The sequence below is a fragment of the Argiope bruennichi genome, chromosome 8, assembly GCF_947563725.1.
Source record: "Argiope bruennichi chromosome 8, qqArgBrue1.1, whole genome shotgun sequence".
NCBI classification, from domain to species: domain Eukaryota; kingdom Metazoa; phylum Arthropoda; class Arachnida; order Araneae; family Araneidae; genus Argiope; species Argiope bruennichi.
The window spans coordinates 61,963,435-62,251,792 of record NC_079158.1 but is presented as its reverse complement, the minus strand read 5'-3'; the positions used below and the strand labels follow the sequence as shown (position 1 = coordinate 62,251,792).

The window sequence follows — 288,358 nt, the reverse complement described above, 5'->3', positions numbered from 1 at the left end:
TCTTTAGATAAATTTCGAAACAGAGATAGTTTTGCTTTCTTTTATCCGAAGTACACAAATATAATGTATTGTAAGCTTCAAAAAAAATTTAACATCGATGTTTCGGCGAATTTCTATGTTTTGAACCTTCCTGATTTTTTTTTTTTTTTGGGGGGGGGGGGGTGGAGAATCAGGTCCACGAGATTCGGAAATATTTAAAAGATGGAATCTGATAAATGGGCATTTTAAAAATTTGAAGTCTGCTATTAAAATTTCATTGAAGTCTATTTACAGGAAACTTGTTTGTCCTTTGGAATACAAATAAACACGGCAACTGCAAAACATAAAAACTTATATTAAATAGTACACAGTTTCAGCATTCACAACATTTTGGCGGATGAAAAAAGATGATTTATTCCAGAAGAAAACATAATATACAGGTTTGAGTTAAAGCCTACATAATTGTGTTAAAAGAACTCGAAATCATTTTTTACTCAATCCCATAGTTAATAATTAATAATTCATTCATTCATTCATAATCTTATTTTAAAGATCAAACTTATCGCAAAATTATAAACAAAAAAATTATTATTATAACTTTTTTGTTCATTTGTATTTGATAGAAGTGAGTATTTCAGATATTGTTTCGTCACTAAAAATAAACCGATAACAAAAAAATGATGACTGAAAAAAATGATTTATCACTGGCAATTTAAAAATATTTTCCATTGCTCAATTCTTATAAAGTCGTAATTCTAAATTCTTCAAAATTTCCAAAATTTTATTAAATGCATACTTTAAACAGAATTTAATTAACACGAAAGAACAAACTAAATTATCATATCTTTATCATCAATAATAGAGTAAATATCAAGGATGAAATATTAATAATAATACTGAAAACGATTTGAGCTACAGTTTAGCGATTAAATATAATAATAATAAAAAAGATTAAAAAAGAAAAAAAGTAACAAAAAAGTAATAAAAAATAGAGAAAACATTACACGGCAAAAATTGGTATATCTGAATTTTTTTTTAGCTTTAAGATAATGTAAAAATCATTTTTGTATTGCATTGTTTTCAGGAGGTATGTTGAATATTAAAATAATAATTATCATTTATAAATAAAATATTATTAATAAATAGCATTGCATATTCAAGAGGGATGATTCATAGTGTAAAATAGTAATCAAAAATAAAGAAAACAGGATGCGACAAAAAATTAGCATAAGTGATTTTTTTAAATTTTGAGGTGATATGAAAATCAATTTTGTGCTGTAATATTTTAGGGAAGTTATGTTGAATATTAGATTTATTTTTTAATTAATTAAAATTTCGGTTAAATTTTTATTATCTCACTCCGAAGTACATATTACGAACTACAAAATATATATGTAGCAAGTTTGGTAACTCTAAACCAAACGGTGACTACACACACAATCGTCTTTATTATTAGTAGAGATTCTTAATAATAAGAATTTTATTACTGATTTCATTTCTTAATATTTTCCTGCGCTGAATACCATGGGAAGATATCACATCTTCAAAATGCAAGCTACTATCGGTTAACTACTATTTTAAGACCACCTTGAGACATTGTAATCAATAAGATATTAAGTTTTTCTTATTTTATCTTCTATTCTGTCATATATTTTAGGATAATTAAATTTTTATCCCCGCCGAAAAGGAATATAAAATCATAAAATTCCTATTAAATCTTAACATAAAGTTCGCTATAATTAATATTTATTTTTCAGTCTATTTTGAAAAGGTATTTTATCTTATTTCATTAAAAAAAATCGTTTTTTCTGAGAATCGTGCTAATAATAAAACTGGCCAAATATATATCATACATATTTGATAACTGATTTTCATCTTTTCAAGTATAATAACAAATATGTTAGGAAATGGATTCATTTAACTTTGAAAAAAAACAATAAATATTTCAATATTTGAATTTCCATTTAAAGCGAAAAAAGTACTGAAATCAATGATCTGATTCTGATCCAGTAAATATTTTACTTATAATTTCAAAGAGTAGTTTTATGAGCTAAAATACATGTTATAAGAAAAAGAAGAATGCAAAAGAGTTCAATTCCCAGAATTTTTAAATTGACTTAAATGAATTTGAATTTAAGAAATATTCTGCTTCAAAGATTTAATTTATTTCCTTTGAAATGACTTCATGAAATTCAAAGCAAATAATGAAACTAAAACTCTGCAATTCAGCATTTAATGAATACTTCAATAAAATTAAGATTCAAGGAAGCGGGCCTTAGTTTCTTATTCTTAAAAGAAAATAGCCGTTAATTACCTTGTATTAAATGTCGTGAAATGAAAAACACTTTCAAATATTTTCTATGATTTTTTGTATATTTTTTTATTGTTTGATTAATATTTGTTGTTTGTTAGTTTCTTATGCCACTTGCCACTGACAAGCCCGCTGTTACGAAGACAGCTATGAGGGGGAAGCCTGAGGGGGAACGTCTCTTATTTTTTATAGCAGCGCCAACTAGGGCCAAGAGTACGACTTTGCCACTCACGCATCATTCATTCGCTTGCACAACCCCTTTTTACAGGAGGGCACATTCACACATCTCACAGATAGAACAACAGAAGAACAACCATGCCCAAACCGGGACTCGAACCCGGGACGCCCAGATCACGGGGAAGACGCGCTACCCCTATGCCAGGACGCCGGCGTTGTGTTATTTAAATCATATAAATGAAAACTTTTTTCAAAAGAAATTTTATACAATATTAGTGTTTAAATAAAAATAAACGAATTCCAATTTCCCTTAAACATTTTTATGAATAAATTTTTTTTTAATTCAAATATGAATGCGAAAAATGAATAAATATTTAAAATAAAGAAACTTGATACATTCATGGGAAAATAAGTATTTTAAAAGTTTATAAATGATCCTGACTGTGATTTCATATTTGGCTGTAGCTTTTTTAGCAAGTTATGATATATAGTTCAATTATTTTTTTTAATTAATAATTATTATACCGTGTTTTTAAAATGAACTGAAAAAATAAAATAATTTTTAAAAGTGAGAATTTTTAAAATTCAGAATCACAAATTTTCAGGGCAACTTGCATAAAGTAGGAAAAATATTTTATGCCTTTTGATTCATTTTAATATTATTGTACATTACAAAAAAAAAACTTTTATTTAATTAGTGTATTAAATTTTTATTAATTATTTGTGTATTAATTTTTCATTAATTCAGTCAAATGCGTAAATTTTTACAATCGATTTTAAACCAACTTTACAATGATCTAAACGGCATATCATGGCGTCATCTGTCAGTAATGAAAAATTTTAATCAATTGCAATAGTTAAACTGAATAATCAAATAAACAGAAGGCAAGAAGGCGCCTTAATATTGTATTGATATCCAGTTCTGAGCTATGTTTAAAGTTTCAAATATTTAACTCACCAGGAAGTTTGTTTAAAATTGATGAGAGAAAAACGTTTTTAAAAGTATTTTTCTTTGAATAATTTTCTTTAATTCAAAATTTATGCTTGATTTGGTTTCTAATAAAAATAAATATTCATAAATATACAATATTCCACTTTTAAACCAATCACAATAATCGCTTTATAACCTTGAATAAACTCTCTTATTTATTGTTCACACTTTAGATAATTAATATTCGGAAAAGAAGAACGGCAGCTATAAAAGGTTCATATCGAATTTTATTAGTTCTTCAAGCGTCTAGACAGGTAGCTAAAAATTGTATAACTCAGATAAGACGGAGGCTTAATTTTTAGTTACGTAATAGTTATTTTTATCAAGCTGTTAAGCGTAATTAAAAGTTACAGTCTTTCAGATAATTAGAGTAATTAAAACTAATAATTGGTGTCGTAAGAAACTTCACATATTAACTTTTCTATTACGAAATTTTAATTTGAAATATGGTTTTGATTATCATTGTGATTATTCATACCATCGTTTTAATTACATATTAGTGAATAATAATTTTTATCATTACTATTTATTTTTTGTAAACTTTATTTTTTTTCACATTATTTGTAAACAATTTTTCCTTTTCAAATTATTTGTTATAAATTTGGATAAATGTGTTCTTAATATTCTCTGAATCTTTAGGGCACATTTAATCAAAGCAAATACTAAGAAATCAGTACTTTTTATTATACTATGGCATGAAGTACTACACAGATTTGTAAATCAGAACATTCACTTAATCAGGAACATTCACTTAAAATCATACTCAGACCATTCAATCAGCAGCATTCACTTAAAATAATTGTCATGGTTTAATGTAATGTCATTAAACATTCCCTCCCGTTTGCTTAATATATAACAAAGAAAAATATTATTTACGGGAAAAAATGTACTATTTCATTCAGAAAAAACCGATATATAAAAACCGTTTAATGATATAATAATTAAAGTTAAGAAAATATGAAATAGAACCGAAATTAACAGAGAACTGGGCCCGTCATACGTGTAGAAGGTAAACATAATAAAAAAAAGTGTCAATCATTTCGACATATAAAATCTAACTTTCCATATCCGTATTCACCATAACCTCTTTCAAATAGGTGTCAATGAATTTATCCCCTCAACTGTTTAACAAGCAGATAACACTTTTTATATATGTATTTGATAAATCCTTACATAGTGCGACAGTATTGAATTCATTTTAAGTGAATGGTAAATCACTCATTAACTTGCTGAAAAAAGAGTATCAAATAAAAAATTTAATTCGGATATATATATGTATTAGGCTGTGTTTGAGAATTATTTGAATCAATTATGTATCATGATTAAAATGAATGAGAAAGAATTTCCTGTAGTTATGTTTATTTCAGAAAAAACAAATGGCTAAGAAAACAAAGCTTAGCTTAATAAATATCATGGTGAATGTATAGCTTCGATTAGGGCAATTTACGTGCTTTGGTAATTTTCAAAATAACCGTATGAGAAGATGAACCACTGTACGCCAAGAACTCATGAGTGAAATTATTATTCAAAAAATTATTGAAAAATTCCATGCTGTGGCGATTAATGGTAATGGATAAAGTTGCATGAAACTGTTAAGCAACGGGCACCTCAAATGATTATTGGATCAAATACAAATTTACTACTTTAAATAAAATATTTTATTTTACAAATAAAGAACTGAAGAAATTCTCTCAAAGATTGATTCAGTGATTTCTCTCTATAAATCAAAAGGATACATTTACAAAGATAACCCCACTCTGCCAGAAAATTCTGGATTCCTGAATGATAAATTTGGGTTCCAAGACGCATAAGACTGTTGTGGAACCACTTTCACAGATCAAAACCGATTCTCGTAATACCAACCATTTCTAGCTAGTGAGTGAACAAATTCTGAACCGTATACATGGACTGAAAATATAAAGTGTACAAAGAATTAAGTTTAATAGAAGTAGAATTTCATGAAATGAGAACTACCACCACAGCAAAAATCCAAATCCTTCAATCTCACATCTGGTATTTCTCTTTTTCCTCTAATAATATATGTAAGATAAAATCCTGGCTTTTAGTATAGCATTAATAGCTGCCATTTAAAAAAAAACATGAAACAATGGTTCATCAAAAATGTTAGGTTCATGGTTCGAAAAGATATAGCCATGATCGTTTGAAGCTGTTTGAACAGAATCCAGAATAATTCTTTTTACATTATGCAGCATCCGATGAAAATTGGAATAATCGCTATTAGCAAGAGAAAAAACCATAATGAAGCCTTCATCTGAAAAAGTTATAACAATAAATTCCAAAGATTGTTCTAGCATAACCTTTTCAGATTTCTTGGAAAAGAATAAAATATTTACAAAATTATTCCGTGATCTTTTGCTTTAGTAAAACATCAGGTATAACTACTTCATTTAACTATCATATATTGAAGACAATATAATATATAGACACATCATGATTTTGCAAAAATACATGATATAGTGACTGATGACAAATGACTGAGGTGATGAAATGGTTGATTAACTGGCGTTTCAAATGACTTTATAAGATATTTTTCTTAATCAGAAAATTTTCTATAAAATTTATATCTTCACTGCTCTCTCTGAACCAAAGAGGTAATTAAAAGTGGTTACTTCGAATCATCCAAAGACTTACGGAAAACTTTGACTGATCGGAACGCAATGACAGCGTTAACGTAAATAATGGTTGAGTCCAAAGATCAATCACCGGCAACGGTACAATCCCTCCAGTAGTGGGTAGCCAACCCCATACATTTTCTATACCCAATAAGGTAGCGAGGACCAGCCACCACATCAGAGACTTTTCGTCCCCATATCTGAGTAGCTCCCTTTCGTAGAACAAAAAAGAGGTATAGCCAGGACAATTTAATCGATTTGCACATTATTCAGATAATTTTTGTTTCATTTTGTAACAATCAATGGAATGTGAATTTATCGCAATAAGCATGAGGCAAATGAAAAATCAGAATAATGATCTTCAAAAAAGGATTCTATCTCTAAAAAATGAAATTACTCTTTCAGTTGAAAAAATTATAGTCACTGTTTTCAAAGATGGTGATGGTATAATCTTTAGATTTATTTGAAAAGTACAAATCCATTACAAGATAGTAATTACAATACACAATTTTAATATCTTAAAAATTGCCTTTATAAAGATACCACTTTAATTGTTATGTAAATGTTTTTAAGAAATTTGATAATTTTTTAAAAAGTACTTTTCACATAATTTTTACCAATACATTTTATTTTTGCAATGAAATTAAAATCCTTTCATTGTTTGATCAAATATTTTGGCATAGTTTTCATTCATAGCTGAAAAAAGGAAGAAAGATTCTGTTAATATTCTGAGAAATTTATACGAGGAATCCGAAAATAAAATAATTTAAGAGGGTATGCATTTTGAAAGGGATTACATGGACACTTCAGTTTTTAATGGTACTATGATATCATAAGATTTGATTTCAAAAATAAAAATGATTCACACAATAAACAAATCAGATGCCAAATTAATAAAATAACAGGACTCCCCTTAATATTTAAACCTATTTTGCTGACGGAACCATCAAAATCAAAGTATTCATAAGAGATTTTTAATTGAAGTTAAACACAATCAGTATTCCCTGCAAAACAGACGGTCGCCAAAGGCGATCAGTTTACAATGAAAGGAATGGCACTATTACAATGAAACAGCACACAATACAATGAAACGAAGCTATTAAAGAGTAATCAATATAACTTCACAACGAAGTATCTATTTTCGGACGAAAAGTGATATTAGATTTGAAAGAATATCCTTAAAAGTAAACCCACTAATAAGGTGTGAAAAATACAATTAGTGAATATATATCGCAACATCAAAACACAAAAGGGAATTACAGGGTATCAAAGCCTGAGGCTTCATCTAGTTCTCCATTTCAAAAGCATTTTAAGATATTCTTTTTCGAACATCCTCTTTCTTCGGGAAAAGAAATGTTCTTTGAAGGAAGATCAAAGGATCCTTCTACATATTCTAAAATAAAGATGACTGCTATGAAAGGACAAAACCCTGCCCTTTGTGCGGTTTTGAAGAGCTGCCTCTCCCTGTTTATCTTCATATTGTGAGAGAAAACTAAGCTAAAAAGAAGCGAAAAGAGAGACCTTTCTTTATTAAAAGGATACATATTAATTAATTATCAGTTTGTCTTTCTATATTAAAGAATAATTATTTTTATAAACAAAGGTTTTCCTTAATATTTTTTTTTACTCCTTAAATGATGAATTAGCTTTGTCTTTAGTTTTTTGGATAATTTCAATGCAAATCCTCACTGCTCGAAATATATTAAGTAATTAGAGTGAAATATAGAATTTTTAAATATGAACATTTTGAAACTGAAAATATTATTAAAATCTAGAGTACAAATTCACAATATTTTATATATCCTCCCCAAAGTCACTATGCAAAACTTTTATTTTAACGTCTTAATTTTGAATTCTTTCGTACGTTTTCTGTATTCAATCACAATGTGTGTATATATATATATATTAATTTTTACTTACTACTTATTTATAATTTCTTGGTATAAGTCCAAATGCATTTATAACAAACGAACTGATATTAGAATCACCACTATCATAACATAGCCCTCAAGTTATATGGCTGTAACAGGATTTTGTCGCAGAATTTAATAATGTAACATTCTTTAATGCATATATTTTTATTGGCCTAACCTTTCATTTAACTGCAGTGTGCATACAAACTCGGCATCGGAATGGTTCCCTGTCAATGAAATGGGTATATACACCTGACCTCCGACCCGCCACGAAGGCACACGGAAAAAAATCTAGCTAAATTATGTTTAAGTTTTAATACCTCATGGGCAAGGTTTTTGTGAAAATAAAGTAAATGAAAGCCAATTTTTGCTGATATTTAAACACATCTCCCCGCCCCCTTCGAAAGAAGAGAGGAATACATCATATTATGATAATCCAATAGGATATGGTTCATCAAATTGATAAGAAATAAAGAATTTGGTTAAATACATTATGTTTTGTAGAAAAAAATCTAATTAAAAGTTTAAACACAAAAATCGATAAATAATTACAACCATATAATGATGAGGTACAAAAGAAGTATATCACAAATTGGCTACTCAGACTCGCCGGAAGGCACACGGAAAAACTCGAATGACCGGACCGCCGCAACTGCAACACTGGCGGGAGCTATGGTTGAGTCCTAAGGACCATCACCGGCCACGGTACAACCTTCTCCGAAGGAAGTCATCGATGGGAGGAGCCAGATCCCCCACTTATTTGTGTACCTTCCACCCTGGAAGGTACATGAGATGCCTCCAGCCACCATGCCGGAAGCATCTCATCCTCATTTCGAGGTGCCCCCTTGGGAGTTATAAAATAGGTATATATGAAATGACTTATTTTTTAAAAATGCTGCATGGAAAAGACTATATTCTAATACAAACAATAGAAAACGTAAGTTTAAATAAAGCGCAAATGATTGGTTGCGAATAAATTAAAGAATACACAGAATATTATCTTCAGATCTAATTGGAAAATGAGGCATTATTTCTTTATATAAAATTTCACAATGAGTTTAAAATTTTATTATTATGCTTTTTAGAAAAAATTTGTTTATCTATAAAGAAAAAACATAATTTTATCCATTTGGTTTATATTTCCGGATCTTTTAATGATGTGCAAAAATGGTGTATAATTTTAATAAATATATAAAGGAACAAAATATATTATTGGAAAATTATATTTATCACACAAAAATTACAATATATGGCATCGATACTAAAGAAAAATGTAAATTTTAAATTATATAAAATTAGTTAAATTAACATAAATTCTAATCTATAAGACAAAACCTATCACATAATAGTTCAATACTTGAATAATTTGTGACGCAGTTAGTCAATACAATGTGACACAGCATATTAATGCCAAAAAAGAATTCCTTTAAAGTTCAAAATTTTAAAAATGGCTTCAAAATTATGTTATCGATCATCATCGTTCTCTCTAAAAGCCTTTGTGTTTACAAGAATATTTTATTAATAAATGATTTTTCCACCTCACTGCAATGAATCAAGTATGAGGGAACTAGTATTCCGGTTATTAAAAATCATACAAGACGCGATATTATTGAAAAATGGAAAAAAATTAATAATAAATGATAATAGCTTCATAAGTGTATTTGAAAATTTTTCTTCTTCTTAGAAATTTACTTCAGTAAAAAACAAAAATGTTCGTGTTAATTTTAATATTTGCAATACTTTTAGTAACATTCCCTCAAAAGAAATAGTGAAAAACAAATACATTTTAAAAATTTACGCATTTAATTATTATAGTTCTTTAAAAAAAACGAATGACTGAGAACCAAATACTAAGTCCCTCTGATAAAACGTTTTTTTAAGTCTATTTTTATAGTGTAAATTATGATTTTACTAAATATTTTATATATTTATTTGCCATAAATTTTACTTGATTTATTTTGGCAATTATTTAATAGAATAGCAAATTCTGAATTTTAATTATAGATTTCTATTCTACAGAATTTGATATTATACGTTAATTTAATAAGTAAAAAATTAAACGCAAATGAAATTTGTGGTCTTGAGAAGTATTTAAATAAATAAAATAATATATTATATTTTGAGCACAAAAAAAATGTTTATCAATTTTTTTTTATTTGAAATTGTTTATATATATATTTTTAAAAATTTAATGTAGATGTGACTTGAAGATTGTTGTTATAATTATATACTAATTCTTTCATTTTTGAATGCGTAAATTTAGTATATTTCCAACATTATTTTCAGACCATATTAGCGCATTTTATAATTCAAGAGTTATTTTTATAATTTAGAATATTCATGTTCGTTACAGAATATTTTTAAAAATGATTGCAAGCAAAATATTAAAACTATTCCCTAGCGGAATACTTTAATTTCTAACAAACTAAACTTGAGTTAGAGAATTGTTTAATAAATTTCATGACTGGGAGCATTTTAATTTTAAATGGCTTTTAATTAAGCTGTACACTTTCTTGAATGAAGTAATTAGTATAATTTGCAAGGAAATTAAAGAATTTAAACTATAAGAATGAATGCTTTGAAAATTTTCTTTAAAAGAATTTTAAGAGAAAATGAAAATTAGAACTTCAGAAAGAGCAGCATGCTTCTTTGAAACCGAAAGAAAGAAGGTAAATATGCCCATATATGTTGTTATAAATCTTTAGTATTGTTTCCTTGCACAGTCATTTTAATGATGAAGCAGATATTTTTACAAATATTTTAATGGATGCTTATTTTGTTCACAAGATAACATAGGCGAAGCGTTTTGGGTTCCAAGTTTGGTTGGTTGATTGGTGTTTTTTTTTTTTTTTTTTTTTTTTTTGGTGCAAGAGCCATATTTGGTTATGCTGCGCCAAGCAAATGGTGGATCTCCAAAGCAAACTATAAAAACACAATGCTTAAATGCAAAAGAAGGTATTAACATTAATAATAAATGGGAAATATGTACAATGTTAAATATATTTAAATGAAATACTGATGCGAGAAAAATGAAACAATGAATCCAAGTAAAAGGTCAAAACATGAAGTTCAAAAGTGCTATATATAAGAATAAAAGCCAATGGTTTTTAAAAATTTATATATATATATATATATATATATATATATATATATATATATATATATATATATATATATATATATATTTGAGTATTTCTCACTCAAGAAGTCTTTCAAAGTTAATGGCAATGACTTAAAAAATTGTGAACGAGAGGAATTAAAGGATGGACATTCGATTAAAATGAGATTTATGGATTTAGGAGCCATATTCGGTGAAAAACTGCAAAAATTTTATCGAAGTCTTCTCATGAAAACCATTGCAATTAGGAAGATTCCTATAAGAATTTCCCTAATAGAACGTAGGCTACTGTGGCCTGATGGTAAAGTCTCGGCTTCGGAACCTCAGGGGTTTGGGCTTGAGGCCCGATTCGAACAAAGAACTGTTGTGTAAGCGGGTCTGGTGCATATTAAATACGTTGGATCTAAACGCACTCTCGCTGGTGTGGAAGCTTAGAGAGGTGAGTTCTAGCTCAGGTGGCCTCCTCGTTATCACAACAAGGTTCAAAATTACCAGGTACGTCGCCAAATATCCCTATTGTTACTTTAAAATGGGATGTTAATATAACTAAACCTAATAAAGTGCCAGCAAAACTAACATTTTAAAGTTTCTTTATCTAATTTATACTGTTAAATTTAATTCGAGAGTTTTCGGATAGTTAATGAATATACATTTTAAACAGAGTATGGTGAAATTTCATAATATTAAATTAGCAATTCCTTCTAGAACATATCCAAAATTAATATATATTGTGTGTTAAAAGAACCTTTCTTAAAAAAATGGAGCGAGAAGTGTATAAAATTTCATTTGCTTCGGACATTTAAAAAATAAACAATATATTCTTCATCAATATCTATTAAGATAAGCTAAATTCCAGTTTATTTCTGTCTTCAGACAGATAAAACCTCTTGGAAATTTATTTGGTTACTGTAACTTTCAGAAATAATTCATTTCCCTCAAAACGCATCAACCGCTCGAAGAAATTCTATTTAAGTGACAGTATTTCCAGCTAACACTTTCAGGCCTCTCATTTCCAAAAATCGAAACAGCCCTTCTAATGCTTTCCAGATTTTGCATTTCAATTATCTTCCAAAGTATTCATTCTGAGTTTTAACAAATGTCGCTTCTAACCCATTTTGTAGTTTAACGGTAACTTTGGGAAACTATAATTTACTTCACAATTAGTTATCCAACAGCAACATCGAATTCGTTAAATGGATGTTGAAATATATGGTTGGTACTTTTTCAGGAAAAATGAAACTAGTCAAACTTTTTTAAATAGTATATATGGTCTTGAATTTTTTATTCTAATGGCGGGTATTTTGTTTATTTTGAAAGAGAATGGAACCATTTGTGGGTTGTTAATAAAGGTAATTCTTAGGCTTCTACAATTCTAAGAGAAATCAGTTTCTTCTGGTCTTTATTATTTTTTACAAACGATTACTATTTGTTGATATTAAATAGCTTTTTTGTCCATTAATATTGCATTAATAAAATACCGGATCGAAAAGAAATAATAATAAAAAAATCAAACCTCTATTTTAACAATCAGTTTTCAAAAGTAATCGCAATTTAACTGCTTTTCATGACGATGCTTTTTATTCATTATGGTTTACTTTAATAATTGATAAACTTACTTCATTTTTCCTTTATTTTTCAAATACAGATCTCATGGATGTAAAAACAGTTTGACTATTAATAAAAATAATTTACAAATAGCATATATTGTCAAAATCGTTCTCCCTATGGTAAAAAAAATCGTATAGATTGCTGGAGTCTTATTTTGATGAAGGATCGAACCTTTCTTTATTAACAACTTATGTAAATATTGTAGTTCATTGTAATAATGGAGCTCAAATTATGTACTCTGTAGAAAGATGTAAATGCATCTAAAATAATAAATAGTGATATGTTTAAGAAAATTGGTGTCTTAAATCCTATTACCTTCACAATATATCATACTAATGGAGCAAAAAAAGATCTTAAATTACTATTTTTCCAATAATTTCCTAGCTCTCAGTGAACAAAATTAACAATTCTCTTAAATAGGATATATTTAACACACAAAAAAAAATGATGTCCGGGTATTTCTAGATATTTCTGCATTTCTATAGTTATATCTTTCAGTCTTCCAAATTTATAGTACTTATTTAGTTCTAATGGTTATATTTGGTTTTGATATATAAATATTATGTTTTTATAGCACTTCGTTAAAGCCATATTATGATTGTGTAATTTTCGTAACACTTTGTCTGCATCATCTTGCTTCCAGTTGTCGTAGGAATGGCATGTCCTTTCATACGACTTAAGCTTAGTTTATTGTATTACCTGAGAATCATGAAATATCTAATCAACTACGGTGTCACCATTACATAAAAGAAACTTTCTGAATAGTATAGAATATGACTATTTAATTTCTCCTATTAATAAAGAATTATGTGTGTGTGTGAGTGTTTGAGTATGTGTGTGTGTGTGTGTGTGTGTGTGTGTGTGTGTGTGTGTGTGTGTGTGTGTGTGTGTGTGTGTGTGTGTGAGTGAGTGAATGTGTGTGTGTTCGTGTGTGCGTGCGTGCGTGCGTGCGTGCGTGCTTGAGTGTTAATGAGAATGGAGGTGGATGCGTGAGCATGCGCTGGAACGTTACAGATCAGACCATTTGACCCATAAATATAAAATTTAACACTTGGAAATTTGCATTCTGGAGCTATTTCTTTGAAATTTCAGTTAGAATTTTTTTAAATTAACATTTTAGAAATTTTGATTTTTAATGATACTAATATTTTTGGCTATATAATTTTTACTCAACTTTAAAAAAAATACATTTTAATCGTATTTTACGGCAATATATTTATTTCACTCTTAAAATGAAACTAAAATTATTTTCATTATTACAACTAATACATCATCTAGATTTTTTTTCTATTATTGATCATCAAAATATGAAGATTCGGCACATTTTTTTATATTAAGTAAATTCAAGTAAAAGATATGAGTGTAAAAGTTTTGAAATGCTGCTTTTATACTTAGAATTAAAGCTTAACATCAAAATCAAAAAATGGCAGAACATTTTATATATGTGTCCATTTTTTTTAACACTGTTGCTCCTTCCTTTCTTATAATTGGACTTATGCATATATATAGACACAAGAGGCATTTTTATAATAATCATAATTTAATTATAATTAATCACCTAATAAAATAATTAAAACTAATATAAATAAAATTTAAAGTAGTTGCATGATATAAATGTAATAATTGTTTCAACAGTTCAGCTTTTAGCTTAGTTCACTTTTTAAACAGCTTAACACTGTATTAAAAAACATAAAATATTTTGTACTGATTGCAAAATTAAAGAAGTGGTGACGGCTCTGTGCTCATTTTCAAAACTCCCTAGAAAATTGTAAGTATTTTTAAACTTTTCCAACTGGTTTTAAAATTGGAACGTTTAAAACAAATATCAGAATGAAGTAAATATTTGCGGATAGAGTATTAAATGTAATTAGAATCTTGAAGAACGGTAAAAAACTTCAAGGGCAGTGAACTAGACACTTGAAATTTTATCTAATACTAGTGGCAATATCAAATTGTTTGCTTTTGTGATGTGAAAGTATTTAATCTACCAATAAACTGTTCTCTGGACTTGGCATAATTTGATTTTTTTTTTTTTTTTACTTTTCCTTACTTTATGTGAATGAAACTTTTATTAAAAGCTTGTAAGGGATTACCTAATTACAATTTCTTGAAATTTAAGCTAATAAATCTGTAGAAAAAAAACGCATGTAATTCACAACATTTAATACATTGCGTTTAAATTTTAAAAAAAAGGCGGGAAAGCAAGGACGAACCACTATACCAGAAAGTTCTCATAGAAACGTCTCAGGTTCAAGGTGGTAAAAACGTGATTAATAAACAAATAATTAATTACAAGTAACCTAAGTAATAAAAGGATTAATTAATAAGTATATAAAAATAGTAAATATTAACTTAAATTGATAATAAATAATAATTTTTTTTAAATATCAATTTTATTGTAAAGTTAAAAAGTAAATATCATTAAAAATGATAATATATTAATTATTTTTATTATAATAATTAACAATTTGTAATGAACGTGGGAACAGCTAAAATTCAAATTCTAGAAAAATAAGGGTTAAAATACCAAGTCATGACAAACAATATTTATTGCATAATCTATTATTGCAAGTGTATTTCTAGTACAATAATCATAACATGTAAAGTCTGTCAGTCAGTTTTGAATAGGTGCCAAAAATAATTATTATTATCAAAATAGCTAAGCCAAAATTTTTAACATTAATTTTTGAATATGTCTTTTCAGAGACGAATGAAGCCTTCTAGATGTTCTTCTTCCAAACTTTGAAAACTAAAGTTTTTAGGTGATAAAGAAATCCTTTATCGATTTTGATTTGATCTTTATATATGCAGTTTTAAGCAATAAATTTTGACAAATTGAAATAGCAAAACGCTTAATTGCACTTTTAAGCAGATCTCTTTTTAAATCTTCATTTTCTTGGTAACAATTCGCAATGGAAATTTAAAATCAATTTTCATGAAAATAGTACAAAACCATACAAAATCTTTCTTAATACAATTAGAATAATATGTAATAATAAGATCAGATATTTTTAATTGCAATGCACCACATTTTCTAAGCATTATAAAATAACATGGCATACGATTTGCCAATGATAATTAATTGAAAATATTATTAAAATAATATTCCAAAGTTCATTTAAACAATACTTGATTTTACTTTGAACAAATTCGAATGCACGGCCGTTATAATTAAATAAAACCATAAAACTAAATAACTTTCAAAATACCACAAAAAATTAATGAGTGCTCGAAGTCCTTTAGGCAATTAACTACTTTTCCTTTTTAATAATCCGACCTTGCCTCTTCCCAATCACAACTATAACTAAAAATATTGTCAGAAATAAATGCCAAACAGAATCGTTTACCTTTATTGAAGTATTTATTCGTATCATTCTCAAGTGATCTACTCACAATGCAATTAATTAATCTATGATTATCGTAAGAAATTTTTTCTATTTTCCTTTGACATTTCTGTACACAATGCATACCTACTGAGGCATGAAATGTTGTAGATATGAAACTCAATCTCGGAGCTATACAATCTCTAACATGTTCTTCTCTTTGTGGAGAATATGGTAGATTATATTCACGAATTAAATTAAAATTTAATTCCTTACTAAATATTCTCTTGTTTATGCAGCTGAAATCCACTGAAGATGTATACACAGAAATTATTTTTTCTATACTTATTATTATCCAGACAACAACATAGTAAAAAAAAACAAAAACATGTAAATTGCGATACTCATTTAATTAGTTAGTTCGTTTTAATTAGTTTTTTTCTAATAATATCAGTTACAACAATTGCTTTGATTCATCCATCCATCATTAAAGAAAATATTTTCATTCAAATATTAATCCACTTGACTGTTTAGCCACCTTTCCCCCACTAATAATAAAGATGAATGTGCGTGTGCATATATTGATACTCTACGAGACAGGTTGTTTAATCTACGACTACCAAATATAGCATGAATATACTTTGAAAAGTAGAAATATGCACCTCGGTGTATTTTTTTTTTCCTTTTCAATTAATTGGAAATAATTTAGATTGTTTCGCTTTTCCGTAATATTTCCCAAAGATAATATTACACGACAGTCATTTTTACAGTATTGTGAAATTTAAGTTATATCAATAATTAATTATATCAATTTTTAATATATATAAATATATCAATTATATCAATAATTAATTATATCAATACTCTAATTATATCAATTTTTTTTGTCATCCATATCTTAGTTGAATCTTGGCAATTACTTTCAAAATATTTTTTCAATAAAATTTTTCTTGCTGCATTAAAATTCAAAGTGCACTTCTTCCATGTTTCATCATATATTTAATCTCAACATTTTCTTCCATTGTTGAAAACTAAAGCTGATTAAAGTTTTTTTTAAAGTTTAAAGCTGCACAGTTTACATGAAGAATGAAATTACATTATTTTAAAGGACAATTCCAATTTGAAAATATAATACTTTGCTAATAACATTTTTGAATTCATTGTCATATCACAGGATTCGATTTCCTTAAAACGGTTCCTGTAAGCAATAAACAGTACAGGTGATAAGTATTAATGTTTATCACAATTTGATGCCTAAAAATACTTTGTTAAATGAATCATGAACATCATAAATATGTAATTAAAAATGCATACAACCAATATTATCGGTGAACCAACTAGTCTCTGAAGACAGCTAGTTAATTAATATGTTGCAATATTTTAAAAATAATTCCACCTCCCCCTATTCTCTCTTTATATATATATATATATATATATATATATATATATATATATATATATATATGTGTGTGTGTGTGTGTGTGTGTGTGTGTGTGTGTGTGTGTGTGTGTGTGTGTGTGTGTGTGTGTGTGTGTGTGTGTGTGAAGTTAATTTCCTCCATGATTTGAAAAACACACAATTTAAATTAGTATAATTCAGAAGTTGTATTTTGTTATTATATCTGAATTTGTATATTTGATTATTTTATTTTGTATTACATTTGAAGTTTGTTCGTTACATTTGAAGTTGTAAAAAGTTGTATTTTGTTAAAATCCACATTCACTACGTCACTTTCTGATTTTAATCATTTTTCCTACTAGTAAAATTTAAGTTCATCTTCAAGAAAGATTAAGTTCTACAATTTAAAATTCAGATACGTTCTCATAGCATTAAATATAAATTGTATCTTTCATCATTTTAATATTACGTAACATTCCTCGAAATCTCGGTTATTCTGAAGGAAATTGCTAGAAATTCGTTGCACAGACGAATAATAAGACACACTGTAACAAACACAAAAGATTTTATACAAACCTTTGCACTGCAGTATCTGAAACTCAAATCAACATTTCCTCGATTTTTAAAAGCTTAAATACTTCTAAAGTATCCAAATGTAATGATACTAAATAGAATTTCTCTAATAAGGATTCTAGATCTTAAAATATGCTAAGATTCCAACACCATGGGTATTTAATACACTATTTCTGTCATAACTAAAAGACATTAAAGTAATGAGCGAAGGAAACTATCCACACCGAAACGGAATCATATTATTCAAGCGAAAACCATCTCTGTAATCCCTAGAAGTACATACCGCTTCGCCTAGCATTTATTTCCCAACTCAAAGGACCAGATATTAGTGGAAAGGACGGAAATATGGGAAGAGATTGCACAGAGTGACTTGCACCGTTTGACTCCACCATCGTGTGGTAATCTGGGCCGTTTCAGGAAAACAGCTGGACTGCGAATTCCTTTATGATCCCATCATCACTGCTAAAGAGGTAATTTATGCCTGTGGAAATGGGGCGTAGAAATTTCTCGACAAATCTGTCGATAGGTATTAACAAAAGTTTGTTTGAGATGTATTGTAAAGTGGATGTAAATTACCAGGTATTTGCCACTTGGCTGGCTGATATGTTTGGGTTTTGCTTTTAAAGATAGTTTATTTCAGTTTCAGGAAGTAATTTATTGGTGAATGTTCGAAGTTTAATTGTATGAATTCTTGCTATTACTTTTTATTCCATTTTTACTTTCTAGTATACGAAGTATAGAGAAACTATAGTAATCGCCTAAACATTCGAACTCGAGATTTTTTTACTAATCTCCACGTTTTAGACATCCCTGAGTTTGAAAAATGCATATTATTCTATCACATTAATCAAAATAGCACCTTAAAATAAATTAATAAAAAATTTCTTTTTAAAATAATAAAAGAAACTTTTAAATATTTTTCAGTTATTTATAAATATTTTTATAAAATTTAAAAGTGTCTCAAAATCTTAAAAACTATGAAAATTTAATGACTGAAAATGATCAGACGTTTATTATTTCAAGAAGGGTGTTTAAATGTAAAGGCATTTTTTTCCTTGATTTCAGTTATAAAAATACAATCATAGAAACCTACAAGAAAAGAAAAGAATTTTGTTTTATATATACTTATGATTTTAGACCTGATATTAGCAATATTTGAGACACTCAAGCTAAAAATGAAATCAATTCTTCTCTATTTGTTCCACCTTCTGTTTATAATAGCATATTCTACACGAAATGTGTAGTTCTAATTCATGTATACAGAGATTGGCTCCTTTAAATGTGCCCTATTTTAATGTCTGCTGCTCAGTTAGTTATCGGTAACTCTGCTTAATGGAGTAAGAAGCATTGTCTGTCCGGACACTGAAGTGACCATCGCCATTTCAATTAGATTTGAAAATCATTCGTGGGTTCTCACCGTGCAGGATAGATTGAAGATGGTCACTCATATATTTTTATTTAGGTCAAAGTTGTTGAAGAATAAAGTAAGCATAAAATGTATTTTGATATAGATTGTTAAATTTCTGTGGTTGAATAGAAATAAAATAAGTTCAAGTAGAGGAAGTTTTGGTATTTATGCAAAGATTACACTTTAAAGGAAAAAAAATGTTAATATCTTCACAAAGATAGCTTATTTTGATAACTTTCATATTTGACTTGGTAATCAGGATAAAACCAGATATGTAAAACGTGTACGGAACATTTCCAAAGATGGACAACCGGTAAAAGAAAAGACCAGGAATTTGGCATATCAATGGTTTGGCGAAAAATTAAAAACCCATTTCGGTGCCTAATATTTCTGACTAATAAATATTAAAAATAATCGTAATTAAATCGGAATAGCCATAGCAAGTGGACTTATCCTGATTTAGTTTCTGTAAAAAGCTTGATCCCTCAAGAGGAAGTGCCGATGTCAACATTTTACCAATTATTAGAGTTCTGTTAGGACAAATATTATCCTTCTGGTCATCTTTCTGATGCCAATGAAGGTGACATTAATTATGAAGGCATGTCATCAATTCATCAACATTTCAATCAGAGAGACTTAAATGACGTCACCAGAGACCGTAATCTATAAAAAGTGGCTTCCGAATCATTGGATTTCAGATTAAAAGGCAAACATTTGCTGGATCAAAAAAAAAATGAATAACATTTTTAAAGGAAAAGGTTTGCTAAAGTGCTTTTCTCAAAAAGCTAATCTTGTCCAGAAATTAAGTCCTAAAAACAGGGTCCTAATGAGTATTTTTCAGATAATTACTGCCTATTCAATGACAGCTCAAAGAGAAGTTTGAAATGTGCCCATGTAATCAATGGAAACATGATTTCGTACTCTGTATATTGTGTTTTTCAAGTTTCTGAACGGCAATCATACTTTAATTTATTCTTCATTGACAAGATAATATGAGCATCTTTTTGTAACATTTTATCTAACTGCAATTTTTTATATCATGTTTCTACATAATTTCTTCGTAATTTCACAATTTTTCACAATGTCACGTCTATTGTACACTTCATTAACTGCAATTCATATAATATTTATATTTTACAATTATTAATCTTAAAATACGACTCTTGTCCTAATATGACCAAAAGTGGCGCTTCCAATATAAAACACAAAAAGTAACAAATTTAAATTAACGATTCATAGTGAAATTACATCAAAACATCTATGGATAAAATGTAGCTAATATATTCACTTTTAGCATATATTTTGCAAAACATACAAATTTAAACCAGTGACAAAAAATCTAAAAAATAAGAGAGTTGCCAAAAATACTTTGAAAGATAAAAAAATACGACTTTAAAACTTCTACGAAGTAATTAGAACTTCAAACCACGAAACAAAACTCATTATATTCTCATTAAGATGTTTTCATTCCCTTAAACTTGTCGACTTCCATTTATTTATTTTTTTCTTATTGTTAACACAGACTAAAGTTAAAAGTTAGTCGCAATATCGATCAAAGCTCCAATTTAAAAAGAAACACTGAGAAATTAAGTCTGTGGTTCCTTAACAATGGAATATAAAACTGTGTATCACGCTTTCCATTATTCTACCAAGGACAAATGAAGAAAAAATATCATTCGTTGACAAGAATGGAAATCTTTTCTAAACGAGTTTTAAATTAAGGAAGTTGGAAATATACTCTTGAGATGTTTGATTGGGTAAATGAAATTGGAATAGCTGTTTGATAAATACTGATGTTTGAATAAAGATTCAGCCGGAAGTAAAATCTTTGCTCAAACATTAAGTGCATTTTAAAAGACTTTAAAGATATATTGAGTGTTCTAAATTCAAGAAAAAGATCTTTATTAGCTTTAAATCGACTTCAATAAGTTAAATTACTGCCTTCAGTGGTCTGAATAAATGGAAGGTCTAATGTCAAATATATTTAAATTAAAGTATTCAAATTAAAATATATTTCAGTAATTCCTATATTTGAAATATACTGTTTGATAAAACAAAAATTTATAAAGAGAAAAACTAAGCAGGCAAGAGTAGAAAGTTTAGTCACAATTCAAAATATGTAATTCAAATCATAATTCAAAAATGTGGAATTCATATTTAAAGAACTGTAGACATATCTTACATATTACTACTATTAATATGTATGTACTAAATTTTATTTCAATATTCAAGATTATTTGTTAGCGCTGCGAGAAATTCAGTGGTTAATTGTAAATCAATTTTATTCAGGTCGTTCAAATTAAACCAATTAAGTTAACATATATTTCAGTAATTCGTATGTGTTAAAATATACTGATGCTGAAATAATTTTATTTCAGTTTTAAAGATTATTTGTTAGTGTTGCGTAAAATTCAATCAATGGTCAGTTATAAATAAATTTTATTCTGATATTTTAAATGAAACCAATTAAATTAAAATATATTTCAGTAATTCGTATATTTGAAATATATTGATTGATGAAACAAAAATTTATTAAGAAAAAAAAGCAGGAAAATGTAGGAAACTTAGTCCCAAACTTATTAATACAATATTTTGGAATTAATATTGTAAAGAACTCCACATATGTTTTACATATTAACACTATTAATATGTTTGTACTAAATTTTATTTTATTTCAATTTTAAAAATTTAATTTGTTAGTTTTGAAGGAAGTTTAATGGCTAATTGTAAATTAATTTTACATTGATGTTTTGTGGCAAACTGAATGATATATTTTGAAGCTAACAATAAAAATTATAATGCAAAAAATGAATATAGAAAAGTTTAATTTAATTAGGACTGACCTAAACTTTTTCGAACGGATATCTGACGATAGGAATGGCAATTGAACCAGGAACTTAAAATTATTCCAGTGATAATTTTTGATGTAAAATTTAGTATTATCTTCCACGTAAACTGTTTGGTTTCGAACTTATAAATCTTCTGCGTTAAGCCTAATCCTTACTATCGGACGAACGCCGAGGCTGAGAAATAGTGACTATGTGGAAACAATATTTTGAATATTTTGTTCTTGGGGGAAAAAAGCCATCGAAATGTTACTATTGTAATATTATTTGGAATTGATATGTAGATCTCTTGAAGTACAAGATTGATATTTAGTTCTCTATAAATACGATAAAGGTTTTATGAAAATTAGCAGAAATCTTTAGCTGGATATTTGTTGTTATTTATAGCATTTGTCATAGACAAGCTCGCTGATGAAGTTAGCGATTTTAGCCGAATTTGTGCAGTAATTTCTAAAGGTAAATGCTTTAGAGAACCCGAGGGAAGAAGTCTGACTTCTAGCTCATATGAAGATGACATTCACACAATCGCTTTCACAACCCCATTTTACAGGAGGACTCTTTCACACACTTCACAGATAGAACACAAAGGGAAGAAAAAACATGCCCTAGCCGAGGTTCGAACCCCGGGCGCCCAGACCACGTGGAAGACACGCTACCCCTATACCAGGACGGCCGGATACGTTTAAAAAGTAGTGGAAAACTGAGAATTGTCCGTAATTTCAAGTTTCTTATAAAAACGGTGAATGTCAGTTTCTCTTGTTTTCAATTATTACTTTAATCTTATAAAGTTCATATATTTATTTCCTCTTACTTTCCAAATATATTTCTCTTAATTCGTTCATTTATATAACAACTAAATTTAATATATAAATACTTTTTTCTGAAGAGGATTCTGAAAACAGGATTGGAAAATTCGACTGACAAATGCAGAGAGGTGATAGAAGGCATCAAGAGGATAAAGAATCACCATACAACATAGAGTCCCAAACGAAGTTTAGTAAGTGAAAATCACAAAATTATAGGGAGTCTGAGAATTGTTGGAAAATGTAAAAAGTTAATAAAAAGATAACAAATGATGTTTTTTAAGTGAAAGCACATTCTTAAAAGTTTTTTTTCCTGTAGGTAACATGCCGATTTAAGGATCCTGGGGTCATAAATTACTGAAAACGAGAAAGTAGTTTAAAATCCTTATTTGCAAAAATATTAAAACTTAAAAGAAAAATAAAAGCATGAAAATGTAAAGAATTTTGAATTCATTAATTTGATATAAGCGTAAAGTGTAAAAATTGAGGAGATTTTAAATGTCCAATAATTCTCAGACTCCCTATATTTTTGCGATTTTCCTCCTACAAATCGTCGTTTAGGACCTTATGTCGTATACAGATTTTTTTTATCTTCTTGATGTCTACTATCACCTCTTTGAATACATTTACATGTTAATTAAAGTTTGGACTTCCGTTTTTTTATTTTTATTATTATTAATTCAAATAAATCATTTGAATCAATTCAGGAATTTATATACAATAATTAGGACTGAAAATATTCTCATATTTCTTATGAATATCATATTTTAAATGGAATATTGCAGAGTAATCGATTTTTGGAATTAAATTCTTTTTTGTAATTTGCTTGGTGTAATATATTACTGTAAATATTACTGTTAATGTGGTTTGACTATACTTGTAATTATTTTATAATAAAGACAAGACCTCAATAATATAAAAAAAATGTTTCATTATATAATTTTAAGCATTTAATTAGCAATTTTTGTCTATCATAAATTATCATAAACTATTTAAATTAGAATTGAAATTAGAATATAAAGTAAAACATAATTATTTACAATGAAACGTAACATTTATTCAAAAGATATCAATATGCAAATGAATTGAATCAGAAGAATAGTTGCTATTTGTCTGAAAGATTTGGAATTCTGAAAGCAATTGAAGAAAACTTTTGGGTAGTCGTTGGGCCGTGGCGGCCTGGTGGTAAGGTCTCGGCTTCCGAACCGGAGTGTTTGAGTTCCACCGAAGAACTGTCGTGAAAGCTGGTTCAGTGCACGTTTAATCCGTTGGGACCAAACATCCTTCCGCTGGTATGGTGTGGAAGTTTGAAGAAGGTGTGTTAGCTCAGGTATCGTTCTCGTCATCTGACCGCGGTTCAAAATTCCGAGATCCGTCCCAAAATAGACCTAGTGTTGCTTTTAATAAGTAAGCTTAAGTTAAATAACTAAACTAAACTTTGGGTTAGTCGTTACTTAAACTTAGAATTAGGAAGAAAAAAAAAGATCGTAAAATTCTTATTCCAAGAAAAAATAAGAATACTGCCCAAATATGAAATTTTCTGGATATTTCTTTTCTCTAAATCTTTGAGGGAAATCGATATTTTTTTTCTAGCCACTCCCCAAATATGAATAAAAGTCCACTCCTCATTGTATATCTAAGGTTATATATATTGTCTCGTTGATGAAGTCCGCTTAGATAAACTGAGTGTTAATTAGAGTCAAAGATAACACTCGCTAATCTCAAATCGAGACATTGTTCAAGGAACTAAACCTTAAATATGTTTTTATCCACAAGACGAAATGACTCGAATTTTCCAAATTTAGAAAGATACATAAATTATAAGAGCATTCTAGAACAAATGAGAAATATCAGAAAGTAAATCTATGGCATAACATATTTTTAGGTAAATTCCCGGCTGTCAGATATGAATTTGCGAATTGTCGTTTTCAGTTCGTGGATTTCTACCACTACGCCTTTCAGTCCGCGCCAAGTTAGAACAAGTTTTGTTAAAATATTTTTCAGAAATCTGCCCCCGTTGAAGTAATAAAGATTTTATTAATGTCTTTATAAATAAAATAATATCTAAAATACAGATGAAAAACTTTTAAGTATATTAAGTAAAAGCAGTGAATTACAGAATAATTCACTAAATAAATAATAATAAATTATATCAAGTAGGTTCGATTCATATTACACAATGGTCATAAGAGCGGATATCATAATTTCATGCAACATAAAACTGACAACTAACTTAGGCTTATTTGACATTACGATCTTTTCCTCCTGCGAAATACGTAATTCATTTCAAAAATTAAATTGCTGCGGTCATTGCCAAGCGAAACATTGGAGCCAGTTTTTGCCATGAATTGTATTTCATGCACTATTGGCGATGTAGGATTAATAGTAATCAAGTATATTAATCAAATATTGGCGCCCACCTTGATGCATAAATATTCCAGTCAACGAAAAAATACCGAGATGACAGAGGTATTACCATGTTAAAATATGGCCACTTGCTGTTGCCAAATACAGGCTATACTTTGCCAAATATTGGCATAATTGGCGATTAATGATCACCAAAATTTTTGCCAAATATTGGACTGCTAGCAAATATTGCCGTAAAAATAGCTGGTGTCACCTATTGGTATCATATCTTGGTACCTCGCTAATGGAATACAGCCCCTTTGGCATTTATCACGGGAGCATAACAGCAATTCAGAACAAAGAAATTCAGATATAAACAACTTTTAATGTTTTGGTGAAAACTGAGTATTTTTCAAAGGAATGAGAAAAGTGCACATTATGGAAGAGTTTATCTTCTGTTTTCAGGAATATTACATTTTTAAAGTTAGTGAAGCATTAATCTGTCACGAAAACCATTTTAATACTCGAAAAGTTTCTCAAAAAGAATTCTTATTCCTCTCTGTCACTGCAGCAAACCAGAAAAGAGAATTGTTTTGCGTGAGTAGGTAACATAAAATTTTTTAAAGTATTACAAATGCTTGCCAAAGGAAACAAAATATGGTACAGCTATTACTTCAGTTTCTTTTACACGCAACTGTGTTTTATGTTCAAATATTTGCGAAAAATAATTTAAGTGGTTGTCGTTATAGTATAATACAGTATAAAGTTATAACAAAATCATAACATATTAAATTTCGTCTTTTCATATAGATAATATGGATCATATTACTAAGCAACAGAAAATTAGAGCATCTATATTTATTTAAAAACAGAGTTCGCGTGTGTATTTGTGCATCTATGCTCTCTCCAAATAAGTTCATAATATCTAAAATCATGAACCTTTGCACACAAAAACTAATCATAATGAAAAACCAATACATTTCAAAGTAAATTTTAAAATTCAATTAAAAAAATTTTTCTTGTCATGTTTTGTGTGGTTCTGAAGGACTTTTGCTTATATGCCTGCTTAACGTTGTTTCAAATGAATACAGGATTAAAACTCAGAACTATAACTGAAAAAATGAAAAGTTTTATGTTATACTTCTAACTTAATTTACTGAATTCTAAATTTTTTTAAATAAACTTTTTTTTTAAAAAAATATTAAGAATTAGGTTTTAAATTTCTGCATCTAACCTTCTGAATCTTTAGATTTTCTAAAATTTGAGAAATAGTAATTCGAACATGTCTTTTATTTAAAAGAAATACGTTCAAAATACCTTTATTATTGATTTTTATTTAATTATTCCTCAGATTAGCTGAATCATTTTCTTATTTAATGATCCGCAGGAAGAAATTTTACTTTTTCACTAATTTGGCAAAGAGCCAAATTTTGAAATCAAATATTATGAATATTATTTTTATATAATTTAAATTCTAATAACATCGTTTGCAGCAAACTATTTCATTTCATTACAAAGCTTCTGCATTTTCAGTCATTTGTTCAATTTTTATCGTCTGTACTTTACTAAGTGATATCATTATTTCGAAAAAAAAATAAGGAAAAACAGTTATTATTTTTTTTTTACTTTTTTTCATAGCTTTATTTTGTAATACAGGATTTTGATTTCGCTAGGGGAGTGCTGAGCGGGCTAAGCTTGTAATCCACATAATCATCATGAAACTTCCACTTTTTAGTTTCGCGTACAATTTTGATATTTTTACTCCAATAATATTTTTAAAAAAATATTTATGAAACTAAACTAACTAAGAAAAAAAACTTTTAAAAACTAAGAAAAATAATAATTTTTAATTTAAAATGAGATTTTAATTAATATAAATCTTGATTTATTGTATACTAGCCGCCTTTGGCGACCAGCCGGTTCGCCAATCTTAATGTTCGTTTAAATTTTAATAATTAAATAGGTTGAACCGGAGTTTAACCCCCTTCTTCGCCAAGTTGCGATAACGACCCAAAGCTGGCAATCTTTATTATGCACTATAATTGAACATCTGCTTCTTTGCTTTTGAACATTTCGCAAGGCCGTTGTTTGCGATTTTTAAAAATTTCGCCAAGCAGAGGATAAAACTCCGGTCGTACCATTAAATATTTTACGCAATTCCAACTTTAATAGATTCTTCAGCAAAATATTTTAAAACTTCAAATTTTGATAGTCATATAATTCACTCATAATAAAGGCCTTCAGTTATAGCGTGATATGTATCTCTCTGATTTTCTGTTACCCCTCGTAGAAATTATGCTTTAAATTAAAGTGTAAATGATTAATCTACAATTAATATAATAATATTTTTTACTGAAACAAAGCATTTTTTTTAATAATATGATTACTGATAATAGAGTCACTGAGCGTTTAAACTTTATGGTCACTAAAGAATATCTTTCTTAATTTATGTAATATCTCAAGAATTTGTCAACAAAAATTTCTCAGATTCATCATGAACAGATCGATTCATTAACAATGTTTCATTTTAAATGCATCAAACACTAAGAAAATAAAATGAATCGTTTAAAATAATCGGTCGAAAACAGGTTTAAAAAAAAAAAACTACTTAAAAAACGATGTACTTAAAACTATAAGCATATACAAAAAATATATAACCAACATAAATACATTTTACTTACAAAAGCATGCAACTAACCTAAAAATAATTTAAATCGTCCGTTGGCTGTCAGAACAATGCGCATGCGTGGATTTTCTTCGCCAGTTACGTTAACGCAAATGCGTAAATTTTTCTACGCCAGTTGGGGTAACGCTATGCAGATTATACATTTTTAATTTCCTTTATTCTGTGTTATTTTAATTCAAAAGTACTTCAGAATGAATCTGAAACATGGATTAATTAACAATGTTTAATTTTAAATGCGTCAAACATTAAGAAAATAAACAGAATCGTTTGAAATAATCGGCCGAAAAATTTTAACCCTAGCCTCATTACTGTTGGGAGAAAAAAAAACTGAAGCCTTTCTCGTTTGGCGCTGGGGATAATGGAAGATTTTTTTGGCGGAAAAGTTGGCGGTGGGGAAAATGGAAGATTTTTTTGACGGGAAAGTTATTTTTTAATTAATAATTAAAATTCTAATTAAAAATTCGAAAAAAGAAGCCCCAGGTGCACATTCCCAACCTCCAAGGTATACATGTACGAAATTTGGTAGCTGTATGTCAAACGGTCTGGCCTGTAGAGCGCCAACACACACACACACACACATTGAGCTTTATTATAAGTATAGATTACCAAGAAGCAAATCTTAAATTATATATTGTATGTTTTGCTATCTGTGATGAATCACATCAGTCTTAATTGTCCTTCTAATGTTGTGAAATATGATAATATTCCTTGATGCATCTTCAAAAGCATGTAAGCAAAGAATTATAGAAAATTTGATAACCGATATTTGAGGGGAAAAGTGACCCACAAATGGTTTTAACTAATTTAATTAGTTATCCTTTTGTTATATTATATTTTTAGATAAGCAGTAAAATTAGTAGAAAATAATATTTAGTAAAAAAAATTGAAAAGAGTTAGAATCATCATAGTATAATAATGTGTTAGGCTTGGAACATGCATTTTTATTTTATTTTTAAAATGTGCTCATACATTAGAAACCAGAAGTGACGCGGACACAAAACAATCGATTTATTATCATAGAAATACAGTAGTAAATCTAGTAACTAAATTAATAATAATTATTGTTAAATGAAATTTATCTAAAAATTTTTAAAAATTTAATTTACCTCGTCTCCCTTAATGTTAAACAACTACAAAAATTAATCAGATGCAAAATTTGGTAGTTTTATATCTAATGGCTGCATTAAACATTTTGCATAACACAATTTACATATATTGTGCCAACCTATAAAATTGATCATATTAAGAAACGCAATATAAAATTCATTATTTTTGAAATTTTTTAACAATTTTTATTCGGATTTATTTTTGTAATTGTAAATATAAAATAGGAGAAAATATTTTTTTCTTGTAAATATTTTATATTTATTACATACAATTATTCAATAAGGTTCCAACTATCTATTGTGAATTTTTATTTATGAAATTCATATTTAATATTTTAAATTTCATTCACCATCAAGAATTTTTACGCGAAATTTATATAATTTAAATTGAAAATAGGATATTCATAATGTAATCTTTCATTTTTTAACAATGAAGCATTTTAACTTTTCTTTAATACTTTGTATATTATCTGATACAATTCAAAAACTCTAATGCTTGGAGTTCATTTCAAATTGCATTATTATTTTCAATTTATAAAAATAAATTTGTTTCGTATTTACCGCTCATTGCTTTCGAATTATGGTTCTTGCTTTAATATGCAAATCAAATTAGTTCTATATTTAAATACCAAAATTGATAATACCACATGATAAGTCGAACTTAGCTTCACAATTTTCAGTTTTATCTTCTTTTTCTTTCTTATATACAAAGAGAAAATATTGCAATCGTCGTAAAATACGATTTCGAGGTTTTACGAATCTTCGTTTCAGACCTGCGAAAAACACATTTTTGTAATTAAGTCCATCTGTCTATGAATATGATAATTCAAAATCGCTTTAAGCTATAAGGCTGAAATTTGATTTATGATCTTTAATCAAATTTTGAAATAAATACATTCAGAAAAAGCCTATCTGTTCGACTGTTGTCCAATAGCTATGTTGTGACTTATGGCTCTTTACAAGCCCGCTGACAGTTATCTGTTAGCGATTTAAGCCGAATGAACGTCTCTTGTTTTTTTCAGTAGCGCCAACTAGGGCCAAGAGTACGACTAAATCAGAGAACGATCACCTCCGAACCAGTACACCCAGTAGTATTACTCTCGACATGGAGGATTTCGCGGCCACAACAGATTTATACGTGCACCAGCCGCCACACACACGGAGAGTCTTCGGCAGGCGGGGTTCAAACTCGCAACCCAAGGGATGCGAATACAGAGTCCTATCAACCAGGTTATCCCATATAAATATAAATCTGTTGTCCGAATATAATTTAACAAGATAATACAAAACGAAGAGAGCTAAATGGATAAAATATGGTATTCACATTTAACACTTAAAATATAGATCGATATCAAATTTGAAATGAAATTTACCGAGGGATTGACCATCTGTAAGTTTGTTCTTTTATATAAATATACACATAATAATTCAAATGTCATAATATAATAATATCTTAGGTAAATGAAATTTGGTATACAATTTCAGCATCTAAAGTGCATATTTAAAACTACATTTCTCAAAAGGTAAGCCGTTCACAAGCATGTAAATGTATTTACTCGAAAACGTCACGACATAAATGTATAAAATTTGGTATGTGATTACATGACTACCATTGAAGATCTGTGTCAAATTTTGCTTCCAATCCTACCATTATAGGTTTGGTCAAATTTTGGTTGCAAAATTCCACTTTTCTGATACGTTTGTATTAACAACATTCCAACGATTAATTCTCAATGATTGCAAGCTGTTTAGTTCTTTCGAAACAATTTTTCCAATATTATGCTGTAAATAATATAGAAGTACGTTTATTACACAGTATGCTGGAAAGTTCAGAGAAGACCATTCCTACAAATTTGTGTGAGTTAATATGCGTTAATATTAATAGCAATAAGAATAATAAAAGCAAAAGAATTAATTTGGTATTTACATATTTTATTCATTTTTATTTCCCATTCAACAGCATATTATACATATATAATTTTGAAAAGGCAATGAAAAAATATGTTTTGTAAATGCTATATAAAACTTGTACTTCAAACTTATGCAAAATTATTAACACAGCATATAGTTTCATGAATTCAGTTGTACATTTCTTCAATTTTTCTTTTTATCACAGACTGAAAAACTTAAATAGATAATTTCTTTCATTACATAAATAATGAAAAAAAAATTATTTATCATGTAAATAAGAAATTATTTCAATATGTGGATAATGAAAGGAGTTATTTATTACGTAAATAAGAAATTATTTTAATATTTGTATAATGAAAGGAATTATTTATTACGTCAACAAGAAATTATTTCAATATGTAGATAATGAAAGGAGTTATTTATTACTTAAATAAGAAATTATTTCAATATGTGACAAATGAAAGGAGTTATTTATTACGTCAATAAGAAATTATTTCAATATGTAGATTATGAAAGAAATTATTTATTGCGTAAATAAGAAATTATTTCAATATGTGGATAATGAAAGGAATTATTTATTGCATAAATAAGAAATTATTTCAATATGTATATAATGAAAGGAGTTATATATTACGTCAATAAGAAACTATTTCAATATGTAGATAATGGAAGAAATTATTTATTACGTAAATAAGAAATTATTTCAATATGTGGATAATGAAAGAAATTATTTATTACTTAAATAAGAAATTATTTTAATATGTGAATAATGAAAGGAGATATTTATTATGTAAATAAGAAAATATTCATTATGAAAATAATGAATTAATTTAATTTTGTATCATTCCATGAATCAGAATAGATTATATAGCTTCTCAAATATCTTCAGACTTACGTTTTAACTGATATCAGATTATCTTTTATTCCTTGAATTATTAAAAAAAAATATCAACTAATTGCTTCCAACTCAAACAATATATTTACATGATACTGTAAAATATATGTCCTTCTTACAATTTTTTAAATATTAGTTTCAACTTTATTCAACTATATCAAAAAATGAACTGTTTTATACAATATTTCCTTTTCAATTTTAAACAATCTTAAAGGAAGACAAAAAATGCAAATATCAGACTTAATAAACCCAAAGAAATTTCCGCTATACAAGATTTGCTGGCTAGCTGCAGATCTTTGCCATCACTGAGTTTGAAATCATGAATAACCACATGATCCTCTCCAGTTGACACGAAACCTATCATGAAAGGCGCGGCAGGTAGCACCAATCGTTTTCTGTAAGGCACTACTTGGACACCACTTTTTACGATTTCATCAAAAGGTTTATCTGTGTTCATCTCGTGGCAAGATATATTCCAGGCTTGGAAGGCTCTAGAATGATCGGTGTCCAGCTGAAACATATGACAGTTATTATTAAAAGTCTGTCGGAAGGAATATAATTCCGAGGCATTAACTGCTGACCACAGTACGTCAGCATCGCTTTCTGTTAAATCGAGAGATTCTGCAGTGGAATTTTTAGAAAGTAAACTAACATCAATGACAACGATCTTGAGTTCGTGGTTGCCAGGGTAAGAACTCGTTCTTCGTTCATAATCTTTGAAAAACTTAATTCTTCCCTCCACTTTTAATCTATTGTCATCGTCCACATGCAACATCTTCTTCAAAAGCACAGCTGTAGATAACGACTTGCCGAAGACAATGGTGTTATTACTGATGTAAGAGTAGGAAGTGCACTGAGGACCTTGGCCGTGTGTAAAAGTCATCCACTGATCGGCACTGATATCAAAAGCACTGCTTGGAACATAAGAAACAGTATTTCGAACATCAGAAAGAATGTTTTGGAGTCTTTGTGGTATATCGTAAAACACCTTATCAGGAGGAAAGAACTTTCGAATTATGGTTAAATCACTGACTTCCAATGGATCATTTTCTGCACTCCAAACAGTTAGAAAACTATCAGGAATAACTCCTAGGAGCCATTGAAGTTGTCTTATGGATCTTGACGCAAATATTCCTCGGACAGGGAAGGTGAAAGGCGGATAGTTTTTTTCGTAACTAAAGCATCGAATAACATCTGCCATTTTTCGAACATGCATCCATTCATAGTGCCATTCATCTAGTGGTAATGTTGGATACCAATTCGTTGTCCATCCTACTGAATGAACAGCTTTCGGGAAGTATTGACGGCAGAGTAACAAGAACAAGTCATCTTTGACTGGAGTGATAGATGCATGGATAGGACCGTATAATATGTCAGCATTCAACCACAGGCTGAAGTTCAACTAAAAGAATATAATGTTCGATTATTTTTCAAAAATAATTGCATCATCACATATTTTAAAGTTTAAGGGTAATTGAAAGTTTTAAAAAGCTGAATGTATTCATTCACATCTTTTTTAAATCATATAATACACATATTTAATAAAATATTAAATAAATAAAATAAATATACAGTATAAAATACTATACATATGTCATTTGTGTTATATTCTGTATAGACTATTCTCGGGAGAATGGTCCTAAATACCTTATAGTCCAACATGCAAGTTATTAAATAATACACAAAAGTGTATAAAAACTTTCTAATTCAATTTATTGTTTAAATAAGCAATGTCTTACTTTTCCAATAACAATCATTTATACGATAATTTAAGCAAATGATTTACATTTTGTGCAATGAAAATTTTTAAGTAATTAGCTAATTTCTGAGGAGTTAAAAAACAATATAAAGCATAATTTTTCTCAATAGCATAACAAGGTGAATTGCATACTCAAAACAGTCTTCTAATCTTCGAGCATTACTTAGTCCCATGCGATATTTCAGTAAAATAAAGCTTACATTCTAGAGCATTTCTATAGCAAATAATCTGTTAAAATGAATGCATAAAAATAGCAAGGAAGATGAACAAATAAAAAAATAAAAGAATAGAAAAAATGATGAACACCAAAGAAATTGGCTTTAAAAATGATACTTAAAGATGAACAAACATTTTTAATAAAGTATGAGTGAATATATAATTGCTGAGGATTTTACAAAACATTCAAAAGAAATTCGAAACCTGTTTGAAGAGAATTTCAGATACTTATTTTTCGGTTCTAGTATTCAAAGGTAATAAAAATATTGATAGAAATGCCATTTATGCTTCAGAACTATACCACTCCATTCTATATTTAAAAATTGGTTAATTATGTGCACAAGAATTCTTAGGAAATTCTCATAATTGTGATTGAAGATGCACATAAGAAATAAAAATACATTTTTAACCTCAAATATGCAAACTCTAACATAAATTAGTTGAGAGTTAACATTTGAAAATGTCGTTTCACGTGAGTTGACAGTCACATAACAAAATTAAAACCACATATTTTATAACAATTAACACAAAGTTGTCATACAGTTTCCTTTTGAAAAATAATGCAATCGATTGCGCAAAAAACACTATCACAATCCATTAGACGTTCAATCCAATTCAAAAGCAGAATTCATTCCATTATTTTATAGGGAAAAGATTATTTACTCTTTTTTGAGAAAATTAGGACAATCCAAATAAAAAAAAATAGCTAGACTTCTCCCTAAACTTTTCTTCACAGTTTTCTGCTTGTATATTTCATAAAATTATTTTTTTGTCACACTAATTGGCAAATATTAATTTCGAAATGAATATTTAGTAATTTAAGCATGAAAATAAACATTTATGAAAACCGTACAAAGGATTTCATTTCGTGAATCTGAATTTTTATATAAACATTTACAAATTTACAATGCAGGATTTAAAAATTGATTAATTCCTTTAACAAAGAAAATTACATTAGTTCAATATTTGAGAAAACACCATATAATAGTTAAATAAAACAAATTCATTTTTTAATTTTCTAGGAATGAAGTGTAAATTCAGAAGAAAAAATTTAACACATGATAGTTTCTTAAAAAGCAAAATATGGAAGTGGGACAGTTTCTAAAGATAGAATGGCTTTTATGTGAAATCTAGTGAATTTATTTAATATTATTTAGAAAATAAAATTATTTAAACATTATGATTATATTAATGTAATATTTCACTTTTAGTATAAGAGTTGATAAATATATTTTATTATATCAAGCCATTAAGAATATATTCTTTAGATATAAAAAATCTTTCCAAAAGCTTCTAAGAGAAAAAAAAATCGTTTTCTAATTTTTAATATTGCGCTTCATTTTCTCCTTCTTCATAAAAGTTTTGGATTTTTTTAAATAATAAATGCTTTGATTTTTGTATTTTACATAAAGTTTTGCAACAATTTAAAAATTAATATATATTATATTAGTTGTCATAAAAAGAATACTTAAGCATTAATTTTGTCATTTATCAAGTAAAAAGAAAAATTAAATAAAATTCAAAATGGATAAAAAATATATGTGAAAGATATAGTTGACATTTTTTCTAACGATAAATAAAACAACTTAACATAGTTTTATTCATGTATATTATTAAAATGACAGTACACTACCGAGTATCCGGGTCACGACTATCCGGCTCAGTTGACTTTTATCGTAATTAAATGAGGAAGGTAGTACAGAAGCAGTCATCTACTAAGGACTTTTACAAAAACTAAAAGCAGTAATTTTTGACTCTTATCTTAGTGTTACCTTTTCATATCTGTGTAATGATTTATCAGTGAAAAAAAATATACCATTTTGAGTCAGAATGAGACTCAAGGTTCACTTTAACGTTTTGTTGATTTTTCCTGCATTTAAGTTGGGCATTATGTCAAAAGGTGAACAGTTTATATCCTTTAACTTACTTTTTCTCTAATAAATTATTGGAACGAGCTGTGCCGTATATAAACATATATAAATTATCATCACGGAGCCTTGCCTCGACACATTACCGGCAATTGCTTCTATGATCCTCCGGGCCATGTACACATTTTACGTGGCGTGAGATGAATGGAGGGCTCAGTACTCAATAAGAAGTGAGAAAATATGTATTACGTAATACGTTTGGTATAAAACTTTGTCTTCTGGTATTGATGGGCAAAGAAATGAGTTCACAGAACTCCGACCTATCTGGCTTTTTTGGTATCCGATCTGCCCTTTCACCACATCAGGTTGGATACTTAGGAGTGTACTGTACTATGAATTAGACTGATATCTCACTTTGAAGCTTTTTAGAGCTATTTCGGAACTTTGGTATTGTAAGTCATGATAAAATAATCAAAGCCCAAGCCTGGAATGTTATACGTTCCCCAAACTTTCGCACAACCTTAGATAACATGTGAGTCATGAAAACTTTAACATCCTCAAACATAATAAGCATGACAGTTCTTTAAGGGAAAGGGTCTTGAAATTAGATCTTTTGACCCCGAAACCAAAAATCTGTTATGAAGTAAGGAGAGATAACAATTTTATCCACGTAAATTATTAAAATTACTATGAATTAAGCATAGTTTAGTTAGACTGTTATCTCACTTTGAAGCTTTTTAGAGCTATTTCGAACTTTGGTATTGCAAGTCATGATAAAATAACCAAAGCCCAAGCCTGGAATGTTATACGTTCCACGAACTTAGCACAACCTTAGATAACATGAGAGTTATGACAACTTTAACATCCTCAAACATAATAAGCATGACAGTCCTTTAAGGGAAAGGGTCTTGAAATGAGATCTTTTAAACGAAACCAAAATCTTGTTATAGGTAACAACAGATACATTATGAAGCTGAAAAATATGCATATTAAGAGCTGTCCATATATTTATAGTTGAAAAAAATTAATATTTTTTTATTATTATTAATATAAATTTTGTCTTAAAAATAAGTTTTTTTAGGAATTTTCATAACAAGAAGAGCTTAAATCCATGCTAAATAAATTTTATTAAAAAACACTTTTATAAAAACACACTTTGAACCAATCTTCTAAATATTTTTATTTCTGAAATCAATTTTTTTCTGAATCCATCCAAAGTAGCACAGATATTTAGTTTAACTAACTGGTTCAACTAATAAATAAGTGTTGAAAATATTAAAATATATATATTTTTTACTGTAAATATGTAAACCTTGAAAATTTCAAATCCGTAGCACATTGAAAAATGAGGGGAGAATTCGAATACATAATTAAATCCTTAAAAATATGAAACAAGACATGTTACATAAAAATGTTTAAAAGAACTTTGAATAAGAAATAAAGTGAATGAAAATAATTCATTTACATTACTTCATATTACAAAGTTTTTTGCATTAGATATAACTGCATATCTGAATACGCATTTTCTTAACAAATTTAAAATATGTAAGATAAATATAATTTTTCTTTTATTTATTTGCCAAAAAGCAAACACAAAGTTTTGCCCTTCATTTACCGACGGTACTTGTTGTTTCTAATGGCACTTGTCATTGACAAACAACCCGCTAACAAAGTCAGCGATTTTAAGCCGAGAGAGCGTCTCTTGTTTTTCAGTAGTGCCATCTAGGGCCAAGAATATGTGTTAACTACTCACGCTTCACAACCCATTTTACTGGGCGGACTTCATTCATGCATTTCATTCACTCATCCACTGATCGTAATTTAGACCTTAATCAGAGAATGATCACCTCTGAACCAGTACCTCTAGTCGTATTACTCTCGACATGGAGAACCTTGTGACCATGACAGATTTATACGTGCGTCAGCCACCACACACACGGAGAGTTTTCTACCTGTGTAGTTCGAACTCGCAACCCAAGCGATGGGAATACAACGCCCTACCAACCAGGTTATTCCAGCCATCGACGGTACTTTAAAGTACCGTTTAAATCCTGCTTATATCTTCACAATATGACCACTTTTTCTAACAGTATTTGGAATAACACAAAAAACGTTTTCTCAATAGAAAGTAGTAGATATCTAATAAATAAAATTAAAAATCTCGTATTAATAATTTAATTAATTAAACTATTTTAATTGATTAAAAAAGTTTTCTCTCCTTCCTGGGCTTATTTTGTACCAAAACTTAACTAATGGTCCAAAAATAAATTTTAAAAATGAATGGTAAAATAATTCGGCAAGTAAAAGGTTAAACTAGATGTAAGCAGGCATTCAATGTAGGAAGATAACAAAATATATAGCACAACATTTTGAAATACTTTTAACAATGGTATTTTTAACATTTTACTTAAAAAAATGACATTACATAATATATTTCCACCCATTTTTCTGGAGAAAATGCATTTTCCAAAACGACTCGTTGAAAAAAGCGATTGCGCTGTTATCCTAATATATATAATTTAGTGTGGATAGTCTTGAAGTACAAGAAAGATTCGAACATCTACGGCAGTTCAAACTATAAAATTATATAGAAGTAAATTCGTTTCAGAAACAGAAGAAACGTGGAGAAAATGAAAATTTTAAAGAGAGCCTAGAGAAAATACGAATAAAAATGCTGCGTAAATGTATACCTTCGTCGTTCTGATGAGTAATGATGTATAGTAAATATTAGACGTGATACAGTTATAGGGATCAAAACCATATCTTGATATGCGATTAAGTCTTTTATCCATTTATGTTCGTTATTATTGCATTATATTCCCCAAGCAAATCACGTTTGCTTTAAGACGCTTGGATCTATTTGCTTATGATATGATATTTTGCCTATTCTTCTTTTAATTCTGTTATATTAAACCATTTCTTCTAACTCTGTTGTGAATTTTAATAAAAACCCCTTATAGCTGCCTCCTCAAATCATTCTTTTGAAAGCAAAATAATTGTTTGAATAATAATTTCCGATTTCTAATACCAAAAATTCTTTTTTTTTTTTATCTGCTTTCCTTTCACATTACTTTAAAATAACTTTTTGATAAATATATTTTTTTAACAAAAAAAAATCATAAATTTTATTTAATAATGACACAAAACTCCTCATGATATCGAAAATCGTTAACTGGTAAACTGCATTACAAACATTATTTGGCAACAAGATTTCTCTACAAAGCGTATAATATAAAGTAAACTTTACTAACAGCGCATAATATAAACATACTTTACTTATATGCATAGCATATTAGTAAAGTATTTCTTTACTAATATGCTATGTATAAAATATTTTATATGCATAGCATATTAGTAAAGAAATAATTGCTTTAAAATGTTTTTAACAAAAATTTCATAATGGTATACGGAAATTTCTCTTTGAACTATTTTATTTCTTCAACATAAGTTTTGGATATATTTTTAATGAAGCTGTATTTCATAGCACAATCAATTCCTAGATTTCATGGAATATAATATAAGGTTTTAATAAAATTAGATTAATAAAATCGATTTCATTTAATAAAATCGGAAATTCATTTAATCCTGAACTGCAATATGTATAATACTTAGATAAAATGTTACTCTCTTGACAATGTACTCAAGAATTTAAATACAAGCAATAAAATATTCATAACATATTAATAATTAAATATTTCATTCAAACCATATATAAAATGTATGTCCATACATTCCAAATATATAAATTTCAAAATATATTAAATTTATTTATTCAAAAGAATAAATAAACTAGAAAACTGATTGACGAATTCTGTACAGTAAGTCCAATTCTATTAAATTCGGATATATTATTGTAGTTTCAGGAAAATATTTTGAAAAATATGCAAATAAAGCACAAAAACACAAAATATAGGAAATATTTATTTATTGGTAACAATTGATTATCATTTTATAAATATTTGTTCCAGTGGGAATGGTCTCTCAGAAACTTTCTTGCATACTCTCTAAAAATGGACTTGTGTATTATTGACAAAATACCATTTGCGAATAATAATTATAAGAGTCTAATAGTTTGCGGTCTTCCGCGATTTCTTTGGGCGATAATACACAAACATCAGAAATTCAAAAGCATATTTTTGTCAAATTCTTTTTCAATAAATTGAAACCAACATTTGATATATAACTGCAATTTTAGTTATACAATCAAAACCAAGCTTTATAAATTTAGGTCATTAAGTTTTTAAACTAACGCGTTTAAAGGCTTTTGAAATAACAGACCGACAGACGGTCTAGCCGTTGATATATATGATACCAAATGTGCTATGATTCTATAATTTAGATATAAAATATTACCAAATTAAATTTCATGCAACTAGCTCTCCTGGTTTTGTAGTTATAGTGTTAACTCATATTCGAACAACCAGGAAAGCGAAATTCATCAGATTTTTGGATTTCGTCAAAAATTTAATATAAGTCCACAAATTTTGGTGTAAAAAAACCTATACCAGATTTCATCCATCAAGTTTAAATTATTTTTGAGTCATATTATTCACAAATTTATAGAAAAACACAATGCCAAAAATAAGTTTTTCGAACTTAAGTAGGTCTTAACTTCAAGCTTTGCCATTATCTCGAATCTTTTGAAGATTACAATAATTGCTCTTAGCACTCTTCCGATAAGAGGAAGTAAAAATGACCTACATAGAAATCTTGAATTATTCTAAGTTATATATTTTAAATTAGTAGTTGATTTTATGAAACATCTCAAACATTAATTATAAAAAACTTAAATTTCTGTCGGAATAATTCATAATTTCATGCAAGTTAATTTACAAATGTAATAGACCTAATTACCCATTATTCCTTTATTTGGTGTTAACCTACCTAAACCAAAAGAGAAAACAAAACCTTAAAGAAAATCTTCTTAATCATAGAAACATTGATATTGTTGAATATGTGTGATTTTATTCCATCGTCATGTAAAGATTTCTAAATGGCTTTGTTGTTAAGGATGATATTTGAGATATTTCAAGGCATCATTCATAATTTGATAATTAGGCGTGATTTCGAATTTTTTTTATAAAATTAATTGAATATTTTACTTGCCGTATTAGAAATAAGAAACCGCACACACACACAACACAGAAAAAAAATAAAATTTCAATTTTTCTGCTGCAGTTATATTTACCTAATAAATTTGTCTCACAGGGAGGGGTACACATCAGATATGAAAATGACAAACTTCCAGTGTGACGGTTGAATCCCGCCAACCTTGTGGGTACAGAAATGAGGGAGTCGGCTACCTCCTGTCTATTATGGGACGTACTTCCCACGGGAAGGGTTGTACCATGGCTTCTTAAGACTCAACTGATTAGGTTGCGGAAACTTAGGATTCAACCATAGTTCCCGTCAGTGTTGTTGTCCCGATGGTCTGGTCATTCCGATTTTTTCATGTGCCTTCGGGGGAGTCGAAAAAATTGCGATTATGGTTACCTAGTAAATATGTCACACATGGGGGGAGGGGGGGGGCATATCAGATAGAGAAATGTCGTGCTTGAATGAATAAGGATGGGATGGAATGATCATTTCTGGTTCTCTAATAAATATCTTTTCACCGGGAAGATCTTCTCAAAAATGGGGACGAGAAACTGCCGGTATGGTTGTTGGAACCCTCATCTAGATGTGCATAATAATGGTGTGGGATTGAATCACATCGCACCAATAACGAAGCATGCCTCCCATGGGAAGGGAATGTACCATGGCGTTGATGGCCATTAGGAATCATAGTTTGCACCTAGTAGTATCATGACGCTCTGATTATTTAAACCTTATCTTTTCGGAATGGTTTGGATGTTTCAAATGCGGTCTCTAATTACGTCTTTGAGATGAAATATTAAGTTACATAATTTTCGTTTAATGTAACGAACATTATACAAATGATTTGAAAACATCGCCCGTCAGCAAACCATTTACTATCACAAGACAAATGTTTCATTAGTTTAGACATATTTAAGAGTATATTCCAGAATGTTTCAGTTTAAAAATTTATTTAATCGATTGAATTCATTTTGTAAATTCAAGATCTTATTCTTGGATTAAACATCAAATACAAATTTTACCAAACATGTATTTACGAATATGTGCATATTACAAAGAAAAGAATACGTTTTTCCTTACAAGTTTTACAAAGTTATTATTTATTTAAATCTAATAACCTCTAAAGATAAGAAAGATATTTAGATACTAAAACATATTAAATCCTTTATTTTGTAATTGATCCCTGAACTATAGAAAATCGAGCTTCGTGTCCATTCACCTCTCCCTATATCCCAAGTTTCATTTTTCGATCAGGATGAACTTCAACCAACTTCCTGTTCGCAATCTCAGGGGAACCTTTTGTTTCAAGTAGAAATATCTCATGGGGAGAGAAACGTAGGCCACAGCCGTTTCGTTTCAGAATTTATTTTTTTTATTCGTCAGAAGGAGAAGAGCAACTAAACACGACTGGTTTCAAGGTGAAAAATATAGAAGTGGAAGGAGGCATCTTCACTCCTTTTCCAATATTTTATTGGCGAAAATTTCAAACACAACGAAGTTTTAGCCACCAGGTGCCACAACTGGAAAATTGTAGAAAATTGAATACAGATTTGTTGTTAAAGAAAGGACCGGATTCTTTAGTTTGAAATGAAATTTTCTGTTTGTATACGTATATAAATGCATAAAAAAAATACAATCATTTCATTTTAGTTTAAATCAATTCGTAAAAAAGAAGAATGTAAATGAATCACAATGTCTTTAGTGTTATTAAGAGCGACTTTTTATTTCTAAAGAAGAGAATAAATGTGTGTTTGAATAAGCAAAACATCGCATGTTTACCTTTAAAATGTTTGGAATAATATTGAAAATTAATTCATTTACCAAAAACATAGAGTTAATACACAAAAATTAAAATTCAAACAGATCATTTTTATTAAACATAAGTCAAAAGCATTCTAATCAAATTCCTTTTGAAATATGTTTTATTTATTTATCATAAAAATTTAGAAATATTCAAAATAATAAAACAATTTCTAATAAAAATTTGAAATATGAAACACAAATATTGATTTTTAATTCTATTTTATGAATAGCATTTATATTTCTTTAAAAAAATATAGATTTCAAAACAGAATACCGACATTTTTTATTTTATTTAAATTCTATAAACAAATGACAGTTATTAATTTTTCATCGATTGTTGCAGTATGTATAATTCTGATTTTTGCGGTTTTAGTTTTTTATTGCAATTTTGCAATTTTTTTGTGATATATTTTGATACAATTTCTTTAGCGCTATACAGGGCCAGAATTGTTTTATTAACTTTATGCATCTATTTTTCTTTTTCCATTCAAACTGGAAATGAACTATAAATTCAAACAAAATCATTTAGGTTATATTATACCGTAAAAAGTGTTCAGAACTTTTTTTCTATATAAAATTAGTGACTAGTTTTTGTCACTATTTATTTGCAATAATTGCAAAAAAATTTTAAAAAATATAACAAGGAAGCAAAGTACTATTCAGATATTTATATTGCATTTTATGAATTCCACAATGCAAGTTTCATAAGTTCAATTTTTAAAACACATAAGTGTACTTGTTCATGCTAAATTGAATATATTATACATCTTCGTGATTTATATTGTTTCTGATTCCTTGATAAGAAAGCTACAATGAATAATCCAGTTAACTAGCCATGTTAGCTTCATCGAAAACACATGACTGTAAGATCATTTTCTTATAGCTTGACACCATTTCTGTGACTATAGCTGTCGCCTTTCTGGTGAGATGCAGAATTTCAATCTGTACCCATTATAAAGTTATTATATAATTCCAAAACTGGTATGTAATAATTGAAGCGCGTTTTAAAGACATTTAAATTATTTTCTAATATTTTTAAATTGAAACAGCAGGCATAAGTATAATTTTAAAATCAGACAATAAAAGCAAAATTTTAATATCAAATATACCCTTTTTTTATTTAAAATTGTGAAGGAGTTATAAAAACAGCATATAACTTAACATAATCTGTAATCCAATAAATTTGCATGCATGTAGCCTGTGTTAGAAAAATCAAATATATATATATATATATATATATATATATATATATATATACATTGTATATTTACATTGAAACCGTACGCATAAATATAATTCTAAAATCAGGTAAAAGTGCATATTTTTAATATCAAATATACCATGCTTTTTTATTTTAAAATTGGTAAGTAGTTATACAGATAACTAAACACAATCTATAATCTAATAAATTTGCATGCATGTGGGCTGTATTCGGGAAATCAAATATATTTTCCTCAGTTCCAGTAAAAATAACCTTCATTTAATGCTTAAGAAATCGTTCATTAATTTAATATAAAAACATTATTTTTAAAAAAATTTCGAAACAAAGAAAAAATGAAATAAGAAAAGAAATGATGAAAATAATAATAAAAAGAAAATAAATTTAATATCCCAAAAATGTGTCTCTTTTATCAATTTTTAAATAATGAACATATTTCAAACCCTTATACTAAAAAGTAATGAAAGCACATATATTTCAAAATAAATCTTAAATAAAAACTTTAAAAAACAAAAACAGAATTGAAATAACTAAATCTTGAAAATAACCATTTCCAAAATGTTGCATCGAAATATCTGACTCACAATAATTAAGAAAATACTTTTATGGTATTTGCAAACACATTATTAAAACATCACTCACAACTGTTTTCCATGAACTGTAAAACAGCAATTTCATTTCTTTTAATATTATTATGAGAAGAATTCTTTTCTCGTTTTTCAAAACATAATTAAAATGCAAACGAACACTGTGATTTTAATGAAAAATTTCATTCTCACGGAAATGAAATTAATCCAGTTTTTCTAGTGTTTTTGAAAATATTTTTATTCTCGCATTTCTCATGCAATAATTCATTCTTTATGGGAGGTCTTTCTTTTTCTCGTTAGCACTTGAAAAGATGCATTCAAAAAAAATTAAATAAACATTTTTTATATGAATGAGGGAGAAAAATATATAGGATTTAAAATTAGAATTATAATTAAATTTCATAAGTTTTTCCGGGAGCAAATAGGGAAAAAAATATTAAAACATTATTTTGCAGAAAACGTCTCGGTTTAATTTAGAGCCCATTCCAGAAAATTATATTCCAAGGCATTTTCAGAAGACTGACTTCAAATTTCGTGTCAGTCCACTCATCTCTATGTTTTTGAAAATAAAAAAATACACAGAATTTATAATACTTGGGAAAAAATATTCTACTTCGTTAGAAGCATCAAAAGAGTTCAAAGCCACATTAAAAACTGCTTGCTTTTTATATTAACATGAAAACAAACAAATTCTAACTTTTAAATTAACAAGCATATAAAACCCTAATACTTCTATTCTACCCTAATAATTACACATATAAATAACAGCAGGTATTAAAAAAAATCTAAGATTTGAAATTAGATTTAAAATTAAATCTTTGAAGCGTTTTAGAAAAAAAAATTTAATATTAAACATTTTTCTTTTACTGAAAATTCCTCATTTAATTCTGTGCCCATTCCCGGAAATGAGATTTAATAATATTTCCAAAAGACCGATTTCATTTTTTTTCAATCTTCTCTTCTCAACGTTTTAGAAAATAAAAATTATACAAGAATTTAAGAGTATTTAGGCATTTTGCATCGTTAGAATCATAAAATAAATTTAAATGCGCATGTGCTCGTTAAAAAGTTTAGATCTTTTTATTGACATAAAAGAGAAAAAAAATATTCATCTTTTATTAATAAGTGTACATAACCTTTATATTTTGATGTAAGTACACACACACGCGCATTTACATACATATGCACATACACATACATAGGTACATGCACACACACACACATATATATATATATATATATATATGTATATACACACATATACACAGAAATACATACATATGCACACATACATACACACGCGCGTGCGCGTATATACATACATATACACACACACGTACATACAAATATACATACTTACAAACACAGATACATACACACACACGTACATACATACACATATACATACTTATAAACACACATACACACACACACATATACATACTTATAAACACACATACACACACATATACATACTTATAAACACACATACATACTTATAAACACACATACATACACACACACGTACATACATACACACACGTACACACACACAACACACACACAACACACACACGTATATACACACACACACACGTAAATACACACACAAACATGCATACACACACACGTAAATACACACACAAACACACACGTACATACACACACAAACACACACGTACATACACACAGAAATACACGTACATAGACACACAAACACACACGTACATACATACACACACAAACACACATGTACATACATACACACACAAATGTACATACATACAAACACACATATAACAGCACGTATTCTTATTCTAAGGGTGTGTTTTTTCGAAGGGGCATCTTTTTTTTCTGAGACGTATGTGGATTGAGTCTCTCACTGACATTCGTTTGCTTGAGAATGTATGTGAATTTAGAATTCAGAATAAAATTTAATTTTTTTTTCCAGAAATAAATTTTTTTTACCATCGCAAAATCCCGACAAGATTCCTACGATATCTTCACCACGTTGTCAGGCATTCAGAATATTGAACAAGAAGATATCGTACAATAACCTCTGATAATAAGGCATAATAAAGTATTCTGATAATAAATACAAAAAAAATGGTAAAATATAAAATATCATGAATCAGATAAAGAGAATAAGAGTAAGGCGTCTGATAGTCGATGTTGTTACTTTTCGTATTATTACATATTCTGTATGAACTATATTTCACCTAAAGTAACATAAAATTGAAAAAGACTTATTTTAAGGCATAACTTTATAAGACACTCGCTATATATGTCCAATCCCCAATATGACTCCAAAAACTATCAGCAGAATATATTGTACCTTATTAGCAGAAAATATTGTACAATATCTCGAAGATTTCGTTCGATATTCTGAACACCGAACAACAATATACAAATCCCATAGCACTATTGTGAAGTATTCTGTGTTAATACAGGCAAAATATTAACAGCTAAAAGAAAAGTCGAAGCCGAAGGTAATGGAATGCGGCTACAATTAATAAGAATCCTCAGTATTTATGACATCTCTATCAAAAGTTTCCTTGTGATATCATCTCTAGGGGGCACTCGTAATTTGTTTACAGATTTTTACTTTTAAATAAATACTCTCGAACCATCATCAGCCCAGAAAGTGTAGCAAATGACGTTCATGATCTTGCATTCCATTGGTTCAAAAACGGGGGTTTTTTTAGTATCCAGCCTCCGATTGGTCCTTTTCATCCCCTTGATTTTCTGCAGCTTCAAAAATTTATGTAATTTTCAATAATCTTTCAGTTCAGCATAACAACCTTTCATCTTGATTAAAATCCCAGTCAATCGCATAGTGGTATTTTATAAAACAGGGATCAAATTTCCTTTCGTAATTTGAACACGGTGAATGATTAAACATCGTTCAAATTAGAAGATAATTGTAAGCGATCCTCCCCACACACACACCGCTTTCATTTATCGTCGTAATTCTGCAACATGAAGGCTGTGTTCTGCTCATTAATAGTTATTTTCAACCGCACTTTTACTAATAGCACATGATCTCAAAAAATCGTTTGCATAGTTTGTGTAAATATTACAAAATAATTTCTGAAACAAGCATCATTTTAATTATAGGATTTTCAAACACAGAATGGCTTCTAGAAATTCCCAATAATAATGAACCTCTCTAGTAACAGACATATACAGTCCAATAGTGTATAATATTATTTATTATGGCATAATATTATACAATGTTGTTCTATATAATAGACTGTGCTAAGTTGTGAGCAGTTTCGTTACATACTTCCAATTACCAGAATATTCAATGTGTATCAATGACCGTTTTCTAGTAACAGACATATACAGTCCAATAGTGTATAATATTATTTATTATGACATAATATTATACAATGTTGTTCTATATAATAGACTGTGCTAAGTTGTGAGCAGTTTCGTTACATACTTCCAATTTGTAGCAATGCGCGTTTAGTTTTTTACTGAATGGTATATTTAAAAGGAATAACTCTCGGATAAGATTAATGTTGAAACAAATAGCCACTCCCTTGGAATTCAAAAAAAATTAATAGCGCAATACTCTCGAGGTAAGAAATGCAAAGAAAAAAAGGTTGACTGGATCTACGAATGACCTAAAAATGCCGATTAGAAACAAATCATCTCAACCAAAATATACACACGGAAAAATGAAAGTGAATATTGTAGGTTCGGCAACAATTATTTTTTGAATTGGGAAACATTATCTTGATATAGAAGGTTAAAGAACAAAATGATTAACTGTTCAGAGGTATAATTCAGGCATATGCTCTTCGAATGGGTTATGATCATAAGCAAGGAAAAAACGGCACAGATTCATATGAATAAATGGAAATTCTTGCATAAAATTAAAGAAAATAAATATGTTCCTTTTACGTGAAAAAATTTTGATTGGACATAAAAAATAAACATTTGCTGAAAACATGACTTAATTTAGAGATAAAAAAATTAGCACAAAACTGAACTTTATTTTCATAAAGGCCTAGTATATACTGAATTTTCTTGAATTGAAATATATATAAATTGCTGTTATGTTTGTACGAACCTTATTAGCACAATATGCTGCACAGTATCACCACGATACTTCCGGTATTCTGAATGCAGAATAATATCGTATAAGTACAGTAATAATATTTTGGGGCATTTTGTACTAAGAAAAACTTTCGCAATGTTAACGTGTGATAAACGGTCACAATTAAAATTAAATTCTCAGAAATTGACAAAATATGAAAGCAAAATCAAAAGTTCGCAATTTGCGATGTAATTTGTTGTGAATGTTCTTTATATGTTACCAGTAAACAGTTAAAACCAGGATTTAATTTGCAGATGAAAAAGGTAATGTGAATTAAGCCAATGAATAAATATAGAGATACAGGATCATTTAATGGCAGATAATGATCTGAAAGTGAAGAACCGTAATTCGCAAGCTAACGAACTGAATTAAGATTTAATAAGTTTTATTACCAATAATGTATAGATATAAAACGTATAAAACGTGAACGTACCTGGTACAGAAATCGATCTTCGAATAGTATTGTAGAATAACAACAACAAAATGTAAGTAAATCACTACGCGAATATTCATACGGCTTCAATCAAGATTTTTGAGGTTTAATTCAAAGCATTACTAATTGCGCTTTACTAATTAATGATATTTCTAATAATACTATTAGAAATATCTTGAAAGCCACATATTTTATTTGCAAAAACAAAAGAAGATTGTAAAAGAAATCAAGATACAGTGTCAAACGAACTTTAACACAGCGCAAAAATAGGCTTAATCATTCCCAGATAGAAAATGATCCTGTCTTACATACGGATATTGATGAAAAAGTTTTCAAAATCTGTTTTTCCACAAAAAATGGTTTTTGCACTATCTCAAAAACTTAAAAAACTATCTTTTTTTTCAGTAATACCAATTTCATTTCTATACAATGTTTTTTTAGTAAATTTTTAATGTAATACACAATTTGTAAAAATTACTTTTTAATGTTATAAAATTCAAATTCATCTATCAAAATATTCCAGCGTGTACTTTTATTAATGTTAATTTTAAAAAATGCATTAATTGGGCATTAAGATATCCAAGATAATTGGCATCCAAAATATTCATTTCCGCTTTTATTTCTTAGTATCTACATTTTTTAATTTGCCTGTATTATAATATATTTGAATTTATTCAATTAAATTTACTTTTTTTGGTCTTATTAAACAACAAAGTGAACATATTTTTAAAAAATATGCATTCCACATAAATACTTAACATCTTAAAATGTCAATAATCTGGATGCGAACAGGCTGGTTGCCAAAGATGGCTGTTTTAATATAAAAGTTGATGTTTGGTTAAAAGAGAATTTTTAATTAACAAGAAAACATATTATTTAAGTTCAGATTCGTTAAAAATAGAACATTTTTTGTTGAGATAAATAAAGTTTTCTTTTAACAATATCTTATAGTGCATATAAAAAAATTGGAAAATTTCAAATTAAAAAAAAAATTATAAATTCGGCATTCGAAAATTTATATTAAACCCCAATAAGATGCTTTTGACAAATTCATAGAATAATGGCCATAGAATCAAGCCATTTACTCTGTTCAAGAAATGATATAAATAGCAAGAAAAACTAACAGATGAAATTTCATCCAAGATAAAACCTTTTTTTGATATTTATTGACTATGGTAGATAAATCATCCAATAACCAGCAACCTATGCAATTAAATACAATTACATAGCTCGTTCTTTAAGAATAAGAGATATTTTTGCAATAATCAGAATCAGAATATTTTGTTTATTTCCTCCATACCATTTTAGCACAATATCAAACTCGCTTATCTTTTCTTCCATACGAAAGACAACAATGATTAAATGTTAAGGATTTCAGGAACGATTAAAGAAGAAAAATAAATTAATCTTCATTAATTACCGTTTCCTGGGTTCCCCCGATAAGCAGTGAGTTATTTATTTTGAAATAAAAGAAGAATACCCGAAAAACCTTTTCTCTCACGGAAATTCTCCAGTTTTAATTAATTAGGTGAATCACTAAAGAAAACAAAAATGTTTCAAGTCATTTATATTTAATACGGTGGTATTAGATAAGCAGTATAAATTAAGATCTGATACAGAGTTAATGAAAATCAAATTAACATTATCAAGCAAAATAAAAGCAAACATCTGGAAACTTGATTACCTCTAATAAAGATATCATAAGCACATAGTACGAAAAGATAAAACTTCCGAATTATAAATAAAGTTGCCCAATCTGGATCACTTCAAAATTTTTATTTAATGATACAGATATAATATTTATAAACTAATTATTAAGTAATAATCATAATAATCAATTAATAAAAAATTATTAAAAATTTATTTTTAAAAAATGCAATTATTTTTTAAGAAATGCTTTTAAAATAAAAAAAATAATAATATAAAAAAATTGTCATCGTTCCAATTAAAAATAATTTCCTAAATTAGATAACCACTTTAAAATAAAAGTATTATTACATACCAGGAATTCATTTGTTTTTTCGCATATGGCATAAAACTATGTGATATAAATTTTCGTTCTCATTGAATCAATTTTTGATTTCTTTATATGTATTATCAGTTCCTTCCATAACTTTGTTTTATTTTTGAAAGGATAATTCCAATTTAGGATATTAATATCAGTGATTATAAGAAAATTTTGTGACATTTATTTTACTGCTAAATAATAAGCCCATTGATTTTAGCAGTCCACTTTTGGCAATTGTTTGTGACCCAATTTCAATAGCTGTTAAAAAAGAACAAATTAATTGATCTAACGTTATCTTTCATTTTATTCTAATAAGTAAGTTTTCTCTCAGTGGATAAAATAACGTATTTTTCTATGTCCTCTTAAACAGCTTCATGGCAATCTTCCTTTTGTTAAAGTATTTAATTGATATTTAAATGTAAACATAAGTACTCTATCAGAAATCACGTAATACTTTCTCTTAAAAAATACTCCATAAACCGCATTTATATTATTTGAACATAAACTGTCTATTTTATGGCGCAAATGTTTAATAGAATCGAAATTGCGACACCAGTCAACGACACCATTTATCAGAACTCAGAAGTCTATTCCATGGCATTCTCCATGTCCATTCCCCATTAAGATAAATATTTGTTCCCTACCAACACCTAAATAGTGCTTTCGCTAACCAGTCGGAATGGTTTCCACAAAACTGTCTCGCATACTCTCCAATAACCTCCCTCCCTGCATAAAAATGTGAATCTTGGGTAAACCACAAATGCCTTGAATGGTATTGCCTATTAGTTATATATATAGCTATAAATATAGATTTTTGGCTTCAATCAAATATTTCTACAGAATGAATCTTTCGAATATGTATTTAGGACTAATTTTTTTCCAAACGACTGTAATCAAAATTAAATGCGGAACTACAGTTGCAGTTATGTAAGTCATAAATCTGACCTCCGACCCGCCACGAAGGCATACGTAAAAATTACTGAGTGACCGGACCGCCGCAACAGCAACACTGGCGGGAACTCTGGTTGAGTCCTAAGGGCCATCACCGACCACGGTACAACCCTCCCCGAAGGAAGTACATCCGGTCATCGATGGGAGGAGCCATAACCCCCATCTATTTGTGTACCCTCTTGGGTGGCGAGATCCAACCACCATGCTGGAAGCATCTCATCCTCATTTCGATTTACCCCACCGGGAGGTTGTTGCAGTTATATGTCATATAATTTATGACTTATCGCGTTCATATACATGCGGAAATTCAGACAGACAAAGGTTCAACCCTCTGACAGATTTGGTTCACAATTTGATTAGATTTATTTTTGGTGCGAAAATTCTAATTTTATAAACAATTCAATTACTGGTACCTTTATTAAACAAATAAATGAGTCACTGATTGTAATTACAATAAAGAAGAAATGAAAGCTCCGTTTCGCTTATTGGGCGCAATTTTTAATATTAATTGTATATAACTGATTAATTGTTTTGAGCACTAATTCATAAAAATAATGTATTTATCTTTTAACCGATTAAAATAATAGTCAATGATTAAAATGAAGATTTAGGAAATCAGTTACCAAATAAGAAATAAAAATATTTACACATTTTGAATACATTCAAATGACATATTTAATGAAATACAATTCTACGATGTCAAAAAGTTACTTTTTAAGTCAATGTTAAAATTATGTCTGAAAATAAATCAATGTAATGAGATAAATTTTTGATTAAATTAAAATAAACAATACTAATTAATAATCCCATTAAAAACAAAGTAATTTGCAATTTTTTAAAACTATTAATTGGCAGAATGTGCAATTTACTTCCAGTAAGTTATTAAGTCAATAACTTGTCAAATAAACGGATACAGATATTCTGTATAGATTGCGTTTAGTTTAATTAATATTAATACAACATTAATGTTTACAAATAATAAACATTATAGTTTGATAACTTGCAGTTTACGATTTAAGATACCTGATAGTTTACGATATTAATGTTAGCCAATAAATACAATTGCATTTTAGATAATAAAAATTGATATTTTAAGTAATAAAATTCTATGTTTAGATAGAAAATTGTGTAATTTCAAAGAATTATTTTTATAGTCCAAAGATGAATCGGAACGTGTATTTTGCCATTCATTGTTGTTGTGACTTATGGCACTTTATAAGCCCGCTGACAGTTATCTGTCAGCGATTTAAGCCGAGGGAGCGTCTCTTGTTTTTTCAGTAGCGCCAACTATGGTTAAGAGTACGACTTAGCTACTTCATGCGTCATATTCGCTTGCACAACTTTTTTTTACAGGGGGGCACATTCGCACACCTCACAGATAGAGCACATAAGAAGAACAACCATGCCCAAACCGGGACGCACAGATCACGGGGAAAACGCGCTATCCCTAGGCCAAGAGGACACAACTTTCTATCGAATTAACATTTTTGATGTAAATATTTTACCCCCCCCCCAAAAAAAAAAACAGCAGAATTTTCTGTATTATTATCTATAAATCATAATATAAATCCTTGAAATTACAATTCTGTAATTTATGGCAAAAGCATATTTTTAATTAAAAGGTTATTACCATTTTCTACATTTACAAATTTACTTCACACAGTCAAATCATATCATGTCAGTCTTGTGTATCAAATCTGGTCTAATAAGTCTAAATTGTCATCTTGAAATAGTTTTTATAAACATTTCATGAAGAATAAACAAAAAAAATCCACAAGAAACGTATATTACGAACATACTTTGTTTAATAACAGTTAATCGTGTATTATATCTTCGGAAAATTTTCTCCTAAATACAAGCATGCTCGAATTAACGCGAAATTCCACATTAAAAAACACAACTAAGAAAAACGATAATACTTTTGAATCATAAAAAAACGACATTAATTTTTTTAATAAAATTATTTTGTTCCATGTTAGAAATTCTAAAGCGATTCTGCCTCTTATGAATCAGAAAGAACATTTTAAATGCAAAAAAATGGGCATATGGGTTGAGATAATGGACTTTTTCATACTGGTTTCAATTCATTGCAATCTATCATTCAGAAAGTAGGTCATTTCTGGGTATCTGGGTATAATTTCCTTTTTTTTTCCACATGTAACATTAAAAAAATATGAGAAAAAAGCATGAATTTTTTTTAATGTAAAAATGACTAGGGCTAAAAATAGACTCAAGGAGACAAGACATTTTAGAAGTTTCTGAAAGAATCGTTATATCCCCCCCTCCCCTTAACTATGCAGAATCATTGAGGTGTAGTTTCTAAGAAGCATTAAGGTAAAATCTTAAAATGAATCGGTAAATTAAAAAAAAAATATGATTGAAAGGTGGAAGTATTGGTGTTTTTCTTTAATAAATTAACAGCTAAATTTTAAATTTATGCTAGAAAAAGCATCAGTTCCGTTCTAATTCTGTGTTTCTACGAGCAAAAAAAAAAAGATGTTAGGAAAATAATAAAAATAAAAAAGTTCTTAAAACATACATTTATTAGTAAGCTAAAATAGAAAAACAAATCTTTATCGAAAATACAAAGGTTAAAACAAAATTGTATAAGCTCCGGTAAGAAAGTTTTATCAAGTATTCTTAGTAATTCTCAAAACTTATCGATTTATTGATATATTTTTAATTTTAATCGGAATTTTCTTTAGTGATATATTCATAATGGAACAAATTCCTTGGTATGCGCCTCAAAATTTTATGTTTTGTTTTTAGCTAATATTTCAAATAACACGTTTTTACTATGCTTAGTGTTCTAACAAATGTGCATCCTTTAAAACTTTGTCTAAACAATTTTCTTATTTTTAATCGTCAGTATATTTTGGAATTCTTTATCAAAAATCATACGGAATCTGGCAATCAATTTTTTCGCAAAATCAGCACTAAATGACGCCTCTGTAGTGGAATAATTAATTGTTTAATTGAAAAAAATATTAAATATTGTATTTTCATCAGTAACACACAAGAGACAAATTTTTAGACTAATATATCAAGAAGTGAAAGAAAACTAAATTCAAAAATTCGATTTTGAAAAAACTCAAGTTTAATAAATGCACGTAAAAGCCTTCAAAAATTCGATTAAATATTAGATAATTCGATTACAAATTAACCAATTATCCAAATTATTCGATTACAAATTAACCACTTATCCAAATTATTCGATTACAAATTAACCAATTATCCAAATTATTCCATTACAGAATAACCAATTATCCAAATATACTCCTATTTCTTCATAAATCATAAAAAAAGAATTTAATCTTACAAGTTTGAAAAATAAATATCATAACAATCTAATTTCAGCCATACTTTCTCGTTGCGGCTCTCCAATATTCCAAGAGAAGGTTCCACGGCGTCCAGGGATTTGAAATCCAATTTGACACCTTTCCCGGTGTTATGATGAATCACTGTATCGATCCACATTTCCAACGAAATATCCGACGAAGTATCAGGAGGATGGGCCATTATAGGCACCAGAGTTCCAAACTCATTTCCTGTTAATAAACCCATTGATACGTCAGCTTCTAAGAAATCCGCTGGTCCTGTAAAAAGTAAAGAAAAATGGAATGATTATATTTGAAGGTTTGTGTCAAAAGTATTAAATCCCAGGTAGCAGTTTTATTAAAGGTTTCAAGGCGTCATTTCCTGTAACTACAATTTTTACTGAAATGACAAGCAAATATTAAATGTTTGTAAAATAAAAGGTATGGAGTGGTTATTGATTAAAATCTACTTATAATAAAGAAAAATGAGTGTATGTGTGTAACTGCATATTTGTACTCTATAGGTCCTAGAGATACCAAAGAGATACCAAATTTGTCATATATATATATAAGAAGAAATGAGCACCTCGGAAAAGCTTTTTGATATTTTAATTAGGATTTTAATTAATTAAAAAGTAATTAATTAATTAAAAGCAGCAATGACATTTAAAATATTTTCATAGTTTCGTCAAATATTTAATCGCGAAATTTTTTACAAAAAATAAAAAAAGACAGTGTTAATGTAAACATGAGGAGGCAGACGGTGAATTTACAGTTCTGCGAAAGTAACACTATGAAATAATATTAATAAATTTATTAAGTAGAGTACTAGAAAAGATTTTCCATAATTTAATAATACTTAAAAATACTTTGTTCAAGGAATCATGAATACAAATATGTATAAGAAATTTAATTGGAATTAAATACAGAAAATAATCCTGCCACCAACTGGTTACCAAAGCAGCTAGGAATAAATAAAACAAATATGTATCACAGATGCTTGGAACTACAATTTTTTTTTTCGAAATACAAAGAGAAAATTGATAAAATAAAGTTGTTAAACAATTTTTATTACTTTCTTCAAATTATATTAGAAATCATATAAATTAGAATATATGCTTCGGTAAACCAAAATTTTGAAAATCAGATAGCAAAAAATGGCAATATTTAGATTTTCTAAAAATCATTTTAGAAATATGATACATGCATCCCCCAAATTAGCATGATGTTTGATTTCAAAATTGAAAAAATAAAGCAAATGAAAAAATAAAGCAAAAACGAAACAATTTAAAGAAATTTCAACTTTTATGTTTTTTTAGATTATTTAAATAATGCAAAATGTTCCAATTGTTAAATTATATACCTGGTATATTTCTTTATGTTAGAGCTTCGCGCGGTTCTATCATTACTATATTTATCAATCATTGTTTTTGTGTATATATATATATATATATATATATATATATATATATATATATCGGAATATTTCCTTTCGAAAAGAAAAAGAGATGCATGTATCATTAGCTCTATTTAAAAATGTATTATATTTAAACAGAAACCACGAGATTGCCTCGTATTATATTTTGTAGAAGTTACAGCACAGGGTGGTTTTAAAAAGATGAATCATTTTTACACTGGAACACGGGTTGGATACTAAAACGCTCTTCTCAAAAAGAAAGCGTTTGAGACGTACATTACCAGCGAATTAAGTAAAAGAAAGTCTCTTATTATAAAGTTTATGATATAGGTTTCTTCACGAGACAAATTATGAGGTGTGGCAAAGCTTGTTATATCGTTTTTGAATAATAAATGTTACGTTAATATATAAATATGGTACATAAATGGATAAAGTTTCTATAAAAAGCATTTTGCAATGATTTCCTATTTAAAAATATTTTTATAACGTCTCAGTGTTTTTATACTGGCTCTCAACGCAACACTTGTGTTCATACATTTATATATAAAACCAGCGAGAGATGGATTATAATAAACGTTTATCCTCATCGCTACACCGTATAAAACTCTGAATCTTTAAAGGGCCGTCAAAACCATAAATGCTCAGATTATAATTTTTCATAGTTCTTCATGCTAAGTGCTTTGTAGTAAATTAAAGAAAATAATATTAAGCATTATTAACCGATTGTCATTTGGAAAATGGTAATTATAAAGGAACCTATTAGTGCAATAATCGACGATTAATTTTCTGAATGCAGTTAATATACAACGATCAGAAAAACGAATATGCATTTTGGACGCCTTTTTTTTCTGCCCAATTTAAACCAAAATTTCACAGCTAATTACAATTATAGTCATATGATAGCATACCAAATTCCCTTTGCTTATATCGTTGCGGTTTTACGTTATCGTGTTTACATGCTTGTAAGTATAAAGACCGACAGACGGTCAATCCTTTGATGGACTTGGCTCAAATTTTACTAAATATTTACATTTCAGATATTGAATCTGCACGCTAAATATTATCTGTCTAGTTTTTTACGTTTTGCAGTTATTGTATTAACTTTTATTATGACGGCAAAACAGACTGACTTTGACAGATACATAAAAAAATTTATGTAAAAGTCCTAATACCGAATTTCGACTGTCTAACTTAAAACGTTTTTTAGTTATCTCTTTTACAGATAGGCAGACAGCAGGCAGCTCCAACAATGGGTTTTACCGTTTCTTACTTTTTATTATTTATTTATTTTTATAATTTATTTATTTATTTTTATTATTTATTTATTTTTAGTTTTTATTTATTTTGCTTTGCTTTTGATGTCATACCTCTAATTGATTCTAAGAGAATCAAAATTGCACTTCTATTTATAAATTTAAAAATAGGCATTTTATTCTGTCTTTAAGCTTCGTTTCTTTCATACATCTAGAAATAGAAAGAAATATAAAATAGAAATGAAATTAAATATTTTTCCAACTATTTTATTTATTTCCAACTATATTTCGTGGCAATCGCCTTCCCCCTCCCTCCTTCAAAGAAAAATCAGAAAAAAGACTTTAAACTCTTTAAGAAGAGTCTTAAAGTCTTAAGAATCTAAAGATTAGGATAAATTAGGACTATTAGGATAAATTTTTGATTTGGAAAATTTCCATATCAATCGAATTTACTAAAAACTAGTTTCATGACTTTCGATAGCTAATTTTACCACTTACATCATTTTATTATTTTTTCAGATATTAAAGATCTTGAATACAATCTCACCAGAAAATTTAATGCTCAATGAAAACATTCCTTACTATTCAAGAACTATAAAAAGTTTTTTTAAGGTTTCATCATATAACAACATTATATTGTATATATCTTGCAGGTGCAAGAAATAATTATTATGCATGGTTTTGATTAATGGTATTTAAGAAGATCTTGAAGATGGTAAGAAGATCTTGAAAAGTTATTACACTTTCTTTATACCATTGGTTGAGAAATGTTCCAAATTTAAGTCTATCCTAAAACTTCTTTAACTTTTTATGACCAAAATATTACAACATTTAAATTTAAATGTCAATCCTGAAAAATCCCGAAAAACATTAGTCAGAATAACGCTTTTTTCACGATAGATGGCAGCACGAACAACAATATCAATTTGTTTTGAAAAATAGTTTTTCAAATAAATATAGATGGCAGCACTAGTAAGAACCATTATTATCGATAAACAATAGCCAGGATATCGTTCTGTCAGTGTGTTTTTCATAATTTTTTTAAATATTCCTTTTGCGTTCCGAATAAATTTTGCAGAAAATTCTGCTCTCCAATTACATCATTATAATTGTGTTTTTATTTCAAACATTAATTGTCAGTAATGAAATACAATTTAAACTTTTTAGTTTTAAATTTAATTATTTTTAATAAATATTGCGTACAAAAATGTTTTGTTTAATCATGTCTTTCACCATTTAAATATTTGTATTTATTATTTTTTTTTAGTAGGTTTAAAAAAAATGAAACATAAATAGCAGTAATATGCATATCATGTCGCAATATCCTAAATACTTGGGAGTGTCTTGTATTTATGTTAAAAACCAATATTATTGTTTTGTTTTGTTGTTCTCTTAAGCAATCTTTTACATTTCATTGTTACTAGTCATATATCAATGCTGACACTGAAGTCAGTGAAACTAAGGAAGAATTTCTAAGAAAGAAAATTTAGTTCATATTGACAAATGCAAAATAGCATTTTAAGGCTTAAATTCATCACATATTTTATATTTAATATTGTCAGAAATTGCAATTTAAGTTAATTGCACATTGAAGAGAAATTTAAATCATAGACTTCAAATATTAAATTTAAAAAATCAAACAAAAGTGCCCAAATTCTCAATACGCCCTTAAAATTTTAGATAAGTTACATATTAATTTACATAAACAAAATATCAACACAAAAGCTATTTCATGTTCTACTTCTGGCATATAATGTTTTAGAGACTGATTATTATGATTAGTTGCCTTTGATGATTAGCATTTTTAATAATATAAATGATTATGATTCACTGTAAAAAAAATATAGATTCTAAAATTAACCTCAGAACTAAAATCAAATACAGCAAATGAAATCTTATTAATTTCAACATTTAGATTAACTTTTTTCTCATTTTTGACGCTTGGCATGACCTTGAACTTGCAATATATTCTTATTATTAATAATAAAAATTTTGATTTCGACACTGATAATAATCAAAACTTGGGCCGTAAACTGCAAAGACAAATATTAATATTTTACACTGAGATTATTAAAAGCTACTGAAACCGTACTATAGGGAAAGTAAATATATAAAATTAAAACAAACGGCTCTGAAATGAATTGATGAGTTAATACCACAGGTTTTTATTGATAAAATTATAAACTAAATATTTATACAAAATACATTAATTAGACAAAATCCGTTTAACCAAACGTAACTACTATAATGAATATTTCTTAAGTTAATGATCAACTGTCAACTAATAGTTAACTTTTGTTTAACCATAATTACTCATTAGTTAAAATAATTCAATATTTTAAAAAGTTGTATATATTCGAATAAGCCTAGATCAGCCGAAATGATCTCATTTATGAAGACTTCCATTGAATTTCGGTAACTACCAAGATAAATTATTTATTTAAAAAACATTTTTTTTTATTCTTAACTTTAAATCTAAAGAATAAATTATTTGACTTATATTACATAAATATATTCTTTTAAATAATGTCTAGATTCATTAAACATAAATCAAAATCCATAATTTTATTTCAAAATCAAAGCCCCCCCCCCAATAAGTAATTTAAAATATTTAAGAAAAAAAATGTTTTTAAATTTCATTATCACAAATTTGAAATTGGTATGATATTTTGGGATAATCAAAAAATAGCACTATGACTATAGCTAAATACAGGATGAAATCGAATTTTATAAGTATATTTGGATAGGGAGATGAATTCTACAAAATAATAATAAAAAAAAAAGAATTGCTGATATAATTTTCATACAAGAAGGTAAAATTATCTCATTGAAAATGCAACTCTAATGATGATTGATTAAAGGATAATTTCGTGAGTTTTAAACTACATATCATTCATTTCTGCATGTGTATTTTTTTCATCAATTAAAATTTTATATGATTCATTTTCTGTACTTAATTGTAATTATGAATTTCAATATCATCGATCTGACAAAATGAAAATCTTTCCTATCACCAAATTTTATTCTAATATGATTAGCAGAACAGAATTTGATCGAATAGGAAGGACAAAACATCACTTGAACGTGAATGAAATGTTACGTAATCCATTTTTCGTATGACTATAGTGATATATATGACTATATGAATATTAATTATCAATATTGATTTCAGTATTTTGGTTCTGATAGGATCGAAATTTCTCTTATCAGCAACATTTGTTCTGGTATGAAAAAAAAAGAACAAAGCTGATCGAACATGATGGACAACGCATCACTTGAACATAAATGAAAGGTTGCATAATACATTTTCTGCATACTAATTGCCAATATTGATTTCAGTATTTTCGTTCTGACAGAACCGAAGTCTTTTCTATTAACCGCTTTTATTCTATTATTTGTTACTTTTTTTCCGGAATTCGTTTCCATATTCATCAGTTGTCTTATGAAATTTTGTTTCATTCCGTACATTAGTTTTAACTTCGAAAACCTTTAAACAAGGAAAGTCGTTTCATGGCCACTTTGTACACACAAATGCAACGAATTCTTTTATAGTTCACGTGGAAAAGAAAATCCTGTAACGACGATTTTGATATCCTGTTTGCAGTGAGACCGGATACAGCAGCAATAACCGTATGATTGTGTAATAAAAACAAATGTTTTGTCATAGTTACACAGCACAACTACACCAAAATAGATAATATCACATTAGTGATGGTTGATTTATTCACTTTTATGAAAATTATATTGTCTTATTCACTCATTCATTATTCCTTTATTAAACACTTCTGTATCCAAGACAATTACACATGATATAATCAGGGGTACAATGAAAATGCACGCAGATTTTTCAATGTTTTAGAGTTATAAATGTTCTTGTGAATTCACCGTAATGCGTCAAAGATCTATCTGCAAATAAGTTTATTCAACATTTTTTCAAGTTTTAAACTGTCAATACTGCTTAATGTAGATTGATGTTTTATTTACATTAATTGATTAAACTGATAATAAATTTAGGGCAAAGAGGTTTTACTAAACAAAGACTTACCTCAAAGTACCCTTACAAAAGAAAAATCCCGTTAGGTAAGATCCCGGGATCTTGGTGGTCATATGATAAAGGATAAATGACTTTTATCTGGACATCCAATCAGGCCATGCGCGAGCTCCTCATTTAAGTAAAGCATGAACATCTAATCCCTAAATGGGAGGAGCCGAATCTTCTTGAAAGATAACATTTGTACCAACCTGACGTATTTCCGGAAATAACTACATTTCTAATACATCCGAATGATTGTCACTTGCCGAGCAATTCTCAAAACATTTTGAGGTGTTTTTCATCATTTTATCATGTATCACTCTTTATATTATCTGTAATAGTTTCGAAATTTATATATTTAAAATTCCGTATGGTATTTATATTACGGTATTTTTCTTCTTATATATAATCTTTCATTTATATTAACACTATATTTAATTGACGTTTTTTATCATTTTCTGGGTTAAAAATAATAGCTTGGTAATATATTTTATCAAATCCTAAGTTTTTCCGGGGTTTTTTTAATAAATTCTTTCACGTACTAAAACCTGATTCCATTTTCATATCCAAAGCAGATAATTTTAATTTATTAATATATTTCGCATCACTTCATATGGAAGAAATTATAGTACTTAAAAAAAATTATAGTTCTTGAAATTACTAGATTTTTAAAAAAAAAGTTATTTAGAATGGAGCACGAAATCTATGCTTTCAAATGGCATATATATATGTGTGTGTGTGTGTGTGTGTGTGTGTGTGTGTGTGTGTGTGTGTGTGTGTGTGTGTGTGTGTGTGTGTGTGTGTGTGTGTGTGTGTGTGTGTGTGTGTGTGTGTGTGTTGTTATTAGTAATTTATGAAACGAAACGCTGTCTATAAAACATCTATATTTATTTTATTTCATACTTTCCCTAGGCATTGTATATAATACCTAAGTATTTTATTGAATGACAAATGTTAGGCAAAGTATGAAAAAAAGGTCATGATAAGATTATTATTTAAATATGTTCATTGCTCAAAAGTACAAATGATATTTTGAAAAAATATTGACAGTGCCATCAAAAAACATTTGTTCAATATACATAAAAAAATTAAAGTTTCATAAAGCAAATTTTATACATTTCTTATTTAAAAAAAATAGAACATGAAACTATTTGTTGCATAAAGAGAGAAAATAATCTCATTTCGATTTGCACAATTTTATTTCTTATAAATAGCAAATGACGATGTGTTTAACCCTTTTCCAGCTTGTTATTTGACATTATGTTGCTGGTTACACACAAAGTGGTTTTTTCGCTGCGGATATTTTACCGTTACCGTTCAAAGAAATCAAACATTTATTTACATACAAGGCGGTAATATTTCCGTCGCAACCGTAAGAGTCGGCATAATTTCCTCCACAAATAAATTAACTTTGACCGTATTATTTAAAATCTTTGCCGCTTAAGCGTAATTTGAAACGAACAGAGAGCAAATCCTAGCTTTATTGTTATTCCGTCATTGAATGAAGAGGAAAATGAAAAATCGATTTATTTGGATTCATCCAATTAATGAAAAAAAAAAGGAGGTTGGAACTTTTCACACGTTACTTGAAGATTTGAAGCAAGATTGCTCGAAATACTTCAGAATGTCGATGGCGCCCATTGATGGATTACATTTGCGTTTAAATGATACCATTCAGCGCAAAAATACCAAAATGAAGAACAGTATTGAGACTGTAGAAATGCTAGCAATAACACAGAGGGAAAAAAAACTTTTGAAATCTTTAAGTTGGAGTAATAAATTGCATTAAATAGAATAAATGTTTTATTAGCAATTATTTTCGTACATTGTTACTATAAAGTTAGATAGTTTTAGATCAAATAGTCGTGGCTTTAGAGCGCCAATATGCACACCTTCATTACTAATCTAATTAGTTATTGCTTAAAGTTTCTGTTTATTTCCCTTTTTTTAGATGGTGATGGAGAAACTGAAGAAAATAAAGATATAAAAAAAGAAATAAAAGAAAGAATACTCCAAAAATCGCAACTACAGATTCCTATCGTATGCCGTTCTGAGGTTCATAAAACTTCAATGCCACTGAGCCAGTCATTAAACTAGAAAAGTAAACTTACGAGAAGCACATGAATGTTGAAACAACAACATGTGACCAAGAGTTGTTTTTTTTTTCACTCAACGAGGGAAACACATCTGTTAAAACAAGCACAGGAAGAGGGGGTATAGCACAAGCGAGGATGTGGTAATGAGAATTCTAAACTTAAAAAGGCTTGTTCCGCTTCGATGCCAGTAGGCCATCTGGTCGAATATGAACAATTTGCACCATCTGGTCAATATATTATATAATATCAGAATAAATATGTTTTATATAATTGCAGCAAAATTTTGTGCTTATTCAATTATTACGAATTACTCAAATGGATTTACATATTTAATAGTTCCCATGATAATACTTGTGTCGACTCCATATCAAATGTCCATATGCATCATCACAGGAAAAATGATACTGATTTAATGCTTATCCCAATTCCATGCTTCATTTTGTTTTGTTCAGGGAATGACGTACATCAAGTTACGCATATGAAATTTAATTGAAATTAAACACAACAATATTTCTGCGCCGCAAGCGGTTAGTTAAAAACAAAAGAAAGCTATCTTTCATGCATATACTTGGAAGATGCGATGGTTACTTGATGCCATATTTATTTATATTGTTCATTTTTGTAGCTTCTACCAAAATCTATCATATTTGCCCTTATCTATTAAACAAGAGAGTTTGCAATGGAAAAAAATGAAATTTTCACAACTTATAAAAGTTATAACAGAATTCCAAATTATTTCAAATATAGTAATTAATTATTACAAATATAGTTAAATACCATTACATAAATTTCTCATATTTTCTTTATGTCTCTTACACTTGTTGCCAGAGTGCTGATTCATTTTCAGTTATTGTAATCATATAATATTTCGTTACATGATTATTTTTGAAATTTATTATATGCGAACTGCGGTTCTAATATTATAACTTCGGCATTTTTCGTGATTGATGTATTACCAGAAAGCAAATTATCTGATGCTACTTCGAGCGGTAATGAAAAAGAATATGAAGAAATTATTTCAAATTTATTTAAAGATACAATGGACTCTTATTTTGTTTGTCAAATTTCCATTGAAATTTACATTAAATAGATTCCATTGAATTTACTTCAATAGTTTTTAACATTCGGAAACAATGAGGAAGTCAATATGTTATAATTAAACAATATGTTAAATTGTTTAAATATATTTTAATTATACAATATGTTAAGTTGTTTAAATGTATTTAAATTAATCAGTTACCGGCATGCAGATAAATTGTATAAAATATGAAATGTTTAATTTCTATTCAAGACATGTTTTAAAAAAATATGGGTTATCTCACTTTTAATATAAATATCTAATTTTAATGCTGTAATGCTTTTACAGTATTATATAGTAATGAAATACCTTAAAAATTTTAAATTATTTTTTAAATGAATTTACATTAGTAGTATTAAATCTGTATTATCAAAGTTGTTTAACAAAATTTTGATTATATGTCTTTAGATATATACGTCGTTTTACGTTAATGATTTGAAAACTATATAAACCAAACTTAACTATATTTTTTTACAGATAGTACGTTCACTTCACATTTTTTCACACTTCACAAAATTTTGATTATATGTCTTTAGACATATACGTCGTTTTACGTTAATGATTTGAAAACTATATAAACCAAACTTAACTATATTTTTTTACAGATAGTACGTTCATTTCACATTTTTTACAGATAGTACGTTTACTTCATGAATTCTGAAAGAAGACAAATGAAAACAAATAATAATCTGTGGGATACACAATAGAAGATTAAATTTTCAATCGAAATAATGAGCAAGTTTTGAAAGTCAAAATCAAATGAACAGAAGCATATCTGTACGCTGAAAATCCAGTGAAAGAGAGTGCAGTACTAAGAATAAAAGTAAACATATTTCTACACATGGAGTGATCGGATCTTTATGGGGTAAATCCAAGTTTTAAGACTTTTGCGCCAAACACCTGGTACTGCGTATAGAATCAATGCGATTCATAAACAATTTGAGCCGATACGAGATCAAAGTCATCACCAATAACATTGCGTATTTAATATTTTTTTCAATATAAACCTTTGCACTATAAAAGTATTATGTAACAGATTTTAAAACACAGGCTTTAAGCAAAAGTAGTTATTAAAATAAATATATGTACACTAAGTTACGGTTAATTTGATTATACAGTAATCGGTTATTTTAATTAATAGCGGGTGATTTCTCACATTGAATGATTATTAATATTAACTGTGTTTATATTAATAATAGGTTATTTATAATAAACCGATTAATCATTGATTGCCACATATATATGATGATGAATGTTTACTTGTATGATTTTTATACCAGTCTATATTTTTTGTCCAATCTTCTTGAAATTTGACATTTTCATATTCCTTTCTCTTAAAGAGCAAAAGGGAAAAAATTACGTATTTCATAGTGATATTGCCCTTTTTTTATAGACAAATTTATTCCTTAGGCTCCCCATGTCAAATCCTAGTGACTTCCCATAATATGCCCATTATTCTATTTTAGGTAAAAACAAACGTCAATAATATATTAAGTCGAGTTATTACTACTTCATGTGTTTCCACTCATTCATTTGGAAATGACAAATCGAAATTGGCATTAATTCTCTTTTACTTGCTTTTTTAATCTGTTCATGACCAATTTAGTTTAAAGCATAGATTTTTATAAAATTCTTTCAAATTGCATTGAAAAAAGCTGAAATTGCGATAATCTGAGGTAAAATTAAATACCAAAAAAAATTGCTTTTATTATTTTTTTGCTATAAAAATTTTTGTAACAGGCAAAATTTCTAAATTCTAAAATAACAGGATAAAGACAGGCTACAGGTAAGACAGGCAAAATGTCAATCAAAAATCCTTTTAGTAAATAAATATTATAATGATTTTTAAAATATAATAAATTATTAAAAAGTAAAGATTACTTGTGAATTTCTTGCACAACTCGAAATACATATAGAAAAAAAGGGGAAAAAAATGGCGATAAGTGGCGTTAACTTCAAAATTTGGCTAATGTTAGAACATACCGTTTGAAAATTGTTTACGAGTTTGAGGAAATTTATAGACTTCTTAAACAAAGCAAAAAAGAAAGAAAGAAAACAGAAAAAAACCAGCAATGGAATGTGTTTTGTTTCAGCAACGCAAATTAAATATAGCTACCATAGACCCTAATAGGCTAAATTTGCCGTTAAATATTTTGGAATGTGATGGGAATTATGAAATCTTTCTGATTCTCATCACATATAGAATTGAATGCATTCTTCGAAATCCAACTTTTTCAGCCCACTTAAACAAATGAATCAAGTTACGCAACTTTTTATTTTTCTAATATTGTACGTTTACGTGTTTTTTTTAGTATAGCAATAGAAGTAATTAAGGTAATAATAGTATAGTGGCTTAATATATGACAATAAATACAGTAATAATAATTTAATTAATAAAAAATATTCTTTTTATTATTGTTCTTTATTTAAATAAAACAAAGATTATCAAAGCAATAAGCATTACAAAGAATAAAATTAAGTTTTTCTTTTAATAATTAAATGTATTCAGCACCATGTTATTAATTGATATGTCAGTTTTAGTAAGTTTCCATATTAATTAATCCTATTGAATTTTGGAATTCTAGACATCGATGTCAAACAATCTATAGGTTTCTACTTACTGATATTTGCCTATATTTTAGGTTAGTTTATTTTTATATTTATAATATGCAAACGAAAGAGGTGGGATTAGAGACACCAAAATGTAATAATGTATTGTAACTATTTTATTATTGCTATATCTTTTTCTTACTCAATATCTCCGCCTTCTCCGTTGTATTTTTTTAAAAAATTTTTTTAAAAAAGATTCATTTAGAGACAGAGAAAACACGTAAACAGACTGTTATAGTTATTAAAATGTGGTAGCCATGTAATAAAAAAGATTAAGAATTTCAGTAGATAATAAAAAATAAGAACGTTGAGAGAAAAAAATATATTTCTACTATAACCAATCCTTGAAGTTCAGACATTGTCAAGTGACAAATTAATAATGCTAAAAAAACATTTATGATACAAATCTAAAAGAATTCACAAATATTCTGGGCATAGAAAATATTTCATAAAATGATAGCTCGAAAATTAAATTTTTAAAGAAAAATTTAGATTATATTTAAACTTTTGTTTATTTAACTATTTATTTACAAGATACATTCCGAATATTTCATTCAAAATCAGATCAAAGGTTTATAATTTTTCGAGCTGAGAGAAATAGTTCAAAGCAGTGATTTTTGACTACTTTACAAATAGTGAACGGTTTATCAATTTAGACTTTTGCATTTGGAATTTTCATCTAAAAATTTATATTGTTTACCCAATGACTAAACATTAGTTTCAGAAGAATTTCAGGAAAGAATTTCACTTTTGAAACGAAAACTTTAAAGATAAGAAATTCATTATAGAATACTGAAAAAAGAGAAAGTATTTAGCAGTTATCTATGTTTTAAATTAATAGAAGCTATTGTATAACAAAATGTACATGGAACTTAAACGATTCTTTACTATCTCGTTTATCTTGAAATGTAGTGTTAATATTTTATCATTCAGATCACACAAGAAAAATATCTCTATCTGGTAATATATATAATAATTTGAAATATTTTAGCTGGTATTTCTCATCATTTATTCTTTCATCTCACAATTCGTTTTTTGCAACTTTATCAATAATATTTTGCCATAAAATAATAAGAAAATTGTAATTAAAATAATGACATTTAAATTTAGTAAAAAAAAGAAATAGAAAAATATAGTAAAAAAAAGAAATTGTAAAAGAAGGAGCTAAATAAAATTTAAAAAATTCTTTTAAAAGAACATTTTGAATTATAACCTTTAATGGTTTAAAATTTTAAGACTTTATTATTTTGAAGAGAAAATGTATGAAAGAAAGAGAGAATTATACAAAAAAAATCCTTAAAACTTGGAAAGATAAAATAACAATCAATAAAAGAAGAAATAATAAAAATGTAATAATAGATATTGTAGAAAAAAAGGAAATCAAAATACAAGCTTTCCCTATCGTTGAAAAAATTGCTATCTTTTAAACAGTTGCAAAATTAGAAAAAATATCTATTGTATTATTCTTTAAAATTTATGACAAAAAGTGATATTTTGAATATTTATTTCCTAATTTTAAGGAATTTAATCCTAATTTTAATCATAACGTTTCAAAAGTATAAAAAATAATAATGTTTATTGGGAATTACCAAATATGAGAAATACAAACTAAAATACAAATTTCTTTTTTCATATGCATAATAAATTTATAATTATCGTATTGCCCAATTTAAAAATTGCTATCTAAATTTTCGATTGAAAAAAATACATACATTTATATAATATCCAGACATTGCTATAATATCCAGAATAAATTGTTGTAATAACTATGGGCTTTTGGAGACAATTGTGATTTGTTCATAATGCAACCAAATATAAAAGATCAAATATATATAACAGACTTTTATTGTCATAAAACAAAAGGTTCTCTTACCGGCAAGCTCTTTTTCGAGCTCTTCCCGACTGTTGACAGCATGAGCCCACGTGACTTCACTCGCATCAGATGGCAACGTGAATTTGGAATTAGCCATCGCTTTCAGAAGAGAAGTGCTGGCGAAAACATTGTAAAGTATGCATCCCCAAAATAAAGAACGGGAAAATACTCGGAATCCCATTGAAATTCTATGCGTGCACAATTAAGCTCCTTGTTCTCCAAATTGCAGTTAGTAAAAATTATTGCATCCATACCGCTCCGCTACGGTGTATAAACACTGGAACGGAAAGCTTAGGGTTACCGGAGAACAATCACGCCAAATTGGACTCCGTTTCTCGCCAACTATTGTTAAGTGCTCAGTTGCTTCAAAATTGTTTGATGGGCGTTTGGCACGAGCCAAGATTGTTTATTCCAGTTGTTTATCAATGGCAATTGCATTTGTTTACCGAAAGTAATCAATCCGAAAACAAACGTATTTCTTTTTCTTTTTTTTTTTTTTTTTTTTTTTTTTTGAGAAAGTAGTTATTAAGTTCATTGTTTTTGAAAATTTGCAGGATTTACGTTTTTGAAATCAGTATATTCATTTTTTTTATTCATCTCAAAACTTTACTGGTTTTTATTGTATGTTTATTTATATTGTATTATACATCAATATTCATTTCCAGCTATGTACATTTTTAAAGAATGTTTTGGTACTTCAAGTTGAATTAATTATCAAGTTATTCGACAAAATTTCGAAGGCAGCTAGATCATATGGGAATGTTATCAAAAATGATAGAACTGTCTGATGGGCTGTGATAAGACTATCTAAATATATCTAAAATGTAGCCAATAGCAGTTAAATAATTTCAGCCCAAAAATATACCACTTAAATTTCATGTAACTACAGCAAAAAACTGAAAAGAACTCAAATGAAATTTATTTCTTTATTCCTGAATAAAGAATTTTGAGAATTTGCTATTAGTGAATAATTGAAAAATCTATATAATGGAAGAGACAAAAAAAATTAATCAATCAATTAGTTATATCGATATCGATTAATTGTTAATTATATAGATTAATTTATTTCAATTTCGAGTTTGTCGTTAGTAAGGGATTATTATTAGCTAATATCATTAAATTATATATATATATATATATATATATATATATATATATATATATATATATATATGCAACTGCCATATAATTCAATAATATATAAAAACTTAAACTGAAATTAAAGTTTGACATCAAAAAAATGTGTCATAAAAATTGAGTTTTCTGAATAAATTCCATGTTTAGCTTGGCGCTCTACAAAAGAGACCGTTTGGTCAAGAGCTAAAAATTAAGCACAAACAAATAGAAATGTGTTCATAGTGTAAAATGGAATATGTGCGCAGGAAATGTGCATTTTTTAGGCTTTAATTAAAATTTGAATTAATTAAATATCGATCAAGAGTTTGGCATTTTTGCATAAACCTGATTTTTACACATCTTAAAATTTAAAAAACTGTTTGATGCTAATGATTTATTTGCAGTACATTTTTTTTTCAGAATAAATTTTACTTCATATTTTAGAAGCAGAATAAAGGAATAAAGGATTAAAATTACTAGAAACTGTCCAAAACGTTTTACGTAAGAGAAAAACTCAACATAACATAAAGCACAAACTTTAAATTTTAGCAAATATTACAAAATTATATGTCACAGTTGTCTAACATTTTATGCAGGTATATTATATGTAGATCTTAGACAAGTTTCAATAAATAGTACTGCTTTCTCAACGTTTTAAGATTCTTTATGTAAAAAAAATCGAAAAAATTTTCAAAAGATTTTCATTTATCTATTACATTAGCAAAAATGTAATATTACTTGAAATTACAGCAATTATGAAAGTATTCAAAACATAATAGAATCATTTTCTATATTTGATTCAAATATTAATTTTTTTTACATTATGCTGTGCTATATCGCCAATCCAACATATTAAAATTAACAATCACATAATATTAAAATATGTGAATTTCTCGAAAAACAAAGCAAGTAAAAATTGCAAAAAGCTTCTGAATGCTTTTTTTAGCTATCATTCAATAAATTTTGGGAGAGTATTTATTAGACAAATATTGGTGGGTAAAAAGTATTGAAAGTTAAATTGAATCTTTTCAATCATAAAATTTTTTGACCTAGAGTTACAAAATTTGCCACATATATACTTTGGAAGGTAAGAATATGCTATTTGGAGCGATTTTTTTAATTAAAATTTTGGTTAAAATTTTTAATTATAATTTTAATTAAAATATTAGTTAAATAAAATGTAAGTGTTTCTTTTGAGATAGTTCCCTAAAATGTTGTAGTAAAAATTTGATTTTTACACTGCTTTAAAATTACAGTGCTTAATTCTAATGATACGACTGGAATGATGTGTAAATGTTTCCTGAATTTTTTTATTTTTTTACAAAATAATACTTTATTGCAAAATTTTAATAGCGAATTTTTTTATTGAACTGAAATTCCAGCTTTGCACATTGAGTTGTCAAATATTTCGTCTCATAGTTTTCTTTCATAGTTGAAAGCCAAGGAAACAGGATTTCGTTCAATAACTATGTAGTTTGTTTGAAAATTTAAAAAATATGGTTACAGTATTGCGTAAATGAATAGATTGATTATCTAGACAGTTATGTTTTCATAGAATTATAATATCATGGGATTTTACTTTATTAGAATAGATGATGCACACATTGAGTGGAACAGGTGTAAGATTATTAAAATAACATTTTTTATGTCTTTTATAGTGAATTTTAAAGTGTTTTAATATGTAGACATATTTTCTAGATAGAATTATGATCATCATATTATGCACAGGAGCTTTAATTGAAAATTCAATTGCACCTTATTCTTAGCAAATCAATAGGTTGAAAAAGACAGCTATTTATTTTTAAAGTGTTTTAAAGAAAACATTTCTGGTAAATAAGCTAAGATAATATTTCAAATAAATATTATCTTAGCTTAAAAAAAGGGTTTTTTAACTCGCTTAAAAATCAAATTTAATAAAAATATCTTAAACGCTTTCATTAGCAATTTTTAAAAAGATTTTGTTTTAATTTTATCTGTTTTTTTTCCTCTTGTTTTGATTTATAATTCATTATGATAAATATTATAAAAGCTAGAATTCGTTTTTTTTCAAATACGCATCCAGCTGGCAGTATTGTATAGAGAATCAAATTTTAATTAAATAAATTCATCATCAGAAATTATTATTTAAAAAATCGATTATTAAAAATTTGGTAGTTACGAAATCAACATTTTATTTAATCAGTCAATTCAAGAATCTGAAAATATTACGAGGGTTTGTTGCTATCGTAAATCAACAAAAGAACAAAATTTTAGATTTTTGCAAATCAGGAGAGGAGTGAAAATTAGGTAACAAAATTCTGTAATTAATCTTTGCAGACTAATGTTAAATAAAAGTGTTTAAACGAAGGAAAATATATCTTAAACTTCATATTTCTTCGTAGACTTAGACAATTATTCTATTTCGTAAAACCCTATTATAGATAAACATTATACACAATTTTAATTTTTAAATTTTATTAATGAAAATATTATGATTCATCATGTACCATGTTTGTAGGATGTTTTTCATCTTAGCAGCAATATTTTAAAAATCTGAATGTGAAAATCATGATTAAAATAATCCATTTTCGAATATTAAAAAAATTATTTGTTAAGTAATTTAGCCATTTATGTGCTGATTTTTTTATCGCACTTCTTGAATTATTATGAAGAAATATTGCAAAATTAGTGATTCTTGAAATATAATGCTTGCATTCAAGTGAAATAAATAAAACAATAACAGTAAATTCTATGCTTTTAAAAAATATTATTTTACAAATTAATTAAGATACTCATTTTTTTCGCTATTATATTTGCATATCTATATAGAGAGAGACGAACAGCTTCCCTTTGACATATCTTGTCCAACATTTGAACAAAATTACAATTTTTCTTACAGAAAACGTACAACCTTTTCATTTTTGAACTGCCATTTGTACAGATAGAAAGACAGAGTTCCAAAATAAATTCGGAATCAGAAGTATAAAACATTAAAAATCATCAAAATCCGGAGGTCGAATTTTAATAATAATTACAATATTTTCCTATACTAGAAAGTAAAATCGTAAATAACAGAAGATAATTGTTAAATCTGAACCATCACATAGTATATCGTAATCTCGATTCTGTTATATATTTTAGCAATTAAATAGGTAAATTATGTTGCGAGATATAATTTTGAATTATGAAATCATTTTTAGAGAAAACTGATCGTTGCAATTATAGAACAAGCGTTTGCATTATTGTATCACCAATTAAATAATTTAGCTGTAATGTAATAGAACTTTCATTATTTTAAAATAAATAGCAAAGTACATTGATGTAACCAAGTTTCATAAAGTGGAAGTCAAACCACCAACGTGAAAAAAATAAACAAACATTTATAAATAAACATTTTGATTAAAAAACATTTTGATTAAAAAAATCTGATTAACAACATTTTGATTAAAAAAATCTGATTAACAACATTTTGATTAAAAAAGAATAAAAATTGTGACTAGAAACTTTAGAATATGAAACAAACGGGGGGGGGGATGATGCAATGCTTAAAATGCCTTGCTTTAATTCATGCATTAAGTCTTGCAGTGAACTTTATAATTAAAAAGAAAACAATTGTGCTATACATACTAGTGCTTAAAGAAAATGGTGATAAAATTTGGAAATCATTTTCTTCAATTGGACCGCTATCAATATCTTTTTTCCTTCAAAATACATATATTTAACATTTCATTTCAATCTTGATAGCAAATAGTTAAAAAATAGTTCAACTATTTTTAGTTATTATATTTATTATATTTAGAAAAGGATTAGCTAGTCAAAAATTCTACGACTTCCCCTTATTTTCATTCATCCAGAATAGCAAGAATCCACTAAAAACTCTTTCGAATGTATAGATCTGAATGTATTAGAAAACATTTTTTTAATGTTTTTTCTCTTTTTGATAGATCTAAAAAATTCTTTTTTTTTTAACTCTTAAAAAATTTATAAAACAGAGCATGTACTTTGAAAAAATTTATCTGTTCGTTAATCGACAGGATCAAGATTTTTTATACAGACTTAACAACTTCAATGCGCAGATATATAATTTTACAGAAATTGTAGAAGAAACCAGTAGTGAAACAGAGTTGTGAATTACAAGAAGTCAGAAGATCCAAAATTTTGATGGTCTATTTGATAATTTTTTGACGATTACAAACGCATGCTTATGTTCATCTACTTCCTATGCAAAGAAAATATTTACATTATTTCCGATGAAACACGCTGTTCAGTCTACGCTGAAACGAAAGGCGAGCGCAGACTCATGTCTGCTTCGATATAAGGAAATTAAAAAAAAAAGAGTGAATTCTCTGCGAGTAATACAGTTTTCTTCTGATTGGTCTTTATCGCTGGAACAAGAGCAGCTGTATAAGCATCATTAGCTTATAAAATGGGCTTCGTAAACATTTCCCAGCTCAGATCGGAACACTAGAAAAGATTAAAGATCACCCGCCTGGCTTTCATTTTTACCGCTGTTTCAGCGATTCGTTAGGTTTCTCGAAAATTGGGAAACCGCAAGAAGTGTCCTCAATAAAAGCTTTATGTATTATAAACGGTGTTTGTATGATAATTGGTACAAAAAATAATTATTCAATTATAAATTATTTTAAAAATGGTGCATGAAATAAACGTTAACATTAACATATACGTTAAACATTAAATTTATTTATATGCATTAAACCAAATAAACAACTAAAAAATATCATTAAATAATCATTTATTTTGAAAATTATATATCTGATAAAAAGTCTCGGTTTATTGGAGTTTGATTTCATTTCATATTACCACATCAAAAATAACTTTCCTTGACTTACCACAAATGTTTTTACCAGGAACATTAACGATAGTAAATCGGTATGTAATTTAAAATCTCATTTATTCACTTTTTTACTTGATGTGTATATTAGCAGATGTGTGACTGAATAGAAGACACTTTTGAATTTTTAACTTCGATTTATTCCATCCCTGGAGGCATAATTTGTACAAGAAACGATCATAGAAAATGCGTCCGTCCACATCGCGACATAAGAACAGAAGAGCACGAAATCTGAACCTTCAGTGATTTTATTTGGAGATTTTGAAAGGGTTTTTTTTAAAAGGGTAAGCATTAGGAATTTTTATCCCTTCACTCGGAGCGTGAGAAAATGCTAAAACAAGCAGTTTTATAGAGCGTGTGTAAAATTGTTGAATCAAAAGTGAGAATTGTTTCAGGAAACAAGAGAATATTTTAGAATGAAATTAATGTGGGCTAAATTAAGAAACAAATTAGAAAATTAATTAAGATTTAAATTAGATTTTAAATTATCATATCATAGATTTCTTTGAAATCATTGGAAATCATTTTAATTATAGCCTTCATCTTGTTAAGAAAACAAACTATTAACAGGCGAGAACTTTTCGTTTCTTTCATTCATATTTTCCATACAGGCGTGTTTCTGCAACAACTTTATGACAATTTAAAATGATTTTTTTAATGATTGTAAATGGTTATAATTTCGTTGTAACCAATAAATGGGATAAAAAATATTGATAGCAACACAGACGGAAGTTAAAAATAATTTATATATGCCGGAACTGTTTTATATCACTAATCTTGAAAAGATTTAGTTGAAATATAATTGGTTCAATGGTTAAGGTTCAACAGCTCAAGATCTTAATTTGGCTAAGCTGCGCCAATCTAATGAAGTGCGCCAAAAATTATGATCTTAAACTGCGCCAAAACAAAGACATGTATGCGAATTTGAAAACATACAATCAATCAATCGTTTGCAATAGTATAAAGTGGACAGTTTGGAAAGTTACATCCAAATTAAATGAGGAAGGAAATGAAGTTACGAAAAAATTGTTTCAGACATTAACATTCAAAATTAAAATAATCTGAATACCTGTATTGGAAAGAAAATTCATTGCAATCTTTTCACGTAATGATTATTAAGTAATTTTCATAGACAGAGATCATTATTAAAAAAAATCAAAAATTCAATTTCTATTTTTTATATCAGTTTCAGGATCGTTTTGTCAAGATAGACAAAGCTAGTAAAAGTTTGTTTTTGTTTCATTTCAATAAAAAAATATTTTTTTTTATTGTTTCATGTGGAATGTAGTCTGTTGCATCTTTGATTTTAGGTGATTCAATTTATTTCGATGCATAGCTTTTAGGGAGATAAATTATTCGCACGACTTCATGATTTTAACCTACAGGTGTTAATATGAAAGAGTTATCAAAAATCATCGTGGCCAATAGATTTTCTCATAGATAACTATCAGTTTACATATTTAACTCTACATTGCATCGTGTAGCCATTTGGCTACAAGTTTTTATTTCCATTTATAAGCCTGTTCCAAAGGGTAGCAGTAGGTGAATGAATAACTTTTTGGAAATTTTTTTGATAAATATTTATAGAAAAGACATCAGTATGGCAATGGTGGTGATAGAATAAGATTTAATATGAAAATTATGAAAAATGCTAAGAAGGCTGTCGTATAATTCTATCATTAAAAATATTATTAAAAGAATTTTTTTCATTGCACTGTAAAACATATATTAGTAAAAAAGGGCTTTTATTTTTATTGCAAAATAGTCCTAATGTGATTTGTTTCATTTGAGATAGTGTGTAATTCATAATATAGCCATTTAGCACATTTTTTTTTTTTTAATTTTACGAAAAAAATAATAAATTTTCTAAAATTATTTTGATAAATTATATGCAGTTATTCAAAACACACACATGTTGTTTGTTAGTTTGTTTATTTTTTGTAAAAAAATAAAAGTTATGAATTCTGGGGTTAAATCTTAATAATGTCTCTAGATTCTGAATATACATTCAATATGCCAAAAACTATAAAAGAATATTTTGAAAGAAAACCAGGAAGATAGTGAACTGGTATCAATGAAGAACATACATCACAATAACTGGTGAGAAATAGATTACATCTGGATTATTTTCTGTAAGGAAAGCTTAAAGAGATAAAATAAATAAACAGATAAAACATTAAACATGCAAACAAAGCTGGGAACTTTTTGTTCTGTGATCAATTTTTGTCCTCCTGTTATGATTTAAAAGGAATTTATAACCATTCATTTCAGGATAACGATTTTCATTTACACTAGGTAGTAAATATTCCGTATGTCGGAAGTAGTAAAGCCAATAGAGTCAGTAAATAAACAAAAAAAATAATTTTTGGAACTTCTCTTATCATTCATGAGAGAAAATTTAACCCTAACAGTTTAACTCATAAAATCCACTTTTTGATTGATAAAATGCATACATATATCTAGTAAATAGAAGTGATTCCTTCAAAAAAATCTCCATGGAGAATCGCTTCTCTTTGCTAGGTATATTTAAACGCTTATCAGTCATACCTATTCTTGTTTAATATATATATCTTGAATCAAAAGATAAGCTGAATTTCAAAACTGATGAATCAATCAAATTGAGCTACTATAAAAACATTCCTCACTATATTCAGACTTTGAAATTTCTCATACATATCAAATATTATATAAAAATAATATATAAATTATAACAAAATTTTAAATTTATATTTATTGTATATCTTAGCAAACAGAACAAATCTGTTTCTTTACATAGTCAGTTTGTTTGGTACAATATGTTTAGTCCAGTACCAATAAACTGCAAATAAATATCTAACAGGTGGTTATCATTTCTGTAAGCGATAGCAATGGAAAAGAAATGTTTGCCCTGAAACATTCTGCAGTGGAAACATTAAAAAATATTCCAATTTGGAATATAAACCTGAAAATATTAAGAGAACTAGATTATGCTGATTCTATAATTTATGGCATGATTTTTGCAACTATTCTCTAGTTAATGTCTAAAATTTTGACTATAACCATAATGAACACTATACAAGTTAATATTAATTTTAATTGAAAAATAAACATTCACATAGGGTAAAGAAAGTGCAAAAGACAAAGGAAATTATTCCTGACAGAAAATTTAACTTGTTATACCCCTTATATAAGTGAATCGCTTAATAAAATCAGAAAGAATTCGAAAGAAAATTCATTTTTGACAGCTATAAAATTTGATTATACAAAAATACATTGTTAAATTTAAACTCGTCAATTGTTACGAGGGAAATGTTATTGTATTTTCCTAATCCATTGCTATCTCTCTTTAACGCTATACAATTTTTGATCCATCCGCTATGTATCACAAGATCGGTAAATATGAATGAAAGGACTCCATTATAGTGCACAATCTGATGTTACTTCGTATCAGATCTTTGATCAGGTTTCTCTGACGATGTGGTAGGTTTGAAGAATTTAGTACTGAACCACTGATTTCAAATGCTAGGGCTTGAGATCTCTGAAGAGCTGATGAGTACTTTTCTCTGGCTCTCTCTTGGAACTCTTCATAATGACTTCTTGTTCACGCTGCTGAACTACAAGGCAAGTTTATATGGCTAATTACTGGGGAATTACTCAAAAATAAACTATTTTCTTCTGAGGAATTCAAAAAACTTCAATTAAGATGTATTGAGATGAAAAAACAAATTTGGAAAGATCTGTTTATATAATAGGATATACAAAATTCATTCAAATCATGGTGGAATGATTGGTTTAAATTTGTTTGTGTAAAAATGACCGTTTTTTTTATATTTATACTCTGTTGTTCTTTATTTACTCTGTTTCTGTTGTTCTATTTATCTTCCCATCTGTAATCCTATTACGTTTTATGAAGGACTAAGTTCAGAAGACTAAGCCTTCGCAGGGCTTCAGTCTTCTGAACTATTTACATCACAGACCACGAGAGGATTTACTTATCGGTATTTCCTAACATTTTTTTTTTATATCAGCATTTTATAATGTTTGCTAACATTTCTTTAGGTGTTTCTTTTCTTTTTTGTAATCAGTTTTTTAAAAAATTGCTGGGATTCCTTAACATCAGCATTTTTAAATCTGTGTGAAGTACACATCTTAGCAAAATAAGAAACAGATAATGTTTGCTTAAAAAATGATGATATAATAATGTTTATACAGATTATGTTTGTTTAGTATTTATTCTAAAAAATACATAACTATGCCATGACGATGCAGAACTATGCCACTACTTGATAATATGAATTAATTTCAGTTATTTTCAAAATATTATAAAAACATATTTTAAGCTTTTAGTCTTTTCTTCATGCGAATGTCATTAAAATGTTAATTAAATTTTCTATTAAAAATCCTCTTATTTAATAAAAAGTTGAAGCAAAGGACATTACATATAATACTCCATTAGAAAATCGTTTTTATTTTGAACTTTGAAAATAAAGAATTGTATTTAATTTGTAAAAAAAAATGAAAGACCAGATTGAAATAAACCTTTTACCAATAACAAAATTTTATATTTGATTGACGCTTAACATAAATTTTTCCAATTTAATAACTTCAATATATTTACTTAAATAATTTGTCAGATATATTCTTATTTAATACAAAGTTTTTATCTACAAATCATGAGTTTTATCTTTTTGCAGATTATAAATGTTTATTATTAGGGATATACAACATGTTGTTCGGGATAAAAATGTTTAGTACATTTCAAGAAATTTAAAACTCTCAGTACAAAAAAATTTAACTAATTAACCAACTGGTATTTAATACCATCTTTAAAAAATTAGAATTAACAGTGACATGGAAAATTTTATGGTTTTTAAAACTTGCCAAAATGATTTTTTACATAAATTATAAATAGATTTTAAAAAATGAGACTAAATTTAACTAATCATTGACAATAGCAATCCGAAAGTTAAAAATTAACAATATCAAATAAAGAACTTCATTTTATAGAAGTGACAACATTAACAGTTTCTTAGAATTCCAATCTTTCTTAAAAAAGAAACGTTTTTATATATAAAGACTGTTTCATATAAATTATTCCTTATAATAACATAGTGATTAATTAATTAAAAATAATTGTATTGAAACTTTATTATACTTTAATAAAACTTTCCTTTGCGTTTTGCAATAAATCTTATTAAGCAAAAAGTGTGGAAGATTAGCTCAGTAATTTAAATATTTATTGTATACAAACTATTTTAGTGCAGTTCGTCAATATTTGCATAGATTTAAACCATCAAAATCATTTTAAGCAGGAGAAATATAAAAACAAAGAAATAAAAGAAAACATAATATGTTCAGAAAGATGTATCAAGTTATAAAATGAATAAGAATCATCAGTTTCCAAGCCATAACATCAAATGATTGTTAAAATATAAATAATATGCCAAATATTCCGAAGTTTCATGAGTTTGCCAAAATAGCAAAATTATTCCCTTTTTTTGCATATTGGCATACTTGATTATGCATAAGCAAACGACAGATGTCTCGATATGCAAACAAAAATGAAATATTCTAATCAATTGAGTCATTTTTTATTCTAATAGTAATGTCATGAATAAACAAACTAGAGCAACATTTTTAATCAAATTCATGCAGATTTCGAAGCTGCATTCGTTTTAGTGCGTTGCTATGTCTAAAATATAAAATGATTTATGTACCTAGCTGTTAAAAAGTGCTTTGATCCCGTTTTCAGAAACCATTTCTTTCTAGAATGAAACGATTTGGAGTTTTTTAATGATTGCAGGAACGTATTAAAATTCATCTGGAAGGAAATGTTTTCAAAATTATTAGAAAACGAAATATCTGAAAGGCAGATGGTCATTTTTTTAACTACTTCATGGTATAGAATTGTTGATTTATATTTTATTCAATTATTAGAAAACGAATTATCTGAAAGGCAAACGGTCAATTTTTTAACTACTTTATACGATAGCATTGTTGATTTATAATTTATTTATTTATTAGAAAACGAAATATCTGAAAGGCAGATGGTCATTTTTATAACAACTTTTTACTATAGAACTATTGATTTATATTTTATTTAATTATTAGAAAACGAAATATTTGAAAAGTAGATGATCATTTTATAACAACTTTATACTATAGCATTGTTGATTTATATTTTATTTAATTATTTAAAAAATTTTGAAAACGAAATATCTGAAAGGCAGATGGTCATTTTTGTCATTTTTATAACAACTTTATGCAATAGCATTGTTGATTTATATTTTATCTGATTGACATATTTCTGCTACTGACACATTTTTCAATAAAAATAACCACAAAATATTATGTTTTGATCAAACGATCACTGGAGGATTTATATATTTTACAGTTCTAGACAGTGCACATTGCTAGGCTCTTCTTTTAAGCGAAAGGTCTAATTAATTTATTTAAAGTTATTATTTTTTTTATTTTATTAACATCGTTAATATGCACTTGTTTTTGTTTATTTATCATAGCACAGACTACCCAATATCTATGTTTGTACACAATATTATTAGAACAGAAGTTAGATTTTATAAATACATCAATAACTAAGTAAACCTGGTGATATATATATATATAGGAACATAATAATTATGATTGATAAAATTTTAATATTATCCTAATATTTTATTATTCTAGAAATTGATATTTTTTTACAAAACTTATTTAGTAGGTAAATAGTAAAATAAAGATTTTTAATTAACCTACATATCGACCAGCTCCATCATAACCTAGCGTTACTAGGCAGTTATCTATCTGCCTAGTCGAGAATCCGCCTCTGCTAATCAAAATTCATGAAATAATTCAATTTAATTATCTGCTAAAACTGGATTTCTTAAATTATGGATCCGACCCATAGTGGAAACTGATTACTTCAAAAATAATGAAAATATAAACGATGCTTTATCATTCTTTTAGTAAGCAATACGTTTTTATTTAAATACTTCATTAAAATTCAAACTATCATATAAATGTAATTTTTTTAATTTTGTAAAAAATTTTTTAAGTACAATTGTTTCAGAAACGAGTTTAAATATAAGTGACACCTCTGTTAAAAACAAGCTTGTAATATATAAAAATATGATCTCATGTTATTCTGTTCTCATTTTAAAGCCATAATAGAAATTATTCAGTGAACGTATATGCTGTAACAACGTGATAGCGTTTGCGTCCTTCAAAATGAACGAATTATAACCTGAGCAAAGGCGTTGCGTATCGTGTATGAATATTAATGCAAATTGAGTATTCAATTTTCAACTACCTTTAAGGGTGATCCTTAGTCTTTTTCTGCTCCATGGACCTAATGGTAAAGATCCCAGATCACATTGTCTCCCGAAATATCGCTTCAAAAAATATGAAATTTTTTGCAAAGGCAAATAGCAAATATAAGGGCTAATAAAAACAAATATGAAGGATAAATAGTTTTGTTGTTATTATCATTTAAAGACATTTCTTTGTTGGTGCGATCTGTGGAATTTCACTTACAACATGTCCTTATTTATATTTTATACATAAATGTCCTTATATTTATTTATCACTAATCGCCTTTGGCGACCAGCCGGTTCGCAGTATTAATGATCGCTAAAATTTTCAGTTAATTAACTTGTTCTTTAAGAAGCTTTTTCTGCAAAAGACTTTTGAGATTCATATTTTGGTAGTTATATGATTCAGTCATACTTTTATGTAGGCCTTAAACAGTTCTGTTCATTGTACTACTTATCACTTTCTCTAATGTTCTGTCAGCATCCATAAAATTTCTTCTTTAAATTAAAGTGGAAATGTTAAATTGCAATCAATATAAAAGCTTTTTATACTGAAGCTAACCATGTCTTTTTTTAAATATGAAAATTGAAATCAGAGTCGTTCGGCTGTGAATTTATATGTTCACTGCAGAATAATTTATATAATATCTTAAAGAATAATTCAGCAAAAATTTCTCTGGTTCATCGTAAAATTAATTTTTTACTTTCAAAAGATTTAAATGATGCAAATAAAAATATTTTATTTTATTTCAGTCAATAATTGAATTTGTGAAAAATTACGAATTTTTAATTTTACACAGTCTTTTGATCCCAAGGAATCCTATTCTGCGAAATACTCTTTACACTTCAACTTTTAAATAGATAAATAAACGTCCCTATCTTCTGCGATAAATCTGACCGCTTTATGAAGTTTTTATATATCAGTTTTAGAGCAATCAACATTTTTATAATCACAGGCCAATCACTGTCGAGATACCCTGGCAGAAAATTAGAGTATCTTCATTGAGACAGTCGGTGAAGTAGTCTAAAATCACCAGTTTTTACAGAAGAGTGATATTGAAATTTCATAAATCAGTCAGTTTTGCAGATTTAGTTGATTGTTCATAATTTTTATTTAAAATATTGGTGTCTCAAGAATATTTTGTTAAATATGGTTCAAACAGCAGACGACCTATGTAAAAATTTAAAATTCCTAATTCATCGGAACATTTATTGACTAAAGTTACATTAAATATAATTATTTAGTTCCTTTAGACCATTTTGTTAGCAAATGTATGCCCCAAATTAGCTGATGGTCGCTGATTAGAATGATAATCCTAAGTATATTAAACCATGTTTGCCTTAAATTAAATTGTTTTATTCAATTAATAATATAGGTATTGTCAAAGCTCATAGAAAACTTTTCCTCCTTTTACTTTTTAGGAAATATCTAATTTCATTTTTTTTTTTAATTTTATAGAGACACCTGCCGAAAATTACAATTTTATTTATTAAATTTGCAATAATATTTGATTTATTTTTTAATTTAAACTTCTATCAATGTAATGGCAACACGTTGATAAAAGCTTTTTTTTTTAATTTGACGTGCTCGTGCAGATTAAATTTTATTTTTATTTTGCGCGAAATATATTATTGAAAAATATGATTAAAATATTTCTTTAAAAATTCATTAAAAATCTAAACATAATTTATAAATTAAAACATTGGTATCATTAAAAAGATAATTTTTTGAGCTTTAATTTGATGCAAAAATCGATTTTGTGCTGTAATATTTTCTGAAGTTATAGCGACAATACGATGTAATTACGCTTAATTTTTAATTAATTAAAATTATAATTAAAATTTTTTTAAAAAATCGCTCCAAATCATTTCCGACATCCAAGGTAAATGTGTTATATTTGCAAACTTGCAAGGTATATTGCAAGGTAGATATACTAAATTTGATAACTGTATATCAAACGATTTGGACTGTAGAGCGCCAACACACACACACACATTTAGCTTTATTTGTAAGTATAGATTATCACTTCGGGCTTTGGCCAAGGATTCTTAGCAACTTCGCGAATTGGTCAGCCAAAGTAGAATATACAATATTAATTACAAGTACTTCGGACTTTGGCCAAACTTCTTGGCCAAAACGCGAATTGGCCAGCCAATTCGCGAACTGGATATTGCTGGAATTCGGGCTTTGGCCGTAACGTATATATAAAATGAAAGTAAACTGTCAAGCTTACAGAATATATTTTTGGCATCGAACGGTATACTTAAAATTATAAAATCCCCAAATGGAGATCGTAGCAGCCAACTGGGATAATTAACGTAATCAAACACTAGTTTCACCTATTAACTCCTAGTACTGAAATGATTTACCAGATTTGTACATCGAATTACAAAATTTTCCATTTTTAACTCCTTATATAAGTCAATGTAGTAATTATTTTTAACAAATGAATTTCATTTGTATGTACTTAAGTTTCCCAACGTATCCTTATACGCACTCTTATGTCAACGGATATCATAATGAATGTACGAAAATAAATGTTGCTTCTTTTTAAGAGATTTAAAAAATTCACAATTCAAGAGCTCAATTGTTCACTGAATCATTTTCTCGAGTGGAAATGAATTCATATAATTTCTTTAGTGCATTTCTGAATACATTTTTACTGTGAGGGGGAAATTCGAACTCAGAGTTTGAAATATTAAATTAATTTTAAAATTTTATGAAGTAATTTTTTTCAGATATATTTACGAGTGATCTGACAACCCATATCAAACTTTCTCAGATTCAATTCCGACTCTAAATCAGTTGTTTCTTGAGATTCCTCTAGTTATGATTTGGGGAACTATCGTAATTTATGCCAAAGATTATATTATAGGGTTTTGAATCGTCAGGTAGAATTAAATTCATAAAGCAATCACGATATAAAGTATGGCTATTAAAGCAGTAATACTCATAAAATGAAGAATTAATTTTAACAATTTGGTAAAACAATATGCCTATGCATGGTTTGCAAATTATTTTAACGCAAATTATTTTTTAATTTGATTCAAATATTAAGAATTATTTTAAAGATGTTAACCAAAAAGATAATGAGTTAAGTAGCTGTTATATTTTCTGGGAGTAAAATCTTTTAAGTATCAAAATGCTTTTGCTTTAATGGAACATTTACTCTTAGAATTAAAAACATTTATGATCATTAATGTAGTTAACTTAACTTAAAAGTTAACTTAAAAAGAATTCATTAAATGAAACGGCACACATTACTAAACTAAGTAAATAAAATTATTTCAGGAGAGAAAGTTAATTACTAAAAAACGCATGCTACTATAAATAAAGAATATATTTTCGGACTTACCGCAAAATATATGTGCAATACATGGATAAAAACACAATAAATAAATAAAAAATACGCACATGCTAGCCATTGGTGGAACTGTACGGTAACAAAAGTGTTGATATTTTCCAAACTTCTGCTCCAGTTACTTTAAAGTGCAACACTTACCTATGATAATGGATTGATGGAATTCTCTAGACATGCTAGATGAAGCAAAATTAATGTAAGCAACAACTCACATATGATGTTTTTCAACAGGACAGGTGATATTATTAATATAAACTGTTATTTCCAGATATTCATTTTTTTATAATATGCCAATATTATTCAGTTGCTACTCTATTCATTTCTATTTATTCTGTTCATTACATTTAATAATACAGTTTGGCATTACTACTAAAACTATTTCTTAAAAAAACTTCTTTACTCTAATAGTTGGGTCTTAAAATGGTGAAAGAAAATAATACAAACTAAAAGAAACTGATCTGTTAAATGTATAATTCAAATATTATTTGAAACAAGTACTTCATTGGTTATAATAAAATAATTATTCAGATTAAAATTATTGGTTTATAAATTTTATTTTTATCTTTGTTTGTATTGTTGTCTTTGTGTTTGTTTCTACACACGCATATGATATGTGTAGAAAAAGAAATAACTTAAGTTACAAAAAGTTGAAGAGAATTATTGATAAAGTAGTAGAAATACCAAACTTTGAACTTGCTTCACAGAAGTTTACAATAAAAAATAACTTGCGTAACAAATATTACTCTTTGTCAACAAACATAAAAGAAAACTATGAAACCTTGAACTTTGGTCCTTATGCTTTGCAAACACAGAGTAATAAAAAAAGGTATTTTTAGTATTAAAAGGCGGTAGACGACTTATAAATGTTTTTGATATTCTATTAAATTCTATTCATGTTTTATATCTATTTTAAATCATATTTTTTATATATTATTAAGAAACTCCATTATTTTTTGAATAAAATATTTGTAACACAATGTTATTTTTCATTTTGTATTATTATTTGTTTGTAATGAATGCAGAATTGGCATACTTTGCACTGTATCTTTCATTTCTAACTGAAAGATGAAATTTTTTGTGATGTTAACTAATATATAGCAAATAGAATTGAAATAGAACTAAAATTGTTATTAATGCTTCACAGTTTTTTAAAAATTTGATATTTAAGAGCTGACTGTATATTATATAAATATATGATATATATGCCTTCGAATACAGGAAAAGGCACTTTAATTTAGCAAGCTAATTTTATTAAATTACGAATTCAATCTAACTTACTTATCCAAACTATTTTTTTAACATTTTGCGATTTATTCCTCCGAACCAGTTGTAATAAGAGATATGTTACGAGTTCGTAAATTAAAAAAAAAAAATTGTTGATTAAATTTTAAATACTTCGTATAAAAAGTATTTTAGATGTTAGTAAATAAATATATTATTGCCTTTCCTAAAACAAAATTAGAAGAAAAAACAGTTGTATCAAAGATATGAGTTGTAACTCAGTTATTCATTATATAATCCTCTGTATTGATTTCTACTATGCTTACTGGATAGAAAATGGGTCAAAGATCTTTGTAAGATTGTCTACTTTTATTTGAAATGGGTTGTCTCAGATATAAAATTTTGGAATTTTGTAAACTAGTTTACACTCTCTTCTTGATGTGACAGGGATGCGTAATTTGTATTTTTATGCATCGTCGATGAGCGTAAAATATTTTAATATTTTCATGGCATAAGAAACCATTTATTGATCAGTTTGATTAAAATTTGGCTCTCAAAAAGTGGCGCCATCTATTAGCACATTTCGGAACATTATGGTTTCAAATTTCGAAATCATTTATGCTAATGAATTATAAATTACAGAATAAAATGATGAGAGTAATAAAAATAAAAACTACTTCTTTCGTCAACTTTCATTAACTTATTAATTTTATTAGATGCATAAAGAAAACATAATATTTTGAATGTGTGGGTGGATTCTTAATTAATTTTTTCTTCTCAAATTTATTTAACTCTTCTTTTAATTTATTTTGCAAACAGAAATAATTTATTCATTAATTGTAAGCAAAACTGAACATAACATAACTATAAACTGAACTGTTTATAATTAATTCGGTCTGCTGCGAAATAAACTGAAAATACAGCTTTAATAATTATGATCTCTTAATAATTACAGTTTTAATTATTAAGAGATTATGTTATATGATTCATGTTAGAGTTATTTGTTCAAAAATTGAGATATATTTCGATATATTTATCGAATAATCCCTGGAATCTATTCTAACAAAAAAATAGGAAATCAGAATAAAAAATCTATTAAAATCAATGACGTGCATAGATTTGTGCTTATATCTTTCATCATATGCTTTAAAGTCAATTGTTTCTTGTTTTTAATACTGATGGGCAAAACACAATATACATTGAATTTTCTATCTCTGGATTTGACATTCTTGAAACCAGTGCGCCCTGAATCAGCTGCATTTTTGCTGGTTTTGCACACTTATTTAATCTGATTAATCAACTTTGGTTCATTATTCTATACTATGGCGCCACCTCTTAGAACTTATAAAAAAGAAAACTGATTTCTTGATGCCATAATATTACAATAATGTAATAATACAATGCATATTATTACAGTAGTGACTTATAAATTAAAGAATAAAGAGTAAAAAAACTATTAAAAACAAATACTTTATCTTAGTATAAAAGTATATCTCTAAAAACTTTCTTTTAAATTTAATATTTTATATTTTTATAAATTTATTTATTTTAATTATTTCATAAATTTATATTTTTAAAATTTTTTTATAAATTTATTATTCATTTTAAAAATTATTATTTGTTTTAAAATAATTATTTGAAATAAATAATAATTTTTAAAAATAAAAGAATTATTATATACCTATTACTTATCATATTTTTTTTATTTAAATTTATTATTTATTTTTTATAAATTTATCATTTATTTTAAATTTATTATTTATTTTAAATTTATGATAAATTTATTATTTATTTCAAATTTATTATTAATTTTAAATTTATTAAATTTATTAATTTTTTTAAAATGTATTATTTTTATCTTTCAATGAAATATAACTATATTTGAAATTTATTATTTTAGCGAAGGAAATTCTTCTATCACTAACTATCAGTTGATTGTACTTGTAAAAATTTCAGGACAATAATGAATAAATGAAAATTAGTTTTGTGCGACAATATTTATGCCGATTAGCATGGAAAAGATCGAAATCTCGCTTAATTATTCATTAAATATAACCTTTAAAAGTCGCTTCGAGACCCACGTTCTTGCCTTCCGAAGTATATGAGTGTTTAATCTGATATCTTATAAATATGACCTGTAGAGTTTTACCTTACGCATAAACAACACACATATACACACATTTTCCTTTAAATTTAACATAGATACAAGCTATCCAAGAAATGTATTGCACATGAGCTGAAAGTTTCGTGCTGCCATCTAGTTCTCCACAAGTGAACAATGTTTACTTATGATATTGGAGGAAGAAGTGACGCAATAACGAAATAATTTTATCCTAGAAATGAAATTTTTCAACCTTTAAGTGCTCATCCGGAGAAATCAATCGTGTGCGTTTAAATATATTTGATTCAATGTTCCTGAAAATAAATAAGCAATTTACGGGGTATTATTTTCCGCCCGTTTTTATAGTAGAATGAAGAATGTCTGAGTGATAGAGCCAATATCGTAAAATTAGAGGAGAAATCAATTTAGGGCATTAATGATCTGCAATGCTTGAATACGAAGCCTGTTTGAAGAACAATTGAAGAGCAATAGAACCTGAAAGAGCATGATAGAACCAGAAAAAAGCTATATAAAAACTCATATTTTATTATTTTTTCAGTATATTTATTAACTAAACTAAAACAAAATATAATTCTTTATGTAATTTTTTTTAAAAAATATATCCAATTGGAATCATATGCTTTTATCTAACGTAATTAGCAATTAGATATCTGATTAAAGTAATTAACATCGTGTATAATCTTTCACATATTATAAATTATTCATAGCTGTAAGTATTGCACTATGTATTAAAAAAATACCATAGATAAAATCTATGCCGTGTGTGTGTGTGTGTGTGTGTGTGTGTGTGTGTGTGTGTGTGTGTGTGTGTGTGTGTGTGTGTGTGTGTGTGTGTGTGTGTGCTAGTTTCAATTTATCCGTAACCTAATAATAATTAGCCTGCTTTCACTTTAACTTCTGAAATGTGCGGGTTTTTATTTCCCTATTATCACTATTAACATATTCAGAACCAAAACACTCTATCAGCAGAATCCTTACTGAAACTATATAAATTCGAAATACCTTCTCATGGCCACTTTTCTCTACTGCGTTTTCGCTGATTATGGTAATTATAATGAAAGATTAACATAGAATAAAACTGAACTATGTTAGTAATATCATGATAAAAAAATTATTGATATAGATTTTTATGCTTGCTTCTCTTTATTTAATAAATATTTCATAAAATGTCTACAGGATATATTGTGTTTGGTAATAAAACCATTCGAAATTTCGTCTTTATCTCCCACGAATGCAAATCTTGATGCAATTAACTACTTTCTTGAACATTTGATCATTCGCCTGTGACATCATAAAGCTTCAATTTGAATATAAGATTTTCTATCACAGATAATTCTTACCTCCATAGTAAAAGCTAATCTGATCACATCTCACCTCACTTTTATTGTCCTCTAGATAAATCATAAAAATGCGCGTGCTACAGTTCCAATAAGAGTATTCAAAATTATTTCTTCTACAAATAAAGGGTTAAAATAATTTTTTTCAGCCTTCTTTAAAATGCGTTGAGCATAACTTAACAATTGACAACAAAAAGAGATTTTAAGTGATCTATTTTTTCAAAAAAAAAAAGGGGTTAAAAATTCTTCAAGCAATTAATTGTACATGCACAAAATAAAATATTGTTGCTAAATGATCAAAAATAAAGTGATAAATAACTAAAAAAAGTTGTTCAAGCATCTTCAAAATTGTTTTGTGCATAACAATAATACTGACAAAATGCAACTGATATCAAAAATAATTTTGTAGTTTTTTTTAAATATTTGAACTTATTTTATTTCATACTTTGAAGTTTATTTTTTATGAAGTATATTAATTTATATATTTTTAGATTTGAGTAATTTAAATAATATTTTATTTTAAAGAAATTTTGCTGATTTCAGTATATTTTTTTGAAATTTTAAGATATTTAATTTTCAAACAGTGTGAATTACTTATATATCAATTATATTTTGAAATGAAATCATAAGACATTTACATTTTATGTTTATAATAAGATATACCGTTATTTTTTTAAAAAAAATACTTTGAACTGTTGATAAATAGAATTCTAATTGATACGCTTCAAAACCTCCTATTTTGGAGAATTTTTCATAAATAATTGGCATTATTATTAATTGTTGCTTGTTTAAAAAATATCTTTAAAATGTTTATAAACTAAAATTACAAAATTTATTCTGGAAAATATTACTCCTATCGAATTTGACCATAAATATTACCAGGTATAAAAATTTAGTTTGATACTAATTGTTAAGTTTGGTAAAAGCAAAAAAAAAAATTTTTTTATTGATTTTTTATTAATTGCAACTTTCGATAACATCTCACTTTACAATTCTTTCTAAAAGGAAAATACTTTTCCTTATGACCAATTTCATCAAATTCACATTTAGTTTCATGTTGCCATGCTGTGACCAGGACATTTTATATTAAAAATTATTTTAAAAGCTTTTTAACCAACTTGGAAAAAAATGACATTTGCAAATAAAAATATTTTCTATATAATTTTGAAAACAAAAATGTTAAATTTTCCTTTTATCAGAATATGAGTGTAAGAATTTAACAGCTCTGATTGTAACCGAGAATAAACAAAGATTCAAGAAATAAGAAAATGAAATTAAATAATATTTGAAGATGATTATGAAAGATTAATAAATTCGTGATAAAACACCGTAATTAAAGAGTGCATATTTCCAAACTATAATTTCTTCCATTCTCCAAAGAATATTAAACTGAGTCATGAATAAAGAATCTATGAAAACAAAAATAATATTTTAAAAAAGAAAATTCGTAAAATATCTTTCCATTCATTTTCTGCTTGTTAAGAATCAAAAAAATTAAAATCATTTCCACTATGGACGTCTGATTCTTACTTGATCATTTCCTTTGGTGATGATGTTCGAAGGGAAGAAATAATGATAATTTTTTAGAAATAACTCAAAAAGGTTACAAATCATAACAATGTTTTGCACTTGTATAGTTCAGTAATGATTTAAAAAAATACAAATAACAATAATGTAATTAATGCATCTGTGTAGTCGAGTAGAAATACAGAGTCGAAATGAAATAAAAATTGTGAAGTCCGGTAGGAAAGAAAAGGTTGCAAAAAGTTGTAAATACAATTGTGGACTGTCCCTGAACGGAGTATACTATTGTGATTAGCACCTCTATTTGGGAGAATGCATAGGACAAACAGCAACGCCCAGACTTTGAGCCGAGCGATTTTCATCTTTTCAGCTAAAAGGTTGCAAAAAGTTTCCTCACTTGTATAGTTCAGTAATGATTTAAAAAATTACAAATAGCAATAATGTAATTAATGCATTTGTGTAGTCGAGTAGAAATACAGAGTCGAAATGAAATAGAAATTGTAAAGTCAAGTAGAAAATAAAAGGTTGCAAAAAGTTGTAAATACAATAGTGTACTGTCCCTGAACGGAGTATACTATTTTGATTAGCATCTTTGTTTGGGAGAATGGATAGGACAAACAGCAAAGCCCATGTCTTTTTGTTCTGACTTGATGACAATTATTGTTCATTGACCAAATATCTTCAAGAATGAATTTTTATGTAATTGGTCATTGACGGTTAACTGTATTAAATAACGATATCGGCAAACCTATTATTTTGCTACCTTTAAATGATTTTACGGAATAATTTTTATGTGATCATATGCAAAACTTGATAAAATAAAAATATATGAATTAGCTTTCAATTTTATGCAACTGTTTCATGTCATTTTATCTATTGCACATGAATTTTTATACATCTGCATAAAAATGTATTTTGTTACATTTTTTTTAAATTAAATAATTGTTTCTGGCCATTTTTTTAAAATTTAACATTTATTAAACTGTTCCATCTTAGTAGAATCTTATGATAGCAAAAGCCTTGCTATCATATGGGGCTTGCGAAGTGGGAAAACTAAACTTCTTTCGTTTATATGTTTTAACAATGTATTTATTTTGTTATCAATGTCTTTGAAAGAGTTTCAATTTTAACCATTATTAAGATTTCGTTTTAAGAACCATGACCAATGGAAAACGCGGTCCGATGAGGAAGGTAGGAAACCGGAAAAAGAGCCAGTGTAAAACTATATTGAACTTTTATAGTTTTAGAATGGAATTTTGCAGAGAAAATACTCATCAAAAGTCATGCTCACATATATGAGGTCAAACAGACTCTGTCCCAGAGTAGGATCATGGCTCCATGTTTTCGGATATGCATGATATTTTGTTGGTCGACAACATGCAACGCGAAACCACCATAAATGCGGAAGCCTACGGTCAAACCCTGCGAAAGCTATGCTGCGCGATTGCCAATAGAGGGAATTTTGCTACTCCATGACAATGCAAGGCCTCACACCGTAGCTCATACCCGAGTTTTACTGAACTCTTTTGGCTGGGAAGTTTTGAATCACCCACCCACTCCTACATCCCAGACCTTGCGCCGAGCGATTTTCATCTTTTCAGCTATCTCAAACTTCATCTCGGCAGCAACCACTGCAACCATGACGAAGACGTGAAAACGGCTGTTACCCCTTCGTATCGGACCAAGCAGCAAATTTTTATGAAGATTGTATTCAAAATCTAGTATTAAACAAATTTGACAACTATGTTGAGAAATAAAGAAACGTATATAAATTCTGAAAATAAATTTGGTTTCTGAAAGGTATTTTGGTTTCGCTTCGTTTTTATTTTCAAACGGTTCTTACCTAAAAAACACCCTCGTATATCCAAAATTATTTCATATTATTCCCTGCACCTGAAATGATGATGATATAAGATGAATGGATTAATATTATTTATTCAATGCAGATAAAAATCATTGTTCTTAAAATTTGTTGTTTCTGATTGCACTTGCCATGGACAAGTCAGCGATTTAAGCCGAAAGGAAGCGTCCCTTGTTTTAGCAGAGTCAACTAGGGCCAAGAGTACGATTTTGCTACACACGCATCACTCATTCGTTTGCACAACCCCTTTTTACAGGGGGGCACATTCACACATAAAACAGATGAAGAAGTGAGACTCGAACCAAGGACGCTGTATTCACAAGGAAGACGCGCTACCCCTGTGCCAGGGAGCCGGCTTCAAAGTTACATCAACACTTAAAACGATTTGAAAAAGGAATATCTGAAATGATACACTGAACTCAAAAATATTCAACTGCATTTACACTGGGAGAAGTAGAATCAAATATCAACATTCACTCATTTCTATAAAATTATCCCACGGTATATTTTTTAAAAGTTTATTATCTGAAAAGGATATTAGATTATATAACCTTATTATATAACCAATTACTTAAAAATTACTATAAATATCTGACTTGAAACACTGAACTCAAATATCTTTCATCCTACTTGTGATGCTCTTGAAAGTGAAATCATATCAAGATTGAGGTTGAAAGAAACTATCAAATGTGATATTATCAAGAAAATAGGTTTGACAACTAGTTATTAACACCAGTCTGGTTATCTTTTCGACAGTATTGGAGGAAATTTTCGTTATACAGAGAGAATTTGAATTCCCCGTATTGTTATTTTATATTCTGCAACAAACACATGTATATATATCTACAAAAGGCATGTATATTTATAAATAAATGCATAAATAAGCATTTGAATCCTAATGTCTAAATGTAACTTTTCCCTTTTGCATGTACAGGATATCTTAAAAAATCATTTACAACTTTAAGAGAAAGTAATGCAACATAGAAAAAAGCCACTTTTAGTATAGGAATATGAGGACGCTAACACGAAAGAACATCACTATTGAATATGCAATTTTGCAGCAGTAGCTGAATATTTTGTGACCTAAGCAGCGCATGGCATGAAGCTTCTTTTCAAATAAACTGTCAATCTTTTTTTCGCATTGCAATACATTTTTAATTTAACAACCATATGAGAATGTTACGTTAAAAATGTGTTAAAGATTTAATTTAGGCCGATTTTTCATTTTAGTAACAATGCTAGTGTTTTTATTTATTTATTTATTTATTATGATTCTTTACAATATAGCATATACATTTCTGCCATTAATTAATCAGGATGTTGGCTTTCATATATATTGCGAAAACTTAGCGAATGTATTGAAACAGATTGGAGCGTGACCAATTATAACTGGTTAATATTATTCTGTTATTTTATAATACGCAATATATATATATATGTTACGGTGAAACACCGAAATCTGGAGAATGTCGACATTCACCGGTGAATGTCGACAAACACATAGTCGCTTGGTGTATGTCCGAAATATTTGCTAAATACCCTTATTTCTGACTTTCACCGGTGAATGTCGACATTCACCATGCACTAATGGTGAATGTTGAACATGTCCGAGATTTATATTTTTTCTCCGTAATTCAGTCGCGATAAATTTTTCGCCTCTCTTTCTGAGAGGAATAACTAAGAACTTAAAACACACAGTACTTTCAAAATGAGAAAGGACAATAATAGAAGTAAAAAACTTACTTAATTATACAGTACGTTCTAAATGAGAAAATAAAATAATAGTAATAGAAAACTTACTGAATTATATGAATCAAATCTTATTTATTGCAACAACTTAAACTATTCGCCAGGATTTGGCGGGAGACTCCACCGGAACAAAGGATTTGGCGAGAAACAGCCAGTCGCCTCTTTGTCGGCTCCTCTCTTTTCGACCTCCACCAGATCATATCTGTGATTGTCGACATACACCGGTGAGGGTCCGAATGTACAAGAATGTAATGAAATATTCGATCTTTCACCGACGTATTTGGTGTTTGTCGACATTCACCGGTGAATGTCGACTTTCTCTGATTTCGGTCTTTCACGGTAACATACATATATATATATATATATATATATATATATATATATATATATTACGCATTTGCATATATATATTAAGCAAACTAGTTGATTAGCAGTTTTTTAATCGATCTGCATCTAGCCGAGCAGCCTGTAGTAGTCGAAAATTCCTCACTCTCTATCAATTAATTATGTAAAATTTAAGTATACACCTTACAAAGTTTTTTACACGTATTTAATGAAATTCAAATTCAGATTTATTGGCAATATCTTACAAGAACATCATTACATAGCATGACAGATGCACTGGTACAATGTTAGCTTCATATGCTTTGAGAGAACTTAAAGTAAGTGATCCTGTTAAGAGTGGTATTTAAATGGTAAAGAAATATTTAAAGGAATTGCCAACTATACCGGCTTCGTAAGTTATTTATTATGAAACTCTGTTTTACTATTGTAAATTTGTATCCAATTAAATCATTTATTTCGCACTTTCTTTTACTAATCTGCGACCTAATATTCTATTGTAAAAATTACTTGCTTCTTTAATCTACGCGTAACTTTTGTAAACGATCGTTTGGATCTCTGTATACAGAACTTTACAGTACAAGTTAAAAATGAGTTTCAAAGAAAAAAGCTTTTGATGACAAATGGAAATCCCACGTTCTAAAGAAAAAAAAATGTAGAGAAAAAATAGAGAAATTGCAATGATTTGTTGTAAACACAGAATGGGTTTGTGAGAAATGAAATATTATATAAGCAATATTGCTTATTGATAATCAGTATGTTGACTATATTACAGTTTTTTAACTTTCCAACTGAATGGAAGAGGTTCAACAGTTTTTTTCCCCTTCCAATTATTTTTTTAAAGGGTTCAGAATGTTTTTTTTTGGGGGGAGGGGGTATGTTGTCGATTCTTAGACCAGAAAACGGTTATTTTTTCTAAGTAGTGTCACATTGGAGGGAAATATATAACTTTAAGAAGTTTCTTTGTGAATTTGTTACCAAAGTTAGAAATACACGAGACTCTCACTGGAAGACATGAGAACTGTTTATTTTTGTAATTCTCCCAACTAATATAAATGGGCAACTGCATAAATAATAATGCAATATTGCGGATTATTTCTTTTTGCATTAATCAAAATGCTATGGTGAGAATAACTCATAGATTAATTTGGTTACATTTCGACTGCACAGATTTTTTACAATTGGATCTCCATATACTTCAAGCTACATTATGATTATTCTATATAATCTAAAATATTGAGAATCCGTTTGATGAACTATTTTGAAGAAACGGGAAACAATGAAATTGTATGTATTAAAGATTAAATATATTTGCACTAATATACTTCAATAAATGGACTATTTTATTTAAAGACATTAATTATAAAGTTAAATGTATTAAAAGTTAGCATTCTTATTCTTTCTTATTTCAAATAATCATATATGAAATGAAACTTTCAGGTACAAATAAATTGAGTTTTTCAAACTTTGTTATAGCTTTTTTGCACTATAAATTAGTCAGCCTATTCGAATAAAACTATGCATATTTAAATAAACATATTAATGGCAATAATTAATGAAATTATTTTATTTTCCTCATTTTTCACGATGTTCTAATATTTAGTTTTTCAGTGATATAAAAATAATAAAACGGAAGAAAAAAATAATAAGCATATTAAAGACAAACATTGTTCGAATAAAATTTGATTTAAAATTAAGGAAATTATTTATTTTTTTATCCGGTTTCCATAATATTCTTTTACTAACATATTATTTAATTTTTTAATAAATTTAAATAGTTAAAAGGAAGAAAAAATAATAAGACATATTTTAGACATTCCTTGTTCGAATAAAATTTAATGCGAAATAAAACTCAGAAAAATTAAAATAATTTTTTTTCATTTTAGAAATGTTATATATGAGTAAATATTAAAAAGATAATGCCACGTAATGGATTCACTTTTGTTTTACCAGAAAATTAAACTTAAAAATTAAATTTCAATTTTTCACTATCAAAATACCATCCATAAACAGATACACAGCAGAATTTTTTTAATAATTTCTTTATCATCAATAAATATCATGTAAAATATTATTTTGAATTGTTTTACAAAGGACGAAAGAATTTTAATATTTAACTCTTGTATATCTATAAATTCAAAAAAAGATACAGATGCAGTGAATGAAAGTTTTCTCGTATGTGATAGGAAAATCATGAAAAAAAATAATAATAAGAGTAGATCAATAAATCACAGCTTTTCTAAAATGAGACTTGCAAGAAGCACAACATACAATTTTATTGTGTCCATATCCGACAAATTCGCTTACATTTCTATCATGATAATGATAAAAAAATTTCTTCACAAGAGAAATTTAAATTTATATCTAATATATTGAAAAATGCATCTTTGACAAAATATATATTTAAATTAATATTTTAGTTACAAGTTAGGATTTTTCTTGTGTACAAAATTTCAATAATGTTGCCATCTATTTAAAATGCCTAAAGAATAATATTAAAAACTTTGCTTGTTCGTTTATAATACAATCTTCAATTTTAACAAGCTAATAATTTTTTAAAAAAAAGAAAAATCTGCATAAATCGAAAATGAATCAAAATAATATTTGAAATCATATTATAATACTTAATATATTTAATATCAATTCCTAATATAATACTATTGTGATCATTTATATCATGCCCAAATTTGGATTATATTTTGACTACATGATTAAATCACTGAATGAATACAAAATTTGATCCTTTTAAATATCATATAATAAAAATATATAAAATGTGAACGCAAGTTTTAAGTTATTTGAACTAAAAATTGTGTAAGTTCTAACAATCAAGTGCAATAAGAAACAATTTTAAGAAATTTAAATTATTAAGATATTTGTTGTAAAACTTTTCATAATGCAGATTCAAACATAGCAACAATTTATTTTTTATAGACTAAAAGATTTACAAACTTATATTGTATTAATTTAAAGTGAAAATACAGGTATACTTCAAGGCATTTATTCTAGTTATAAAGCTCGAATTAATAATTGTTCACCATAAAAACTATTATATTCAACGTGGAAGACAACAATTGATTAATACAAAAGCATCAAAAATTAACACAGTATAATTTTTGACAAAAATATACAGTTCCATTGTTTAAAAAAAATCAGGCATAGAAATGTGCAATCTGTCGAAAAAACGCAGTACCCTACTTGACCAGTAAAAAAATAATAAGAAAAAATGCTTGACTGCGAAAAATTTACAGCACTTTTACATATTTAAAAAAAATTACTCTCGTGCACTATTTTAATATAGTTACACTAGCAAATATTTTTTTCTTTACACTAAATACAAAACATAAAACACACTGCAGTAGGAACAAGCTCCTGACATTATAAAAAGGCACTATTTGTAATTCAAACAATAGTTTAAATCTAGAATGCAAAATACAATACATGGTACATGATTCAGTCTTTTTAGTTGATTGATCATCTGATTGCAACAAATCGGAGATGAAAGTTTTTACATTTGAAAAAAGGAAACTTGTTGATTTATTTGTCCATGTATGCTCCTTCATTTAACTTATAAACATCTGTGAAGGTTGCGTTTATTTTCCATTTCGTGTACTCGTTTAACTTTTCCTCTGCAGTTCTCATAGAAATGAGAGTTGGAAGATCTTCTGATGAAGGACGGAGGCAATTACAAAGCAAGCAATCAACTGAAGCCCATGATGTAGCTGCGAACCTGAAAAACAAATACAAAAATAAATACAAATGTCTATCTTTTATTCCATATTACATTCATATATTTTATATCAACCGTAAAATTTCAAGAGTTTTGCATATTTTTAGAAGAATTCGATAATCCTGGTTCATACTGCCATACTCAACGCTACAAGGTGGCCAAATTCTAAATTTTACTATCCATAAATTTTGTATCTACATCTATAGATTGAGTACTTAGCAAATGGAACGGTATGATAACTGATATCAGGGTGTCTTACCAGCACTATACAGGGTGTTTATAAAGTCCCGGACCCATTTTGATGTTTAATAACTCATAAAATAATAAAGATATAAACAAACTTATGGCATTTATTGATGGAATAACTCATATATTTTCCTTTTCAGGTTTGAATATTTTTACTTTCGTAAATATCGTTTGCGCGTGTGGTTAATTTCAGATAATTTCATTTTCCAGTCTAAATATCTGTACTTTTCTAAATATTGTCTGCTTATTAATTGCATTTTTCTCTCTTTTGTTTTTGGCAACTATTGCAATGTTGTGTTTACTTTTGATGTGTTTGTTCTATGTAGTACTTTTGTATGTGATGTTTTATTCGAGCGGATATTAAGGAGAATGCATACACCACAAGAGAAAGCACAGATTTTATGGTGGTTCATAGAAATGAAATCGATAGTGCAAGCACAGAGAAATTTCAGAAGAATTTACCAAAAAGATCCTCCATCCAAAAACAGCATCTTGCGGTGGAAAAAGAATTTTCTAGAAATTGGAAGTATCGAAGATAAGAAACGTTCCAGACGTCCTTGCACAAGTGATTTTGATGTTGAGCGTGTCAGTGAGACATTTTTACACAATCCTAGAATATCTGTGAGATCAGCGGCAACAGAATTGGATATGCCAATTTCGACGGTGTACAAGGTTATTAAGAAAAAATTAAGACTGCATGCATACAAAGTTCAAATTGTTCAAGTTTTGGAACCAAACGATAGGCCTAGGAGGATGGCGTTTGCAACAGATATGCTAAGAAGGATAGAAGATGCTGCTGATTTTCTGAAGAGCATAATGTTCTCCGATGAAGCATCCTTTCATGTTTCTGGCATTGTTAATCGCCATAATGTGCGCAAATGGCTCTGTGGATGCCGACATGCTTGTCGCTACCTGGCGTGAAATTGACTATCGACTTGATATTCTCCGTGCGACGAAGGGGGCACACGTGGAAGTTCATTGACAAGGGTCATGAAACTTTTTGAGTTTATTTAACCATTTATGTTATTAATTTAAATCTACCTTTATTATTTTATGAGTTATTAAACATCAAAATGGGTCCGGGACTTTATAAACACCCTGTATTATTTACAACTAAAAAAACGTTTTACCAACACTTTTAATATCTACAATAAAAACATAATTTTGCAGATCTTTTGATAATACTCATCATTCTGTCTTAGCCGACATTGCTGACACCAGAAATACTGCCGACAAATTTCAAAAATACAATGATAATTCCACTGTTTTACAGACACAATTTGATAATCCTAGTCTATTCTGTCATACTCATCGTTGCAAGAAGGACAAAATAAAAATTTTACTTCCCACAAATTTTGCATCTATAGCTACAACTTGACTACTTTGAAAATGTTGGAATAATATGATACCTGGATGTCTTGGTCTATGTTATCTATATCTATCTTGGTCTTGCTTATCTATATTATTTTCTATGAAAAACCGTTTTACCTGCAATTCATGCATTTACAGCGAAAATCTAATGTTCTGCAGATGTTAGAGCAGCCTTTGATAAATCTTGCTCTATTTTACCCAATGCTGTAGACACCAAATTTACTAACCTGAAATTTTGCTGCGACAGACAGATAATTTGCAAATATTTTGATAACATTAAATTTACTAATCTGAAATTTTGCTACTACAGGCAGAAGTTGAATGTTTTGCAGATATTTTGATAACATGAAATTTACTAATCTGAAATTTTGCTACTACAGACAGACCTTGAATGTTTTGCAGATATTTTGATAACATGAAAGTTACTTTGAAATTTTGCTACTACAGGCAGAAGTTGAATGTTTTGTAGATATTTTGATAACATGAAATTTACTAATCTGAAATTTTGCTACTACAGACAGACCTTGAATGTTTTGCAGATATTTTGATAACATGAAAGTTACTTTGAAATTTTACTACTACAGACAGACCTTGAATATTTTGCAGATATTTTGATAACATGAAATTTACTAATCTGAAATTTTGCTACTACAGACAGACCTTGAATGTTTTGCAGATATTTTGATAACATGAAAGTTACTTTGAAATTTTACTACTACAGACAGACCTTGAATATTTTGCAGATATTTTGATAACATGAAATTTACTTTGAAATTTTACTACTGTAGACAGACCTTGAATGTTTTGCAGATATTTGATAACACTCACAATCTTACTGTATTACCCGACGTTGCACGCAGCAGAATTACTACCTACAAATTTTCCAATATACAATAATAATTTCATTGTTATGCAGATTTTTTGAATAATTTGATAAATCTTCCTATTCCATCATCCACAACATTCTTGCGTAGTTAAATTTAGGAACTTCAAAATAAGCAATTTCATAAAAAATTTCGTTAGGCAACCAGCCATAATGGAATGAAAGAAAATGAATAAATGTATTCTTCTGCTAAATTTACTATAACAAAATCTGTAACTATAAATTGGTGTGATGTTTATTATCTATGTAACTTAAAATTCAATTTAGACTTTAATACCCAATTTAATTTAGATCACTGATTTCGGAAAATTCCTTTTAATTATCTTAAAAACACCATGAATAAGATAACTGTGAAGTAAAAATAAAACCCTCGATACTTTTTAAAAGCAATTACCAAAAAATTGATAGAAAATAGATAGTAAAATTATTATAAATGCACAATAAAAAGATTTTTTGAAATACAATGTAATATGAAAAAAATTTGATTGCCTTCAAATTCCTTGCATCATCTCGAAAATTAATGAAAAAGAAAAATTTCAAAATGATAATATTTTGATTTCTAAATTTGGTTAATGGGACGCAAATGCTACTTAAAAATTATTTAATAATTTAGTAATATATATTGACTCGTTTAATAGAACAAAAAATAAACAATTGAATAAGAGCGGATTTTTCACAGAAGTAAAAGTAACTGTCAAACAAACAGAAAGTTGGGAATTAAAATATTATACACAAAGTAGTTATTAGATATAAATAATTTACTTTTCAACTATGATAATTCGTGGATAATACGAATGTCATCCACGCTTATCAGTATACAAAAGTAAAGGTGAAATAAATTAACACAATATAAAATTAAAATAAATTAAACATTTACATAGATTCTATGCTGCAATATACCCGAGAAGTCATAACAAGTAATAAAAATTTATGATTAAGTTTTGTCAAGCGCTTAGTTGCTGACGCATAAAAATGTGAGGAGTTGTTTATACAAACGACTGTCTTTGGCTGTCAATGTTTTAAAAACATTTGAGACATTCAAAACAATGTTGTAAAGTACTATGCCACTCATTTTTACAAGCTGAATCATACAATTGTGAACAAGATGCCGACTCAGTAATTTAAATTGACATAAAGCAATCAATTTACACAGTTATTTATATTACAAAAAGTGAATGTAGTCTTTGTTTTCTCATTTCAAAAACAGATTATAAAACGATGTATAGGTCGTTCTTAAAGATGTAAACAGTTTTATATTGGTTTCAAACAGTAACTGCCGAAAAATGTTATATACCTGAATTTTTAAGCATGCTTCAAATTCTAAAAAATAAACTTTCATCTTATAGTAATTACACAATAATGTTAATACATTTGAATTTTTAGATGATAAAATCTTAATTTGACACTGCATCTAAATGAATACTTTGAATTCAACTAATAAATGCATTATGATTTTTTAAAATTTTATATTCGTTATGACAAGCAAGAATCTATATTGAAATATATTTTAATACAGTGAATTGTTTTGCATGGACATACGTAAGATACAAAATATTCATTAAAAGTTTTCATACAAATTAGTTTCATTTTCACTAAAATCTTTATTTTTTTTTAAATGCATTATTATCAGATAAATTTTCAGGCAATTACTATCATATCGGAAATCTAATAAAATATTTAGGTATTAAAATTCAAATAAAATCAATCTACAAAATTAAAATTTTGGGGAAAAAGCTTTCATGTCTATTCAACTAACGTAATCAGATTTTCTGAGTGTTAATTAATTTCGTTATTTTAGAAGAAGTTCAAGAAAGGGACAAAGATTTTAAAAGAATTATTGCCATATGTAATGCAAAGTGTCTTGCAACTTAAAAATTTTTGGGAGACAGCTTTCATGTCCTTTCAAATAATGACCAGATTTTTTGAATATTGATCTAAAATATTACACATTTTTTCTATCCAAATTAATTTGATGTATTCCATTTTTTTTTGGAGGAGGGGCATTGAGAAGTGAATAAAGTAAAAAACAGTGTTGGAATATGTAATTCAAAATGTTTTGAACATTAAAATTTTTAGAAAGTAACTTTCATGCCTTTTCAATTAACATGACTGAATATTAACCTAAACCTCTAACTTAGATTTTCTGAATATTAACCTAAATCATTCCCTTTTTTTTTTCAACGGAAGGAGAAGGAATGACAAGAAAAAGACAGCGAACAAAAACAACAAGTGATTGTCAAATCATATCCAATTATTTAGTAATTAATAATAGAAAATGTTTAAAATTTATAGAAATTAAAATATCTAAACGAACGTCAATATTGAACAGCAATTAAAAAATTAAATTAAACAAATTGGACGGCCAAATTTCATAGCATGGCAAACGTTGTGATGGAACACTCTTCAAAAACTCATTTTTAATAATAAATTTTAAATACTTTTAATTTTTATTTTATACTAGCCGCCTTTGGCGACCAGCCGGTTCGCCAATCTTAATGTTCGTTAAAATTTTAATAATTAAATATTTTATGCAATTCCAACTTTAATAGATTCTTCAGCAAAATATTTTAAAACTTCAAATTTTGATATTCATATAATTCACTCATAATATTATAAAGGCCTTCAGTCATAACGTGATATGTATCTCTCTAATTTTCTGTTACCCCTCGTAGAATTTATGCTTTAAATTAAAGTGTAAAGGATTAATCTGCAATTAATATAATAATATTTTTTACTGAAACAAAGCATTTTTTTTAATAATATGATTACTGATAATAGAGTCACTGAGCGTTTAAACTTTATGGGCACTAAAGAATATCTTTCTTAATTTATATAATATCTCAAGAATTTGTCAACAAAATTTTCTCAGATTCATCATGAACGGATCGATTCAGTTGGGGTAACGCTATGCAGATTATACATGTTTAATTTCCTTTATTCTGTGTTATTTTAATTCAAAAGTACTTCAGAATGAATCTGAAACATGGATTAATTAACAATGTTTAATTTTAAATGCATAAAACATTAAGAAAATAAACAGAATCGTTTGAAATAATCCGCCGAAAAATCTTAACCCTAGCCTCATTACTGTTGGGAGAAAAAAAGAACTAAAGCCTAAATCATTTGGCGTTGGGGAAAATGGAAGATTATTTTGGCGGAAAAGTTGGCGGTGGGGAAAATGGAAGATTTTTTTGGCGGGAAAGTTAGTTTTTAATTAATAATTAAAATTCTAATTAAAATTTCAAAAAAAGGGACCCCAGGTGCACATTCCCGACCTCTAAGGTATACATGTACCAAATTTGGTAGCTGTATGTCAAATGACCTGGCCTGTAGAGCGCCAACACACACACACACACACACACACACACACATTGAGCTTTATTATAAGTATAGATTATATTTATTTATATACTTATTTTGATTTTTTTATACTATAAACGATATATAAGTAATTAATTGGCAATCAGGGAAATTTTATTCAAAAATAGAATACTTTCCCAAGTTAAGATTAAAAAAAACTGTCCAGAACTATTCTGAATTCTTTAGTTACTCAAAATAGGATAAGTTGAATATAAAACCGAATTTTTTCTTGCAGACCACTAAAACCATGTTGTTTATCTTACACGCTATATTAATTGTAGAGAGGTTAAATTTATCGATACCATCGCATCAATCAAAGGTTGTCGACTCTGTTTATCAATTCCATACAAATAGTCGCACTATTGATGTCCAAGGAACCCAAAATAACATCTAATTTGTCAAACACATGAAATTTAGATCTGCTATGCGTCATAGATTTTGAGGTACATGATGTTCGACACAGTTCTGCGTTTTTGAAACATAAAATAAAATTAAAAAATGACAGAAATTTGGCTTACACGTTACATTTTTTTTTTCTTTTTGTAAAAAGTTGTTTACTGCTTTCAACAAATGAAATCCGCCAAAAGTTGCACGCAATATTTCGTTTAAGAGTAATATTTACTGATGAATATTTAACCATTATTATAAAAATAACGGTAAAACTAGTAACAAATAGCTGACAGACAGTTTCGTCCTGACGACTCATTTGAAACATAAAGCAGAACAAAAATAACATTTGCTGAAAAATCAACATCGTTTCTAAACATCTACTGTATTTTTTTAAAGTTGGTATTTGCCAAACATCAGCTTTGTTATGACTATTTTTAGTGCTAAAATTATCTGGAAAAACATCTGCTACATTTCAGTATCGGTAGCGTAGTAAACAGCGTATGTATAATTTAACTACGTTTTTTTTATGAAGAATACGTCCAATATTCACTGGAATGTTTGTGCATTATCATAACATATATATTTACTTAAAATATACAGTGAAGGGTTAACTTTCAAGCAAACAAAGTGGCGTGATATTTAAGTTCAGCCAATCACGAACTTTTTGCATTGGGGACACATTGTTTTCTTCAGTTAAAAAAAATATGTCAAAACGGAATTTGTTTCGCATATTTTTAACACATATATGTATAAACTACTTCACATAAAACGCATAGTGTTCCTTTCAATTTTCTGCTTTAAGTCATTTAATGCACTATTTTTTTATTCTGTTACTAATGCATTACTAAATTTATCAAACATTTACTACAGACAACAATCTGACTCTCAGATACAGATATCAGTTAATTAAGGTTTTAATATAGAATACAGATTTCAATTAATTAAGTTTTCAATATAGAATAAAGATTTCAATTAATTCTTTTGAATATAAATTGATACCCATAGTTTCTTTAGTGAAGTATTTCAAACTTCAAATTCAAATAGAAATTCAAGTAGCATTTCTTAACTGTCTTTATACTATCCTACTTTTTGCAAGCATAATTTTTTACTTTCTCGTATAGACACACAAAGTAAAAATAAAGTAATCATAAAAAAAATCGAACTCTAGATTTTTAACGAATCTTAACGTTTCAGATCTTCCCGACTCCGAAAAACATATTTTTAAAATTGTTTCTATTCGTTTGTTAAAAGAGTAATTCAAAAATGTTTTGTGCTGATGGATGATATTTAAAATGTGGCCTTAATTTGTAAATATATATATAAATTTACAAATCACTATATTTGTAGATTTATTTTTAGATTCATTAAATTTGTAAATTTCTATCAAATTTTGAACGAAATCCATCCAGAAATTTATCTATCCGCCTTTCCGGATATAAATGAGCATGACAACTGCAAAATGTAGAGATCCTGTCTACAAATATAACATGCGAGTATTAAAGTTTAAGTGTAGATAAGTACTAAATTTTGAACCAAACCTGACAACGGGTTAATCATCTGTCGGTCTCTACTTTCACAAGCATTTTAACAGGATAACTCAAAATTCCAATGACTTAAATGTATAATTTAATAAGCGGTTTTGGGTACAGTACTATAATTGTAGTTCTGTTCCATATTTTGATTTTAATCGATCTAACAAAAGGTGTCCAAAATATACATTAAAATTTCTGGAACTTGCTTATTAATAGCTAAAATATTGCCATAGATCATATGCTAATAGCTTATTTCGTAATATTGTTTTCTAATGGCTTGCTTTAATACTAAACAAAAACTTTATTAGAAAGTAAGCGAGGAAGTTTCGGGAAGACAAATCCTGTTGCTTCTAATGGAGAGACAAATGCCAATATCGCATGAAAATCCCAACAGTGAGCACCGTGTAAATTGTACAGCATTGTACGCGATGCTAGATCTTAATTTTATTCCATTTGCTCTGGTGATTTCAAAATTAAATTAATGCAACACAACTGATGATTATAATATGAACAATCCCAGCAAGAAGTTGATATTGAAGCATTAATGGATTAATAAACATCATCATTAATCCACTAAGCGAATAAAGATATTAATTAATCCATTAAGATATTAAATATCTTATTTCATTTCTTCCCTATAGGCGGAATGAAATAATATAAAAAAAACGAATATGCATTACAATTTTGCCAATAAATATCAAGATTTTTCATTCCTGGGCTTTTAAAAATGAAAGAAAAGCACGCAGTTAAATATTTTCTGAAACAATGAAAATGATTTTAATTTCATTACAACAATGAAAAATATTGTGATAAATTCCGCATAAAAATATTTTTAATTTATCGAAATTAGAGGAGCAATGTATAGAAAAATTCATATCATTAAAGATGCAATTCTTTAAATTTTAAAATGGGGTAAAATTTATTGTTATGCAATATTTTCGGATATCAAAATTTTGTTTAATTTATGATTAATTAAAATTGGAATTAAAGTTACAAAAACTCTCTTAAAAATAAGCATTCTCCATCTCCCAAATCTATTTCTATCAAATTTGATAATTCCAAGTAACTGCTCTGTTCTATAGAGCATCAATACACTCATACATTCATTTTTTATTAACAATAGACATCAATTATCGAAAAAATACTATCAATTTTGGTAATTGCAATATAACATTTTCGTTAAGTTCCGTATTTAAAGAATGCCAACAATAAATTTGAGTAGGATATTGGAAAAATAAAAGTATTTTTCAAGTTCACTGTTGCTGAGAATATGTTAAAACAATCCACATAAGTTCACGCTGTATTTTTTTTATCAACAAGTAGTTTACTAAAACACGTATACGAATCATTATTCCTCAAATAGGTATTCTATTTCTAGCATAAAATGCTTTGATATTAAGAACTCCAAAAAATTATTTTTATCACTTTTTCTAAGAATTTATACCAGAATTTTTTTAAAAAAAGAAAGATGGGTACAGTTGTCTATGCATTACTGCTTATATATAAATTAAATAAAATATATAGGCCTAAAGTTAAAATATGTAATACAAAAATTATTTAAATATATAGTTTCACAAGGCATTATATACAGTACCTAAGAATAACATAAAATGAATATAAAAAAGAAGTCACGATAAGACTTTTATTTTAAGACATCCATCCAACAGAAATTAAAATTCTTTTTGGAAAAAATAATAAAATAATACCAATAAAACATTTGCATTCAATAGAAAAAAGTAATTAATAATAAAATAAAAATAATAAAGAAAATTAAATTTGCATAAAACGAAGATGTGAATATGTCATTTGTTTTGTATAGAATTTCTATGATATGTATGAAATTTTCGCAATTTCATATTCTGCTTGATAATGTTTGGGCATTATGTAGAATGTTGGATTTCAAACTCTGTTGAAAATATTTTTAAATAGTTCAAGGCTCGGAAAAAGAATGATTCAGTAAATAGAAATATCAACTTTACTCAACGGCATTATAAATATAATTACAGCTAATGCAATGCTTGATGTCATTACGAGTCAAAAATAGTACAATATCAGTTGCCTTATCTATAATGTAACTGTTGAAGTGGTTAAACTAATGATAAGATAAGAAAAACCGCAAAAACATGACTCTACTAAATCATACATTCTTATGAATAACGAATTTAGAGAGAGAATATAATCGGTTTACATTGAATAAAATTAATTTCTCGTTGCATTTTAGATATTTCTTTTGCATTGAATTAATTGCAGTGAATTAATTTGATTATCAATAATACTGATTTTTTTATTTACGCCATTAGTTTATGTCTAAAAATATTACATAAATACAAAATATTCAAATAAAATAGGAAATATTCAAAAAATAATTTTGAAACGAAGTATGTTTGAAACATACAGATTTATCAAAAATTAAAGATCCAATCTTTTGATGATAGTAATTTTTCTTTGTATACTTAATATATGAGACAGTAGTAATTTTAATAACAAATTAAAAATTGTATATATTTTATAATAACTATAATTCTATATAATAACTTGATTCATGCATGTAAAAATGTTATTATAATTTATTTTTAAATTCATTTCTTGATGTTTTGAAATTTTGTTCAGTTGTGCGTTTCCAATGATAACATAATATTTCAGAATTTCATTTTATATATAAGCTTATTTCTAGCTCCAGTTTACTGTAAATTCTCTCTCTAAAAGAAATTAAATTACTAAAAAAGAAAATAAATAATCAGAAGCATTCAACTCTCATATTTCTCCTTTACCCCGAAAAATAGTTTTGTATTTGGCTTCATTGTATAATAAAGAAAATTGCGTACATGTTTTGAAATCTTTTCCTGTTAGGAGACTGGTTCCGATAATTGAAACAAGTATACAATTTTATATACCATCTAGCTATCGCATTCCCTTTTTACATAAGCTTATTTAGGTTGACTTGGTTCTTGGCTTAAATGTATTATTACAATATTTATAACATAATGTATTATTATAGTATTTATAATGCAATTCCGATGATAATTTAATATTTTGAAGATAAAATTGTGAGTTAATCAGTTGAATTTTTATTCTATATAATAAAATGATATCGAAACTAAAAAATAATTTTTTTGAAAAAAATGAGTGAAAATCATTTCTCTGAATAAACCTCAAAAGGACGGGAAATTAGAGAAAAATATAATTATATATTAGAGGAAAAAAATAAATTGCTGAAAGAAACAAAAAGAAACGAAAGTTTAATTGAAGTACACTCATAAAATTAATTAAGTTGTTAACTGAAATAGGGGGAGTTAAATGAATTTCTAAGAAAAAGTTGCTACACGCTTTTTTAGTCGTTAAATTAGCATTCTTAATTATAGTATTCAAAATTCCTAAGATGCACTCATAAATGTTTTTTCTTTTCTTTTTTTTTTGAGTTTCGTAGATTTTGTTTTGTTTTTCCTCTTTTAAAAACAAAATTATTCGGAGATTATTTTTATGATTTTGCTCCTTATCGATAGTATTAACATAACACAATTATTTAGTGTTTGTATCTCCGTTATAAATCCATAACTACATTCATTTAAAATTAAAAGCAGAATTCAAACTGGCGAACCGCTGGTCGTCAAAGACGGCTAGTTTTTAAATAATTTAGTAAATCAAAATAAACTGTAGAGTAATTATCATTTGAATTTTCAATTATTCACCAAATCCATATCAACTGACATTTTTTCTTAAAAAGCACAGGAAAACATGTTTCTAAGCAACATAAAAGAACGAGGTGTTTCAAATATCGATACCCTGTTAGTTCTCTATAATAGATACGAATGAATGTCGCATAATTCGCATTTACTTGTTCTTTTGAAATTTTCTATAATTTCACACAATTTTCTTATTTTTGAGGAATTTACAAAACATATAATAAATAAAAATGCTGAGTGCAAAATTTTTTTCATTATTTTTTGTAATTAATTTGAACTTAACTAAGAAACTTTTAACTTAGCATTTTTAACTTTTAACTTTTAGCTTTGAGAAAGGAGGCATTATAAAAATGTTATAAAAACGAATGGGCAAATAATCAAAGATATTTTTGTATTTTTAATTATTTTTAACGATAAGATTGAATTATTTGCATTTTTTTCGAAAATATTGGAACAAAATATTGGCCAATGAATTGCTATTTTAACGGTGTCATTTAAAGGAGTATGTATTCAACTAAGTAATTGTTTCTTTTTAAAGAAAGCAATAAAAATATCCATTACTAGCATTTTGTAACATTTTAATGTAGAATTAATTCTTTTTCAGATTTTTATTCGCAAGTTTCAGAAAGCAAAAGATCTATATAAATTAAATATTAAACACATTACTTAGAATTAATGAGCTTTACTTTCAAATACTTTTTAAATTAATTTAAACAAAAAAATTCGGAAAAATTAAATATATATATATATTGATGTCAAGTGAAAGAATTTTAAGGACTTCATTAAATTTTTGCTGTTCTTTTAACATTGAAATATGAATTTATTTTTATAATTTAATTCGATAATACCAAAAGTCCATTATTTTATGCCTTGTTTTGTCCTTCTACGAAACATATTTCGTGCATTAATATTACAAACATCAAAGAAATAGCGGAAATTATCTATTAAAATATCGATCTCCCATTACATAGTACTGCAGCATTCATCTATAAATGAGCGTAAATGAAACAATCAATGTAGTCTGGGCGTAGAACAGTAGACAGATTAATGACCTAAAAACATAATGGGAATGTATGACACCCTTATCAAGTAGTTCATTAAGATAACGATTTATGCTACCAAAATTTGGCTTATTTTTTCCATAGAAGAATATGTGGTGGAAAATTATAAACCTAGTTTCTAAAAGAATATTCAAATATTTGATTTGTTCAAATATTTCTAAAGCACTTAATGAAAATATTTTATATTTTATTTTAAAAAAGTAAAAGTATTTTATAGCATCAATGGCCGACAATTCAATATCAAATTCAAAATTGTAGTCTTGCGTATTGCACAGATGATTAGAAGTAATACATCCCATTACTGGTATTTTGTAAATTTTAATGTAAAATTCATTTTTTTTTTCGGATTTTTATTTGTAAATAAATTAGGGTAAGCAAACTCCTGCAGAATTTAAATATTAAGCATATTATTTAGAATTAATGAGCTTTAAACTGAAATATTTTTAAATTGATTCAAACAAAAAAAGTTAGGAAAATTAGAAAAATTTATTGAAGCGAAATCAGAGAGTTTTAAGTTTTGGATTTTTGTCTTTCTTTTAACACTGAAATATAGACTTATTTTTATAATTTCATAATACCAATAATCCATTATTTTAGATGGATTATTGGTATTACGAAACATATTTGGTGCATTACTATTACACACATTAAAAAAGCAACGGAAATTATCTATTAAAATATCGATCTCCCATTACTTAATATTGCTGCCTTCATTTATAAATGAGAGAAAATGAAACAATCAATGTAGTCTGGGCGTAGAACAGTAGACAGATTAATGACCTAAAAACATAATGGGAATGTATGACACCCTTATCAAGTAGTTCATTAAGATAACGATTTATGCTACCAAAATTTGGCTTATTTGTTCAGTAGAAGAATATGTAGTGGAAAATTATGAACTTAATTTCTGAAAGAATATCCTGTGATTTGATATAATTTAACTAAAAATTTCTAAAATACTTAACGCGAGGATTTTTATTTATTTTGCATTTTATTGAAGAAAGTTAAAAGGTTTTAAATAATGAAAGGCAGACAATTCAATATCGAATACAGAATTGTAGTCTGACGTATTGTATAGAGAGCATGATAAAAAGCATTACAATTTTAAAATAAAATAAATTTTTATACAGAATTTTAGGAAAATACATCCGAATTTCGATATTAAATTTATAACTTTCGCGGCAAAATTCAAGTTTAGAAAGCTAATGATTTTAAAAATCCTTACTCTGACGTCTAAATTAGTGTCTTGTTAGGAATTTCGAGTCATAAAATTGTAAGGAAATTTATGACCATTTGCTTTAGAAATTATTAAACTTTAAGAATTATATGTATGTTATTTACCGTCAGATTTACTTGAAAATTAAAGTCATTTTCTGAATAACTTATAATCATGGTTAATAAAATTTTTAACAAATTAAAATTTTGTCCGACTGTAATTCAAGTGAAGTTCACTTAATTTCTGCTTAAGTTTAAAAAAATAATTGATGATGTTGAACATTGTACTTGCTTCATTTACAAATTTGATTTCCTCACATAATATTAACATTTTAAAAAAAGCAAGAAATATTTCGGCAAGGGTTTCGCAATTCTGGATTATGGGCAGAGGCCGGTGACCGAACATGAGCCGATAATCGATTCTCCAACTTTTCATGCCACACAAAGGTGAAAAAATCCAGAAAATCACATATTTAATGTACACCAGGACCACATGAAACGATTGCTCTTCGGTAGAATCGGATCTTGAACTGGTGGTCCAAAAATTGAGATCTAACATCATATCATATCAGACGATCCCATTTCATTACAGAGCTTTCATTCAGTTCTTTTAAATTAATCATACAAGAAATCTAAGAAAATCTTCAAAACTATTACTATAAAAACGAAAGTTAACAAATTTTTGAAAGTAACTAAAAAATGTTCAGAAAATATTTACTACCAAATTTTTTATGAACGTTAACTAAAATAAGATTTCAGTTCTTGGCACATTTTTTGTAAATTTAAATTAATAGATTCAAGAACAATAACTTACCGTCGATAGATGCATTTCTGTGAAAAACGCTAAAGTGAAAATTTGAGCAAATCCAACAAATTGTATCCACGTTAAAAATTCCTGTGGGGAAAAAGGTAATCATTAAAAATATACAGGTGATCATTATACAGATAATTATTACAACTATACAGATAATTATTGCAAATATACAGGTAATCATTATAAATATAGAGGTAATCATTACAAATAACAAATATAAAGAATCAAAATCAATCATCGATAGAATATTTGACAACTTATGTTAATCATTCCAATAAATGCAATTATATTTTTAAAAAATCTATTAGGATTGAACCTATTTGATTGCATTAAATACACTTTGAATGCAGTTCAAATTGCATTCAAAAATTTGTTTCCACCGTATGCAAAATTATTTTCACATTAATAAAGAATATGCAAATACGAAAAGCAAACATATTAAATAAAAACGGTTATATATATATATATATAATCTGATTGGGCAATTACGTAATAAGTCAAAATTATGAAAGTTTCAAGAAAATAAACTTATGTACTAGACAAGCAATAAAAAGAAATTTTTAATTCTTTTTATTCTATTTGTTACAGAAATAGCAGAGAAAAATCTGACATCACAGACATACATTTGAATTTGAAAATGTATCATTTAATCAAGCATTTCTTCTGGAGGTATTTTTTTTTCAGTTTCATATGTACGAATACAGCAAAATAATTAAATTTTTACTCAAAAATTTTAAACTGTGGAGATATTGTGAAGCTGGATAAACATATGCAATAAAATACGAAATATCTTGTGAAGCCCGTAATATACATTGCGCAAGAAACGAATAAACTCGTTATCCGTTCGCAATGTTTCATACATTAACACTTTTTGAACGAACCACAAGTTAACTCGTGAAAGCTGAAATAAATGTCGGGTCTTTAATGTGTAAATGTTAACCAAACGCACGATATTTTTTTTTTTTGTATTTGTAAATGTTTGGTGTTTTTTGGTCGATTAATTTAATTATTTCTATAAAGACCAAACAAGATCATATTTTTAAGAAATTTTCTTTTACTTCTTAACTAAGATATTTTTGGTATTATTTCGGAGACACATTCTTGGTGTCTTCGAAAACGAATGGCTAAATATATCTACAATGAGGACGTAAAAACTGAAAAAATTCCATTGAATGAAAAGAAATATGAAACAATCTACTTATGAATCAAAACAGAAAAATAAAAATAATTAAAGCTATTGCGAAATATTATGAATTAAAGGAAATTAGACTAACTATAAAAAATTAAATTTCCCAAATAATGAAATGATTTTTAATACTGAAAAGAATATCAGGAAAACTCTTGAAATTCAATGTCATTTTGACGAAGATCAAATCATAAGGAAGAGAAATGAGTGCATCTCACCAACAACGGCACATAAAATCAACGTCATATAATATCACTGAAGCAGGAAAACTGATTAATAAAAAATATAAAAATAAAGGGATTAGCTAGAATAAACCGAAGGCCTTGACAATACAATAGAATTGAAAAATATAATCTGTGGTCATATTACTTCTGTCAGAAATCATGTTGGCTGAAAGGTAGAATCTGTTAATTAAAACAGCAACGTTTTACAGGCTGGCAGATTCTTGGATTAAATTAACCGTTGGCTTCTAAATTTGGGGTGTAGTCATTTCTTGGAAATTACATGCTTATTAATAAATAATTCGTTAAAATTTAAATTCGATTTTTAATTAAAAATCAATCGAAATGTAAATGCATTTCTTCAACGATTTTAAAACATATTATGGTACAAAAATCAGTTTCATAAAGTTTTAAATAAAAAAATAGTCTATTTAATGATACAAATTTTATTTTCACACATTTTTTTCTCTCATCTTCGTAAGTTTTAAAATTATTTTCAAGTATATTTTACAAATTCCTTTTTATTGTTTTATTTATTACATTTATATCCGTAGCGAAATTAAATACAATTTTTTTGTGTGTGCATTAAAAATAAAGTATAAAAACAAGTTAAAAGTATCTAAACTAAGCCTAAAATTTTAGCATATTTCGGACTAGAGAATGGAATCTGTCGTTAAATGTTTCTGGCAAACGATATTTCCCAAATATTCATTTCAACTTAAAAATAAACATATATAATTTATACTTCAAAGAATAAGCTAAACAATTTATTCAGAGAGAAAATAGTAAAGTTGTACATATCTAAAATTCGGAGAGCCTGAACATATGTTACAGACTACCTTTATACCTCTAAGCAGATTAAAACAAAATTTGACATGCATAATTTTTAGGATATAAAATTAAAACTATTGTATTAAAAGTGAAACAAAGACTAAAACAGGGGCAACATAAATAAAATCTAGCTAGAATCTTATTTCACACACAAAAAAAAAATCTTATTTCACACAAAAAAAGTTATTAATTTTCCAATTTTGCTTCTTCAGAAGGTCCGATCATACTGCAGGATTTAATATTTCTTTGAGAATGCAATATTAAAATTCGAAATTTAACATTCTTAGAAACTCGAATATCAATATAAGTGGTTCTTGGGATAAGGAGAAATACATAATTAAAAATCACTGGTTCACTGACTCTGACACTTAAACAGGAGAGGGTGGGTTAACAAATGTTGAAATGTTAAACATAATAACAACCGGGTAGAAACTTAAAATTTAGATAACACATGCATCGTTTCAATGCATTCGAAATTACCCGCAATTTTAGAACATGAAATTATTTGATGTAGAAACCTGAAATTTCATTAATTCGTTCCTCGTCCCAATGCACCAAATGATTTGGCTTTTCTTTTCTGTGTCCTTCAGACAGTTGAATTAGATGTCATTAAACAGTCAGAAATTGCCCACCATTTTCTGAATGTCGAGTTAACCATTTAATTATTATTACGCAGTTCGCAAACTAACCAACATTTTTATGAATGCCGAATTAATCATTCCATTCTTTCGAAATTTGTCTACTTAATTGTACCTAATTGTACCAACACCAATTCCGTAACACGATAGACAATTTAAAATACTAACTTTTTATTATTTTTAAAATGCAATATTAGAATTTTTTTCTGTAACGTTTTGCGAAAACAGCTGGGTCTGTAAAGACGATAAAATCCCGATTTTTAACTCATCAGAATCGAAAAAAGCTTCTTAGATTTGTTCCGAATATCCCAGATAATCCAAAGTTTTACTTACAAGTAAATAATTTTTATTAAAAATTAATTATATTTATACTTTTCGAAACTTTAGTTGAAATACTTGATATTTAATTGAATAATTTACACTTCTTTCTATATGAAAAAATATATGAATTACGGTTACCAAATAGTCTGGATTAGGCGAGGAAATCCTGAGTTTTGATTTTTCGAAATCGAAGTGGTTAGATTTGTTCCGTATATCCCAGATAATCCAAAATTTTATAAACAAATATTTTTTATTAAAAATGTCATTACATTTATATATTTTTTTTAAAGTTTAGTTGAAATATTTAGTTCTTTTATTTAGAAAGTGAATTAATTTTGCCAACTTTTGCCATATAAATAAATTCTTCTTAATATCACATTTGCAGACGAATCAGCTTGAATGAAAAATATCAAAAGAAATAGCAAAATGTTTTTAGCTGCTGTTTGTCCTTATTTTTGGAAATTTTCATAATTAATTGTTTTATTATTACTGATGTTTTAAATTTATTTCACTGATCTTGTCCTATATCACATCCTTCTTTCCCTAACCAGTACAAAGGATTATACATTCGATATAAGTATCGTTTCAGGATGAATTTCGGGAAATCTGATCATTTCGCATAAATATGCCCGAGTGTTTTTTGTTCCATTATTCAAAACGGAAACATACATACGAGGCAAATACATAAAAATAATAAAAAGAATGCAAAGCATGAACAAAAAATAACTGATATCCAAAAAATAAAATAAAATCCAATAAGAGATTTATAGCATGATGGTTTAAATAGCAAGCCATCAATTATCAGTCTTGGTAAGTTAGTTTATTAATGTTTAATAAAGGATTTCCCTACATTATTTTATCTAAGATATTAAATGGCAGAGCAAAATTTAACGGTTGGAGGAAGATCTGATCTGAAACGTGGCACCGTTCCAACATTCAGCATTCTGATTACTAATTATGAGAAAATGTAATGAGACGCGCACTCAACAGTCATATCCAACTCTTATCTCATCCAGTTATTTTAAAAGTGTTATTACGACAAAGTGCGTCTGCAATGCCTAAAAGAATGGGGTTAATTCATGCTCACTTAAAGCTCATCAACAAATTTTTTTCTCATATATTTAAAAAATAATAATTAACTTAGCGCAATTTTATATTCAAAATAGTGCGTTTTAATAAAAATTAATATAAAAATTGTTTTATCTCTATAAACACAAACCAACAAAGTGAATTTTATTTATTTATTTAAAAAAATAAAAAAATAAATAAAAGTATCTAAAATTCGAGTCTTTAGCCTTAAATATTATCATTATCGTATTAAGATAATATATTAAGCTTGTTCCATCTGGTTTGATTGCATCAGCCATAAAATTCTGCGCGTAACAATTTTACATCACGCAATTAAAAAAAAAAAAGGATAATTAATTTGATGAGTTTTCATTTTCAAAATAGTATAATAAAAGTTAATATAAAATTTGCTTATCACTAAAAATACAAAACAACATTATTTTATTTGTTTATTTTTAAAAAAAATATTTAAAATTCGAGCCTCTAGCATAAAATATTATCATTAAAGTATTATGATAATATTTCAGGCTTGTTTCTATCTGGTTTGATTGCATCCCCTATAGAATTTTGTGCGTCACGATTTCACATCACGAAATTTCAAAAAAAAAAAAATATTGAACATAACATTATCAATTTAATAAAATCCGTAGGGGAAAATTTTACTTAGAAGTTTATGTCCAATGAAAATAATTTTAACAAGAAAGAAAGAAAGGTTTTTTCCATCTGATTTGTCTGAATCCTCCATAAAATTCTGCGATAAACGATTTTACATCACGTAATTTCCAAAAAAAAAAAAAAAAAAAAAAAAAATTGAACATGACATTATCAATTTAATAAAATCCGAAAGTGAAAATGCTGCTTGAAATTTATGTCCAATAAAAACAATTTTAACAAGAAAGAAAGAAATGTTGTTTCCAACTGATTTGACTGCATCCGCCACAGAATTCTGCGAGGAACGATTTTACATCGCGCAATTTCCAAAAGAAAAAAAATGTAGTGTAGAGCATTATTATTTCAATAAAATCTGAAACTGAAAATTCTGCTCCAAAGAAAATAATTTTTAATCAGACTTTTAACATTAGCCAGCACAGCCAAGTGATCCCTACAATCCAAAAGATTCCAATTTCATTGCAACAATAAATGGTATTGTTACAAACTATGCTTAAAATTGAATTTGAAACATTTACATAAATAAAAGAAAAAATTGTAAAAAAAAATTTATTATCGCTGAAAAAATAATTTTTTTGAATTTTAAAATAGTGTAAAAACAGTTTTTATACACTAATATGTTCCAAAATTGTGGGATGAAAAAAGTTAAAATTCCTATTCATATTTTATAAATAAGAAATTATTAAAATTTTGAAAATCCTACATCTACTACTGAAGAAGTAGTCAAATTTGGAGGCCCAATTCCAAAGAACTGCATTTTAAAGCCCTGCATTTCGTTGAAACGATTTTTGCATATATCGCGAAAATTACATAAAGTATGCCACTTAAAACATATTTTGTTAAAAAGTATTTATCTTTAGTAAAAAAATAAATATTATGCTTTCCATTAAAAATCCAATAACTGCAACTCTAAAATTATCTGATACTATTCCATCAAGAGGAAATAATATACAGCAGATTTCACAAAAAAAATTAATTAAGACGTTATATTTATTATATTGATTCAATTTACTGAAAATAGTAATGTTAACATTATGCATTATTTTCAGGGGATGTTTTCAATGCTTGTATATTTAACAATTCCAGCCAATTCTATTAAACACTTTTCAAAATATTATAATAATATAACCTAAAACAAAAATATCATAGCTAGGAATTATTTTTTGAAATGTTGGAACTGAAATGTATTCAGGAGATATGATTAATTAACTTGTATGCTTGAGTTAAAGATTCAACATAATCTTTTAATCAATAAAGACTTCATTCATCAAAACACATGTGTCATAGAATTGTATTCCTAATTTACACACAGCAAACTAACAAAGCAAATCAAACAATAGCAAATTATCTAATAGATATAAATTATAAATTCAGTTCAACTTACCCACAATTTATTAATATATATGGCAAATAAAAGGAATTGAATGAATGTATGTGCATTGGACAATCTCCAGAACCACATCAGTATCCATGTGATTGAAGACCGTAGAACGTCGTTTTGAGCAGCCTTTTAATAAATAGAACAGAATTTAAAAAAAATCACTTATATTATCAACTAAATGCATAATCATAATCAGTTAGAATTAATTTTGACTTGAAATCAACATTTTCAATTAGTAATCGAATCGATTATAAATGAATAAATATAAATTAGTTGTATGTTCTATTAAGCAAGTGCACTCTAATTCAATTTCGAAAGAATGCCAAATATTAAATAGAAACATTAATTAAAAATCATCGAAAATCTAGAATTTATGCTTTATATTAAATAAAATAAATGCCCTTTAAATTTATTATATTATTGTATTCTTTTGATTTCGCTTCACTCAAAAGCTTTAAACAATTAATTGCATTTTTTAAGTTATATTTCTTTACGTCAAATTGATATTTTCGGAAAGAATTAAAATGTAATCACATTTTATTTATCAAATCCCATCCATCCAATTCAATCCCATTTCTTTTTTTCGACTGGGAATCATTTTTGAAGCGGAACGAAGATAAAACAAGAAACTTTGAAGAAAAACAATAAAATTCGTGAAAGAATCAAACGATAGTTTAATGTGTGCGTGTGTGTGTGTAATGATATTTTAAACTTTAATTTCAATTTAATTAATTTCCCAGTTTTTATCGTAATTTAGCCCATAGTAACTTTATTTTAAAATATTCTCTTATTTCTCAATCCAATTCCACTGTCTCTACTTAATTAATTCAGGAGTAGCTTTGTAAAATTGCTGAATCGGCTAAAAGCCTAACTTTCCCACACTTCGCGTGAAGGGACAAATACCGCTGACGGGACAAATTCTTTTTTAAAACCTCCCAGTGTTTCCCCTGCCTTGTCCGCGCGTGTCGTATCCTGTCGACTCTTTAATATGTAAGCATTATTTTATGTGAAGCAGGATGCAGTTTTGAAGACAGTGAAAAGACTTTCGATTTCGTGACGTCTTTTATTTCATTTTGAAAAAGCAGGCATATGTACAAGCGATGAGCACACAGAACGACAGAGAAAGGAATGAGGAAAAAGCTCTTGAACATTTTATCCCTGGTCTTATATAACCAAAGAAATTGATAGGGAAAATATTTCTTCATACTGCTAATATATAATGAGATTTCGATAGGGATTTCCGCTACAAGGCAGGGGAAACACAGGGAGGTTTTAAAAAAGAATTTGTCTCGTCAGCGGTATTTGTCCCTTCACGCGGAGTGTGGGAAAGTTAGGTTTTTAGCCGATTCAGCAATTTTACAAAGCTGCTCTTGAATTAATTAAGTAGAGACAATGGAATTGGATCAAGAAATAAGAGAATATTTTAAAATAAAGTTACTGTGGGCTAAATTAAGATAAATTCTTGGAAATTAATTAAATTGAAATTAATGTTTAAAACATCATTACATACATACATACATATATATATATATATATATATATATATATATATATATATATATATATATATATATATATATATATATATATATATATATATATATATATATATATATATATATATATATATATATATATATATACATACATTAATAAAATAATACAATTAAAAATATACTCATGCAAACGATTCAGAATATTTTATTAAAGTTAATTCGAATTATATTATATTTACTAATATTCGTCGTAAATGAATCAATTAATATAATTAAAAACACATAGAAGTAGATGATTTAGAATATTTTAGCGGAATAAATTCATGTTATGTCGGAAATACATAATAAATGTCACTATGCGAGGCACGTAAGATTTAACAATATGTTTTATTACTCTTACTATGATATCAGGTCCTTTTATGTTCCGCAATTAAAACACTGAATTTCCAAATTAAATTAAAACGACGCATTTACATTCCATCAAGTGAGTATGAATTAGTTGCATTAAAGTTCATGTAACAAATATTCACCCATGCGTATTTACGAATGTATTATACGTCAGTTTTTATAGAAAAAGTGCGTATTCATGTAAATTTAGGATTAATTTCATTCATGAAATTTACATGTTTAATGTAGCTTAAAATAACATAGATCGATAAAATGATAAAATCCAAATAAATAAATAATTTCATGAATTTGAAACATAAAAATGAAAATTCTTTGATTATTTTTTTTTATTTGGAAAACAGATTGCTTTTTTTTATTCGGAAAACCAGAAACAGAAATAGAAAAATTGATGTGTGCACAGGTGATTTCCTTAATACTGTGTATTCAGATGATTTCCTTAATACTGTATATGCAGATGATTTCCTTAATACTGTATATGCAGATATTTCCTTTCATCAATTTCTCCGGCAGTTGTTTCTAAAATCATCTAAAAAGAAGTAACAAGGATTGTTTTCTTATCATTCTGGCCTTAAAATTTATTTGTTTTCACGACTCATTAAATATGCCCAATTTCCGTAGAACACTTATATATGCATTAGACAATAATACATTTCACATTTTCTTGTATTTCCTTCAAAAAAACTGTAGCCTTCCGAAAAAGATCTGCTTAACCATGCATGTCGCGGAAAACTGTCTTCGAGATTCTGAAATAAAAATGTCATTTTGTATGCACCAACACGCTTCTACATGGCTGTAGATTTTTATCTACCACGTGCAAATCACGTTTCTAGAAAATGAAAACATGTAGAAAGTTTTGAATCGATGTTTTCTGCTGTAACTACATACTTGCATATTATAATACATCGAACTGTAATGGAATTATTGGATAATCAATAAAATTATGTGAAAGAAAAATATTTTTAAAGTATAAAAATTATATAATATTTTATATATTAAATTATATAATATTTTGAAGTATAAAAAATATTTTTAGAAATTTAAAAAAGAATTATAGAGTTAATAAATTTCGACGTTAAATAAATATCATGCTCACACGTAGGAATGCTCGAATTCATGATATATATCTATAAGTAATTAAGAGAGTTATAAATTGAATAACGATTATGATATACTGTTTCATTTCTTGCAAACTTATACAAGGTGTCTTTCATGTAACTCCTCACGAAAAAAATTCAAATAAATGTAGAGATAGACCAATGGATCATATCAACATAAATTATCCCTCTACTAATTAAACACTCTTTTAGGGATCACGTGACATGATGATAAGGTCTCTGTTTCGGAATCGGAGGATTTCAAGTTCGAAACTCCATTCCATCGAAGAACCGTCGTATAAGCTAGTTTGGTGCACGTTAAATACGTCGGGGCAAACGCACCCTCCCGCTGTTGAGGTGTGGAAGTTTGGGGAGGAAAGTGAGAGCTCAGGCGTCGTCTTCGTCATCTGACCGCAGCTCAAAATTACGAGGTCTGTCCCAAAATAGTCCTAGTGTTGCTTTAAAACGGACCGTTAATGTAACTTAACTGTTTAGGAAACTATTTAAGCGCATCAACCATCGCATCATCTTACCGGAAAATGATGTTGCTTTTCTTTAGATCTTGAATCTAGCGAAATTTTTTTCATATATCCAAGCAAATATAACCATAGTTAGATAATAAAAAATGACAAGTCATTAGTTTTTTTTTTTTTCTGACAGGGTACACCACACTTTAAGAAAGTCACATTTTCATTTCAATAATAGCGTAACGCTATTCACAACTGTCTTCCTACAATTGTGATGGTTTATAACATTTGATATACAAAATGTAGATTCACCGCTAAAAATGCATGACATTTTTTTTCATTTCCTTCGTTTTTACTTAGAGGTTCTAAAGTAAAATCGCAGAGTGTTTATATATATATATATATATATATATATATATATATATATATATATATATATATATATATATATATATATATATATATATATATATATATATAAGCATGATGCTTCAATTTCTTATGCAAGATATCATGAACTGTTGAATATGGAAAGTCCAGTTTTTTATTGACTTTACGGATAAATTTTCTAGCGATGTGTTTGAAACGTTTTCTAACTTGGTCAACAGTTTCACTCTCTAGAATGGTCCTATTGGCATCTTGACAACAATATACGCTATATAGATATTTTAAAAATTATTTCATCAATAGTTTAAAAGAATTCATTAATGAATGATCACAAGTGCACTTCAAATGATACTTTTTTTTATTTTATAAAAATCTTTAATTTCGCAAACCAAAGCATAAGCATCGTCTTCTACTATACGGATGACATGACTCCTACATAAAGTTTTCTCGTACACTTCGCACTGGGCAATACCTACTGATATCTACTGGATTTTAGGAATAATTGTGCTGTAAAGTAAAACTATGCAGTTGTTTATAATGGCAGATGCCATGGACAGGCTCGCGACGAGGTCAGCGATTTTAAGCAAGGGAGCGTCTCTTGTTTTAGTAGCGCCAACATCTTAGCTACTCACGCATCACATTTGCTTGCACAACCCCTTTATACAGGAGAGCACATTCACACACCTCGCAGATAGAACAGACGAAAAACAACCATGCCTGAACCGGGTCTCGAACCCAGGATGCCCAGATCATGGGGAAGACACGCTAGCCCTATGCCAGGACGCCGGCAGTAAAATTATGATCCGTATTAATAAATAACGTGAATTTAAAAAAAAACATTCATATTTACTTTTTTACATTCTATATTCTTTTTTTTTGTAATAAGCCCACCTTATATCACAGATATTTTGTACATTTAATTATGTGCTTTGACATTTGAACTGAGTAAAAATAATTTTAGCTTCTGTCATTTTGGATTTATATGATTATAAATCTTTAATTTGTATCTCGATTCAATAAATGCCCATATTTTTTTTTACAATGATAAATATATAACTTTCTAGGAGAATGTTGCTAATAAAAGCCCAAAGAAAACGGATATTGATCTGTCTTTTAAGAACTTGGGGCATTTTTTCATAATCAAGTTTCTAAGTGACATTAAAAGAAAGTGATATTTTGAGAAATTAAAAAAAGTTTTTGATTAAATTTTTAATATTTATAAAATGATAATGTACAAAATAATAATAATGATCATCAATTAAGAGAATTTGGCATTATTACATGACATTTCAAGTGGTTTATAGCCAAAGTATTCTTTTGTTTTTATCATAAAGAACTTACTCAACTTAACGGTTTCGCGGAAAGAAGTTTCTTGGGAAACACGACATTTCTAATCTAAACTATTTTGCAAATGCGGACTTTACGAAAACATGACTTCAAATGACGCAGCATGTGTGAAATCATTTTTCTATCCAGCAACAACAACTTCTGCTAAAACTTTATTTACACATTTACATTTTTCTATTGATTCAGGAAATTTTATATTCTTTCTTGAATTTTGAAGTAGATGGAATCTACGTTATCTTCTATTTTTATTACTAAGAACTGTATTTCTCAACTTTACTATTTTATATTATAAAGTTTATTGGAAACACGGCATTTCTTATCTAAACTATTTTGCAAATGCAGACATTTAGAAAACATGATTTTCAAATGACACAACAATTGTGAAATAATTTTTCTATCCAGTAACCACAACTTCTGCAGAAACATTATTCACACATTTACATTCTCTTATTAACTACTCGAATTTTGTATTCTTCCTTGAGATTTGAAGTTGTCTGAAGACAATACATTTTTTTTCTATTTTTATTACTAAAAACTTATTTTTAAACTTCACTTTTTTACAGAATACAGTTTATTGCAAACACAGCTTTTCTCATTTAAACTGTTTTTAAGAAATAGACAATATGAAAACATAACGTTAAGATGATTCAGCAAATGCGAAAAAATATTCCAAATCAGAAATAGCAACTTTTAATGAAATATTATTCTCATATTTGCATGATGAATACATATTTTTATTATAGATAAGTCAATTATATATTGACTTACCTATAATAAAAATAGAAGAAATAAAAATATCAGATAATTTCCCCTGCTAAACATTCCAATTCTCGCTAAAAGAAAAAAAAATTGATCTTTTGTTGAGTAATTTTATTTACACAAAATAACGCAGACAGTTTAATGATGCGAATGCATTTAAAATTCGCAATATATCTTCGTAGGCAATATTTGATATCAAAATGCAATTAGACTGAAGGAGTTACATAACCATGAAGTTTATGCTATTTATTAAAGTTATAACAGGAAACATTTTCATGGATTTCAATAGATTTTATTATTGATATTCATATTCAAAATTAATTCTGTAAGCAAACAGAGATGCATAACTATCATTATCAAATAATGGAGATTATTGCTTTTATTGTTTTGAAAATCAACAATATTTGCGAAAGCACATTATAGAAATACGTGCGCTTCTTTTATTGCCTGATTCGTATTTCATTAATATATTTATAATGCTTCAATTTCTTTTTTTTCCTTCAAAAAGTATGTGTTTTGACATAAATTGAACATATTATTTTAGCATTCGATATAAATTCCATTCACTGATACCTTTTTGATCCTTTTACACAATAAAATTAGTCGAGAAAAAAAAGCATGTTGACAATAAAAATAATGAATATGACCAATTACTGCATATAAAACTTTCGCATAATTTACCTTTCCCATTGTATGTTCAATTAATTTTTCTTTTAAATTTAATTTTAAAGAAAACAAGATAGTGAAGGTGTTTTAATTTTAAATAAATTGGACTTCGAAATTTTGAAAAACATCTATGTTTTATGTCTGAGTTCAAAGAAAAACATATTTGCAACTATACATGTCAGTCAGAATAGCAGAGACCTCTGTCAAGGTATCTTTTTTTGAGTTAACGGTCTCGTCTATTATTTTAAAATCCACCTGTTTTTGTTTATTTGTACGAACATTAAAATTTATCTAGGATTTTTTAATCAACCTGTATATTTCAAATACTTTCACTAGATAAAAATACAAAGTGTATGTAACTGTATATATCAAAACTTGTATACACAATTACATAAACTTATAAGTTATGTATTATTTTTTCTTATTTGCAATTATAATTTATATATTATTTTTTTTCATCCTTTTTACAGCATATATCAAAATATACAGTATATTCTTTTCCAAATTGAATGATAATATAAAAGCCCGTTAATATGAAATAACAAAAAACGTATACATTCTTATTCTACATGATTGGCAGCAAGTTTGTTAAAAAAATTTTGTAAAAACAACTTGACTCTTGGAATTTCATAACGTAGAAAATATAACAGATTAAAGGCTTACAAAAAATAAATCTGTGCCTTCACGGATTTGAACCAATATTAAGTGCAACCTATTAAATTCACTAGTTTATCTCTTTTATTTTTTAGATCACCGTCTACATATACACACAGCCATAATTTTAATATATTAATTGGAGGGAGTTCGGGGGGTGGAGACATCAGAGAAGTCGAAATTCATGATAATGTTTTAAAATTCCCGAGTTCTTTTTTTACAGACATTTCATTTACGTGCAGTTAGTAAAAAAGAGTATTAAAAATTCGTTGAAAACAACCGGCACCTATTTTTGATATTGTTTATTAACAATGTGTAAATACCCTAATTAATTAGGCTCAATAATTCATCCCGTCATTTCCTCACACCGTAATCTTAACTTTGTAAAGCTTCGCAATCTAAAGATTAAAAATTGATATCTTTCATCTCCCACAAAACGTTCCTTTCTTCATTTGCTCTTACTCAAGTCAAGTAGCTGTGTTTGCACGATGATGTCATTTAATTTGCGCAGCAACTAGCTTTGTATTCGGATGGTTAAGAGCACGCGAACAGTAGGTAGACAATGTAATGACTGGCAGCTTGGTTTTTTTTAAGAGACACGACGTGTTTGACTACATAAATAAAACAGATGTTTACCTAGAAATTAGAGACAGTCTTCATTATTGTTTGAAGCTGTTTTTTTTTCTTGCCACAAAAAAAAAGTTAAGCATAACAGGGTTTTTATAAAAAGTAATCTGAACGTCATTAAGCTGTGTATAACTTCTAGAAAAGTAATAGAAAACAACCGCACGTGTAACTTTAGTGTGTTTACGCTTGTTTTCATTGCAATTCAAGATTATGTTTACGATTGCTGGAAAAGTTGAAATACAGTCAAGCAAAGATTAAAAGAAACCAACTGAAAGGATATTGGAACATTCTGGTTTGAACTGTTTATCAGAAAGGAAATCTATGAAACTCCTGTGTTTTTAAAAAATATCGCAGATTTTGTTAAATACTAAGGACTAGGGTTTAACGGTTTTCAAACCCGTTTTTTTAAAGTAAATTTGTCACATTCGAAAACCGGTTTTTAAATTAAAAAAACCGGTTTTAAGAATTCATATTATTATGTAAAAATTAATTTTGAACTTATTTGATTTGCTATTCATTCTATGCAACGGGCAGCAAACACATTTTTTCGACGTTGCAAGTTGCGTTGGCTAGTGCTTGAGCACTGCACAGTTGCGCCTCGAATTCGTCAATTTATGTTTTTCATGAACATCCCTTTTCACCTTTTTTTTCCTAGGTGAAACAAAAGTTTAATAAAGTTCATATCTTGCTTCTCGTCGGATGTTTTGTCTATCAGTATGAAGTCGGTGCTACTAGAAACGTCAGCAATTTGACTGGCTCGTTTCGAAGAACGTGTGAAAGGAATAAATAATTCCCCGCTTCTTGTTTCTTGATCACAGTATTTAATGATATCATATAAAATTTTCTTCGTACCACTCCTGAATGCTTTTTTACACCACTTGAACTAGCCATATCAACACGAAATATTCAGTTAAAATAGAATTCTGTTAGAAATGACATAGAAAAAAATATAACTAAAAAAGTATCGAATACGAGAAATCCACGGTCAAATGTGCTCATCGTTCCGCGTCTCACCCCTTAATGAAATGGAATTGTCAAAATGTGGTCTCAGAATCCGATCCGTCTCGAGTCACGACAGGTTTGCTTAATATTGTGAAAGTGAAAACTGGAAACAAAAATATAAAGTTGTTATATTTGGTAAAAATAACGTAAGTATTAAGTATGTTTAATTTTTATGTTTGAATTTTCTATTTTACATTTTAAAATTTAAATTTTATTATATAAATTTCTTCTATGAAACATTAGTGTAAAATAAGAAGTTCTGGCTTCTGTTTAATGGAATTTTAAATAAAACACGGGATGTTAAAATATTCCATATTTTTTTTTGCAAAGTTTTAACATAAATTATGTCTTTAGCAAGCATCAGAATTAGATTAAGAAGTGTGTGTTTTTTTCAAAACTCCTAGAAAATGTGTAGATTAGATTATTTTAAATTGCATTAATATTAATAGTTAAAACATTAAAATTGTAAAATAAACGTCAAAAATATTTATTCAATAACTTTAATTTCCTTTTTAGATAAGAATGAGTAAGTCGGAAGTTTGGGATAGTTTCAAAAAGTTCGGGATAGACAAGGCAATCTGAAATCATTGTAATAAAATGTTGAGCCGCAAGGGATCATCTACGAGCAATCTACATAATCATTTGAAAGCAGTTCATAAAATAATTGTCGGAAATAATATAATTGTTTAGTTTCTTGAAGATCCCGAAGAAAAACTTACAAATCCAACGACACTGAAAGCTGAATTTTCATTATTTGACCAAACGAATAAAAGAACAAAAAACTTAGATTTGTAATTTGATGCCAAACTCAGTAACTAGTGAACGAGTATTTTCGAACGAGACTTAGCCACCGTTCAGTGTATATTTAATGTTTTTTTAAATCCTATTTTCTTAGGATTATTAGTGAAAATAATATAAATATTATTTGAAATTTATGTTTTGAGTTTTCGTTATTTTGTGTAAGTAATATGTATATGTAATCTTTAATTTTGTTTTTTTTATATTTTGACTTTGATATTGATTTCATTTTTTGTTATTTTATATAAATTAAAATAAAATTAAAAAAAATAGAGTAGGGAAAAATATTTTCTTTTTCCCTATTCAATTTTGTTTGACAAAAATTCGAAAACCGGCTAAAACCGGGTTTTTTTGGAAATATCGAATTCGAAAACCGATTTTTCGAAAAGTCGGTTTTTGTATAAACCCTACTAAGGACCATTATTCATAGATGATAGTCCTTAAGACTCTGCCTAAACTTATTCCTCGGATTAATAAACAATACATAAAACACTATTTAGCGTCGTTTGGTTAACTACAGTAAAGCTCTAACTTTAATTGTTCTACAACTTTTAGAAACGGAAATTCTGAACAATGAGATGATATCTAAAATTACAAGAGAATTATCAATTCTCCTAAAATCGTTAATATCATGTAAACATAAATATATCTGAACTAAAATTTAAAAAGATATTCAGTCTTACATATCGTAGGAACGATATGAAGTATCAAGTAGACGAATCATCTATCCTTAATCAATAATTTTGCTACCAGAATGTTGATCCTCCATAATTAGGGAACCTCGAACCTAAACATCGAACCATAGAAAGGAGCTTAACCTACAGTTTATATTCAAAAGAAAAAAGTAAGAAGGGCAAAATTCATTTTTCATAAGTAATTTCCATTTTTAGTTAATATTATACTGTTAAATGCATTAGAAATTGAAAACAATTATTGTTCACATTTCATTCCAATATCCATCTTTGAAAAGAAGCAATTTTTCTGCAACGGTTAAAAAACTACACATTTTTTGCAGTTGTGTTTTCAAAAGAAAATTGCAAAAAATGTTGTAGTTATATTTTTAAAGGAAATAAACGGCATATTCTTTGTATTTCTCACTATGGATCAAATAATCTCAAATCCAAGGAATAACCTTGATTAGGGTCTTATTTTATTAATTTTTGTTTTTTACTTAATCCATTCTGTAATACCTTTTACTCAAGTATAAGCGTATTAATAATCCAGGATTGGACAAAATAAGCGTGAACTTTCTCGGATCTATCTTTCACTTATCCTAATAAAAATAACAGACGCCCCAGGTTAAATGGGAGAGTCTCTATTTCAATTCTTCGTTAAGAACTGAAAGAAAAAACAGGATACATTTATCCCATATCTCAGTAAAATGCCTGAACTAATCTTATTCATTAGTTTTGAGTAGTTCACACGAAAAAAGACATCATAAAAAGTTTAAATTGGTTTAAGTTCCAAAAATTACATTCTTATTATTCTCTTTACCAATTTATCTCTGCTTAGAATATAGTTACCTGTATCCTCAATTATACATAGGTGTAGCTATCAATATTAGTTTGTTATCCCAATACTCTCACGTAATTTCTTTTCCATGATTCAGTTTGAGCTTTCATTGATTTCCTTCATCATTAGTAGAACATCATTCAATTAATTTCATGTGTAAGTTTAATTTTTCATTGATGTACCTGGATTACTCAGGTTTGTCCCGATTTTCGCCTCACTGTCCTAATTTATAACGTCCCACTTCTCAATTTCTAGAGTGCTTCGGATTGCAAGTCATAAAATTTGGTCCCTTTCAGTTTCACAAAAGATATTCAAACGGGAAAAAGTGCTCCATTGTATCCCATTCTTCCGGGTCAGTTATTGTGGCCTCCCAACAGTTTAAACATTCTTTCAAGCTTTAACGTCATTAAGCTATTTCAAGAACGCTCTCATATACTTTGTTAATTGAGCATGACTCAGATTCATAATAGAGAGACTTACTGTCTGGGCTTCAGTTGGCGCATTCGTCTCTAACAAGTTATGGTAAGCGTTGATGTAATGGTCCCAGAAAAAGGCACCAATCGCCATTTGCAAACCAAAGCAGAGTACAACATAAAACACTCGTCTCTGCGTGCTTGCGTTGGAGATGAGGTTATTTTGAGGACTTCCGCCGTTCGAATTACTGTCTTTGCACTCTTTGCAGGTCTCGTTTGTACTCAGAGGTAAGTAGTATTTATGCTTAGGAACCACTGTACGAAGGTACTGAAAGCAGCCTATAAAAAAAGAGTTACAATTTTAATTAGTATTCTCTTAATCAAGCATAACACAAATATCTGTATTTATGTTACAAAAGCGCGTAAAAGTGAATACAAAACAATTTCTCGGTATTCAGCAGTGTATTAACCAACACTCGAAGATACCTTAAATTTGAACAAAAAAATTCAGAAATATAAAACAAGAATGAGCTTGTATTTAGAACGATCAATCGTATTAGCAAATTTCATAATTTCATGGATATTAATCATGAGGATTTTTCCCCTTCTTTAAATAGGTGTATAATCCAGAACTTGGAGCTACTCAAGATTCTTAGTCAGTAGAATGTATGCGTGGAAATATTAAATATTTAATTAAAAAGAAACAAAACAAAAGAAAAATGGTAAGATGAAATATACTAAATCACGAAATCAAATTAACGAAAGCACCGTATTAGTAAAGATCCATAACAAATAAATGTTCATAGCCAAACTGTTTATCTCACAAAATTATACAGAAAATTATATAAGAAATAATACATAGAATAAAATAATTTAAAAACTGAGCAGCAGCTATTGTTTGGCACGTCAATGTCACTGACATCTATATGCAATGATCTGTTTTAATTTAATTAAAATAAAAACTTTTAATTAAGATTAAATCTTTGACTAACTGTTAAAAAAATGAGAACTACTGAAGAGGCTAAGTGTCATATAATAGACCCTACTAGCACAAGATATTGTACGATACCTTCATGATGTTTTTCGATATTCTGAATGACAGACAATACCGTTAGAATATCATAACAATCGTATCGTAATACTGGTGGGTATTTTGAATTAATAAAAGAGTGATCAAATTTAGAATGATAGATTAACAATCTGCTACACCACTACAAAGAAGAAAAAAAATATGTCATATCCTAGGCATGCAGTTTCGATATGCCATATCCTAGGCATGCAGTTTTTTACAAAGCACACAAGTGACTTCACCATTAATATTAAAATAACAATGTTTTTATTGGCATTATTAAACCAGTAATATAACCCCTGTAATCAATTCTGGAAATTATGTAACGAAACCAAATACCGTAGTATGGATTCCGAGTCTACTGATGGTGATACCACTTTCTGAATTTGGGGTTCATTGCTGCAAAACAGGAGTGAATCAGTGGCAATTAGTTGCATATTCAACACTTAGAATGCAACTATAAATTTCAGAAAAAGAAAAATAAAGCGTTAGTGTCTCTTATGTAGCGATAATAAAGGCATCAATCCAGTAAAATGCATATTCGAAAGCTAATTCTCAAATGCATAATTACGTTGAATTAATTTCTATATAATAAAGGTTCCGTCTACAATGGCCTGTTTTCGACTAGGCAGATCTAATAGTTTTATTTAGGGCCGCTGAATTAAAAAATGGGGGGGGAGCAGGTAAATAAAAAAAAAGTAGAAACATTATGGTCAAACAAATAAACCTTAAAAAAATGTAATTTTTTAATTTTAAAATTCTCGGACTATAGTGTATGTACACACTGAATTATTAATTAATATATAAATAATTTCCTTTTTATTATATATCAGAATATTAATTATTCACGGCCAATGTCCTAGCATAGGGGTAGCGCGTCTTCCCCGTGATCTGAGCGTCCTGGGTTCGAATAGCGTTTTACGCATGGTTGTTCTTCATCTATGTTCTATCTTTGAGGCGGGTGAATGTGCCCCCCATTAAAAAAGAGTTGTGCAAGCGAATGTGTGTGTTTTATCTTCATATGAGCTAGAATTCAGACTTCTGCCCTCGGGTGCTCAGGGGTCTTTACCCTCAAAAGCTACTGCATCCACTTTCCGTGGTAGCGCGGACACAACATCATCATCATCAATTATGCACTAATTAGTTATGTAATATTACAGTAAACTAATAATTTTATGGTTATATTTCTTTGAAATTTATAATTTTTTCATGATATTTTATAAAAATTAAATGCTTAAATTTGTAACAAAGGAAATTATTAATTAATAATTATGGTTAATTTTTCAAGAGTTTATTATTTTAGTCATTTTTTTTCCTATGGTCCGCATATTAAAAAAATAAATAAATGAAAACATATACATCTTCACAAAAATTATTAAAATAAACTATCAACATGCTGGCTAAGTAAATTGATGAATTATTAAAAAGACGGGCCCCACATAACGTGCATTGATTGAGACTGCAAAATGCCTAAATCCGGTATTAATCCAAATAATCATCAACGTTCATCAATTATACTTGCCAATAAGGAAGGCTGTAAATCCCAGAGCATCTGCGACTCCATCCACAACGTAGCCGCTGGTGTTTCTCAGCGAGACGTGTTGGATCATGCCAATGCGACACCTTGCGACGATGCCGTCCAAGGCATCGCAGAAGGTACGAATTTGGAAAAGAAAAATGGCCAAGCAGTGGTAGATGCGGGAATCTAGACACATGCACTTGCCACCACCGATGGCGAACAGTATGCCAATGAAGCTCACCATGTTAGGAGTGATGAAATAGAAAATTGTGCTGAATTTCGTCACCTGTGGTAGAAGAATTATATTATTTAGCAGATCTGTGGAAAATTTCATACGTATATTGCATCATATCATTGCGATTGTTTTTTAAATAAGGAAAATGAAAGAACCTTTTAGTTAGAACGAAAATGAACTTTTCATTGGAAGCAAATCCATGATTGACAAGTTGACTGAAATGAGGGTCACCGGTAATTGACAGGCTCATATAAATTACTACATTGTAAAATATTCAACGGCCAGTCAACATGTTAAAATATAATGTTGCAATTTAATTAAGAAGCAGATTATTGAAAAATTTCATATGTATAACTTCTAATGTCGTCAAAAGTATTTCAAATAATTCATGCCAAACAGCAGCAGTCGTAATTTGAGCAAAAATGGAACATATCTTGAAAATAAATCAATACTTATAAAAGTAAACAACAAACATTGTAAATTACAGGTTGATTTTTTTTTTAAATCAGAACTTCTATTATCTTTGTTTCTGCTACGTGTAAATAAGATATTCGTCAAAACAGCTAATAAAAGAAAAAAAAGTTATTTTTATCTTATTTTCTATAAACGTTAATTCAAAAATAAATATAAGTTAACATAGAGAATGAACCGAAATACAAATACATCAATGCCCAACAACAATTTCATTTTAAATCTTAACATTATTACAAACCGTGTGCATTTTGTCACAAACTGTTACTCTGTTTAGTTTCACGACAATTTGGTCTTTATTATTTTTCAATTTCATCATTATTCTTTTTAAGCGAAAAAAAAATTCTAAATGTGGGGTATTTTCCAATTGCTTATAAGAATTAAATGCCTGAGCTTTATCTCGGCCCTGTCCCTAGTTTTTAACCCCTAAAATTTTCAACCTAGCCACCGTTTTGAATCTTCATATTGTTACAAATCGTTTGAATTTTGCCACAAATTGTTGCCTGTTTAATTTAACGACAATTTGTTCTTAATTCTTTTTCCATTTCATCATTATTCTTTTTAAGAGAAAAACTTTCTTAAATTTCAGGCACTTTCCAAATGTTTACGAGAATTAAAAGCCTGAACTTTATCTCAATCCTACTATTAATTTTTAACCCCTCTAATTTTCAACCTCGCCTCCGTTTGATCAGCTGCAATTTTGCCTCAAATTCTTATCCTAAACGATAAAAACTCAATGAGTACAATATATAGTACAATATTGTAGTTCAATATATTTCGATATTGTTCGGTATTTATAATATTATAAAGACAATTGTGCAAATTAAGAAGATTGACTATTAAAAATAAAGAGAATGACTCGAGTTCGTTGTAGATCGATAGAAATGGAAACCTACTTCGTTGAAGATGAGAGCTGCAGGCGTAAAAATGTAGTTGTTGACCGGATCCATCATCATCATCTTGACAGAGAGACCGGTGAAGGGCGATATCAGGTGAGGAACACTGACCGGAGTGCTGGGCGCTGGACTTGTCTCCCCAGCGTTCTTATGTTCGATTGTTCTGTTATTGACATGGTAAAATAGAGCTATGTCCATCCATAGAAAATACAACAAAAGGACGACGGCGATGACCACAGTGGCTTTGTTTTCGTACAGGGATGCCATGCTTCTACGGCGTATGTCTGTTTCTTTGGGCTGGAATTAAAAAAGAAAGCTATCAATGTCAAAATTGTGGTTAAGGATTGCAGCAACTCGTTGTCCGAGAAATTCAACAATAGCATCTTTATAATATGTCTCAAGATTATGTCGATGTTCTTTGAGCATTAGATTGTTGGAACCTATTTCATATTTTATATGGAAATTTTAAATATAGAAATATGGGTTATTTTAGATATGGAATTTAGAAATGGAAAACAAAATATAGTTTTTTACAATTTAAAAAGACACGACAATTAAGTATCAGGTCGCGCACTAGATGATGCCTTATGAAATATTAACAATGATTATCAGGTTTTATTCTAATTTCCTCTGTTATATTTTTCAATATTTCCATTTCCAATTAACTTCCTAGATTTTTGTTTTACGCTTTTATGAGGAATAATCGAGGAGACAATTGAAAAAAAAACTTTCATCTAATGAAAACATTTAAAAAAAATTATATTAGAATTTATTTTTCTTTCAATAAACAAAATTCCAGGTACATTTGAATAAATTAAAACAACTAAACATCACCAAAACTATTTACATATATAATATATAAACTAATACATATATATAAACTATTACATATATAATATAATATAAACTATTACATATATAATATAATATAAACTATTACATATATAATATAAACTATTACATATATAATTATTTACATATATAACTATTTACATATTTTTATATAATATACATTTTAACAAATTTTTAACGGTATTACTTGAGTTGATTCGTAGTATATTTGACATAATATATTTTTTCGAAAATTTAATTAGCAACTAATATAAAAAATACAATTTCTTATGAAAAGAATTCAAATACACTAATTTATTGAGTTATTTTTAATTTATTAATTCAACAGAAAATTAAAGAAGGCTTAGCGCCGTAGCTAACCAGTCTGTTGAATCCACGAAATTAAACTAATTAAATAACAGTACCTTTCTTAAAGAAGGAAAATACAGTTATATTTCGTTATATCATATTTTATAAAATAAATTTCAAGACAAACCAAATCCTTTATAGCTCTAAATAGCATTTGAAATAATTCTTTTCAAGAGTGGATATCTACTTCAAAACAAAACAAAATAATCTTTGAAGTTTTAAGAACATTTTTTTTCTTCGTTCTAAAGATGTCACATGCTAAAACAGAGGCACTTAACAATTTCACATTTACTCCTAGATCAGGAAGTCACCTAACAAAAAGAAGTCGATATTCTATCACACGATAAGGAAGTAAAATAACCGCAAGTCATCACAGTTCTGTAGTTGTAGTAGTTTTTCTTTTTTGTCATTTGTTCTTAATTACATTATGTAAAATCAATCCATTTTATTTAACAAAATGAGAATGTTTTAATTAATGCAAATTAGATTGCAAAGAAAAAACATGGGATTTCCAATTTAATGCTGATCAATTTTAAGGGCAAATTTTACTTCCTCGAATGCGAAATACAATGAGAAAGTAACGCAATGCCACACCCATTCGAAAACAATTTTTATATAAATCTCCATGCTTAATATTTCTTCAAATTCAGAAAAAACTATTTTTAGAAATGTGATTTTTCCGTTGTTGTAAATACGATAATTTTGTCGTTGAATGCGATAAAAGAATTATATTGCACAGTAGATAAGTGAAACTCCGAATGCGGATTTAACAATAAACTTGTCTGTTTTCTACCAATATTTTCTGAAAATCTCTCATTGGGAAGTCTGCTTATAAATCCTGTTAATGTACAAGGAATTAAGATACCTTAAAAACTTCTAAAAAATAATTAAGAAACACAAAATCCTCTACAAATGAAATATTACATTTAATTTAAGGCAGAATTTTAAAGCATTTAAAGATTAAGAATTTTAAGGCATTAAGGATTTTAAGGCAGAATTGTAGATATATATGTTACAATCAGTCTCATAATCGTTAAAAATAACCGATCGGTGTGATAATTAATTAATTAATTTCACAATTAAATAATTATTTCACAGATTATTATTTATAACCACGTTGAACAAGTTATTATGAACAATAATCAGTAAAAATGTAATATAAATATACGTACGTAACATGCATATCAATGTTTGACCAAACTGTTCAAGTTAATATTTAAAATGTACTTATTCTAAGATGTTTAAGAATGGTAATGTGTACTTATTCAACAAGGAATCATACAGCAAATACGTAGCATCATTTAACATAGTTTATTACAGTTTTAAAAAATGAGAACCTGATACAGAGAGGTAAAAAAATTTAGAGCGAAATACCATTTACTTATCTGAAATAAAAATTCCAAATCTATATTTAATCATATTTAATTACAAAACTTATAAGTAATTTTAATTTTCAAAAGCTTATATCTAGTTATCCGTCTTCGGATCAAGCTGATAAGAAATTGAATTGTATAAACAAAAGAAATTCTGCAAAATATTTCTTTATAACTTGAAAGTAAACATTGTTTTTAAATCAATAAAATGATTCGTCAAATTACATAAGCAGTTGCAAATGCCGCTATCAATTTTGTGAACAATTTCAAGGTCCATAATGGCGTAATGAGTGTGATAATGAATCCATCACCAGTCATATAATGCCAAAGAATGTATTATCAGTAATGGCCGCATAATATAGCTGGTACAGCTTCATAAATAAAATCGATATTTTCTTACCTTATGCTTTTTTTACCATTTTTCGGAAAAAATATATGAAAAAAATAAAAACGTTAATATTAGATTGTGAGTTTTTTAATGTATCCATTTAAGAACTATAATATGTGGATTTTAAAAGGAAATCGAATTTCTAATAACTGAAATAATAATATATAATTCTTACTTTTGGATTTTTATGTTTTGTAGAATCGATTCTAGGATATTAAGTATATACTTGAACAAAGTTAAAATCATTTCTCAGTTAGAAAATTTACAAGTCAATATTTTTTCATGCACGATTTAAACTAAAGTTCCATTAAATAAAACTGTCAGACGATTTCAAAACAAAATGTCAAAGCTTGAAAAAAAACATTATTTTGATTTGAGACCAAAGCCATCTGTTTTGGAAAGAAAACGGGAAACCAATACAATAATGATGTTATTTTCGAAAACGATTACAAAATAAAAAGAGAAAAATATATATTTTAGGCTTCGTAAATGGATCTGCGAAGGTGTTGCAATATGGCTTTCAATAAAGAAAATTTCTCTTTCGCGTTGAGCTTATTTTTATCTTTCATTTCAAACGAAGAAAATCAATCTTTTATACAACTATATTTTATTTTTATTAACACTAATATTTTTATCAGCATTTTTAGCCCAGTTATTGAAAATTTTCTAAAAATGTCAAAAAATTCCTTTTATTATTTTTTTGTTAATATATACTTTTAGTTATATATGCTACTATAATTCCTTTTAATGATAAATCATTCCATCACAACATTGAAACTTGGGATATACCTACAGCAACTCATCATAGTAATTAAAATCAAACAATAATTCTGCTTTTAAAAAAAATAAGAAAATTCTTTTTATTTACAAATTTCAGTTTCAAACCTACAGACACAAAACAAATGATTGGGAACAGATTAATCTGCAACAATATCAAATGGAACTCTTAATTTTCAATTGAAGCTCTGCAAAAAGGAATCACTAATGAGTTCTTATGGATTCTTAAATCATTATATTAAGTATTTAACAATTTCTAAGTAATCCTTTTCTTCCAAATTTTTCAGTACATCTATCATATATTTTTCTATATATCAATAGTTCTCAAATTATAAAACCAAAAATACTTTTTATATCATAAGCTGGCTTAAAGGGTGGTTAGAATTAAACTATCATGTTCAAGGACACATGGAAGAAGAAAGAAAGCACAGGAGAGGTAGGGAACATCAATTCTTGACAGAAAAAACTTGGAAAGTAATGTTTGAAAGTAATGTTTGAGTAATAAGAACATCAAATTTCGAAACAGAAAGCACTTAAAAAAAACGAATGATACAAAAAGAATATAAAAATATAGTAAAAAGTATTCTTCACTTAAATCTCTAGCGCATTAACTGAAAAAATATTTAAATGTTTAGGAAAATTGTTAATCAATTGCTTATAACTATTTCTTTAAAGAAGTGTTTGTGTGTGTGCGCATATCTGAGTACTACAGGACAGATTATTATGCTTAGAGCTATCAAATTTGTTATAGATATACTTTGGAAGGGGAGAATTTGGATTTCGAAGCGGCGTTTCGGTGTTTAATAAAATAATTGTAAAAAATCAATAATTAAAAAAATAGCAGAATTTTGATATTTCCCAGCAACAAATAAAATATTAAAATCCAAATTTTTGATACATCTTAAAATTTAAAAATTAACTTTTTATTGATATTACTTTATATGTCATGAGATTTTTTGTTGAGTTTTGTCTTTAAAAAAATTGTGCACTTTTCGACTATACAATTTATTATTGCAATGCAATTCAAACCATTTTCTCTCTTTTGTCAAATATGTAATTGCTTGGTTTTCTTCTAGTGTTGAAAACTAAATTAAAAGATTATATTCATCGTATATTTTACATTATAAATGAAAAAGTGAAGTTACAATGTTGCAAAAGACAACATGCATTTTGAAATAGATTACTCACCTACTTCAGTTTCATTGGCAATATGATCTCATGGGATTCGACTTTATTAAACAAACTCTTCCGTTGTAGAGAGAATCAAAAATATCAAATTGCGCCCAAGAAATTTAATTTACATTAAACATAACAAAACCCCGTGCTGCAACAACTGGCATTACATGATTAATATGCATTACAACAATAACTGAATAGTTGCACTGCATTGATGACTAAATAAAAATCCACGAGGCGAACTGGAACTGGAAAGTGAAAGAACAAGTATCATTCATTTTTAGAATCGTCCTCCTTTTCCCCATTTTATAAAATAGATTTAGAGTTCTGAGCATTATCTTTTTTTTAATTAAATTCCAGCATTATTTATTTTTAATAAAAATCCACGATGTGAACTGGAATTGCAATGTGAATGAACCAATATCGTTCTTTTTTGGAGTCGTCCTTCCTTTCTCCATTTTATGAAACGAATACCACGGAGATTTAGAAATATTCTGAGCATTATTTTTTTAAATAAAAGTCCAGCATTATCCATTTTTAATAAAAGACCATGTTATGAGCTGGAACTGGAATGTTACTGAACCAGTATCATTCTTTTTTGGAATCGTTCTTCCTTTCACCATTTTATGAAATAGATACCACCGAGATTTAGAGATCTTCTGAGAATTATCTTTTTTTAATAAAAATTTAGCATTATTTATTTTTAATAAAAATCCATGATATGAACTGGACCTGGAATGTGAATGAACCAATATCGTTCTTTTTTGGAATCGTCTTTCCTTTCTCCGTTTTATGAAACAAATACCACCCAGAATTAGAGATCTTCTGAGCATTATCTTTTTTTAAATTAAAGTCCGGCATTATCTATTTTTAATAAAATACCACGATATGAACTGGACCTGGAATGTGAATGAACCAATATCGTTCTTTTTTGGAATCGTCTTTCCTTTCCCCATTTTATGAAATAGATACCACCGAGATTTAGAGATCTTCCGAGCATTATCTTTTTCTAATAAAAATCTAGCATAATTTATTTTTAATAAAAATTCACGATGTGAGCTGGAATTGGAATGTGAATGAACCAGTAACATTTATTTTTGGAATAGTCCTTCCTTTCCCTATTTTATGAAATATATACCACCCAAAATTAGAGATCTTTTGAGCATTGTCTTTTTTTAAATTAAAGTCCAGCATTATCTATTTTTAATAAAAGTCGACGATATGAATTGAACTGGAATGTGAATTCATCATTTTTAGAATCATCATTCCTTTCCTCACTGAAAATGGAATATAAAAGAGATACCACCGAGATTTAGAGATCTTCTAGGCATTATCATTTTTTCTTTTCTTGCATAGTCTCTGAAAAAGTATTCTTTAACCATCTAGTATTTTTCAAAAACTTTGGCAACACCACAAATCGCTTTATTCAAATCAGATGACTGATAAAAGCAGTCGACCTTCCATCTTCCTCAGTTCCTTCCGTTCTATTCTTGAAACAACGGTGGCAGCAGCTCCGTTTGTGATACATACTTCATTTCTTTTTGAAAGAGATCATTTTGTCCTTGTCTTCAATTAAATGTGCTTGTCTCTTCCATTATGTATTCGCTCAGTTCCGTTACACAATATATTTAAACCGAATCAATGGATAATTTACAGTTTTTTTCTCTTATTTCATCATTAATTTATCGGGTTGTTACTTTATGATTAGCCATTTAATACGACCCGGTCATAAATAATTCACCTCGTTCTCGTTCTTGAATTCATCATCTAGAAATTCATCAATCAATTCCGAAACACATCACCTATCATTTCTATTATTTATATTAAGCGTTTTAATAGGATTATTACATTATCAATCAATCAATACTTATAATTCCACCATTTGTCTTTTATGTGAAATAATTTTATTAAAGAACGAATTTTTCAAATTCTCCCAAATGAATTGAATAAGTTGCATTTTTTGATGTGCCGTACTTAATAAGTGAATAAAATTAAATAACACGGGTAAACATACAGCAGAGAAAGAATATATATATTTCTTTATAAATAAAGAAACAATATTTGTTTATATAAACATAGTATAATGTACAAACAAAAAAAGGCAATGAATCAAAACAGCTAAATATAGAGCATATAAAAATATTATTCTTTATCCTTTTTTAAAAAATGTTCTTCCAATTTCATATTGCTTAGGTGCAATATTTAAAATAGTATCAAAGAATAAAAGACATAAAAATTCGTTAATACATTGAAAAATAATAAAAACAACATGCAAGGAATAAAAGAAGCTGCATGGGAAATTTTCCTACGAGAATAAATAATAAGAATATAGAGAATTTTTTAAAAAAAATGTATTGAAAAGAACAAATTAATTCTCGAAATTGAAGAATAATGTTCTTTTATTATAAATGCGTTTAATTTATTTATTGAACATGCCCAAACTTTAGCAATAGATAATAAGTATTCTCAAATAATAATCAATTATATTTTACGCGCAACCAGAAAAACAAAAATTTCAGAGCTATAGGAATCTAGAAGTATTGTTCCAAACAATAAACATAATAAAATAACCAAATTAAAACTAAATTTCATTCAACAAATTTGTCTACGAAAATACAGAAGAATCTAATAATTCAAAGAACAGATTAAAAAAAAAATTCATCTTAAAGCATTTCACTCAAGATTAACAAGAATCTGGTATGTCAAATAAGTCCCTTTATGTCCCTTCTGGTAAGTCCCTTTAAAAGTACACATAATAAACAATGAAAAAAAATATGAAAAATGGCAACTGTGGAGGTGGACGCATCAGAAAAAGAACAAAATAATACCCGCCCAATAAATCTATGGAAGTAAACTATTTACAAATTATAGGATATCGACCAAGAAAGAATAAAAGTAACCATGCAAACAATATGGTAAACGAAACATTAAAAAATGGTTACTGCATTTATGTCTTAACAATAAAAAAATGGGTTTTGGAAATTGAAAAAAAAAAATGCTATGAACGTATGCTGAAAGAACATAAATTTTAAAAAGTATCATCGATCATTTTACAAAATGCATTTAAATCTCATCTTATATACTTAACCATTTAATATTATAATTTGAATATTTTCAATCGAAACTACCTTTTTTACTTTTATCAATGTCCTTAAAATTATAAATTCCTCAGCCTCTAGGAAAATAAAAAAATTTTTAATGAAATATAATAAATTTATATTTTGTAATTAATTATCTGCCTTAATGGATTATTTTTATTAAAAATCATTCATAAATTCGTAGAGTTCCATGTAATGGAAATTTACAATTAGAATTGTCGTCTGCATTTTAATATTATAAATTAAAATAAATATTCATAAATAAGGTGATCAAATCTTTGAATATAAAGTAAGGCAAAATTATTATCGTTTAAATAGATCGTGATTTAAAATTAGCTATTTCTAATTTTCAAAAACTTAAACTGTCAATGCCATTTAAACTGTTTATAAATTCGATTCAAACGAATTTTCGAGAGCGATTCGCAAATATTTTCTATTAGGAAAGCAACTGATATATAAAACAAATCATATTTAATACATTCGCTTTTTCTTCAAATATTATTTACCTTATTGATCCCAATATTCATAATAAAACGTAAAAGTAAACACTTCATAAAAATAAATCTTTAAGTCTATTAATTGCATCAATTATGATTTTCTCTTACTTTCTGGTATATTGATGCCAAAAAAAAAAGACAAAACTTGAGGCTTTTATTAAAGTATAGTACAGACATCTGATGTGTATGCTTCGCGGTTTCATTAGCATTCTTTCATCGACTAAAACTACAAATCAAAGTTTAAAAGAAAATTATTTCTTCAATTCTAATACAAATTGGCTATAAGATTTTGAAATATGAGATGATAAGAAGTTCAAAGTCAAGGGAGAAAATCAAATTCACTTGTTATAGTTATATCAAATGTTACTTGTTGTTACAGCTAAGCTTTAATTAAGCCTTCATCTAAAAATACTGTAAGAGATTTTTTTTTTGAAGATAACTTCTTAAATTTGGCAAGAAATTATTTATTGAATTTCAATAGTATCAATCTCTAAACCGCATCATAATACCTATTTAAAATGTTTACAATATTTTTTTCTAAACGGGACAAAATCAAAAAATAGCTATGAATATTAATTTATTACCAAAAGATGAGTAAAAGAAAAATATAAAAAAAAATAACCTTTCACTTTTTCGTATACGTAGAATACAGAAAATATTGTAGTCGCCATAAAAATTCGAACTCCAGATTTTACCGAATCTCCACGTTTTAGACCTTCCTCAGTTCGAAAAACGCATTTTTGGAAAAATTTCCGCTATTTTGTGACACAAATAACTGTAAAATGCTTTAAGCTAGACTGATGAAATTTGGCATACACTCTTTATACTCACTAAATTTGCAGATTTCTGTTAAATTTTGAGCAAAATATCTAGTCAGAATAGTATGTTTGGTCGACTGTTTTACATCAAATGTTGAGCTAAATTCAACAAGGTGTTCACTGTCTGCCGGTCTGTATTTTCAGAAACATGTAAACGCGATGATTTAAATATATTTAATTTGTATGGGAATTTATGACTACAAATGTAGTTTTATATTAATTTTTTGTTTCAGCCGGTCGATAAAACATTTCAAATTCAGATACTATTAACCGCATACCAGAGACCATAAAAAAATTATTATTACATTTCTTGATCACACAATAATTTATTTGATAGTGAAGATTGTGGTCTGGGTGAAATGACTTGCAGACACATGTTGTCTTTTATGTAGTTTATTGGTAGCATCAACAACAAAAGGCACATGAGACCATAGTGTAGTAGGCTTAGGGAACTACACATAAAATTTCTCGGGAGGGAGAGAGCCGAGATCACACTCCCCCTAGTACAGGAGTCAAGTTCCCTTCTACTGGGAAAAAAATACACTGAACAACAACAGGGAGACCATGTGATAGATAATTGACAGCTAACTGTTAAGAATTCAGTTAACCACGTGATCTTCCTGGGCGGAGCTAGCTGCCAATCATGTATCACGTGGTCTCCCTGTTGTTGTTTAGTATATTTTTTTCCCAGTAGAAGGGAACTTGACTCCTGTACTAGGGGGAGTATGATCTCGGCTCTCTCTCTCCCGAGAAATTGTATGTGTAGTTCTCTAGGGTTTACTACACTATGGCCTCATGTGCCTTTTGTTGTTGATGTTACCAATAAACTACATAAAAGACCACATGTGTCTGCAAGTCATTTCACCCAGACCACTATCAAATAAATTAAATCAAGAAAAGCAACGATAATTTATTTATAGACCAATCGCCAACGATGGCATGACAGATGTAATAAGAATGCTAAATTCACACCAAAGGTTAATAAATCGTAACTATTGTATACCTACACCATGCAGGGCGTTTTCTGGGATAACACCTTTATTAGAGAGTACGAGAGAAAGATTCCGCGAATCCACTTCCGCTGGTTAGTAAATGTTCAACAATTTTGCGTCAATAAACTCATAGCATGCTAAGCTGTGTTGCACGCGTTTATAAGAGGGCAAAGAAATGTAATTTAATTTAATCAAATTAATGTCCACATTTGAAACAGCATGCTGCTAATTTTAGATATCAGATGATGAAGACAATAAATAAACTCTTCGACAAAATACCCACACCTTAATAAAGCAAATTATTTTATGTATTTAAAGCGCACCTAAAGCGATTAAGATCGCTTACATGAAATATCTTTCATGAAACGAGGTTTCGAGCTTGAAGTAAATGATGTATTTATGTTATTCTATACTTTTTAGAACTCATAAAAGTTTTATAGAATTCATCTATATCCAACATATTCTTTATATTAAATAAAGAGATTCATTTCCCAAAATACGAATCACTGGTGATAAGCATTTCTGTTAAGTACATCAAATCCTTAAAATTATATTAAAATTCGATTTAGAATTATTTCACTGGGCTTAATGATATACTAAGTAATTTTATTCTACAGACAACTTTGTTATCATTGGAAACGACATAAATTTATTTTTCAGTATTGTTTTCTTTAAAATTACCTTTATTTTTACTTTATTTTAAACATAATAAAATTCCTTATTGAGAAATTCTAGATCTTTTACGTGACCATTATTATTTCAGCGCCGAATGCGCTCGTAATAATAAAAATTATCAGAATATTTTATCAGTTTAAGTTATCTTTATTCCTTCTTCTTTTTTCTTTATTCTTTCGAAATGATGCAGCTTTGTAATGTAAAAATCGAATTATATTTCAAATTGGCAAATAGGATATAAAACACCAATTATTCCGTGTAGTAAAACAAGCATTAAAGAGGAAGCAAAAAAGTCAATTTTTAATTCAAACTTCGTGATATTATTCATAGTACGAGATGTATGTCTTGTTATTCTAGGTAATTTTTGTCTCCACGTATTTCTTTGTTAAATTTGAAATATAGAACTGAGAATCAAGAAATTTTGCAAAAAAAAAAAAAAAACTCAAATATTAACAATTTCATTAAGATAACCACACAGAGAACTCAGAAAATCCAAACAGTTTAGGTAGCTGAATTTAGGAGACGGCATATCAGTTTAGTTTTGTTCCAACTTCATTTAGCACTTAGTGTAGATAAGACGTACTAATAACGGGTTGCATCTTGATTATTTTTAACAATAATAACAAAAATAAAGAGATAAAACTTCATGGAAACATTAAAATAACGATAAAATTCTTATTGTTCGTTATATGATTAAAGTTTCATTATTTGATAAAAAAATGCCCAATCTTGTTTTCAAATGTTAAAAAATTAAAAAGCTGATAACTTGGGTCCTAATAAGAAACTTCTGTTATCTTTAAACGTCGCACGTGTAAATGCAATTATATAACAGGTTAGTAACAATTATTCGACGTCAATTTAAAGAAGAGATTTTAACGCAATAAAATAAGTTTACTTACTTTATTTAATAATATTTTATAAAAATGTAATGACTATTTGGTTTTATAGGTGTATATACATTTTTAATACACAATGCTTCCCGAACGATTTCATTGGCAAAACTAAAAGAATAACATTAATAATTTATTAAAATCTAATTTGCTTCACTAAATAACTTATAAAATTATTTATGATTTCTAGATTCTTTTAAAATAATTGCTAAATTTTACTTTTTCAGCGAACTAGATAAAATTCGTAAAATGTTGTATTTATTTATTTATTTTTTATAAACAACTAAAAATTTCTTATGATTAGTAGGAAATTTTGTAAAAAATTATGATTTTTCGCTTAACTTTTCGAATATTAGATTATATATATAAATTAAAAACATTAGGAATTCAATAAATTATCGCTAAAATGTTTATTATTAAAAACTCGGGAAGATTATCCTAAATTACCGAACTTAGCTAAAATATTTATTTAATTAATGGCAATGAAAAGAAAAGCATTTCACAATAACCAAATCTTTAGACTAACATAAATTCAAGGGCGTTCTTTACATTATCACATTATCACCAATTAATCACTAAATGGCATATTTGTTACAGACAAAATTTCAAAGAAAAAAAGAATCTAAATTGCAAATCTAAATCTTTGGGTGCATAACATTTTGAATTTACTTCTGCGAATCCAAAAATTTCCGTTCCAAATCCTTTTAAAAAATTCGTTAGATGAAAAAAATTTTAACTGGTACTGCCATCTGATCGTCATTAGTTATTAAAAACACATTTTTTTAAATAAATCATCAAAAAACTACTGCCTTACTTAGGAAAGTTCTTAAAAAGGTGGTTTCAAAAGAAAAAAGTCTGATTATTTGTCTCAAAAAAGGAAAGAAAAATTAAACAATTCCCCTCTGAATGGCATATGAATTACAAATAAAATTTCAAAATCATAAAGACAGTAAAAATCAATAGGGATTCATAAATTCAAAATTTTCCTATTCACTAAACCATGGTTATTATTCAAAAATCCAAAAATTCTGGATTCATGACTTCATAGAATTTTTTAACACAAATCCAAAAATTTTAAATTCATGACACTATGGTATTTATTAAGACAAAATTAGAAATTCTAGATATTAGAGTGCACGATACTTAGAGTTATGACCATAACCAGCAAATAATAACCAATAGTGGTTTCAAAAAATCAAGATAAACCCTTTTCTGTCAATTTTTATGGAAGCTTCAGGAAAACTAATACTCATATAATAAATTTTATTCCTGGAAGTCTCCGAGTGTATGAGAGGGTTAAAGTAAATACTTATAGACTTCCTCTACTTTATTACACACTGCCTGGAAGTTTCAAAGCTTTAAATCACCGCACTATAAAAAGTCGAAAACTCATTCAGTTTAATACAATGACGTACCACGTCATGTCTGTAATAAAAAAAAATAATAATAACAGCTGCAGTAGAGTTGCAAGTCATGCGGGAAGAATTATTTAGTATTCAAACAGATTTCACGATTTCTCTTCTGCAAGTGAAAGCTATTTTTACTTGTTTTTCGTAGAAAAAAATATTGCATCACCACGTTCTTTGTAATTTTTGATGTGTGCAGCAATTTATGAGTGATGTTTTATCCAAAGCGAAATAATAAATTTAGGAAAAATCATAAAAGATAAACTAATTGTTTAGATGTATATTTATGCATAAACTAGCTGCTTTAACTTTCTAGCTTGGATTATTAATTTTACTGGCTATTAAATATTATTATGAAATGCAATTTTTTAAAATTTCATTTCATTATTTAATAATACAATAAAAATGTGAATTTAATGGATTTAATCTTTTACAAATCATCGCGATTGCATATTTAGTATGAAATAAAAGTGGAAAGGAAAATGTAACTTTGGAGTTAATATTAAGTCAATTTGTTTTATTCTTAATCTTAAGATTTGGCAAAAGCATGCGGCAAATTGATTTTACGGACCAAAATAGCGAATTTCGTCTTAAAAATAAAAATATGGTTGCTAATTGCAGGTTAAATTAAAATTTAAATGTTATTAAATTTACAGAATAAAAATTTATGGAATCAAACTGCTATTATCAAATAGGTAATTATTTGAATATAAAGAATAAAATATCATCTTAAAAGAGCATAAAATGATGAAGACACAAAATTTCAGTAATTTCTTCAGTTTTCAAATAAAAACAGATAGCTTTACTTATAAAATCGACGGCAATCAGACACACGAAACATTTTATTCTTATGATTTCTTCATTTAACCCTTTCTAGGGATGTGGGAAGTATGCTTCCCGCCAAATTTATCAATCTTTGTATGAATTTATGTAGGTTGGCATAAGTTCTGACAATTTGTTTTAGAAAGACAGAAACTTAGATGCTTTGGTTCTTTATTTTACACAAAATGATGTGTCTTTATTTGATACTTAATTATTAATTAACCAAATTAATTAATTAATCGAATTAAATTTAGCTAATAAGGTAAATGAATCCTTTTTCTTATTCTAATTTCAAGCCTAAAAATATTTTAACATAATATGACTAGAAAAAAATGGCCCTTTAAAGGGTTAAATTAAAGAGAAAATTAAATAAAATATTACAGAATTCACTTTAAATAGAAAATGCAATCTATGTCTACACACCACGATAAGCTACTATAAAAATAAGCCTATCAAAAGCACTTGATCAGTTTCAAATTTTTCCAATCGCAATTTAGTCTGTTTAGAAATCGTTTAAAATCAACTTCTGAAAAATTCTTTAAAAATTCACATATTCAGATCTTTGAAATATTTAGTATTCGAATAAAACAGCCTTTCTCATTAATGTAAATTGCTATTTTCATGTTAAGTCAGATATTATTCACTGATTAAAATTTTTTATGTGATCAGAATTTGGCAACACTTTTTCCATGCTAAATCAATGAACGATCTTATTTCAATTTTGATTATTTGTGTTGAATTTATATTAAGCGTAAAGTACAACAAATCACTTTGGGCATTTCAACAAGAATATTTAAAATTCTATCAAACTCATATTCCTTTAATACACTCTTTTGTACAAGAAGTAAATGTATCAATATATATATATATATATATATATATATATATATATATATATATATATATATATATATATATATATATATATATATATAAAATTTTCGCGTCAAAATATAATAAATATCAGTGTTTCCAACCTAGAAAACCGTAATAAACAGATTACAGAACATACATACAAACAGAAAACAGATACAATTTCAGTAATTAAAAATACTGTCGGTATATGTCGCCAATGCCATGAGTGCTTCGAAAGGTGACTTAAATGCAGAGCCATATATTATTAAATAGGCAACCAAATAGGGGTCAAGATATCTAAAGATATATTTGTGGTGTTTTAGGCGAATTTTAATTGATACTTGTATGGAATTTATAAAGGCCCTGCACTCGAACGCATTCAAACTAAAATCAAATAATGTTTGCCGGCGTCCTGGCATAGGGGTAGCGCGTCTTTCCCGTGATCTGGGCGTCCCGGGTTCGAGTCCCGGTTTGGGCATGGTTGTTCTTCTGTTGTTCTATCTGTGAGATGTGTGAATGTGCCCTCCTGTAAAAAGGGGTTGTGCAAGCGAATAAGTGATGCGTGAGTAGCAAAGTCGTACTCTTGGCCCTAGTTGGCGCTGCTATAAGAAATAAGAGACGTCCCCCTCAGGCTTAAATCGCTGTCTTCGTAACAGCGGGCTTGTCAGTGGCAAGTGCCATAAGAAACAAACAACAAATAATGTTTAAATTTCGGAGTCTATCTCTTTATTTATTTACTATTCTGAATAAAATTACTTTTAAGTTTTAATTTTACAATTCTTATACGCTACATGCTCCTAAAAGTAATCGGTAATTTAACGATTTGCTATTTTATTTTGTCAAAACTTGCAACTTCAAGTTGCGTACAGAGAATAAAGTAACATTTTTAAAACAATTCTGAAATTTGGTTAGGGGGGAAAAGTAGTCACGAGACTTGCATTGCCTAAGGACCCCCTAAAAGACTAAATCCGGCCCTACTTGAGCAACATAATAAGCGCCATTATGGTAAGCACAAAGAGAATGAAAGAAATATCATTCACTTGGAAAAAAACAGTATGTGTCCAAATTGGTCTGAAACTGGTTTTTCACTCTCTTATAAAATTAGCAATTTGGAATTAAAATACTTTTTCCACTTTCACTCTTCAATTATATTATCAAAAATGAAGTGCATTTTCTATTACTCTTAACCAGTTAATTGTTTTTGACGAGTGTATTCGTCATGGGAAAAACATTTTTCGTTAATACGAGTTTATTTATTAGGAGTAATAAGTAGTGACCATTTGCAGTTTGAATTACAATTTTAGTAAAAACGCAAACATATTCGTAAATTTCAAGGTGTTAAAAATATGTTGAGGCCAAGCCAAAATCAAAGAAACAAATAAAAGATTATTAATAATTATTATCAAAAAAATACCGCATATAACGTGAATCATTTTTCTTAAATGTATCGCTGCATTGTATTAGTCATCCCAGAATGAATTAGGTATCCATAAATTGTTTTAGACTATTCAATAAGTGGCGCGCCTGGTAATAAATACCGCAATGAGAATCCTTTTGTATCCTATTTTGTATGTTTTCAAAAGGCGGCTTTTTTTTTTTTTTTTTTTTGCTCATGTGCGGAATTTATAATGAGCTGAGGATTACCTACCAATGCATTTCCCTATATATTTTTGTATATATTCTATTATCAGATCGGAGATTCGTTTACAAAAATATCGGACTGTAATGTTGCGACCTACTCCAGAAAACTGAAATGGCTGGCATACTTTGTCATTTTGTATTTTTACAAGGAGAGTATTATGTTATGTATGTTAGTTTATGTAAATAAATGAGAATGATTATAGAAATATGGCATAGGGGTAGCGCATCTCTCCAGTGATCTGGGCGTGCCGTGTTCGAGCATGGTTGTTTTTCATTTGTATTCTATTTGTTAAGTGCGTGAATGTGCCCCTCTCCCTGTAAAATGGGGTTGTGCACGCTAATGTGATGCATGAGTAGCTAAGACGTGCTAGATGGCGCTACTGAAAATAAGAGACGCTCCCTCGGCTTAAAATCGCTGCCATCGTCAGCGGACTTGTCTATGCCAAGTGCCATAAGAAACAACAAAAATAAGTAATTTCGTATTATGCATACTATGTGTTTGACGAGTGTACTCGTCATCGCTAACTTTTTGCGGCACAATTTAGATACGCATTTTCAGAAGAGGTTGAAACAGTTAATTGGCTAAGAAGTCGAATCAAACATAGATAACTGAATTTCAAAACTCTTTCACTATAATACTCGAGATTCATCTCCAAATACCTCTTTGAATGGAGTACAGCAAAGGTTTGTAGATCTAATTACTTATTCAGATCTCCAATATCTTTAATGTACGATTACAATTGTACTTTTACCTTGGTTCATTAACCTCTTTACACAATTACGCACAATTACGGTATCAAATTTCTAATGTTCGTGAAATGCCATGTCATTTTTCGGCATTTGCATAAAATTTTGTGCTTCTTTAGAGATATTTATATCTCTGAAACGTTTAATATTTAGATAAAATTATATTGTGCCCATTAATCAAAGCTAATGGACACCTCATTTCAATTTCCATTATTTGTCTTAACATTCAACGTCAGTGACACATTTCGGCATTTTATGGCCCTAGGCAGAGATTATTATGGTGCTCATTTCTAATAAACTGATCAATTTAACTATGCATTTTATTTTAATCAAAAAGCTAAAAATTTATATTAAGTTCATTTTTTTATTTTAATAAATTTATGAAAGTGTATATGTTTTATTAATTAATTAATTAATTAAGAATTGTGTATGCACTGCAGCCATGTTTACATACATTTTTATTTAAATAGACGCTAGTTTTTTTAAAAAATAAATACAGTACACTCCCGATTATCCGCGGAATTGGGTGGCGCGGCCGCCACGGATAACAAAAATCGCGGATAATCCGAAAAAAGCTAAAAACGGGTATAGCAAAAGAGAAAACAGTCATTCCAACTTTGAAAAATCGTTTTATGTACATTCAAACGTAAAATAAACAGCAGGAAATGCTTAACTAACGCTTAATATTTTAGTATATCACTCAAAACTAACCTAAAATGCATTTTGTTAATGAAAACAGAAAAGTGCTTTGTATATACGAGAGGCGTCAAGGATACACAGAAAAATTAATACATATGTACTTTTTTAATACTGTAATGTAATTACAAAAGCATGACTATAAAACTACACCTTTTTGAAGAAATCAGTCATTTGTGTTTGCTTCTTGCTTTGGAAGCATTTTCTCTTTGCTTGGAAGCAAAAAAACTTAGTGCGGCAGGCGCGGATAACCCGCCCGCGGATAATCGGGAGTCTACTGTACTGTAATCTTGGAATAAACTTAATGAAATATATAAAGAACCTGCTCAATTATACATGACAGTGTAAATATTATCCTGATATTTTATATTCACAGAATTAATATCTTCAAATTTATTTATTTAACATTAATTTTAATCAATCTGTATAGGCCTTCATTAGCCCAGAGACACTAGGCATCCGCCTATTCTTCTTAGTGAAAAAATTGCCATTGTTCCCTGTAATGCACCCATTTGTATTAGGAAAATAAGATAATTTCAAATCATTCTACTAATTTTTTATGTCACTACATATTAACTGAAGAATACATTCATTACCATCAACATTTCTTGACTTCAATTGTTTTATATATAAAATCAATTAATATAAGATTGATATTAATTTTCGGTGCATTCATATACTGAGATTCATTCATTTTGTTTTATAATAAAATCTTATAAACGCATTTCTAAAATCTTATAAACACATGCTTCAGCAGCCAAACTTTAAATTGTCACATATAATTTAGCAATCGGCTGATTCTTTCTTTGCGAGTAAATAAAAAAAAATCAATCAAAATAGCAAATAAATACTTGAAAAATCATTGTTTCATATATGTTAAATAATAAATATTATTTCTTTATTTATTAAATAAAATGTTACTTATAAAACAACAGAGCTCGATTCAGATTTAGTTTTTAAATCGCAAAAAAAAAAAAAATCCGTGAGTAATATGCATATATAGATAAAATATTTGCTAAGAAATAGTAAGATGTATTGTTAATATATTTGAATATTAAAAAAAATTCAGTCGCTTTCAAAAATCCAAATAATACATTTCACAAGATGCTGTATGTTTAGATATCGCTGGCATGGATTTTTATTACTAAAATCATGTATATTTATCTAAAAGTTTATATATTTTTTGGATGCAGAACTTTTGTAACGCCAGTATTCAATATAAATGAATTTTTTATGGAAACTGAAGTATTCTATGCACATTTAGCTACTTCGTAAATAGGTAGAGTTAATTTAATGTGAAAAAACAGTTTTTAAAAATTCGGATCAGACAAGAAGAAACATAGAAACAAAAATATAGTGCCTAAAATCTTTCAATAAATTGCAGTAAAAAATTGGAGACAAAATGAGATATCATTTGGATTTTTTTAAAAGTAGAGATATTTTGGATTTAGAATAAATCTGAACCAAAGATTTACAAATCTGTATAAATTTCATGTGATTCTGGTATCCGATACGATAAGTATAATATATAATTAATATGTCAATAAAATAATAACGTCTTCAAAAAGTTGAAAAGTTTTGAAAGTTGAAAGTTTTGAAAAGTTTTCAGTTTCAGTACAAATCTAATTCATAGAATATATAATTTCCAAACGATTCTTCTATTCTATATATCACTCAGGTATTTCATACAATATATTTATCATATATATTCCATGCATCAACAAAACTGAGAACTTTTACCAAAACTGAGATGTCTGTGGGTGATGTAATTTGTTGTGGTCTGCAGATCCACAACAAATTATATTCTGTGAATGCTACAAAAAAACTCCACACCGCAAAACAACAGTGATCCTGAAAAAGTTAATAAGAAAGCATCCAACTTACCACAGACGGGAAGCAACCACATGCTGTGCGTAGTTCCCTCCTAACGCGTGAAATATAAGAAAATACGAACATGAATGTACTTATGGTGAGTTCAGTTACATGAGCACCATTTGGATCAGTTCACATACGACTCAGTAGAAAATCTAATACATTTCTCGCTGATACCGCTATTCGACCTGCCTCACACACATATGGACCGGCAAACAACTGAACGGGCGGATTGCTGATAACAAAATGCGTTGTTGGTATCATACGATATTATCTCACAATTGGAAAAAAAGATGAAAATACTTGAATCATTCTTTCGTTTAAGTGCTTCAGGTAAGAGTAGGGAACGATATAATAGGATGAGACATCGAAACTAGATTTGGGATCCAAAAGATAATATGTGAATTTCAGTTTGTTTCTAATTTTAAAACATCCAGTATACTAGTACGCTTTCAAGCCCTATATTTTAATTCCTACATAATGATTTTAGAAATACTTAATTTTCCTTAGAAACAAGTTTTTGTTTCATTTTAATTCCTATATTCAAGTTTATTTTTACTGTTGCTAAATACAGGGTGACCATAAAATAAATTTCCATGTTTGGCGGTATCTACAGCTAAAACGAATGACTGAAATGAAACCGTATTCCATATACAAACTGTAGAAGGCATGTGAAGATAAATTGTTCTATACTAGCTAGTGTAATGCCGTGACTGTTTTTAAACAAACTTGTATATCTTATGTACAACATAAGACAGGCTGTTATGACCATAGAAGCTGACAGTTTACAGCAGTGGAGAACGTCATACACCGTATGCAATATTCAGTACACAAAGACAATCAGCATATTGAAAATGTTGCACGGTGTCCAGGGGACACTAATGTTGATGAATAAATGATTATTTTCTGTGAATTTCATGAATTCATTCATAATTGTACTTCCACAGCGCCAGTATTTAGTATTTCCCCTATCGGCAACTTTGGTTAATAATATTTTTTCTGCGGAATTCATCTTCCCATGCCTCCAACAGTCTGTATATGAATTTTTTTCATTTAGTTCATTTGTTTTAACTGTAGATACCGCCTAACAGGGAAAGTTATTTTATGGTCACCCTGTATTATTAAATCTAAAATTACGTTAAAAAAAGTAATAATTAATGCTTTGTTTTTCTCAAAAGGTTTAAAAAACTTCAGATTCCCTGAATTTTAATCACATGATGCAGCAAGTTTGTACAACAAGCGCATTTTTCTGAAATTCTTTTTAATCATGCATTGAACAAATATTTATTTAAATTTGAACTTATTGCAGATTTAATATTAATTAAAAATTCTAAACTGAAATAGTTATACCTATTTGTGAAAAATATGCGTTCATTTGTATAACAAGAACATATGTAATATATGGGAATAGGAAACAAAATCGATAATAACTTCTAAAAACCTTTTCATAATATTTTGTTGCTGTAAATTTGTCACCAAAATGTTACTTTTTATTAACTTATTTTTGTCAAAATATGTCTATTTTCTTCATTTTCATCATGGGAATAATTAATATGATCGCTTACAGTAGCTAATATTTCACAGCTTATATTTCACTTCTCTTAATAAAATTTAAAAACTGTATATATATATTGTAGAGAGCTACTTTATATTTAATCTTTCATCTCTACATTTTTGACAACAAGATTTTTCACTGCATGAAATTACTTACTTTAAAAAACACATTTTCAATTTCCAAAATTTTCCTTTAGGAGCGCTGTGATCAGTGCTCGATAACAATGCATGGTCAATTCGCTTTACAATGCCGCATTCAACATTACTTGAGCAATCCTAGCTTTCATCATTCGGGAACAATTATGCAGCATTAAAATATAAATAAATGCCATTATTACCTTAAAACAAGAACTGCGCAGTTTTAAGCAATAATAAACCTTTTAATGATGTATTAGTATTATAAAAATTCTAAAAAATGATATTTACATTATTAGCAGTAATGAAACATTTCAATGAAATCGAAGCTAACAAGTTTACTCTACAAAACTCAAATTTGCTTAATAACTAACTACTTACGTCACTGAAAGCACCAATGACGTATTCGATATACATGTATATTTGAGTTCGATATATGTTTAATTTATTTTACATTGAAGGATGAGATCAATTAACAAATAATTAAGAAAAATTTAATTATTACATGAAATCACAGCCATATCACAAATTTAAATTGGATGTTATTTAATATGTCTTATGCTGTCTTAGGTCACATAATGTTTTTCGGAGAATCTTTTCAAATAATTAATTCTGTGAAAGTTGCACAATAAATTCTAAAATTAAATCAAAAATAAATCTAAAATTAAATTCCAAAATTAATTTAGAATTTAAATTCTATAACTCAAATTAATTTTAGAATTAATTTGAATCATTTTAAAATTAAATCAAATTAAAAATTAATTTGTATAACGTATATGTGAATTCACTTCATTTTTCGAGTCTTTAAATAGTTGTCAAATACATTCTTGATAAATTATTTGAAATATCGAAATGCACAAGGAAGCTTTAAAGAACTCGAGAGTTCTAATCTGAATCCAAACAAAGGTACTTTCTAGAAAACGATACAGAAATAATCAAATGTCATTCAAAGCAAAGAAAGAAATCAAAATATCAAATGCTTAATCAAAAATGAACAGCTGTCAAACAACATCCCGAAAACGATAAAGGACTTTTCTGTGCGCGAATATGAAGAAATACAACGCAGCTTTTGACTCCATTTGAATATCGGAATCAAAAAGGGGTAGATATATAAGGTTATTTTTCTCATTATTTTCAATAACATTTATTTAATTTCATCACATGTATTTCTTTTATCATTTAAAAAGGATATCATTTTGCTTTTCTATTCGGCTGTTTTGATGTCTGATAGCGCAGATGTTTCTTATCATGCGCCTTCATGACGATTTTTTCCGTAGCCTATCGTTTGCGTTTACAACACAACGGTAAAAAACAGTGGTGGATTTCCGACAAGGACTTCATTTTATTTTTAGACTATTAAATACTACATTTTCCTAGTTACTTATTATATAAGTCTGTAAAAATTAGAAATTCTATGAATGATAAAATATTAGTATAATATTAATAATTTATCAAGTATAATTGGTCAAGTGCCTACATATCTCATATGTTCACTTAATTATCAGAATATTTATAAACATCGAGCCTCAACTTCAATAATATTACGATTAAGCATCGATGCCGGGCAGTCCGAAGGCCTAATGGATAAAATAAAACGAATGTATTTTTACAAAGTTGATAAAATAAAAAAAATAAAAAAGGATTTTTCTGAAATAGATCATTAACATTTATTGAAATGTGAAACTAAATCAAAACGTTTATTTAAAGAGGGGTCTCGCAATGTGCACTGACTAGGCCTTCAAAGTATGTAAATCAGCAAGCTAGCAACGAGTGTAGAATTGCAACATCTTCAAACCATGACACATCAGAGTAGCCCATGTGAAAATCTGAGGGAGTAGGAGAGAGGGGGGCTAAGTTTTAATTTTGTTTGATTTAATTAACAGTTTAAAGCACAGTATACAAAAACCAGTTAGGATGGTCTCCCACCCCACAATACAAAAATTTCTCTACCACATGGCACGCTGTAAACGCCATGAGAGCTCAGATTATTTTATTATTTATTATTATTTTATTATTTATTATTATTTTATTATTTATTATTATTTTATTATTTATTATTATTTTATTATTTATTATTTATTTATTATTTTATTATTTATTATTTATTATTATTATTATTTATTTATTATTTATTATTTTAACTTCATATATTCAATTTCATTTATCTAAGTTCCTGATTATTATTAATGAGTTATTGCGTTTACATATATGAGAATGTATAGATCTACAGCCGGTCAGCACACTTATGTGTTTGGTTCTAAAATATGATGCAGGTCTACAGTTTAGTTACTAAAATTGTATACAAAATTTGATTTATCAAGTTCTTGATGTTTAATAGTTATTGTATTCACCGGCCATGGACAACAAACTTATAGTGCAATGATTTCATTCAAAATTTGATAGAAATTAAATTTATTGTATGGATCACATACTAAATGACATCTAATAGCTTTAAGAATTTTCGAGCTATCATATTCAAAGGCAGATAGGGCGACAGGGGGACATAATTTCATTTTTTTGCGGGGGGGGGGGGGTCGGGAAGAAACGTATAAATTCATGGATGCAAAAAGTCGAAATCTTGAATATAACTCGAGGTCGATTTTTTTTATCATCACAATACTTTCTCCTTGTGCACTTCGCCTTCGAGAAAATAAAAAAGAGTAGTAACAGAAACAGTAGAATTAGCTAAAAATAATATTAAAACAGAATATAGGAATTTTGTAATCTTTAACCACTTCTGTTTAGTTATATTCAGATTAGTTCCCAATTAGAGAACTGTGAAAAGCTGCTATTCCTGATTATTTCTTATACTACTAGATAGATGATAAGTTTCACAGACAAGATTTTATCTCTCTGAACTCTATTCAGAACATGAATTATATTTAATTTTTAATTATTCGATTTTTTTAAATTCTCAGATTGATACGCATGACAAGATTATCATGCCTAAATTAAACTTGGAAAGAAATGTGGAAATATAAAGTCGACAATTTCCCATCTCTTTCATTCCAAAAGATACTCCACTGCTACAGGTAATGAAAAAAAAATCTTTCGCTGCCTTTAAGACAGTTTAAGAAAAAACACTCTTCTTGTAGGACCTGCTCTTTCCATTTCAGCATGACGCTTTTAAAACACTTGGAAAAATTACATTACACAAAAACTAAATTGAACCACACTAAAACAAAGTTTACATCTGTCATTAAAGTTCATTTCATGTGGCACTTTGTTAATTATTTATACAAATAGTTTTTTTTAAATAAATTTATACAGTAGACCATTTATTATATAAAAATGAGCATTTTTGCTTATAAAATAAGCCAATATCTTCACAATGATCTAAACTAATAGCAAGAGTCAAATCGACTCCATTTTTGCATTAAAGGATCACAGATGTGATGTACACACTCCAAGGTTAAACGCGCATACCCTGATGTAACGTGATGAATTCATGTTGACAAACAATTACCTAAACTTTAAATCTGTCGGTTTCAATTTTTTCACTTTAAAAAAATTATATTATGCTTTTAAAATATTTAATCTTAAATATTAACGACAGCAGATAGGAAAGACATTTAATTATACAGTAGATGAAACAGTGATGTGTACATTCCAGGCTTAAAGGCGTATCCCTTTATGTCATGTGATGAATTCATGCTGGCATACAATTATCTAAATTTTATTTTTGTTAGTTTCACTTTTTATCATTTTAAAAAAAATTGAATTATGCTTTTAAAATAATTCATCTTAAATATTAACGGCAGCAGATGAGAAAGACATTTAATTATGCAGCAGATGAGACAGTGATATGCACATTCAAGTTTTAAAGGCGCAAACACTGATGTCATGTGAAGAATTCATGTTGGCATACAATTACATAAGCTTTATTCCTGTCAGTTTCAATTTTGTCATATTAAAAAAATTAAATTATACTTTTAAAATATTGCACCTTTAAAATTATCTACAGCAGATGAGAAAAACATTTAATTATTTAAAAGGAAAACCTTATTAAGATAAAAACTTCTGATGAAAAAAAAGCTAATGAAACTTCAATAGGTTTGAATACTTATTGTGCAGCTTACTGCATTGCATTTCAATTGGCTGCAGAAACTTTGTCAGTTCTTTTTTTTTTTAATCGTCAACTGGAAATTCCATCCAAGCCTGTTTCTGTTGTTACCCATTGCTCCACTGTGAGAAACATGATGCGAAAGTACGATAAGAACAATAAATTACATTCAGTAGAGTAAAGTTTCTGAGGAAATCGAAAATGTTCAGTAAGAGGAAATAAAAGAAAATTCTATTTAAGTCTTTGTATTAGAAAAGCGTTACTGAATTCAGATCGCATCACTTTGACCTACATATTTTTTTTCTCTCATGCAAAATTTATTCAAGTGCAGAAAATTATTCTGCTACTTTGTAAGATACGACTATAATAAAGACGACTGTAATAAAGATACGACTTGGTCCCATTTTAGAAGTATCTTCCGCAAAAGCTTTTAAGATATTTAAATATATGAAAATTAAATGACGTTGTAAATATTTAATTCTTTTTTTTTTATAAAAAATGTAAACTCAGAACTTTTGATACTTGTTCTCATTCTTTTTAGCGTACTAAAACTTACTGAAATCTCGTCATCAGTGAATCTAAAAGATCATTAAGTTTTAACGCTTATAGTTTTTAATTAGCAAATCTAAAGATTTACTTTTAATTTTCAAAATAGTGTTTTGAAAAATAAAACTATGCCTTTAGGTTTCTAAGTTTTCAGAGGTCTTTCTTTTTTTTTTTCAATGAAAACTTCTAAATTATTTTAATTTTTCTTTTTTGTCATAAAAGTTTTGAATTTTTATAATATAAAAATCAAACTTATTTTTCAAGGCTTTTTTCCTATCACTATAGCATTTCATAAATATTTTTTTATTAAAAAAATTGATAAAAATTTTATTCATCAAGTCTCAAATAATAAATTTTGATAAAATAAAGAATATTTATGGTATTTATTTTATCAAATATAACTAATATTTTAGATATAAATATTTTTAAAAGGAAAAAAAAATCTATTCATCATTTATGTCCACGTATTGTTGAATGGATATGTTGTCATATCGAATAAAGTCACCTACACTATGTGTTAAAAAATGTGGACTTTTTACATGGAACGAGTAATTTAATTATAAAAATATTTTTCTCTTTGCTGCCGACTAGTTCAATTGCAACAAATTAATTTTTAATTACATTTTACATAGAATTCAATTTAAATTTAAATTTGTTTTCTTTTTTAGTTCAGTCAATTTTCATTTTTAAGCGAATTCAAAATTAGTATTCAAGGTCACGATTTAAGTCACTATATTTAAGAATATTCCTATTTTATTTTCAATATTGACTTAAAATTCTCAAAAACATGAAACTTTTAGTTTAAATACGTTTACTTTATAATTTTCTCAAGTTTAGTACTTTTATTTAATTATTTTCTTAGCCACAATTTTTTTTATTTAAGTAAGAGTAAACAAACTAATATAAGATTATATTGATTATTTTGATATTAAATTTTGAAAAATTATATTGATGAACTTTCAGTAAATTATATTCCAATTTGACTTTGAGAGATATTTTATGCTATACAAAAAAAAAAAAAAAAAAAACACCTCTTAAAAATACTATTTCACCAAAGAGTAATTAACTGCATTGGTGCAATATGGTGCCAACTCCAAAAAATGCGCATTCTAAAAATAGCTGGTTTAAAAAGAAATAAAGAAAAAAAAATTCTAATAGTCGAACTTTTATTTTGAAACATCGTCATATAAGAAGAATTGATTCAAGACTAATTCATCTATTTTTATATTATTCTGAAAATTTTCTCTGAATTATAGCAATTACACTCATGTCCAAAAATTAAGGATAATGCAAGTTCAGGAAAAGAAAGAGTCAGAAGTAAAACAAATATGACTTATTTGTAAAGCCTATTTATTTAACAAAAGGTAAAGAGCAAAAAAGATGCTATATGTTTGATATCATTAATAAAAATTGCTGAACTCCGAAGTACCGGTTGACATTTAGGAGGTGGTTCATGGGGTGCAACTCATCGACCAAGCATGTCCCACACATGCTGTACTGGATTCAAGTCCGATGAGAATGCTGGCCAATCCCAACGGGTGATATCCTCCGATCGAAGGTATTCGTTCACGATGTTTGCACGGTGAGGACGGGCGTTGTCATCCATGAACCCGAATTCTGCGCCCATGGCGCCCCGAAACAAACGTACATGTTCTTCCAGAATGACATCCCGATAGATTTGACCTTTCATTGTTCCAATATGAACAGGCAGGTCAGTCCTGGAACCCAGAATAATTCCTCCCCAAACAAGCAATCCTGCACCACCGTAACGGTGTCATTCAATGATGTTCTCTTGATGGTAATGGGTGCCTGGCGCTCTCCATATGAAAGTCCGGCGAAAATCAGACTGCAAGCTAAATCTGGACTCATTGGAAAACATCACACAAGCCCACTGTTGCGGTGTCCACAATGCATGCTCTCTACTCCAGACTAACCGCAGGCAATAATGAGTTGCAGTAAGTGGAACACATCTAGTTACTACTAGCATATAGACCAATCTGCCCTAAGCGTCTGTACACGGTCTGGCTTGAAACTTCATACCAGTGGCTGAAGAGAGCTGACGGGACAGGTCCGATGCGGTGCTCCATCTGTTTCTTTTGGCAGTAACTTCCTAATACCGGTTCTCATTCGGCATTGTAACTCGGGGGTGACCTGTGCTGTAACATGTACTCACATTACCATCATCTTGGAATCGTTGCCAAAGCCTGGAGATGACAAGAGCGGTTCCAAGTTCCTCGGATACTTCCACCTGAGTACGCCTTCATTCCAGACGGCCGACAATTCTACTACGTAAAAAAATCATCCAAATGCGTCCTTTGTGTCATAACTATACGGTTATTGCACTGAATGGCTTATAAAGCGCTTTAGAAAAATTTTACTCTTTTGCCTGTATTCCTTATACATCACTCTCTTACACTCTCGTCATTGTGACGTACTATCGGTGTCATCTGGTGACTTCCTGCAATTTGCATATGATTTTTGAAGGTGTGTGTAATCATTTTACGGGTGATATATGTATTTTAGAGTTCGATATCCGCGTGACTCTGAATTATCCTTAATCTATGGACATGAATGTATAAAGCAAAAAAATGTATTTAATTTTTGATGCAGCTCTTAAAACAATAAAAAGTATCGTTATAAAATATACTTTAAAATATTTTTTAAATGTCTATGAAATTTAAGGCAAATGTTTACGAAAATAAAACTGTTATCATTGAAAAGCTAATTTTTTTCGGTTTCAAATGAAATACGTAACCATATGCTCCGAAATCGTCCAGCAAAGAATTTTAAAATTTCGGTAAATTTTTAATCAGAAATCTATAATGCATTGTAAATATTTAATGAAAATATTTAATTCAGCCGGCTTATGCATAGCTGGAGTACATACAAATAGTAGTCAACTTAGAAACATTATAATATTTATAAAATTTTAAAGAGTCATTTTTCATAAGAAATTGATAACTACAATACGCATAACAAACTGTTTGTTTCTTCAACTTCAAAATGCAACCAGCAGATTAATTATTAACTTATTAAAATAGTGACAATCTAATCTCAAAATAAGCACACACAAAATTTATAGAAAATCTACCAGCAATGAATTCTCATTTCTCAATCTAATTACAATATGCCTGTCAATATTCAATTAAGTAGCTAAAAATATGTGTATTAATTCCAAGTTGTCAATAAAGCCTGCGAATTCAATTTCAGAAGCTTTCAACATCAGAAGTTAATATTTTTTTTCTAAATAAATACAATTTAAGAGCATTTGATTATGTCATCTTACTTATGAATAGAAGAAAGAAGAAAATACGAGACATACGTCTTTAAAAATAAAAAAGATGAAGAAAAGCATAATAAATTATTTTATTCTTTAAAAATGAAATAAAATGCGCATACTGCAGTCACAGATTTTGATTAATCACCAAAAAAAATATCTATTTCTGATTTAATAAAAAATGTAATTTCATTAATAAAGATCCCTGTGCTCAGCACTGATGATAAATGGAGTACGGAACTTGCAATTTTTTTATCGGAAATCGGGAGGCTTCTTTTTTTCTTTGACAAGTGTAGCATTTTCATTTTTGAATAAATATAAAGTAGGTTGATAAAATAAAAAAGAGCGGGAGTTTTAAAATTTTAATAAATTCTTATCATTACTTAATCACAAATGTAAAAAAATGAAACAGCATGCAGAAAGTAATTATCATTTAATTGATTTCTATTTGTCATATACTTCCATATGATGCGAAATAAGCAACTGGAATCATGTTGGAAAAATTTGTAAAGCTTATTTTTGATTTCAAATTTTTTTTTGAAACAATTGTCCGATTTGGAACCAAAGATATCGGTATAAAATTTCAAGAAAAATATTATTTTACAGATTACAGCTTTTTATGACCTCATGTCGTAAGCTTGTATTTATAATAAGGCATTTTAATCATATAGTATTTTTTATGCAAAATATTGAATGATACAGCATCTGAATATTAACTTAATTATTTAGTCACTTAAAATTATCAACCAACAAGAAATTATGTCACATCTAATTTGGACTCACAAATTTCGTTAGTCTTTTCTATTTATTTATTTATTTACTAATATAGTTTGCATTGGATATTAACATACAAAAGGCATTTTAAGAAACTATAAAGTAAACTGTACACATAAAAGGCAGTAATTGGAATTTGGAATAATAGAATTATATCATAATACAGCAAATCTTTTGATTCAAAATTGACATTATGAAAACATGAAATCGTTAGATTTCACTTTTTGTTCATTCGTCCTCTCATTAACCCAAAGGACCATAAATGCTCGAATAAAAACATGAGATTAAATAAAAATCCTTTTTTTACCACAAGCCAGGGTTGTTTTTTTTCACTTGTTACTCCTAATTCCAAGGATCACAGAAGAGTATTGTATTAGAACACCATTTTATTGTCATGTTTATTGCGATATTTATTTACTATTGCATCATTACATCATTTAATCGAGGTCAATGCAAACGCGACTGTTTCTAAATTTGCTACTAACCCCATCTGTTTCCGGTCGCTCACGTGAGACCTAAAACGTCCTTTAAATTCACGTGAACCGCTGCGCATCTCATTTTTTTTTATGTTCATCCAAGCGTGGACTTATCAATAACCGGAAAATGGACGGGTAATGCATTTGTTGATAAATCTTCCTGAGCAAGTTGCAGTCTACCCGTTTTATTTATAGTTGTGTTATTTAGTTTTATTTCATGTTAAATATTCTTACGTAAGATGTCTAGACCACATATGAGCGGTTGGCGTTATTCGATTTCAGAAAGTAGACTCAGTCTTTCATTTTCTCGAATACAAAGTATACAATAAGAATGTATATTGTAATCGTCAAAAAGTTGAACATGAGATTTTGACGAGTCTTCACATTTCAGACTTCTCTAAATAAGAAAAAACATTGTTGGAATTATGTCTGTCTGTCCGTGTATGAACACGGTAACTCAAAAATGCAACAAAGTTTAAGTAGTTAAATTTAGTAAATAAACAACACTAAATTTGTATTTCAATCAAAATATGGAGAAAATCAAAATCCGTCAGTCATATGCATATAAAAACAATTACTTAAAAACGAAAAGAATTAATTATATGGGGGAAATTTGTGCACAGATTTATCGTCGGAATTGCAGATATTAATAAATTTTGTACTAAATTTATTAAAGGTCGAACATTTTATTAGTCTGTGCATTCACTATACAGGAATGTGTTAACACAAAATGACTAATATAAATAAAATTTAAATTTCGGTCAAAATTGCAGATGCTTATGTCAAATTTTGGCACCAATCAATGGAAAGAAACGTGTCAATGGAAAAAATTGATTCAAGAATTCAAGTAAAAATCAGTAAAATAATGTATGTAAGTTCATAAAATTAGGATCTTATATACTTTTGCAGATCGATTTACAAAGAGTTATTATAAGTCGATTAATTTTATGAATATAATAATTTTAATAATCTGCAATTCATTTGCGATAAAGTACAACAGAATTCAAAATAAAGATGTCAATTTGTTTCAAATAGTATAAATAAATAAAATATAAGTTAGTTAGGGAAAAATATATTAGAAACAATAGTTCGAATCTAGTTTAGAGCACAATATATAATCAAATTAAATGTTATATATATATATATATATATATATATATATATATATATATATATATATAATAAAATTCAAAACTTATACAGCAGAGCCACATTAAAACTGAGATAAAATCTCATGAGAAAATCAACTCGCAAAAAAAAATGTTACAAAATTGTTTGTTAGGATTTTTTTATTTTTGTTTTCAGATCCTTTATCATTTGTGACCAAAAATTTTATAACTTTAAACGAGCAATTTTTGTATATATGTTAATTTATTTAATGTATCTAACAATTTGGATCAAATTTTATATTTAGAGAAGGTTTTGCTTTTAAATTTGTGTATATAGGTATCTCTCCTGAAAAAATATACAACAATAACACTTACATAAATAATAAAACTTCTTTTAATAACTAATTATTAGCTTTTTTCTATCTGCTGCTATGCTGACAATGTCATATAGCGTCATCCCAGACAAGATTTCACCAAGATAAAAACTGAATGTAAATTCAAAAATATGAGTAATAATAGATAAACTGTAAAATTAATACTGTAATATAGCAAATTGTTTCGAATAACATATTAAATTAAGTGCATTCATGCTTTTTTTTTATTTAAATGACCAGTTCATATGTAGGTAAGATTGAAAAATATTCATATTTAATCAGTATGTGAATCATGTCTAAATATTTTCTCCAAAAAAAGACACGATTTAATTTTAAAAAATGCCGTTAGAAAGCTTGATCTCTCACGTACTATTTAACCCTTTCTAGGGCCATGGGAAGTATGCTTCCCACCAAATTTATCAATCTTTGCATGAAATTATGTAGGTTGGCATAAGTTCTGACAAATTTTTTTAGTAGGTCAGAAACTTCGATGCTTCAGTTCTTTATCTCAGACAAAATGGTGTGTCTTGATTTCTTACTTAATTATTAATTAACCAAATTAATTAATGCATCAAATTAAATTTATCTAATAAGCTAAATGAATCCCTTTTCTTATTCTAATTTCAAGCCCAAAAATATTTTAACATAATATGACTAGAAAAAAATGGCCCTTTAAAGGGTTAAGAAAAACATCTCACCTTAAAAAACTAATTAAAATTTTCTAGTTAATTATTCTAATTGGATTTAATTTTTGCTATTACTAATTATATATTATCTGATTTCAGAATGGGAAAGATATTATAGGTAAATAGAGTTATATGGAGAAATCTATGTCCTACAGCACTGATACCATATTTACTATAATTTTTTATAATCATTAAATTTGCCATATTAATATTCTTCCTTTATAAACCGGCGGAATAGATAGAAGAAACATAAGATGTTCAGATATGGACTGATTAATGACACAAAATAAAGAATTTGAACAAGTAAATAAAAGAAAAAGCTTAAAATGCGAAAGAAACCTTACCTCACGCCAACACCAACATGCCACACTAACGAGACAAGGAACGTGCAGTTTTCTTATCATTAAAATATTACTGACACAGCTTTTTGAAGATGGGATGTTTATCACACAAGTGAGATACGATTCAACGAAGTATTTAAATAAAAATAGAACCTGGTAATGCTGTTTGTAAGATTCACGTGAACTGTAGAAAACTGTGCTTTCTTTGTGTTATGTATAAAGAAAACAGTAAAAAGGTGAATGCGCCAGAAATTGATACTGTAAACTTAGACAACTTCTTGCTTTATTTTTAAAAGTTAAATTTATAAACAGCAAAAACATTTTTTTTTAATTTTTCTACTGAATCAAGTATTTTATCTTAATTTTTTAACCCTTTCTAGGGCCGTGGGAAATATGCTTCCCACCAAATTTATCAATCTTTGTATGAAATTATGTAGGTTGGCATAAGTTCTGACATATTTTTTTAGTAAGTCAGAAACTTAGATGCTTCAGTTCTTTATCTCAGACAAAATGATGTGTCTTGATTTGTTACTCAATTATTAATTAACCAAATTAATTAATTAATCAAATTAAATTTGTCTAATAAGCTAAATGAATCCCTTTTCTTATTCTAATTCCAAGCCTAAAAATATTTTAACATAATATGAATAGAAAAAAATGTCCCTTTAAAGGGTTAAAGAAAAATTCATTTTAATTCATAATTAATAAGAAAAATTCATTAGTTTAAAAAAAAATTAGTAGTTAAATTGCGGTGAGGGAAGCAGCCTACTTGGCTTCGCATGTATTTTCGGTGAAATATGAACGTATTTTGTAGTTGGCACAAGAAAAAATAAAGATAATAAGAATTATTTTAAATAAAATTATTTGTTAAAATTAATTTACTTATCAATTAAATCAAAATTGCAGAGAGCAGAATTTACAATGAACATAAATATGATCAATTTAATACCTTATCATACTCTAAGAAGGAAGAAAATTATTTAAAATCGATATTTTATCCAAAACTGGATTTTTTAAAAAAAAAATATTAAATATTAAGCTACTGTTAGCAAAATAAAATCGATGTTGTTTCAATAAAAATAATGACATAATATCAATAATAAATAATATCAGTTAATACATAACATCATAATGACATAATATCAGTTAATACATAACATAGTAATGACATAATATCAGTTGTTTCAATAAAAATATGACAAAAAAATAATTTATTGATAATGTGACAATAATTTGAATGCTCAATAATTGAATTGACAATAATTTATTGAAACAACATAATCTATGTGGCATCATTCTTATCAAATATTATAGCAATATTTGAAAAACTCAATATTTCTCTAAAATATCACAGCACTGCGAGTAAATAAAATTAGAAAGAAAAAGATAGAATCTGTTAATTTGATAAGAGAGACAACATGCAAAGAATAAATTTTATGCATACTATATATTAACAGTAGTCAATGAAAACGCATAGTCCCTCTCTCCCCATACGATTTTCAATTATGTTAAATGAAACACATTTTTTATAACATAATTTATTTCATCAGTTTTTTTTTCTTGTTTTATTTTTTTTTCCTCTCTCTCTCTCTTTTTAATAATTTTTTGGACTGTCGTAAATCTGTGTGAATCTTTTTGAACGATTTTATGCCGCAGTCGAGTGATACATGCAATGAATAAGAAGAGCATTCAGACGCAGTTCTCTGTTACTGATGTGTTTATCTTCTAGTCATTCCTTCTCGAATTTTTAATCGTCCTTTATTTTAAATTCAAGATTTGTGTAATCTCTCTATATATTGTTCGAAAAAGAATAAAAATTCGCTACTCAAACTATTTATTTCAATCTATTCTAATTTAGTTTGATTCAATCAAAGGCAAAACTCACATGCACAAAAGCGCAAAGTTTACGCATAAAAGAACAGTAATGTGTATTACTTGCAGTATTCTAAAAGATTTGGTTTTTAATTGGAAAACTACATATACACATTTTATTTGCGACAGATTTATTTATCTATAAATACATTCATTCTCAAATATTTTTTAACCAGAAATATTGATTTCTTAAGTAAAATAATTTCAAAAGATTTACTTTATTCATTTGTTTCCTACACAGATATCATTTTCAAAATTTCATACATCAATTGCGTGCTGAAAATAATAGCTCATATGGCATTTAATGCAAGCAACTAACTGGCTCATATTTCCGCAGAAAATATAAAACATATTTTCTGCGGACAAATACTTTTAATTGGTTTTCTGAAGCCAGATAAAATATTTAAAAGTAAAGAATAGAAAAAAAAACTGAAACCATAATTAATAACAAGAAAAATCAGAAGCAAATAGGATTTGCGCAGAAATTTAAAATATCGTCTTCAATCTATTTACCTATCTGAAATTGCGACGTCACATTATATAAAAATGTATTGGGTAAAATTCCTAATTTTTCCAGTCTAAGTCATAAAAATCTATCGACATCAGTTTTTAAAAATTCTAATTCTTAGAGAAAATATTATATTTTCCTTCCTATATTATTATATTTTCCTTCATGCATTTATAAGAAACTTGATTCCAAATCATTTACTATATTACCATCAAACATGACACTTGCCTGTTTTTATAGTACTTTTCAAATAATTATTAATAGCATATTTGTAAGTTCGAATTCATTTTTTTTTATTTCCCTTAATGGAAACCTAACTTCTAATTATATAAATAGTTATAAATGAGAATCTAGTGAAAAGTGTTTCTCTCAAAATAAAAATGACTCACGACACTAATCAAACGATATTTTTTATCGGTTCATGCAACTTTCAGAAATTGCAAATATTCCTCACGTGATTAGTGTTGAATTCGACGACTACACTGCTCTGTATTCACTTAACATTAACGTCTCTCAATGACGTCATTCTATTTACAGCAGGGGAAATTTTAAACATAGGACTCGAAGGTCGGGAGAGTAAAATAAAAAACGACAGAGGCTTTGACCTTTACAGAAGAACACATCACGTGTAAACAGCTGGAATCACGTGATCGCATGCACAAACTCTTTCAGCACGTGCAGCAAGTAAACTGATGTCGATCTGCGCATGCCTAGGATTTAATTTCTTTTCTTTTAAGTAACACTTGTCTTTCATCATGCCAGAAACCGCGTGATCACCGGTACAAGAGCTATTTTTTGTACTGCATAACGAATTCGCCTATTTTTCTCCTGACACCATGCCAGAGTGTATCCCAAGATGCGATTTTTTTTTTACCTCGGTTACGTCATAACATGGACTACCTCCAGATATCAGCGTAACATTTGTAATCAACGGAAACAAACTTCCCATTGACTTAGTGGTAGACAAAAGGAAGATAAGTGGTTTTAGAAGAAACTGTGTCTCACTTCCTGTTGGACTAAAATTCATATACCTTGAAACACACGAAATTGTTTCAAGGTTTGACAGAAACTGTGTTCACTGGTTGATTGCTTAATATAACTATAGCGATATGGAAATTAAATTGTGCAATGCAACATAGAAACAGAATGGAAGTGGTTAAAAAGGTAAGGAAATGACGTGATTCGACAGAAAAAAAATTATCATTTAAATAAGTGAGTAAGAAAAACTGCATTGCGAAATAAAATCATGGACATAACATAGACTTGTTTCGTAATATTAACAAAGTTTTAGATATGTTTTGAAAGTTCAACACAAATGTAAACACTTTTCTGTAAATAATAATAACGGGGTGTCTTGCACAATGTAGAGAATTTCGCCGTATGAGATACGCATTAAACGATGAATCTACGCAATTTCAAGCATGCCACATGTTTAAATCTCCTCATGCTATTCAATCACCATTATCTTTCAAAATTGGCAGTTTCGTTGTTTAATTGATTAATTATTGCCATTTCTGTTGTTTTATTAAATTTACCTCATGCATACCCTAATTAAGAGGATTAGAAATTCCCGATATGGTTATTGGTTCTCGCTGCAGGGTGGATAAAATAGCAGAGTAGCGTTGACTACCTCCATACCAATGACAGGATTACCTCCGATGGAAAGGCTTGTATCATGCCGGTGATGTACATTAGGATTCAACTTTAACTTCCTACACAGAGCTCTGGCGATGGTTGGATTCATTTAGTTCACTTTGGATACTTTGGCAGAATGAGGAAGCAGGCTTAATTAAGCTTAACTTCACTTGGAAATTCCGCTTTTGAGGTTACTTTATGAGTAATACGAGATTAATTAATATCGCTGTATGAGAACCACTCTTAATTCCTTTATTATGTTGTGCGAATTCAGATTTTACATGAGCGCATTTAGAAAAGTCATGTTTAAAACTATAAAGAGAAACCAATTTGGTACTTCAGTTATTAAATTCTACTAATCCTATTTTAATTGATTTTTCACCTTTTATCTTGTACGAATAAATTCTGTTTCTGTTCTAATCATCAACTCTGTCCTCCCCCCTCCCTCCACACCTAAAAGCAAAGAGAACTGAGACTCCAAAATTTTTTTCACAACACGATTTAGTTTGTTTGTTTTTAAAGAAAACTAAATATTTTAATGGGTCATTACTTTAGGTGAATGTTTTTTTTACATGCTGCTGTTTATTAAATTTTAAAGTAATTTTTTTGCAATATAGTTTTCTTTTTATTTGATAGTTTTGGTAATCATTATTGATAAAATATATAAAAGATATCTTATCAAAAATTGTGCGATGAAAAAATTATATCGCATCATAACACTCGAGGTTAGTCGTAATTAAGAAAGTATATAAAGCAAGGAAAATAAAAGTAACAATTATTATAACAGCCAGACTAATTTTTCCAGAATGGATATTCTGCATAAGGGAGGTCTGGGTCCCATCACCAATAACCAAAGTTAGTTTACTTTTAGCAATCAATCAATGATGGAAGCCGAAAACCACGAGGCAAAAAGTTTTTAATTTTCATTAATTTTCGATGAGTGACAACTGTATTATGTTAAATATTCATGAATCGACTTTATTTTACTCTTTTCTTTCATTACTTTATAGATCTTTTCCTATGTACATATTATTTTCAATGACGAAAAGTGCTCTAACATTAATGCAAACAAGGACAGTTCAAACATTATAATCGTAGAAGTGATATAGCTTAAAATCTAACATAGCAATGTGGAACATTTTTAATTCTATCTCATTTTTACACATTAAATTACCTAGAACAATAAAATGCTTGATAAATTAAATTACTTGAAATAGGCAAAATTTTAAATAATAAACTAATTGAAAACAGACTTTCGAATTTTAAACTTCACTTTTATTCCATCTGGGAGACATAATTTATGTACAAGCAGAAGCGACGAGGCACATCAACACAGAAGGACGCATCAGTGAAAGGAGGAAAGGCTAATTAATTATATCCCCATGATTATAAACAGTGAGATTTTGATAGGGATTTCTTTACACGTGTCGATTTATGTAAGGGAAATTATAGGGATCTTTTAAAAGAATGTTTCAGTTTAGATAAGTGCAATTGAACAATAAAAAAGGACAGCATTATAAGATGTTAAAAGGAAACGATAACCCATTTTGAGAATAATTTCAACAATATATCAAGCTTATAAACCAAATGACAGGTATGCAACAAGTGAAAACAAGAACTACTTCCTATTTTTAAAACAGATAAGACTTTAGCAACTTTGGCTTTCGGCCATAAAGTTGATAGCAGTCACGAGTTTCGCAAACGCACGCAAAATATTATTAAAAATGGTTTGATTGAAAAAAAAATAGAAATCAAAATGATCTTGACAGAGCGCACCAAATCAGAAGATATTACTTCAAAATAATACTAAATCAAGAGAAGAATGCGTTTCATAAAAAATCCCAGATTTATATTAAATGCCCGATCTTATATTGACTGTATTTCACAGATTTGATTTATTTTATTTCTATTAACAAATAATTATCTTTAATTACGAAAAATTTAGCGCAGTCATTGATAATTCCAGTGCAATTTGTAACTGAAAGTTAAAAATATACCTTAAAAGAATTTGTTACTTATCTTTATTTGATTCTTATCTTTAATTGAATATATGACGCAATAATCGTAAATAAAGGGAAAGCAAATGTAATATCTGTGTAAAGATATTTCTTACTCATTAATATTAACGGAATCTGAAAATAAATAAAAGATAAATAATTACGAGAAGGTGGGAGGGAGAGACAAAAAGGGAGGCGAATACGAGTTTCGAATGGTATTTGCAACCCAATTGGGATAGGAAAAGTGTTCCCAATTCCTCTACTCGAAAGACATTTTTATCTTGCTCACTAAGCACAGTTTGAGGATTTTCAGATCTACAGTCAGTACAGCGCATGCGCCAGTGATAGTTTATTATGATACGCGTTATTTTCTCTATAATCAATTTTCATATTTCAAGTAAAAATCGCAAAAAGAAGAAAAAATGACTGAATCAGATAATCAACGATATTTAATTTAATATTGAATTAACTTAGTTAGAAATTCTAAAAATCAATTTAAAAAAATTGACACCTTATGCTATTAGGTTAAACAAGGAAATATAAAAATAAACATAAAGAAAAAATATATATATAAAAACGCAAAGCAACAATACGAATTAATACATTTTACTATACTTGATTTTTTAAAATCACTTACAATGTGACTACAAAAATATACCTCGATTCTTTTTAGAGTATAATTATTTTATACGATTCCTAGAAATTTTTACAATATTTTATGGCGAAATAATTAAAACCAATGCAAAAAAATTTTAAAAAGCATAAAATATATCATTAAGTGACCAGATTGTTAGAATTTAGAATTTGAATTTATAGTTCAAAACGCTGACAAACGAGAAAAAGTGGGTTTTGGATAAAATCCAACAATGTTTTTAAAAACAGGTAGACAATAAAATAGATAATTTGGGAAAAAAATAATAAAAAAATACAAATAAAATATCTTCAATTTCTTTTGCTAAGCTTCCTTAAATCTGACTGCTCACACAGATTCTATTTTACATTTTTTTTTATGCACAATATGTTGGATACGGAAATTTTTCAGAAATTCTATTAAAAAATTCAGAATTTTTTAACTGAATTGATTTTAATATGAACTATTTATTAATAAGTTTTAAACTGTAAAATGCAAACAAAGAGTTATCAATTGATAAGAATACAATGCAACATTGCAAAACATATCATACAAATATAGGACAATTCTTTTTAATGAATAACTGTTTTTATAAAACAGACGAAAAATTCAAATCATGAATTGTTCTAAGATTTCTGCTCACCATACATATAAAAAAAAGTTTAAAACAGCTGTAAGCTTTATGTTCAGTACATTATTTTTTGGATTAAATCAAGCAAATTAACATGCTTTATTTCACTTTAACTTTATAATTGACATATGGTCACCAAACATATCAGTTTAAAACAGTTGCAAGCTTTATGTTCAGTACATTATTTATTCGATTAAATCAAGCAAATTAATATGCTTTATTTCACTTTAACTTTGTAAATGACATCTGGTCACCATACATATCAGTTTAAAACAGCTGCAAGTTTTATGTCCAGTAATTTATTATTTATTCTATTAAATCAAGCGAAAATTGCCTCCCGCAAGCTTTAACTATAAAAGTCCATAAAGCAATAAAAGGACAGAAAATTTGGTTGTAACATACGTTTCTTAAGAGCGCACAGCCCACGTCAAAATGCAATCGCACCATTTTATTTCCACCAGTAGAAGAAGCTCCTTTAATAAACGAAGTCCTTTAACTTCCCATGTTTCGCCTCAAAATAATATCCACTCCAAATGTCAACGTGAAGTCTTCAAGAGTCATTCCACTTAACTACGAAAAAATAGTTTTTATTGATATTGTACATCGAAAGAGCAGTAAAAAGGAAGCAAAAATTACCTTGCAAAGCGCAGGTTAAAAGATTGGTCAAAAAGCAAAGCAAAAAAAGAAAAGGAAGAAAAAAAAACTATATATTCATTTTATTTCTTGGTAACGAATGGTCATGGGTATTGCTGAAAAGTCATCTTTTCAAATATTCAGCGACAATTTACAAAAGGATGTTTGACATATGATCAGTGAAGTTTTGCGTGACATAACTAACAGGAACGTTGAAACAAGAAAGTAATCTCTGTCCACTGAGTTGGTAGCCTTGACAACCGAGAATCAACACAGAGAAAAGAAATGTGATATTTTTTATTATTATATGGCATAAAAGTGGTAAGTGTCAAAGATATGCGATTCTGAAGTGCAAAAATTCCGATATTTCCTATTTTTCTTTTGAAAATTAAAAAGCTATATATAAAAATAATGAACCTTACCTTTAGAGTTTTATTGAATTTCTGAAAAGTGTAAAATAATTTAACAGAAGAAAATATTCAGTTCCGTTAAAGATAATATATGTAATCCAAAATTAATTTGTCATAACACTCTGTTTTGTCAAAAGTTGAAGATTAATTAAAAGTCAATATGCAACGGAGCAATTTTGTGATTCATATGGTATTAAATAATCGATTAATTTGTTGCGTTGCGATGCAAGATTATTCGTCTGGTTCAAATTAATCGAAGCGTATATATGTTCGGTTCAGACTAAACACACAGAGGGGTTGATTACAAATCATTTTTAATAAAACATTAATTTTGGCATGATTATAAAAATGTTTACAATTTATTAACTTTGTAATTTTAAAAATTAATTTTAATCCTAGAATGCATGACTTCTTGTTTTTTTACAAAAAAATATGTGTATGGAATATCTATCTGTATATAATTTAGACAAATTATTAAAAATAATTGTAATTATTTTTTTCGTTAAATTTTAAAAAACTAAAATTGTGCCAACTTGCTACATTATGAATTAAACAATGTCCCTGTGATATAAATCACATTATTATAATTCTAAAATAAAAATAAAATTCCCTCTTTCCAGATTTATATTTTTGCTTTGAAAAAATATTTTGATAATATTTTTAAAGATATAACTATTTATACAACGGTCATATATGTATTTTTCCAAGTTACCAGCTGAAATTAAATTTCAGTACAGCTATTGCCATATATAGGTTTTTTTTTACAAATGTTTATCAAAAAGGATTTCCAAATACTCTTTGCTGCCTATTGAAACATTCCCTTGAAATTTATAAATGGAAATAAAACTTTTGTACAAACAGGATTAAATTACTAGCCATCACGATTTTTGCAATAAAAAATTATTTGCCGCTATGTAATCAGAAGATAAATACATATATTTAATTATACTGCGTTAAAAAAAATAGTCTTAGCTTTCTTAATGTAAAATTTCTGAATACGGAATATACAAATACATAACCAGAATGCGCATTTATTCAGAAAAATAAATTTAAAATATTTTGCTGTCTTTTCTAGACTACACTGCAATAATTTACGTCGAAATTTTCCACAACGCCGATTGAAGAATGAGCTGATGAACAGCAGCTGTCAAAACTGACTGTCTGGCACACATCTGGATATTTTTTTAAGCACGCAGTTTCTTTTGGGATTTACCAAAGAATTTTCATTTATTTTTTTATTCAAGTTATTATGGGTAAAAGCACATTTTTTAAGCCAAATATTAAAAAAGAATACATGCATAATGCCCATCTAATAAATTAAATTTTAGTCATTTTGCCCAGATTCTAATCTAGAGATCTGTAACGTAGAGAGAAAAAAATGTCGATTATAAAATTTCAGTTCAAGGCGTTTCATTCAGTAAAAGGCGTTTAGAAACATATCTCATTCAATAATTCTTTATAATATAACTACAATAGAAAGCAACAGTCATTAGTAACAGAAAGTGTTTTCAAATATAATTACTATATCACAGAGGTAATAATAAAATAAATTGTGGTTATAATGAAATATTAGACTTAAAATAACCTAAAATAATACATTAATTTTAATATGCTAAAATCTAATATTGCATTAAAACTAACAATAAATCTGAAATAGATTCAGCAAATTTAAAATTTCAAAAAAATATTTGTTAGTGTCAACTTTCGATGTATTTTCAAATATATAAATATGAAATGAAATACAAGCACATGGATAAATAATACAACAATTGAAATGCATTCGTGTGTTTGCTCATTTCCATATCAAATGTACTCAAGTTAAACCAAGTTTCTTAAATATATTCATCTTTATGAATCGGAATATTCTGGCTAGATACTGGTCTACATCGTGTTTATAGTAGATAAGCAGTGTGTTTATATAACGTGATAGCGTCAAATTCTGCTATGAAACTTCCCAAGTAAACAAAGGAAGAAGATAATATTTCTATAGGGGGCAAAAATTTAAGAAGTCCAAAGAATGAAAAGAAAATTGAAAAAAAAAAAAAGAGAATCAGAAAAGAGAAAAATTTTATTTTTATCTTAACATCTATCCAGAAATAAAAAGATATTAATGCCTATAAAACTGTTTTTATATTCGCAATAATTTGCGGGATTTTACTGCAGTCATTGCATGACGAAATCAGTATATTATGGTGTTATGTCCTAGTTATAAAGGACAAAGAAGTGAAATTTAATACTTTAAATCCTCGAATATAAATACATAAATTCTAGGCAACATGAAACAGTTATAAAATATAACAACTCAATGCAAAACTGTGGATGCCAAAGAAATAAGTTAATTATATATATTGTTACTATATAACGTTGGATGCATATGCATTTTTCATTAGGAACGACACGCTTCATAATAGAAATTTGATTTGTTATACCACGAATACTGCAAGAAACTCGAAGAACAAGAGAGAAAAAACAGCATGATGTACAAAAAGAACAGCTCTTGCAAACATTAATAACACATGCAGTCAGCAAATCTTTAAATAAAGAACAGTAATAGCATTAAATAACCACAGCTTCTAATTAGCTCTGCAAATTCAACCCTAAATCGACAATTATTTTGTTACAACCTGCCGGGTTTATGTGGAATTTTTTAAATAAGGCATGAAATCATATGGAATTCTCAAGAAAAATATCTAGATTTCGGTTCCTGAAATAAGGTCATAATTCTTGAATTTTCTAGAAGTTTCATTTTTTCCAAAAAGACGCAAAATTCGTCGCCAAATTTCCAAGTTCGGAGGTCCTTAACTGGGTATCCATTAAAATCCCTGTAAATAATGATATAAACTTATCAATATGCACCAAATTTTGGACATGAATAAGAAATCATGATGTGCACATATATACAATAACTCATAAGTGGAAGATGACAAATAGATGAAATTTGATATGTGATTTTATCACCAGAATTATTTCTATCAAATTTTGGAAGAAATCTGTCAATGAGTTGATTGGTCTCTTCAACTATTCATTCGTATGTATGCAAACAAGAACTTAGAAATGCAACAAACTAGAAGAATAACGTATCATACCATTAAATTTGCAGATCTATACCAAATTTTAAAAACAGCCGGTCAATGAGAAGAGTTACAAATTGCACGCGCTTTTCTGCATGATAAACTAAATTAAATACAACATGAGCTATAATGCGGTAATATTCAAGAAAGTCAAAAGCAAAACACTATTTTGGTTTCAGAACTATTGTTTATACTGTTATAGTACAACAAAAATATTTCCTGATCCAATTGAAATAGTTTGAATCATGTACACTGTAAACATATGCAAGTAAATATATTTCCCTCCTTATTTTGTAAAAAACATTCATAAGGAATGCACATTGTTCGCTAATTTAGGCTGTATCCATACTAACCACTGCAAGACATTTTAGCAATGTATATGTCATGGTCAATGGAAATAATTGGTTATTATTAATACTAACCTATCATTATTAATAATAACCAAATAAGTCGGTTACAGTGAATAATTTATGAGCATTTATCACATTAACCGGCAATTATTAATAATAACCAATAAAGTTTCGTTAATGTCAGTCATTAATATATATAAAGAACAACATAATTTTGCGGTTTTTGTGTGTGTGTGGGTTTAAATCCTTCCAAGGATATATATATGGGGGAGCCAGCCTCCCACCCCCATCCCAAAATCTTCGTGGGATCTACCGAGGACCTCTAAAATCCAGGGACCGTGGTACCTCCGGAAAAAATTAGAGGAAACATTGATTGATCCCCACCCCCCAAAAAATAGATTAGATTATATCCGCCATTAAAACCATCCATTTTTTTTTAATTGATTCAAAATATCGTTTTTCTCCTTTCAACAGATAAGACATTGGGATTGTTCAATAACTTACACCCTCCCGCAAAAAATGACGAGATAATTAATTATGAAGTAAAGAAAAGGAAGTTAGAAAATGTCACAGAGTAACTTCATAGCAAGTTAAAAAACATATACAAAGAGGCACACTCAATCCCATATAATCCTTTTAATCACCTTGATAAAACTTCATTGGAAATTATTAATAATAACCGTTAAAGTGAATAATTTGCGATATTTCTCATTTTGACCTAAAGAAGAAGTTATTATTCATAATGACCGGGTTAGTATTAATAATAAACGATTATTCACATTGAACGTAATATATATGATGACAATTGATGGGACAATTGTCATCATATATATTATAGTCCCATATATATCTTTGTCATATATATGGGACATATAGTCCCATCTTTACATGTAGTCTTTACATATTGTCTTTACATATAGTACTTTGTTCTTTACATATAGTCCCATATATATCTATTGTCATATATATATATATATATATATATATATATATATGACAATTGTCCCATCATATATATATAGATGGGACAATTGTCATTTTCTTAATCAAATAACTTTATGTTTTAAACGTAATATCATCACTTGTTTCGCCACTGTAATCTTTATTCTGTTTTAAGAGGTTTCAACAGTGGCACTCAACAGTTGAGGAGCACTTATTTGTTCATTGCTCAAAATTACACGAAGGACAAACGCAAAAAAGATAATAAAAATGACTAAAATATTGAAAAAAATTAGCTATTTGAACAAAAATAAAAAATGCTATATTGCCCCAATACAAAGAAAAAGTGTAAAAATTCGAACACTATATATGATAACATTTTAGGTTTCATTTTTCGTTCATGCCTTCATCTGGCGTGCTTGCATCAGTCGTTGTCTTTCGAGTGTAGTGATTTTAAACATTGCACAATTTACAGATATTTAATGAATGCATCTAACTGTTAATATAAAAAGAATAATAGCGTTGAAAAATGGATGAGGTTAACAAAACATCCATGCTAATTTTTCTTTAACAGTTTTCAGTTACTTTCTATATAACAACAAAATAATACGTGAAGGAAGTTATTTAACAAATTAATTTTAAAAACTTTATTAAATTTAGAGAAGACATTCATTGAAAGTGCAATTGGTACTTTTTAGCAAGTTTTTTAAAAAAGAATAAGATGGTACAAATTTTATATTTGTTGTCATAATATTACTTGAGGTTATAGCGAAAAAATATCAAAAGTCCTTCTCATTTTTGTTTCAAAGACAATATTATATTATTACTTCTGAAATGCCCTTCCCCCACCTCCTTCCTTCAAAAGCTGTTTTCTGTCCAATTTGTTGGCTACGAGTTAAATCATCTGAAGTATTCCGTGAATTACGTTTGAAATTGTGCGTTAAATTGTTTTTAAACAGGAAATGTGTTAGACAAAAAACATTATTAAGTTAAAATAAAATGGAATTTTAATAAATAAATACGCTTTAGCACACAAAAAAAGGATTACGACATTTATTAATTTAAAAACACTGGAAAGGGATAAGAATCAGCAAAAATTTTAAAATTGATGAATTAAAACTTAACACTAGGTTTACCATGAGTTGTCATATACATATATTTACCAAAGGGGTCAAAATGACCCTTTTCGGTATTTAATTAGAAAAAATATAAATTGACCTATCTATTATAAAGTTTAAGTACAAAAAAATTTATATTTTCAACATATATGTTGAGGTGTGGTGTGAGAAAAAGGAAGTGCCTCTATGTTTATTTACTAAAAAAATGTTTATTTTCTAATCTAGGTCTTCAAGACCATCTATTTTTCGACCATCATCTACAACTAAAACATTGAATCACACGTCTTCTTACTAACAACTTATAATTGCTTCTATTTAACTGACTTTCGGCTTCGGCTTCGGCTTCATGCTTCTAATATACACACATTTTATTAACACATACTTATTTATATATTTATACCTATATCTATTGCGTCCCTATTTGCGTTACATATTTAAATGTACATGAAAGTATTTTCAACAATATTTATTCCAATAGTCAAAATGACCCCTTCGGTAAAAGTAGGTATACTATATACATTCCTCCGAAACTAAAAAAAAAAAAAGAAGAAGAAGAAGAAGAAGAAAAAGATAATATTTACGATTATAATTCTTTTAAATGTAAGTAAAAATTAATTAAAATATTCTTATAAAATATGGCAATAATTTTATTGAATAACATTAACATAACATTTTCTCAGAGAGATCAAAACGACCTCTTAGTAAAACTGGAAACCTGGTCATAAATTTAAAATGAGTATTAAGAATTTATTTCCATCACGAAAAAGAGACATTGGATTCTTACATTCAATGAATGTAACTGGTTCATTTTTAAATGTTTCAATAAAATATTGAAAAATATCAGTAAATTCAATATGCAAAATCCTTTTTATTCATTAAATTTCACATCCAGAAAATTTGCAATCATCAATCAAAAAGATATCATTACAGAAGGTGGATTTTGAGCATCCAATGAATATAAATGAAATATATTTAAGTGCATGAATAAAATATTGGCAAAAATCAGCAAATCCAATACACAAAATCTATTTTTCTAAGTAAATTTCACTAAACACGAATTTGAAAGCATCAATCAAAAAGAAGTCATAAGAGAAATTCGTTTTTGGACACTCAATAATATTTTTAAATGCGTGAATAAGATGTTAACAAAAGAATCCAAAAAATATAGAACACAAAAAATCCATTTCTGGTATTCAATTCAATTTACATAAAAAAATGGCATATTATGTACTTGAATATGTTCCAGATGTTATTATAAGCGTGAGCAGCTAGCTACATGTTAGGTGACGTATCTTTTGTATTGTCGTCGCAAAGTTCATTCTGTCAGACTACAATCTAAACGAGATATATCTGAGAGGAAATTTTTTTTTGTGTTGCAGAAACTAATAACAATGTATTAAAACTAAAAATTTTTGAAGCCAGTTGTGACATGACGCCTTATGAAAAACAGTCAATTAACGATATTTCCATAGCGACCAGTCAACAATTCTAACATTAGCAATATCGGTCTCAGAAAATTACAAAAACAATAAACACCTAAAAAAACTTTTTAGAAAGTTTCGGTATTATGCAAAAAATAATTATTTCGTTGATATTCATTCTTGAATCAAATCTATGAATCAATTCCACTAGACTCGTTTACTATAATAATGTCAAAAGAAAGGCTTCCAGGTCTATGACCTTCTTTGGCTTTGACTTCTGATGTAAGTTTAATATCAATTAAGAAAGAAAATAATCAATAAATATGAACAATAAATAAAATGCTTTGAATTTGTCAATAAATAATATTATAAACAAAAAGATTTTCTCATCATACAATACGCAATTGTAGATAATTTATAAAGATACATTCGAATATTGTTAGTTATATTTGACATTATATTTGATGTAGAGGGTTAAACATCTTCCCGATGATGTAGTGCGAACATTTAGAGAGCGTATTGCCTTTGTGGTCTCAAATTAACAGTCTTCATTTGCAAAATAGCCTTCAAACTATTTCAAAATGGGACTTTAGCCCTTTAAAGGGCCTTTTTTTTCTAGTCATATTATGTTAAAATATTTTTAGGCTTGAAATTAGAATAAGAAAAGGGATTCATTTTGCTTATTAGATCAATTTAATTTGATTAATTAATTAATTTGGTTAATTAATAATTAAGTATGAAATAAAGACACATCATTTTGTGTGAAATAAAGAACTAAAGCATCTAAGTTTCTTTCTTTCTAAAAAAATTTGTCAGAACTTATGCCAACCTACATAAATTCATACAAAGATTGATAAATTTGGTGGGAAGCATACTTCCCACGGCCCTAGAAAGGGTTAATATAAGTGAGATTAAGATATGAATATCTCAATAACGAATGAACATGAATTTATATCAAAACTTTTTTTAAATGGAACAAACGTAGATTCTTCTTTAATTAACTAGAGTAATTTTTCATAATATGCTGTATTTTTTCTAGCCAAAATTATAATTTCTAATAAAATTCGATTTAACGATTATCTGTTATTTGCTTTCAAAGACATTAAAACAGGACATGAAAAACAGCGACACAAGTTCGATTAATTCAGGAATGCATTCTAGGATTCTAAAGATGTAATTCTAGACAATTACAAAACATCCTACACTTCATAAATACTTTGTATAGGTCTCAATCATAATTTACTCAGGGCAATAAAATAATTAAAAACTATAGTGCGTGCTACAAACAATGTCACCATAGCAATATACAAACCAATAAATATAACAAAGTCAATGTATGAAGTCACAGTCACATGACAAATTATACATGCCATAATAATTTAAATTTCATCGGAAAAAAATGAAATTTATATTTAAAAAATATGCAAAAATATGCATGGCAACTAAATTAATATAATTAAAATGATTAAATGATAATATATTTTAAATTTTAAAATGGTGCAAGAACCATTTTTTTGCAGAAGTATTTTTGAAAATTAACGTGGGAAACTTTAAAAATTTCGCTACAGTTTTAATTAAAAATTATATTTCAAAAAAATCTCTTGATTGTGCATATTTCTACTCTACAAAGTATATTTGCGTCAGATTTTATAGTTCTAGGTCAAACCATCTACCGTTAGAACGCTAATACACATAAATATATATGCAAATACACAAATTCATTTCCCCTTTATTCGCAGTAGAAATAGAGATTCATTAAATTTATACTGTATATATTTAATGTCGTATTTAAAAAAAACTATGGGATTAAATGCATTATATTTGCTATTATAAAAATCTTCATAAATAAGTAAAATGCATTGGTTCATTAGAATATTAATTTCTATTAATTGCTAACTTCGGTCTATCATCGTAGCTTTAGTATATCACAAATAAATAAAATTCAGTATATTTATACTTCATATTAAACAGAGCAATTATAATTATTAAAAAATAAAAACCTTAAGAAGTAAGTTAATATTAAATAAATATAAATCAGCACATAAAAATACAATAATTTTTGAGTGAAATAGAAAATGCATACAAAAATTCTTCATACCCTGCTCAAATGCTTCAGAAAAGGCTTACACTCTTTTTTAATGAAAATTAATGCAACTAAATTTGATCATGAATCTGCAAGCGTCCAAACGTCTTCATCGCTGCATCTAGAATGACCCTGAAGCCTAGGCAAATGCGTTAAAACTAGGTTTTAGCATTTTCATTAAGATTTCCTCTTCGCTAGTACGTCATTTCTGGGTTACAGCTAAAGCAGCGAGCTTTGAATAAGTGAATTTGAAGGTCAAACTTCTTTTGCCGCAAGGTTCAACACTTAAAATAGATTTTTTTGTTTTAATTGTTGCTTATAGAATTGAGGATCAAAAATGACTTCTCTTTTTAAATTCTGGAATGGTAACACTCCTTAAATTACCTTTCTAATGAAAATATAGAATTTAATTAATTTATTTATTAGTTCTACTCTATGATGAATGCATTTTATAAGTGTAAAAATATTTTATGAACTTAAAGACTTGGAAAGAAAGATTTTTTCTAGTAAAATTATTTTCATATAAATTTTATATAGATTTTTATTTCTAAAAACTTTTTTAAAAAATGCTCATCATTTGCAAGATGTAATAAGAGCAGAACGCTCGATAAAGATATGACATTCCTGCTTGACTTTTAAATTCTAGTAAACGATTTGTAAGCAAAAAAATATTTGCTGGCCATCCTTGGAGTGGCGTACCGACAAGGGTAGGAGTCCAAGAAGAGCATGTCGCATACATGTAGCATGTATATTTTGGTTGCCAATCCTATGAAGCGTCATGCAGACAACATATTAATGCGATTATGCCAGCGTTTAAAGTTAAATACGAGGGACCTAAAAAAATAATACCATATACTGGACGCCCTTTAACCTATCTAAGTAATGATGACTTGTAGCAGCATTGCTTACCAAGGATAAATGCCACCCGGACGATTTTATTAAAGAATCATATTATACTCGATTTGAGAGAAGTGTCACGAAGTGCTTGAACTCAGGGTTCTTAACCTCCGTATATAGAAGGTGAATAGGGTAAAGGGCAAGTGATGAGATTCCTCAGTAAGATGTTGTGCAAGAGAAATTGTGGACTTATTTAAAATATGAATATTATACCCTGGGAGAGATTTACTTTAGCTATGCCACTGAATTCTCGGAATGCAGAATTATTTCATTAGGTCCAATTTGACTTACATCGCAGTCAATTTGACTCAGCCTAGTTTGAAAGACAAACTGTCTAATTGAAAATTACAACTCTACAAGGATGGATCTTGGCCCATCCTTAACTTCCTCAAGATTTTTAAATAGCACAGAAAACATTAGAGGATTTTCCACTATTTCAGCAATAACGATATCTCATTTGAAGTGGAAGTTGGAGTCAAAATGACTTCACATTCCCATTCTATGCTTAGGCAGTTACTCTTCTGATGGGGTCTTTCAGAAACACACGTTCACCCCTTTTAAATAATTTATCAAATCATATATTTAATTTGAGTAAATATCCTCTAATTTGTCCGTAGTTTCTGATTTTAAAAATTGTATTCACAACTTCATTTAAACATTTAAATGTGAATAATAGCATTTACAATGGTTTTCAAGTAATTTGCAAGTTATCAAAACATACTGCTAAACGCGCATAGAACTTGATACTTCAAATGATAATCATTCTGTGGATAGTAAACCGTATATAAAAAAACCTAATTTACAAAACTGAAAACGGATATAGCTGTAAATTCTTGAATTTGTATATTCTAAATTATTTAATGAAGGTCCTGCAACAGACATTAATAAAGCCCTATTATTTGAAAAACATTAATAGCAATAATTTGCTATAAAAATTTAAATAGATAGCCATATCCTTCTTGGTACCGAAAAAGACTATACCTATTTATTTTAAAAATCTAAATGTTATACTTTTTCTTTTTTAAAGCCTTTTCAAGCAAAGAATGAAATTATGATTCATTTTTCAAAATCCCAAAACTTTTTATCCGTAACTCTTGACCGCCACCCCTATCCCAAAAATAAAACGAAGGTTAAACGACCCTCGACGCAGACACTTGACGCAAAAAAACAAACAACTTGCTATGTCTAGAACTCTCCCAGACATCCATTAACAACTAAATCCTGGCTGCTTTCGAGGAGAATAATTTAATCCAAGTTTGACAAGCAATCCAAAAGCAAATCCAAAATTCAATTCCTAATAGAATAGAAATGCTGATGACAGAAAAAAATGCTGAAAACAGATATTCATTCGTAGCATCCCAAGGAGAACTTTCCCTCCCGTGGGAACGGCGGGAGCATGTATCGATTTGGAAGAGGGATGCTCGAACCCAGGAAGATACGTTCGATTTCCACCCCCGCTCAAGCACGTCCTTGGGATCCTCTTCGCTTCCACCACTCTTCCGTGTATCGCCCGCAGCGAGTGAAGCCATTGGGTTGTTATGACAACCAACAACCGTGGAATTAGCTATTGCCAAACGCCCGATGTTGTTTTTCAGAAAGTCAACAAAGGGTGGTATTTGGGCATTGTTAAACGTCAGAAGTGTAAAGAGTTTATAGGGATTCCGTTTAATTACCCGACGGCTAGTGTGGTGGCGGTTTCTATGGTGCCGCCTAGACTTCAAAAAGGAGTTTTCTTTCCTTTTTTTTTTTTTTTTTTTTTTGAAAGCGCGTTGATGTTGAACGGGAAAGTGCGTTCGAAGCGAATTGTTTTTTTTTTTTTTTTTTTAATTTTCTGCGCTATTTTTTGTATATATATATATATTGAAATATCGACTGAACATTCGTAATGGGTAGTCGATAAAAGAAAAAAATAATACGAGGGAAAAGTTATGAAACGAGTGTTTATTTTTTTCGGTTCGGAGATTCGAATGTGAATGATTTTCGAAATTCTTCATTGAAACACGAAAATTATTCCTTCGTTTTGTTCTTCTCAATAAATTAAATTGAATGGCAAGATCCGTTTTCATATTCATTAAATTTTTATTAAACAAGAAAAAAATTTTAAGAATAGAAAAACTGAATCACCTCAAACAGTCTTAATTTTTACTTTCTCGGTTACGAAGTATAAAATATTGTGTAACTATCAAAAAATTCAAACTCAAGATTTTGATGAATCTCCACGTTTTAGAATTCCCTGAATTCGAAAAATACATTTTTGGAAATACAAAGATAACTCACCTAGTTAACCTACAGTTTATTTAGATACTTAGTGCTTAGTTTTTTTGTTTTTTTTTTCAGTTTTAGAAATGTCTAACAAAAAATGCCCGTATCTTATAATTATAAACGAGCAATTCTTGTATATAAATGAGCAATTCTTGTATATAAACGAGCAATTCTTATCTATAAATGAGCAATTCTTGTATATAAACGAGCAATTCTTGTATATAAATAAATTTGTTTATTTCGTGCATCTCCGAAATGGTTCCAACGATTTGGATCAAATTTTATATTTAGATAAAGTTTTGCTTTTTAAGTTTGTCAATACAGACGTTTTTCCTGAAAAAAAGAATGCGATTTTACACAAAACGATTTTTTTTTTAAATATGTGTCTACACAGAACTTGTCTAGGCTTATCAGCAATGGTATCGTGGTTAAGGCTTCGGGCTCCCATGCGTATTTTTTAAGTTCGATCCCGCGTTCGCAGTTCAATTAGATTTCTTTTTAAACGGGCCATAAGAATAGGATTTTGTTTACAATTTTACAAAAAGAAAAAAAAACTACCGAGAAAAACTTGATCTTTCAAGTACTTATATAAATAATATGCTTATATAAATAATATACAGAAATGAAACAAGCTTTCTCACTTCAGCAGATTAGTCAAATCAGACCTTTAATTTGGCATGGTTACTTAAAAACAATGCATTTTCAATGGTAAATCTACAATTCCAAATGCTTTACATAGGTATTGTAATCATGCATTCTTAACAGATTTCTAGATAATAATTCAAATAAATTACTAAGAATTAATTAATTAATTAATTCTAAACACAAGTAAGGATATTATGCACTTCCTACTTACAGCATATATGAAGCCAAAAAACGTTCACTACAACTTTGCACCTTTTGCCAATTAAGGGGCTAATTTATAGATCACTCATATAATCTGAGCATTACCTGGTTTCAAAACTTTAGCTGCATCTTATCTTATTTCTAGATAGATAAGTATCTCTCCGTTAAAATACTCATACTATTTAAAATGTCTTTTGCCAGTAATTTTTAATTCCATCTCCTTGTATGATTATGAAGATATTTGCTATTTAAAGGTCAGTATTCATTTAGGTGCAATTATGCAATTAGCAATGAAGATATTTGCTATTTAAAGGTCAGTATTCATTTAGGTGCAATTATGCAATTTTCAATGAAGATATATGCTATTTAAAGGCCAGTATTCATTTATGTGCAATTATGCAATTTGCAATGAAGATATTTGCTATTTAAAGGTCAGTATTCATTTAGGTGAAATTATGCAATTAGCAATGAAGATATTTGCTATTTAAAGGTCAGTATTCATTTAGGTGCAATTATGCAATTTGCAATGAAGATATTTGCTATTTAAAGGCCAGTATTCATTTATGTGCAATTATTCAATCATTTCCAAAACATAAATGTTTTCTAAAAAAAATTACAAAAAAAATATTATATTGCTGCATTTTTCGAAAATTATTTGTTGCATTCTAAATAGCTTTTTGTGCAAGGAATAATAATTGGTTCTGTTTTATGTGGTAAATTATACCTATTTAGTAACAATTAACAGATCCCCAGTACTTAACAACATTCAAAGATATTTATTAACGAACAGTTTTATTAGATGTATATTATTATTTTAGGCTGACTGTAAGTATTAAAACAAACTTGTTTTATAAGTTTTAAATTTTGTATATTATATAAAAAAAATCTTTGAAATCTAATTAATTGCAATTGATGCTAAAATTCATATATTTCATACTGAGCAAAAAAAAAATATTTATAACAATGTTTGAGAAAAATAAAAAATAACTTTTTATTTTGGAAATGTCGAAAATAATTTCCTTCCCAATAAATTATACATTTCTTTAAAAGTATATCTACATAATTAAATTTCCATAACACAATGCTGTTTAGTAATAGTAAACTTGACTATTCAAAACAATTCAATGAATCAATCCACAAAAGAAACATAAAATTCTAAAATAAATGCCATTAGACAGCCACAACAGAAGAATTTTCTACAGAGGGATTTATATCTCGAAAAGAAATAAAGTATGTCACACAAATAATATATCTCACGGAATTCTAGACAAAAACTTGAGTCAATATTGAATTTTACTCGATCTTCAAACATATAGATGCAGAGCTTATAAAATAAATATTACGAAACAATCTTATCAATAAAGCTTCAAGGTTGCGTATTTACTGTTCTTTAAAAAAAGGTTCTTTCTTTCAAACAATGGATAATTTATAATTGTAGGCAAGTTAAAGCTATCTAAAAACGATATCGTACAATTGCAGTAATAATATTTGGTTCCTTTGGAAATAAACCGACACTAAAAAGAACTGCGTCAACTTTAGGAGTAAAAATGAATGAGGTTAATATTTAATTACATATCACGAATTTTATCATTACCCAAAAAAGAAAAATCTCCACTTACACAAAAAAAGATAAGTTCATAACTTTTAAGGATTGTGAGGAAACTTCCACTGGAAAATAGTTTTTGTTTATTATCCTTTCAGTTATTGACTTTAAAAAAATGTAATAAATAATACTGTTAAAATATGCGCGTTTTATTTTTAATTCAAGATATGGCATAGAAAGTATGAATTTAATATTTTGATGTTTTCAAAAAATATATTTTCCTCATTCTAATTTTCCTTATATTATAGGTATGCTTTAACCCTTTATTTACCGAATTATGTTGCCATCAATTTTTCAATTTCATTTTTGCACTAGTAGTTAAGTTTTCTTGCAGAATAATCCCAGGGAACCCACGAAAAATATTTTAATTAATAGAAATATCTTAATTAATTTAATTATTAATTACATATTTTTAATTCCTACTTTTAGCTTATATTAACTTCTTGCTATTTGGGTTACATTCTCCGTGTTCTTTAGAATACATCAGCAAAAATTGTCATATTACGAAGACATAAGCCAGATTGAAAGGTACTTTTAAGTACTGTCAGTAAATAAAGGGTTAAAAAAGCGAGTGTTTTCGTAATATTATTTACTACTAGCCTTTGATATAATGGTTGTGTTAAATTTCAATCAAATCCCTCATGTATAAATTAAAAGACATTATATACTTCTGGGTCACATTCCATTATATCATAGCGCTATTAAGCAAACAAATGTCTTAGATTTCTGCCTTTTTACTGCAAATTGTCTTACATGGCATTGGAACTTCACTTTCTAATTCCGCAAGTGATTAGTGTTTTTCTTAAGCAGAATATTTTAATAATAAAAGAAATTTGCGCGATTAAATATTTGACGAAACAATGAAAATAAAATTAAACAAATAATATTGCTCAAATATGCGTGTTTTTTTAAATTTAAGATATGATACAGAAAGTATGAATTTTATGTTTTGGCATTTTCAAAAAATATTTTTTCGTCATTCAAATTTTCCTTATATTATAGGCATGCTTTGAAAAAAAAAGATTTTTTTTCGTTATATTATTTACTACTAGCCTTTCGTATAATGGTTATGTTTAATTTCAGTCAAATCCTAAATCCATAAGTTAAAAGACATTATACTTATTCTGCTCATAGTACACATGACCATTCTTGAATCATATTACATTATATCATAGTGTTGTTAAACAAGCAAATATCCTAATTTTCTGAACATACAAACACACAAATATATATTCTTCTCCTTTTTTTATTATTACATATAAATTGGATGTCGAATACAAAAACTCTACTTTTCTATGGTCTTTAATCAGCTGACTTCTAATAGATTTATCGGATTAAAATAACCGTTAAGAACCGTTAAGATGATATCCAGAACAGACATAATTCCTAAATCGGATATAGTTAAGCGTCTCTTCTAGATTCTACGCCTCATCAACAAGTTGTGTTATCATTGTTACACCAGGAAACTTTCAGTTGAGATTCAGCTAGGGAAGCTTTAAAGCAGCTCAAAGACTGATAGTTGTTTCAATCCTGGGATGAAAAACCAAGATACATGATGATTCCATTAAGGAGGGAGTATGAAAAATCCCTTTCTTCAACATATATGCTATTTACAATTTTCCAGGCAGTTGCAGAACATTAAAGTTGGGTATCCCGTCTTCTGTTCAAGGAGTAATTTTTAAAGAGATTCTGGTGTTCTTGTTGATTACTTTGGTTTTTTTCGGTAGGAAAATATGGGAAGTGCGTTCAGCCAACTTTGCTGGGAAAAGGGGTGGGGGAGTGAAATATTATATAACTTTGGTTTCGTAGGTATAGTTAAAAGTAGAGTATTTTGCTTATTTCACTCGTTTCCAGTAATGTCACAGCCTTTAAATTAATATATATTAAGTAGTAGTATCTTACATATATTATTTATGAAATTGAAGTTATTATATTAAATAGATGATTTTATATTAATTTTTTTATATAAAATCACGCTGCGTAAACTGCGTAAGCCTTTCGTGACGCTCTGTTTCGGAGCTTTCGGTCCTGTGAGAGCGCTTAATTTTTTACGCGATGGTCTTGAAGGGATTAAATTCTATATATCAAACTGACTATACATCCGAATCAAATGGACCCACAACAAGAAAGGTTCAATAGGTCATCCCAGTGATAGTCTGAAGAATAGTTTGTTAACTAATTGGTCGAACATTCTCCAGACGCAACAGATAACTAATAACAAAATTTAAATAATATAACTTAAATGAGCAATTCTTGCATATATGAAAATTTATTTCGTATATCTAGGAAGCAGGCTTTGGCATTTTTCTCATGTTCGATCCCGCATTTGTAGTTCAATTAAATTTCGCTTGTAACTCTAAACGAGCTATAGGATATTATTTACAATTTTACAAAAAAAAAAAAAAATGCCGAATAAAGCTTGGGTTTTCAGGTACTGTTTTATCATATGAGTATAAAAATAAATTAAAGTGTTCTTGTTATATCTCATGTTTATATAATGTAAACATTCAAAATGAACTAACTTTAGAATAGGAGTCATTTCTTGTTTCCAGGGAAGGATCACAATACAGACACTTCTATCCCAAAATTAACTGTCGCGCCATGCTCATGTTGATACTTTTCTAATTTTCATATAAGTAATTAGCGCAGTAATGGTTCCTAATTGTAGAGGTATTGTAATTTATATTTACATTGCGCCAGATGCCTTTCGAAACTTCTTAATTTTTTTTTCTTTTTTAAGTAATTTTTACTCATTATTTAGCCAATATAAAATAATAAGAATAAGATTATAATAATAATAAGAATAAGATTATTCACTTGATGCAGCAAGTTAAAGAAATACTTAATTTAATATGTCAGAGTTATGTATATTTAAAAATAAAATATCAAGGCAAATGTTTTCCAAACTCTGACTGGATGAATGCATTTTGTTCCAACACGCAAGTAGCGGTAGAAAAAGGTATCTTTTTAAAACTATTTTCCATGCGAAGAGTGAGATTTATTTATTTTTTCTGGCATGAATATATCTTTTTTTCCCCTTCTTACAGAAAATACTAAAATGAATTTATAAGATTGGTGATGGATTTTATATTTATAATGCTTTGGAAATATTGAGAACAGATATACAATAATTCTTCTAGGGAAGACAAGCTTGCTCATGAATTTATCAACCACTTAAGAAAAAAAAATAATAATTTAAAGATATCGGTCTTTTTTTTTAAAAAAAAAAAAAGGCAAGTAATGCACAAGAGTTATCGACGCGTTTGGTTCTCAGTTTTAACTCTGTAAACTACCATTCTGTGTTAGATAATAAAATGAAATTCGCAATTTATATTCAGTTTTTTATCTAGATACAAATATAATAACTTGAAAAATCTTGCGAGATTTGTGAAAAATCATGCAAATTCTGCAGTATCAGGTAGATTGAACATATTCATATTCAAAATAATTACAAGACACTGACAAATTATTTTATAGGAAATGCTATTATATAATCCATTTGAAATTATAGTTCTAGCTCTTGCATAGTTCTTACACATGAAATGCTTCAGATAAGGCGAACGAAATTCAAAATTCCAATCATATTTTTTCTTACATCGTGTCTCAAAGTTCAACACATCCTCTGCTGACGTCATTCAGACGTATGCTGTGTGATGACATGTTCTTCTATGAGTTTGCAAGGATCAGCGACACTAGCATTCATCTAATTAAGGCGAGTGACACAAATTCGACACTTAAGAATATTACATAAGAATTTGGAATATCAGAAAAAATCTACGGTAATTGCCAGCAGTTAATAGTTTCGAGATCATCAATGTCATTTCTAAAAATAAGATCAGAGCTCTAGAATGCATCAGGAATCAATATATTTTTTAATGTTTCTTTTAAACAAAAATTCAGAAAATGATGGATGCCCAAAAGAACGAAACTAAAGCATTCAAAGATTGAGGTAAGTGAAATAATATATTAGAAAGGATATGCTGAAAACTGAACTACGCATCGTATTTCCTAAACACTGAAAGAGAACCATTTGACAGGAAATTTTATCTAGTATCGGACAGTTAATATTCTTTTGATTTCTTCTGGTTTTTAAAAGAAGAATAATTTCGATTTGAATATGATCCTCAGATCAGTTTAGTATAACTAAACTGAAAAGTAACATTATAACTGTAAAGTATTTTAGTAACATTATAACTGATCTCTTATTCTCCACTAATAATAATACGATAAAGAGTTCCCGTATATGAGAAAGAACTTTATTAACAAAACTAAATTAAAATGTAGCACACAGTATATATGATTTCTCAGCACAAATTCTATTGAGCTGCAATCACAGTAATTATTATTTGAATTCTAAACCAGCGAGTGTAGTTTCCCCAAAACTTTCTTACATGCACTCTAATAAAAGTGTTAATGGTTTCTCGGCACAAATTCTACTGAGCTGCAATCACAGTAACTATTATTTGAATTCTAAACCAGCGAGTGTAGTTTCCCCAAAACTTTCTTACATGCACTCTAATAAAAGTGTTAATGGTTTCTCGGCACAAATTCTACTGAGCTGCAATCACAGTAACTATTATTTGAATTCTAAACCAGCGAGTGTAGTTTCCCAAAAACTTTCTTACATGCACTCTAATAAAAGTGTTAATGGTTTCTCGGCACAAATTCTATTGAGCTGCAATCACAGTAACTATTATTTGAATTCTAAACCAGCGAGTGTAGTTTCCCCAAAACTTTCTTACATGCACTCTAATAAAAGTGTTAATGGTTTCTCGGCACAAATTCTACTGAGCTGCAATCACAGTAATTATTATTTGAATTCTAAACCAGCGAGTGTAGTTTCCCCAAAACTTTCTTACATGCACTCTAATAAAAGTGTTAATGGTTTCTCGGCACAAATTCTACTGAGCTGCAATCACAGTAACTATTATTTGAATTCTAAACCAGCGAGTGTAGTTTCCCCAAAACTTTCTTACATGCACTCTAATAAAAGTGTTAATGGTTTCTCGGTACAAATTCTACTGAGCTGCAATCACAGTAATTATTATTTGAATTCTAAACCAGCGAGTGTAGTTTCCCCAAAACTTTCTTACATGCACTCTAATAAAAGTGTTAATGGTTTCTCGGCACAAATTCTACTGAGCTGCAATCACAGTAACTATTATTTGAATTCTAAACCAGCGAGTGTAGTTTCCCCAAAACTTTCTTACATGCACTCTAATAAAAGTGTTAATGGTTTCTCGGTACAAATTCTACTGAGCTGCAATCACAGTAATTATTATTTGAATTCTAAACCAGCGAGTGTAGTTTACCCAAAACTCTCTTACATGCACTCTAATAAAAGTGTTATCCTAAAGAACGTCTTGCATGGCACACAATAGGCGTGAAATTAGCTTTTTTAGAAAAATTATCAAGTGATGCTTGACCCCTTTTTTTGGCGATTAATCGCTGGCATGCGATTAAAAATATCCGAAAATAGAATTTAGTTTTAAACTCATCTTCCCAACCAATTGAAATAAAAATTTGACACTTGTTGTCACACAATCCCATACCTAATTTCATATATTTAAATCATTGTGTTAACATGTTTCTGAAAGTACAGATCGACAGACAGTCAACCCGTTGTAGGTTTTGTTCAAATTTTGACACTATAGATACTAAATCTGTATACCGAATCTTATCTATCTAGCTCTCTTTGTTCTGTAGTTATCATGTTAGCTTAGATTCGAACAGACGGACTTCCTCGGAACAGATTTTACTCAAAAATCTGATAGCAATCTGCACATTTGGTGTATAGACCGTATACCAAATTTCATCCGTGTAGATCAAAGCGTTTTTGAGTTATCTTTGTCACAGATAGACAGATTGACGGACATTTTCCAAAATTTAATTTTTCGAAGTCAGTGAGGTCCAAAACATAGAAGTTCATCAAAATCTCGATTTCGAATTTTTTGGTGATTGCTATATTTTTTCTACATTTTATACGAGAAAGTCAAAACAGGTGACATCTTCCGTTATAAAATTTTAACGGATATTGCATGTTTAGTCTGAAGTAGCAAACATCTTCTTTACACATAACATGTACACGAAAGGTCACTATTCACGTTCTAGAAAATGTATCCATTGGAGAAATTTTCTTTCCATTGTTTATTCTATCGGCACGTGACAGCAGTTAAGACATGATAAGCCTGGATAATCTGAAAATAACCTCTGAGTATCAAAGCGAAATTTCTACATGTACATACCACGTGTCCTGTCAATGTCGTTTCACTTGTTCCTGAATAAAGTGGGGGTGAAAAAAAACCACTTGAGTAAATACTGGTGGTAAAATGGATCTTAAATTTAAACAGTTTTATTGCCTTATGTCATAAGTAATTGAAATTGTGGATAAGTGCAATTTAATGGAATTATTAGTATTTTCCCGCCTTATCGTGATGAATATGCATAGTTAAATTAGCAGTATGCATTTAATATTCTATTTGTTTCATACCCTCTATGAATGTCAGTCTATTTCGTTTTTGAATAATGTAATAGAGAATTTACCAGTTTATGCGGTGAATAATTTTAATTACGTAAAGGTAAGACGTTCGTTTTATAGTTATTGTTTGACTTACGTTTCTATTTTATTGTAATGAATATATGTGATAAATTTAATTTGCATACGTCTTTAAAATAAATTCTTTTTACGCCGTTTCCTTTTTAAAAATGCAACCCCTTAACTTCAACAAAAGTACATCTAATTGAATTCATGAATTTTTTGGGCATTTAATTTTCCATGTGAATTTAATGATAGTAGATTTTACAGTCAGAAATACAAATTACAGTACAGTATCAGCATCTCGAATTCCATTAAGCTACGGAATTAATAAAAATCCGAAAAAGTCCAATTTCCAAATCATAAAACAGAGGTTCACGCGCTCTTTCTCTGTTGGCTTTCTCTATGATCCATGTCACTTCGAGCACAAACTTTTACCAGCGACAAGTTAATTGACTTTCTTTAGACTTTCTTATAATATTTTTAGAAGATTTTAAGACAAATCTTTGATAGAAATTAGTAATAATCAAAGACTTCAAATAAAAGCTTATTTAATTAAAAATACTCTAAATTTAGAAATGATCGCTACATTTCCAATCAACTTACATTTTACATTTATATAATTCAATTAGAAGTACGCATTTGACCCTCCATTAGTAATCAATAATCATAATCATTGATTAGACTTAGGATTACAGTGTAGTATCTTCGCCAAGTTCTTAAAACGTTCGCCAACAGCACGCCAAATATTTCCCGCCTTGAAAAGCGCTCCAAAAAGCGAAGTTTCAATCGAGAAATACTCAATGTTAGTTTCGTAGGTATGTGATCGAAACTTTGGGAATTGCAACACTTGGCGAATTGTCATTCTAAAAATAAATATACCATACTGTATAAATTAAATACAGTGATTAACAAAAGGTAAACATATTTTTTTTTCTTTTATCTTGTTTCTATTATTTAGCATTTTAAAATCGCTTAAATTTGTCATTGCACTTATAAAAATTAATATTCTGTTGTTACAGCCTCAAATCTGGTGATTAATTATTACTTAATTTTTTTTTAATTTTTATCAAAATAGACACAATTAAAGCATTATAGAAAATGAAAGACAATTTTTAAAAATCTAAGATGGCGATTCTAATATTGTTTGTTTATTTTATATATAGTCAAATCCATGAGCTAAGGATTTATAACCAAGGGAAGGTGCGGATTTGTAAGATCGAAGTCACATAAATAGAACCTAAGAAATACCTGAAATAAAATCTGATTTAATTCGACAGCATTGCCTTTTTGCAAGACATCCAGGTGAAAATATCCCAAGAGTTTCACTTGGCGAAAAACTAAGAAACAGCCAGCTAACTGCAGGGATTAATATATTGCTGAAGGGTAGAGCTGTCTAACGGCTTTTCATTAAAATTCATGGCATTGTTCCTTCTGCGCTAGACCACCGGCGAATCAAAATTGTGTCTAGGTTCCACAAATTTCAATTGCAAAATAAATATTATTCATTTAAAATGAAAGAAAATTTTCAGAATTTTTAAGCTGAGAATAGGTATTTATTTCATGGGTGGTTTTATAATAAGCAGCATCACGAAGCAATTTACATAGTATTCAATTTGAATAATTTATAAACTTTATTTCTCTCTTTAAAAGTATATGTATTTGTCTAATATCAAGCAAAATGTCACAACTTAATAAAAAAAATTCAGGTCTATAATTTAAATAAATAATAATATCACTAGTACTACTACGTGGGAAAATATTGCTATAAAACAAATTCACATAGAACCAATTAAGAATACGAAACGTACAGTACGTCTTACTTGAAATAAATATATAGACGGCAGATAAATTTGTAATAATTTTGATTTACGTATGAAAGAATTTCAAGAACAAAAAGGGGGGGGGGAATGATTGGTCAATAATAGCAATTCAAGACAACAAAAATAAAACTCCTAGGAATATCATTACGCCTTGCAGATATTATCTTGATTCCCCCCAGAATACGAATTTAAATATATTTAAATCTTATATTAAAATTTAATTTTTAACATACGCAATCGATAAATTTGTAATAATTTTGATTTACATATGAAAGAATTACAAGAACTAAAAGGAGGAAAAATGATTGGCCAATAATAGCAATTCAAGACGACAACAAAAATAAAACTCCTAGGAATATCATTACGCCTTGCAGATATTATCGTGATTCCCCCCCAGAATACGAATTTAAATATATTTAAATATTATATTACAATTTAATTTTCAACATACGCAATCGAAATTCCACACTTAAAATGGAAATTATTCTATTTAATGGAATTCTTTCTACAAGATTAAGATGCATATTAGGCTACTTATGCTGATGTAGTTATTTACAATTTGTTGAGTCCTATCAACTTGAGTTCTCACTATTTAAAATTTTTTCGAAAGTAAAATAAGACAAGATATTTAAAAATAATAATAATAAATAGAGAATTAAATCAGGTAAACAATTTCTCTCCAATATTTCTTTAAGATAAATCCTCATTATGCATCAAAGTATTTTTTTTTTCGGAATAAAGATCAGAACAATGAAATTCCACATAAGGGAGAAAAGAAAAAATATTGTGTCAGAAAAGTTTGGATTAAAAAAAAAACTTACCCACAAGTCAAACCTCAATCGATATATTCTCATCTTAACGGCGAAGTGAGAGTTAAGCGGCTACAATTTCTCGGACCTCTAACAGGGTCAACGGTCTTCAAGTAGCAAGCGAATAGCAAATAGATAAGTGCTGATAAGGTTTCACATGTTAAAATTTTCGAGGTCGCTGCTCTCATCTATATTCAGGGCCATTTAGAAAAATAAGGTCCTAATTTGCTGAATGAAAAGTAATTAATAACACACCATAGTTAAATTTATTTTTCCTTTATAAAATAACTAGCCGCCTTTGGCGACCAGCCGGTTCACCAATCTTAATGCTCGTTAAAATTTTAATAATTAAATATTTTATGTAATTCCTACTTTAATAGCTTCTTCATCAAATATTTTAAAGCTTCAAATTTTGATAGTCATGTAATTCACTCATAATAATATAAAGTCCTTCAGCCATAACATAATATGTATCTCTCTCATTTTCTGTTAGTTCCGGTAGAATTTATACTTAAAATTAAAATGGAAATGACTAAACTGCAATTAATATAATAATATTTTTTACTGAAACAAAGCATTTTTTTAATAATATGATTACTGATAATAGAGTCACTGAGCGTTTAAACTTTATGGGCACTAAAGAATATCTTTCTTAAGTTATGTAATATCTCAAGAATTTGTCAACAAAATTTTCTCAGATTCATCATGAACAGATCGATTCATTAACAATGTTTCATTTTAAATGCATCAAACACTAAGAAAATAAAATGAATCATTTAAAATAATCGGTCTAAAACAGGTTTAAAAAACGATGTACTTAAAACTATAAGCAGATACAAAAAAATATATAACTAACATAAATACAATTTAATTACAAAATCATGCAACTAACCTAAAAATAATTGAAATCATTGAAAACAGGTTAAAAAAACCTACTTAAAAAAAGATGCACTTAAAACTATAAGCATATACAAAAAAAATATATAACTAACATAAATACAATTTAATTACAAAAGCATGCAACTAACCTAAAAATAATTTAAATAATTGAAAACAGGTTAAAAAAATCTACTTAAAAAACGATGTACTTAAAACTATAAGCATATACAAAAAATATATAACTAACATAAATACAATTTACTTACAAAAGCATGCAACTAACCTAAAAATAATTTAAATCATACGTTCATAATGGTTGTCATGACAACAATCAGAACAATGCGCATGCGTGAATTTTCTTCGCCAGCTCCGGTAACGCAAATGCGTGAATTTTTCTACTCCAGTTGGGGTAACGCTATGCAGATTATACATTTTTAATTTCCTTTATTCTCTGTTATTTTAATTCAAAAGTACTTCAGAATGAATCTGAAACATGGATTAATTAACAATGTTTAATTTTAAATGCATAAAACATTAAGAAAATAAACAGAATCGTTTGAAATAATCCGCCGAAAAATACTAACCCTAGCCTCATTACTGTTGGGAGAAAAAGAAACTTACTCATTTGGCGGTGGCGAAAATGGAAGATTTTTTTGGCGGAAAAGTTGGCGGTGGGGAAAATGGAAGATTTTTTTGGCGGGAAAGTTAGTTTTGAATTAATAATTAAAATTCTAATTAAAATTTCAAAAAAAGGGACCCCAGGTGCACATTCCCGACCTCTAAGGTATACATGTACCAAATTTGATAGCTGTATGTCAAATGACCTGGCCTGTAGAGCGCCAACACACACACACACACACACACACACACACACATTGAGCTTTATTATAAGTATATAGATATATAGATTAACGCATTCTTACTTTTTGTACTAAACTGAGGACCATTTAGAAAAGTATCACAATATGAAAATAATCGGATAATTGCAGATTGAAACGTATTAAATTGGACTTCATGGTAAAGATGCATTTTACAGAATTAAACGTTGTTATCTATATTTTCGAATTTAAATGAGGATTATTTAGAAAAGTGACGATTCGAAAATAATTTGATAATTATTACATGAAAAGCTATCCAAGTTACGAATATTCTTAAATAAAAAATATTGAGTTGTCTACATTTCTGAATATAATTAATTAATGATTTATTAATTTTATAGTGTTATAAAATAATTTTTTATTAAAAGCTATAACTATTTATGTTTTTAATTTATGTTACAAAAACAGACGAATACATAGTACATTCCCGATTATCCGTGAAAATGTTTGATGCAGCAACCGCAGATGTTTTCAAAACTCCTGAAAAAGAACATGTATTAAGAGAAAACTGGTTTGAATAATTTTATTTACAGAAGGGAGCCTGCACGCATATTTATGAATTAATAAATAGTATATTTCCATATTCAAAAGTTTGCAGGTGTTTTTATAAAACAAACAGTCAACTGGGGGGGGGGGTACCAAATCCATTTTTTTTTATTTTGTCGTAAGAGCTTTGTTACAAGCTTTTGATTTGATAATCATAAGTTTATTGCATTTTTATTTGGTTTTCCTACGATTCACCCCTTATTATTAGTTGCCGTTGAAACTTAGTCACCAGAAGTAAGGCTACGCCAAACAAATGATTGTAAGTTAACTATTGCACTCTTACTTAGACCGACAGATGAATCGAATAACTGACTAATATAGAAATGTTAGAATAAAAAGTTATTTTTTAAATTACAGATTAACAGTATATTTCCATGACTTCAGATAAACGTGGTTAGAATCTGGACTGTCCAGTAACCCTCTTCAAATGTTCGCACTGCATCATTTGGGCAACGGCGGAACCTAGTAGTTTTAACTGACCTTTAATGATATCGGATCTGGCATATAACCCGACTGGCCAGTGCTGAAGCCATGATTTGCCATCATACTTACTAAGCCCGATTGAGATACCTGATGATGAATGAGATACCTGATCTAGGACTTCTCTTCAAATTTCAGCACTGCACCATCTGGAGAATGGTGGAACTTGAAAGGTTTAACTAACCTTTAGTGTAATCGGATCTCAGGCTGTGACCCACCTGTCCGAAACCATAATTTACCACCAGCCCCAATTAGCCTAAGTGATTATAAATTATTCAATCGATTTGGAAATTTCTGACAAAAATAATGAACGCAAAATAAATGTTAATTTTGTTTTCAAATTAATTATATTTTATATAATTGATAGAATTGTAAATTAATCGATAATAATTTGAAATCATTTAATACAAAATTTTATTAAAATTTAGTGAGGTACGCGTTTAATTCAAAAAAAATAATTTAATTGCTCTAACACTAAAAAAATAATAATAAAAAAAAAACTTCTGTTATCAAAAAATATAAGAAGTTAAATCTCGATTATATATTAAATCTCGTAAAAAAATTCGTAAGCCTTTAATTTGAAGCATCTATAAAATTAAACGTCCTCTTCTTTGCTATCTCTTACATGTAGTAGAAAAGAAGTTACTTAATTAGATAATAAGTATAACGCAGCAGCCAGTGTGTTAAATTTTTATATTATAATTAGGAAAATAAATAATAAGGTGTTAATATTTATATTATTCGTGCATTCCTTTCATTATAGAAATTCTATGCATCTACTCTCACTGAAGCAACATTCAAATAAGGCCAATTATCGCGCAATTGCACGTATCATTTGACCTCAATGGTACCCCACCTCAGGAACATCATGTGATCCCAATGGGACAATGGCAAATGGTTGTCTCACTGGGACAGATATTTACCAGTGTCCTATTGCAGTCACGTGATGTTCCTGAGGTAGGTGTGACTTGCTGGTGCGCACAATAGTTGGCCACACGTGAAAGCCGCTTGACACTAATATTTGGCTATATATATTAGATGAGCGTATATAACACTAAGTTGGAGAAACAAAGCGTAATGAATAAGTCTATGAGTTCTATCCGAATTTGAATTTCAAACTACATCTCCTTTCACCGTCCACCCTGAAAAGATGACCCTCTAAGCACCATTTATCTAGTTTCACTTGCAAAAATAATTAATAATCTGAATAAAACAGTAGAAAATGCTGCAATGAACAGATTTCAAAATATTCTCAATATTTGTACTTAAAATATTCAGGATATATCGTACAAGCTTTTTTCACAAAAGATGCGTCATATATAAATTCAATCTTTTTTGTATTCAATTTTTATCCAGAAAATAATCTAACTCGTGATGTACCTTTCCAGATTTGAAAATTTCATTTTCAGAGTTTATTTTAAACAAATATTTTTGCTTTTCCTGTTTTTAATTTCATTCTTTTCTTTATTTCTTTCTAATATTAATTCCGAACAGATTAATCTAAAAAAATTAGGAAAAACAGGAGGAAACATGAAGCAGGGGGACGAGAAAATAATCCATATATTCCTGACATCACCACCTTCCAAACTGCATTATATGCCAGCTCTTCCAATAAAGAATTAGTAAAAAGGTTAAAATCTCAATTTCAAGATTTAACTTAACGCTGCCAAACATTACAAGGACATCATCAGTCATCGATGTACGTAGTTCTAGCATAGCATTGTTTACATAATGATGGGTAGTATTGGTTAGCTATGTTGTACACTAAATTCACAAATATGTCAGAACAAAATTTAAGATATTGATTGGTCGTATGAAAGGCATTGGTGATATACTGGAAGCTGGTGCAAGAAAAGTTCAAACACTGAAACATTGAAAGTTCATAGCTCAAAAGGAAACTTTAAAAAAAATAAACATGAAAAGAAAATCGGTGCAATCTTTATAAAATAAGGTAAATTTGAATTCATAAAAAATAAAACTTGAATTCCATCAAAAGTTTAAAAAATTGAAGTCCTTGAAAAAAGATCGTAATCCCATTTATTGTTCAGAAACAAAATTAAGGTGTAACACTAAAACTTCAGCTAAAAGAAGGACAAATGTATTGTCTTCTTTTAATTAGTTGATATATTTTTCAGGTATATACAATAGAAAAATACTATAAGAATGCAATGTTTATTCGAATTATTTTAAAAAAGTATTTATCACTTATTTCCCACTACCATAACGCCTTAGTCCAAAGAAAAGAAGAGAATAGCAAGAGAAATAACGCTAAAGCTTCTATTAAGTTTAAATCGAATTCAGACATTCACTACACTCTTAAGCATTCTTAACTAATTTAATCATTAAACGAATATTGAAATCTATCCAAAGAAGCAAAAGGAAATTCTAGTTAGAATTACAAATTAAGCAATCACATAAATAGAAACAAAGTAATCTAGTTCATTTTAAGCAGGGAAAAAAAACGCCCTCCGTCTATACTGTAGACATCAACGATAGATTTATGCAAGCTCATGAAATAACCAGGAACTCCATCAGCCAGATGGAATTGCAAGAAAAACGAGACAGCCCCTGTCTTTTCTCTCATGTGGCTGTTACCAATTGCCTTTCTCTTCCAATTAGATTTGGAGAAGCGATCTGTCAGATGTGCCTTATCTCATTTTACTTGTTCTTTTCACACTTTCCTAATTCCCTCAACAGTAATCATCCTCAATTCAATTCCGAGAGCAAGGTCAAAATCAGGAAAGGTAGGATGTCCGAAAGTGATTTGGGTCATGAAAGTTTAATTCTGTAATTAAGTTTCTCAAATTAAAGGAAAGACAAATTCATAGATTATTTAATTTCATTTATATAAAAATTCTTCGGCAGCGTACGCATCATGGATTTATGGCTAGACAGTTTTATTCGTTAACTACGTTTCTCTAATTAAGAGAAATACGAATTCATAGATTAATTAATTTCATTTATATAAAAACTCTTTTGCAACATACATACCATGGATTTATGTCTTGGCAGTTTAATTTGTTAACTAAGATTAGCAAAGTAGAAAAGACAAACTTTTAGATTAATTCCATTGAAATAAAAATTCTTTTGTGACTTACATATTACAGAATACAAAACTCTGGTTCAACATCACTTTCATTCAAATGGATTATAAAAGTTGTACATAAAACACAGTAATTAAATATATATAGGTATGAAAAAAGCGTAATATGATAATAAAAAAGTATAAAATGAATTCCATCATTCGTACAGTAAACAACAACAAAAAACCTTTGAAATTCCAAAAATAGTAGCTATATTTGCATTCCGAATATCTTCACAAATTCATTTTTTAATACTTTTCTTGTTGTTAAATTCACGCAGTTATTCGGATAAGAATCATAAATAATAGAATTTGAAAATAATTTAATCATACACTAATTTAATAATGATTTAATCATAAACTAATGTAATAATGATTCAGTCATAAACTCATATAATCAAAGTCGGTCTTCTCTTCAAAAGGGCCTGGGTACAAGAAGTCATTTGAGGCCCTAATTTCTTTTAAGCAAAAAAAAATCTGAACATATATTATTAATGTATATTTACTTAATGCGTGATTTTTTTTTTCTAATACATCAATTACTTCAGAAAAATTACAATTTTTCGCCATTTCTTTTCGATGCTTAATACAGCAGGTGCATTTAAACGTTCTGAACACATGCTTGACCGAAGATAATTATTTTTTAATTTAATTTGCTGAAAAAGCGCTCAGCACTTGCTGTAGTAACTGGGCACGTTAAGAAAAGTTTTAACACAGTTAATAATTTAGAAATAACTCATTATAATTATTATTTAGTATGCATTACAATATGTCTTGTGCGTTATTTACATCTCTTTTTTTCAAAATCAAATCCCGTAACAAATTTCTTGGATTAGGTTTTCACCTACATCTCTGTTATAAAACTTTACAAAGTTTTTGGAACATTTCCCTAATTTATATTTTTCTAAAGTTGTTATATCAGAGATTAATTTGGAATCAGAAATAATATTTGATATACTTTTAAATCTATCTTCTATTTGTACAATAGCAGTATCAATTACAATGTTAAAAAAATAAAAAATAATAACATCTAAATTCCTGTACCGTTTTTTTTTTTTTTTTACAAAATACTAATTCTATTTAATACATTTCATATTATTAAATTTTAATAAAATGAATGATTTCATTTCACTTCCCAGGTTTTTAGCATTATTTGCGCCACTTGAAGCTTCAATTCAGTTTCTGGTTACTTTTTATAGAAAGGCACAGTAATTAAAGTTTCGGTAAGACTTAAGATTAATGTTCAGTTACTTGTAAAACATGACAAAATAATGCCAACTTTCTGAAACCTCGTCAACAGTCAATCAAATAAGAATGGGTTGAAGGTGTGCCTAGCCAGGACTTATAATAGTTAAAAAATATAGTTTATATATAATAGTTTGAGTATAGTTTTATAGTTTGCACTTATAATAGTTTTTAAAAATTTGAACTCCATATTTTAACGAATCAGTACGTTTTAGATGTCGCAGAATCTCAGAAACTCATTTTTTTTTTTAATAAAATCACGCCTATGAGTGAGCAAAATTATTCAAAAGCGTTTTCAGCTTGATGGATGAAATTTTGTATATGGTCTCTACTTAAGATTTTTAAATTTCTATCAAATTTTGAACGAAGTGCATTCACAGGAAATTTATCAATTCGGTGGTCCGAAAGTAATTTAACACGGCAGCAACAAAACGAAGAATGCTAAATGAGTAATATTTGATGTACAAATTTAACATCTAATGATGTCCTCTCCGCGTTACAACGGAAAAAGGGGCCCAGTCGCTTCTGAGGGTAAAGATCCCTGAGCACCCGAGGGCAGAATTCTGACTTCCAACTCATATGAAGATGACACTCACTCACTCGCTTGCAAAATCCCTTTTTACAGGGGGGCTCTTTCACATGTCTCACAGATAGAACACAATGGAAAGAACAACCATGCCCGAACCGTGTATCGAACTTTGGACGTCCAGATCACGGGGAAAACGCGTTACTCTTAGTCCAGTATTCCCGCGAAAAAACATCTAAAGTATTTTAATTGACCGTCTGTCGATCTGCTCGTTCATAAGCATGTAAACGTAGCAACAGCGACTTAATCTGATAATTGATCTTATCATTAAAATATTTTGGTATGGAATTTTGAGTTTCATTTGGTTGACAAATAAGAATCCAAAATGCATATTCGTTTTTCTTCATTATTCTACGAAGCACTAAATCTTCATGTAAGGGATTTTAAAAAATTGGTGCTTCTTGAATTGATGTTTTTTTCTGCATTAGTTTCGTGTGAATTTTATCTTTCAGCATCTTTTCAGCAAGGAAATTTTTTCCCAAATTTTACTCAACACATTTTTTACAAATTTTAATAAATATCAATCTTGATCGATAGTATTCGCTTTATATCCCTCATGAAAAATCTATTTAATATTCGAAAAATATATATAAATTAAAACCTACATAATTTAATTAAATACTAATTTCCCTCTTTGCCCCCCTCTAGTATTCTATGCTTGATTATTAGAATTATTCCATTGTTAACTTAATAATAATCATTGGTTATAGTTCAGTTGTTATTGGATGCAGAAGGTTTCAACAATCACTCTTATTATTGTTGTTAGCAGAAATATTACTGTTTAATGTTAAACAAACGCACAAAATACAAACAATATAATAGATGAAACAATGAATCCACCTTCTGCTGCTCTGTTAAGAATCATTTCTCTTTTTGCAACTGATCGTTGTGTGACTTTTTTTTTGCTGAGCTATGCTTGGTGTGTTTTGTGAACATTTCAATGAGGCTACGGCCATCATTGGATGGATCGTCCTATGGACGATCTTGGAACTGTTGAAATATTACATGTTCCCTCACTTACCCTCAATCGGAGATCTGTTTTTCGATCCCGATTTGGATCAAGATGTTGATACACCATCTGATCCACCTGCGACTAGAGTAGAATCCGTCCCAGTGGTTCGCTCATACATGGTATTTAGGATATGCCAGGCTTTAGAACTTCCAGCGAAACTGGCTCCATCTGCTACCCAGAAGTCAGATATCACTGTTGTAGAATCCTATATGGTCTACAAGCTGTGCTCTGCTTTGGGTTTGCCTGCACGGATGGCTCCTGTCGGAGTGCCAGTGGTAGAATCCTTTGCGATCTACCAGTTCTGCTTAGCCTTGGATATTCCAGTGAGATACCGGTCGCAGAAGGACGCAGTTTAACATCAAAACTGTCGTCAGCTGCCCGATGCAGTTTTCAGATCAGAACTGTCTTCGGATGCAGCGATGGAGGGTGGGTGGGCGGGGAACGAAAGTAGCCCACCTCCACGTGGTGTTCCCTGGGCAACGGTGCAGTTCTTTGGAACTGCATCGGCTAAGAGGCTACTCAAATATGAAACAAATAATGAAAATTTTATTTAGTTTTACAAAACTACACACCTAATTTTTGATTTTGCGTTTTAATGCCCCAAAATTTCATTACAAGCATCAAATTCAGAACACGCAGAACATGTACTTATAGTAACAATAACTGCAATATTTTTTTAGATATACATAAGAATTATATATTATTTATCCTAAAAAATAAAAAAGAATTTAAAATATGTATTTGACAAAGAATTGTTGTAGAACTCGCACATACAGAAAATCAGTAGCGTTGACAATCATAAATTTGATGGAGGAATCTTATAATGACTTGAATTTGAAAAATTATAGTGACAAAAATTTACAAATTCATAACATAATTCGTCGCCATATATTTATAGCCTGTTATGACAAAGTATATTAAAGGGCTTAGGACCAGAGTCGGCTTTCTCTTCAAAGGGGCCTGGGTGCAAGAAGTCAAGAAGTCATTTGGTGCCCTAATTTTTTGTAACCTAATATTGATTGAAATTTGTTCCTCATGAGAAATATCAGGAGTACAATCCCTTTCAATACTATAGTACTTGGCTGCTTTTATATCATGTTTAATTTTGTTAAGGACTTCATTTCCTAATGCACAGATAATTTGTTGTATTGAACTATGTGCTAAATGATGCACAATTCTATTTTTAGAATTTATTATTTTGTTTATATGATCCGTTAGCACAGGGTTGTATTTACGTAATAATTCGATCAAATATAAAAAAAATTCCATTATTAGGCTATCCTTTTATTTCGCAATTTCATCGAAGTGGAAGATTAGAAAAATAGAACCATTTAACTTGATTTGTTTTACCAATAGTTGAACGTAAATTTAGTAATTTTAGTAATTCTTCTCAATTAATAAACGAATTAAAATGAAAACTAGAATTCTCATGATCTTGGATTACAGTCGAGAGTTTTCTGCAGTTATTATAGCCACCTATAAATCGTGTAGTTTGGTCATCTCTTCTTCTTTTGGAAAACAATATACAACAAAAACAAAACACGGAGTCTTGCGTTTTTGAATAAATTAACCATCTGCGAAGTTTGGTTTCACCATTTGGCATTTTTTAAAGTAGTACGTAGTTGAAAATGATTTACCTTTAGCATTATTAGCAAAAATTCCATTGTGTTGTACAGGTCTGCTTTAATACAAAACATTCTAAATTTATCAATTATAATACTTGGCTATAAACCAGAAACATTTATATTCTCTTGATCGTATGTGTTATTGTCATTTCCGTCATTATTTTCTGATTCGGTTATATTTGTATAAACACACGGTTCTTCAACAAATTTCACCGTTTCAACATTTTCATTGCAAGACTGTGTAGTTGGAATAGAAATTTCTTTCCCAGTTGAAGTTTGAATTGTAATTTCTGAGGTTGAAGTAATTTCTTTTCCAGAATTACTTCGAAGCCAAGAAAAGCGATCTACTTGTGACTTCTTATGAAGTTTAGCTTTTCTTCTTTTTCCTTTTCTGATAATTTTCTTTTTTGACACCCAGAACGATATTTCATTGGCATGGACATAGTTATATCCATTAAGCAGTTTATAGAATGAATTATCAAATGAATATATGCTATACTATACGCTATTACCTAGTAAGTGAAATAAGTGACTGTAAATCCACTTACTTTATATTAATAATATTTGCACACTTGCACTAGACTATAATATATAAAGTAAACTTCATATATTTCCAAATCCGTCGACTGCTCCATTTAAATTTCTTCCTCAATTCTTATTCTGGTCGTGTCCAGTGAAGAAGTAATGCAGTGTTCATTGCTAGGAGTTGATCGTTTAATTGATCTTCGTTTTACTTTTTGTATCAATAACTTAATATAAACAAATATGCACAGATGCACACATAAAATATATTACATCAGATGTAGAAAAAAAAGAAGATAGTTGATGATTTAGAAGTCTATTTGAAGTCCCAGAAATAGCGCCGCTCTATTTCAACATGTCTGAATGGGATCTCCTTATTCATAAATGAACCCCCCCCTCTTTTATAGGGGGGTTCCAATAACAGCATAAGTCGAAGTTCAGCCAGCCACATGGGAACAAACGTATACTTTCAGTATGTATAAACGCTATTATTGGACAGAACACTATTTTAATTCTTAATCACAGCAGCACCTCTCAATCGCGGAGCCCCGGTGCATAGAACTCACCGCACCCCCCAGATGGCCGGCCGTGACTGTAATAATGATTCGATAATAATTCAATCATAAACCTTCTGTCAACATAAATTAGTCCAATTCTTCTTTCAATAGTATAATTCGTATTACTGACACTTTTATTAAATAATGTTTTTATCCTTTCTGCCAATATAAATTTATCTAGTTCTTGGAATAAAAATTATGAATGCAATCTGATTTAATAAATCAAATCCAAGCACTTTTTGAAATATAAACAATGCATTTATCTTTCTTTAACTTCCCATTTTTATTGATTAATATTTTATGATAGTAAATGCGGATGACTTTAAGTCAAAAAAGAAGGTATATTAAGGTGAGCTCACACGAAGCTAAATATTGTGTGCAGTAGTTGTCTTTCTACTGTAGTTCCAATATTGTCCTAATGAGGACAGTTGAAACAACGTTGTCGGAACGATGGCAAAGAGTTGTCCCAATGGGACGATTATTTGTCAATGTCCCATTGAAGTCACGTGATCTTCCTCAGATAGGCGTGGTCATCTAGAATGGCTAGATAGGCTAGGTCTTCCCGAGATAGGATGGCCTCATATATACGAAAATTTTGTAGGTTAAAGTTTTAAAAAAATCAGAAATATTTTTTGCGTTTGTAAAAATTCAAATTTAAATTTCCGCTGGATATTTAAAATCCTCTGGGTATTTAAATTAAATTATTATTATCTGCTGGGATTACGGAAGAAAACTTTTTAATCAGAGCCATAAAACAGAAAGAGTAAATAAAAAAAAAGATTAATCAACTATAGAAACATTCACACCAGTGAAATCTCATTCAAAATAATTATAAAATTGCAAATGATAATTTTTAAGTACTCACATATTTTTTAGCTAATTTTTTTTATTAATATAGATTAGTTTATTCAACACCGTATTTCAATGCTATTTTCACAAGTTTTTTTCTTTGAAATTACGAAAATCTTCAAAGAAATTTCACTACAAAAAAAGAAACGCATAAAAAATTTAGTTTTCGAATTTGAATTAACCAGTTACAAAATTAAAGCACAATTGCAGAAAGCCGATTTTCAAATTTCCATCTTTAAAGTTTTCTGGTCGTTTATAAAACTATTTATGAAATGATATATTTTGAAATTATGCAAATTATTTCCTAAAATTTACTCTTTCTTCTGATAAAAATATAAATACAGCATAAGACTATGATTAAACTTAACACTTGTAAGAATATTGATACTCCACACAATATTTACCTAACAGAAAAATAAAGTCTTAATTGAAACCACTCGTTATCTAATCAGATTGGTTGAAACAAGGTTATCTTGTACGTTTCTGCAAAAAAATATCAACCAGAGATTTATGCAAGTGTACAATATATCTAGAAACTCCATCAGCATGATTGGAACGGGAAGACAGACGAGACAACCACTGTCCATTCTCCCAAGAGGCCCCTTCCCCTTACATACACACGGCTCGGACCAATTACCTTTCTTTCTCTTCCCATTTGATGAGGGGAACAATTTGTCAGATGAGGTTTGTCTCTTTTTTCCTTGTTCCTTTCGCACTTTTGCAATTCCCAACAGGCATAATTATTCCTGATTCAATTCCGACAGCAAGGTCAATGTCAGATGGAATAAAATCCAAGTGATATGTGTTATGTCAGTTCCATTCTGAGGCAAAGTTTCTGGCAGTAAAGAAACAGAAATTAAGTTGATGGATATTTTATTTATAAAGCATGCGATTAAATGCTTCTAAGCTATATTTAAATAAACATTAAATGAAATAAACTTCCTTAGAGACTGAAGTGGTAGACCCACACTCCGGCCATTTCTTCCAGACAAAAAGTTTTACTAACATAACTTATATATTATACTGCCTCAAACATTGATTAACATAAATTTAAGTCTCATATTAAAAATGCATTATAAGGATTTAATTTATAAAATGATAATAGTTTAAAATTAAGAAAAAATGAAGTGAATTTTGAATTCTCATTCTCTTTAGGTTAGGTTCTAGTGATCAATAATTCGCTGGTAATGATCGAATTCGACATACAGGAGTTATTATGACCTATCAAGAGGTTGATTGAAAGATCTTTCCGGAAAAGAGTTTAACCATCAATCGGTTGCACTGATCGAAATAGCGAGGAAAGGACATCCCGTATCTAAGTACATACAAACTCTGACGGTTCTAGTAATCAACAATTCACTTATAGTGATCAATATTAATGTACTAATGGTTCGACATGCAGATTTTATTAGGACCATTCAAGAGAATGGCAGCCGGCATCCTGGCATAAGGGTAGCGCGTCTTCCGCGTGATCTAAGCGTCCCGGGTTCGAGTCCCGATTCGAGCATGGTTTGTTCTTCTGTGTTCTATCTGTGAGGTGTGTGAATGTGCTCCCCTGTAAAAAAGGTTGTGCAAGCGAATGTGACGCATGAAGTAGCTAAAGCGTACTCTTGGCCGAAGTTCTAGCTGCAGAAAAAACAAGAGACGCTCACACGGCGTAAATCGCAGGTAGATGACTGTCAGTGGGCTTCTAAAGTGCCATAAGTCACAACAACAACAACATTAGATATGACCTGATTCGCTGAAAAGTCAACATATCTTTCAGTCGAAGAATATGAGGCATCGATCAACGTTAACATAAATTAGAAGGGAAAAAAAACTAAAAGAAAATTTATTGAAGAAACAATCTATCATGAATCGGAGAAATTACCGCATATATTATGAGAAAAATGAGGTTGAGGACTCAAAAGAGAAAACATAATTAACACATGAAACTCTGCCAGCTCTTGGACTCAAGAAAATCAATCCAATATCGTGTTGCATGAATCTTTGTTTGGACATAACTCATAAAAAATATTTATCCAATGAATACTTGATTTCTGAATAATCTCTAACTTTTTAATATAAAAATTAAATATGCATCGATATGTATCAAACTATGCATTGCACTGATTTTCCTATTTCTAGTTAAAACAAATGAATAATACGAATGATGTTGTATAGTCTGTACTTTTTATTATGCCTGTGTACTTTTTAAAGAATTTTGAATATGCTGATCATTCGGATATAATGATCACTTTGGCTTTGTTTCAAATTGACCTTTACAAGCAAAGTCTGTTATATATGTAGAATATGATCACAAAATTTGATTGGAGAAAGAAAGAAGTTCCGATTCTTTATAAAGGATTAAAAATTCTCCTGATTTGTCCCGAATTCGAATTTAGTACTTCATATTGATTATTTAACTTTTGTTTCCTTTGTTGTTACCGTATCATTTCATTTCATTTATTGATTTAGTGATTTTGCGCAATGTCACATCATTGTTGTACACAAATTGAATATTTTGTGCTACTTCAACAGGTGGTTTTGGGGGATTTTTTTCCCCAATATCACATCATGGTTGTACACAAATTGAACAATATTTTGTGCTACTTCGGCAAGATAAATAAGTCCTAGTGACGCATTTATTGAAAAAAATAGAAGTATAAATACTATTCGTTTCAATATTCTGAGACGACCAGTTTTCGGCGGTTCTGTCTCACTAAGGGGTGACACACGGAAGGATGAGCACTATTTCTATAATTTACATTATTGTTAAATGTAAACATCTCCTCCTTTCCTCTCACCCCTATTTTGCCAAATTAAACCCATCCTACAGCATACGCAAAAGCGCGGAGGGTTTAACAATCTGTTGGCAAACAATAAATATCATGTTTAATTTCAAAATAAATAGAGCCAATTAAAGTATGATTATTAACTTATCTTTATTAAATTTATGCATCGAATATAGATACAAAGTCTTAAAAAATATTTTTATGGACTTGTTTGCTGACTCGAAATCAAATAATTTGCACAACTCAGCTAAAGTAAGATATCTTTTACACTTATCGGCAATTTTATTAAAGACTCGGAAAGTCTATTCACAGAACTCAGCAACTTTGTTTTATGCTTTACAACTGAGAGTAAAAGGTGTGCCAAGGGAGTATTTTGGCACAGTTAACCAGAAGCTATTTGAAGTCGTTATACTCAGAAGATTGCGTGGCTACTTGGTAAACCCAGCAAAATAAGAGTAAATTTCTTTGGAAACTTAACTTTCCAAACATACTTTCTTCTTCTTTTTTCTTTTATGATACTGTATTAAAATACAGTATCATAAAAGAAATGGAAATCATTTACATGCTACCGATAATTACATTGATTTTTTAACATAATTTTTTAAAAAGTGATAAAATCAGCTTATAAATATACAGCCTTGGAAATTCTTAGAAAGCTTTTTAAATAAAAATTCTTGAAAAACTTTTTCAATGCAGTATCATAAAAGAAATGAGAATAATTTACGTAATATCAATAATTACATTGTTTTTTTAACATAATTTTAAAAATGAACAAAAGTGATGAAATCAGCTTAAAATCCTTATGTTCATTCAATGTTCAATATTACCTACACAATTAAACTGCACATTGTAAATTTTTATTAGAAATCTGCGTTTATAATCAAATACAGTTAAAACAACTATTTTTAATGCATAAAATAATAATATTTCAGACGCTATTATTCAAAAATTTCCTATATGATTTTTCAAAGAATGGAAGTCGTTTCAATAAAATGTTGAACGAAGAACAATTCATATTGAATTAGAATTGCAGTAACATGACATAAACAGGTATTGCAGATATTATGCACGTAACATTTATAAGACATAAATGGAATCAAATAACAAGGAAAGGGAAGTTTAAAAAAAAACCTTTTTATAGAATCATCCTATTTTATTTGAATATTATAACTAAAAAGTTATTGTGAAAAAAAATTGTTTGTTGATTGTATAAGATAAGCTATACGATGGGCAAACTAAATAACTAAACGCTAACACCTTTAGAATGAATTTATACTGAAAAATAGAGTTATGTTTTTTTTTCAAAGTTCGTAACAACAACTTACTCCCACCTTATATTGACCTTTCTAACAGTTGTAACACGCCATCTCATGAAATACAGAATAACATCCGCAGTCAAGGTTTTTTTTTTTTTTTCTGATTAGTTATTTAAAGCTGCTTCAAGGTCATCAACTGATACATCGACTTTTTTTTTTTTCATTTAGTCATCATAATAAACAGATGAATTAGGAAAAAAAATCAACTGACTGATTAAAAATCAAAAATATATACAAAAGTTTATGAAAAATTTAAAATGATTTGTTATTTTGTGTTTAGAATGGCATGCCAAACAACGAAAATCTAATGCTGTTCGAGAAAATGGTACACAAAATTTCCATAGGAGAAAAAAAAAAGAAATACAATCAGACAATGTAATTAATATATTCTGTACATAATATACAACATAATTAAAAAAATCAATTGTTCTTTCTCATTTCTGAAAATGGAACAATAAACCAAATACAACAGGTTGTTTTGTTTAGTAAAATAATAATGGAAATAGAAAAAACAGGTCCGCTTTGTACTTATAATGCTACTTCCGTTAGTTCCTATAATTCAGAATAACTATTTACATTTTATTGTAGATTTTCTATTTATTTATTCTATGTGCCACAAAAATAATTAATTCGTCCAGATTTTGAAACAAAAGAAAAATATACGAACCGGTAGTAGCATCGTTTTATTGAATGTTCTAACTTACCTAAGATATTTCTATGTATTTTATCTCTGTAATAACGGGACTGACTTTTCTTTTTAAAAATTCTATCAAGGACATTACAGATATTGCAGTGATTCAGGTTTACAGAGTGGAGTGATCAAGTTTCATTCAAGTAATAATTTTCAAATTTTTTATTGCCAACTGAGTATTTCAAAATAAACACAGAAAAATCGTTTTCTTGGATTGATTGTGTTTGTGTGGAGACCAAATCAATTCAACCAAACGATTTTTCTTTCGTTTAACGCTTTTTTAACACTTCTAATGTTTAAACACAACTAAATTCTTAACTTCTTGTTTTTTTGTTTTGTTTTTTTGCTTAATACAAAATGAAACATGAACAAAAATTCCTTAATTTAGAGTAAATAATAAACCATATATATGCATGCAAATTTTTCTGATGCTTTCATAAAGTAGACAGAATTTTTTATACAAGGAAATAAATTTAAACATAAATAAAAGTAAAATATTCTGGCAACACTTTTATCTGTAGAAAATTAATATTCATTGCAACGATCAAATGGGTTTATTTTTTAGACTCTTTTCAAAGCCAATGCATTAATTTGGATTGCAAAAAGAGGTTACTCTGTGATTGTAGGTAGTAGTTTTTATAGGTTACCATGTTACTCTAATAAAAACTTACTAGGAATATGAGTTCTTGTTCGTGATTAGAATATAAATAACCTGTTCAGCGTGAAGTTAGCTCAAGCTATGCAGCAAGCATGTCAAACTTTAAAGTTCATGCAAATACAATTTTTGTGGTTCGCGATCAGTTATTTAAGAAACTAAAATTCATTAAATAAAAAATACAAAAACGAACAAGATCAAATAAAATTAATATACAATTGTAAATTCAAGACATTTCACATTCTTTCTCGCTTTCTAATATCTTGTATTCCAGAGATTCTTTTGTTTTTATGCATTAAAATGAACTTATTTCCTTTTACAAATAAAACTAATCGCACAGTGCCTTTTTTAATAATATTCTTCGATGCTAATATAATATAGTTGTTAGCAACACTTTATTTAAATTCGAATTCATTTAAAATAATTTATTTTGACTGCAAGGAAGTTTGAATAAAGCCAAGGATTTATGAAAATTTATCTACCCATTTAAAATTTAACGATGCATATCTGCAAAAGGTTCTGTTTCCAACTTTAATGATAAAATTAATTAGAAATCTTCAATGTCTTTAACTCCATTCTTTTTTTTATCCTTTTCCGTTGTTATTAAAAGTCGTTGAATGTTTCATGTCAGTAATTCTATTCTTTGCGTATCAGACAGGTTTTAATTTACTCTGTATAAAAATATCACGACACTTTCTTTTTGATGTGATGCGATTTTAATTTCAAATCAGAGTTTTCACGCCATGTTTTCACTTGATTTTATTCGTTCTCTTTTTTTCTTATATTTTGTCATTGCATGTTTCATGTCATTAAAACTGTACTTCGTATCATCAGACTATTTTTTAATTTATTCTGTAAAAACATCACAACTCTTTCTTCTTGACGTGATTCTAATTTCAAAAAATAATTTTTAATTTTTCCTTTAGAAAGTTTAAAAGAAGAGGAAAATGCTTTTAAAAAGTTTTATTTTTTGCAGTTTTGAGATTCTTTAATCATTGAATTTATTAATTATTTTTTAAAACAATTACATTTAAAAATATTTCAAACCGATCATTTAATAATCAGACACTTTCAAACTAATTAATTTGTAATCAAAATATTCATGTATTACAAAATTTTCTATTTAATTTTATTCTATTAAAAACATAGCCAAATCGTTAATTTACTTCTTTAGGAGAATGCATCAGCGTGTAACTAATCTTATATTTTAAACCAAAATTGGTATTTTTTTTTTTTATTTTGAGAGTTTTGAATATTTTTTATCTTGAAAGTCTTGAAATATTTTGTTAGCTGCTAGTATATTTTATTTATAATACATTTTTTTTCTTTTAAGTTAATTACATTGGTGTCATAGAATAATCACAAAATCTTTATAAAAATTAGTTTATAGACAATTTGATATAGCTGCTGTGTTTATTTCTATGCTGTTATCGTATTTTGTAGTTATAAAATAATACTAAAAGATCAATAGTTGAAAGGACGCAACTTCTGATGCCTGGAGTAATTAATAGAAAAAGAAATTTTAAATTAAATTTACATTTTGCACCAATTTTTAACTTTCATATAAGTAAAACAAATCACACTCTGTGATAAATTTCAATTTATAAGTTATTACAAAAATATACATTTAATTCCCTAAACTCTTGTGCATACCTCTCACAAGTCTTGTAGTTTCAAAAGTGCAAAAACAAATGCATAAAATTATAGTTGGAATGAATTTAGATTTTTAAATTAATATTATATTGTAAATACAATTAAAATTTTAAAAATACAAATGGATATAATAATCTTTTAGTAGCAAAATTATATTGAATAGCAAGAATATTGAATTTTCAATAAAATTTTACCTATACTATCATAAATTCAATTGAATAAAATTTTACCTATACTATCATAAATTCCATTGAATAAAATTTTACCTATACTATCATAAATTCCATTGAATAAAATTTTACCTATACTATCATAAATTCAATTGAATGAAATTTTACCTATACTATCATAAATTCAATTGAATAAAATTTTACCTATACTATCATAAATTCCATTGAATAAAATTTTACCTATACTATCATAAATTCCATTGAATAAAATTTTACCTATACTATCATAAATTCAATTGAATGAAATTTTACCTATACTATCATAAATCATACTTTATTGTATTGATTAATACACAAAATATTCATACTTTTTTAAAATTTTAGATTTGCAAACAGACACCCATTTTTTACAGAATCAAATTGTTTCTATGAAAAATATACAGAAATCAAGCATTTTGTTGCATTTAACATTTGATAGTTAATAAGTATATCGTTACTGAGAAGAATAATCAAAAATTAAATATAAAGCTAAATTTTTGTATTTGGCGATTATTAAGCATATTAAGATATTTTAGAATATTACAATTCTAATTAAATTATTATTATTTAAAGAAGTAAACAATTAATGAAAATATAAATCCATATCATCTCTCCAAACATTTTAAAATGCTATAAATACCAAGAAATCAGGAAAAAAAATCAGTATCACATATTATATAACATAAGTAATTGCATAGATGATATTACACATGTCAGAGTAACAGGGTCCAAATCATTAGCTGTCACACTGATTACTCCGAATTTTACACGCTTCATTTAGAGATAAAAATTTTTAATATTTGTGTAAACAAAACGTGGAAGCTAACCAATAATATCACATTGACATTGTTATCATTTTCAGAAATGTTGTACAAGCGATTTTCAACGGGATTCTCTAAGCTGACTCATCCGCAGTAGACTGACAGACGCCATCTGTCTTTCTTTCTTCCTCACCCTCACCCTGTTTTTTTTCTTCCCATGTTTCTTTTTTCCTCACCGCGTGAAAACAAAATTGCTATGCTAATGAATGTGCAATATATTAGCAGCTGATTTCTACTGCGATTTTAACGGATTTCAATGATTTTTTTTGTGGGTTAAATGTTAAATATTATTTTTAAATTCCTTTTTTTGGAAAAATAATAAAGAAAACAATAATTAAAAAATCCTTTCATTAAATTTTACTTACCTCATATTATTACATTTTTAAAAAGCATAATATTGGAAACAGTAATAAAACCCAGTCCAATCGGAACTTTAAATTAAATTCAGTAATACAGTCCAGAAATTCTAGAACTTTTCGATTCCTAGTACTCTTATTGAATCAAGACTTTTCCACAACATCCTAAGTAAATGACTCCAACAAGTTATATTTTTATGTCTATATTTTATATATATATCTTTCTATATATATATTCTTTCTTTTTCTCTCTCTCTCTCTCTCTCTCTCTATATATATATATATATATATATATATATATATATGACTCCACCAAGTTATCTATTTTTTTTTTTTTCAAAATAGTCAATAAATTTTTGTAGGTGTGTAAGTAAAGTAAAAAAAAAAATGTAAGGCTCACTAAAATTTATTGAATAGATTTTCATAAATATAATTATAATGAGATAATTAATTACTATATATTCTTTCAAATCATGCCATTCTCTGGATAAAAGTACCTTCATGTTTCTTCCCATATTGATTAAACTTTGAATTTTGAAATAACTGCTGACAAACCAATTTCGTAGATATAAATAGTAGTAATTGGGATTAATTTTCTGTGAGTTTTTTTTTGAAAGTCTCACAACTCTTCCAATTTGGAAACAACTGATGCAGTATATGTATCGACTAAACAGAACTAGCATTCCAGATTAAATTAATGTCTTGATTTGACTCGTTTTTTTAGTCATTATAAAATAGCTCATATGACTTTAAATAAAAACAAATTCGTTTAATTTCAAAAATAATTTCCCTTAAAATTTTCAATTTCACTTTTACTATACACAGAATGTTATAATCTTGTTTTAGTAAATAATCACAGCTCTTTAAACAGATTTTAATAAATATAATTATCAAGGTATAGAAGAAATAATGAATTACTATAGATTTTCTCGCATCGCATAATTAAACTGAATATTGATAACTTAATTTTCTTACACACAACGATTTACATGTGATATTTTGATTTTACGGCAAGAAAAGCTCTCTTCTGAATTTTTCTTCCTTATTTTTTCTCTACACAGAATTTAATCGAAGTGTTTTATTAACACCATGGTAACATTTTCCAAAGAGCCGTTTCACATACATGTGTGAGACGGACATTTTCACCTCCATAGTCACGTCGCAACGTACCGAGTAACACTACAATGTATTTTATATGAGTACCTGATATTATGACTGATAGGTAAGCAGTTTTTTAAACAACTTTTTCAATGATGTAGGTGAGTGACTTCAAAATAAGTTAAAAACTGATAAAACTGAAATAATTTTTCCAAATCATACATTACACATATTTAAAGTCAAATAAATGTGACTTACACAAAAATATGCCGTAGTTCTCTGGAAATATTATCCCTCTAACTACGGCACGCCATATATTAAATAATCCCAGTTCCATATCACATTTTCTTTAAATACAATTAATTTTACGAGCATAGAATAAGTTTTAATATCAAAAATTTGACCGAAACCAAGCTCTAAATTAGTTGGGATTTTATTTTATTGTCTTAAATTGACGCTGTCCTTTCCCTAGTAGTTTAAATGAAATTCAAAAAGTCTGCGATCGAGTTGAAATTCAAAAAGAATTCTAGATTCTTTAGGTTAAAGAATCTAAAGTAACTAGATTGGAATTACTTAAAATAAACCGGTAATAATGATGTTTGGAATTACTCAAAATAAACCGGTTAAATAAAGGAATTCTATATAAAAAAAAGTAAATCCGAAAAATAACTTATTTGTAAAAACTGAATGGTAAAAATTTTAATCATTAAAAACTTAACGAACATTTTGCAAGAAAAGTAACATTTCAAACACACATTTAACAGGGAAAACAAAATTTATTTAACTATAAAAAATTATTTTAATAATAAACATTCGGTAAAAAATAAAATCACATAAAATCAATATTTTAACAAAAACCGTGAATTTTATGAACATGTGTAGTATTAAAGATAGTATAGTTCCTTTTTCTGTGTTTATATGTAACTGTTAGCAGCTGTGTTTATTTTTTAAAGGAGATAAGGCTTATTCGGTTCTTTTGGTAGACTCATCGTCTGTTCCGGTGTCGTTTTACAGCTTATTCCAGAATTTCCGCTTTCCATCAAGCTCCGCTGTCTTTAGAAATGTCTATTTTTTATATAAAAAAATGATTCATTTATTCCATTAGAGGGTTCATATATATTTCACATTCGGTGCTACTTTCTCTTTTAGTCATTATTAATGGAAGTCGAACGATTAAAATACTGATAACAAATTCGAGTGTTTCCACTTTCTTTCTCTATACATCTACAAATAAGTGTCATTTATCATATGTGGTTCAAGATATCTTGATTAAGTGATATACAGTAATTTGTTTTCAATTAGTACTACAATTGGTGCGAAGAACAAACTTTACATGGATTTAGAGGCGGATTTAATTATCTTGTGTCCTAGGTAGGGCAACATAAAGGCAACACACAGATCTTTTATTAACATGCCAATTAATATCATATTTCAACACATCTTTAACTGAATTTAAATGTTAATTTTCTATTTTTGGTTAATTTCTTTATTTATTACGAATCAAAACTACGCAGAATCTACATTTTTATACAATATTTGCAAAAGCAAACGTCGGTATTTATAACTATACTCGGTACTAATTAAGTGAATGTAATGAAACATGTAAACATCTGACCAATTACATTAAATAAAATTTTAAAGATGTCCCAATATTTTATAATTTATAAAATTCGTATGTTTGTTTTACAAATTTATTTATTTATCAACTAGAAAAATAAAGATTTTTTTCGATTAGTCTGCAATACTTTTCAACTTAGCGGCCCTAGGTAGCTGCATAAACTGAAATTCTAATGAGATTATACAAAATTAACTTTTGATGGAATTTGTCCAATTAGATGTAAGTTTGTTATTCTGATGAGAAATTAACATATAAAATTTTATTTAACTAAATTGTGTCACTCAAATATAGATACGCAATTAATACATAAAATTAAAGGAAATTGCAATTGTCCTTTGAAAGATCTGAACTAAATTTGAGGGATCTAATTCTGCTTTCCGCCGTAATGACAAAGTACTAAATTTCACCCATTTAGCTGATAGTGCTTTTAAATTATCGCATCCAAATACAAATACATAGCAAAGAAAGATGAAATTTCAAAACTGCGCTGATAAGAAACGAAAACTTTGAACAACTCAAGATCAATTTTTTAAAAGGTTACCTTTTTCTTTTATTTATTTCGTATACGCGAAAGTAAAAGAAAAAAAAACTGGTGAAATTACGAGAAGAGTTGTAAATACACAGCTATGGTTAAGTGTATTTATACGATATGAGAAGGAATTAGAGATTAAAAATATCAGGCAAAACTTTTACAAATTTTGCAGCATTTTATTTTATTTTATTTTTCTTATATAATAGAGTCATTATTCAAAAAATAAAAGTTTCTGTTTAAATAAATTTCCTACAGAATCTTATACTTTAACTATATTTAGTTATTGTATACTCTCTATATTACTATCTATATAATAATAGCAATTTTCTCGTGATATTTTATTTCGAAAATTCTAAAGATTTTTTAAAAAACATTTTGAGGCTCTTTATCAGTTACTGTTCCGGCATAACCAATACTAATTGGCCTGTCGCGAAAAATTACTAGATCAGAAAGACATGAGGACAATTGAAGAAGTGAAAGAACGGTCTGATTTTCTCCATATTGAAGAAAAACTATTATGATCACTGAATATGACATATTACAAATATTTCATATTACAAATGTTTCTTAATAACTATTACTGACACATTACAAATATTTTACACGATGAAGACAACACTGTGAGTGATGAGGATATTTAAAATTTTAACTTGTTGTTAAATATGATGACATTTAATAACAAAGAGGTTATTTAAAAATTACAACAAAGAAATGCTAATATAATTTAATGCATTATGAAAGGGATAACAGTTTTTAAAAAAAAATGTTACATATAATGTGCATACATCGTTTTTATGCAAAAATATTTCTTTAAAAAAATATCCTGTACTAATTACGATTTTAGACTCTTTTTACAGTTTAGGTCATAGAGTATATAGAGTGGATAACCGAGTTTGTCTTTGTTTTTTATTTGTTTTAATAATATAATTTACGAATTTATATTTAAAGAATTTTCTTTATAACGAAATTTTCAAGACGAACAATGAGACTTCAATAGACACACGATTGTAATTATAAAAAAAATCAATAGATATGAGGCCTATTTATGTATTATGTCTATAACATGCCTATTTATTGTTTTTATGTATATATGCATACTTTAAAGTGCAATTATATACTTGTTAATAAATCCTTCACTTTATTATTCATTTTTATATCAATATTATATAGCTTTTGTAGAAGTATCTTTTTCTATGCAATTTTTTATATACAATTTTGCAATTAATCCCTAAACAGAGTCAGCAAAAACTAAATAGTAGTGCTGGTTTCATAAAGACTGAAAGGTTTCGGTTTCAGATCTGAGCCCAGAAGAGGTATGTTATAGAAAAGATAATGGTTTCAATCAAATCTTAGATAGTTCAAACAATCTGATGTGTAATTGAGTCTAAATAATAACAAAATCTTTTTTCATTTTGTTAAATGTTTTCATTTTCTGAATTAAAGTTTTGAAGTCAGTTTAGGCAACTCTCTAATAAGTTAATTACTTTTTTTACCAATTAAATATTTTGCATTCCTCATATATAGTGTTGAGATATTAATATAAAGAATGTGGTAGTTTTCCAACAAATAGTGAGAATTATGCAGTGTGTAAAATAGAAAAATTTGAAAAGTGCATTGCTTTTATTCATTTGAAAATTTTTCCCCGTATTTCTTATATTTTATTTAATAAAAAAATTCAAATATTATTTATAATTTCTTTCCACCATAATTCTTCATGCTCAAATAAATTAAGAATAATGCTTTAGTTATTGAATACTTGCACAACATTAAAGATTTAATATATTTTTTATTATTTATTCATTTAACAGATCAATAAAGTTTTAATAATTTTCATAACTTTAATTATTTTCTTGGTCTCTTAATAAAAAAAATATCACAAATTTAAACATGAGAAAAATTAAAATTTGTTGATGCAAATTTTTATAATTGCCTAAATTCAAATCGGCGGGAAATTATTAATTCTGCATATACAACTTACAATTTGTAAACATGTTTACAATTGCTTTCATCTGACAATTATAAAAATTTATTTTTACATTTTAAATTGGCTCACTTTTTAACAATTTAAGTAACATTATAAAAAGTTTTTATTAAAATGTTTGTTCGTTTGACAGCTAATCTTATTTAACATAATTACAAAAATTCAAAAATTTTAGTCACATTGTACCTATATGTTTAACAATATAAAATTTAAAAATATCAATAACTTTATTATTACAGGCCAACAGTATTTTCATCTGCAATTCCTAATCAAGAATAAGCATAATTTTTTTCTCAGTAATTGAAAAATAAGTACGAACTTTTTAAATATCGCTAAAAAATACACAAAAATCGAATTTGATAATGACGAAATTTCCCCATGAATCACGATAGTAAGTAGCCATGGTAACAAATTTTAAAAATAACGGATATTAATAAAAACAAATGCGAAACAATTATCTAATAACTCTCAATTTCGCATCGAAATCAATAAAATAAGATCCATAAATAATTTTAAAAAGATATTCAAAACGCAATTCGGACGAATTAATAATTAAAAAAAATAGCAGTAAACAAATGAGTGTTGCAGAGTATGAAATCTATCAATTTAATTGAATCGCGCAATGATAATACAGATAATATCGGCACATTGCGTTACTATAAGATAACATGCGATAGAAAGAAAATAATTAGCTAATCACCTGGACGCTGATATCCTAAGGTTGTTTTTAACTGTTCTTTCACTTTTTTTCTCGGCTCACGAGGAAAACGGCATGCTCTGTCTCAAGCAACAGGGCAAAAGTAATTGGAATGCGTATTAGCGACAATGAAAAAGTGGTCAGACCTTGAAACGGATAATCACGTGTCCTACCTGAATCGTTTGTTGTTTTGGGAAAGCGGTTATCCAGCCAACCTCCACCCACCACTATCCATAAGGAAATGGATGCTCTGTATCTCTTGCTTTCTCTCGGTGCTCCTGAGAACGGAGGAATGTTACAACCGGAGATGAAAGAGAGATTCAGGGTTGAAACATTTGGCGAGAAAGCGCTTTTTCCAAGGTAAAACCAAACTTAAGAAATGAAAACTTTTAAAACTTAGGATCCCATTTGAAGTTACTAAACTTTCAGGAATTAATCCCAAACATTTCTAGAATCGCTATCTGAGTCGAAGATGAAGATAAATGAAAGCTGGTGATGAGAAGTTCTTAATAAATGTCAAAAAATAAGTAAAACATATAAAAAAAACTCAACATTTCAAAAAAAAAAAAAAAGCAAGATTTTAAGAAATTTAATAAGATATTTTGTGTGTGTTTTTACTATTTTTTTTTTCTTTAGATAAATTTTTCTTTGGGCATTTTATTCAAAAATGGGACATTTTTTTAAATCTGGGACTATTATTCTAAGAAAGACGAAGATTTGAAAGTTGGATTTATCTCATCTAAATTGGGGCCTCCTGTCGCTTTATATATGCATCAAAACTTGGACAGGAGAATTTTCTATTCATGCTAATTTTATTTAAAATTATTTTTAATTAATTATTTTAAAAATGAACTGCTTATTTAAAAGTGAAATCCAGAATTTTAATCCCAAAGCTCGACAAATACTATCAAGTGATATCGTGCCCATAAATTATTGATTTACTAAAACAGTGTTAGAAAATTTTTCCGTTAGGTTGCCCCTCTTAGTAAACAAAAATAAACGCGAACCTGTTGTATTTTTCAAAAGAATTTCTTGTAAATAAATATTTATAAAAGTTTATTATCTAATACTACGTTATCGTTGTTAAAATATCTCAAAGTTTGAAATTAGCAAGCTAAAATGATGTGAAAAAGCGAAAATTGTACTGGTCATTATTTTTCCTCGTCAATCCTAAATTTAAAAAAAAAATCTAAAACAATCATTTATAATTTTAATTAAAACACTTTATTGAATTAAAAGTTATTAATGAAATTAATTAAACAAATAAAAGCAATTAATATTAACAATTTAAGGGATTAAAAAAATCATTAGTTTTGATTGCAATATTATTTTTTTTTATAAAATATTTAATTTTTGAAAGTAAAATATATTATACTTTTTTAGTTGTTTATTTTTTCACATTTCGAAACACTTTTCAAAATAATGAATAAATAATAATAGTATCTGAATTGTTCCTTATTATTCAGTGCATTTAAAAAACACCTAATGAAAAAAAGATAACTTAAAAAACTGTAATGCATAAAGATATATATTAATTATTTAGGTGTATATTTGTTATATAAATTGAAAATAACTTATTTATGATGCGTCGAAAACAGCAACTTCACAAAGCTGAATAACTTTCTTTTTGTGCATATATTAATATAAGAATGTCACTCATAGCTGTGTTCAGAAATTTTTTTGCTTTGACTGCCTAATCTTTCTTGCATATTTTAAAGTAACAATATCATTCATAGAATGTCTAAAAATAATATTGTCTAGATTCTATAAAACAATTTTATCTATAAAAACTATGTGATCTTTAATAGGCATTATAACAAACTTTTCCTCAACGTTTTGTCACTGTTTTATTTTTCTCAACACCATGGGATCTAGTTTTAACTTGCGTAACAATTATTTGGGAAAGAGAAAATATATTTAAATACAATTTTAAAATCAGAAAAAGATCCATTCAATGATTTTAACTTGTTAGCCATGCTATATGCTCTCGGGTTTAAATATTATTATTTTATTATTTAATTTTATTATTTAAAAATTTTTAGATAATTAAAGAATAATCATCCGAATTTGAAATTGTATAGTTTTAAAAATATTTAATACACTCTTCAATACTTATCGCTGGAAAGAGGAGCAGATTTTAAATTTATATTTCAATGATTTACATATTTTTAATAAGTGAGCACAAAGAAACATTATAAACTCATTTCCACGGTAACGGTAACAGTAAGAGGAAGTTAATTTTATTTAGAAGGTCTGCATTAATTGATAACTTGGTTCTTTTTAGGTGGCTTCCAAGAGTTCCAGATGTTTAGTTTTGCGATTTCTGCATTTGAGATTCCACTGAAGCACAACTTATGTGCCACCATAGCCATAAAATAAGACATATAGGGTCATTAATGCGTTTACGAACTAGATTAATGATCAGTCTAGAAAATTCCTTATGATATAAAACTACAATTTTTATATAATGTCTACAAACAGAATTTTATTTATATGACTTCTTAGATTTTAGAGCTATTATGTTCGCATACATATGTACTGGTAGACATATAGAAAACTAATAGATCTATTTCAACCAAAATTTGGTTCTGACATAATTTTGATATTAAGATATTGTACCAAAATTCATTCGTTTATTCAATCCATTCTTGAGTTATAATGTTCATTATCTCATAAACAAAAAAAAATCCAACCTTTTTTTTTTTCCTGCTTCAGGAAGAAAAAGTCAAATATTCGTTAAAATTTCGAGATCAAATTTTTTGAATATTATACTACCATATATTCATAAACATGAACTACACCATGCATTTGGCGCAGTATAATCAAAAATGGGTTTTGCGGCAATTAACCTCACATTCACTCACTGGTAAACATAAAACGTAAGAAGTAATATATTAAGATATTTTCGAGCTTGATCTTGATATTTATTCTTTCTATTCAAACATTACTTAATCCAAAACACACTTATAATGATTTATTAAAACAGTATTCTGCTTATAGGATAGCATATTAAAGTATTCAAAATTCTTTAAAGGGCGTAGCCGTTGTAATTAGAGCTGTAAAAGTATGCAAGTAATTACTTTTTAGTATGTAGGTCTTTACTAAGAAAGGGTTTTCAGAAATCTTAATTATATTTTTTAATTAAAATTTAATCAAAATGTTAGTATTGTTGCTAAATAAAATCGAAATCACTTATTCGATATAAACCAATTTTACATCAGTTTAAAATTTAAATTAATGAAAATAAAATCTTATTTTTAAACAATTTCTCCCTTAATTAAAAAAAAAATATTTGAAAATACTTTTAAGTATACATTAGAACAAAACATTTTATTGTGTTGGTTACTGGATTTATATTCCCCCGTGTTGCGACGATATGAATTTTGTGTGTATGTGTGTGCGTGTATGTATGTGTGCGTGTATGTATGTGTGCGTGTATGTGTATGTGTATGTGTATGTGTATGTGTGTGTGCGTACGTGTATATATATGTGTGTGCGTGTATCTATATGTAGTTATCACCACTGAGCGATTAAATAAAATGTGAAATATAAACTAAAGACAGATGAAATAAGACTAAATCGTTTCCATATACGATATGTCGTATAAAAAGTTTGGAACTCCTTAAATTTTTATTCATAGTATAAACTGTAAAAAAACTAGTTTTCATCCTTAAAAAATACTACCTAATAAGCACTCACCACATGCAAACCTGATTCTACCCTGGAAGAATTTAACTAAACATAATTCAAGAATGTCTGCTTTAAATTTTCACCTCAGAACTTGTCTGCAAAGATGTTTGAGGTCATAAAACTCCTCCGCCTCCGCAAAGCGTATGCGACTGGAGAATGCCAGCTTATTTACAAACATTTCAGAACTTGCAGTCCTTGAACTTAACTACACTTCAGACTGCTTTTTTTAACGATAACTAATACGTTTTCAAGGTGAATTTTAAATAGTAAGTTTAAAGCTTAATTTGCAAATAAAATCGTTATTTTTTTTTTATCTTTATCATTCAAATGTGGTAAATTAAGGAGTTGCGACTCATCAAAATTCAATAACATTACAAAAAATATTTTGTATGTACAAAAATACAGTCTTTGATCAAAAAATACTAATAATTTCGAAGAATATTAGCAAAAATATTTACGCCTTCATTTGTTATATCTAGACATTTGTTATATCTGTTATTTTTGTTATATCTAGACAATTTCATCTGCAAATTTTGTGTTTAATTTTGAAATAAAGTGCAAGAAATAGAGTTTATATTTTGAAACCTTTCCTCTTGACACACCAAGTTCAAAATTTGATTCAGATGAACATTTGGCGTCAGACTAAATTTCAAGTTTCATTTATCTTGCTTGTTACATGTTTGAAATATAATCTTCATAAACGCTGTGACATAATAGTCAGACAGACACTTTACACGTTGGTAGAATCAGCGCAAAAATTTAATATAGTGCATCATATGAAAATTTTCATAAATCTAGCATCTGTCATTTATGAGATTTTATTGCCTCATGCAGATGAACAAAATCCTGCAGTTGGATTTTCGTCAACATTTTGATCTGTCATAAAGAGCACATGATAAATTACATCCATTAACTCACTATATTTCTTTGCTATTGTATTTGTAAATCGACCGATAAGGAACCCCAAAACCCTGTTTCGTTTAAGACTTAGTAAGCTCTTTGTGAAAATTAAACAAAATCCGTAATTTCTATTGTTTAATTATTGCAATAATTCTCTTAATTCCCACTTTCCATACGGGAAATTAAAAATTCCAACATTTAGTGTCTGATGTTCAAGTTTTTACATTTTAACAGTTTTAAAATAAGCAGTATTTGAGAATTTATAAATTAATTGCCTTTAAATAATTATATTAAAGCATGGGCTTTATAAGAACCAAGCACATTTAATGAAGTGTAGTACAATTATTTAAAAAAAAATTGAGAGCATGCATTAAGTCGGAAACATATGAAACATAAAACGGAAACATTCTTTCTAATCTTTCCTAATATTCTTTCCTAATAAAAAATCTATATACAAATCAAGGGACCTTTACTTATCTCTTCGCCATCTGCTTTCCACTGTCTTCATCTATCTCCCGACAACAGGCAAAGGAACTCTCCACAAAAAGTAAAGTCTCCGCATTTGCTTCTTTCTCCTACATGTATAGCTAAAACCCCTAATTTTGGTCATATGTGACAAGTCATTAAACGGATGGTGCATTGTGATCCCCATTGTATCATTTCGGCTGGTTGCTAGCCACGTGAGTGATAAATTCGTTAGGGATCAAGTCATATTAATTTGTTAGGGATCAAATCATATTCTTGGCTTTGGCGTTAAAATTATTATCTCCGGTGAGTGATCAGTGTACGTATCAAACAGAACTTGGTTAAATGCCGAGGCTGAGGTTGCCCTCAGCCGATGGCTGCCTTCACTTCTTAGGCTTCACAATGAATTGTATTATTTGGCTTAAAGTACGAACACTTTTATATGAGCAAGAAGAAACCGCATCACTTCAGCAAAAAATAAAATGCTCCAAAACTTTCTAAAAATGTGTTTCAGATTATTATTATTATTATTATTATTTTTCAAACGTACATCTTCAAACAAAATCATTTTTCATTGTGATTCACCATATTTATTCAAATGGTATGTAGCTGACATAATATGTAAACTTAAATCCACCAAAAAACGTTTCAACTAGATCTGTGGTAACGGGATGACTGGCTGTAATTAAAAAAAAGACTGATTATCAGAAGTTACTTCTTAGTAACAATCGAAAAAAATCAAATTGAAAACATTATCACAATTCCTGTTTATGTGTTTCTTCACGAACCTTGATAACGTTGAAAAGTTCTGTCACTTGTAGGTAAATGTTTCACTCACCTCTGGAAGGAATCACTGAGAAGCAGCAAAATCAACAAGTGATCAATGAATGATCTATAAGTGTATAGATCATTCATTGTGTAAGTGTATTCATCTATAAGTGTATAGATCATAGGTGTAAGTGTATATGAAACAGAAATTTTCTTATTCTTACATTCATCTGTCATGAGTTGATAGAATACATAAAAGCGAAGCATATGCCTCTCTTTGGCAGACTGTGTATGTTCAACCCTTGCAATGCTTCGTGTGTTCTCAATCTTCTTACCGATGGATACTGACATGCGCACAAACTGGCTACGAAAAAAAGTCCTTAGAAAAATGCACCAACTGTCGATAAAGCATCGGCAACAAATTTATTACCCCTTATGTTCATTTTGTATAGTATACCATACATACAACTTTATAAAAATATACTACCACTATAAAATAATTTTTATAAAGTTGTATGTATGGTATACTATACAAAATGAGGTATACTATACAAAATGTATAGCTATCTATATACATTTTTTGTTTTTTGCTTTCTTCAAAAAAGCAATCTTACCACGATAAGGGTACTCTTTAAAAATTATTTTTAACGAAAAAATTATTTTAGCTTCATTTCGCTTCGAAGGATACTCATCTGCTTTAATGCACACTCTTTTATATTCCTGCCAATGCGCATTCTTTTATATTTATTTAAAACCGATATGGAGATAATTTTTTTATACATTTAAAATTTGTGGGCATTAGAAGGAAAAGAATCATATACTCTTATGAAATATTTTTTAAAGAAAATTATTTCACATTTTTAGACTGAGAAGCTGCCGCTGCTGTCAACTTGATGAACTTTCTACATATTGCTTAGTATGGAAATTTGTAAAAGGAGCCATCGGTGCAAAGTTTTAAAAAAATCTTATCCAGAAGTCTGGGAAATGATTCTATCTAAAATAAGCTACCTCAGCTACACTTTTATAACCCAGAAAAATGCTAAATGGACAAATAATCCTCCAAGATATGCTAAATTAGTAATGTACTTCTACAAAGAAAACGCTTACAACTTTTAAATACACACATTCAGTTTCTGATTCGGTTTCACCTCTTCCATCTGCTCCTTTAAATGAAAAACTCGATTCTACACAAATCTGTGATGCAGTTTCAGAGTCAAAAGGTAGGTGACTACTTTTAAAAAGTGGATTTTTTTTTTTTTGCGAAATTTTGATTTTTTTTTAATTTAATATTCTTAATGATTGAACAGGTTTTTTTTTTTATAGTATTAGAATTTTGATTCTAACTTTATTTTTTGGGTAGTCACACTAATTTGCATTTACATAAACTTTAATGCTATTTTACATTTTTAGATGCTATTTTCTTAAACTCCAATCTTTGATAGAATTTTCTTATGAAAAACATAAATTAAAATCTAATACATATTTTTTGTCCAAATTTTGTATAATAATTTTTAATGTTTTCTTCAGTTCCTGAATTAGAGAATAAGTAATCTATTATTTTAGAAATATTTAATTGTAATATAATAATTGTTAATAATAATTTAATAATTATAATTGTTTCATATTATTTATCATAAGAAACCCAATATTTAAAGAATGGAGAGAAATGCTGCTTATTTTTTAGGTTAGGAACTATATAATATATTTCTTCAGATATCTCAAACATTTTAAGTAAATCATTTGAAAAACCTTTAAAATAGAAGATTTTCTTTTGTTTTATACCTATTTTTACCCAAAAAACCCTTCCAATTAAAAAAAAAAACACATTTTCTACTTAATTGTTACATTTTGGTTCCACATATATTTTTTTCTTCAATCTTTTTTATGAAAATATTCAAAAATATAACTATTTTTGGACGTTTTACAAAAAAATTCATCCCTACTGCAGTCACCTAGCTTAAAATAAAAAAAAATATGTATCTAAAAAAACAACCTAAAAGTCGATAACGAAAGTCAATCGAATTCAAAAAAACCTCTCAGCTTTAGACAACTTCGCTTTCACAGGTTTTGACGCTTGCTATTATGCAATTCGTTAATTCTTTTCATTTAACAGACTCGGCAGATGACACTAAAGATGTTCATGAAATAAAATCGTCAGAGGCGAATTTTGATTCTACATCTATGATAATAGATGACAACTCCATTAACAAAACTTACAATGATATCGAGTCATCTGCAACTGACGATGCCATTAATTATGATCCCAACGAAACCCTAAAAGAAATCTTTCCTATGGAGAATAGGAAGGATAATAACTTCAACTTCACTTAACAAGATTCTTCGGATAAACCTGTTATGAAATAGAAGTTATAAAAGAGACGACTTAAATAGGTTTATTTTTAAACTTTTTATAATTCTTCAATAAGTACATCCCTGTCCATGGCAAGTATAACAGGCACCAAATCGAAAGACTGCAATGTTTCTTTTTTCATCACCTGTCACTAGGAGTTTTTTAAATTCCTTATTGTTTTTGATTTAAATCTTTAATTTCTGAGAATTTTATCTGATGTTTTTTGCTAAACTTTTTTGGGAGAAATATTTTCAATCTTGTTATTAGGATTCATGACAATTTCACACTTGTTATCATTTGTTTATAATGATTAATAATTTATTGTTTAATTTTTATCGTCTTCGATGTTAGAATTATTACACATTCGTATGCTGTTAACCCTAGTTCTATGTATTCATCATACGTATGATATAATGCCTCCAAATAAGGGTCTTGAGGTAATTGATTACACAGATTAACATCTTTATATGCAATTCAATATAATCCTGTGACAATCTTTATACTTTAAGAGATAATTGGAAATTAACGGAAAAACTTTCTTTCCCTTCTTGAAATAAAATGAATAAAAAATATTTTTTTAAAACGTATCGAAGAATGGAAAAAAAGATCCATTACGCATGTAACATAAAATTGTATATTTTCTTACTTTCTGCTATGACAGCGCATCCTTTCGCGTCAGCAACATACTGTTCCGAATCTACATATAATGCTGCTTTCATAAAATGTAATTGCATCAAACTGTAGTGTAATTCCATTGCTGAAAAATAGATTTAATTGATTTCGAGTGGACGATGTCTCCGATTTTATCGAAAAAAGGAAGGTTCTAGAAAATACAAGAATTCTAACGCTTCGGAACCGAGATCTATAGATTCTCCTAGAAAATCCCATTGTATGTTGGTAGATAGTAAAAGTAGAAGCTCTCAGACTAAAAGTAAATTTCTCTTTGGATTGTTAATTGTGGAAGACCAATCCAAAGTTGTATTTCTTGGAGTCCAAAGTTGCATCTCATAAGTCCATATCCTGGTTGCTTTCTCTGAACGTTATTGAGCTAGACAAATACAGTTATCTGTCTACTTGTGTTGCTAGTGTTTACAAGTGCTGTTCTTTCTGCACGCTTCGGCTGTGTTTTTTTCTACAGGAGTTTCATGTTTTCTCGTAGAATAAAGCTTCATTTTCTATTACCCCGCTTTTTGAACTTCTTTCAGCGTCCACTGGAAGATGTCCTGCAATAATACACTGTGAATTCCAAAACTGCATTTGAAGCATATTATTTGACCATAAATTAATTCCATTATGATAGATAATTACTTATCAATAGGAGCATTACAAAATGGAATCTTGTTTTATTAATTTCTTTTGTAATCAGTATATAATTCATATGTATTTTTTTTCATATGTATCAAACTCTTGTTCAATTTGGCTAAAATTTTATGAGAATCTAAACATGGGTATCAAATTTTATTTGCCTAGCTCTTTGCTTTTTGTAGTTGTAATATTCACTTGTACTTTAACAGTTGAACAAACAAATGGATAAAACTGGATGCACATATTTAACATCTAAAGTGCAGTTATGTATCATATTTGAAATTAAATCCATGAAGAGGTCGACCGTCTGTTGATTTGTTTTCTCACCAGCATGCAAACAAATTGACTTAAAGATATAAAATTTTTGTAAGCAATTTTGTGACTATTTTGTAGTTCTATACAAAATTTCTATTTTTATTAGTCGGTAAAACAGGTTTCAAAATACGAATTCGGTTTTCTAGTACTTGTGTATTAACGGCATCACATTGATAAAACCACATTGCCAAAGATCATGTTCTGAAAACTCTCTAGTAAATATTATTCGCCAATGACATAAAGTTAATAATACACAAGTTGCATAAGTTAATACACAAGTGGCATAAAGTTAATAATACACAAGTTTCATAAGTTAATACACAAGTGGCATAAAGTTAATAATACACTATATTATTGCTTTCTGGTTTACCAAAATAATGAAACAAACAATTGTAAAAGTAATAATGTGAATGTTTTTTAAAATGAAAAGAAAAACAATAAACATTTTTTTCAGTCATTTCTGAACTATTATTTAAATTTTTCTTTATTTTTAACATTTCGTTTATAATTTTTCGTAAATCGCTTAAATACCTGCCGCTATTGCAAGTATTTATGTTATTTTATCTTTTTTTGATGATGTTACTTTATTGGTAATAAAATGTTTCTCATATTTTTTTTTCAATCAGTTTGTCCACTTATATAACCCAAGAAGGCCAGTTCAATTTTTAATATTTTTGAACTTTAAATTAGCTCTATGAACAATGAAAGCATTCAAGAAAGAAAAAAAATCATAGTTATGCAGAAACATTCATATTATTAATACATTTTATTAATAGTATTCAGAACAAATTCTATGTTAAGAATGAAAAGATAATAAGGGAAATGAAATAAATTCTTTGTAATAAATCCCTTCTTCTAAAAAGAGTATGGTATGATTTATTATGTTTTTCTGGCCCCATTCAAATCCTCCCTCTTGCTTTTATCTATTTTTAGCACAAGGATAACAGACAAGCTTTCTTCACATATTGACAGATCTACCATCCGAAAAACTTTATCAATCGTCAAGTCATTTTTAAAACCTCTTAAACTTGTTTGACGAATAGATTGTCAGAAACAGCGAAAATCTTTGTTCACATTCAACAACGTTACAATAAAAAAAAATTCTCGTTCTTTAAGCTGAGTTTAATTCAGTTAGATTAATCTAACATTTTGAAGAAACACGAGATTTATTTTGTGATATTCTGCAGGATTTTGAAACATAGTCAGATGACAGGACCGTCACTTGATCAGTCATCCCTTTTAACATTACATCGAAAATAAATGCTCACATTCAAACAACGGCACATCACAAAAAATTCTCATACCTTATGCCAAGTTTAATTTAGTTAGATTAATCTACTATTTTGAAGAAACAAGAGGATTATTTTGTGATATTTTGCAGGATTTTGAGACATAGTCAAGTGAAGAAACCATCAATTGAGCCGTCACCCATTTTCAAATTTGCATGCCGCAACAGCAAGAAGACATTGAATCTTTGATATCATAATTTGACATGCATCAACCTTACATACACGGAAAAATTTATGAATTTTGAGATTGAAACTCTCCAGTTCAGATGTCAGGGATCTAATGAAGTCATGGATCCAAAAGATGTCTGAAAATAAGTAATTCATAAACTAAATTTTTGAATATAATTTTTTTAATAATTCTTTTTATCACATGAACTAAAAAACTTACAACTATTTTAAATTTCTCATAAATTATATGAGTACAATAAATATGTTACAATAAATATAAATTGGGATGAAAATTTTCGTTGGATCACTTCTTTTTTTAATTGTTCTTAGGTTTGATTTTTCATCTTAACAAAGATTTTAAAGTTATATTGCTGTTCCACGAGCAGGGAACGAAATAAAGTGCTGTTCGTGGGGCAGTCAAAACCAAATAGAGACCTTTGAGGAGACGGTGTAGCTTTTCATACATTCGGAACGGGAATTCTCCTTCATATGGTTGGAGAAAATGGCGAATTAGTAAGACTATAGGGATTGAGACAGCTTTGCTAACACATACACACTTTTTTGTCGAAATTTTCCATGACCATTTTACATAAATCTGTCTGTATATCGTTGATGGGGTGTTGAATTTCCTCCTTCGATGCACGCTGCTTGTGGCTTGTTGGCATAGAGCTTTAAATTCACATAACCCATTAAAAGAAATCGAATGGTGTTAAATCACACGATCTAAGGGGTCAGTTCTCAAATTCCCGAATTGTTGCCGCCAGACTTTCAATATTTTTGAAATATTCTTCAACAATGAAAACTCGTTGTTCTATCGTGTAACGCCCCATTTTTATTAAGGTTGCCAACACAGTTTTGGCAAATTCAAATTTTGCGTTCATTTTGGGAGACCTTTTAGAATGAATTAAATGGTGAGAAAAAGAATCAATATTAAAAACGCAGAAAAAGCTAAATCTATGCTATGAATTAGAAAAGATTTAAATGTTTCTGCTCAATGAAGAATTGACTTAAAATAAAATATAACTGACTTAATATATTAACTCCATATATAACCGAATTTTTTTTAATACAAATAAATCGTGTGTTTTTAAAATTTTTAAAACATTAGTACATAACTATCTTTCAAAACATAACTATTCATCAGAAATAAATTTCTTATCCTTTTATAGTTAAGCACGAGAAACGATAATAAATCGGTTTTTTTTTTTTTTTTTTTGAAGGCCTTTGCTTAAAAATACTTCCGCTTGTATTTCATTATATATACGATATTATAGTCCACCGACCTCATTTCATTTTTCAAACCCTTGCGCTTTTTTCTGTAAGCTATGAGTTTGGAAATTGCACCGACATATCCCGTATTTCCTGATATTTTTTAACTGGGTTGCCGAAAATGAAGACTTCATTTTGGATTTGCTGGTTACACCCAGTCGCGCCCTACTCTAGAAAGAGAGTAAGTAACAAAGCAAGCTTTTGTTTAGGTGCGAATCTTTGAATCTGTTTGAAATAATGATCTTTTATTTGAATATATAACAAAAAAAATCCAAATTTCATGGATTAGTTTCCAAAACAAGTATTATCAGAACCGTAGGTTTTATATGACTTAAAGTGCAATGACAGATGTCTTGGATTAGACAGCACAATCCGGAAATTAGCTTGGAGAATCTATATTTTGGACAGTTTATCCCAAATTCAAATTAAATGCCCCGAATCTCGCATTTTACTGCAAGTAAAGCGATTATGTCTAAAACATCATTTAGAATTAATGTTTAGGATGCTTAATAAAAATATTTCAAAATGTTAATTTAAAATATAATTGTTATTTTTTTAGATTGATATGTAGAACAAGCATGCAAGATTCGCAGGCCGGATGTACCGTCGTAGGTAGTATGTTCACAGTAAAATCTTTAGTCATCCCAGATTAGCCGAAATATTCAATTCCTGAATTTGGACCATTTGCTCAAATTTGCATCAAATGTATTAGATCATTTAGAATTTTATTTGCAAGTAAATTATTTATATTAAAAATATTATTTAAGTTTAATTTTTAGATAATTAAATAAAAAGCACTAAATTTAAAAACCTATAATAATGATAATATTTTTTTTAATTAGTATATAAAGCAAGTCTATAAGGCCCTCGAGCCTTATTTAATTTAAAGTGAAACTATCAGATGTCTAAGAATAGTCGGAATTGTACCAAATATGGTTCGTTTATCCCGAATTTGAAAAAAAATATATCTCAAGTCATCCTGAATTTAATTTATAGATAAATAGTTGATGTTAAAAATATTATTCAGATATAGATTTTAAAAATTTATATAAAAAGACATTAATTTTAAAAATAGAAAATTGTAATCTTACTGGATAAATATATTGAATAAACATAATATGCAATTTATAATAAGATGGCCTGACAACCGGATATAGCCGGAAAAGTACTGAATTTTAACTATGTATCCAAAGGTTATGCTGAATTCAAATTCGGAATTTTATTTATGAGTAAATTGCTCATGCCAAAATATAATGATCTAGATTTTATTTTTAAAAAGTTGGGTTTAAAAAATGTTAATTTTAAAACATCTGTTTTTGCTTTTTATTTAAAATTATTAGATGTCTCGAGTTAATGAAAGTCTTCATTATTTATTTCTTTGTTCCTGTCTGAAAAAACTTTTCGTGTCTTAATAGAATGACAACCACAAGTCGTGGATTGTGGATGTAGACGAAACAGTTGAAAAGAGAATATTTTCGTTCACTTTCCATACTATTCTGCAAAAGTTTGTCGAAAATATTGTTACAGATCACCGGGTTCGCTTGTAGTGGGTGTAAGGTGTGAAAGCAATCAGCAGGCCTCAGTAGAAAGCAACAACGACGTTTATTAAACACAAAGATCCAGGCGACAAATATACAGAACAGCACTACAGCAAACAGACCACAAGTTGTAATCGACCACAGCACACAAAGCGGCCAGACAGAATTCAGCAGGAGAGGGGACTACGGTCTCTCCAAACGGCTGAAATTCTCCACTGTCTCCTCGCTTTAGCTGTATCCAACTGCCAACTCACTACTACACGACCACACACAACTTGATACTGATTCCAAAATAGACACCAGGACTCGGCACACAGCTCAGTTTACAATAGCTCACACAATAGCTTGGTCTCCACACAACGCTGGCACTCCTCCGTTGTTTCGCTATCCTCTCGAAGACTCCATACTTGACTACGACTCCAACTGCACTTCCAATCACGAATCATTACAGTTTGAGACCACCATCCTTTTATAGTTCCCTGGAGGCGGCCCTAGAACCTTCTGGGCCAACCCGGTGTTTATCAGTTCCTATTGGTTGGATCGTTAAAATTCTCGAAGTTTCCAGCATTACTCATTTTGTCGCCAAATGGTCGCCAAGTTTGTAGCCAAGTTCTGAGGTATCTGGCTCGACATCCGATTAGCATCCAATACAGATGATTGTAAATCAGTATTTCCGGTAATAGAATTAACCTTGCTGGGAAGCAACATTAATGGTTTGTAACAATATGTAGCTATTTTATTGTTATTGCATATTGCATTTTTCTCGTTCATTACGCTCTTTTTGAATCATTGCATTTCAACTTCTTTATCAAAAGGAAAATAATGTTTCAAATATAATTAATTAACATAGATCAATTACATCCTTTCTGATTGTTATAAAATATAAAAATGTTTCTCATTAAAGAACCAAAAATAAATGTTTTAAATGTGGAACGTCTTTATCGTTAAATATAGTACATGAATTAATTATTCTTTTTATTTATAGCTCATCAACAAGGCGTAATGAGCAAATTTAATCCCTTTACACAATACCGACTAAGCTAATTATCGACTGAAGGTAAAATGGCCTCAAACAATTCTTCAAGAATCAAAAAATACTGAGCATTTGCAGCCATTTTATTGCATTAAGTGGAAAAGGGATCCTTGAGGAAGACATCATATTTCCATTAAGGTGTTAAGAGATTAAGGTGAATTGTTTTGATTTCTTCTTTCGATATTGCGTCTGAAACAGTGAAGATGGGAAAGTAAGTAAAAGTGCTCAAGGCATTGAGATGTGGTTTCTAAGGGATTCCTTTAAGCATCAATGGGAGTTTTCTCCCTCAAACTTTCTCGCATATTTCTAAAAAGATGTTATCCCAGAAAATGCCTTCCGTTTCATTACCGAGTTTTTTGACAATTAATTCCTGGCATGCGGATAATAGTAACCGAAAATCAAATTTGTGTTTTAGCCGCTTTTATTCCACCGATTGAAGCAAAAATCTGACACAAAACTACACTTGCAGTCAAAAACTTCCATATCAAATTTGACCGTTCCAAATCCAATTTTTTGGATTTGGCTCAAAATTTGACAGTTGTCTACACTATGGATGTTAATCTGTGCACCAAATTCCATTTATCTAGCTCTCTTCATTTAGTAGTTACCGCTTTAACTTGTAAATTAGATCATGCGGACAGGCAGATTTTCTCTGAACGGAATTTGCTCAAAATTTGATTAGAAATCTACGAATTTGGTGTAAAGACCGTATCCCAAATTTCATTCATCTAGCTGAAAGCAGTTTTGAGTTATCTTTGTCACAAACGGACATTTTCCACAAATACTATACTCTGTACTGAGTATACGAGAAAGCAAAAATGCAGTACAATATAAAAAGAAAATTCACAAATCTGTATTCTCAAACGACAAGAGGAAGTTTTCCTAGTTACTTTGAGGTAAAAGGAATTTATTTTATTTTCTGCAAAAAAGAAATTAATATTAGCGGCTAATAAAGCTTTTGGTGAAAAGCTTATAAGCCAGTTAACAACTACGCTGCACGAGCATTTGCTTTTGTATCATGGTCATGTTACTGAGTTGCAAACCACAAGGTTCCAGGTTCTATCCTCGCTCATCACAATCCGCTACATTGGTGACCTCGGACGATGAACCTTCAACCTTCGTACAGCTGTTGTGGCGCCATCTGCCCACAGCAAAACCAAAGTCGTCAGACTCCCTTGAAGCAGCAACAGCATCAGCAACCACTCGCCCACACGCTCGCCATAACGCTTGGCGCTACTCAAATGGGTGCAGGCGCATTAGAATCAACAGCTAAATAATAATGCACGAGCAATGGTCATGTTACTGAGCTGCAAACCACAAGGTCCCAGGTTCTATCATCGCTCATCACATTCCGCTACAAGCTTTTAAACCAGAAAGGGACGTCTTTCCAAAACTTTTTCACATAGTCTTTAATAAAGGTATTATTTGCCCTTCTCCCACCCAAAATTGTGGACTTACGACAAGACCATGAATGTTCAGATTTTTATTTTCAGAGTCTCGCACATGTGAACATAACTCTATGCAATAAAGTTGAAGAAAATAGAGGATGCGAGAGGAGCAAGCAATAGGTACTTTGGTCCAAGCAATAGGTACTAATAGGTCCAAGCAATAGGTACTTTGTCTTGAGTTATCGCCGTTATATGCGTGAAAGTACAACTGGACAGACGGTCTATCTCTAGTTGATTTTCATTCAAAATTACAAACAAAACTAGAATTTAAATGCTAAATTTTTTTACCGACTTTTATCCATCTAGTTCTTTCTATTTTGTGGTTATAAACTGTTCGAACTGTCAAATTAAGAAACTTCCTCTGATTAGATTCCGTTCAAAATTTGACAGAAAACTACAAATTTAGTGTTAAGACGGCATTCTAAATTTCATGCGTCTAGCTCAAAGCATTTTTGAGTTATATTCATAGACAGGCAAACTGGCATAGTTTCAAAACTATATTTTTTGAACTTGGGAAGGTCAGAAATTCATCAAAATTTTGAGATTGAATTTTTGTGACGATTATAACACGTTTTGTTTATATGACTTTATATAGTTTTGAATCTTTGAGCACTTGTATAATTTCGATGACAAAACATATTTTCAATATTTATTTTTTAGTTGATTTATTAAAATAAATTGTGATACTTTACAAGTGGTGCCACCTGACGATCAATTTGTAAAAATATTTCCATAATATTTATAGTAACAAAACATAAATTTAAAAAGTAAAAAGTAATTAAAATGAAAAAATCTTTTTTATAACACCAATAAAAGTACGTTTTTAAAAAGTGTTTTTATAATTTCTGAATCTAAAAATAAAATTTTTCGAAGAAAATCTGTTTTAAAAATTAATGTTGAAAACAATATTTATTCATTCCTTTTTATAATAAATCAAGAGCTAATGGAATTCGTGAAAGAAGCTTGTTTTAAAGTTTAGAACTAAAAAAAAATTATAAAGCTTATCAAAATTGGAAATAATTTCCGAGATAATATATATTTACTTGATTATTTTGGTATATATTACAAGAATTATTTGGTATATATTACAAGAATCTATTTTCTTTATAGATGTTTTATTTTGCTTCATGTAATTGGCTATAATTCTGTGATTTAAGCATCATGAAGCATTCAAATGGAAATTATCAATTTTATTGCAATTCGGACGAAAAAAATTCAATCAGCTATAATCCCTTATCTTTTACGAACTTCAACTAATATTGAAATCTCCAGCAGGTGGTTCAGCACTGAAAATGGGGAACGATCACGATCTTTCTTGATAAGTTTGAAAAATAGCTCATTTGAGAATCCACCATACCGATAAATAAACAATTAAGACATCTACCGCAAGAATAATTTATTCAGCTGAAAAAAAAGAAAAGAAAATAAGGATTGCCAAATGCGACCGACTTTGAAGTATATTGCCTAATACCATCGTCTTATTACAATCAGAAGGAGTTATCTAACCAAAACTTTCTCGCAAAACACTCTAATAAACTTGGCATGACAGAGAATGCTTTACATAGCACAGGCATACAATAATTACGAAAAATTAAATTTTGGCGTCAATTTAGTATTTTTACTGAATCTGTCGTGTTATCCTTGGCGAGTTATTTGCAATGAATCCCTGATAAGCGTTAATAGTGCCCAAATACCGAATTTGTGTTTTAGACACGTTTTCCCCAACCGATTCAAATGAAAATTGGGCAAAAAACAGCAATTGTAGTCACAAAATCCTATAACAAATTTGATATATTTAAATCACTGCATTTTTTAATTATCTCACTTACATGCTTCGGAAAGTACAGGTTGACAGACGGTCAACTCCTAGTTGGATTTGGCTCAAAATTTGACAGGTGTCTACGCTATAGATTGTAAATCTGTATACCAAATTTTATCTATCTAGCTCTCTTGTATTTGTAGTTATCGTGTTAAATTATATTCGAACAGCCAGATAGACAGATTTCCTTTGAACGAAATTTACTCAAAATTTGATAGAAATCTGCAAATTTGGTATATGATGACCGTATACGAAATTTCATCCGTTTAGCTGAAAGCGTTTTTGAGTTATCTGCGTCACAGACAAACGGACATTTTCCAAAAATGTACTTTTCGAACACAGGAACTTTTAAACTGTGGAGATTCATCAAATTCCCGAGTTCGAATTTTTTGACGTTTACTATATTTTCTCTATACTACGTATACGAGAAAGTAAAAAGGAGTGTTATCTTCTGAAATGAAATAAAAGCGTGATTTTTTCTTGTTTTATGAAAAGCAGTAATGGCGATTAGAAGATGGTCCCTCGGAATCAATCAGAAATTAAGACTTGAATAAAATCTTTTCTTCTTCTTCTTTTTTTCTTTCAATTTTCGGCTGATGACATTTTATGCCTTTCTATCAGGATTTAAAAGTCCATTCCTGATTTTTCAAAACCAGATGGAACAACAATAAGAATGTGGAAATCGATTTTTGATGCTCAAAGAACTAGCATATTAGGAACTTTAGGCACAAATTAATGTATTTTAGCGGATTGTGATGAGCGAGGATAGAACCTGTGACCTTATGGTTCAGCTCAGTAACATGAACATGATACAAAAGCAAATGCTCCTGCAGCGTAGTTGTTAACTGGTTTATAAGCGTTCACCACAGACTCTCCCTCCAGTGAGTCGGAGGTGAGATGAACGATATAGCTGTTATGGTGATGTATTATGCTGTTGATTCTAAAGCGCCTGTATCCATTTGAGTAGAGCCAAGCGTTATGGCGAGCGTATGTGGGTGAGTGGTTGCTGATGCTGCATCAAGTGAGTCTCACGACTTTGGTTTGCTTTGGGTAGATGGCGCCACAACAGCTGTACGAAGGTTGAAGGATCATCGTCCGAGGTCACCAATGTAACGGATTGTGATGATCAAGGATAGAATCTGGGACCTTGTGGTTCGCAGTCCAGTAACATGACCACGATACAAAAGCAATTGTTCGTGCATCGCAGTTGTTAACTGACTTATAAGCTCTCACCACAGTATGTAATTACGTTAGGGATGAAGTTTTTTGAAAAATGTTGGAAAATAATTATACTTTTGAATATTTGCATAAAAAAGATTGGAAAAAAGAACATCTATGAAACCATAATATGCCAGTTAAGTGGCAAACGTTTAAAAATTGGAAAAATGGGCCTTTCTTGGGCAAAAGAGAGGAATAACGGAAAAATCTTCTAGTTTAGAGGTTTATGAAATGATTTGCTTTAAATTTTTCAAATAAAAAAATATTATCTAATTCTTGAATTAAAAAAAGCATTATTTCTATCCATTCTTTAAATATTGGGGTTCGATTGATAAATAACACGAAATTTTCAATTTTTTCACATTGTAAAGCTTTAAAACACCTATAAAATATTTCTAAGTGAATGATTACTTATTCTCTAGTTCACAAACTACAGAGTATCTTGAGAAATTATTACACCAAATTTGAACTAAAAATAAGTATTAGATTTTAATTTATAAAGTTTTTGTGAGAAAATATGATTTAAGATTAGAATTTGCGAAAATAGCATCTAAAGATGTAAAACAAAATCAAAACATATGTTAATGCAAATATAAAAATCAATGTAACTTCCCAAAAAATAGACTTAGTAACAAAATCCTTTTTCATAAAGAAACCTGTTTAAGCATTACGAATATGAAGTAAAAAACAATTCGATTATTTCTCAAAAAAAAAAAAAGTTTTTTAATTTAATTTTGTTTAGTTTGTGCTTAATTTTATTCATTTTAAAGAGTTTCGATTTCAATTCTTAGTAATAGGATAATTTTTGTGATACAAATTAAATTCGAATTTGTTTCCTAAGTGAATTCCATGAATAAAGTTATTCATTTAATTAATATTGAAGACTAATACTTTATTTCTAATTCTGGTGCTTCATTTCTACATTTGATGTTGATAATGAATGATTTGATGATGATGTTGATTTCTACGATGATGTTGATAGTAAAATTTCATTCAAATATGTCTTATAAGATGAGGCAGCAGCAGACATTATCTGACACCGTAGCGGTTTCGTCTCTATAGTTTTGCCTGACTCCTAGCTAAATACAAAACACGTAGCATTTTGTAAACATGCAAGAAAGTCAAGGACAACACACCTATGTACTTTTTAACAGATAGAACAATCTGATATTTATTATATGTGCTTATTTATATTAATAAAACTAATCTAAACTTGGAAACACTGTATTTTTCATGGTCGTCCTACATAAAAATACGAAACTCAATTAATTAAATGGAATTGCTACCCAACAACTTTAAAAATGAAAATAATTTATATGGCGAATTTCTAATTTGTGATAATGGAAAATTCTGTGCTTTTAAATGATGTATGTACACGAAACAACTGAAAAGTGTTTTTTCCCCTCTTTATTATACATATTTACCATATTTAAGTGATGAATTTTCTGTGATACATCGTAGACGATATTCCATTAAACAAAAAGATATTTGTTATCAGAATTTAAGTGCAAATTTTACATATATTTAAACCAAAGGAATTCTTTCATGAAATATTGCAACATTTAACTAATGATTATACATATATATATATATATATATATATATATAGTATTCGCTCACACACACAAACAAAATAAATTATGGCGAATGGTACTGGAGTGATTTTTCTGAAATTTCTTCTTATACTTTTTAATAAATATATTTATGTGTTCTGTATGTTGTTGGCGGTTAATAGGAAAGAGCCAATTATAGTACTATCATTAAACTTTTTTAGAAATTGTGGTGAAAGCTTATAAGCCAGTTAACAGCTACGCTACCCGAGCAATTGCTTTTATATTGTGGTCATGTTACTGGGCTGCGAGCCACAAGGCCCCAGATTCTATCCTCACTCATCACAATCCGCCACATTGGTGACCTCGGACGATGAGCCTTCAACCTTCGTACAGCTGTTGTGGCGCCATCTACCCGCAACCGAAGTCGTCAGACTTACTTGACGCAGCAACAGCACCCATACACGCTTGCCATAACGCTTGGCGCTACTCAAATGGGTACAGGCCCATTAGACTCAACAGCTAATACATCACCACTCAACAGTCATATCGCCCGTCTCATCTCCGACTCACTGGAGGGAGAGTCTGTGGTGAAAGCTTATAAGCCAGTTAACAGCTACACTACCCGAGCAATTGCTATTGTATTGTGGTTATGTTACTGGGCTGCGAACCACAAGGTCCCAGATTCTATTCCCACACATCAAAATCCGCTGCAAAATTAATCGGTGGGATGCAGGTAATACTTAGGTCCCACAAAATCAAATGTGTATTTTCGAAACCTCTTTCCGGCCTAATTAAAACAAACATTTATTTGGCCCAAAACTACAAAATAATCATAAAATCGCATACTAAATTTCATATCTTCTAGTCATTGTGCTTATAAGTTTGTGAAAATGTGAACTAACAGATAGTCAGCATCTTGACAGATTTTAATTCAAATAAGATGCATATCAGCACTTTAGATGTTAAATCTGTGTACCCAGATTTATCTATTTAGCTCTCTTCGTTTTGTAATTGGTGTGTTTAATTGTATTCGGGCAGATGGACAGAGATATTTCATCCAATTTGATATGGAACTGCAATCGTAATCGGAAAAACGCATACAAAATTTCATATATATTAAGTCATTGCATTTACATACTTGTGAACATACAGACCAACAGACGGTCAATTCTTTGAAAAATTTGATATATATGTATTATTTTAGATTTTAAATTTGTGTTTCAAATTTTATCCATCTGAATCTTTTTGTTTTGTAGTTATCATGTTAATTATATTCAGACAGCAGGAGAGGCAGAGTTCCTCTGAATGGATTTCGTTCAAAATTTGGTAGAAATGTATAAATTTAGTATACAAACGATATACCAAATTTTATCCATCTAGCTCAAAGAGTTTTGGAGTTATCGTGTTCACAGACAAACAGATATAGTTACAAAAGTGGATATCGGATTCAAGGAGGTCTGAAACATAAAGATTCGTAAAAATTTCGATTTTTTTTTTTTTGACGATTGCATTACTTTTTCTTTATATATGGGGATGTAGAGAGAGAAAGAGAGAGAGAGAGAGAGAGAGAGAGGGAGAGAGAGAGAGAGGGAGGGAGGGAGAGAGATGAATGCCTATTTGTAACTTGTAGTATGATAATGATTTAGTTTTGATTCCCCCTCTTTATCTTATTTTTAAAATTTACTCTAAATTATACGTAACTATACAGTGTATATATCAGTGGTAGCGTGCACCCACAAAAATGTATTAAATTTTATCTTAACGCGCACGAGTATAAGCCCATTAACTAAAACAATAAAGAGTAACAAAACATACCTAAAAATATTTTGGAAATAATTTTTAGGATTGGAGACAAAATAAAAGGGAAATAAAACTGATATCATTGAAAACTAATTTTCGAATTTTAAAATGATGTAAAACAAACTTTTTGTAAAATTATATACGTTGAAGCTATTGAGGAAAGATATAACATTTAAAACAATTTTTGATTCTAATTAAAATATTAAAAAAGCATTCTTAATGAGCACCTACTACCCGAAAAATATCTATCAATCAAATTTGATTGTTCTATATGAAATGGCTGTGCTGTACAGCGTTTTAACAATTTTTATATCGTGTATGACGCATCACGATTTTTTGAAAATTTTAATTAGTTAAAAAATACGCTGGATTTTGTTATTTTTTCTCAATTACTTCCGAAAATAGAATCACAAAAAAGTAAATTTCGCACCGCTTCAAAATGAAAAAAAATTACCTAATTTATGATACCAATTGAATAGTTGTAAAAATTCTAGCAATTCCTTATTTTATTTATTTTTGCCTGATTTCTCACAATATATTACATTGTGGTCCTGAAATTCAAACCGCTTTCACTGTTTCATAAGTGATTGTGTGAGTTTCTTTTCTGTTTAATATCAGTGTAGTTTACGAGACGCACAAAACATGGGAGGGGAGGGGAAGAGAAGTTACAGTATCGCGAAATTTAGAAAAAAGATGAAGAGGATTATATATGTTCTTAATAGCTCCATTGTATCACGTGACTATTCTCCATTGTAAAGCTTTATGTTCACAATAAATAAGATATATGGATGATGCAAAATAACATGGCTTTAATGTCTAATAATTTGGCGGAATCTTGAACTTGAAATTATATTTTCACGATTTAGCCCCTTACCTGCCGAGGATAACTTGCGAGATTCGGTCCCCAGTGCCAAGTATATATATACGTATATAGTTGCGAGACGTATATATACGCCAGGGGCAGTTAACACATTGACTTAGGGAGACGTATATATACGCCCGCAGCAGGCAAGTGGTTAAAGAAATAAAATATAACAAATATTCCCAGCAAACTTGCATGTGTCCAATGGTAATTCAAAACTACTTGGTATCAAAGTATTTATATATTGATTGGAATTACAGTAATGATATAAAGCATTTGGAATCGGTTTCTGTGCATTATATATACTTATGTAAAATATTTCAAAATTTTACAATAGTTAATCGTTTTGTTTACCATACTTTTTAAAAAATGTCTTGATTATATAATTAACAGCTTGCATGATATATTTTTTTAGAAAATACTTAATGAGAACTGCATTTTAATCAGTTTAAAAAATATCATGCCTTTTGCAGAAATTACATAAGACTTCATCGTCACCATAGAATAAATATAACTTTCCATTATTATTTTAGGATCAAGAAATTTTTGAATTACTATACTTTGTCGTATGCGCAGTATAGAGAATATAGTACTTGTCGAAAAATTCGAACTGGAGATTTTGACGAATCTCGACGTTTGAGACCACCCCGAGTTCGAAAAACATATTTTTTAAAAATGTCCGTCTGTGGCAAAAGTAACTCAACAACGCATTGAGCTAGATTGATGAAATTTGGTATTTGGTCATTACATCAAATTTGTACATTTCTACCAAATTTTGAATAAAATCTGTTCAGAAGAGGTCCGTCTATTCGAATATAAGTTAACACGATAAATATGAAATGAAGAGAGCTAGATAGATAAAAAATGGTACATAGATTTAACATTTATAGTGTAAACAAATATCATTTTTTTTGCTTCAAATCCAATGAGGTGTTGACCATCTGTCTATCTTTACTTTGAAAAATATGTAAACACTATAACTGAAAAACAAAACGACTGAAACATATCAAATTTGGAATGGGAGTTTTGATTACAAGTGCAGTTCTGTGTCAGATTTTTGTTTCAATCGGTGGAGGAAAAGCGCCGAAAACATAAGTTCAATTTTCTGATACTATTAACTGTATTAATAGTATCAGAAAATCTGAAAGGATGATACGATTCATTAAAAATGATTCATTTATGCCATAGATTAATATTTCGCATTGCGCTCCAGTGCTATGCAAGGCGTTCTCTGACATGACAAATTTATTCGATAGTATGCGAAAAAGTTTCAGATCTCACCCCCTGGGTTGTTATAAGTAGTGATCTTAGCTCGCATCAATATTAACCACACTGGATCAAATCTGAAATAAAATTCATATTAGTCAAAAGGGGGAAAAAAAAGTCGAAAATATTCCTTTTTTTATTGCATTTTTTATATGAACTAGATTTTAATTAATACAGGTGTATTGATATTTTTTTCAGATGTATTAATTTGTTTTTAATATGTATTAATATTTTTTTTCAATCAAATAATTCCTGCATTTCAAAGCATTATGTTTTCTTAATGAGATACAACTTTAATGGCCGTATTTTTCTTTAAATGCATTAAATGCCCAATCACAATTACATGATATCCAAATTCAGCTCGGAATTACAAATATGAAATGTATAGTTTCAATTTACGGTATCTTACAAAAACCCTACAATAAGCAAATTAATTTGCCAGAAAACAACGAAAAAGAAGCGTACATTTTAGCTCCCAATTATCAATTAAATTGATATGTTCAAGATGAACAAGTTGAAAAAGGTATGAAAATATTTACAATAAATATGGAAATAATTTTTTTTGTCTTGATTTTTCTTTTCAATACATTTTTTTCATTATATTGTATGACACATAATGGCATCTTTTGATTTTAGAACAATAAAACAAAAATTGATAGTAATTCCTTTTTCTGAAATGTCAGTATCGAAAATATAAACCATTTCAATAAATTAAAATAAAAGATGTACTGATATTAACAGGAAAAGCTTAAAAAACACTTTTTCTTCATAATTGATTTTTATTCAGAAAATAATGAACAAAACCTAATAACTATCTTTCCTAAAAGATGGCAGCACCAGCAAAACAAAAGAATTTATGATATTCAGTTATTTCACAGCCACTGACAAAATATTATTCTTAACAATCTATAACACTTCTCTTTGGTATTTATTTGAAATGATAATATACATAAATAACCGTGTGCATAAAGATTGGAATTATAGGCAGAGTCCAAACACAAACTCACTATTATCGCACCATAAAATCAAAATTATTTCAATAGACGACAAAGGTCTAAAAATGAAATTTTTTTCTGAAAGAATTTAGAAGGAAACTTACACTTATTTCCATTACACTTATTAGCTACAATAATCTATAATATAAGGAGAGGAACAAGCAACCTTCAAATTTTGAAAAATAACAGGATTAGATTTTGAGGTTACACTGAAACAGTTTTATGAAGCTTAATTATATTTTATTATATTTAAGGAGGGGGCGGTGGCTTTATTATATTTTAAAATAGTATAGTAGTTGACCGTTTTTAAAAACTATTGTAATTTTGTATGTCAACATAACTTTCTTACATAAAAAAAAAAAAAAACATTTGTTTAGAAGGAAATAGGTATGGAAATTAAAACTGTGGATAGACATAAATGGAAACAAACATCAAAAATATTTACCTGAAAAGTAATGCAAGAACAGAAAGATCAAAATAAATAATTCAAATAAATTTTGAAATCACTGATTAAATAAAAGACTCAAATGTAATTTCCAATATTCTAAACAAAATTTTGAAAACAATCTTTTAAATGAAAGCTAATTTTAAATGTCTATTTCAATATTATAATGGTAAAATTTCCAAAGAATTTACATTAGATTTTATACAAGATAATTTTAAATATTTTTCAATAATGTTTAGCCTTTTAAAGGACCATTTTTTTCTAGTCATGTTAAAATATTTTTAGGCTTGAAATTAGAATAAGAAAAAGGATTCATTTAGCTTATTAGATAAATTTAATTTGATTAATTAATTAAGTAACAAATCAAGACACATTATTTTGTCTGAGATAAAGAACTGAAGCATCTAAGTTTCTGACTTACTAAAAAAAGTTGTCAGAACTTATGCCAACTTACATAAATAATTTCATACAAAGATTGATAAATTTGGTGGGAAGCATACTTTCCACGACCCTAGAAAGGGTTAAATTAACAAAAATCTTAATGTCTTTTTCTGTATATGCAGAGGACAGAACAACTACCGTTATAATTTGCTCTAACAGATTTTAAGTCATTATATATTTGTCAGCATAAATTTCAGATATCAACTTATACAGATTATTATCTGACCCCCCCCCCAGTGAACAGGAGTAAAATATACTTTATGTTCAAAATTTTAAGAAGAATTAATAAAATGAATAAGAATGATGAATTTCTTTATAAATTGGTACCATTCTTAATTAGAACTGAACAATTTCGAAGAATTTAGAAAATATGCTTTTAATAATCAGAAAGCCAGCTTATTGCTACAAAATTTTTAGAAAATATAAGTGTAACATAAGTGTAGTCCATTTACCACACTGGAAATTGCTAGCAGGGAAATATTTAAATGAAATTTTAAATAGTAGATACATTAAGAATTTCTTTTATTAAAATGTTACACTGAATATAAATATGGAAATTAAATTAAAAATGTAATTTTACTAATGATAATTCATCCTGACATGATAATATGCTGAGCAGCAATTTTTTAAATCAGACAAAAAAATTTTATTCTTATATTGATTGAATTTTTTAAATAAATATTATTTGGATTATAATAGAATTATCTGTTAATAAAATAAAGATGACATAGAAGCCTTTAACAAATCAATATTTTGAAGCAACATACTGGAATTGTACACAATTATTATTTTAGAATTACTCTGTGATGTTATGAATTTAAAAAAAAAAAAGACATAAAACTATAATGAAGCCGTAAAAAAATTCACATTTATTAAATTTTTGGTCTGCAAAAATATTTTGCATGAATGTTATACATTTCTTCTATGAAAGTAAAGCAGTACAAGACAGAAAATATTGCTATAAGTGCTCTGTGGGCTCCATGCAAAATAAATTTCACAATGGAAATATAAATAAATGATTATATAAACAATAGCAAAAAATTTTATACAAATTCTATCAAATTCAAACTTAACAAAAATGCAGTTATGCTGGCATTTAATCTCAAATGAGATTCATTAACTTTTCACTCAAACTACAACAATGAAATCAATCAAAAGTCATAAGACCATTTCAAAACGATTTGATTTTGATGTTTTATTTTAATTCTATGAAAAATGACAATGCAGATTTAAAAATCAAATTCCATTCTGTTTGATAGTTGTGGGAAACAATTCCCGGTATCACAATGGGGAAAATATAAAATATATAATATTTATAAATTTATATATATAAATATATAATAATACATATGTACAAAATCATTTTTTCGTTTTCATCTTCATTTTTCGCTTCTTTTCCATTTCTCTGAGTTTCTTTTCTTCTTCCAAATCTTCAAGGAAACCAAGTTTTGCACTAAATAGAAATTTTAAGATTTTAATCAAAATGAAAGCATTTTGTTTACAATACATTAAATATAGGATCATGGGTTACTCTAGTTACAAGAAAAAATGTCTTTAATATTAACATTAAATTAACTTTGTTTCGTCTACATCATAATTTTTATGAAAAACCATATTTCAAGGCATTAAATATAATTATAAGAGGTTAAAAGCAGAAAATAACTAACTTCATCATGATAATTTTTAAAAATAAGTGTTGCTAAAATTTAATTGGGAAACAAAATCATAAGCATTCTACAACTAAAGAAGTGCATTTCATTTTACTGTACATAAACAAAGATAAAAGATACCTAGAACTATTTTTAAATTATGCTTTTATTTTACAATCTGGATGGCATAATATATCTTTTGATGGACCGTTATTATAAATTTTAAAACTTAAAAAAATAGTTACATATACTATAATACATATTTCAGTAGATGAAAAATAATTTGGTTCAGTTCTTTAAATACATCTATTTCTAATCAAACATTAAAAAACATCTTTTTAATCTGATTTTTTCAAGAAATATATCTATATCCTAATCATTAAAAAAATAATTGATTGGGGAATAGACATAATTAATTTCTTGAAAATAATCAGATGTTTTTAAAATAACTGATTAGGATATAGGCATATTAATTTTTAAAAAAAAGCATTAGTTTAAGAAATTTTTTTTTAATGATTGATTAAGGAAGATATATTTTGAGAAAAGAGCCTAATAGAGTAATTATCTTCTTATTTCCTTTCTTAATGATTAATTAAAAATTTCTCCTTATTTATAATCTTGTAACATTCTTGAGTTTTATTTTGAATAATTTTATTTCAACATGACTGTGATCGCAGTAAATTTCAAGCAATTCAAAACAAGTTTAAATTTTTGTAATACAACTAAAAACATGCACATCATCATACCGCATAACATGAAATCATGCTGCATTAACAGCAGCAGCTAAAATGTCACAGAAGCTTAGTATATAATCCAAAATGCAAGTCAGAAAAATGAACTATTCTGATCATTTAAAAATATTACTATTAATAATCTGTAATATTTACAAAAATAAATAAAATTTAAAAAAAATAAAAAACAAAGGATATATGATAAAAAAAATTCCTCTGACTTCACAATGTCTGCAATTTGTTCAAAGAATTCAACTGAACTTTAATACAGAAATTTTAACATGTACCTCGCAGGTTTCTATGAATCTGATGATTACATGTGAAATTGAAATATTTCATTCAAAATAGTTATATCACAATAAAGACTTCTCTTAAATAATAAAATACGATTTTAGAAAATAATTATTTAATGATATTTTTACAGATAGGAAGAAACAACTTACCTTCGAGTTTCTTCCTTCATTTGTTCAACAAAACTTGATTCGACAATATCATCATCATCATCATCAATATACCTATAAATAATATAAAAAGAAATTTTTTTTAAAGAATTTACTATCATTAAATCGCCTTAAAAAGCATTAATTATTTGAAATTATAAATGAAATTGTTATTCAAAAAATTAAAACTGAATTCTGCATAATTTACAGTTCAAGATGAAAAATAATAATTATTTAAATAATGACATCATAATAATATTTTGCATTCTGAAAATATGATTAAAACCTACTTGTTTTTATCATATCCAAATATTTCTTTTATGTATTTAGAATAGTCTTCATCATTCTGTGAAGGACCATCATCTATAAAATCACTCATATCGTCGTCCTCATCATCTTCATCATCACTTTCTATTCTTCGTTTCATTGGTTCTACAGATACAGAAGTATAAACTCAATATATATATAAAATTAAAATGCTATATTTAATAATAAAGGATGCAAACAACAAAAATCAACAGAATAATATAATGGGGGAAAAATAGTAATGTAATAACACTACTAACAAATATACATTATAACTACTCTTTATTGGCATTTGCCAATATTGCCAAAATTAATAAATTTTACACCTCAACAATATACACAGTAATATTTGCTTATAATTTATCTTTCAAAAATATCTTTCCAAGTATGTGTTTTATTTAAACCCTTAAAAATAAAACTGCGTAATAGATGCTTTTATTACAGTAAGTTAAAAGCTATGTTTATATCGTTACACAATAATATTTATGATAGGCCACTAACATATATTGAATATAATATCTGATGTGGTAGTGGTAAACCCATAAAAACTTAATGCTCCAGTGGAAGTCATTATATTATTTTATGTAAGTATTTTTTATTAAAAAAAAATTGCTTTTAACAAAAGAAGAATAAATAACTAAATATTGGTACTTATCAGTTAAAAGAATGGTCCATTAGAGACTATTTTTTGTAATAATCATTTTAATTTTGCCCTCTTGGTGTATCTGCTTTCCTAGTATCTCTTATAATCAATTACTTAAAAATGACATTGATAAAAGATTTGATATATTTCCTACATGTTTACTCCTATATTGTTTAATTATCATTTTTTCATCTTTATGTAATCAAATCACCCTTAATAAAAGAATAAATAATGAAGCAATCAAAGTTTAATCAGTACTGCATTAACCACTCTCAGCAATTTACCAAAATTAACTTACATGGGTAGAAATAAAACTTGCAAAATTAAAATGACTCTAAATATTATAAGTTTTTGAAAAATGTTTTTAAAGCAACAAGAAATATTTTTTAATGCAATGTTTTATCACTACTAAGTAAAATCAAAAAGCTTTAGTATTATTAAAATAAATGGCATTTTCCCCCTTTCAAAACTTGAATTGAGCAATAATGCCTTAAATTCTTGTTCCTCAGAGCTCAACTATAATAATTATGCTGATTTTGATATTTTATCATATTTGAACTGTCTTAGACATGTTTTCAGATATAATTGTAAATTAAAAAAAAAAAAAAGCAATATATAGACAGTATTCTGGAACTTTTTTGCTCTAGTGTTATATATAAAAATTATTACTCCCAATAGTTTGCCCATGATGTATAGATCTTTAAAGCGATTAGCCAGAAAAAAGACAATAATTGAGTCAATCTACAAAATTGCCTATTTTAAAGTTTTAATACAAAAATGAAGGGGGAAAGTATTCAAGAAAAACTATTATATTTTTTAACAACCTATCAATTAATAATAATATAACTAAAATATATGTAAAAAACACACAATATCTATCAAATTTAGTTTTGATAAGAAATGTAACTAAAGGGAAAACAGATTTGCTTTACTATTATTTTAACATTATACAGAAAGCATTTAATTTTGAATCAGAAATTGGTTATCCAATAACATTTGATCAATCATAAAAACTTCCAGCTGTTTTTCTTCCAAATTGCCAAAAGAATTTGGACAATAATATAAATAGGTTTGGATAACACTAGGGATAAAAAAATTATTTTCAGGTACAATACATCAAACATTCTTATATTATCACCATAAATAAGCAAGCAATAATAGAGGAGTGGCCACCATTTTGTGTGTGTGTGTGTGTGTCAGTGATTTTTATAGTTAGTTAAATCAAGTGGAATTGATTATTTGAGTAAACATTATATATACATAAATATAATTTGAAGAAATTGTACCTACATATGAAACACTTTAAGTATTAAACACAGAACTTTGGACAGATGAAACAATCTTCTTTTCGATTTTAGTTTTCTTCAAATGGAGTATTTTATATTTGCATGATAATATCATTAGCATCTTTAAAACTATTTATTCATGATTTCTGTTAATAGGAAGGGATTGTTTAAAGTAATCTTTAAGCTACTGACCTACACATGATCAAAAATTTGATTCTTAATAAGAAATTCGAGACCATTTCAGAAATAAATACTTAACAAAATATTTTTCTCAAGAAAAATGATACAGATTCATATAAAAAAACACACCTTATATACTGAAAACAAAAGCATATGTTTCTATCACGATTCCTAGAAAACAACATTGCATTTCAAAATCTGTATCTGCAAAGGTACAACTTGATTTCTATGGAGACGATAAATCGCCAAATCATGGGAGTGTGGAGAAGGGGGGGGGGAGAGAAACCAGTCAAAAGAAGCCAAACTAAGAGCAATCATACACACTTTCACTTTACCAAATCTAGTTTGGCTTTATTGTTGGTGTCATTTTAATAGTGGTCTCTGTAGAAATCAAGATGTACCTCTACAAATAATACCTTCTATAAATTTAAGAAAACTGGGTTTAACTAGATTAAAATTTTCATCTCATCTAATTCATTATACATGACTATTTACTAAAGTAAAAAAATACATGTATTCATAACAGAAATCCTGCAATATTGATGAACGAATTCAGTGAACTTTACAAAAGGTATAGCTGCATTTTTAGATAGTTTGAATATATTTTACACTGTTTATTTTATTTTATTTTTTCTAGTTTGCAGACTTAACAAATTTTTAACTAAGTTCAGCATTCAGAAGAGGGGATTAAGCAAATTTCATCATTTATTGTATCCACCAGACTAAAAGTCACAATTATGAATTTTTATATTGCTGCATTCAGAGTTGGTATTTGTTAATTTTATTTTTACTTATACAATTTGCATTGCATATAGTTGTACACATTTAATAAAATTTTTTTTAAAGGTGAGAGAATTTTTTTAAGAAAAAGAATGCCTACATTTGACACAATTACAACTATACCTTTTTTTTTCTTTTTTTTTTTCTGTGCTATAATTTCACAATGGCCTCTCCAAATTACTGAGATGAGAATGATTTGAAAGAAATCATAAGTATATTTTGGAATTATTGTTTAGATATAAACATTTAGCATAATAAATATGTTTAAGATATTTAAATATAAAAATTAAAAAATAAGATATAATAAATAAACTTGCAAATGATCTCAGCTATTAAATGAAAACTTAAAAACTACATAAATGGATTCTTATTTTAACAATAAAACCAAGAAAAAATATTTTATTACATTTAAATATTAAAATTATTGAATTTTTGATGTTGTTGCATGTTGTTTTGGGATAAAAACTTACAAGTACTTAGTAATTATTACCAGAATATAGAATAAATGAAAGCTGCAAAGAATCTGAAGAAATTGGAAACAATTTCCATTTTTATTATGTCCAGAAATAAGTATAATGAATAAGAAAGTAGTATGTATAAGAATCATAGCTTCCTAACTTAATTATTAATTTTCATTTCCATTAAAAATTTAGACTAAATAAAACATTCATATAAAAAAAATGCAACTATAAGAAATGTACTGCTAAAAGTTAGACAAAGACTAAATAATAGCATCATAAAAATGTTAACGTAGTTATGTAGCAAAAGAAAAGTAAAGAAGAATTGAAAAAGAGGAGGAAAAAAACTTACTCTGTGGTCTTTGTGGTTCTAATCTTCTTCTTGGAGGTTCCAAATATGGATTAGGATGAAATGGCTTAGGTTTTGGAGGTGGTGGTGGACCAAGTCGCTTTTCACTTGCAGCAGGGTGTTTTAAAGGTCTATCACCATCTTTTCTAGGAGCTACTGCTACCGGCTTTCCTGGAATTTTCCCATTCATAGCAGAATGTGTGCCATTAACTGGCTTAACTTTCACAGGAGGCTTATTTTGCACTGGTTGTGGCGGTGGGGGAGGAGCAGATTGTTGTAAACCAACAAGTTTGGCTAATATTTTTTGTTCCATCTCTTTCTCCAGATTTTCCCTAATTCTTTTTTCCATTTCTTTTAAATGGTCTTCACTTAGTGTTGGCACTGCAGGGTTAATTTTGACACCATTCTTTTTAGGAGCAGTTTTTTCACCAAGTAATGGCTTTTTAAATACTGGCTTATCTCCATTTTTCACAACAGCTTTTTGTGAGGGTTTCTGAGCTTCTAAGCTGCTTTTGGATGGTCTTTCTCGGTCATGATTGGTATGCTGTTTAGAATTCAATAGTTTGTCACTGGATAAACTGTGCTTAGGAAGTTTCTCTCGGTCAGGCACTGACTGTCCTTTAGCTACTGGATGTTTTCCATTGGGTATACCATTTTTAAGCGACTTTTCTCGGTCAATAGAATGTTCTTTTTTAACTGGATGTTTCCCATTGAGCACACCATTTTTCATTGGTTTCTCTCGATCATTTGAATGTTCTTTAGAAACTGGATGTTTCCCATTGGGAATACTGTTTTTGAATACTTTTTCTCGATCATGGTTAGTATGTTGTTTGGAGATTTGTGGTTTTGTGCTAGATGCAATTTGTGAAGGCTTGCTTCCATTTTGAATTGGTGGTTTATGAGCTGATGAGGATGAAACTTTGGGCAATTTATCACTTGATGATTTTGTTTTGTCAATTTTTGGACTAGTCATATTTTTATCTAAACTGGTTGAACTTTTTGGAATTTTAAACTTTTGTGTTTCATTTCTTTGATTTGGAGAGTCTTTTCCAACATGAACTGCAACAGGGTTTTTACTCTTCTCACTGCTACCTGAGGAATGTTTAGATGATTTTAAGGATTTAAATTCAAGTTCATCTTGCATCAAACGTTCTTGTTTCCTCCGAAGCAGTTCTTGCTCCTGTTCAAAGATTTTACGCTCCCTTTTAGTTAGCAGTCTCTCCTCCGTTTTTTTCTGAACTGGAATCTCAACTGGTTCAAATTGCTTAACTTGAGCAACTTTCAGCAATTCATGAAAACTCATGGGAGGTGGTTGTGGCCGTTGAGGTTTGTGCTCAGAGTTTCTATCTTTGTTTTTAAATTTTTTTGATTTTTCAGGTGGTTCTTCTTCAACTGGCTGATGGATAATTTCTTCTTCTCCATGTTTAGATTTCCGTTTTCTTTTCTTGGGCAAAAGCTTTTCTTTTTCTTCTAATTCTATCCGGCATTTCATACGTTCTACTTTATCTTTTAAATGTTTTCGTTGGAGTTCCTGTTCTATCTTCTTTTTTGATTCTACTTCATCTTCTGTCAGTCTAATTTTGCTGAAATCATTATCTTTAGTCCGAGAAGCCATAATTTTTGCTTTCTTATTATTTTTAGAATTCTGAGCTCTCAATTCCAATAGCTTTTCTTTTAGTTTGCGTGCTTCGGCAACTGAAAGAAACAATTATTATTAACAAAAATAACAAACTGAAAAAGTTATGAAAAATGATTTAATAAATTTGATTTAACAATTTTTAAAAATAATTGCCTTATAATTCTTCCATTATATTATAAATGAAATATTGTGTAGCATGAATTAAGACCAATTTACCAAGACTACTCATAAGAAATACAAATCTAATAAATTAGAGGAACAACACATTTATCTAAGGAACTTTTAACCTTTGATCTAATGTAAAAACAAAGAAATCAAATAAAACAAACATGAATGTTCATTAAATTATACTATAAATATCTAAAAAATTAATTTGGAATTTATTTTCTTTCAAGAATGCTTTATTTAAAATATAGCATTAACAACATAGATAACTTTTTTTGGTATAATATAAGAGTAAGAATTTAATTACTAATTACTTCCTACAAAGAGTGGTATTTTAAAAAGCAAATGCTGTAAACTCTAAACATTTTCTAACATTTTTTTATTAGTTGAAAAAAGAAAATGAAAATACATTTTATTTAATAAAATTGAGAATTTAAATAAATTTAAGGTACTTATATAGTTTATAGAGACATTCATTTCTCTTTTCTTTACTTCCCAATAACATTATAAAAAAATGATAAATGATCTTGCATGATAAAAAAAAAAAGACAACATTTTTTATTCAGCAAACTTAAATATAAAGCTACTTACTTAAAAATAAAAAAAAGTAAGAATGCAATTCTATATAATCTTTTTTTTAAACTAATCATAGGCTGAATGTGGATTTTTTATAATAAATTGAATTTATAATTAATATTGGTCATAATAATATGATGCAGGTATTTTATTTCTAATCTAATAAAATGTCATACTTTTCCATTAAGCTAACCTGTTTGTCATCTAATTACCCAATGGATAACTTTGTTTTTCATTTTTATTACATAAGGAACCACAAATGTTATCATCTAACAAATAAACAGGAGTCAAAGCTTTTTCTTTTAATCAATCAAGAATCTCATCTTGAAAGAGTATTTTGTGACTCTTCTATAATATAAAGACCAATATATTATAATCTTATTTCTTTTTATTTATTTATCTACAGTAAAAGAATGTACTCTGTATACAAGAAACATTTATTCTAAAGATGCTGAAACTTCTTCTGATGCCACATAAGATAACTAAGATATATAGGTTACCAAATTTAAATATTACAAGCAATGATACAAAAAAATATCACAAACAATAACATAATATGCAATAGCCAGCATAAGTTATAGCTTATTTTTAAAATACTACTTATTTTAAGTTTAATTTAGAAATAAAAATCTGAATCAAAACATACAACTGAAATATGTTCAATGACTGAAGCATATGAATAATAATTGAAGCTAAAATTTAAAGCCATTAAAACGTTTGCGTCATAAACATGTATGATGTGATAAAAGCATGCTACACCATTTCCATATAATCAAATGCTTTACAAGAGATAGAATCAATTATACCATATCACATAGATTACTGCGTCATATGCAGTTGTTCCATTACTATACACAACACTATGCTTGCATTAAAATGATACAATTTGTTTGAAAAAAAAAAAAAAAAAGAGTAAATTCAAATCTAATATGACATGGTTAATCCCAATAAATTAATAATTCGTCTTTCTCTTGCAGAACAACATTTACTAAATTAACATGCTGTATTAACATTCATTTGAAGAAATCAGAAGTAGCTTAATCCTTAATATATTGCATTACAAAAAATTTGAAAATGTATTTGGTGCAAAGGAATTTGTATTGCAAGAAATTCATTATAAGGTATCAAATATATTGAAAATCCAATTTGGTAGACCCTTTAAACTATTCTGACTGAATACGTCTGCAGTTTTCAATTTTGGTAGGTATTTAATGAAGAAACAACATGGAGTACAATAAAGAAGATATAATTATAAACCAGAAAAGTTTTTTTGAAAGGATATTTACATTAATAAATTTATAAAATCACAAAAGATTAGATGAACAAGTCATGTTATATTCTTATATCAATTAAGTACATATTTAAATCGATTCTTCTTCAAAAAAATGACAGCAAAGCTTAAAATTAGTGGATAAACTGTTTTGATAGAGATGTTTAGATCAACTAATTGAATAATTATCACAAACGATAATGGATTTTCTTTGTAATCAAAATTTTGAAATCGCAAGAATATTTTACATATTGAATTATAAGGAAATCTAAAAATAAGAATAACCTGCTCTTAAAATACAAAAAATAATAAAATAAAATGAAAAAGTAGGTATTATTGTGTTTTTTGGGGTGGGGGTTAAGTTCAAAACATTCATTTTAAACAAGACAATGTAACATGACTATATCTGACTGTATGTAAACATGACTATATTTAATGCCATAAATTTTGGAATAACAAACCTTTGGCGGCTTCTTCAGCTTTCTTCTTTTCCAAAAATCTTTTGACTCCATCAGATTGAACACCACTTTTTTTCATCTTTTTAGGAGGAGGCAGAACAGTACTATATCTCTTGACAGAGGCCTATAATAAATTAATTAATATTGAGAGAATTTTAATCTTTGAAATGATTTCTTCAAGTACATTTTAACATTTTTAAATATAGAAATTACTGTCAGTCAACTATGACCCCATTTTTTTACAAAAAGTAATGCTAATAATTCTGAATAAAAGCACAAATTTTAAACAAATATATATTCTTTAGTAAGTTAAAAATTCTATTAATATTAAAAGTTTATATAAACCAAAATATTATTAAAGTTTGTTTAACAATTTTTTCTGAAAACCCAGAATCTCCATGTCAATAATTTGTAACACTTTGATTGCCTAATTAAATCGTAATTGATAGTGTAAGAATTTTGAAAAATATATATGGGAGTTAAGGGCTAGCTGAAACAATTTTCGTAAGAATTCAGAGAATGAATAATTTGGAAATCAAGTTGTAACTTTAGTTGACGATCAATTGCCAAATGTGACAACTTTTTGCATTATTTTCTAATAACCCTAAAAGCGAAAAATTGATGCCTCAAAAGTGATATATTGCCAATTTGTCGCCTATGCAGTCTGAGGCTTCAAAAACCTCAAACCAAAACAACATCATGTTCCCACATGCCAACATATTACAAATGCTCACAGCATGTTACTGAGATGATAATAAATTATTCTTTTTAAGACATAAAAAAAGAATAGGTAAAAAAAAAAAAAATTCATAAAAGCTAATATTCAACAAAACAAACTGTAATATTTAGGAGCAAGTACCAGTTATTACTATATTCAATTTGATGAAATTAAATATAATTCAAACCATCATACAAAATAAAGATAAAACAAGAGATTCAAAGATTAATCAAAAATAAATGAAAGAATTTGATGTATGTATTCTAAAATTGCCAAGTAAACTGGGGATATACACAAGAGCCAAAATTCTTTTTATTAAAGTCTAAAGTCAGAGAGTAGCTCAATTTTTCCAGTAAAATGCCGACTACAAATGCTGAAATAATAAATTCACAGAGAAACAAACAGTTATTTACATAATATGACATTTGCATGGAAGTTTTCCTAAAATTATCCATACGAGAAATAAACAAAAAATGCTGTATATAGAGGTTAAATATTAAAGATGAATGTGCGTGTTGGCAGGTTAGACAATTTTTATAATATAAGAAATCAAGGAAAAGGTTTTGCAAAATCGTTTTAAAAAATCTGCGAGATTATTATACTTAACATGAAAGAAAGATTTAAAAAAAAAAAAAAATCCTCAGTTGTTTTATTTGTGTAAAATAATTACATTCAATTAACAGTTGCTTTCAAAAAATGAAATTCTATTCAACTATTTTTTAAGAACCCTCTGAAGAATAGAAGAATCATGACTATAGTTTGAATAACCCCTTTTAAATACGAAGTGTAAACATATACATTTCTTAAGATGCATAGTCCATATTCTATGAAAATAACATTATATTTTATTTTATAACCCAGTTCAAAAAGTTTATTATCAAACTTGGGAACTTGATAATATACTTAAATACATTTCTTTTTCCATTGTAGATGAAAGGCAGTCAATGTAACAATTTGACTGTAGTTTCTTTATTTTGATTATTTAAATAATTAGCAGAATATAAATATTGGTTTACTCCATTATCATTTTCCTGCCAACTGAATATATTATGTAAGAATTTCTATATAGTTACATAATGCATTTTTAACATAATAAATTGAATTTGAACAGCTTATTTTAATAAATCAATTCAAAAACGTAATAAATACACCTTAAGAAAATAAATCACAATTTCATATTCAAAACATGAGTAAAGTCTAAGCCTATTTTCACTAATATTTTAAGAAATACTGATAAAAATACTAAAATGTTGATCAATTTTGAGTCCCCCCCTCATTCAAATACAAGCCAGGAGTTTCATTTCATCCAATTATCTTATAAAAAATCAAAATAATTAAAAAAAAATTTTTTTTAAACTTTTATTAAGTATATTTATACACAGTTTAAATTCGTTTCAGAACATATGTTTTTATTTCTGACATATAATATCAATAAAAAAGATTAACAAAGATTAGATTGGAAGATTAACTATACTTTAAAAAAATATTAATATTTAATCACTTAGTATTAAATCAATGGAAATGATATAATTTTTCTGATTTTATAAATAGGAAATATCTTATGGTATCTTTGCATAACATATCTTAAAAACATATTTTAGAAAAATTATTTTAAAAAAGCTTTTGCATAAAAATAAAATATGCATATAAAAATAAAACTTCAATAGAACTATCATTTAAAAAATACAGTATCCTCACCCCCTACAACTAAGAAAAAAAGTTAATATGTCATTTTTATTAAACTTTCATTGAGTTCTATTAATTTCATACATTTAAAAATGAAATTTAGATATCAATTTTTAAAGTATTTTGTAATGTGATCTTGTTTCATATTGAGTATATTTTTAAGATGGTTATGGCAGTTATTTACTAAATGATAAAAAATAGACACAAATCTTTTTTAAACAGAATTGTATAAAAAATGCTTTTACAATAATTGTCATTAATTATTTTTTTATAAAATAAAGCTAAACAACAAATTTTAAAAGAACTGATTAAGATTACATAAATTCTAGTCTTATTGTAAAAGTATATAAAAAAACATTTATGCCATTGAACTTATATTTTTCAAAGTTCCTTCATACTTAATTTTTTTTTCAAACTAGTTATAGATAACACATGCTAATAATAACTATTTCTAATAAAAAATGACATTTATTACAAAAAGAAAAAAAAAAAAAAAAAAAGACCCTGAAAATCTATGTGACCCAGCATGCATTTTGGGAAAGCAAGGGAAAAAAACAACTTTTCTATTACAAGTTTAAATATATTCCTTATATAATCTCTAATGGACAAAAATCTAATGAAATAAAAACTGTAACTTTAGAACTTAATAACACAATTTTACTTCAATAAAACCAACAATATTCTATTAAATAAAAATACAACATTACTTTGCAATTATTAAAAGATCTGCAAGTAAAACTGACAAGAAATAACATTGACATTAAGCATATGGACACTTTTCAATCTTTAGTATTTAACTAAAATACGAAAATAAAATTAATTGCTGATAGTTAATTTTAACATATTAATATTTCTGTGTCATAGAATTCGTCTGTGAAGGACAGATATCTAAATCAGTTTAGAAATATATTAATAAATTTGTTAATTTATAATTTTTTTCAATAAGTATAGCTATTAAGCAAAATCTAGTAAATGGATCTGAATCCTAATTTCTCTCCCTTTTACATCAATATAATAACATCTCATATTTTGATGAGACAGTTAATTGGTTTTCAAATTGAAAGAAAAACAATTAGCCTCAAAACAGGCACACAAAACAAACTTGAAAGAGCACGGGAATCAAGCCATAGGGTTTATAGTATATATGAAGGAAAAGTAATTCTTATAAAATTGTAACATAAAAATAATAAACATTTTAATCACACATTTAATCACTGAGACAATTCTACAGTATCAATCATGAGGATGGATTTAGGTTACCTCATCTTTTGCCTCTACTTTGTTATAGTCTGCTATGTTCAGCAGCTCTTTGAAATCTAGATTATTATCCATTACGATGTGAACAAAATTTATTTTCAGGAACTTCGGAAATTCTGTCTGTATTTCAATCCATATGTATCCATCGTAAATACATCCATAAATGAATATTGGACGAAATTGCTAGAACGAATCTCAATTTTCATTCGCTACGTTTACAGTGAAGTACAATGGCCACCATAGAAAACCGTGAACCGTCAAAGTAGTAAGTTCCACTGATCAGCTGATTTTATTTCAGATTCCGTATTGGTCGCACTGAAACAAAGCAGAAAACTTCCTAAAATTTTTTTAAAGGAAATGACTCATGCGAAATAATGCTTACTACGATATATATTGGCTTAAATTAGGAAATTTTGGTTTTCTCGGATAGATGGTATTAAAATATTAACATTTTAACTAGGAGTATTTTGAGTAGCAGTAAAATGAAAAAGTCAATGGTTGAGTTTTTAGTTAAAATAAAACAGATATGGTCTCAAAAATACCTTTTTCACTAAAATTATCTTTAAAAAATGTTTTAAATTTACAGATTTTGCCATCAGAAATACAATCCATGTGGCGGAAATTTATGACATCCAGTGTGTGACGAAATCGTAACGGAATAAATTTTGAAATTTTTACTTTGCTCTTATATGATTCAAAGTAAGTCAATAATATTACTAATACTTTGAAATTTCAATAAAATATTTTTAAATGTGAAACTCTTTTTGTGTGTATGAAGAAATTTCAAAGCAACTGGGGAATAATATTTTATTTTTCATGTTTGGCAACAAGAAAGAATCAATCGTGTTTATTGTTTGTTTATATTTTTATTTTTGTTGTCAATTGCATTTCTGCCTCAGTTTTATGATTGCTAGAAATTAACATTATCAAAAATTTTATTGTTTTCATGAAATCGGTTTAATTTCAGTCAAATAATTGTTTCAAAGTATATACCATTGTATATACCGTTGTATATACCATTTTGAGAAATATATTCATATTAAATGAAAACTATTTATATATATAATTGCATCGGTAATTTTGTAACATTATGAAATTGCAGTCTATAATTCATTGAACGGATTAACTTCCTAGGTATTAAAATTTATGATGACACTTGCAGTTTTACTATAAACTGTTGCTTTTTACTTTTTTTTTCCAACATAAAAACATTTTAATTTCAGGGAGCAATTACTTATTATATAAGGATTATTATATTATTACTTTATATATATATATATATAATTGCATCGGTAATTTTGTAACATTATGAAATTGCAGTCTATAATTCATTGAACGGAATAGTTTCCAAGGTATTAAAATTTATGATGACACTTGCAGTTTTACGGTAAACTGTTGCTTGTTACTTTTTTTTTCTTTTCCAACATAAAAACATTTTAATTTCAGAGAGCAATTACTTATTTTTAAAATATACACTTTATTTATAATAATCAATTTCAACTATCTGAGGCTATTTTTTACATTATGAAGTTTAGACAAGATTGCCTTTATTTGATCCTTTTTTTTTTTTTCAATTCAGATAATTCATTAATAGACTTTGTATGAATACATATCTATCATTATAATTTGATATCTTATCTTATTTTTTTGTGTATTTAAAATGGACATTATTTAGTGAAATTGTAATTTATAATTATATATTTTAATGTTTAGTAGTTCCCATATTTTTATATTTCTTATGAAACATCATGTAAATTCTTTAAAGTTTTGCATAATTTATTAAACGGATATCTAAGTGGTGCATATTATTTGTGTATTTATTATGTTACTGTATTATTAACGATATCTTAAGACAATATATCTTTATATCTTCCCTATTTCATAGTTAAAATATGACCAACTTCAGCTGTGTTCGGAAGTCCCTGTGCTGCATAAATCTTTTATTTTGGGTAAGAAAGATTAAAACTTCAATACTATAACTGTAACATATTTTCTTTTTATTTTTCCCTGTTTCCTTATTACTATAACCTTTTTTAAAAAAAATTGTTTAATTGGTTCGATTTCCTTTTTAATAATATTTTTATGTTGTAAGCAGTTTTCATCATTTCTACTTACTTTACAATTAAATTTTATTATCAATTAAATTTTAATTTTTCAACCTATTTTTAAATATATTTTTGATAATACGGAATGATAAATATATTGTTCATTCCTCTGATTTATATTGTCTGCTATTGAAAATCATTTTAACATTTACTAAAAAAATTTCTTTAAGAAAGAAGAGTTAAGTTAATATATGTGTGTGTGCATACATGTACTAGAATACCTGCCAAAATTTCATTACACTCTATTGACTTGACTTGATTAGCTTTTCCCTATTGGATTTCTAATTAAAAGAGTAATGTTTGAAAGTTATAAAAAGTTTAGCCATTCATTTCACTTTGTTTCACTATGATTTTATGTTTACTTTCTAAGCATGTGAATTTTTCTTCCTTGGATGGTCATGAATTGATACTAATTAAATCCTGATTCAAAAGTTTCAAATCTTTTTTATCCTTAAAACTTTAAGAGGACTCAATTAAAATAAACTACTACTAAATGATTACTTATATTTTAACTATATACTAGTAGTTAATGACCAAAGATAGGCATGTACTGACTAGCTTTTTCATTACTGATGTTGCCAATGGCATGCAACTCTGAACTGAAGTTGACTAATGACATGAGGTCAACACAAGTACTGCTAATTGATTAATAATTTCAATCCTTGTCTACAGTATTGCATTATGTATATTTAATATGATGCTATATAAAGACACATTCATGTTTTATCTAGAATTTTTTTTAAATGAACTTGTTGTAATAACAAGCAAACTGTTCCCCAATGTAATTTTAGCTATACTTTTTATTTTAAACTCGGTTATGATACATAATTGTTCTTGTTAAAAATTCTCTGACTCATTACCAGTTCTTTTTCACTTCCTTTTCCTTTTATCTGGTCTTGTGAAAACTGCAACATATTGTGGTTATATGTTCAGTTATTCCTTTTCCATATATACAGACATGTAAACTATTTTTTTACTTGAATGTATTAATTGAATCCTTTCTTCTGAGATATGTTTTGTATAATAACCTATATAATTATTATAATCTATATAATTTGTTATTAATTTTTAATAAATGGACTTATAAGCTGTGCTTCACTCTCTTTTCCTCTTGCTATTCAACTTTTATATGACCTGGATATTCAATTACATATGCACACACTATTTATCATTTACGATGATCATATTTTAAAATTGGTGTTAATATTATTGAATATTATTTTTCTTAAATTCAGTTTTTATAAATTTTATTATTTCAAATATAGGTTTTGGGTTGCGGAATATTAGGCATTGGTATATGGATGCATCTTGCTTATCAAGGCTATTCCAAACTACTGTCACATCAGGCTTTAAGTGGTGATAGCTTAGTTATAATTGCTGGAGTCCTCACATTTCTACTTGGATTTTTAGGTTGCTGTGGGTCTTGGTTTCAAAATAAATGCCTTTTGCGAATGGTAAGCGGATTATAAGATAAGGAGTTGTATTTATCAGTTTTCATTAAACTTCATTTATAATATTTGCCTGAAAATTTAAATAGGCATACAATGAAATTTTTTTATGAATTCATAGTATTAATAAAATCTAATTAATCATTCTGAGTGATAAAGAGTTTTTGTTTATTGAAAAAAGTGTAAGTAACAACAAACATACTAGAATTATCAAATCAATTTTTGCCTATTTTTGTAAAGAACTCTTATAAGGACTAGCATTGAATAATGAACAGTTTTTTCCTTGAGTACACTTTATTAATTCTTTTATTATTTAATGTATTTCACAAAAAAATAGCAGCTGGAATTTGCATCATTTGAAAAATTATATTTCAATTTAATGAATTTACTTATTTTATTAAATGGTAATGATTCATATAATATGGTAATTTAAATGATATGTTATCACGAAAAAAACAACAACAATGTTATACTGTTTTTTTTTAATTATAAATTCATTGGTAAAGCTTAATTGTTTTAGGGTTGCATGTAGTGTGCGATTGATGTTTTATCTTTAATGATACTATTAGATTGTTCATGTGTTGAGTAAAAGAAGCACTATCTATATCTGCATGTTAAAAGTTAGCATTTAAATTTCTATTTTATTGCATTTTCGATAAATTTGCTTTGCATTTTTAATAAATTCTGCATTAATCTTGATCTTCCATTTGAAAATCAAAGAAATGATATATTGAAAAAAAAAAAAAAACCCTCAATTCATAATTTTTGTGAATTTTTAAAATATTGTTTTACCATATTTCCATGATGTATATTTTATTATTTCATTAAAATATAATCACAATGAAAACACACACACACACCTTTATTTACAAATTGTGAGAACTTTTTAGTGAGTATTACATTTATTTTTGTTCTGTAATTTATAAAATTCTTTTAAAATATTTTATTTTTCTTAATATTATTTATATTTTTATTTATTGATGCAAAACTCTTAATTTCAGTATTTCGTTCTTGTAATTGCTGTTCTTTTGATTGAATTTACTGCTGGCACATTAGGTTTTATTTATAGAAGACATGTGAGTACATGCAATTGAGTGCTATCTTTTATTTATCTGCTTATTTATGCATGCATTATTTTTCATTTTTCTGATTCACAAAATCAGTTTTTGAATAGAGATAAGTATAGTTTAAGGATTATAGATTTTTTTGTGTGTGTGTGTGTTATATAATCACAGATTAAGAATAAATCAAATACCTCTGATTTCTAATTAAAAATTAGTCATTTAAAGTACCCAGTAGTAGATTTCAAACTTATTAGCTACTTAGAGCTACAGAGTGCCAATTAAAAATATTATTAGCCAACTTGCCAATCAAATAAATTTATAGAAAATGTAAATTTTATGAATTATAATATATTAAAACTACATTATGTGTTTACATTGAGTTATTGAAATGATTGATAAAAAATTAAGTATAATTTTTTATTTATTATATGCTGGAATGTTAATTATTCATTTTATGATTATGTTATATCACTTATAATAGGCTTTATGAATTGAAAATTTTTAATATTGTACTTTTTTGAATTTCATTATTTCTTTATAACTTTCTTTACTTTTAAATACTTTTATTTGTAAATAAGGCAGTCATTAACTAATAATTATGTTGATATTTTTAAAAAAATTATAGTTTACTTATTTTTTATCTGAATGCATATTTAAAAGAAACACCCCCTCTCCTCCATAGTTGCTAAAAAAATGATAAAAGAAATGAAAATAGCTGGTTGATTAAATTAAAATTTGCTGAAATGTGAAATTCAGCAAATTTAGGCAGTTGCTAAAAGATGAGTGGGACTCATGATGAGTCCTGCCTGTGACCTCAAAACGCCTATTGGTCATTGAAAAAAATAATGCTTTTTTTTTTTTGTATGTGTGTATGTATGTGTGTTGTTTCTTATTGTTGTTGTTGGGAGATTGAAAAACTCTTACCTTTTTTCTGATTTTTTTAAGTTAATATTTTTTGGAAGGACACTTTCTCTCACTCTCTCTCTTTTTTTTTCTTTTTCTTTTTGTGATATTAACTGACAGCTTCTACATTCATATTTGAAATTGTTTATAATGTTGGCCATTGTAACTGATGAGCATATAGCTCTTAATATTTCTCAATTTTGTAATTAACTGGTTATCTAATCTTTATATTTATATTATTTATCAAAAGTGTGGAATTCTTCACTGTAATAAATAAAAAAAATTATAAAACTGCATTCTGTAAGAGAAAACTGAGCTTAAATATTTTATTAGTAAAGATTTATTATTAGGAAAAATTATTAAAGATTTGTATTCTTCTGTTATCAAACAAATGATTTCAATATGCATGAGAATTGTAGATTTTATGGAAATAAAACCTTATAAATAATAATTCATTTCAAATTATTCAAAAAAATTATACGCAATATGAATAGAAATAGAATGTGAAAGACAATGCAGTGACATCTTTCCAAGTTATTTTGCATATAAAAAAGACAAATAAAAAACTTTTCTCGATAAAAGATTTTTCTAAAAAATAGATTTCAAAATTTAGGCAATTAAGTTGAAGTAAAAGTTATATTAATATAAAAAAATGAAGATAATAATATGTATCAAAAATAGTAATAGAAAAAGTTTTTATTTTTTTATTTTTATTGAATTATTGTCCCATTTTCAGTTTGGGTGGATTTTTCAGTATAATGTGAAAAATAATGGTAAATCATTATTATTGTTCATTTCAAAATCAGTTTTGTATGATATGCTTATATGTTATGCTGAATTTATCATGATTTATAGCTTTCAAATAACCATTGAAAGGCACTCAATAATTGTTTTAAAGTTGTGTATTGATCTAAAGTTATGTACATTTTCTTAAATAGGTTGGATGAATTAATAACCTCTCAAATTATTATTTAAACTTTTCAGAACACATTGTACTTTTAATAATTTTAGGTGGGTGCTGTCTTACAAGATGAATTACTTACTGGTCTGCAGACTCGATATACAACAAATAATATACATGGTCTTAAAACAACATGGGATCATATTCAAGAACAGGTGGTTATTTTAACAAATTTTTTATATACATATATATTCCCAGAAAAGCAATATAAAATCATAAAAAAATATTTTACATTATTTTTTCTCTTTATTGTTGAAAATTTGCTTTTGAATTAGTTTTTTCATTTTAATTGTAGATTAGTTTAATATATGAAATAAATTGAACAATTTTAAAATTGTAAAGTCATTTTAAAACAAATGCAGTCACTATAAAATATGAAATTCCATTTACTGGATGTCTTGACATACTGCATGAAATACATTAAGAAATTCTTAGATGGTTGTGTATTATCTGATTCATGATTGATTTTTATGAAACTCAATATGCAAAGTTCACAGATGAAATGGTGATAGCTGAAAAAAGTAATTGGTGTTGAGGTTTAGACTTTTATTAATACAAAGGGCACTCTCCTCAATTAAAATGTGAAACTAAAGAATTGTTGCTCTCAGCACTTTTAGACAGCTTTAGACAAATTTACAGCTTTAAGATTTGAGAAGAGCAAATCTTACATATATGTTAAATATTCCATATTTAATGAGAAAGAGGCATGGAGTTCTTTAACAATTTTTATTCTTTATGACATTATAGAAAAAGTCCAATCTTTATCTATCATTAAGATTCCTTTGTAAAAATAATGAGAAGTATCATACAACATATTGCATAGGAACACAGGAAGAAGCAAGCATCTGAAACATATTGCATAGGAACACAGGAAGAAGCAAGCATCTGAAACATATTGCATAGGAACACAGGAAGAAGCAAGCATCTAAAACATATTGCATAGGAACACAGGAAGAAGCAAGCATCTGAAAAGATTCTGAACTTACATAGTTTTATAGAAAGGAATTTGCCGGCACAACATTTGTTTTTGGCACCTGTTAAAGAGTCACTGTGGGAAAATAAAAATCTCACAACTGGAAGTTAAAGTGAAGCTTAGTTTTGTGTGATTTAAAAATAATTATTTCTAGAATGCAAATAAATTGAAATTATTACATACACACATTCATAGATATATGAGATTAAATTTATTACATATATGTGTTAATGACTGCGAAAAAAAAATATTTTACCCTTAAATGTATGAAAGATAAAACATACTGAAATCATATTTGTATAACCATGTACATACAAATATTGCATTCTCTTTTTTTTCTTTATAGTACATCTACTATGCATATTAACATATTTTACTTATTTTCTTGAATTAATATTGTTAGAATCTGTGGCTTATATGCTTAGAATGATCTATTATTATGTTTCCTTTTCTGAAAAGATCTTATAAGGGTTCGTCAAATATTCCTACTATCCTCAAATTTTTAAAAAATTACCTTAGCTTTTCAAAAACGGATTTTTTATTAATAGATATCTGTTAAAAAATATCTATATGTTGTTTTGTTTTAAGAAATTTAGCTTGAGTTCCTTTTCAAGTAGCAAAAAGAATTATTTTCTTCGTGTTCTGTATTTGATTTAAATCGCTTTATTTTTTTAAGAATCTGAAGAACAAGAGTAAAAAAAGTACTTTTCTTTTAAATTCAACAAACTAATTCCTCAACATTTTTACTTCTTGTTAATGATGCCAGTAGCACATGTTTTACTTGCCTCACTGAATGAGAATGAAGTTATTAATGTTTTCTATCTCTATTCTTTCTTTTGAGGATTCGTACTGATCAAGTTTTTCTAATTTTTTTAAAATAATAATTTTAGAAAAATGTTGCTTGCATATTTTATTGCATGAAATGTAATTTTCTTTTATTAAGGCTTATTTATTGTTCATTTTTTTTAACTTTCAGATTTGTCTTTTCTCTTTTACGTAGTTACTATGAATGAAATTTTATTCTAATAGAGCTATCTGGCAACTTTTATTTCAACCATTTTTTTTTTCATGAAAATTTTTTGTGTGTGTTTGTCTGAATCTGTCTTTTTACTGATTTAGAATTGAAATATTTTAAACTATTATGTCAAAAATAGCCCTGTTTTTGTAAATTTATTATTAAATTATTTTGTAAGTTTATTTATAAAATTATTTTGCAAATTTATTCATAAATTGCAACAGCTTCATAACTACGCTTCTTCAATTATTTTATCTTTTATGCTATGATGAATTATAGCAACACATTTTGTATGCATTGATAATAAAATGTTTGATGGTGATGTTTTAAGAGTTAAACATGTTTTCAACCCATTAAAAAAGTTATAGTTATGTAATATGCTGATTGTATAATGTTAGCCATAATATCCTTTTTATGTTCATTTTATGAAATCTTCTTTATTTTTATACGCTATGAACATTTCGGATTTTTAATTTTTCAGTTCCATTGTTGTGGTGTAAAAAGCTACCGTGACTGGCATCATATTGCAGCCTGGCCAGATAAGCAATGGGTTCCGCATAGTTGCTGTCTTCCAAAAGTTTCAAACATATCTTCTTGTGGAGAAGCAGAAGATACATCATATTTCTATACAGCAGTAAGAAATTAAAAATTAGTATAAATATGTTATAAGGATTTTTTGCAGATAATGTTTTTTTTTTTTTAATGACATAGGATCTAAATTATCTAGTATTAGAATTTTCTGCATCTGTGTTATTAAATATTTTTCGTATTTTGAATATTTTTAAAGGTTGAATAAAGAAAATGTAATGTTTTATAATAATAAAGCTAAACTCCGTTGTGATAGAATGATTATAAATTTTCATATGTAAAATTATGTGCCACAAAAGGTCATGATTACTTTAAAATAGCTAAATAATAGTTTTTTTATTCATTATTCTGATAAAATTGTCCAAAAAATAGAGAATGAAGAACATAAAAAAAAACAATTTAATAAAGGTCAAATTTCCAAATCTTTTTAATTAAAAAGTTAATGAAAGCATACATTTTGAAATTTAAAAAAGATGCAGAACATGTTAGAAGCACAAACAAAATTCAACCATTCCAGGCAGATAACTCAAATAAATTTGTTGTTGTAAAAAAATGTAGTGATTAATAAAAAGCATATTTGTGTTATTTAAGCTATATGTGTAAATTTTGATCAAAATCAAAATAAAAACTGCTTTTAAATTAATGAAAATAGAATTAAAAAGAAATTATTACTCAAATTTTAACAATTTAAAAAATACAGTTTTAACTTTTGACTAATGAAAGCAAAAATGGAAATTATGTGAATTTTGTTACAATAAGAAAAAGTATTATTACAAAATGCTATTCATAATATTTCTATTAAAATTAGAAAAAAAATGTGACATTAAAATCAGTATAATTTAATTGATTATTTTTGAATTTAAGATGTTAAAATTATGCTTGTTCAGTAATATTTCTTGAAGGTATAAGAAGAAAAAACAAAACAAAAATATCCCAAATTTTCCTTAATTTTTAATTAATTAAAATTCTCATAAAATTTTAAAATCCAACTTCTAAGTTTTCATTTTCAGACTACAAAGTATATCTACTTCAAATCTGGTAGTTATAGCTACTATAGGGCAAAAGGGACTAATAGAAATGTGCATAATTTTACTTTTATTACTAGTTGAGAATATTACCTTTGTCACAATATAGCAATATATATACTTTGTTTTAATTTTATGAACCATTTTTTTAAAATCCTTAATTGAAATTTTAAAGCATTTGATAAAAAAACAACACCTGTGTTTTGATGCTATAAATTCAATTTTAATCTACTATGAATTAGATTTTCTTTGACCATTTTTAAGATATAATAACATGCAAGTAAGTCCCTTTCCCCTCATTTCTGAAAGAAATAGTATTCCATCAAATTTATAATTCAACAATCTTTTTTTTTTAATCAGTTTCAGGAAAGGTTCTATTTTAAAATTTGATTGACAAAAAATTTTAAATAATAAATGGCTTGAAGGGATTAATTATCAACATCGTTGTAAAATTTATTGAAGTAGTTAATTATCGGCATAGTTCTAAAATGTATTAATATTGTATTGTTATTTAGAAAGCTCTGTAGATTTATCAATTGAAACACTGTAAATAAATTTGTTTCAAGATAGCAGATTTTATGAAACTTTTTGGATTAAAATAGATTAAAAATATCTATAAGAATGTGTCATTGTTACTTATGTTTTAATATTGGAAGCTCAATAAAATATTGAGAGTGAAAGAAGCTAAAAATTGTATGATTTTTATTCACAGTCAGATTTATGTATATTAAATCTCATCTTTTTTTTAAATTTAAGAATATTTTTTATATAATGATTATATTTATTTATATACATACAGTTAAAATCATTACATTTGCTTTTTATTGTTAAAAAAATTGTAACTATGGACACTGTTAAAATTGTTAAACCTAAAAATTATATTGTAAATGGCAAAAAAAAAAAAAAGCATTTTCATTAAAGTTTCTTTTTTTAAATTTCTTTAGGGATGCTATCCCAGTATACATCAATGGATTATGGAGCGATTATATATTGTTGGTATTATTAGTCTCTTATTTGCTTTTATTCAACTTTTCGGAATAATTTCTGCATTGGTCATTGTTTGTCATATGGATCCCAAAAGAAGATAAAATTTGGTGAAATTTCCAGCCAATAAAGATGGAAAAAATTTAGTCTCATTGCGATTAAAAAGGAAAGAAAACAAACTGCAGGAATTCATTCATCTGAAAGATTATTTTCTTGAAATTTTGTTTCATCTTTTACATGAGTTCAATTAATGTTGTATTTTATAATAGTCTTGAGGTAGAATCTTCATCTTTTTATGAAGATGGAATGAACTATTTAAAAGAGTTTTTATGCTGTGCTTCATGTTGTATTAAAAAATCTAAGTGATATAAAAAGCATCTCTTATGAACATTTAAATTACTTTTATTATGAATTTTTTTTTTTTTTTTGTACATGTTGAATTTTGGATATTAATGAACTTTTGAAGTAATGTAGCTGTGTAAAAAACAAAGAGAATATATTCTATAAACAAGTCTTGACAAGTCAGAATCTTGAACTATAAACAAGATTTAAGACAAAGTATTTTATAGATAAAGATGTAAAACATGTTGGAATTTTATAGTTTGTTTCATATGTTTAGTATTTTGAGAATTCATATACTTGATGTAATTATAAATTTTTTTAAAATGTTAATATATTTTATTTTAAAATTTATTTTATGACTTACTTAGACATGAGTAGATATTTTCATTGTTAACACCTTGCATGAATTAATATCTTTATAGTTTTATTTTTAATTAATTGCTTTATATTTTTATAAAAAACTCTATGTACATCTAAAATGAACATATTTTAATTCTATTCAAAACTGTAGAGAATTCTGGTTTCTTTAAGGAAGCTTGTTAAGTCTTTTTAAAGATATGTTTACCTTATCTTTATAGACAGTACTTAAAATGTTTTTCAGGATATTGTTAATGGCAAATGGACTGTAAGGTTATTTATTTAATTTATATAATTTTTATATTTCTGTTCCTACCAATGAAAAAAAAAAAAAAAATCTTTTTTTTTTTTCTTCTTCTTCTTCTTCTTCTTTGGAATGTAAAGCATTTTCTTGAAAAAATTGAGTTTTTTTTAACCCATTTTCGATAGTTTGCACTTTTACAGATTTCTTTCTGCCGTTCTCTCTCTCTTTCTTTTTTTGATGAAAGTTATATTATAAATATAATTGGCCAAAGTATTATAATGATGTTTTACAAATCTTTTAAGAATATGTATCCTTGGTTCTAGATAGTTCAAATTAATCAAGATTTCTGCACAATATTTATATTCCTGTGCATAAGTACATGTAAAGAAGCAATTTTGAAGGAAATATTTATGTTAACATCCAAAAAACTTTTTGTTTTGTATTTTTATTTCCTTGGTATTCCGTAGATTACTATTTAATATAAATATTCATATCTTTGATGTGTAAAGTCCTTCAGGTAGTACAAGCAGTTCTTTTATTAATTCAAAGGAAACAGTTTTAATCATTGTTATTTATTTCTCTCCATTATCAAAAAAATATTAAAATTCTTTTAAGCTATTTTTATTTTAGTTCTGCTCTGTGTTGCAATGAACAAATGTTGATAAAAGTACACCATATAGGAACTTTCCAGTTCTCATAAACTTCACATTGTGAAGAATTTCATTGCATTTAAATGTAATTAGTGCCTTATATACATTTCTCAGACTTTGAGATTTATATTTAACTCTTTTAATATGCATTTGTTTATCATAAGCACTTAAATTATTTGTACTTAACAAGTATAAAATATGTTTTATGTTCTGTTTAATAATAATAATAATTTTTGAGATCAAAATATCCTTTGTAATTATGTTAATTAATAATTATATTCTCATTGTAAATTATTTTTTAAACTATACTTAATTTCTTTTGACGACTTAAAAAAGGATTAATGTATTACTTAATTTTTTTTTTTTTTTTTTTTTTTTATGTTTTCATACTATTTTTATAACTATTTTGTAGAAAATGTTATAAACAATCTTCTGGGTGCTAATAATTAAATAATCTAGTATATTTAGATATTTTTCAATGTTTATGCTCATATCGTAATTGAATATATTACTGTCAATTCAACTATTATGAATATAAAAGAGATTTTATATCTTAAGCACTATAATTATGCTTATGGTTTGGCTTTTTCTTATAACATTAAAGTTCCTTAATAGTTTTTCTATATATGAAAATCAAACTATTTTTCCAAAGATTTAATTTTAAATTACTTTGAGTGCATATTTTAAAGATGATAAATGTAAAATTGCTTGCATAAGTATGGTTATATATGGTTAGGATTTAGTTTAAGAATAGTTAAGTCATTTCTATAAATATGGTGACATTTTGTATGTTATGTAGAAAATGCCAGAAAAGCATTTATGTAGTTTCTTATATTTCTGTTAGTATTTCAATTTTAGTTTAAATATTAAAGTTAATGGAAGTATTCTGTTCTGTGAACATGCTGTTTAGTAAAATCGTAAGGTAACTGTGAGAAAGTTAACTACTAATGTTAATTTTTTTTTTTTTTTTTTGCTTATTTGATGAGTTTATTTTTATATATATATTATTTATTCATTAACTTTGCACTACAAATAACATTCTTCTTTTATAAATAATGGGTATTGTTTTGCTCTGGAATATTATTGTTTATTCGAAGTTGTAAATTTTTAGCACTTTGAATTTTCAAGACTTAATTTTTTTTAAAAATAAATAAATACATTTTTTAAAAATCAAGATGCTATTAAAAATTTTATAATCTCTAGTCATCAAGAGATGATAATTTTATTTTTATATCTCTGCTTTAAATTTGTTATCAAGAAATTATAGTTCACTTTATTTATTAACAGTATGTTTTTAAAAAAGCTTCATGAAGCATTTCCTTTAAATAAAAGAAAACTAGTAATTTCTTATTTTCTTCAAAGTAAATATTTGTAATAAGTATGATAACTAATGAAATACATAATCATGCCCATTTGATTACTTTTTGAGGTATTATTTAATACTTTATGAACTGAATAATTATGTAAATGGAGATATGGAGTTTATATAGATGAAAAGTTGTGATTTGAATAGCATTAGTTTGGCCTCAAAGAATAAGTTTTAAGTAAAATTTATTATCTTCTATTTGCAATTACTAATGACCAGATGAAAATGCATATACCCTTATTTTATATGTTAATCTGTAAGGAAGGCAATTTTACTATTTTAGTCTTGATTATTGCATTTTGAATAGCAGTTAGAGTGAACTGAAAAAGTATATAAAGATATAAAATGTGCCATCTGAAAATTACTTAAAAAATTTACAATGCAGAGGATTGATACGGTGAATCTGTATATGTATTATTTATCTATACAATCTCTATATTTTTTTTCAATATTGTGAGTATTTTGAATATGTAAGAGTTTCAATTATAAATTAATATTTATATATTTGTGTAATCCATGGTGACATGGCTTCATTAAGTATTTATTATGGCAGGGTATATTTTATTTATTTTTTATTTATTCATTTGACATTCTAAAATTTCTTTTCTTTCATCCTCTTGTACTTAATTTATTAATCTTTGTGCCTTAAGAATGCCCATATATGGCTCAGAGCATATTTGTAACAAGGGACAAATTATTAGTACAATATTAAAACAAAAGTGTTTTTCTGCTGCTCATGTATTTTGACATTTTAATATCATCTCAAATTTAATATATTTATTTTATTAATTGTATCTTTATTTGATCTGAAAATTACTTTTCTTCCTGTTCTTATTTTTTTATATATATTTCATTCATGTGAGGATGTATAAAGAACATTTTTAGATGTACAGCTTTTTTTTTTTTTTTTTTGGCTTTCATTTTCTGAAGAAGCATTTAAAATCTCACTATTTCTCTCTTCAAGACTTTCATCTTCCCACCTATGTTTCAAATATTTGTTGAACCAGTTTTGTTTTTGTTAATTTATTTGTGCTTTAGTAGTTCAAAAGAATTAATTAGCTTGTTTATGTAATATTTAGTAGCTCAAGAGCTTTCTTGCCATAAGTGCTATTTTAAATAAGTAATCTTGCTGATTTATAGGTTTGTAAAGTTCAAATGTTATTGATGTCAAGTTTCTATTTTGTAGTTATTTAGCAAATTTCATGATATATTGTATATTATATTGTGTTCATTTTATGTTTTCATTCATAGGTTGTATTTTTGTGAGTGTTTAATTTTATTTGCATAATCGTTTCTATAGATTTCACTTTTAGTTTGCTTTCTTTTATGGAATAATAATTGAAATTTAGGATATATTAATATTTATATCTCTTAAAACAGATTTCTATTTAAGAAAGTCTGAATTTATTTGTTATGTTGAGAAATTTGTATACTATTTTTATTACAAGTTTATTGTTGGCTGTTATTTTAATAAAATTTAAAGTTTTCATAAGAATTAAAAATTGCTAAATGCTAGTTAGAAGATCACAAATTAATTTCTTTTGATTATGCGTTACATCCAAAAATAATACAAAGAGTCGAGGCATCTCTGAATAATTATGTTCAGGTAGAATTATGATATTTCTTTTGTATATACATTTTATATTGTGATTAAAGCATTGGCCTGCTAGAATCGCAAAATATGACAAATTACCACCCAAGTCAGTGAGTGTTACGAAAATTTTGTATATTTAATGATACAGAAAAAAAAGATAAATTTTAAAAGATTTTGTTTTTTATATGTGTGTGTGTGGTTAATTATAGTGTATTTTGCAAAAATCTTGAAGTTAATATAAAATTCTGCAGGGGGAAACAATTTAAATGCAAGATATGCTAATTATTAAAGATAATTGCAATACAAATTGTGTCTCTTAAACCAGATATCTTCATTAAAACTGTATTTTTTCTATCCTAATATTGTAGTGAATTGTTGAGCAGTATTTTTTTTATAGAATTGTGTATATTTTTCATTAATATTTTGAATCTTACTGGTTTTTATCAGGGTTGTTTTTTCTTAATGCTGGCTCATCTTAAGGACTGTTACTTACAATTTTTTTTAGATATGTTTCTTTTCTAATGTGATATTTTAGTTGTGCCTGTTGTTCTATGGTTTCACTTATATGTAGTATTATATCTATCTTTACTTAATAATCAGAATTTATATTAAAAAACGAGAGTGTGTATTCAAGAATCTGATATTTGTAAAGGATTTACTTAAAAAATAGTAATTATCTTACTTTGCTTGGTTTTTTGTGTAAATATTTTGGATAAAGTTACATTTTTCATAATTTTCTCTCCCTCCCTCTAACTCCCCTCGGAAAAAAAACAACAAAAAAAACAGAGATTGTTTTTAGAAATATTGAAAAGTTTATTTTGTATATGCTGAGTTTAAATTATTTCATATATATTTAAATAAATGGAATTTTATATTGAATAAATCAAAATTTTATATATCAACTCATGTATATCTTATACAGATGTTTTGAATAATATATTTCTATTTTAATAAATAAATGAATATGTTATCATAATAAGTACAAAATAATAGATTTCTATACTAAAGTACCTTTTCACTATGCACTTGTTTGCTTTCTTTTGTAGGAATTTGACATCTTGAAATAATTATTGAAATGATTGTTTTTGAATATTTTTATATGTATAAAATGAATTATATTTTTGAAACTAAACTATTAAAAGTGCCTCTTAATCTCCCGCCTCTTTTCTTCTCCTAAAAGTGTATTTATTGCTATATTTAGTATATTTAGATCCAGCAAAATGAAAAACACCAAAGTTTATATTACATTTTATTAATGAATTTTTATTTTTTAATAGATTTTTAATCGTGGTTTGTTTAAATCAGTGGCTCTCAATTTAAAGTTACGTTTCACTATGATACATTTCATTATTTTTTTTCTCATGCAATTTAAGGAGACTAATATAAAATGGCATCCTTGTCATGTTTTATTTTAATGTATATTATTCAGATACATTTATCTTTCTTTTTGTTATACTTCGTCACATACAGATACAAAATCTAAAATACAGAGCACACAATTTATTATTCTAGAATACTGTGTTTGATAATGTTTCAAATCAAGAAAGAAATGAGTTTTTTTATGTTTCATGTGGCTGAAATCGAATGAATGAGTTCAAATAAGATAACTTTAATAATTTTTGCTTAAACAGAAGAGATGTGTTTAAATGAATTTCCAATGAAGTTATACAATTTTTAGTGTCTTGAAAAAACATACTTTTTCAAAATTATATTTCCAGCCAAGATATTAATAATAATAAAAAAAAGATAGAATTGCAATTTGAATCTAAATTACGACTGAAATTAATGAATATGAAATCGGCATATTTAAATTGATTACAATGAAGAATATATAATTGTCTTTTAATAATTATGGAGAATGTTTTTTTTATTTATTTTTTAAATAGAGATTGTTTAACTTAGAGCTACCAAATTTGGTACTGCTATACTTTGGAGGGTTGAAATATCATAACTGACTATTCTGGCCTATTCAAAGGCTCACGGATAAATCTCAATGACTGGATCATCGCAACAGCTTTAGCGAAAACTATGGTTGAATCCTAAGGACCATTTTGCAATCCTTCCATGGGGGGGGGGGGTCAGTAGATTATGGGTAGGTGGGTACCCAGCTGGGAGACGAGAACCAATCATCATACTTAAAACTTCTCATCAAAATATCTCGAGGTGCCTCTGGGGGGGGGCAATGCATTTTGAATGATTAAAAAAATTATTAGATTTTTAAATGATTTAAAACTAATCGCGATGAATTTCAAAAATATAGTTATGCAAAACTAATTTTTACACCAATTTAACTAA

The 288,358-nt window shown here is 27.9% G+C and overlaps 4 protein-coding genes across 11 annotated transcripts; 1 reads left to right on the top strand and 3 right to left on the bottom strand.

Moving 5' to 3' along the window:
- Window positions 1-31,765: 31,765 nt before the first annotated feature.
- LOC129980489 (uncharacterized) lies at window positions 31,766-70,026 on the bottom strand. The gene is made up of 3 exons (XM_056090807.1): window positions 69,749-70,026; window positions 55,435-55,667; window positions 31,766-33,427 (listed from the first exon to the last, which is right to left on the bottom strand). The coding sequence occupies exons 1-3, from the start codon at window positions 69,927-69,929 to the stop codon at window positions 32,234-32,236; spliced, it is 1,608 nt and encodes a 535-aa protein (XP_055946782.1). The 5' UTR covers window positions 69,930-70,026; the 3' UTR covers window positions 31,766-32,233.
- A 28,721-nt stretch (window positions 70,027-98,747) lies between these two features.
- LOC129981013 (ceramide phosphoethanolamine synthase-like) lies at window positions 98,748-229,229 on the bottom strand. 6 transcript variants are annotated; one of them, XM_056091606.1, is made up of 8 exons: window positions 229,090-229,229; window positions 177,857-178,024; window positions 136,923-137,219; window positions 135,324-135,606; window positions 132,800-133,071; window positions 121,106-121,228; window positions 114,788-114,868; window positions 98,748-100,232 (listed from the first exon to the last, which is right to left on the bottom strand). In XM_056091606.1, exons 2-8 carry the CDS (start codon window positions 177,899-177,901, stop codon window positions 100,203-100,205), a joined length of 1,131 nt encoding a protein of 376 aa, XP_055947581.1. In that variant the 5' UTR covers window positions 177,902-178,024; window positions 229,090-229,229; the 3' UTR covers window positions 98,748-100,202. The 6 variants fall into 6 exon arrangements, with proteins under 6 accessions (XP_055947581.1, XP_055947579.1, XP_055947582.1 ...); XM_056091604.1 differs by having other exon boundaries at window positions 228,920-229,166; XM_056091607.1 differs by lacking the exon at window positions 229,090-229,229 and adding an exon at window positions 187,495-187,516.
- A 27,480-nt stretch (window positions 229,230-256,709) lies between these two features.
- LOC129981793 (protein SPT2 homolog) lies at window positions 256,710-270,693 on the bottom strand. The gene is made up of 6 exons (XM_056092810.1): window positions 270,448-270,693; window positions 266,787-266,907; window positions 262,679-264,370; window positions 258,964-259,105; window positions 258,677-258,748; window positions 256,710-257,306 (listed from the first exon to the last, which is right to left on the bottom strand). The coding sequence occupies exons 1-6, from the start codon at window positions 270,517-270,519 to the stop codon at window positions 257,213-257,215; spliced, it is 2,193 nt and encodes a 730-aa protein (XP_055948785.1). The 5' UTR covers window positions 270,520-270,693; the 3' UTR covers window positions 256,710-257,212.
- Window positions 270,694-271,115: 422 nt separating this feature from the next.
- LOC129981559 (tetraspanin-9-like) lies at window positions 271,116-282,069 on the top strand. 3 transcript variants are annotated; one of them, XM_056092442.1, is made up of 7 exons: window positions 271,116-271,143; window positions 272,330-272,393; window positions 273,815-274,003; window positions 274,999-275,073; window positions 276,976-277,080; window positions 279,395-279,547; window positions 281,471-282,069. In XM_056092442.1, exons 2-7 carry the CDS (start codon window positions 272,337-272,339, stop codon window positions 281,612-281,614), a joined length of 723 nt encoding a protein of 240 aa, XP_055948417.1. In that variant the 5' UTR covers window positions 271,116-271,143; window positions 272,330-272,336; the 3' UTR covers window positions 281,615-282,069. The 3 variants fall into 3 exon arrangements, with proteins under 3 accessions (XP_055948417.1, XP_055948416.1, XP_055948418.1); XM_056092441.1 differs by lacking the exon at window positions 271,116-271,143 and adding an exon at window positions 271,350-271,578; XM_056092443.1 differs by lacking the exons at window positions 271,116-271,143; window positions 274,999-275,073 and adding an exon at window positions 271,350-271,578.
- Window positions 282,070-288,358: the final 6,289 nt, after the last annotated feature.

Coding starts and splice junctions, on each gene's coding strand:
- LOC129981559 (XM_056092442.1), top strand. CDS start 272,337: ATGACCAACTTCAGCTGTGTTCGGAAGTCCCTGTGCTGCATAAATCTT. Junction 277,081..279,394: donor GGGATCATATTCAAGAACAG/GTGGTTATTTTA, acceptor TTAATTTTTCAG/TTCCATTGTTGTGGTGTAAA. Junction 279,548..281,470: donor CATCATATTTCTATACAGCA/GTAAGAAATTAA, acceptor AAATTTCTTTAG/GGATGCTATCCCAGTATACA.
- LOC129981793 (XM_056092810.1), bottom strand. CDS start 270,519: ATGGATAATAATCTAGATTTCAAAGAGCTGCTGAACATAGCAGACTAT. Junction 258,749..258,963: donor TTTGGATATGATAAAAACAA/GTAGGTTTTAAT, acceptor TATTATTTATAG/GTATATTGATGATGATGATG. Junction 257,307..258,676: donor ATGAAGGAAGAAACTCGAAG/GTAAGTTGTTTC, acceptor ATTTCTATTTAG/TGCAAAACTTGGTTTCCTTG.
- LOC129981013 (XM_056091603.1), bottom strand. CDS start 156,929: ATGTTCGTATTTTCTTATATTTCACGCGTTAGGAGGGAACTACGCACA. Junction 137,220..156,857: donor GTGGTTGCTTCCCGTCTGTG/GTAAGTTGGATG, acceptor TTTTAATTCCAG/CCCAAAGAAACAGACATACG. Junction 114,869..121,105: donor TATATATTAATAAATTGTGG/GTAAGTTGAACT, acceptor TTTTCCCCACAG/GAATTTTTAACGTGGATACA.
- LOC129980489 (XM_056090807.1), bottom strand. CDS start 69,929: ATGGGATTCCGAGTATTTTCCCGTTCTTTATTTTGGGGATGCATACTT. Junction 55,668..69,748: donor GCTCGAAAAAGAGCTTGCCG/GTAAGAGAACCT, acceptor TACTTTTTACAG/GACCAGCGGATTTCTTAGAA. Junction 33,428..55,434: donor TGGAGAGCCGCAACGAGAAA/GTATGGCTGAAA, acceptor ATATTCTTTTAG/TTGAACTTCAGCCTGTGGTT.